At 39.4% G+C, this 220,184-nt stretch overlaps 8 protein-coding genes and 2 long non-coding RNA genes across 15 annotated transcripts; 7 read left to right on the top strand and 3 right to left on the bottom strand.

Moving 5' to 3' along the window:
* The first annotated feature begins 6,608 nt into the window (after positions 1-6,608).
* ptpn9a (protein tyrosine phosphatase non-receptor type 9a) lies at positions 6,609-32,712 on the top strand. The gene is made up of 13 exons (XM_088920467.1): positions 6,609-7,100; positions 14,571-14,714; positions 16,211-16,300; positions 18,850-18,974; positions 19,746-19,851; positions 20,075-20,185; positions 22,253-22,581; positions 22,726-22,813; positions 23,454-23,523; positions 23,618-23,696; positions 24,332-24,482; positions 25,212-25,419; positions 25,610-32,712. The coding sequence occupies exons 1-13, from the start codon at positions 7,008-7,010 to the stop codon at positions 25,798-25,800; spliced, it is 1,785 nt and encodes a 594-aa protein (XP_088776593.1). The 5' UTR covers positions 6,609-7,007; the 3' UTR covers positions 25,801-32,712.
* A 2,116-nt stretch (positions 32,713-34,828) lies between these two features.
* On the top strand, positions 34,829-66,221 carry sin3aa (SIN3 transcription regulator family member Aa). 2 transcript variants are annotated; one of them, XM_088920465.1, is made up of 21 exons: positions 34,829-34,859; positions 43,760-43,970; positions 44,542-44,724; positions 45,612-45,718; positions 45,874-46,168; positions 46,536-46,787; positions 47,370-47,522; positions 47,940-48,098; positions 48,368-48,457; positions 48,899-49,017; positions 50,402-50,612; positions 50,839-50,955; positions 51,255-51,493; positions 51,759-51,942; positions 52,849-53,425; positions 54,687-54,856; positions 56,113-56,286; positions 56,584-56,676; positions 57,228-57,322; positions 60,309-60,513; positions 61,204-66,221. In XM_088920465.1, the coding sequence occupies exons 2-21, from the start codon at positions 43,791-43,793 to the stop codon at positions 61,423-61,425; spliced, it is 3,825 nt and encodes a 1,274-aa protein (XP_088776591.1). In that variant the 5' UTR covers positions 34,829-34,859; positions 43,760-43,790; the 3' UTR covers positions 61,426-66,221. The 2 variants fall into 2 exon arrangements, with proteins under 2 accessions (XP_088776591.1, XP_088776592.1); XM_088920466.1 differs by lacking the exon at positions 34,829-34,859 and adding an exon at positions 38,956-39,180.
* A 7,230-nt stretch (positions 66,222-73,451) lies between these two features.
* crabp1a (cellular retinoic acid binding protein 1a) lies at positions 73,452-89,571 on the bottom strand. The gene is made up of 4 exons (XM_088920464.1): positions 89,311-89,571; positions 86,418-86,596; positions 78,756-78,869; positions 73,452-73,812 (listed from the first exon to the last, which is right to left on the bottom strand). The coding sequence occupies exons 1-4, from the start codon at positions 89,378-89,380 to the stop codon at positions 73,762-73,764; spliced, it is 414 nt and encodes a 137-aa protein (XP_088776590.1). The 5' UTR covers positions 89,381-89,571; the 3' UTR covers positions 73,452-73,761.
* A 6,811-nt stretch (positions 89,572-96,382) lies between these two features.
* skic8 (SKI8 subunit of superkiller complex) lies at positions 96,383-104,211 on the top strand. The gene is made up of 11 exons (XM_088920681.1): positions 96,383-96,502; positions 96,893-96,939; positions 97,675-97,702; positions 98,080-98,185; positions 98,275-98,447; positions 98,766-98,914; positions 99,504-99,597; positions 100,918-101,011; positions 101,452-101,544; positions 102,661-102,739; positions 103,624-104,211. Exons 2-11 carry the CDS (start codon positions 96,928-96,930, stop codon positions 103,711-103,713), a joined length of 918 nt encoding a protein of 305 aa, XP_088776807.1. The 5' UTR covers positions 96,383-96,502; positions 96,893-96,927; the 3' UTR covers positions 103,714-104,211.
* Positions 104,212-104,609: 398 nt separating this feature from the next.
* slc25a44a (solute carrier family 25 member 44a) lies at positions 104,610-112,723 on the bottom strand. 2 transcript variants are annotated; one of them, XM_088919871.1, is made up of 4 exons: positions 112,556-112,723; positions 110,242-110,916; positions 109,528-109,655; positions 104,610-108,349 (listed from the first exon to the last, which is right to left on the bottom strand). In XM_088919871.1, exons 2-4 carry the CDS (start codon positions 110,870-110,872, stop codon positions 108,158-108,160), a joined length of 951 nt encoding a protein of 316 aa, XP_088775997.1. In that variant the 5' UTR covers positions 110,873-110,916; positions 112,556-112,723; the 3' UTR covers positions 104,610-108,157. The 2 variants fall into 2 exon arrangements, with proteins under 2 accessions (XP_088775997.1, XP_088775998.1); XM_088919872.1 differs by having other exon boundaries at positions 110,242-110,912.
* Positions 112,724-113,426: 703 nt separating this feature from the next.
* ireb2 (iron-responsive element binding protein 2) lies at positions 113,427-127,698 on the top strand. Of its 2 annotated transcripts, XM_088921709.1 has the most exons (22): positions 113,427-113,488; positions 116,147-116,242; positions 116,876-117,041; positions 117,406-117,543; positions 117,866-118,090; positions 118,245-118,314; positions 118,923-119,106; positions 119,439-119,578; positions 119,674-119,845; positions 120,023-120,123; positions 120,241-120,357; positions 120,985-121,144; positions 121,263-121,398; positions 121,790-121,874; positions 122,384-122,540; positions 122,710-122,834; positions 122,952-123,056; positions 123,463-123,605; positions 123,998-124,145; positions 124,737-124,859; positions 125,399-125,584; positions 125,965-127,698. In XM_088921709.1, exons 1-22 carry the CDS (start codon positions 113,464-113,466, stop codon positions 126,085-126,087), a joined length of 2,925 nt encoding a protein of 974 aa, XP_088777835.1. In that variant the 5' UTR covers positions 113,427-113,463; the 3' UTR covers positions 126,088-127,698. The 2 variants fall into 2 exon arrangements, with proteins under 2 accessions (XP_088777835.1, XP_088777836.1); XM_088921710.1 differs by lacking the exons at positions 113,427-113,488; positions 116,876-117,041 and having other exon boundaries at positions 116,145-116,242.
* Positions 127,699-130,344: 2,646 nt separating this feature from the next.
* On the top strand, positions 130,345-137,191 carry psma4 (proteasome 20S subunit alpha 4). 2 transcript variants are annotated; one of them, XM_088920218.1, is made up of 9 exons: positions 130,345-130,408; positions 131,412-131,440; positions 131,663-131,705; positions 132,084-132,246; positions 133,204-133,281; positions 133,438-133,526; positions 134,524-134,654; positions 135,959-136,082; positions 136,804-137,191. In XM_088920218.1, exons 2-9 carry the CDS (start codon positions 131,438-131,440, stop codon positions 136,956-136,958), a joined length of 786 nt encoding a protein of 261 aa, XP_088776344.1. In that variant the 5' UTR covers positions 130,345-130,408; positions 131,412-131,437; the 3' UTR covers positions 136,959-137,191. The 2 variants fall into 2 exon arrangements, with proteins under 2 accessions (XP_088776344.1, XP_088776345.1); XM_088920219.1 differs by having other exon boundaries at positions 130,355-130,373.
* Positions 137,192-141,617: 4,426 nt separating this feature from the next.
* oaz2a (ornithine decarboxylase antizyme 2a) lies at positions 141,618-148,135 on the bottom strand. The gene is made up of 5 exons (XM_088920036.1): positions 148,099-148,135; positions 147,672-147,805; positions 144,900-145,072; positions 144,071-144,156; positions 141,618-143,801 (listed from the first exon to the last, which is right to left on the bottom strand). Exons 1-5 carry the CDS (start codon positions 148,133-148,135, stop codon positions 143,671-143,673), a joined length of 561 nt encoding a protein of 186 aa, XP_088776162.1. The 3' UTR covers positions 141,618-143,670.
* A 26,295-nt stretch (positions 148,136-174,430) lies between these two features.
* LOC148831624 (uncharacterized) lies at positions 174,431-186,202 on the top strand. 2 transcript variants are annotated; one of them, XR_016091311.1, is made up of 6 exons: positions 174,431-174,559; positions 175,259-175,391; positions 175,931-175,977; positions 180,429-180,594; positions 180,875-180,991; positions 185,340-186,202. It is a non-coding gene; the product is annotated as an uncharacterized LOC148831624 (long non-coding RNA). The 2 variants fall into 2 exon arrangements; XR_016091312.1 differs by lacking the exon at positions 180,429-180,594 and having other exon boundaries at positions 174,448-174,559.
* Positions 186,203-201,142: 14,940 nt separating this feature from the next.
* LOC148831623 (uncharacterized) lies at positions 201,143-203,615 on the top strand. Its single transcript, XR_016091313.1, has 2 exons — positions 201,143-201,252; positions 202,233-203,615. It is a non-coding gene; the product is annotated as an uncharacterized LOC148831623 (long non-coding RNA).
* The last annotated feature ends 16,569 nt before the right edge of the window (positions 203,616-220,184 follow it).

Raw genomic sequence — 220,184 nt, 5'->3', positions numbered from 1 at the left:
ATCTCTGCTCCCTTGATCGTCACTGACTAAAGCCATTTCAGGTGCTGTACTGTCTGAGAGAAACACAATTTGTCAGTACTCTTTCTCCATTTCCTTTTATTTTATCTTGCAGGGCAGGTTTATAGCAGTTTCTAGACTTTGCAGTAATGACATACCCCAGAATTGATGATTTTGGGGGTGGAGTCATATATTTAAGCTATTCTTACGCTCACTGTATCTTCATATTGCTCATCAGCACCTTGTCACTGGTGAAAGGCGTTCTTCACATTAATGAGTTGGGGGATTCTTTGGCTTTGCATTGGAAAATAAGGTTCAAATAATCTAACATAAAATACAGAAATACACCAACAAAATAATGAATCAATCTAAAAGAGAAAAGTGTAACAGTATTTTAAGTCAAATTATTTTATGATTTCCACTGGACTAGGATGGAATAACATAACCACATAATATTGCCTATGTACCGAGAGGAATTCTGTAGCAACCATAATGGAATTATAGTATTACAGGCACTTCTCTGTTCTCTGCTCCAGGAATCTGGAGGCAAGACCCAACATACTGCATTTAACCCTGAGAAAGGACTACATGGAAATCCAAAATCAGTATAACCGTTTTCTTTCTGAAATCATTTTTGTTAGTTTCCAATGTAGTTTATGCTACATACTGTATGTAGTGGCACTATGCAGATTATGTTCAATACTTCTGAAGAAACTCAAAACAGGAGACTTTTTTTGTGGCTTTTACTTTATGCCTTGCTGTTGAATGTTTTCCATTAATAAACACTTGTGGTTTGGTTATTGTATGTGTTGGGGCTTTAAATAATCTGGCATGAGTTTTAAAAAATCTTATTCTAGGTGTTTAATGCATATTTTCCACAGATACAGCTTTGGTGCATTTTATGCCAAGTGTCTTAATGTTTCCATCCTGATTGAATGATAAAAGTGATAAAGGTCAGCAATTTAAACATGACTTTTAAATGCCAAGTACTCTTATGAACTATAAATAGCTGGAAGATGTGGTGCATTTCTGTATTATGAATTTACAAACGTAATTGCTTTTTATTGTCATGAACCTTTTACTGAAGTTTTTTTTTCATACATGGTTGAACCTATGATAGAAATAAAGAAGGACTTTAGATATAATTCAGTAACAAGATCTCAGGATTAGTTTAATGTTTTTATTTTGTATTAACATTTTTAAAACTTTATATTTAACATGGTATTTTTTTCATTGGTTCAGATCAGGTTTGAGCAGATCTTTGATTCAGATGTTTTTAAATAAGAATTGTCTCTCTTTGTTTATTTCTGTTTCATCTTCTTTCCAGGGAAAAATGTATTAAAGCAAGAATTGAGCTGTCTGCATAAATTGGACTCTACAGATGATAGAGATTATACATTTCCAGTAGATTACTGTAGCTTGAAGGTAAAGAAAGATAAGGATGAGTAATACTCTATCAGTATGTCTTTGACAGTGCAATAAAACTCCTTACATCCAACTTGTATATTACTTTCAGTTTTAACCATGCATATTATTAATAAGAAGAATCTACTGACTTAATAAATTCCTTTCAAATTAGTTAAACATAAAACATATTTTGTTAAAATAACTGGTAGTTTGGTACTGTTTATCAATATGTCACAGGAAAATGTTGCTCTGTTATTACAATGCTTTTTATTAATATTTCAGAATGAACTAATTAATGCTTAACACCCTATGCATCAGATATAACTTACTGATAGCTCTTTCTTTAATGATATATTCAGTAATATACTGTATATTGACCATTAGACACTACTTTTTCATTCTTTTTTACACATTCTGTCACTGATCTGAAATCCTATTTGTGAATCACAGAGCATAACCAGGCCTTAGTTGGTAAAATGGCAGATAAATAGTCCTATACAGTTTCTCTGGAAATGAATTGGCAGGAATATGAAATTATTTCATCATACACAAAACAGAGGTCAGAAATTTACCAAACTCTCTTACCACAGGTATGCAAAATGTGCAATAAAATGCCTATGATTGAAAAATAAACCTAGAGTTAGATCTATTCCTACTCTTAAAATGTCTGCTGGTTAGTGCGCTTGTAAGAACAGACTGATTTCTTTTTTTCTGGTTACTGTTTTTTCCATTCTAACAGCTCCAAATATTTAAAGTATACAGCGTGTACATGCTTACTGTTGGACGATTTGACAACAGAGTACTAACAACATCACTGTTTGCATCTTATATGTAACAGATGATTGTCAGATGCAATCCAACAGTCAACTGCAGGACTGCTGCCTTTGCTTCAAGATTCTCCTTCCCAGACAGAGTGGCATACATAGCAAGTGGAAATATGCAGCTGAGGTTAAAATGAAAATTAATTTTAAGATTCAAATCTTGAACATATATACAAAAACCAAGAGGTATCTTGACAAATTGAAAAGGGATCTTGTTTCTTCTTTTAACACGTTCCCTTTGAAAATGGCCACTTTTATACGTGGGCATAACCAACTAGGTCAAGCAGCTCTTGTCAGGTACAACTTGTGGTTACAGGTACTCAGCTTCACCTCCTGCTGCATCAGCACATAACCAGGGGTCATTTCATAACAACCCCAGAGCCCACTGTGATGTGTGGAGTGTACAGCATATCAGTGAAGAGAAAAGGTTCGTGAACCCCCAGTGTAATTATGGGAATTACAATTTCTTACCATGACATCCTTGTTTCGTTGGAGGTTGTCTTTGCATAAACAACCAAAGGATCTCAATGTTTTCTGAGATACAGTGGTGTATGAAGTTGAAAAAAATGAATAACTAAGAATCATAGTATGAGAAATATTAAGCAAACCCTTACTTTACATAACACAATTGAGGAGGCGATTAGAATCAAATGGTTAAATAATTAGGTAACACATAAACAAAGACTGAGTGTGGGCAGTCCTGTCCTATATATAAAAAAACCTATCTGTGAGTTTGGTTAGGATTATACATTATACAGCTCAGTAGAAATTCAGAGATTTCAGAGGGCCTCAGAAAAAAACAGTAGTTGATGCTCATCAGTCTGAAGAAGGTTACAAAACCATTTTTAAACATTTGGGCCTCCATCTTTCCACTGTCAAACAAATCTACCGATGGAAAATATTCCAAATCATGATACTACTTGGGACCAGTCATCCTGACAAGATCTCCCCAAGAGTGAGCCAAAAAGATCACTTAGGAAGACAGAAAGAACCCTAGAGTAATACCTACGAATCTGCAGGCCTCTCTTACTATAGCTAATGTCAGTGTTCTGTCAGTATTGTCCATTTGGAAAAGACTGAATGTGAATTGTTTTCATGGGAGTATAGCCAGGGAGAAACCACTGCTCTCTAAAGAAACATTGTTGCCCATCACAAGTTCACCAGTAAGCACCTGGATAATCCACAAAACTACTGGAAGAATGTTCTCTGGACAGACTAGTCAGAAATTGATATTTATGGCCACAATGAGAAGAATTTTGCATGGGGAAAACTAAACACTGACTTCTGACAGAAGAACTTCATCTTGTCCATCAAGGCTGGCGGTGGAAGTATCAATAGTCAAACTAAGGCTGGCACATTTGCAGAATCAATAAGGAGAACAACTAAGCATAAATCCCTTTCACGGTCCAGATGTAAGAAGTTTAGTTGCATCAATTATTTCAACGTCATCCAAGCAATGTGAAAAGTTAGATAGTAGATCATTAATGTCAGGCTTCATGTGTCTCCATGCATATCGTCTACTGAAGGGGGGCACGTGTATAAGCACATATTCAAGGTTATAGAGTTAGTACTTAACATGTAAGGAATAATTACTGCAACATGTTAACCATAAAGCTCTGTATTGTCACCAATGTGCCTCAAGGTCTGTTAAAGGTAAGAGCTGAGTTTGTAAAAAGAACAGTAATTGATCAGCTCCTAACGAAGTTATCAAGAGTGATTAACTTCAAAGAACAGGACGGACTGTAAACCACATGAATATAAAACGGGTACATGAGGCTGTACTGTAGAAACAGGGTTTGAAAACTTTGGCAGTGTGTTTGTTCTGCGGGGCAGAGCCAGCACTATGTGTATTGAGCTCAATAAAGGTTGAATTTACACACTTGCTGCCCCCTGCTCTTCTGCTAAAGCATTCACTATCATCAGGGATGTTCCTCAGGCCCTCAGAAGACAACAATTCCAGCTCTTGGTTGTCAATATGTTATCCCTGAAAGGCCATGGCGCATGCAGATCCATTACAATCATGAGTACTAATTATAATTTAGACTGATTTTAAAGATGTAGATTAATATATGATTATTTTTCAACTTAGAGCTTAATTTACGTAGTTTGTCTGAAGTTTTTTTTTTTACCCTGAATGCAATTACAAACTCACTACAGCTGATATACCTGAAAATGTCCGGCTTGAACAGGCTGCCCAGTTCCTGTTGCAGAGTAAGTTGCGATGCTGTGGGTATTGAGGAATATTCCCAAACGATGATTTACATGTACAGAATAGCCTCCTGCTTTCAGGAAACTGAGATAAACCACTTCACAATATCATTTAACATTAGTTTAATTTCACTTAACCTCCGTTAGTCAGAAATTGTGTCTTTTAATATAACTAGGGCAATATTTAAAAATATGAAGAACGGTAACCATATATAGTAATTGTTGTTACTTGGTGTAGCCAGATTATATATATATATATATTAAAAATATATAAATTAAGGTGCACCATTCTAATTTTGTTTTGTTTTGCCAATCGTCAATAATATTATATATACAGATTGTGAAAACTACAAGGTTTTTTTTAAAAAAGGGGCCTCTTTGCTTCTGCACGACTGGTGTCAAAAACAACTTTCACCTCTTCGACAGCGGGCATCAAGAGTTGGTAATGAGTAATTTTCTTTGAAAGTTTCCATTCGTTAGTTATCAACACTTTCTCTGCAGGTGCACATTAAACACATTGTAACAAGCTTAAAGTGAAAAATCAGAACGACATCAAAATATTCTCGTTATAACCTACGTTACTCAAATGCAGGAGAGTTCTGCAAACTGTAAATGTTAAGTCACGGTTTCTACTCTGAAGGTTATTTATGAATGAGAGTGGTTTATACGTTGCGATTTTTCCCTCTTGCATATGATACAATGCAATTGCGCCATTTTCCGTGGTTTCTAGAGGAGTGTTTTTTTTATGAATGAGTGAATTAGAGAAATGACGTCAATGATACGATGACACGCACCCCACCCCTGTGCAGTTTAACTCTTCCGAGTCCAGTTTTTATTTTTTTAACAAATGAATTATTGTTACAGTGTCCGACTTGCCCTTTTTCACCTTTGTTCATACATTATACCTTAGATCGTGCGTGTTGCACATGGCGTTGAGACTTAGAATGACCGTATATGGCTGTGTAGCGGTTCCTGTTAAAATCAAGGGAATCTATATACATTCTTAAGAAAGGGGTTTATCCGGCATAGGCAATTTTACGTCAATATTTTATTTGCACGAACAACTTCTCATTTAACCACGGTCCTTTTCTTTTTTCTTTTGGGTCCTCGGAATCATAAAATCCCAGAACAGAATATTTTCTGAAACGAAATTAACGTGTGAATTGAGCGCTAACACTGTACGAATAAAAGCGTAAATTGTGTGCTAAATCCTTTTTAAATTATTATTGTTGCCAATTACAGCTGGGTTGTGACAATATAAACCTCTTTTTTTAAAAAAAAACGTAATTTTTATTTTCCATTTTACTTATTAATAATTATGCCTCTCAAAAGCCGCACCTAGTATTAATAGTAGTATATCTGTAATTTGCACTCCATGCACACCAATCAAAGATCAGCTGTGTTCATCTGTAACGGAACAACGCCTGTACCTAATCAGCAGGCTGTCAAACTAGGACAATAGAAATAGAAAATTGAGATTTTACATACGATAACGAGATTTAACTTGGAATGAAAACATATACATTCATAATCTGGGAATCTTTAAAATGTTCCTTTTGTCTTACATTGTCTGGCAATTATGGTTTCAGGTAATAGCTTTACATTTGACATTTAGCATTGAAAATTACATAATCAAATAAAATTCTGAACCACATCTACAATAAGAGTCTTGTTATAAATTATTAATGTAAAGACGAATTTCCATATTGAAATGTCCACGTGGGTTAAATCTCTAAGTACAAAATGGTGCGGACGCACACTTAGAAATCCGTTTTTCATTTGGTCTGGCCTTGTGCGACTTGGGGGAACAGTACATAAAGGATAATGGTATTTGTACCAAAAGGCGTTTAGGTGTTGTGGTTCATCTGGGGGAAATCAAGTTCTGTATGTGGTACACGGTTATCTGTACAAACATAATGTATGTTTCTTATTAAACCCGTTTGCCTTCTCTGGCCAATGAGGGAATATCAAGGGGGAGTTGCAATTAACTGCGAGGTAGGTTCGAGCTACCGGCGTTGGATAACAGGGATATCGCCTGCGCGATGAGCCCAGGCATTTTTATGAATGAAGGAGAGAGCGCTTGGCAATCGAGTTTTCTAGCTCGAAAGTTGTTGTGTTTTGTGTAACCAGTAGGGGAGTCGGAGTTCTGTGACTGAGGTCTTTCCTTTTGAAGAAATAAACTACCGATGGATTCAAGATTGCAAGGCAGCAAACACAGGAATGCTTCAAAAATAATCGCAGAGTGATGAAGGTTAACAGGGAAATGTGGACTTTTATTTTATTTGCGATACGCCATCGAGAAGCAGCATGAATTCGTAGGCTTCTGGTTTTCTACGGAGTGGAGTATTTTTTCGGAGGACCAAACTGAGCTCGAATTTAAATATATATAGATACACACTTTTATTTGCAGGAACTATTTAAACGTCTGTTGCCTTTTATTTACTCTCTGGAGGAAATAAGCTTTACATTTACACCCTATTTTTGTAGCGATGCGTAATATGTTGATATACAGTGTTGTTTCGGGTTAAAGTAGCGAGTTATTTTCTTTTCCGACAAAGAGTGGGACGACTGTTGATGAACCTGAAGTCGTATACAAAAACAAGGAAGAGTTTCGAAATTGCATCAACGAAAGGAATGGCAGCTCATTTAACAGCAGAAGAGGAGCAGGTAATGTTTGCGTTTTTAACGAAAGTCTTGAAATATATATTTAAAATAACATAGGAACTTCCTAAGCTTTACAGGAAGCTCTTTAGTTTTATTGAGTATTGAAGCTTAATGTGCATTTTAAATGTATTTCTTTCCACGTGTATTCGTACACATCCGCGGATACTATGTACATAAGGCTTTAAAAGTTTTAATAAGATGTTAGACGCTGCAACACTGTTTTCACAGCGCCATGTCTCTTTATGACTGGCCTGTTAATGGACGTTTCCGCTTTCTTTATTAAAACGCATTGCGTGTTTTACATTTCACTCATTTGATGGGAAGTGCTAATGATCAATTTGGCGAATATGAATGGTAAAAAGTTGTTTTGGTTCTGACGCACTGTTCTCCGGCCTACAGACCACGAAAACACGAGGCAAGACATTTTGTGATCCCGTTTCATTTTGTATCTGAGACATTGTCGTGTGTTGTTCAGGGGAGAAGGAAGCTAAAATGTATCTCCCTTGGTTGAATCAAGGGCATGCAACTAGGTGTAGATCGTTTGAATTAAAAAAACCCAAATATTTTTGGTTTCCTTTTATTTTGTCGCTGCGGGGGTTGGTAGACTTTAGTTTAACTGCTTCGGTGCCAGTCTCCATCTCGTCGGAGAAGCAGTTTTGGGCTGAGGTGGACTAAGGACCATAGCCGGGGATGTGCCTGTTATGTCCAGTGTCATTTCTATGGCTGTGAAACATTAGAAATTACATTACCGGAACCTTAAACAAAGTAGGAATTTACCAAACGTGTACATTTTTACCTACAAAACCGTATTAAGATCTACAATTCTTGATTATTTTTAAAGACTCAGTTTCAGTCCTGTTTAGTCTAAAACTGTTGTATTTTTACCGCATATGGATCACGATATATGATTGTAGACTCTAGGCTGTTTCCAATAGAAGGAAATTGAGCTAATTTTATTTCTTCTTCCTCTGCTAAAAAATGAATGTACAGCTTAGAGGATTTTGTTTGTTGAATGGGAAATCGCGTTTTCCTGTTTTTATGTATCGATTAAACTAGTGATTTCATTACATTGACATACTTTTTCACATACGCTTTCAAATAGTACAAGAGTAAAACAAGCAAAATGCTGCATCTGACTTGCTATCCTGCCCTTGAATCATTTATTGCACATGATGCATTCACGCAGCAAATGAATACCTATTCATTGTGGTGTGTTTTCAGTTTGGTTTTCATCCAAAAGCTATCTAAAAAAAAATTTTTCATACGATAGTTTTCACTGCGTTTATTTCCCTTTATAAACTCTTATTTTGACAATCCTGTAAGTGTTCTGTTAGACTGAAGTAAGACAGTGGGGTAGCAAAGCTAATGATAGGATACCGTAACTCTTTTCTTGCTTTGCTTTTCCCTCTCACCCCTTTGAGAATTTGACCCTGTGAAAGTGTAGTTTATTTTTTTTGTGGCCTGCAGCTTTGTTTTCCGGAAGATCAGCCTGATGGCACTCTGCATTGTTTGAAGGCATTGCATCCAAACCTTTTCAATAAACATTTTTAAATGTTAATATTGTATTCTGCTTTCCCGTTTCCGAGCTTGCAGTTGTAATGGGCTAACAGCTGGCAGTGATACCATTTCGTCCAGCTCCTTAATGTCATTCTTTTCGCCGTTGGGGCTCTAATCCACTTTTCCCATCCCATCGCCTCTTCTGGCAAACAGCTTTATCTGGGTACTTCATTTCCGAGAGTCTGTCTGCAGTGGAAGTGTCCGCTGGTAATTAGATCCCAGATTCCCTGTGTCCGGACATCAGGGCCCCCTGGGAACTTCGTCAACACGGGGAACTGCGCACTCAAGCAGCTGTTAAAAGCGTTAAAATGAGCTGTGTGTGTGTTTGGGGGGGATACAGCCAGCTCCCAGGAAGCGGAGGGTAAATGACGCATTTAACCTTTTATCCAAGCATATTATTGACTTGTGCCAACATTGCAGACAGTGTCCGGAATTTAGCCCAGTCATTCACAAGTTTCCACTTTGAGCCGCTAATGTTTATGTGGTGGAGCCTGGAAAGACAACGAGGCAACAAACTTCCAAATAATAATCGGTTTCTGCAGCCACTCGTTATTTTAGTAGATGTGTTTGTGGAGCGGACTGAAGTGTAGGCTTTACACCATGGCTGTTTAATTCCTAATACATTTTTGGTTGGAATGAAGTAGCAAAAAATACAAATTGGTCTTGTTCTGCCCCTTTTAGGGACAAAGGAATCAAAGCTGTGATGGACTGTAGCTCCATAAAAAATTTAAGTTTCACCCCTGAGCTCAAAATGCTAAACTCTGAACATCCAGTTGGCAGCCCTGAAGAAAAGAATGAATGTGTTGGCAGTTGAATGTTTCTCTTCTTTGTCTCACTGCATGTATCAGTATTGCAAGCATTTTGTGTAGTGTATGATTCCAATGCCTAGTTGCAATGCCTGCAGGTCAAATTAATGTTAGCTGGCAGTCCATGTGTATTGCTGAATCTTTCACTACCTGAGCTTGTAAGTAGTATCTGGTTAATGCCATCTTCTACAGTGTTCATGTACTACAAAATTTGTAGGAAGGGTTAATTTTCACTTGCCTCTTTTGAACAGCATTTTACAAGAAACACCCACAGCATGCATATATATATATGTGTGTGTGTAGGGGGTTTACAACAGTGAGATTCTGAAAGAAAACTGAGAGAAAAAAGATATAGATTAGGTTTTTAGAAGAAATCATGTTTTTTTTTTCTGGTAAAATCCTCCAACTCTACCACCCTCCACCCCCCCCCCCCTTGTCAGTCTTTCCATGTGAAAAGTACCTGTAGGTGTGCATTTGAATGTTGATTTTATATTTGCCATGCGCTTTTCTGAGTACCAGTGCTGTTTTTGGCAATTATGTTGGTAACATTAGTGCTGAGTGGTAGATCTTGCATGAAAATGGATCATGAGAACCATGTGCTCTCTGAACCAGGGGCACAAGAATGAGAGGCCTTAACAGTTCTGGCAAGAATGGAAATCTTAAAATGTTCTATTGGGCAGATGGGTGATTCTGTCGAGGAAAAAGACAAGCTAGTTTTATAAGGCAGTTGACAATTTTTTCAACTATGTTTATTAACTTTTCTTCCTTTATTATAACAGATATACAAAATAGAAGGAGATATAAATAAACAGTAACAAGAAAAGGAAAAAATAGGAGGGGGGGCTCAGCTACACATGGGCTTCTTTTATTGCTACATAAAACATGACCTCAGAAAACACATTCACACAAGCAAGCTTATTATATTATGTAAATCCTCTCATCAGTATGGCCAAGAGGCATGCACTGAAGTACATGTTGACAAAATCCATTTAAGAATAAAGAATATCCTTTTCTTCAGCATGTGTATTTTGGACCTTATTTTCGGCTATAAAATGAAGCATAGCTGCTATATTTTCAACTGACAACAAAAGACTGGAGGGCATAACAGGAAATTACTTGTAAATTGATCTAAGTGTAGATTATAAGAAGCACTTTGTTATATTAGGAGCAGTGGGTGTGGGCATATAAGACATTACAAAGCAAGGTTGTGAATCCTTTTATTGTGAAACATTGTTTTCAGGAAAACAAACAGCACAAAACTAAGGATATCCAAAGTGTTTTCAGTGTAGTGACTCAGGCCAACAACAGTACCAGACACCAGTGTTAGCTCAGGCTAACAACAGTACCAGTAAAAGTGTTACATCTTAATAGGCTGCTTTAATGGTCTTTGCACTAATTGTAGGTGATTTAGAATTTGAAGACCAGTGTCCGCTCATGAGCGGAATGAGTTGGAATGTTCGTGCCAGTGTTATTAATCCTTAGCACAGATGTTCAAAACGCGATTTAATTTTATTTTAATAGCACGTCTCAGTAATTCTGTTCCAGACAGCATCTTTTTTTGACCTTGCAAAGTAAAAGTCTGTGAGTTTCCTATGGATCAAGGATGGGTGGCATACATTTGTGCGTTTGTATTGTTTTTTTCCTCTTTGGTGGATGTGCTCCCATCATGGAAATGTCACCGTATAAAGACCTGAAATGACCAGGGAAGGTATGAAACTCTTGTTTAAAATCTCTAAAGGACAGCTAGGTCACTTCTGAAGGGTCTCTTGGCTCCCATTCAGAAAGAAATGGCTGCAGCTGCCAAAGATAACATCCTGCTTTTTTATGACAAGGGGGAATGCTGTCAGGTGAGAGTGGATTTTTGGAATTTCATTCCTCTGATGACAACACCCAGTTATGAGTTTGGTATCCTATCCTTTTAAGGGAAAAGGAAAAGGGCTCTGGGCAGGCAGTATGGGAAGGCTGTGACCTCTTGTTCCTAGAGATTTCAGGATTGTTTGGTTTTGCTGCAGAGAAGAAAAGTTTTTTTAAAAATGCTGTTGCTGACGTTGATGAAGTTTATTTTTATTACTGATGGAATCAAAAAATGCAAAACTCCATGTATTGTATCAAGCCCTGTTACTAAAAGACTGGTCCATACCATCCACGTCACTGCAAGATTTTGGCTCAGCCAGATCTTTAGTTTTTCAGTTAATTGTTAGTTACATGATATTAATTAAGCTGGTTTTACCAAAATGTCACACTGAATCGGGATGGCGTGTGCATGACAGACTGAGAGGTTTTGTGTTAAAGTGAAACTACTACAGTATTATACTGACATTCTGTAGTCGCTGATCGTGAAGCAACCCCTCAGAAACTGACACTCTGCCTCCAACAAGTAGTTCCATTCTACATAACTGAAGAAATAAAAACATCCATATAGTGCAGAATGCAGAAATGTTTCATGGTATTATTCTATATTAAGGGTATGTTTTGTCAAGTCCAAAATGAGCGTTTTTTAGTTCCTCTTGTTTGCTCATACAGAAGAAGCCCTTGGGCTCAGCACTGGAGTTTCAGTTCCTCTGTCAGGCCAGGACACTGACACAAGGTTCTGCAGAGTTATAGGTGACTCAAGCACAAATGCACCCATGCTGTGCATGGGGACAAAGTGCCTCTTCTAAAATAGGTGGGAAACAAGCATTACCGTAAAGGAACAAAGTGTTTCTATATATCAGTGAGTCATCAAAAAAAGTCTTTCTGAAGAGGGAGGATTTCCTTCACTTTCTGTAGCAATTTCTGAATACAAGGCACAGCACACTTTTTTTTTTTCCCAGTGTGTGGGGCAATCGGATTTCTTTGCTACCAGTTGGCACAATTGTGGAATCATTCCAAGACCTACTTAAATCATTAAAAAGACTGGTCTGTGCAGATCATAGAATGGGCATTCTAATACAGCTAACTGTAAATGTTTTGGCCCTCACAGCTTTCTTCTTTAGAAGTTCGGAGTTGCCAGTTATCTACCATTGATGAGCCTGAGTTTTTTAGATCTTCCAAGCTAACCAGGGTTGGACCTGGGCAGTACTGAGGTAGGAGCACTCTAAGGAAAACCAGATTGCTGCTGTAAGTGCTGTTGGTTGCAAATCAACTCCCCAGAATGTCCCACTGACTGGGGACACTATGATACAGGACATGCTGTCCTTCAAATGAGACATCAATGTCCAAATCATTAGCAAAACCTTGCAATAAAGAACCCATTGCACAGGCATGTTAACTCTGATATCACCCAGTTATTTTCTGCACTTCAGCAGTGGATGAAGCGGGTCTTTATAGGTAAAAGCCCTTTGAGATGAATTGCTTTATATTACAATTGACTATCATATTAACACCCGATTTGAAATTGTCAGTTGTTTAAGATTTGATTTTGCAACAGTATCACTTTTACCCATACAGGAGAAACCATCTTTTTCAGAAAATAAAGGGGACTCATTTTTTCAGTATGATCGTACCTCAGTTTCATCTTTTGAGGTGCCCTACAGGAAATTAATGACATTTGGAAGAGAATAGCGTCTCTTGCTGACGTCACTGTTTTGCAAAGAGCCAAGAGGAACATGGACAACTAACAACCATGCTATCCTGGCTGTAGAGTGCTCTTAATTTCCTGTAGGGCACAGTGGACCTTGCAGCACATCAAGGGTGCAATCATACTGAAAAAACAACTTTAACTAAAAAAAGATGGTTTCTGGTAAAATCTGGCAAAAATACTCAGTACCAGAAACATGTATGGACTGTTTTCCCTCTAAATGAGAAATCGCAGTGAAACCACTTGCTATTGTCTTCAAACTCCAGTCAGTTCTGCAGGTTGGGAATGGGGTTAAGTAATTAGGAAGTTATCCAAAAGCACCTGCGCTGCAGACATCTCACTGTCAGAAGAGCCTGATTATCTCTGAGGCATTGTTTCTGTTACCACTTTGGATTGTTCACTTTTTCTGTGCTTCAAGGACAAAATGGTGCACATCACTGTGCCTGAGTGTGTGTCAATCTGTACTTGCCTCTCCCTGTGCTCTTCTCTGAATTCTCCCCCATCGTGATCTCTCTGCTCCCTCGTGACTTCTCTGTCTGCATGCAGATCTGTTTATATATTCAGCAACAGTGTGTTTGTCTATTTATGGTTGTTGATAACGTTAGAGCTCTTGGTTTGTGTACATAGCTTTTAGCATCTGTGTGTTTCCTGCCTGGGGTCTGAACCTGGGAAATCCTGCTGTACAGCAGTTTGACTTCAGAGATTCTTAAAGCGCTGTTTTTTTCTTTCACTGTCAGTGTTGGGAGTATTTTTTTTTCCTTTCTTACTATTGCCTATTAACTCTGCCTCTTGGAGAGGGAAAAGTACTCTATGTTGACAGCTAGACCACATGCAGACTGGGACAGTGAGTGACTGAGAGGGGACTGTGGGCTTGGCGTTATGTAATCTTCTATGGAAACCTCAAGCCCATCATCTAGGAAACAAGGATGGAAAGAAGTTGCTCTTTGATTTGCAGATCAGAGAGATGAAATGAGTTTATTTAATTTAAGGGAAATTCGTGCAGCAGTCGAATGCTGGGAATACTCATGTTCACGTGAGGGACCTGCAGCATAGACATGCTGGCCAGGTTACCTGGTCCTCCGAATTGTCTCCCTGTGTGTACAAGCCCTGCAGGGCACATGTAGGCTGCAGTTCTGCCTTGAGCCCTGTGTGTGTCGGGTTCAGCATTTTTTATATATAACCCTCTGTAGGAGGAAGACATTGATCTTAAATCAAAAAAGACGATAATTAAAATACTACTACATTATAATTTTACAAGACCTGTAATTTCCTTTTAATTTCACTGATCTAGCAGTTTTCTTAAAATGTGGAGTTATACAGAAAGATATATTTTTTTTGCTTTATTATGAACCAGACTTAATTTCACGTAGACTCTGAATTATTTTCAGACAAGGTGTCCGCGGTTGGTGATGTGGAGTTGCTTTGCGCAGGATTGATGCCAAATGCATCGCATATCCTTGTTGTGCCCCTTTTTTAAAAAAAAAAACATCTAAGATGGAAGGAAATAACAGGGTTTGTGTTTCTTCCCATTTTCTTTCCTAATACCCTCAGGCTACCAAGCAGTTTCTGGAGGAGATAAACAAATGGACAACGCAGCATGGAGTCTCTCCGCTCTCCTGGAACGTGGCAGTCAAGTTTCTCATGGCCCGCAAGTTTGACGTCCTGCGAGCAATCGATCTCTTTCACAGCTACAGGGTAGGTGTCCGTGTGGAGGAACAACTGGCTCGGCCTAGTCTCTTCACCTCAGGAACTTCTCATAGCTTTTGCCTGTAAAATCTTAATTTCAGTGACTTTCTCTCAGGGGAGTAAGCTCTCTTCAGTGTTTCAATTACTGAAGGATCTTCAGCAACGTCTCTGTTCCTGGTGAACAGGCAGTAGGTTTTGCTGACTAGAATTCGATTTTAAACAGAATGATGAAGTGTAACGGTACGGGCCACATTATTTCTATACAGCACATTTCTTTGTGCAGATCATGCCTTTGAGCCCGATTTGTCTGACTGATTTAGTTCAGCGTTGGTGAAGGAGTTTCTGTGTGCGTTTCGGAAAGGGCAGTTTACTCAAGGTGATTACCCAAAATCATGACAGCTGTGTCAACACATTTGTCAGTGTTTATACACTGGCGCACCTGGGACTTTTGGCTTTGTCATTAGGTGTCACTCTCTTTTCTTTCGTCACCAGAACCATAATGTAAATATATGTGTAGACCAGATCAGAGCAAGGGTCACCAGCAAACACATTTCTACTCCAAATATTTTGTGCGCCTCTTGAAATCCTTAACCAATGAACGTGCTGTGTTTCCTGTGTGTAAGGACATCTGTTTTCGACAATAGGTAATGTGTTGTGATATATACACTGATTACGTCACACATAGGACCAGCGTACGATTCTTTTGTTTTTTATCACTGTTTGTCTCTCAGTGAATTTTGTACTGTTTCAAAAATGTAGTGCTTTCTAGAAGAAAGCCCTCGTTTAGCCTTTGCAGTTGTTCCTGTAGAAACGTATGTGTCCAGGGCTATTCTGTGTGCTTCTAACAAAACTGGAACCATAATTTATTGGATTCGTATCCCTTAATTTAGTAAACGTGAGCAATAACCTTTGACCCCAACAATCTACAACACTGAATGCCTTTTAAATATGACATTCTGATGTAGAAATGCTGTGCCAGATCTAAATTGTTTTGTTTTTTTATTATAATTTAACCAATAGAATTCACCTCCAAAGCATGCAACTGTTAAACTACAATGTAGAAATCTACATTAAGATAATTTTTGAGTGATCAGTATGAAACTTGCATTACATTCCAATAGTTGGTCCTAAGGAATAACTTGCACAATGAAAAATAATTATAGTGTGTGTGTATATATACTGTAGACATTCCATTCAAAACTGTTCAGGCCTGCACATTCGGCTTGAATGTTCTTGAACTTAGGCCACATTAATTCAGATTAGGAAAGCTGTTGCTGCTGCTTGTCATTCATCCCTGTTCAGTCCATTGATTTCTATGCACATACCTACAGCCTTCCTTTCCCACAGGTGTGCTCCTCAGGACCTTTGGGTCACCCGGTCTATATTCCTATCACTCTTTGTGATGCATTCTTGGAGGCTCTGATTCGACCAGTCTGCACAGAGACGGAGATTTACAGATATGTGGCTTGATTTGACGCTCCTGGGTGTCTTGTCTGTGCTTACAGGAAACCCGTCTGAAGGAGGGGATAGTGAAGTTGAAGCCCCTGGAGGAGCCACTGAAATCGGAGTTACTGAGTGGGAAATTCACTGTGCTTGTAAGTGGGCTCCTGACACTGAAAATCTGGCATTTTGATACATGGCTATACAGTACATAGGAGAAGAGGAGCATATCAGAGCGCAGATCAGAAAATACATCTATGGTGGTCGGAGGAATAGACCATAGCTTTAAGTCACTATGAAGAAAATTCTGATATGGACAATAATTCTGTCAAGAGCAAAAACAGCATATTTCCTGAATAACGGGGAACCGTACTGTAGCGCTCCGGGGTTCACTTGGGGATGCGCCCTCGCTGCTGCCGCCTCGGGTCGGCCCCCCACCGCTGGGGACTCGAACCCAGGCCTCCGGCGTCACTCAACAGGGACCCAGCCACTTGAGCCAAAGGGAGATCTCCCGTCAGCCCGGCGGCTGCGGTCCCTGCTATTCACAGGGAAGGGCGGTGACGTCACTGTGCTGGCAAGCCGGCTCGCACAGCCAGTAGTGGCCGTGTGTGTTACACTATTAAAGAACAATAAAAATATAATGCAGGGTCTCGCAGCTCATCACTTCCTGTACAAGACGCATTAGATCTTGCATGTGTGGGGAAGAAAGGATTGCCTTTGAACCCTGTGCACAGTGCAAAGGAGGACGGCTGTATCACTCTTGCAGGGTGCGTCTTCAGTCATATAGAAAACCTCTGATTCCAGTCTTACAAAACCTAATTCAGAAATGATAGGGAAATCCAATTTGTAATCAAATACATCTAGGAACATCCAGCACTGCTTTATAGTTTGTGCTTGAACTGCAATCAAATATTCTACTCAAATGCTTGCTCTGCAGTTTGGGGCCTAGAACTTACAGGCTTGTCGTGGTCATAGATGACCTTGGCAGCAACCAGCACTAAGATCTGAAAGGGCTGGGGGTGTTATAGTGTTTCCAGCTTTACACCCTTGCAGGGAGAAGAATCATGTGCCTCTATTAGCATGACCTTAAGAGTACAGAGCCCTGCCCTGAATAGTGCAGCAGTATTTATTGAACACCCATTGAAAAATTCAATGATCACTTCGATAGAGGTCAATATCCTTGTAAAATTATTTGTTGGTCATAGGAAGCATATTCCCTTTGTGTTTTGTACTTGCTAGAATATTTGGTGTTTGCAATTTCAGACAAGGTCAGAGCAGGGATAACTAGGTCACACGTCTATATCAGTGGAGTAAGTTCCTGAGCACGTTTGAGAGGGGCATGAAGACTAACTTTTTTCTATAGGTTTAAGCAGTCTTTAAAAGATGGTTTAAAAGGTTCATCTTAATCTTATATTTCAACACCTGAGTTTCATTTGTGTTCGGTTTATAATAACCTATTTAGAAATGCAATTATTTCCATTCCAAAGGATCCAGTGTTACATGTACTGTAGGAGGGGACCCACTTCATCCTCCACTGAAGTGCTGTGTCTATCGAGGTGATGTATGGCAGCCAATAAGGGCCTGCAGCCCCACTCAACAGCAGATGAGGTGGAGCTGTAGGCAGCAGTTTCTAGAGGAGTGTCAAGGCTCTGGACTTGTAGCTAGAAGGTTGTGGGTTCAATTGCTGCTTTGGGCACTGCTGTTGTGCCCTTAAGCAAAGTACTTCACTTACATTGATCCTGTATGGAATTCATTCCGATATAAGTGGCTTTGGGTGAAAGTGCCTGTCAAATAAACTAATAATGAACTAGAATGAATTAAAAAAATGGCTTCCTCAGCTGAATTAATATTAAAATGTTTCATGTATTGTTTTTTTTAAGATGCCACCGTGTCTACAGATTCATACCAAGTTGGTGTCATTTTGTCACGCGTGTTATGGAACTCTTGTACATTATAAAGACAGTAATAAGTGAATCTCAATACTACAGCGAAAAGGACCAATTTAAGCCCCTTTCCCCAGACTGTTTTATTTCTGAGAAGTACAATGTGCATTACATATAGTTTGATTTATATCAGTAAGCACTATGTGTATATATGTGACCGTATTTCTATATTGAATATTGAAATATGCTGCTTCATTTTTATTTTTGTTACTTTTCAGTCAGGCACTAAGGCTCATGTACTTATGCCTTACTCTTTACATGACCAGATTTCCTCTCACGATAGTCTGAAAAACACGGGACCGTTTAGTCCTATTTCAAGCATAATTTGTTTCCAGTCCTTTCTGTTCTTTGATAAGAAATGCAACAACCTTTCTCGCCGCTCTGCGTAATAGTGAGCGCTTTCTGCCCTCTTGTGGAGGAAAGTGGAATAACACCTTACTTCACCTTAGATTTGGGTTAGTTATGCTATGCACAGAAACATACTTCTATTGCATGACAAGCAATATATGGAATACAAAGTCGTCTGTCAGTGGGCAAGTCCTCAACGAATAAGCCAGCTGGGTAATGTAAAAAGATTCAAGGAATGGGTGACCTCCTTTAATTAAAAAAAAAAATCTGGTCTCCAGAGTCGCATGATTACACACTGGGTCATTTCATCAGTCGGGTACCCTGCCCAGTTCTTGACCGTTATTTTAACTTGTCACCTCCTCCCTCGTGGTAACAGCTGCTGTGCTCCGCTCTCTCCCTTGTCGTCCTCTCAGGCTGCCCGCGACCCCTCTGGTGCCTCCATTGCCCTCTTCACTGCCAAGCTGCACCATCCCAACAAGACGGGGCACCACGTGGTGCTGCAGGCCCTGTTCTACCTGCTTGACCGCGCTGTGGAGAGGTGAGGGCCCTGGGGCAGCGTGCCTCACGCGGCGCCTGGTTTCCCATGAGGCACTGGGGGCTACGAAATGTTTAGAGCCTGCGAAGGAGGGAAACACTAGTGACTAACGAAAAAGGAGCTGAAACTACATGTTTGCGATCGACTCTAGGTGCTCCAAATCAATAATCATGCGCTATCGAGCGGCTCTTCTAGAAACTGGACGTATCGAAGTGAGTCGCTCGACTTGCTCCATCAATCAGGTGGTTTAGTATTAGAATAGTTTAAAGTGCATCAAGTCAATCGATGTCATTCAAGTGTCGTTCACCCCTCTTTTTGCACATTTTGGAGTGAAAGTGCCTGGGGCCTACAAACACCAAACTCAGACCTGGCCTCACAGCTGGAGAGAACTCCCTAGCTTCTTGCCTCAGAATTGATTGCACCCTGGGCAGAATCCTTCAAGTGTTTCTCAGCACAGCCTTCAATAAGGCTTTTTTTAAACGCGTTGTGATAAAAAAAAACGCATGTAAGTATGTGCACATGATGAATTACTAATCTACATAAAACAACACTTTATATAATGATAATCAGTTCATTTTTAACAATGACGGTGTTTTGGATCCTTGTTTGACAACCGCAGGCATGCGTTCTGGCACGCTGTGTGGGAAGACTCTTATTTGCCCACAGCTACTACTTGTTAGTCATTCTGCTGAGACCTGCTCATTATGGCTTGGCCTGGTTGCATCGGTAATATTTACACTGGATTCCTTGCTTTTCCTCTGTTCTCTTCCTCAGCTTCGAAACCCAGAGGAATGGTCTGGTGTTCATCTACGACATGGCTGGGTCCAACTACAACAACTTTGAGCTGGACCTCAGCAAAAAGATCCTCAACTTGCTGAAGGTGAGAGAGCCTATACGGGTGGCCACCTTTTGCTTTTGTCCCAGGCCAGGCCTTCGTGCGAGCGGAGCCTTTAATATGTGTTAGAAGAAGTGTCAGCATGCCAAAGCGAAACCCTGGGCTCCTGCAAAGCCCTAGCCCTGGCCGATGAGTAACTAGCCCGTTCTCCGTGATTGTGTGTGAAAGATTGTGTCTATCGGCAATCTCCTGTTTTTTTTTTTTACAGGGGGCTTTTCCAGCCCGGCTGAAGAAGGTGTTCATTGTGGGAGCGCCGGTGTGGTTCCGCGTGCCTTACAACCTGCTGAGCCTGCTGCTGAAAGAGAAACTCCGAGAGAGGGTGGGTGGGCAGAACTTTTTATTATCCAGTAAAACATCCCCATGATCGATCGTATAACTGCTGTCTTGATGAAAATTCGGGCGTCAGGCTGTGCTGGGAGAAGAATCTTGTGAGCAGTGTGTTGTCTTGGTATGTGGTGACTTGACTACCCAAATATTCTTTAATATTTATGAGGAGTTTCTTTCTTGCGCAGCCTGAAGTGCTGCAGTCACGCAGATCATTTAGTAACTGTGTGGTATGCTCAAATGTACAAGTTTTGTTCTAAACGCTTTTAATGCCTAAAATTTGAAGTTCCTAAATTATTTTTAAAAACTGTCTTACCAGTTGACTGTAATAATACAGGTAGTATTCTATGGGAGAGGAAAAGGTAAAGGTTAATTTCATAAATTAACCATTAAAGAAAGATAAAAGAAAGGAGGCACAATGCTTTGGCTGTGGATACTTGAAGGAGGCTCCACAGCCAAAACATTGTCTCTCTTTTCAGCATGGAATAAACCTTTACCTGTTCCTTTGCAGGCTACGCATGCTGACACAGCTTCTTGCTCGAACTTATTCCATGGGAGAGCTGAGCCACTCCCTCTTTACAACTGAAATATAACAGCACTGGGAGTCAGTCAGAGCTGCTGTCTTTGCCAGGCTTCCAGGAGGTGTGAAGTGACAGTCTGTTCACACATTGCTAATGACCAGGAACATAAGAATTTTCAGCCATTTATCATGAAGCTACAGAACAAAACTAAGAAGTGTTTCATTTAACACAGTCCGTGCCTGTGTAAACATTATACTGTGAAGGATAATTATACCTCTTCCAGTTTTGTAGTGTTATGAACATTCTACATATTAACGCATTGTAACCGAGATGAAGATCCATTTTAGTTTCCTTCTAGTGTTTAACTTGGGTACATTAGGTCTAAAATTAATATACAACAGTTATAAGGAACTGTAACTTTTCTCATTTTTTAAAATCATTTCAAGGGTGTCTTTTTATTGGACATCTCAGTTTTCACTGTTGGTGATCAGTTATGTGTCAATAAGTTATTTGTGTCCTCTATCCTCAAAACACAAGCAGTATATACAGTAAAGCCTCGGTATTCGTGAGGGTTAGATACCTTGAAGTCTCCACAAATGGTGAATTCGCAAGCATAAGACATTTCCTTATTGGGGGAAAAAACAAATTAATGGTATGGTTCCATGGCCTGCAAAATGATACATTTCTGTAGTAATATTTTTGTTCTAACTGTTACCTATTTCAGAACTAGCCTAGCTAATTATTGGAAGAATCTTTAATGAAATTAGTGCTGGAAACTTAAAGCAGTTTTTTACCTTTACTTCACATGTGCATACAAATATAATAACTTACCCTGTATGAGAGTTTTTTTTTCATTCTTCATAAAATGCAGTGTCTTTACTTTTTATATTGTTTTTATTACTCTTATAATGTTGCACTACTGTACTGTAATAATGTTTATTGCAGCACTGTTATAGCGGACAAAGTAAGTGGTGTACTCAGTCCCTTTACACTCAGCCAGCTCACTCCTGTTATTGCGATTTGTCTGATTTATTTCTTCTACCTTTTTCTTTTTAACCTTTTCCATGTGACATTGAAGAACTGAGACAGGGGTAACAAAAAAAAAATGTGGTCCCCTAATTTATCGGAAGTTTCTTTTACTTTGCAGCACAACACTGAGTTGCATTCGAGCATTACTCTGATAACGGGTAATGCTTGGATTGACTCGGTACACAATGCACATTGCACCAGTGCCTTCCTGAAGGAAACCGAATCAAGCAGAACCCATGATGCACTGCTGCCTAAACATGCTAACATGTTAACCAAGCTGTGCCTTGGCTTCAGAGACTGATGCCAAGCGATCTGCAAGATGAAGCTGTGGAAGTTGGTTTCTGTGTTTACTCTCCTACTGCTCTGCTTGCAAACAGGCAAATTTGGTACACAGATGTGGGGATGAAAAAAAAAAAGTGGTCACTAAAAACATTTTGCACGAATGGGTGAAATTGTGCCTGTGGAAGTCGTGAATGTTGAGGTTTTGCTGAGTGATTGTCTGGTCTGTGCAGGTGCAGATGGTGAAGATGACAGACCTGCGACAGCACCTTCCCCGGGACTGTCTCCCAGAGCATCTTGGGGGGCTGCTGGCCCTGGACCCCCCTGGCTGGAACCGGCAGCTGCTTGCCGGGCAGAACGGCTGTGTGGACCCTGTGGACGAGCTGGTGGCTCTGCCCCTGGCGCCAGCCCGCGAAGACGCCTCCATCCACGCCCCGGGCCTGGAGTCCATGAGCGTGCAAGAGCTGGTGCAGCACCTGGGCATGGTGCAGCGAGCGGGCATCTATGAGGAGTACGATGAGATCCGCCGAGAGGCCCCTTCTGGCACCTTCCAGTGTGCCCTGTGAGTCAACGTGGCTGTGCGTCCTGCTCGCTCCAAACTCCGAAACCAGGGCCTTTGCTCTCGAAGCGCTGGGATGAATTAGGATTCTTTAGGAGATCTTAGTCCCTCTATTTTTTCATCTCCGTTTACCTCTTCTTTCCCCAGAACTCCGTGTAACCAGGACAAGAACCGTTATGGAGATGTCCTCTGTCTGGATCAGACTAGAGTTCGGCTCAAAACTGGAAGAAATGAGGTAGGAATTTCCTGACCATCAATGCACACCTATTGGCTTCAAGGCAGATGACAATAGGATTTAACTGGGACTAAACACTCAATTTGAAATTGACTCTTGATCAACATAGTCAATGCCAGAACAAAGCAGGATTGGATCTTGTCTTTATTCCAGACTTATCATTCAGAGGCATAAGGTTTTGGTGTGTTTTTGTCTGTATTCCTTTTAATTTCTTTTTGATTTATATACAAAGAGTGAATAAGAGATTATTAGGCTTTTTTTTCCACTTGCGTCCATTTGTGCTTTTATTATTCAACAATTCTGAATTCCCTTGATTCTCAGTGTCATTGCTTATGTAAACTCCTTTATCCCTGATTTATGATTCAGTGTTGCTTATAATACTATGGGGAAGATATCTTATGATTCAAGCTCTAATTCAACCAAAGTTGATTAACAACATGAATAAAACATTAATATAAAACCACTTTTCTTTTTCTCCTTGATCATCCTTGAGTTTGCCTTTTACATCATTTCTTCTTGATGTCCAGTAGTGCACTGCAACAAAAAGACAAACATAAATACGTTGTATGTTATTGATTGAAAAAATGTGATCATAGGAAATACACAATCTAGTGCATTTCTAACATGTTTATTCCTACAGAAATCTGATTATATAAATGCCAGCTTCATGGATGGATACAAACAGAAAAATGCCTACATTGGCACTCAAGGTAGAGGAACTACTTCAATATTTTTATGATGCCACATGCACAGTATCTGAACAGTAGGTAGGTTGCCTGAGGTAACTTAACTCTCTGTCTGCAGGGCCCATGCAGAATACCTACCGGGATTTCTGGAGGATGATTTGGGAGCAAAATGTGTTAGTCATTGTCATGACTACGAGGTACTGGGATTTTGACTGTCAGTGTTTTATTGTGTTTCATCACATTTTAGTTTGGGTTGTGTGAATTCAGGCATCCATACTCTAAAGTTTTGCATGCTACCCGCTGAAAAAGTTGCTTATATAATGACGATCATATCTGCTTAAACACAGTGTATTAGCTCTCTTTTGGGCTCACTTGCTCTTGTATATGAAAAGCAATCTAATACTTTAATTTTTATATTGGAGCTACACCTTTCTAAGAGCTCAGTCCAGTTTTCAAAATACTTTTTGTGGGGCAGTTCCAGACATTGTAGATCGAGTTTTACATTAGAATTCCCCTCAGGAGGTCACTTATCGCCAAAAGGCTGCTGATCTTGGCTGCTGACTTAAGAGAAAATTGACAGTGAAGTGCCTCATTTGGTACGGGCTAGGAGGCACAGAAATCAGTGGGCTCTGTCTCATTCTATTGGCCAATTAGGCTTAGTGAGTAAAAAGAGTATCTGCTTTGGGGATAGGATTAAGGGACTGTAATCGTCTTTTAATCTCCTCTGTTTATTGAAGTGGCCTTTCCCAATCACAGACAAAATGAGATCTTTTTTTTTAAGAAGGGTTCTTCATCGGTAGGAAAATGCTGGACTTTGATATTCTGCCTGCAGGACAGATGAAGGGGGGAGAAAGAAGTGTGGTCAGTACTGGCCGTTGGAGAGAGGTGGGCAGGAGGTGTATGGTCACATTGCAGTTGTCAATCAGAGAGTGGACAGTATGCCCCACTTCAACCAGACCACCTTGGAACTCCACAACACTGAGGTGAGAGGGGTGGGAGACTAGGATACTGGCTTATTAAGACTAATCTGAGGTCTGTCTAATATCTAAAGCATGCACATGTCTTTCCATTGTGAAGAATATTGAATAAGGCTTCAGAGCAGTGATTACTGCAGCCTCACTCAATGGATGAGTATAGTAATGGTAGATGAAACCTATAACCTATAGTCATTGCAGAACCTTGTTCTCCGTACCTTTGTGTGTTCTGATATTAATATATTCAAAATTGTTAATACACTGAAAAATACTCAGCAATCAAAAAGTTGCTTTCTGGTCCATTGTTGTCCGCTTCCCTAATGAAGCTGTGTAAACTGTGATGGGCCTTACTGATTGTGTAGGATCATATAAGCAGCAGTTGCAGCAGGGAAATCACCCATCAAATGGAAGTATAAGAACTTCATGAAAATCTTGATGGCAGGAAAATGTATAGTGTGTTCCTTTAGAATGGGATTTAGCCGATACATGTCAGTTTCCAAGATCCCAGATGGAATGCAAATTGCAGGGAATAACATCCCCCCATCAAGCAGAACTTGTATTCCTCAAAATAAAATTAGTGACACAACTCTCATCCATCTTGATGAAAGAATACGTACGTGTATAGGTATACCTATTTTATCATTTGATATCACCCCAGATCCTGACAGTCATTGTGTCATAGTTTTTCTTGCCAGTGTGCCAGATGAGACTAAGTGATTTATTTTCTTTTCCCCTCAGACCTGCGAACAGCGACAGGTGGCTCACTTCCAGTACCTGAGCTGGCCAGACTACGGGGTACCAACCTCTGCCATCACACTGATCGACTTCCTGGGCGCAGTCAAGAGGCAGCAGCGGCAGGCGGTCATGGCCCTGGGCTCTCGATGGAAGGGCCACCAGGGAGGACCCCCAATGGTCGTCCATTGCAGTGCCGGCATCGGCAGAACAGGTGGGTACTGCTTACTCTTCCTTCTAAAAAAAAAAAAACAAGACAACATGCAAGTAGTAAATTCTGACTTCTTCCATTCTTCCTTTTACTCCTTGGATTCAGTTATGCTCTTAATTTTGTTGTGTGTAAGCTCAGATTCACCTGACAGACCTATACCTACATGCATTAATAGTGCTACCTCCATCATCAGGTACTCTTTGCGCCCTGGACATCTGTCTCTCCCAGTTGCAAGACGTTGGCACTCTGAACATCTACCAGACAGTGCGCAGAATGAGAACGCAGCGCGCCTTCAGCATTCAAACCCCTGACCAGTATTACTTCTGCTACACTGCCATCCTGGAGTATGCCCAGAAGCAGGGGATCCTCATGGTTAATAAGTAAGGCCCCATGACATCACTCCACAAGCCTCAGTCTGTTGTGGGACACGGAAGCTGCCAGGACTGACCCAATCACTCCCTTCTCTGGTAGAACCACTAGTTGCGAAGGTCCACACAGACCAGTCAGAATCGGCAATATGTGGAAGGCACCACAGGATATGCAAGCAGGCTGCGCTGCCCAGGAATTGAGCTTTGTTGTGCCCATGGCTTTTCCTGTAGGTGGGCATGGAGCTCATCAGACACTCCAGCTCATGTGCTTCTTTGTGCGCTGTTGTGAGTCGTGTACATTCAGATAAGTTGTGGGAAGTATCGTTCTGATGTTCAGTTTCTAGTGAATGATTGGATGGTTACAGTTGAGCACAGTCTGAGTGAGGCTTCATATTAAGCAGCAACCTTCAAACACACCTTTTAAAATTAGTTTCCGTTTTTTTTTAAATATGCCTTCCCAATTTGGAATCGTCAGTTGAATCCTGGTCTCAGTTTATAGTGCCAACCACTGTACCTCTACAGGGAGGATCAGGAAGTGTGGAAAGGTCTTCCAGACCACACACGTACTGTACATTCATCTTCTGTCAGGCTGTAAGCTCTGCTTTGGCATGCAGGAGGTTCGGCGCAGATCGGAAGATGTCACTACTAACCTGCGAGCCCCAGAGAAGGCAGGAGGTTCCACTGGTTTGCTTGGTACCAAGGGAGGCCAGGCTGACTTATCCCAGCCCTGTCCCTACTGTGCTAAAACTTGGGGAAACCTTTTCATAGTCAGCTGGTGACTTGACCCAGGTGTGAACTTGCTCCATCTAGATCATAGATCCCAGCCTGCCAATGGAGCAAGCACAGTTGTTTCCTTTTATCAGTCACTGATTCTAGATCTTAAATTAAAGCTGTAAATGCTTTTTGTGAATTGCAACTTAAAAGAGGCAGAGACTGGAATTAAATCATCAGTTCAAACTTAAATCTTCATCATGTATATGCGTGAGATTTAAAAAAAAAAGTTTAAATAACACTATTTATTGAAAGATATCCTGTACAGTACTTCATTCAAGACATAGATAATTACAATTTACATTTTTTTTGCTTTTGTAATCAAAGCTTTGGAAAAGAATATGAAATGTACATCACTCAGACTTAATATCTTTATAGCTTCAAACTCCATGGGTCATCTTTTCTACTGCTTGTTGAAACTGAAGCCACTGAAATTAAAAATGACTGAACTGAGTAGTCAAGTTGCTCTTCTTCTTTGGGATTCCAGTTTCTTGCTGTTGGCCAAGATATTAGAGTGGTCAGAGGGTCTCATTGTGTGGGGGATGCCTCCTGGATTTTATTGCTTATATTTTTTAAATGACAAAGACGAACCAATGATTCAGCATTGGACTTCAAATGGAACTTTTGCTCGAGCAGAGATGCACATCTCCTCATGACTGCTTAGCTGAGGCCCCTTTGTACTACCTGTAACTCAGTTAACTTCTTCTGGATGTATAGTTGTCACATGCTAAAATGTTATATATTGTCCATCAATGTAAATTTACTCAACTTTAAGGTCATTTACAGACACGTTTTGCAATTATGGCTTGTACTGTATCTGCAAATTGTGTCCTAATCCACTATTCAATCATAACTTATGCCTTCCTCAAAGAGTGATTGCAGAGCAGTCGTACTCAATTTTATCAAAAGCACCCAAATCTGAATATGAAATGATTTAGGTTTGAGGTTTCAGGATTTGCATAGTAGTGGCAAAGTTCAAGAAAGGAAGATCTCTGTAAAATTTTAATTTTATATCCTTTTAAAGATCCTCTGACTGATGTTAAAGTGCTTCAGCTAATGTTTCCAGTCTGAACATGATCATAAAACCCCTAAAAAGTCTTAATATAACTTGAAATATAAGTTTTTGCTTTCACTTTATCAAGCTTCAGGAGAATTTTTTTTCCTCGAATTGCTTTCTAGTTATCACTAGTGGAGCTCCATTGTAAAGTTAAGTGCATTATATTAGGCCAGCTTAGTTATGTCACATATGCAGTAAAGCATGTGGAGCTTTTTCGGAGAGCATTAGAGGCAGGTGGTGCTTGGAGAAGCTGCCTCTTCCTTGCAGTCCCTGGCAGGGAAACCCTGTCACATGAAGACGCGAGCACCTCGAGCCCTGCTGTTTGATTACACAGACGCTGCAGGAGGAAGTACAAGAACTCTTCTTTGTCATCTCTGTTCACTCGCCCTCACAGCTCAGCAGGATTTGCGTTGAAGGTAGACTTGTGTTCTCTGAAGCATATAAAGAAATAATGGGAACTCGGACACTTCGTTGATTTTAGCCATGCAGCTGAAGCAGTAAAGAACTGTGTGTTGCTTATTTAAAGGCTGACTCTTTCATAATGAATTAAAGATAAAACGGTAATTTGAAGACTTTTTTTTTAAAAGTACTGTTTTGTCACATCAGCCAAGGAAGTGTGATGTAAAATATGAGTATAAATGAGGCAATGTTTATTTTCCTGTGAGAGCAGTGGGAGATGAATTACAGTGGCTGTAGTCTCACAAGCAGAGGGGTGATCTGAATTTGTAGGAGTGGTAGTTACAGGTTTTAGCCATATGGTTAAGTCACAATTTAATAGTTTATATGAAATATTGCTCACAACAGGCATACGATCGTGATATATTCTACTGTGGAACGTGTTGACATTATTAGCACTGATAGTGGCTAATGTACTTAAATAATACTGACCTACATAGGAAGTATTGTATTTGTGTTATTACCATACATCAAAATTAATACTTAAATATTTAGTACCAGATTCTGGAAGTGCTCAATTTATCTTCATTAGCTTTCAAAAGCTTTTTAAGTGATGAAAATGATCTTGTCTCTTAATGCTATAAGATGCTACTTTGGTACCCTGCTAATATGCTGCTTAATAGGAAGCCATACTCTACTTTAATTCCTACAATCCAACTGGCATCAGCTATGCTGTATTTGTTTTTCCCCAAAGAGAATTATTTGAACTGGAATTGGAATAGCAGTCATATGTTTTAAGTGTCATGCAAAACAATATGCTTGCCACATAGTGTCTCTCAACAGCATTTGGCACTATGACTGCTGTATAGTGTCTCTAGTGCTGTTAGTCTCCTATTGCAAGCCTGATTATGTGCATTAAGCGTGCACTTCTTTGGCAGTTTCTACAAGAATTCTGCAGGTGTCCCCCCTCCCCCCACCTAAAAAGGTGAACAGTTTTCACTTGTAACTGGTTCCAGTTACCTACGACAGAGTGTGCAATCCCATCGTATGCCCTGTACTTCCAAGATAGGCACCGAGCCGCAATGATCCTTACCTGGAATAAGCAGTTTTCCGATAGTGGATCGGTGCCACTAGTTATGCCCTCAATCAAGCCAGTTCTTTACAGACAGAATTCACAACTCGCAGAACAAACAGAATGTGTGCCGGTGACACAGTATAGCTGGTATAGTGTCATATACTTCTGTGAGACGTCGGTAGGCAGACACTGCCTCTTGACACTCAATGATCTGAAGTTCTATCCCCAGGAATTCGGAGTATGATTAGACACCCAGACCCTAGGAGCTCTGAATGGACGGTAGATGCTTGAGTTTCACTCATAGTGCAGTGTTGTCCTCACTGTTCGTATTCTGGCAGCCTTGTAACGTGATTCAAGATTGTTTTCCATTGCGGTAGGCTTTTGAATTTCTGAATTGACCATTGCTCTGTTTTGTGGTAAAAGGGATCATTGGAATTTTTTTTCTTGAAATGGAAGCCAAGGACAACTGCACACCTCACAGCCCCATACAGCAGCAGCCCAGTCCTCAGAGTGCAATACTGTTTGCAAAAAGGCTGTTCAAGCACTTTTGCTCAGACATTCCCACCTTGCTTTTCTTAATATCTGTTTGTTTTTTCCCCCAAGTGCTCTTTAAGCAATAATGTAACTAATGTGTAATGAGCGTAGTCTGCCTGGAAGAAAGGCAATCCAGTCTAAGACGCTGGCAAAGCCCAGCCTCCTCCCCAGCAATGCAGATGAAGCAGTGTGCCTGAAGAGGCCAGCAGAGGTGCAGCTGTGGGATTCTCCAGGAGGCCTTGTGTGACGCACTGGCTGTTCAGTAGTTTTACATGGCCATGTGTTCCAAAACTCAGCTCCCATTGCTTTGCAAGGATCATCTGTACAAGTGTAAAACTGGGAACCTTTATATAAAGTAACTGTCTAGTATTAATGCTTCTTCATTGTTTTACTATTGAATTCATATTGAATGGTTATAGTAAGCATCTCTTAAAGACTCATTCTCTATGTACTTGGTAGTCTTTTATCTCCGTTTCTCCATTGACAGGCACTCACTGTGACCCAATTTTTCATTACATTTTCATTTTGTATTCATTTAATGTTATTCAAACCTGTTTGGATAGTATTTAAAATTATATTTTAGTAACCGTCTAACACATTAAAATGTTCTAATAACATAGACGTTTTACAGAACATTAAAGTACTACATATATTTTTCAAAATGCTAGGCTCTGCTTGTAAACCCTTAAGTTCTAAGATCGTTTTGGTTTTGAGACCTTGGTTTATTTAATTAAACCTCAAAGAGGTAGAGTTAAACCAAACTTTCAAAAGACTCTAAAGCGAAGTAATTTGTAAAAAACATTTAATAAATGTTCTTTATTATTAATTTTATGCCCCTTTATTAAGCATTAAAATCTATGACATTTAAAAGATCCCCTAGTAAGTCACTCTCGTTGTAGCTTGTATTGCACAAATGAAGCAGACAGTACTGTACAATGAGCTGAGTTAGTTAGGTACTAAGCATTGTGTGACTTCTTACATGCAGAATCCAGGCAAGTATACCCAAATACTCTGAGCTTGTAGTTATTTTCACCATATTACATTTAATTAATTCCAATCTTTAACATTTAATTCCAATGTTTCTCAAATTTGATATGATTGTTTATTCTCTTACTCTATATATAGTGCCTTTATCATCCCTGTATTTTCATGCTCACTTGAAATACAACTACTTAGTATTTACATATGAAATGCTAAGCTGTACAAAGGGGCCTTGAATGCAATGTAAGTATGCATTTTAAGAGTTCCCTAAGGGGGTTTAAATCCTGTGGCATTGCTCCATGACTCTAAGGTTGTTGGGCAATTTACAGGACTCCCCTGCAAATCAGCACATCAAGTCGCAGTAAAACTGTGCACAAAAGGAATTCGATTTAATAATGTTACTTTTAACTTAATATTCATTACATATAATATTTCTTTGAGGCCTCTTCTTTAAACTGTTTTAAAGCCAAAAATGTTTGTAATGGGCTTTACTTTATTTTGACCACTTTTGAAGTAATCAATCTATTATTAAACCTTCACGTAAATGTGTTCAGGTACAGGGTAGCCTTAAATAACTTTTTCAGATATCTCACCCCTGTGAAGCACAATACCCATTAGTGTCCTTTGTAATCTTGTGTATTTTGTAAGATTTTTTTGTTAAAGCACAGATTTATAGTTTAGGATAGGGTTTCTGTAACTTAGTCTCCTATAGAGAACAAATCAAAATGCTGACTCTTCCCAAGCAGTGCCAACTGAACCTGGAGCAATGGGTCATCCCTGTTTGAATCGGGAAGAGCCATTGGACATGTTTTTTTAAAGACTTTGCATGGGAAGCACAAATGGAAATTCCCAGAAAACCTGTTTGTCGATTTATAACCCCCCCATGTTGATACTGCTGTACACAAATGGATTGTGGTTCGTTGTCAAGTGTTTTGTAAGTGTGCCTGCAAGACATTGTTCCCTTTCAGAATGGAAACTGACAGCCTAGTTTTACGAGAGTGGGGACAAAGGGGTAGTTCCCAAAAGGAATAATTTGCTTTAAACTTACATTAAGCTGACACAACTAATTCTGTTACCATTCAAGCTTTAAAAGGAGTTGCATCTTTGGGTTTCACATAGGTTTTCATACAAGTTTAAATATGCATTATCACTAATAGGTCTTGAGGATCTGTATAGCTCAGCTGGCCAAAGCTCAGTTTGAACGATCGCAGAACATGTTCTTTCTCCACTACTGTTGTTTAGCTATAGGATTCACACCCCCAGCGATCTTCAAGAGCACCTCAATCGCTCAGCTGAGAAATTTCGCCACATTAAAAGAAACTAGGTTTCAGCAAACCAATGCAAAAGGATTCTGCAACTAAAGTGTTTGTTGAAACCTGGTTTCTGAAAGAGATGAGGCCTACATGGTCATATACTAAGACTGGCATCTCATCCACAACTGAACCTAAACAAGCACCTTTTTTTTACATGACTTCATGTACCCCTGTCAAAGAAGCACTTTAGGAATAGCCCAGCAGGATTCCTAAAACCTCCTGATAGCTCCTGTTAGTGGGCCAATGAGACAAAGGGACATTTCGCCTTCACCCAAACATTACTTGATTGAGTCAGTTGAAAACTGGGACCATCTGAAGATGGGAGTTTTGTCTGACGTTGTATATCTTTACACACTTCAAACGTTCCTTTATACATTTTTACAGGGCAAATAGCCCTTTTTAGCTTGTGGATTTTGTGTTGTTCATTCTTTGCAACAGAAATTGAGAGATGCAATGCAGAACAAAACCTGGTACCTCATTTTGCTGTCTTGCTATCGATCAGATGTGTCTACAGACATAAACCCCAGCTCGCAGACTTCTGACATTCGAACAGCCTGCTCTACTGTATTGGCACCCATATTATAATTCCATGTATTTTTTTATTCAATAATTGATATTTCAGTAAGACCTTACAATAAATGGCTGTTAATGTTTAATCCATGGGGAACCGTATAAATGCATTGTGAATTTTGTATTCATGTGTAATTACATTAAAATGTGGACACTTTCTGTGAAGTGTTACTGATATATCTTTTTGTTCAACAGTGCAATGTAATGGACTATTTATTTTTATGTCAATAAAGCAGCTTAAATATAAATGTCAGTTTTATTTGTATTTATTTTGCTGTAAATTTAATATTTTTTGTGTGAATTTAAAAAACATTATGCATCACGTCTCAGTCAAGCTTCGGTAGAACACTGACTGTGACCATTAATTGACTGAAGAGAGTTAGAAAATGTCTGCAATTTAGCTGCAGTGAAGGTATTTTTTGAAATTACTGACCAACTAGACTTTTCCCATGAGATCTGAAGGTTCCATATATCTCTGTGCCCATTATGAATGAATAATTACATTAAAATAAATATTTGAAAGTAGCAGTTAACAATACTTATTGTTAATGTTCCAAACACAAATGCAAGGGATTTTTTCTTTGTTTCTGTTACTCTTCATATTGACCCACTGGAAGATCCAATAAATACCCTGGAGATCTAATGCATCTTTTATGTTTGACCCTATTATGTGTATGAAGTTGAAAATGTCAGCATGAGTCTAAACGTCCGGCTATCACAGATGCAGGAGTTGTCAGAATCCACCCTCCCAAGATGAAAATACAATCCTTTCACTAAAACCAGTCAAACCAGTACTGGAACACTGTAAACCAATAACTGGAACAATGATGAGCAGATTGAGATTTAGGTTTTGTTTTGACCTTACAATTAATTTTCAAGGTTTGAAATAACATTTTATTATGCTAGTTCATAATTTCCAGTTCCCATACCAAATATAAAAGTTTCATTCCTTAATAATAATAATAATAATAGCTTACACTTATATAGTGCTTTTCTGGACACTCCACTCAAAGCGCATTACAGGTAATGGGGATCCCCTTCACCACCAGCAATGTGCAGCCCCACCTGGATGATGCGATGGCAGCCATAGTGCCCCAGAACGCTCACCACACATCAGCTCTCAGTGGGGAGGAGAGCAGAGTGGACATTAATGGACATTATGTTCAATTTTGAGATTTGATGCTTAATATGAGAAGGATGTGTTTGAATATTGCATTTGTCCAATAAAATTAATAACATGATTATTTGCAAGATCAATGGCTGAGCTGTACTCAGTCATTGGCTAATATTAGTCCATCTTCTTAATATATTTGAAGTTTCACTGTTCTGTCAATAGACCTTGATTTAAAATTCACTAGGAGTTGCTGCCAAAGCTGACATTTGGCTCCAGGAAAGTAATGAAAAATGCTAGCTAGAGTATCAAAAGCCTATATGTTTTAGAGATGATGGGCTAAATTTCTCTTCTAGCACAAAATGTAATGAGAAGTAAACACTGATAGTGGTGATCGATGCTACCGGTTTTGGTGTTTCTACAGTAGGTTAGTTCTACAAACTAGATATACTCTAATGTTTTATTTTAATCGTTTCATTTCTGTTTACATTTTAGATTGTCGTAGGTCTTAAGCAGTTGATCTGTACTGCTAACAATTATATTTAAGCAAAATGATAGGAATGTGCACTAGTAATAAATTATATAAGATGACAAAGACCCTGAATGTTTTTTTTTTAAGGGTAGATGCCAAGTCTTTAAACTGAACTGAATTGGTCCTCTCAGTTCTAATCACTTGGATTGAAGGGCTTCACTACATTATTCATTATTGCATTGTATGAATCGCGTGTGGTTATGCCATCCTTTCATTTTTTAATCAAATCTCTATATGTGTGGTGTTCCATTATTTAGAAATAAAAATCTTCGGCTTCAGGGTGGACTGTTGGCAGATGTAAGGCGTCCTTACAAAAAGCTCCAGAGAAGACAGACAGACACGAGTGCCGTTTACCTGAGACTTCACGGAAACTGCACGTCTTACTCGTCTCTTTTTACAGGCACCATCTCTTAAAAGCATTAAGACATTTAGAGGCCTACAAGAGCGTACTTTACAAAGACCGTTCGAAGTATTGCTGTAAATGTCATGACCAAGTGTAGCTTTAAAATCACTTGTTTTTTATGTTATGTGTTATACGACAGGCCTAGTTTTTTAGGGTGAACCAAGCATCTCTTGATAGACGCAGGACTACACAGCATTTCAGGTAGTATTTGGCGGGTTATATTTAAATAACAATGACGTAATGAATCGTGTTCTCCAATCCCGAGGAAAGGGGGCGTGTTCAACTATTTTGTTACAAACACGAATCCGGAGTGTGAGGCTTCTTTTTTCTAGGTATGTAACAGCTGTTAAAACAAAAATAATTACAATTTAAAAACTCAAACTTTGCAATAAAATAAGTGGGCTACGATTGCGAGCTCGCGGGGTAGTTACTTAAAGAGGGCGCACCTTTTGATCTTTCTTTGCTAATGTGTTATCGATGTTTGAAAATGACAAATTCAGAAAGCAGGAAGGGCTGTGTGGAAGAGGAGGGGGTATTTTATTTTATTTGTAGTTTAGGGTTCTGTAAACGCTGATTTATTTTGCCGATGTCGAAGCCGGGCAATGCAGGTCTTTTTCACACTTGGAAATGCGAAACGTGTAGGAAAGAGATATGCACTGGAGGACAGTAGTATCGAAAACGTTGAAAATATTTCTCCGAAAATAGGAGTAAACAAAGAATTGCAGGGTTGTATGTTGAGACATGAATTTTCCCTGTTAAGTCTACTCGCGGGTTACTGTGGATGCGTATTTAAATCGAGAATCCATACACGGTTATCTTTTGTGATATTCACGTATCCTGATCTTTTTTTTCCCCTCTCTGCTGTCAGTAATATTTTTCGCTGGACAAAACCTGCAAAAGACTTGGCTTAACGCAAAGAAATGTATCTGTGGCAACGAGACCGTCCGTTTCAAGTGTGTATTTGTCTCCGTTGTCACATTTATTCTCGACAAAGATCTCCAGTTGCGTGGTAGGAAATACGAACAACAAAGAAATCGAGTCCGGTGTTAAGACGTTTATGTGCCGATTTGCCGCGTCTCCGGCGGATCGCTCGAGAGAAACCATTGCTTTCGATTTCATTGTACTCTTGGTTGTTGGAAGGGTATTGAAATGCCTTACGCTAGTGGTAACTTTGTTTTAGATCATACGGAAGCGTTTTAATGATAATGTTTTTTAAAAAAAAATAAAATTCGTTATGTCTGCCGGTCTGAATCACTTTCGTCCGAAGAGTGAAGACGGAAGACTTCTCACTAGCCGAAATGTATTCGTCATTGCATTCGTGCTGAAACAAAACCATGGTAGCAAAATGGTTACGTGTTAAACGCTTGGAACATCGCAACATCGCCAACAACGACCCCCCCCCACCCAGACCAAGTGTAAGAACAAGTAGCTATTTGTGCAGTAATGTTTATTTATGTTGAATGCACGTTTCTGTGAAGTGATTATGCTTGATCTGAGCCGACTGCATTAATTTTAAAGTAGCTACGGCTCTCCTGCACGTGAAGCGCTTCATGGCAGTACTTGGCTGTGTGTGGCGCCCGCTTGACTGTTTATATAGAAAAGAAAATCAGATGGGGGGGGTGAAAAAAAATCTAAGATCTTGCCAAATCCCCATTCACAAAGACCCATACGAAGGAAACAGTGCGTAAAGCAGGGACGGACGATCGGGTAACCCGCAAAGATTTCGGAGCGAAAGCGTCAGATCCCTCAGACGCTGGGAATCCCGGGCAGCTTTCTAGTCCCGCCCCTCGTGGGCGGGGATTTATTTCGGAGTTCCGCCTCGTATGGGAGGGGATAACTAGCGCCGTTCGAACTCTGATTGGGCGAGGCTAAGCCACGCCCATCGGGGAGGGCTCTCCTTTGGCCAAGGCCCTCCCATGACGTGATGCGCTGGCTTTTACACATTTACGCAGGTCGGTCACGTGGGTCTTCAGGAAGTCCGTGTTCGATCCAGGCTGGGGTCGTTGCAGGTTTTGGCAGAGCCCCGCGTTCGTAACTCCCCACACGAGTCAGTCTGCATGTACGGGTTGTAGGTGTGCTTCTTTCACGTCGCTTCAGATTTAGTTGCTATCCGGCATAGTTTTATTTGACCCTATACCAAAGTTGCTCAACAACATAAAACTCGCAATTTTGACACCCGGAGTTAACTAGCCAGCTACCATTTTGAATGTTATTCACCAATGAACCAATCTTGGTGCAATAGCAATTATTTTTCTATCGTTCACGTTATATGCTATTTTAACATTGTTTTTGTATTAGTAAAGTTTCGTTTACACGTATGTTATTAATTTTATTCTATTGACTGATTTAGCTAAAATGCGCCTTGTTATAAATATATCTTGTAATGGCAGTGAAGAACTGGCGTTTATTTTGCAGTTTTGTTTGCTGTGCAGTGTGCCCTGAGTTTTTATCTGCACTTGTCTCACCAGTCTTACTGTATTGAGAACACCTGTAAGATTCACGCTTCCAATTGTATGTGTAGCCTATACATTTTGTTTTTGCTTAGGAATGAGGACTTGAATAATAAAATAAAAAAATGAAATTTCACCCTACGGAGTTTACAACTCAATCTGAAAAATGTTCACCCTTTTTTCAATGAGAGATTATTATCGGGAGGTTGGCGATTCAACCCATGTAGCTCAATTTGGTGTTAGTAGTTAAGTGATCTTACTCGCTAACTGCTGGGGAAAAAAGCTAGGTTATCAGATTTAACAACATGGCTAGGCATCTTATTTCAGATTCCCTGTGTAAAAGAGTGACTCTTGTTGCCAGCTTTAGTTGCTGGTCTCCATAACTCCAATTTGCGACCCTTGATTCATGTCTCATTGTCAGCTCTGAAGAGGTCTGCTAGAGGTAATGTATCTCTTAAGGAAGGGAACTTGGCCTAACACATTCAGGAAGACTATCAGAATACATCTACTGTCATTACGATGACTGCATGACAGTGACACTAGTTGCCCTCACTTTTTAGCACTTAGAACAAGTTCCAGTCTAACTGCTGTGGACTTGTACTCGTTTTTTCTGACAAGCCCTTTATGTGATTAAGTCCCTAACTGAACTAACAGTAACAGGTTACACGATTGGAAACATTGAAAGTTTTTTTCTTTACTCAAAAAGATGGAGTTCTTAAGTTGCCGATGAACCAGATGCTAAAAAACAATCTTGTTTAGGAACCACAAAAAAAGGTTTACATCATTCATATTAATAGATCAGGTAAGGGTTCAAGTTTAATGTATAATGTAACCATGGTTTTAGCTGGAACAAATTCAGGTGGTCTATAGATCCCCACAGGTGCAGGAACATTGATGAATCTTGATAACTTTTAAGGAAAGGCCCACACCACAGTTTTATAAATTTATAAGGATTTTTCTGTTACTGGTTTTTATTTCGAGGGCAGGAAAATTAACACTTTACAATACAATGAAAAGATGAAATAATAATATAAGCACAGTGTACTTTATAGATCTATGGAAATGGTGAACAGAAACGCTTCACCCTTCTTTCTGAATAGGGAAAATTTACGTATTTTGAAAAAAGGTGTCCTATACAGAGTGAAATGACTTACAAGACGTATCTGCCATTTGCCTGAAATGTCAGTTGCATAAGGTTTATGTTCTTAAAGACAACCGCGTAAAAAAAACCGCTGCCTCGGTGGAATACAGGCTAGTCAGATCTCAGTGTATGAGGTAAACAAAAGCGGCTTTTGCTTTAATACCATGCAGGAGCTGAAGTGTTTCAGTTCCACAAGTTCGTCAACTCATGCTCGAAAGCGGAGCTGTTTCCCGGTTTTGTTTTGAGAAGAACGACTTAGTAGTCCGCCGTACACTTCAGTTACTAAGTAAAATGCTCATGCATCGAGGCGTTAATCGAGACCAAAGCTGAGATCACAGGAAGCTTGAGTTATCAACGTAAAAAATGAAGAGCCACTTCTCGATACAGCCCTTCCTTCCTTCTACAAAAAAAAAACTCGGTTTAATGGAGGTCCACTCGACAGAGCATTGTTAGAACTCAACCGGAGAGGCGTAACCCTTTCTTACTTGATCGACGGGGTCTTGAGCCAAGCAGAAATGTTGTGTAGTTCAAGTATGTACGCACATGGCCCTCCTACCAGCAACCCCTAGTCTCCCGGAGCCCCGCTTCTCCGGATTTCAATAAGGGGCGGTGCTTTAGCAAAGGATGAGTGACGGGTCGCGGCTCAGCCCCTTTGTGAGGTAAGGCTGAGTTTCCCCTCGACATGGAGTGACGGGACCCTCAGCCAATCAGGAAGCCGAGGTGACGTCCCCTTTTCGGTCTCTTTCGGGCGGAAGCCAATGAGACGCCGGGGTGGGCGGGGATTAGCCCACCTCCCCGGAGCCCCTCCTCTCGGTAGAGAAACGAACGGAGGTTGTTTTCTGAAGAGAATTTTCCTTTTGCGGTCTGGCGCCTGGGTTGTTTATTTTATTATTATTTTGATATCTTTTGGACACAAAAAGTTCTTTTACCCAGTCCTCAGCCTTGTTTTATTGTCGTGGGTTTTTTTCATTTTAATGTTTTTATTGTCTGGAGAGTTTTAAGCAAAACAAATAAAAATAGGTGCCGAGTTATTTCTGTTTCAGGTCGCAGTGTTACGAGGAGGTGAGTTCTTTTAAAATTTGGTTATTTTGGGGGGCTTTTCGGACGAAGATAAAGAAATGGAAGGATCTTCCGAAATCGGTCCGGTTCGGTGCATAGTTTTTGTTCTGATCTGGCTTGCTCGCTATGATCTCATGGTCCAACTGTGTGCATGTGTAGTGTCTGCATTGACTGCCTCCGAAATGTAATCTGTATGAATACTGTTGGGGAATACTCAAAAGTCCCCCTTTCTTTGGCTTGCGTACGAAAATGACTGCTTTGTCACGGACGCCTTTTTTTTTTTTCCCCTCCTCCGAAATGCGTGTGCCTTTTTGGGCAGGGCATGTAGTTCTCCCGAGCTGCGTGTCTGTGGCGCCGCCGTTCAGACAGGCTCCCTTCCCCCGGCGGCGAGCCGACTACTCGAGCCCGGTGCTTGTGGATTTGGAGGCAGGCCGCGCAGGAGCGGGGGGGGGGGAGGGGAGAGTTGTGTGTGGTGGAGGAGGTGGGGGGGGGGGTGGACTGGCCGTTCTCGGATTAAAAAGAGAAAAGCTTGAAAGAAGGAAAGAAAAAACGGTTTCAAGACGCGTTTGAATCGGAGGGTTTTAGTCGCGGCGGCGGCGGCCGGGGGGGGGTCAGTTGGTGGCAGGCTGGCCGGCCGGCCGCGCAGTGCCGCCCGGGGCTGTGTGGACCGCGGGGCGACTGTGCTGTGGAGTTCTGTGACGGGTGGCCGGGCACTTGCGCCAGAAACAAGAACAGCAAATCGTCCTAACAATGAAATACTGGACCCGGTGCGAGGCAGGTCGGTGCCTTCCGGGGTGGTGCTGGTGCTGGTGCTGGTGGTGTGGTGCGGACCGTCCGGGGAGGCAGCGCTTGGATTTTGTGAATAAAAACCCCCTTCGTGAGCCGCCGAGCCTCCATCTGCGACCCCGGCGCCGGCCACGCAGCCCAGAGTTGCGACAGCGGTGCTGGCGTGTGTGGGTTTGAGTCGGGATGCTTTTCGATCATTTCAAGGACTTTTGATGGACCAGGTAGACTGCGCTGGCGGAGGGGAGGGGAGGAGGGGGGGCAAAAAAATATCGGAGATCGGATCTGCCCCCCCCCCGCCTTGACTCGGATCTTGAGCACAGTCAGGGGTGTGCTTCTTCCCCGGCGTTTGGGAGGCAAGATCGTGTGGTATCCGGCTGGTCGTTCCCTCCGCCCGCGGTGGGTTACTGCGGTGTAAACCGTGAGTTAAGTTTCTTAAATGACCATTGTTCGGTGCTGGGGAGCAGCTCGCCTGCCTGCTTGTCGGCGGGGGGGGGCAGCTGGCCCGGGAATTGAACGTACACACCGCGCACGTTGGTGGGACTGCGGTGACGTCACCGAGATCCGCAGCATGTGTTGCCCGGTGGCCGCGGTGGTGCTGTTGGAAGCAGACGAAGTCGGGGGTAAAACATCACTAATTTGCACCGCCGAAAATCCACCCCCAAGAGACTAAACGCTAGTCTTGCTCCTCGCTCCCCCCCCCCCGGCGGTGAATTCAGTAGTCGAGGGGAAAAAACATCGCGCAGTGCTTTCAGTGGGTTGAGAGAAACCGCGTCCCCAGAGTGGTATCGATTCGCTGCTAGTGAATTTTGGCGGATGGGGTTCTGCACCCATGAAGTTGCCCACTGTCTCCATCGTCAGAAAGGAGCCAAGATCTGAGCAGTGATCTGTAGCTCTCCTCTCCATTGACCCCAAAGCTGTTGGTTACTGTTGATGACACAACTCACCCTAGAATCTGCCCTTCGATTCCGTCATTAACTTTAGCCTTAAGTCATTAAGTCAGTTGGAGTTTGAAAAATGAGGTTAACCTTGTTTTGATTTGTAATGTGATTGGTAAAAATCATTTTCGCAGGCTGAGTCTGCTTCAGATTCATCGGTCTTAAGATCTCATTTGGAGCCACTCACATAGCTGTGCTGAATGATAAGATAAGATTACTTTATTGGCCATATACAATTCCTTGCATTAGGAATGATAAAAGGTGAAGTGCAGCAGGGCTTTTTTGAAATGTAACCTTTTCTTCTTCCAAAGCAAAAAAAAATCTTAAAAGTGCCCTTTATCACCCTCAATCAAAGTCTCAGTCAAATTTCACAGGCTCAAGTGGTAACTGTAATTCTAGTCCTTTCTAGTCATTTACTATTTGTACCCTGTTTTCTACCGCAAAGAACTTACTTGTCTCTCTAATGATCTGAATATATAGCAGCAAAGGGGGATCTTTGAAGGGGTATTAATGCAAGTGAAAATGAATGATTTGCCAGGAACAGATATTTACTGAACTTAGCAGTTCAGGTGGGTAGCTGCGTCAGCATGCGTCGGCTGCAAAGGAACAAGTAACAGGTTTATTCCATGCTGAAAAAAAGAAGAAAGAGAACACAATGTTTCAGCCGTGGAACCTTCTTTAGGTGTGCGAAACGTTGTGTTCTTCTTTTTTTTAGCATGGAATAAACCTAATACTTGTTCCTTTACTGAACATATTTGTGTATATGTAGCAGCTTGAAAAAAAAAATTGTACGTGCTGATTTAGTACATTTGCAGGAACCAAGTTAATCACTTTCCAAAGCATCTTGTGCAAACTGAACATGACTGCCCATGAAATACAGTAATGCATTTTTACAGTCCGTTAACATTCCCTTGATATTGATTGTGTAGTCATGTGATGACCAAAAATCTGAGTTTTACAAGGCCTCAGAGAGAAAATTGCAGTGTAACTTACTTTAGCAAACTTTGTCAGCAGAGACATTGTCTAAAGAATACCAAGCAGATAATACCTTATAATAAATGCTCACAGAAAATGGGCAATATTACCAGTGCTACAGGTATTTATATCAAATATATTAACATTTATAACAAGTTTTGGAAAATTGTTTTAGGAAGACGTTGGTCCTTTCAGAAGTTAGGAAAGTGCTACAGCACTTAAATTAAGGAAAGTCCTTCACATGCTTGCAGTGAAAGTGGACAGTTGTGCTTTAACATTGGTAGTTTTTTGCAGAATTGCTGTATGTGCCATAGTATTCTTTTGAAGATGTGGAAAACACTTACATTTTAAAACTATTACTTGTTTCCCACTTCAGTTTTAAATTGATTGCAGTATGTTTCCCTTCAAATATATATTTAATGATTGCTGAGATTTTTTACCTGTTCTTTTTAAAAGTAGTATATACTATATAGTATATAGTAGTATATGTTTAAAAAGTAGCAAACCTTTAACTTCTTAAACTTATTGATTCTGATATTAGTTCTTTTCATAATGTGAAATTTGTTTATTTACTGTATGCTTATTATAGAAACGAGAAAGTTAAGATGATTGAGAATCTATCAGGTCATCATCTTTTGAACCTATAAATAGCAGGTTAAAAGCTTCAACATTTATCTTCCACAAAAACAGTACAGATGAGAGCATGGTTTTCTTTCGTCAAATGTCAGGAAAATTCTTCTGTTTATAATGTATTATTTTATGACATTAATAATGTGAAGGACACCTCAGAATGACAAAACATCTTCATTGTATTCAATTTGTTTATTATGAAGGGTGTTTTTTACATTTCTTTTTCTAACGAGGTTAAAAGTAGAGTAATATATTTGATTTGAGGGGTTACATACTGCCTTACAAATTCCTTTTGTCTAAATCATGAGCTGCATTAAAGTGTTGTAAACAAATTGTCCTGTTTGACATTACTTACTGTACCTGGCAGGAATCTACAATGATTAGATACATGCATAGTGTGATTTATTTAAAGTGGAGGTTCCTTCATAGGTATGCAATAGTTTTCCTTTAACAATCTGTGTTGTGCATTTATAATGTAAGAGAACTCTGCTCGGCTGTTCACTGCTACAAGGACTAACTAGCCAAAGTCAGAAACCCCAGGATCTGCTGTATTTGTGGGAATTTATGTTAGTCATTCATTTAAGGTGCTATTCAAGATGATCGTTTGTGTGGTTTCATGAATTTCAAAGTAAAATGCATGTTTGTGTAAATACAAAATATGGTCAGAACTATTATTCTAGATTCATAATCTTTAGAGTGGTTATTTAGTAAGATTTTCAATTTACACTGATTTTTAGATTTGTTTGTCTTAATGCTTTGCTGTAATTAATACACGTTAATTTCAATCTGTATTTTTACGTTAATACTAGAAGTATGTTTCCTGAGCTTCACATTGGCTGCCTGAGTCACATAATACATGGTTTCTAGTGGTAAGAGCAGGTAGAAGACAGAAGAAATCATGGTCTGTGGGGATCCTTGCCACACCCAGAAGGTTGAAATGGTTAACTTTGAGATGATATATCTGGACAGCGGGATGCTGGCAGAACCCCTGTAAATGGTTTTCCCCCCTCACTTCAATTCCCTCTACAAGTTGTTTTAATATAGGCCCCGGGATTTGTCTGTTTCTGGACAATTTTTCATTTTGATATTTAGCTGCAAAGTTTTTTGTGACTTTGCTTCGTCCTGGTTCCTACGACGGTGATACCAACCAAGCGTTGTGTTTAGGCGCTTCGCTTGGGGTGACCCGGGGTAAAGCTTTGTGGTTAAAAAACCCCAATTGGAACGGCCGCTCGCTGACCGAAGGCTCTGCTCCCCAGGTTTCGGGGCGCCCTCGAGTATGAGTTCACAATGAAGCGGCGCTTGGAGGATCAGGATACGGGTTTTCCGTCCCAGCAGCGTCGGCTCACAGGCAGCACGGAAGGCTTCCAGCACCGCGTGCTGGCCCCCGCCCCGGCAGTGTACGAGGCCGTGGGCGAGAACATGCAGCCTACCACCGGCATCCAGTACCCCGTCCCTCACGGCTACCAGGTACGCGCTCCTCCGGGACAGAGGGGGAGGACTCGCCTTTCGGGCTGGGCTCGGGCGCACCTCGCTCATCCTGAGATCTCCTGACCATTCTTGTGTTCTGCTGTGTGGTCACCGTCGTTGTCTTGTGCAGCAGTGGGAAAGTGCTGCCCTACTGAAGGTTAAAGGATATTGCTGTTCATCTGTACTGTGATGCTGTTCACTTTTTTATTGTTGTAAATGCTTGAGTAATAGAACACCTTTCATCCCAAAGGGTCCTAAATCATGTTGCATATAGGATTTCATCCACAGCGGATGTGCAGCACCCACTTGGTCTACATAACAACAGCCTCCCGCTTATAAACATACTCCACGTTTGCTCTGTTACTGTTTAAAGTAGCTTTAGGTTTGTGCCAGCAATTAAGTGCATGACATTATAACTTGTCCTGTTACGCCTGGGATAGTTGGTTACTAAGGTTGTAATAGCCTGGATTGACTTTATTTGCTGACAGCAGAGTTTCCTCCGTTCCCGGACCGTCTTGCTGTTTCATTCCTTTTCAGTGCAGATTTTTTTTTGTTTCGTTTTGTACTGTAGGTTCCTGCTGTAGCTCAGAGCTCCAGCAGCCACGGGCACACCCCAGGAACCGCAGTGCACAGTGGGGCGCACCACCACAGCCCTGCCATTCAGCCACACAGCGGGCAGGTGGTGCAGAGCCACCCCCACCCCCCCACACCTACTGCCCCGGTGCAGGGCCAGCAGCAGTTCCAGAGGCTCAAGGTGAGAGACACTTGACGTTCTGGCTTCTCAAGCCAGTCCAGCTTTGGGGGACCTGTTAATGATCGTTGATTGCACTTTTTTTAAGTTTTACTCATTACAAATGGGAACTGTCCTCCAGCTTGTTTCTATTGCCATGAGAGTTTACGCGTCAAAGAGAAGCATAGGTCGTTTTTTACATATAAATCTCAGTATTAGTCGACATAATTGTGCGTATGATCAAAATCTAAAATAGTGTGCTGGTCTACTTCAAACCTAAAAACTTTACCTTACGTTTAAACATTTGACGTTTTTTCAGATTCATAGCGAAAATAAAACAAGAACTGCTTAGGGCACTTGTGTTATAAATTAATGAGTTAAATTATTAGTCTATATGAATTCACCCCTCCTAGGAAGACCAGTCTCAATAGAATGCAGTTAAGTGATGAATAAGTATCTTTTCTCTTTTTTCTGTAATTGAACGCAGTACTGTTCAACTTTGTGATGCTGCTGCGTGAAATGGAATTGTCTGTAGGGATTCAATTCCCCTTGCAGTTGGCTGAAATTTTAATTAACGAATGCTAATTGTACAGTGCGTTATGGCTGTGAAGTGCTTTTGTTAAGCTTCCTCTATGTGGACTGTTGTTTGAAATATTTCTGAGCTCTCCAGTTTCCAGTTTTTGTCCCGTGGTAGTTGGTTGCAGTAACTGCTTTAAAGAGACAGCATTTAGATAAAATGGGTTAGACATGTTTTGTTTTCCTTTAAAAAATGCAAGTGGAGAAGAATCTAAAATGGGAAATGAGCTCAATTTGAGATTTATTCCCAGGGATTTGGGGGGAATTAGATGTGTTTTGTCAGATGATCCCCAGACTGAATGACTACAGTATGAAACGTCTGTCTGTTCCCACAGGTGGAAGATGCCCTGTCCTACCTGGACCAGGTGAAATTGCAGTTTGGGAGTCAACCCCAAGTTTACAACGACTTCCTGGACATCATGAAGGAGTTTAAATCCCAAAGGTGATAACTGTAGATTTTCACTGCATTTTGAGTGATCTCTTCAAGTTCCATTAAGTTACAAGTTTTGCATAGTAATTCCTTGCTGCCGTGTGCTCAGAGGACGTTTCTGTCTTGTATAACCCAGTCTTGGCGTGGGGCTGTGATTTGTTTTCCAGCATTGACACCCCCGGGGTGATCAGCAGGGTCTCTCAGCTCTTCAAGGGCCACCCCGACCTGATCATGGGATTTAACACCTTCCTGCCTCCGGGCTACAAGATTGAGGTGCAGACCAACGACCTTGTCAATGTCACCACGCCCGGGCAGGTTCACCAGATCACTCCCCACGGCATCCAGGTGCAGCCTCACCCACCACCACAGCCCCCACAGCACCAGTCGCAGCCCCCTGCGCCCAGCACTCCAGCCGCCGCTGCCCCCCCAGCTGCCCAGCCCACACCAGCTAAGATCAGCAAGGTCAGCTCTGCTTCTTACCTTGAGTTGAAAATCTGAAGAGAGGCCATGGACCGCACCAAACTGTGTGTTCCAGGATAGAACCGCTCATTGTATGTCCCCGTGACTGTTACATGCGACGCAAAACTCCTGTTCATTTGAGCTGGGTATGAGGCAGCTATTGAAGAAGATGGTTTTGAAATGTTTAAGACCCTTGCAAAATCTGGTACACTGCTAGTCTCACTGTCTTTTTTTTTTTCCAATGAAGGTTCTCGGGTCCAGTTTTGCCTTGTACTCATCTCCACGACCCATCGGCTTGATTAGGTTATATGTTGCCATGTTGGAGTGCGGAACCTACAGCGAATGCTAATGTTAGCTCTACCGTTCACAGCCGCTGCAGTCTCCGGCTCTGACCCCCACCAGCCAGCCCAATCCGTCCCTCACCACCTACCCCTCGGCACGCTCCCCTCCGATGCAGCCCCACACTCCTGTGAGCGGTACCCCAGCCAGCGCCCCGCCGCTGCAGAATAACCAGCCTGTGGAGTTCAACCACGCTATTAACTACGTCAACAAGATCAAGAACCGCTTTCAGGGCCAGCCCGATATCTATAAAGCCTTCTTGGAGATACTGCACACTTATCAGGTGGGAACAAGGAGCACTTCAAGCTCAGCACTCAAAGTGTTAATTTCCATTTGTCTGGCTTCTTCTAAAGAATGTCATCAGATGAAACATTGTAGGTTTGCTTTCAGGGATTGTTTCTTTGATCTTATTCCAGTTGTAGTTTATTGGGGTTTCTGAATATTGGTACTTTACTACAGTGAGTTTTCAGCATTTTCCTTGTAGTGTTTTTCTCGGCCTTGAAGTCCGACAGTTCTCACTGCTCCTTTCAGAATTGTCATTGGAATATCCTTTTGTCATCTTTTACCATTGAATGATTTTTTTAAGGACGTTGTCAATATTTTTCTGGAGATGTCGTTGGTGTAATTAGAAGTAAACCAAAGACAAGTTTTGGAGGTAAAGTTGTAAGAAGATTATAATACAAGTTAAGATTTAAATGTGACTCAAGATGCAAAAAGTTTTAGTAAATTAAAATCATTGGCTTTGGACTGGAGTATGGAGTTTTTTTGTGGTGTGTTGTGCAAGACAAAGACAGTCAATGCTGTAAAACTCATAAAAGCCATTAAGATGATTCAGTGGTCTTTAATTGTCTCGTCCCTTGTGCAGAAAGAGCAGCGCAACGCCAAAGAGGCTGGTGGGAATTACACCCCTGCATTAACAGAACAGGAAGTTTATGCTCAGGTGGCCCGTCTGTTCAAAAACCAAGAAGACCTGCTCTCAGAGTTTGGCCAATTCCTGCCAGATGCCAACAGCTCTGTGGTGGGTGTGAAATGCCAGGAAAACCTGCACTGAAAAATACTTTTTCACAGTTGTTAGCAGTTTAAGACACACACCATTGATAAGAAAACCATTGATAAGACTAAGCTGATACTGGCTTTCTGTCAGGAGGTATTGATTAAACAAGTGTGAAAGGAGACGACTGAAGGACAAGGGTGTATTGTTGTTAATTATCTGTCATTTCTTTTTAAGAATTCATTGAGTGTTCATTGATGTACTTTATACAAGGTATTTTAATTGGCAGACTTCTTAAGATGTGAACTTCGTCAGAGACCTGAATGGTATGAGACTTCATAGCGTTAATTAGAAATATTGAGTGGAGTGATTATGGGAGGATCTGATGAAGCATGTCTGATCTCGGATTAAAACCTTACTTTTCTGTTTTGTTTTCTTCTCTAGCTGTTGAGCAAGACAACTGCGGAGAAGGCCGAGTCTGTGCGAAATGATCATGGTGGCACGGTGAAGAAGCCCCAGCTGAACAATAACAAACAGAGACCCAGCCAGAATGGCTGCCAGATTCGCCGGCACTCTGGGCCCGGGGTTACCCCTCCTGTTAAGGTAGCCCGCCGGACCAGCGCACTTGCCCTGTGTCTTTGCGCCTCACTCTGTATCTTTGACATGTCATGCTCTGTGTGATACAGAGCTTTCTTTTCATCCTTCTGGATCGTCCTAGAAGAAATAGTCGACACAACGTCATTCACACTGGCTTTAATACTTATCTCATACTGTTAATTCAATAGCAGATCACTTGGCATAAATAACCAGAAGAAATCAGTGTTGAAAGATAAATTAAAGAAGGATTTATCTTCACCTTCTGCTTTCCACAGAAGAAGCCAAAGTTCCTCGGCTTGAAGGATCAGTCTCTGGCTGAGGCCAGCAAGCATGGAGTTGGTACCGAGTCTCTGTTCTTTGAGAAGGTAGGTTTTGGGAAAGGGTAGACATTTTTTCTCCAGCTCTGGCTGCATATAGCTATACTGGTATCTTATGATTGATTTTGTTTAAAGAGGGTTAACTTTCAAATGTATATTTAACTTTATTGGAAGGTAGTACGACAGAAATCTTCTTGTTGAAATCTGTGATATTTTTTTTACTCTCTGGAAGACGAAAAACATTCATTGTAACTGGTTGAGCTTAAACAAGGACTGAAAGGTCTTTCAGCTATTAGATATTGCCATTTTCCACTGAACTATGGTGAAAAGTGTTTCGCAGTATGCGATGCAGGCATAATGAAGCAAGTTCTGTCAAACCTTCAAAACATAAGAGAGCCAGACACCTTGTTCTATCTAGTGTAAGTCATTGCATACATACATGCAGGCTGAAGAGTGCAGGTGGTCATGATCAACGCATGTTGTTCACAGGTGCGGAAAGCTCTGCGCAGTGCAGAGGCTTATGATAACTTCCTGAGGTGCCTGGTCATCTTCAACCAGGAGGTCATCTCCCGAGCTGAGCTGGTGCAGCTCGTGCTGCCCTTCCTGGGGTGAGTCCCTCGGTGGATGAGCAGGGCAGCTTGTGGCTCGGTTCTCTTGCGGTTACTTGCGAACAGTCGGTCTGCAAGCTCCGACTCTTCTTGTATTATTGAAATTCAGCAGTGGAATCCCTTTTTTATCAATGGGAATGTTGCCATTTATAAGACATGATGCCGTGTTGTGAGGTAAAACTAGCAGTGTTGTTACCGGACATGTACATTTTAATATAATCCTGAGTAGTGCCTGGTGGCATTGGCAGTAGAATATGTGAATTGTTGTGGTACGCTCGGCATCCCATAAATATACTTTGCCCTCCAGATTTATTAATAACCCCACTGAAATAGGAGCAAAAAGCAAAACAAGCAAGCAAATAGAACACACAATGAGAATAAATTTAATTTCCGTGAATTTCAATGATGAAAATTGTATAACAGTTTTAGGCCAATGTGCAGTGACACGATTCTCTGATCTTAACGAGGTCTCCAGAATCTGTGATTTTAAATTTACCGCAAATCATAATAGTCTCTCTGAGTTATTTCAGAGCGGCCATGGATGTTTTCTCAGCTTGGGCTGTTTTTATTTACACCAAACGTAACTTCATATCCTAAAGAGGCCAGGTGGTGGTGGAGATTTCCAGCTGCATTTTCTGCATTCATGGTTGCCTCCTGGACCACTTGCCTCACAACCCACGAGGCAAGAAAACATTCTTTCTCTTCCTGGCATCTTTACCACTTCTCTAGGAGCCTTAAATTTCTTAAGAGACTTTTCGGTGGATTCAGCTTTCTATGGATTTTGTCATAACAAACCCCAACATGTTGAAGTCAAAGACAATTACCCTGAAGTCTTCAGAGATTTCTCTGACCTTAGCCTTGAATGATCCATTCTACTACTGAGTCTCATTGATGTGTTCTTTTATACCCCTGGGAAATAAGAAACCCTCAGAGGCCTTTTTATAGGTCTTGAACCTTCTTTACTTTCAAGGATCTGAATACGTTTTTGTTGTGATTGTATTTTGATCTGATTCCTAACTCATTGTGATACGTCATGTTTTTTGTTTCAATATCATTTAGGTTATGAATAAATCTGGGGGCACTACAATAAGCCAATCATCCTCTTTAAATGTATCCATAACGGTAACAAAATTCAGTACAGTAACATTTATTCAGATTTGTCAGTTCTAACTTGGTATTCTCAAATATGGTTTGATTTCTTTTTGATTGTGAAACTCAGAATAAGGAGACTTTATGAATGAGATGTTTGATCACATCAAGGCTTCCTGTTTTATACGGATATGCATTATCTTGTCATGTAACAACTCGGCAGACTTTGTTCCCTCAGAGATGTGAGGAGGTAAGGCGTGTGCTGTAGCTAATTCATTTTATTCCCCTTGGACAGGAAGTTTCCAGAGCTCTTCACTTGGTTCAAGAATTTCCTTGGGTACAAAGAGTCGTCTCATATAGAGAGCTTCCCCAAGGAGAGGGCTACTGAGGGCATCGCCATGGAGATTGACTATGCCTCCTGTAAGAGGCTGGGCTCCAGCTACAGGGCACTGCCCAAGAGCTACCAGCAGCCCAAATGTACTGGCAGAACCCCACTGTGCAAAGAGGTACAGTCCGTACACTATACACCAATACTGTTCACAGACCTATAAAAAAACATGAGAGTGCACTGCAGCTCACTGCATTTCACATTTTTAGATGATGAGGGCAGCCTACGGTCCTTTGAGGTGTATTTAATTCTTTGGGTAGTGGTGTACTTGCATGAGGTTAAGCATTGCTCTGCAAATACACTGTTAGAAGTTGTCTTAAGTGTAACTCTTGATGTTTCTTCAGGTTTTGAACGATACATGGGTGTCTTTCCCATCTTGGTCAGAGGACTCCACCTTTGTTAGCTCAAAGAAGACACAGTATGAAGAACACATATACAGATGTGAAGACGAGAGGTTTGAGGTAAGGAAGATTTCCCAAAATTGTAGTATTTAAGTTGCAGAAGAATAGTTGTCAAAGTGATGATTCAGTGGTCAAAGGTTTCACTCACTGAGAGGACAGAGATTCACCATTTTTCTTAATTCACCAAAGTGAAATTTAATTTAAATTCCAGGTGTTTAAAATGACCGTGTTACTGAAGCGGTAGCAGAGGTGAGTGGTTGCTGTGCTGTAAAAGGATTGAGCGGTGATCCTTTTTATAATCGCTGGCCCTGACTCGCACTCGCCCCGTGCTAACATTTTCCTCCTCCTCCTCCCCTCAGCTCGATGTTGTCCTGGAGACAAACCTGGCCACCATCCGGGTGCTGGAGACGGTGCAGAAGAAGCTTTCTCGCATGTCTGCGGAGGAGCAGGCCAAGTTCCGCCTGGACAACACAATGGGCGGCTCCTCAGAGGTCATCCATCGCAAGGCCATTCAGAGGATATACGGCGACAAGGCTCCAGACATCATTGATGGCCTCAAGAAGAACCCCGCTGTCTCCGTCCCCATCGTGCTGAAGAGGTGAATGTCCCCAGGGAAACCGTCACTTCATCCACCTTCGGAAACACCAAGGGATAAATTAGGCTAAAGTGGTTCTTAATTGTTTAGATATTTTTGGGCTTAAATGACTGCTGTGAAAATGTCTTGTAGTCTTCTAAAAATGCACTGGATAAAGGAAAGGTGTATCTGAAAGCCCCAGTTAGATCTGTACATTTTCTTTCCCAGTGTTCCTTTTCCTGCAGAAACGCCTCTTTTATCTGTAAGTTTTTGCTTTTGATGCACTCAGGTTGAAAACTAAAGAGGAAGAATGGCGGGAAGCCCAGCGAGGTTTCAATAAGATATGGAGGGAACAGAACGAAAAGTATTACCTGAAGTCTCTAGACCACCAAGGCATCAACTTCAAACAGAACGATACCAAGGTGCTGCGATCCAAGACTCTGCTCAATGAGATTGAGAGCATATACGATGAGGTGAGTGGCCCACGAGAAATTATTCAGGTTGTAGGTTTCTAAACCCTGGAGAGGTCGGAAATTGGTTTCACTGCGTTATCTTATTAAGGTGGACTCTTCTTTTCCTGAATTCTTAATTCTAAATTAGTACTTAATTCCCAATTCTCAGTACGTCCTGTGAGACATACAGTGGTGGCATGTATACAAGATGTAAAGCCCAAACTAGGACATTGCCTTGGCTTCTTCTGTTTGGGGTGGAAATAACCTTTTTTTAATTTGTATAGCATTTCTGCAACCCAGTGTCTAATTTAGGTAGTAGAATTTATTTTATCACTTTCTGAATGTATTTAAGTGAAGTCAGTGTTACATTGAAAATGTAATTTCACGTTTTGAGCAAAGCTGATAGGATATTGAGTCCAGCACTTTCTCTTAGCGCTTGTGTTTTTCAGCCTTATTACTCTGAGTGCTGGTATCCTTTTTTTTTTTTACACTTGGAGGGGAAATGAACATCTTTTGACATTTTTCTGTGCAAAACTATGGAAAGGTCAGCGGCAATTTGAGCTCATTACAATATCCTCCATTGGTTAGGCAGAAATGTTTCAGGCTTAAGATTGGCAGCAGCACAAACAGAAGGAATTACAACGACGAGCAATGTCTATCGGTGTCTATCGATTTCTGTTGGTGTCTGTCAGTGTCTATCGGTGACTTCTTTGTACGCATCTCAGAGCAGAAGACGTTCTCATTACACATGAGAGAGCCGCATGAAAGGGTGCATTACAGCTACGTGATGTCCCTACTCCAGGTGCGGTGCAGTTCTGTTCTGTTGACATCCCTGCGCACTGCATTGCATAGTGTCCGGAAGGGCAGGCGAATACCACGTTCTGCACGGTGGTATCGCTCAGCCGCCTGCGTCCCTGTCACTTACAGAGGCAGGAGCAGGCGTCGGAGGAGAACGCCACACCGCCCGCGGGGCCGCACATGACGCTGTCGTACGAGGACAAGCAGATCCTGGAGGACGCTGCCTCGCTCATCATCCACCATGTGAAGAGGCAGGCCGGCATCCAGAAGGAGGACAAGTACAAAATCAAGCAGGTGATCTACCACTTCATCCCAGACCTGCTGTTCGCGCAGCGCGGGGAGCTGTCCGACGTGGAAGAGGAAGAGGAGGAGGAGATGGAGCTGGACGAGGCGGGCACGAAGAAGCACAATGGGGTCGCAGCCGGCGGGGGCAGCCCGACCAAGTCCAAGCTCCTGTTCAGCAACACAGCTGCCCAGAAGCTGCGAGGCACCGACGAGGCCTACAACCTCTTCTACGTCAACAACAACTGGTACATCTTCCTGCGGCTGCACCAGATCCTGTGCTCCCGGCTGCTGCGGATCTACGGGCAGGCCGAGCGCCAGATCGAGGAGGACTGCCGTGAGCGAGACTGTGAGAGGGAGGTGCTGGGCACCAAACGGGAGAAGAATGACAATCCAGCCATCCAGCTCAGACTGAAGGAGCCCAGTAAGTCCTTCAAAGGCTGGTCCTGTTTTATAGCATCGTTATCGTTTTTATCTGTCTGCTGCTTTTAGCTCACTGGATCCCAGCAGGTTACGGTCTATGAAAGGTCACACAGAGGAAAAAAAAGGAAAAGCGGTGTGGCGTGCACCTATTGATTGTTTCATTGCCAAAAGCTCTGATAAGGCACTTTTATGGTTTCTGTGCTGAGAAATTAACTTAAGACCACAGCTGGTATTCTAAAAAGCAAAATAGAAAAATTGTGTGTGTGATCACAAAAGTGTCATAACTCTTCTTTATGTATGGACTGGGATTGCCACTCACTCACTCACCTAGTGTAGGTTGAATAAATACTTTGGGTTTTGACGGTGTATCCAGGGCATTGTTTTAATGAAATCAAGATAGCTGCCTGTGGCAATAATAATCCTTATTGGTCTATTGGTTTTTAGTTGATCATCATTGCAAGGAGGAATGGGCAAATATTGCTCCATCTTGGTGTGCAAAGTTAGAGACTTACCCAAGATGACTAATGGCTGTAGTAGCTGCCAGATGTGGTTCAGCTTAGTATTGACCAAGGGAAGTGAAGAGTTATTAAATTATGATATTCCACCTTTTTATTTTTAATTAATTTATGGTTTACTGTTATCTTGCTTTTTTTTGTGGGGGGGGGGGACTCTGTGAATGTGTGTCTCACAATTAAAAATTCTTATTCTAAAATAATTAAATTCTAGGCTGTGAGATTAAGATTACATTTCTGTACAATGGTGCCGAACAAGGTACTGGTGTTCTGAAGGCCTTCTTTCTTTCGTAATATTAGCTAATCAGATGTAGTTATCACTTTAAAAAAATCTAACAAAATTCTAAAAGCTTGTGTAGTAAGCAAGAAGACAGACGTTACACATTGCCATATGCGACAGAATCCTTTTTTCAGTTATCAGCAGACAGTGAATAGCGAATACCTAATGTGGGAAGTGAAGTCATATTTTACTAGTTACGCTTGGAATTAAACTTTACACTTCAAGAAAGGGGACATTGTTGAGTCAGATACTGAAGTTAGGAAAGAGATAAAGATGAGATCACTATTAGCCATATACAATTTCTTGCATTAGGAATTCATCTTTTTCGCAAGATAATTGTCTTTTGAATTATTGCTGTCTTTGGAAAGCAGTTTTAACATTGTAATCATCACCTTTGTTTACTGGGTGTAGGTGTAGTATTTACACATGCAAGTGTGTAAATACTACATCTTATCTTTTCCTAATTCTAGTGGATATCGAGGTGGAAGATTACTACTCCGCCTTCCTGGAGATGGTGCGCAACCTGCTGGATGGGAACATGGACGCGTCCCAGTACGAGGACTCGTTGCGAGAGATGTTCACTATCCACGCCTACATCGCTTTCACCATGGACAAGCTCATCCAGAGCATCGTCAGGCAGGTAAGGAGCTCAGCCGTTCCTCATCCGTACGGAGTCCGAAGCTGAAGAGCACGCCCAGGGAATCGTCGGCTTAGTTTTCCACTCCAAACTACAGACGCCGTGACATTTGCGTAAAATAAAAGGCGGGGATTAAAAACACATGTAACTGATGGATCCTGAGGATACCCAAGAAAAATCCATCCCTAGCTCTCCGTGGCAGAGCTCAGCCACACGTGCCCGGAGTATCAGGACATAGCGGGCAAAAGGATTTGAAACGCTGCCCCTCTGGACTGCAGTCCAGGCTTTCTCGGATGAGCAATTTTCAGCCACACGTGACACGATTGTTTCAGCCTTGCCATTGTTGCCATTGGTTACCCTGATTTATCTTTTTTTTAAATTCTTCATCTCCTCCTGGGTCCTGAGGAGATGTTGCTGGTTTTGGCTCAGGTAGTTTAAACTGAAAACAGTTTCTAAAGTGGAAGATGTCGATTTTTACAGATCAGTTGAGGCGTATTTTATGGTAAATACCTCAGTTTACTAAGCCCAAACATGAACCAGGTTTTGCAAAATCATGAGCCTTATTTACAAAATCTGCATCAAGACAAAAATGCGATTTAAAAAAAATATAAAGTACCCAAACTATTATTTTAACTTTATAGAATAGAGAAAAGCAAAACTGACAGAAATAATCAGTTGTGTATAGTGTGTATGTTGTGTCTCGGTTGCTGTTATTTTTTTTATGTGGAATTTCATGATCATATAGATTCCTGCCCTCATGTTGGTAACTGAGTTTCATTATTTCATGCAGGCCAGTCGTGGTGCACTATTAACATATTTTAGTTCTGCATATAGAGTTTTATATTTTAAAATGCAAAGCCATCTATTGAGATGGTATTGCATAAAAATGGATACCTGGTAAAATGTTTCGGAGTAAACTGAGGGGAGGAAAAGTGCAATCTGGGAAACAAATTTATAAGCCAAAAATGTGGAACCAGATCTCCCATGTGTTTATATTGAATTCTTCATCATTCGACCACATTCTCTGATTTTTATTTCTTTGCCAGCAATAATAGTTTTCCATAAATTTAAGTCAGACCTTACTCATAGTTATTGGAAAAAAAATATATACCTGGATAAGACACATGTGTTGTATACAACACAATACTGACTTGTACTGAGATGGTAATGTAGTCCTCATGAACTTTAAAACATGAAAATGCCCTTTCTTGGTACAGTGTTGACTGATTCTGATGTGTTCGCTTTTTCCTTTTGTCCAGCTCCAGCACATTGTGAGTGATGAGATTTGTGTGCAGGTGACAGACCTGTACCTTTCCGAGAGTTCAAATGGAGCTACTGGAGGCACTCTGTCCACTCAGACATCCAGAGCTGCCTCCGAGGCAGCCTACCAGCGCAAGGCAGAGCAGCTGATGTCGGACGAGAACTGCTTCAAGGTAGAGATCGAGATCAGGATCTTTTCGACCATGGTGTCAGACCAGTTAACCGTGCACAAGCTGAAGTTTACAAAATTCTCATATTGAAAAATTACCGGCAGAAAAACTGACCTAAACATTTAGAATCAAGTTTCATCCATCGTATTCTCATACTAATGTCCCCAAGTATTTTTGGTTTTCAAATGAAATGCAAATGATTATTTTTGTAGATGATCAATTGCATTGAATAGCTGTAAAAAAGTATTCAGAAGCACAATCGCAGTGAATGCTAATGTTTGCTGTTGGTGTGTCGTCCAGCTCATGTTCATTCAGAGTAGAGGGCAGGTGCAGCTGACCATCGAGCTCCTGGACACAGAGGAGGAGAATTCAGACGAGCCCGTGGAGGCAGAGGTTAGTTGTTTATAGATTTCTGTAACTCCCTGTGACCTCATGGCTTGAATCCTTGTCGCTGTCTGGCAGGTATGCCTCTTCAAATCACGAGTTTCAGCTGCTCGTTTTCAGCACTGTTCCATCTGTACTTTATTTTCAGATCATTTCACACTGCTTCATATTTTACCGACCCGGAGAACAAGGTGTCCGAATTCTATAGGTTTTATAGATGGTTCCTGCTGCTCACTGTGAGAAGTTTTAGATTTTGATATCTATTCCTTCCTTGCACATCCATGTCTTTTTAACCTCCCTCACTGTTCTTGGTTCAAGACTTCACTCTTCATGCTTATGGAGCATATTGGAATATTTTCCTCCTAAGCCTATCGTATTTAGAAGGCGCAGTACAAATGTATTAATTCAAGTTATTTTGTATCCTTTCTGATTAAAGAAAAAAAAAGACGCATTGCTCTTACTCTGTTTTTAGCAGCGAGACAGCCCTTTTCTCACGTGTGAACTCCCTTAATATTAACTGTTTCTTCTGACGGCTTCTGTGATGTTTGCTTCTTCTCCAGCGCTGGTCAGATTATGTTGAGAGATACGTGAACTCAGATTCTACCTCTCCGGAGCTGCGGGAGCATCTTGCACAGAAGCCTGTTTTTCTCCCAAGGTGAGGGTCTGGGTTGTGATCCCAGTGTGAACGATGGTCTCTGCCCAAGTGCTCTTTGTACAGCTGCGTCTGTTGCAGTACAATTTTATAAGCCTGTGGGATACAAATATTTTATGTGATTAAATAACTACTTTTAGCCCTTCTGTGGTGACATCCGAAACGTGGGATTTCCCCAGTCCATTAGTAAAACTGTGTCATTGGCATTTACCATAATTAAACTGGCTGTGGTGATGGAGGTGTCCAGAAATAAGTGCACAGGAAAGCACTTTTTTGGGCTTGACTAGATAAGGGCACAACAATGGGGATTAACCCGGTCTTATTCCTTCAAAAGAATGTTTTATGAAGGGGTTGGATGTCTTAGGTTTGTTTGATTGGAATGTTTGTGATGCCCACCATATCTCAGTAAAACCTTTTTCAGAATTTGTAATGTAGAGGCTTATTTTAACAGCTTCTAGGTAATTTGGTAACCCTATAAGTTAAAACAAACCTTTGTCTATTGTTCCTGTCCCCCATAAAACTGTACTCTGACTCAGTCTATGGGTGCACAAAGTATGGACGCTGTTTATTGTATGTTTTTCCCTTTCACTCATGCATGGATCAGCAAGGGTTACATTGCCGATATTGCACTTGGACTTAAAAGGGGTATTTTCTAAAATGATTTTGATGTGCCAAGGCATGAGTTTATTTATTTAACAATGTGCACTAAACACTGGGAGAGGATAATATAATTGTTTTTTTCTTAAATGAGGGCATTTATACTGGATTCTATTGGATGTCCGAAAAATAGTGTTATTGGATTCCATGTGCAGTGTTTACTTCAGTGGAGTTTCTGATAACAGCCTGCCTGAAAAATATTCATGATGGTTTTGTTGTACTCTAGCATCCCCCGATCACTAGTTTTTTATTTATTTCTCTGTTTTACTGTATAGAAACTAATCATGGAAAATGGGTAAAAAAATTAACAGAAAGGAATGTTTTATATTTTGCTGGAGGGAAGCACAGTTTATACCACCAGTGTCATCTGAGTTTTGCACTAAAAGTTTGTCTCTGTAACTTATGTTCTGATTCGAAGCCTGCTGCCCACTGTTCTGTGATAAGCATTTCAAAATACTCTGTCACATGAAGTCCTATTTGCCTTGGTCTCGTATTCATTTAGTCCTTTTGTATATTTAAGCAGTTAGTACTTGAAATCTTACCAACACAGGCACTTTTTTGTTTATCCTAAAGAAATTTGTTATTATTTTTTGTTAGCATGTAGTTCTTGTCATTTTAGTTGCAAGTCACTTCAGAATATGCAAAGTCTTTGAATTTTCTGTTGAGCATGAGATGATTGTAGCGACTGTAGGGAAGTATCAGCTGGGATCCTTAATCAAGACTAAATTAAAAAAATATATATCTTATGACAGCCAGAGGTGCAATTAATATTAGAAATGTTCAATTCCACTGGTGGTATAAATTGACATGATACAGATATGAAGGGCAAAACTTGAGATTTCAATAAAATAATGTTTTATTGTCTGTCAGGATCCAACAGTTATATTTTGTGCATATGTATTTTTTTCCAAAAAACAACTGTATGTGTAAAGAATTTTATGAATGTTTATGTATTACTTTAAATGATGTATATGATCTCAAAGACCTGAGTGTATATTATTCTCTTGTGAATTTCTGTGATAACCATCCTATAGATACAGTGCACTCCCGTTAAATATTTTGGCCGGGGGTGGGGATCTAGAATACAGTGCTGGCAGAAGAAAAATCTTGATATGATTCTAATTTAACACCTGCTACACTGTACTTTGCCAGAGGGGCTTGTTAATAAACTTCTGGTATGAATTTTATTCCCAAAATGTGCGTGTATTTTTTTCAGAGGTCTGAGAGAAATGTGTGGAAGGGTGGTTGCTACATCAGAGATATGTCTGATTCTGGTTGTTGACAAGTGCAGCAGAAATAAAACAGATTAGGTCTGGTTAAATGCAGAGCACTGTGCTCTTTCCACCGTAAGGGACTAAATCACAGAATTTCTAAGCTGAAAATGGTGATAGCCTTCTCCACATGGACAAGCCTACAACCAAACATTTATTTGTGTTTTAGGGAATTTGTTACCCTGTTGTCTGAATGTGTTGCAAGATGTTTCTTGCATTTGGAAAATCAAGACCTGAAAATTGGCTTATTGGCCTAACAGGACGAATGCGAATGTTTGCATCAGGTGGATCTACCTGTCCTCTCCAGTGCAAGACGTTTAAGAAAATGAAATCCACCTGTTTTAATGCTGTTTTGTGCACAGATCGCTGAATGTGTGTAAAACCCTCCTGCTTTCGGAGTCTAAAAATTTAGTAGTCTTTAGAAGGGATCGACAAGCAGATTTTTACTTGATCAAAAGTCTAATTCTGTTTTTCAGACCGTTTTTCTAGGTGCTTAGATGTGGTATTATTCTCTCCTGGGTATTAACATCTGTTGTAATTTGAAGATTTGCAATGAACTTCTAGTGAAATCTGTGGTTTGTGAACCTTTTTGGTGACTATATAAACAGTTTGTTTTTTTCTCATTTTATGAGAATTAGCTAGTTCACAGCTGTATGTTTAAGTGGAGCCCTGAATGCAAAATTTGATTCATGGCTTCTGTCCCCACTCACCAGTAACTTCTACGGTAAGTACAAATTTTACTTTACTTATTGAAGTGGGGAAAATCATTGCAGTTTAATGCTTGCATACAGTGGATTGTGTCATTTGTTGGATCAATGTGTTGTGCATCAAGGACATAAACTCCATGAAAAGTGATTCTTTGGTAAATTTTCTAACGGAAGTGCACTGTATTTAGATGCAACTGCGTTAATACTGCTTGTACTGATTGATTTTTAATAGTGTGGATTGTAAGCATGGAAATCGGGACTAGAACTCAAATACTGGACTTGGTGGGATTGTGGATTTCAGCCATGTTGAGCAAGGCGGTTGTTTAAAAGCATTTCTTCCTCTCTCCTACTAAGGAACCTGCGTCGGATACGCAAATGCCAGCGAGGAAGGGAGCTGCAGGAGAAGGAGGGCAAGGAAGGTGGGAAGAAGACCTTGGAGAACGTGGAGAATCTGAATAAGATGGAGTGCAAGTTCAAGCTCAATTCCTACAAGATGGTCTATGTCTTCAAATCAGAAGACTACATGTACCGGCGCACAGCCTTGCTTCGGGCTCACCAGGTAGTGATCCTTTTTGAAATGTTCTTGAAGGTACACCCACACCCCTCCCCCCTTCTGAATGACCTGCTCAATTTTTATTTGAAATTATTCTTCAAGAAAAGGCTTTAAAAACAAGAAAAAAACAACATTCAGGGATGTGGCGTGAGTATCTGAACTCTGAGGGCAGGCGTTTGTGCCCCATTTGGAAGTTAGAAGCTTTGTACTCTGGTGATTCCCCCCCTGATTTCATACCTGTTTGTTCATTATGCTGGTTTCTCACTTTTGTTCTCCCCTGCCCCCTGGTAAGCGTAATAGGAACATAAAGGCACATATGTCCAGTTTCTGAGACAGCTTCTTCCTGCGGGCTGTTAGATTGCTGAACTCTGCCCCTACCACTGACTCACACTGATGTTTTTTTTCTCTTCTCACACTGCTTTTCTGACTTGTTTTTTAAGTTGTATGTTATTGAACTTTTTTGTTGCTGCTAATATTCTGTGTTCATGTTTTGATGATTCCCTAATGTCTCTGTATTGGAGCCTACACGCAAATAAGCATTTCATTGCATCTGACAAATAAACTAAACTGAAAACTGATCGAGCAATCGATCCAGGCATTTTTCTAAAAAGGGATTTCTATGTTTGCGTCGCCGCGTGGCATGGTTCGGGCAGGAGTATGTGTTGGGGTTGTAACACTGTCCGACTTTGTTTGCAGTCGCACGAGAGGGTCAGCAAACGTCTGCACCAGCGCTTCCAGGCCTGGGTGGACAAGTGGACAAAGGAGCACGTCACCAGAGAGATGGCCGCCGACACCAACAAGTGGTTAATGGGAGAGGGGCTGGAGGGACTGTTGCCTTGCACAACCTCCTGTGAGACGGAGATCCTACACTTCATGAGCATCAACAAATACCGTGTCAAGTACGGAACAAAGTACTAAGCACCATCATCTTCCCGTGCCCTGGGAAGAGGAAAGGGGGTCTGTTTTGTTAGGTTTTGGGGAGAAGGGGGATGGGGGGTTTATCAACAACTTTATTGGAACCAAGTGGCAAACAGCTGGTTGCCATATTGTACTGTGGGCGGCTGGTGGATTGTTTTTTGTTGTTGTTTTGATTTTAGCAGCATTTTAGCTGTACCTGCTCTTGCAGGGCCTTGGTGCCAAAACTAGTTAAAGCATGACCTGTTTCTTAACACCCCCCCCGACCCTGAATGCCGTAGTAAACTTCGCTGGCCACTCAATCGCATAACAACCTTAAATCTTCTAACCGTAAATATCATACTTGGAATGCTGCTCAGGCCCATCAGGATGGGGTGGTAAGAGTTACCTGCTGGAATGCAGCCGAGATGTTGAGAGCCATTTTAAAATCTGTCAAGTATCACAGTAGCGAGGGGTGGGGCAAAACTAAAAGGGACAAGCCAGGGTTTTTGTTAAAATCCGTTAAAATTCAAGCAGGTAAATGATTTTCTTGTGTGTGAGGCCAAGTGGCCATAATTTCATAGTTGGAAAGAGAGAATAATTTGGGGTGTGCATTTTTAAAAGGTTTGGGGAAAATGCACACTTTATTCAGAGATGACGCACTTTCACTTTTCAGAAAGACCTGGGGATTTAAAAAGCTCTTGTTTTGGGTTGAACAGGCCTGATTTTTAACGGGTTTCATGGCTCGCCACCATTTCAACGGAAATGGAAGTTGGTTTCATTCAAATATAACATATTATCCCTTGAGGTAAGCATTGCAGTATAACAGTATTCCTATGAACCTTCCACCAACAAGATTACTTACAAAAACTCCAACAAAACTTCGTTTCCCAAGCGGTTTCCTAGCTTCGAGGGACTGGTCAATTGCAAGTCTTGGTCGACAGCTTGATACCTTATTAAAACTATTTAAAGTACCTTATTCAGACAAAGGCAGCGTTTTTTTAAAAAGAATTACCTGTAGCAAGAAAAAAAAACTCTGGAAAAAGAAATGCACTGCAGCATTTCTTGTAAAATAATTAAGGAGCTAACAGTAATGTCGGGCCAATCATGAAGGTTCCTGACTACAAATTGTAAAATTGTATATCTTGTGAAATGTCAGATATATGACACTATAAATATATATAAATATATATATCACAATCACAAAAAGTCCTGGCCGCCCCAGTACAGTACCTTCAAAGTTGCTGGCAATGCTCGATGCCAATACACCAGCTTTTACACACGAACCAAGAACAATAAGAATGGACTACCCACACACTGCTTAAACTTTGTAAATAAATTGTATATAGTGTCAAACCTTTTTTATTACAGAGATCTGCATTGATGTGCTAGCGTACTTTACAAGCTTACTGTGTAGTGAGAGGTGGCTTATAGTACTTAAATAATGCAAGACACCGTTTATTACAGTTTTTACCAAAGGGAGTTGATTTATAATGATAGTTGTTTTTTTCTTGTTTTTTTGTTTTTTTAAAGCTAAAGAAATGTTGATAAGTAGAACTTTATCCAGGATTTTTGAAATTAAAACTTTTTTATCGTTAAAAAAATCAGAAAAATGTTCTTGTGACCCCATTACCTAAACTTGAAATTTCAAGGAAAAGATTTGGCTTTTATTTCACATTATACTAAAATGCCCATTTGGATATTTTGAACATGTTTCATAGATGTGATATTGAAGAAATATCAGCTAATACTCATGTTGTACAGAAAGTGACTTCTTCAAAGAAGTTATTATTGGAAATGTAATCCTAATAATATAGCACCCTCTTGTGGGTTGTCTATTTTTTTAATTATTTAATTGAACAATTACCCTTTTCTCATTTAAGTAACCCTGGATAAATTTCTGCTTAAAATATAGATCTGCATTTTTAAGCAAACAGCAAAATGTCACAGCATGTCTTTTCTGTGAATCATCATGGCCCCTTTATTTCAACTTTATTTAAAAAAAAATAAAAATGACATTTGTAGCAAATGGACCCGATGTCTTTGGCACGTTTTCTCACGAGGCAAACTCTTTTCAGCACGGGGGAGCAAAACGGCCGAGGGGCTCCAGTTCATCTATGCAGGTACCACGACTTCTGCACGTTCGTTGTGCAATGAGGGTGGGAATACAGCTAGGCAAATGCACTAAAAGAGGCAATGCAGGTGTTAACTGTTCCTTGTTTTATCATCTCGCCACTGGAAAGAGTCTTTAGTTTAAATGGGTTTCTAGTGGTCTGGGAACTCAAGATCCCATGTGTGTGTTTGCACTTTTCCTAAACCACATTTGCGTTCTTTCTCCCTTCCATGGGAAGGGTGTGGGTTTGCACGATGAACAGCATGGCTGTCTGACCCTGATTGGTCCTAAGGGACAACGGTTAGTGCAGTTAGGCCACGTTTAAATTTGGCAAGACAGGGAAAAATGATCCAAAGAGCTCAGGTGGAATGAGAAAAAAAAAGTCCTGGAGGCTCTGTTCAGCGTAGCCATTCGCCTTTGTTTTGTCACTGTGTGTAAAGGCAGGTCGATGGAATGTTTTCCCTGATATTAAAGTGGTTTTCATTGTTTGATAGGCTGCCGTAGGGTCTTTAAAGACAATTCATTGGTTTTACAAAATGTACAAAGATTTGGATTTTTGCCCTTTGCAAGCTAAGCCCAGAAAGCTATTTAGTACATGTTGGAAAGTTGTTTTTTTGTCTCATGTCCTGGTTTAAACTTTCTTTGTGTCTCAGATTAAAGACAATTGAGGTAAGCAAAAGTCCCTGCATTTACCATCTGGGAATTGGTTTAAGACAGTCCAGCACTATAACAGATGGGGCATGGTTTTTTGATCTCTGAATAGTAGAAGACTCAATTCTGCCTTTCAGGTTTGCTTTTTGATGGTGACCATTTATTAAACGGAATTGTAAATCAGTCTTAAGTCTAATTTAGGTCAGTCACCTTCGGTATGTTTGTAGCTGTAATTCAGTGTTTCTTCCCAGTTACCTTCTGTTTTGAGAATTCGATTGTATTTGTATTTTTAAGAGTACCTGTGCTTATTCTTTAAGAGGTAGGATTCTGTTTAAAATGGTGCTTTTTAATAGATATTCTTGGTTCTTCTAGAAATCCCTGCCTTCTTAATGTATGAGTGGTTGTCTCTTACAATTATATTACGCAGAGCAAAATTTCTCAGCCTGTTCTTTTTATTTAAACCTGCTTTATGACAATGCACACTAAGTGTCATCAACATCTTTGCAGTTTGTTAACCTCCTGGCAAAGGAGGTTCCATGCTTTGACTTTTGGCCAGAAAATCAAAGTGCCCAATGTCCTGAAAGTAGTGCTTCTTTTTTTACTGATATTCAAAGATATTAAAGAACTTCAGTGTTGTTTCTACATTACATCTGAATGACACATTGCATTCAAAAGACCTTTTACAGCTTCCTACATCATAGCTGTACTCCAATTCCATGTAGTTTGACTGTGGTGTTTAATCCTTTGAACATCTAGTTGACTTGTTGTGCTAATATGGGAAGGTTGTTAAAGGGGCAGTTTGCCGTCATTTTCCATTGAGATGGAAGTAACCTAAGGCAGTGTTATGCTGTTTGTAATATCGTTTCTAAATGGATAAACCAACCAAATATGGAAATAAGGCATTAGGATTTTTGTATAAATATAAGACCTTAAATCTGGATTAGAATGTGTTTATCTGAAAACTATTCCTGAATCTTCTCCTCCTGTTTGGGGTGCATTTTTAATACCCTACTGTGCCTGGTGAGAAAAAAACTGATATAAAATGTCTGGCAAAAAAAAGCATACGGCTGTCTCCGTACAAGCTAAAAGAATCATTCTTTTTCATTGATGTTAGATACTTGTACAACTAATTTTGAGGTCTAAGCTTACATTTAGAAAATGATATGGCTGAAAAGGACAGACTGGGCAATTCATCTTGATTATCAATACACTGTTTTAGAAATAAATCTTTGTTTCTTCGTCTTTTGCTATATGAAATATGTGAGTGTTTCTCTAAAGGCACTTCTGCAGCTCTTGGGCACTGTCAGTTTACGTAACGCTGTCTCAGTGCTGGGTGGGACTCCTTTAAAACAGAGAGGATTGGACCACAATTGTTTAAGAACCTCTACAAGGACCTTCAACAAAAATCCATACCTATTTAGCACCTCTATTATGATAATTCATGCAAAATGACATTGCTTTTTTGATCGTCATATTTGCATTGTCTGAAGCATTTGTCAAAGCTAAAGCCCTGATGAAAATGGAGGGAACTATCTGCCATCTGCATGAATTCCGTTATGTGCGAGTGTTATTTTAGTGTTGGAAAGTGACTCTCAAACAAGGTGGGATTCTCAAACGATAGCTGAAAGTGTCAGATCATTTTAGGAAAAGACAGGGGCTGGAGTCCAGATCCCGACCTTGCGGCGAGCTTAGAGATAACATTCTCCCCGTACTGAGCAACTGATCGAAACCAGTGCACTGAGATGTCTTCTTTAGTTCTCACCAGCTGAGAAGGCCGGTCCTGACTGCCAACACTTACTGCCACCAGCTAAAGACAATCTTGGACAAAATCTTGGACAGTTTGTGCCCAGGACTGCAGTTTTATTTTTATATTTACTGTATAAAATATAAAAAGAGAGAGAGTTGGGGCTCCAGCTTGTAAAACTGCACTTGTTTAACTGCTTTTTGTATTCCATTTTACTGTGACCCTTTTTGCCACCTCTCCACACGATTTATATACTATGTTGTATACTTGAGTGTAGTGCAGTATTTCCCATTAAAATATTACTGAAATAGAGCAGTGTGTTTTTTTTCTGTTCCATCTCGTAGCGCCTAAGATGACGCGAGCCTGTAAGACACACTAGTCTATTTTTGTTTTGGACAGACACAACATAGAACTTAATGGCCTGCCAAGTTTGGTTAGGTCAGTGACCATTTTTAATGACCATTTTAGTGACCATTTTTTAATTATATTTGTTTTTCTAGGTCTTCTATCCTGCAGAGGAATTCCACATTGCATTGGTGTTAAAATACAATCCACTCGGTCAGAAGGACTGGGGTTGCCTTTCAGAATTGCTTTACCAGTTTAAACATACCATTGTGTCAGTGTAGCATGACCTGGCTTTAATAATTGTTTGTTCACGTGACAAAATGCATTATACTGAAACGTTTTTAAGCTTTCAGATTTTATGATGTATGAAAGTTTTAAGTAGTTACAATACTGTGGATGACTGACAGTAATTTAAATTATTAAAGAGTAAGAACAGTTTTAATTTGATCTATTTCAGCACTTTTTGGGCTTAATTTACTGTTGGTGGAAAGGAAGGTGATTGATTCAGTGTAGCATTTGAACAATGAGGTGGGGCTGGGTATCTGTAATGCATGCCCTGTCTTTCTTGCCACCAGAGGGCGCTGAAGGACTGTGCAGAGGAATGAAAGATACACATCTCAAATTTCCTTTTAATTTCCCTCTTTTAGGTTAACACTCCTGTAGAAATCAAAAGGTTACAGATGAGGTAAGCTAAAAGGTCTGGTCTTAAAGGATTAGGTAATCAGCCTTATTTTTCTTCTTGTCAGTGATCCTGAGCATATATATAAGCATATGTTACACTCTATAGAAGTGCAAGCAATTAATTATAACCACAGTTGAGGAAAAGTACACACGAAAAATAGACCTAAACTTTGTACTTCACATTTAATAGGCTGCTAAAACTTTAATTTCTGTGTATCAAAGGAACGGTTGCAAACAAGAGGAATCCATTCAGAAATAAGTAGCTCATTCTTCCCAAGATCTTGGTGCTTTCTCGAAAGAAGCCAAGGTGTTGGCTTCAACTACATGGCTGGGTAGCTTGTTCCACACTCCTACAACCCTTTGGGTAAAGTTGAGCTTCGTGTTTTCTGTTTTAAATGCACTTACTAGTAGTTTCTACTTATGTCCCCTGGTTCATGTTTCACTGCTCATTCTGAAGAAACCTGCTGGACTGACTTGATGCCTCTGAGGATTTTGAATACTTGTATCAAGTCCCCTTGTTCAACTTTTGTCTCATCTGTCCACAGGACATTGTCCCAGTAGTGCTGTGGAACATCCAGGTGGTCTTTAGCAAACTTAAGACGTGCAGCAAGGTTTTGGAGAGCAGTGGTTTCCTCCAAGGTAACCTCCCATGAACACCACTCTTGTTCACTGTTTTTCTTATGGAAGACTCATGAACACAAACGTTATCAAGTGCAAGAGATGCCTGCAGACCCTTCGCGGTCACCCTAGGGTTCCTTGTCAGCTGTTTGAGGATTGCCCTTGCACTGATCTTTGTAGACGCCCTCTCCTAGGGAGAGTAGCAACGGTGCTGAATTTCTTCCACTCGTAAACTATCTGGCTGACTGTGGACTGATGGAGGCCTAAGTCTTTAGAAATCCTTTCGTAACCCATTCCAGTCGTATAAGCTTCAACAACTCTTCTTCCGAAGTCCTCTGAAATCTCTTTTGATTGGGCCATATTGCACTTCAACAGAAGTCTGTTGTGAAGAGCAGGTAACCAAACTTGTGTGAGTTTTGATACGGTAGGGCAGGTCAAACCCACACCTGAACTGATTGGAACACCTGACTCCAATTACCCTCACTTCAAGATTCACATACCTTCTCCATCAATGACCTTGATTGTTTAAACCATTTGCTCAATACAGATATGACTGTAAAATGTTGAGTGTGTTTGTTAAATAAGACTGTATTTATTATTATGACTTAGAAGAAGATCAGATCAGATTTTAGGAGCCATTCATGCAGAAATCCAGATAATTCCAAAGGGTTCACAAACTACAGTATCTCCCAACTGTATGTGGAAAAAATAGTGAAAACATTTTTTATAAAATACATATTAGTTGTTGATGTATTTTAATATGAGATGCTCAGTAACGGTTAATAAAAGTAATTTGAGCCTGTATTGGGTTGAGCTTTTGTAAAATATTGTTCCGGCCATAAAGTCTCAGTTTGTGTTGATAAATTGATTGTCTATTAATACGAGCTTGTGGACTCACTGTTTCAGATTCAATAGCCAAAGTTTTAGTTTTGCCTTTTCCTTCATGGTGTAAAGCTCTTGAATTCTCCATAGTTTACAGGCTCTCTTCCTGAGATCCTTAAAGCTTGAGTCTAGGTGCAATTCCAAAGTTAGTGCTCAGAGAGCATATTTGAACAAATGTGTCTGGACAGGTGTGAGAGGAGATGCCTTCCTTGAGAGAAAGCATGACCCAGTTCTTTTTTTGTGCACTTGCCAATTCGCGAAGATGACAAGACTGAGCCTGACAGATGTACACAGGACAGTTTCCTCTAAGCACAGCTAATGAAGCAGTTCAAACGGCTGGGCCTCAGGACGACAGTCATTACAAAGCTCTTCTGGATGACTAGACTTTAGGAAAATGTTCTGGTAGGATCATACTAATTTTGTGTATGAGGAGTTTACTAAATTATGTTCTTTAATTGCGTTATCTTCCTCAGCCTTAGATGAACACCATAACTAAAAAAAAAAGGTGAGGTATATATTTACTGTAATGAAACTCAGATTCTTTTCCTTCAGTAAAGAATGTTATGGGTTATCTAGTATGTTGATTTAATAAACTCCTAAAGGTGAACCATTAAGTCTCTGGAGATCAGTGTGTGTGTTAAATTTGTAAGGCTAGATTTGACCAGTTTCTCGTCGCAAGCTGTTTGTTGATTGGCAGATCTTACGTGTCCGTTATGATAAATCTGCTTCTTTGTGGCACATCTCACAGCGACCTAGAGCCTATCCTGAAAGTACAGGATACAGGGCAGGGCTACAGCCTGGACAGGTTACTAAACCATTGCAGGATACACACAATCACACAGGGACGAATTAGATGCACCAATGAACCCAGCCAACCTATCTTTGGAGGGTGGGAAGAAATTGGAGCACCTGGTGAAAACCTGCATGTACCCAGGGAGAACATGCAGACTCCCCACAGAAGGGCCCAAGAACCGCAATCCAGCGGCACCAAGCAGCGCACAACTGAGTCTCTCATCTGGCAAACATGTTTGTGAAAGTACTTTGCCTGTTTAAAACTGAGCAACACTGAACTGGCAAAGTCTTAATAAGCAATAGTTGATCAAATTCAGCCATGTTTTACACTGTAGAATCAATCCCATGAACATCCTAAATTTCCAGAAATCTAAATAAATTGCTTTATTAGATTTATTTTAGGTTTGATGCTTTCTCTCTAACCTTCTGGGAAGTACATGCTTCTGTAGCACTTGTTTCTAAATATCATAGACAAGCTGGGATCTGTATTAGATCATCTTAGTCCTTATCCAGTTCAAGCTGATCATGGGAAGTCCATGTTAACGGAATGCTAAGAAAATCTATACATTCTACAGAAAAGGAGAAAACGTGATATCATAAAGAACTGGCCATTCACATATCAGAAACGTTCTGATGCAAAAAAGAGTAGTTAATGTATGTGTAAATGATTATTTACAAAAAATAATTTCAGTGGTTATTTTTCTTAGTTTATCTATCCTAGCATGTATTGTATCATCCTAGAACTCTTTTGTTCCTTTCAAACAATCGAACTTGTTTCATATTTTTTCTTGACAATAAGATCTAAAATCTTTCCTCGTGTATAAACTTTTTAACAATGGGTAGGGCACTTTGCATTGCGTCTTAACTCAATGAATAATGTCATCTGACAGACAATAATATACTAATTGTCTGCATCAATCTACACAAACCAATGATCTTAATGTTCTCTTTCCCCATCCGCTAATGCAAGTTGGCATGGAGTGAATAAATTGTATCTCTGCAAAATGAAAGACACTGTTTGAGAAGAGTAGAGTTCAAGTTGCTGCGAGGATTATTCATGAAGAGGAGGGCACTTATCCTCTCCCTCCGTTCTCCACTGGGATGGGCATGACAGAACACTATTGTTTGGCAGAACTTTTACAAAGAGTGCCCTGAGTGCGTTTCTGATCTGACCTGTCACACAAACTGCTTGCAGGGAGCACAATTATTTTATTCAGACATGTTGGCTACATTGACAGCATCATGAGAATCTGCCGAGTTAACAGGCCAGTGCACTTGCTCTGGGTTTTAGGCTGAAAGCATTGTTACTCACTCAAGGGGAAAATGGTTCTTTCATAAAGTTTCAAGTCAAAAAGTAGGTGAAGTTTTACTGTATCTGGCAACTAGATTATGGAAGATATTTCAAAGTACCGCGTGAGTGTTGTGGGAAGGTTTTGAATGATAAAGGCCTCTTTCAGACTAGGTTAATACCTAAACCTCTTTTTATTTCTATGCATGACCTTTCCTCATGTACTGTGTAGATCATAAAATCTTTTTTGGCTTCACATATTCACAAAGAAAATACACTGTAGTGTGAACTCAGGCTTTTTCACCCAGTCATTGCAGGACATTGTCATAATCTACATTTCAGTTGTTTAATTGATTTACATTGGGATTCATAAGAAAAATGCTTGTAGCCGTTAGTCCTTTTGATGGTTGGTTGATGAGTTTGTTTTCCTTTGTTTCTCATCTTCAACATCATGTTTTACAAACTGTGTCAGTATTGTGATTTCAGACCCTCTGGTTAAAGGTTTCAACACGTGCCACTATATAATCCTGCCACATTTTGCTTAGGGAACAGAAGCTGGATTTAATGGTCTTTCTATGTTTATTTCAAATTAAGTGATGTATTTCAGTTTAATATAGTTTTTAATTTAATTTAGAAAAATGAAAACGATTACATGACGTATTGAGGAGACTAATAACTGTGAAGGAGCCATTACTTCCATAAGAAGAAAAGAAACTGAGAAGCTGGAGAGCTGTATGATATGTGCAGGGGATAAACGCAATGTTGATCATTTCTTATGTCTAGCAGCCAGAATGTGTAAGTATTCCAAACTTTCAGAAGAGTTCAGCAGAATGTGATCAGCCATATCTTGTTCTTATGTCAACAGCATGTCAGCTGCTCGTCTCAGGCAATTAATTAATCACATTCTTTATTTCTGGAGTCTGGTGGAAGAAAAAAGAAAAACATTACTGCTTGACAGGCCTGGTGAGAGAGCCACACAGATGAGTCTAATCGTTCACACAAACTTGAATTTCAGGCCCACAGGCCCAGGCTCATAGTTGGCTTTGAAATTACAGATCTTTTTTTCTGCTCTCCTCAGCATATAATAGAGTGATAACCAGGAAAATAAATCCAGATGCTCTGCAGATTCCTTTTGGGATATGGAACTTGTTTGCTCTTTAATTCCCCAATAGCTTCTTTGATTTCTTTTCATCTCCATTAATAAGCTGCAGGGTTCGTTTCTTACTTGGTATTAACGAGTCACACACTTCATTTGCCTGATAGCTACCCACCAACTGGTAATAAAACCCAAGCAGGAATTTCAGTCATTCCCATTATAGTCTCCAAGGTTTAGCTGCTCTGTTTTCTGTCACGGCCATGTCACAGTGCCCTAGGCATTAACAGGAATTTTTAGCCCTTTATTTCATTAATATTTCCCTGGTCTCTGACTTTTAGGAATTCACCTAACGGTTCTTCAATGGAGTTTAAATGAGGGATTCAAACCTCTCAAACGATTAGCAAACAGCAGCAGTTGAAAAATTTTATAGTTGATGAAGGCTCTTTTAACTTTTAGGCTATTAAACCCGAGCACTGTAGGAGCCTGCAAGTGCAAACTGGAATTAATTCAACACAAGAAACAACTTCTGTTTTTTCTTTTTTTCTTTTTCAGGCTCTTAAGGGGAAAATGAATTAATGACAGTTTGAGAACATGAACACGTTTTAGAAAAGGCAATAAATGCAGCAAAAATAATTTTGCTGCTTCTTATTTAGGGCAGAAATTGCACAGAATCCGTACATGAGAACACATTTTTTTGTTGCAAAATTGCACACAGTGCCTGGGGGAGGGGAGATTGGAGAGTCTACAGGCCCCTGCCTATCTTCCTGCCTTCCATCTTTAATTGCATTGCCTGAAGTGTCGCACGCTGGAATAATCAGCTAAACGCAGGCAGTGGAAGCTCCTGTGAGAGCATTGTGACCATGCTGCAGAGACACTAAAGCATTGCTGAGGCCTGCTGTCTGTGGGTGAGGGGGGGGGGGGGGGCTCCTAGCTCAGTAAGAGATCCCTCATTGGCCTGGGGAAACAAAAAGCTTAATGTAAAGCCCTACAAGTATATCAAACATAAACACTGAGGAAGGATACTTCATTAGCAAACCCCAAAGGGCGGGGAATGTGAAGTCCATCTATCAAATATATCATAATGCATCTTAGTAAGTGTATAGACACTTTTGACAATTGAAAATTGTACTTCTGAGACATGCTGTAAATCACCAGCTTGTTTAAAACAAAATTTAGTAATCAATTGTTAGAATTATGGTTGGCAAGAATTATTTCAGATGAGGATCTAAATCGTCATTTCATTTCTGTGCTTCTATGTCGGCAATATGCTGTAGTTTCTCTAAGTCTGTAATATAACAGCGGATTCCTAAAGAAGACCAATGTTCAGGAAGTACATTCATTATTCTTTTCACCTACCTTTCATTGCAAGTCAGAGTTTGAGTTCTGACACAGCATAGCGGAATTGGTAGCACATGGAATTGTTGAATTACTGATGGCTGTTTCTGCCCTGACATCAGATTTCAGCGATTGTGTATTCTTATTACCAAAATTGGCTTTCAAAGGCTACATCCAGTAGACAGCCCATTCATACAGCTCACTCATTAGCTGTTATCTTCAATTTGTCTCTTGCTGTACACTTTGCCATGCGCACTGAAAGCACATGAATTCCTGGAATACATGCTGCTTTTCAAAAAGATAAATCTGAAGGACTGAATATTATTCTAAAGATATGTCTGCTTGTGCCACTTTTATGACCATGTTTTGTCTGGTTATCTACAGAACCATTCGTATTTGTCACATCTCTTGGAAGGAGCGAGAAATACTATAAAAATATTTTGTTTTGCAAGTAAAATTTAGATGTGTCAACAGAGAGGCATAGATTTTAGTCGAGAGACAGACATACAACTCAAGCAGATACTTTTTTTATTACTGTCATTACTTAGTAATACTGAAGTACCACACATACCTAACATGGCAAAAGAACAGAGAATGCAAAGGAGTTCACACAAATAATCACAGACATCCCATGCTTGTGGCTAGTGTAGGAACAACTAAGACACAAACACACAGTGGGTTAAGGAAGAATCCCATGTTTACACTGTATGACTCTGCTGTTGTACTTCGAAACAACGCAATGATTTCGAATGGGGAACTTCATGACTTGAGCTTCCTTCATCTTGTCCCCATCGCTGTCTGCTGGTCCACAAACTTTACTCCCGTACGTAAATCCGTGTGCAAACTACATCATCTGCGCCGAAGGTCTGCAAAGCAAGCAGAAGGATAAGGGTTGGATATTTCTGCTGATTGTATTAAAAACATCAACCACATTCACCCTTCACTGTAAGGACGTACAACTGAATTTCAATGGTTTGGTTTCTTTATGATAGAACAAAAATTGAAAAAGTGCAGGTTTATTTTTCTTACTAGGAAAGTGAGACAGCTGTTTTACCCATCATTTGGATGTGGCTAAATATGTTCCCCAGGTTCAAGGATGAGGATTGTGTTATCCTTTTGACCTAAACCTGACATGGCTTCTGGCTTTGTCTCTGTTATTGTAGTTAATGTTTTTGGTGACTTTTCAGTCAGTTACGAAGGATCATCTTCGAGCCATGTACTTAAGGATTTGATGTTTCCCAAAGTTTTAAGAAACCCAATAGTCAGCAGGTTCTATCCAGTTTCTGACATTAAAATCTGCCCCCTTGCTTTTTTATTAGTGATTGCATTCTTTTATAAAATCTGTGTCCTTTGAAAGATGCAACATTGCTGTTGTGTTCTCTCATGTCTGTGTACTTGAACTGAGTTATTCACACTTGTGCTAGGACAGTCTTAGACTTGCCTGTTTGGTGCTAACCCTCTATAGACAGTTTCACCATTTCACATGATCTCCCGGTCACTAAGGCTTGTCATTTCCATTTACACGTCACTCATTCTGTATTTTAGCTACACAGGGAGAAATTAGTGTTGCACTTCTCTGCAAACAAAGATTCCCAGAATTGCTCAACACAACAATTTTACAGTTGAGCTTTGGAAAGAATGACAAAGTTACCCGGCCCCTCGAAGAGAGGAGGGTATCAGATATTTGAGATTCTTTTTTATTGTCTTAAAGAATTGAGATGTATATTGGAAAAATGTGATTAAAGTCTACAAGCTCCATTCGTCATAATAATAAAGTAATAGTGATGATAAGCTCATAAAAGAGAAGGTGAAGGGAGGAAGTAGATTAGCTAAAGCAATATTTTAAAACAGAATTTAGGTAATTCCAGTGATAAAATGTCCACAGCCCTGAGACCAGTATATCACTACAAGGTATCCCAAAAAAGTACATGGAGAGACTCCATATTCTGCCTTTTGTCATGTTCAGTCCTTAGTTTGATGTATCAAGTTGCAAAGCAAAAACACTTTTGCATACAAGGATATTGGGATTTACTGAAGTGGGAGAAAGCAGGAAGATGGGATGAACGCATTTTTAGGACCAAGCGGCCAAGACGACAGTGCTTTTGAAGAGGAAGACAGAAGAGCAAGCGCTCGCTAGCCGACACCACAGACTTATTGTGAAAAGTGCCAGGAGAATAGCGGCCAACTAGATGGAGCATCTGCACGTCACCACACAAGTGCGAGGCAGGAAATGGTCTGAAATGTCACGCAGCTTTAAAGAATTGCATTTAGATGAGCCATCTGCTCTGCGGGAGCGCCCTGGGAGACATTACCGAGGGGAGCAGCAGGGTTGCACCACCGTCACTTTACAGAGGCAGTTCCAACGTGATCAATTAACCACATTAACACTGGCAGGCAAGGGCCAGATCTGCACGGCATCAGTGGTTTAATGCACCCAAACTACTTCATGGTGCAAAAATACTGTGGGACCTGGATCAAAGCCACCCTGAGAGCAGGAGTTAAATTGCCAGCTTGGCATTTCTTTAAAAACCAGGTGGATCTTGAGGATGAGTATTTTTTATACTTAATGAATTCCATCTTAAGGTTCATCCATCTTAGCTGACCAGTTTCTGGTTTGCTTGTTGTAACTAGACATGTCCAGCTGGGAGAATCAATCCTACAGTTATTGATTTCCCACTCCTTTGAAATCTCTGTTTATCCGTCTCTTCGAAAGAATCAAATATGGATTTTTTTTTCGCTCACATTATTAAAATGTCTTTGGCACTGCAGCATGGTAAGTTTTTTTAATGTCCTTGGACTTTGTTTGTGTTTCGGTTTATGAAGTGACATGAAAGATGCAGTCGCTGTTATCTTAAGAAAATCTGGCAGAATGTTTCTTAAGAATGTTTTTGTATGCCCACATAAAACTTAAAAGCTGTTTTAAAAGCTGACACAATCAGGGGATGAATTTATGGCATCCAGGTAAGTTAACGTACCTGGTCCTTATTGAGTGGATTAGGACAGTTTGTAGGTTCATGCAAAGATCCTGAGAACTTGGGATCAAGCGTTACAAATCATGCCTCCAGTTTTTCATCCTTTGCAATGAACTATGTGGCTCTATTTGTTAAATTTATCTGGAACTTTAGTGCCAGAGATCAGCTTAGAGGCAGGAAGAGGCCCCTGTTTTTCTATTTCGCTTTTGTGTGATTCAAAGTTTATTTTTATTAGAAATCATTTTACACCAGATTTAGAAGTTGGCACAGAATGGATGCAGGGCCCGAGGGCACTACATATTACAGTTAATACACATACTGTACCAGTAAAGGAGATAGCTGCAATTCATGACAAATGTACTGCATTTAGTCCTGTTTCAGCACAAATAAATTCTAAATGGTCTTGAATAGTAGAAGTTGTTTTTTTTTTTATCATGGGAATTTTGAAATTTTGAACCAAGTTCTGCTCACCAATAAAATTCTGTCTGATGTGACATGTCTGATGTGTGTAACAATACTTAACAATATGAAATGTCAGGATGTCAAAGCTTTTAGCTGGAAAGAAAACTGCACTAGAAGGTGACCACTTCTGGAATGAAGAACACTGCATTTACGCTCTTCCTTCTTCTCTGATCAAAGTGTCTTGCCTCTTTTAGCAGCTTTTAAAAGTATGAATGTGGAAAGAAATTTGGAGAAAATGTATGCCAAGAAATCTGGGTATGGACTGATAAAAAAAGGTGATGTTATTATTTATTGCTTTGGCTGATGCCTTTATCCAAGCGCCAGAAGTTTTTGTTTTGTATATACTGCCCATGTGACTTCCATGTGATAATTAGAGCTGTGCTAAAGACAGTTATTTTTGAACATTTTTCACTGCAGCGTTTCCAATTCTCCACACTTAAATTTGTTTGCAGAGTTACAAAGTTGCTTATCCTCATACCCTTTTTATACTCTTTACATACTGTTGGGACTTTATATAGAGATCTGCAAATGCAGTGTAGTCTTGTGATGTCTTGGTACTGTAACTTCCAAAACTGGCTTGGTTTTGGTATCTTACAGCACAATCACACAGAGTCACCTTGTGACGACTTTGATACAGGTAGGGAACTTGTCCTTTTTCCAAAATTAAAGAGTATTCTCAAACACTGAAGTAGAACAGAGGCATGCTTGACATATCTTAATTTTCAGTCAATGGCTAATACTGCAGTTTGCACCAAAATATTGTAAGAATCACTAAATGATCACAAATTCAATACAAAAGTTAATCAGTCATAACAGTTTCAGTCATGACTTAAACACGAACACAGCTGGTAGATTGGAGCAATAGCTTTTTGCCAGAAAATCTGTTTGTGATTGTAGATGAGCCTTTGTTGAAGTTTAATTTCAGATCAGATTTCAACCCTGGGCATGCAGAACACAAAATATGCCACTCATATAAATCAAATATAATATATTTAGGTGGAAAATTAAGATTTATTTTCAAATCTGAGTTAAACATTATCATTGTTTTTATGGTGTATTTCTGTGGGAACTAAAGAAATAGAGACTTGATCCACCACACTGATGTATTTATTGCTTTAAATGTAATATCTTGTATATTGTATAGAATGTAAGAATATGCAGTGTTTAAATGCATATTGCATGGGTTTTGTAGAAATCATCATTATTTATTTCCCAACCGGAGGATTTCGGATTAAATAATGAGCATATCTCTAGTGCTAATAAAATAGTGTCTGCAACCCAGGAATTGAAAATCACACACTGTATTTTGGTTCCATTTAATGTTTCCCATCTGGTCTATAAAAAAACAGCAGATGTGTACAACCTCTAAATTCTATAACTAAAGTAGACAGAAATCAATTACATCTAATCAGACCAGGAAAGTGAGGGAACCAAGCATAGACTGAGGTCATCGTGATGGACACCTGAAGAGTAAAAATAGTGAAGCCCCACTGAAGTTCCAAAGGCTCAGTGGCCAAAAGAGAATTATATTATTGCAGCCACATTGCGCTGTGGCCTGGGAAGGATTTTAGCCAAAAGTTTGGCCTCCTGATTTTTGCTCACAGTTTCTGCAAGAAATTACCTTCTGGTGAAAGGCAGAAAAGCCATAGGTATATAGTGATTAGAATAAGTGCTTCCTCATTACTAGTATTTCTTCTGTTAACTGGAACATCTTAATAGCTGGTATGTGCTTGAAATTTAATGCAGCATAGTGCTTCTGAGTGCAATATAGTGGAAAGGTTGCACACTCACTGATGGAGAGAGACAAGACATATAGAAGCACCAAAACAAAACTTTCTTTTAAAATATATTTCTGGCCCTGTGGTGACAGCTGGGCTGCTCGGAAGTTCATTCAGGAAGAAGTGTCTTTACAGATGCATAGTCTGTTTAACAGTTTCTGTACATCCAAATCTTTTTTACCCAAAGAAATTTGGACACATTAGTATTCAATGTCTCAGCCTGCAGAAGCAATCTAGTCATGCTTTCCCAGAGAATGGCGTACCAGTCAAGCACATTGACATCACATCATCTCTGCTAGACCATGCATGGAAAAACACAGAGACGTTTTTGTACTTCTAAATAGTTAAAATCAGTTCCAAAAAAGTAACAGAGCTTACGACATAAGTTTGGAAAAATCCAATCTTCCAGGAAATCTGGAAACTGGACAAATGTGAAAAAAGCAGTTCCAACACACTAAATCTGAATAAAATGTATAATATTACAATACATTGTACTTTCTTAAGTAGTCTGAGCCATGCAAGTACACTTACAAAGTGCATAAGTCCTATGTGCAGTAATGGTGAACACTGGTAGTAGTTACAGATAACAGCTCTTACCAAGATAAGTTCACCCCCCCTCAGTTCTCTTGTCCAGTAAGTTTTTGGACCATCTCCATCCAATAGCGTCTGCTTGCAATAGATCTTATTTTCATTCTCCCAAGTCGGCAGGCTCTGTGGGCAAGAGAACAATCAGCTAAGCGTGATGCCACATACTTGACATCCCAGCAACACGAACACAGGATCTGAGAGAATGAGTCGAGCCAGGATGCCTTCATTAATTGAGAGACGCAGACAGGAGACCATGTGATAGATGGGCAACAGTATTCAGCTTCACAATACAGCCCCCTCCTCTCTAGACAAGCCTTCGTTCAGGATCAGCAGCTGCTCTTGGGACCATTTCAAACTACTGTGCTGGCCTGTGTCTAATCCATATCGGGTTTGTGCGATATGAATGCCTAAAATGGCTTTCATGATGTGAAACTCAAGAGCTTTATTAGTCCTCAAAGCCACAACAATACCCACCTGCTCAGCTGGAGACCTAAATGTGAACATTTCTTGCAGTTCTTAAGTAGTACATATCAAAACTCACAAGTTTACATTACAGACCTAAATGGCTTCATTAATGCTGATCTGTGCAGTATGGTGTCTTATTTTTGTACCTGAATAATTGTGAATCAAGATTATGTTATAAAGGTCAAACTAACCCACTTTAAATAACCTTTCATTTGAAGTATATGAAGCAATTAGTACTATTAAACCTGGAAATTGATTTAACTTCAACATGGTGCACTCATGTTGTATGTTTATCTTTTTGATTTAGTTGAATTAATTCTGCATTCATGATTATTTAGCCACTATCATCAAGTGAGAAAATGTTATCTTTTGTGAAAAGTGTAAGTGTTCTGTGTAAGGGTCAGTCAATAAAGCGCATTCCTTCATCTGATATATAGTAAAAGGAATCGTCTCTAAATTGTTTACAAAAATGCACTGGTTGAGTTCAGTACAGAAAAAAATACAGGTGAAATAATTTTTAGATTTCTAATTACTTTCCAGAAACTCAAAAGCGAATCTGGCACTTTATTAATTAATACATTAATAAAAACTGATAATTAATCAAAATCAAAAGATTACTTGATGCGTAAAATCAATGACTGTATTTGTTTTATTAAATTTGTGCAACATTCCTCTGCTATTGAGCGAACAATATACAGTGACTTCAAAAAGTATTTCTGCACCATAATCATCAGGCCTTGATTATTGCATATCTGCAATTGTACTTAGACGTAGACAATTACTTTGTTGTTTAACCATTGTTGATTTATTTATGAATTAGATTTTACCATCCACTTCATGAGCTGTTTTGTGCGACTCCAGTGAGCATTTTAGTTTAACAGGGAAAGAAACACTTACTGCAGTCTTCATATTTCACAGCTGTTTGTCCAGTTACAGTTTTGTTTTTCATTTTACCTTTAAATCTTTGAGGGGTTCAGATGTTTGTTTTAAAAAGACCTTTCAACCAAGGGTACAAAAGGGCTAAGAAATTAATCTTGTACACTGCCCTGAGTCAAGAATGTTTTGTCTACATTCCAAAAAAGTATACTTGATGATTTACTGTCTTCATCTGTAAAAAATGGATAGAACTCCATGTTTATGTGATAGAATTGAAAAAAGCTTATACTTTAAAAGCAATACTTTCTAAAATGAGATATATCAGCATTTAAGGAAAGCAAAGGTTAAAGTTGTAATATTTAAAAATTCTGTAAAATCTATTTCTTTAACCAGTGAACAACGTTTGCATTTGGTGAGCTGGTGATGGAGCTGAGTAACACAGCTCATGGAATTTCAGTTTGGTTTCATCATCCACTGCAACGCTCCATAAAAAATTCAGTTTCCTGCTGTAAAAAAAAACCAGCACATAAGGATTATTTTCTGCTTTTTTTTCTTTTCTTTTTGGCCTCCTGAGAACATCTTCTCAGATTTAGCTTTTTGCAGGCATACCGCAACATACCAGGAAAGAGGACTCTGAAAGTCTGAAAGTTTCATTTGAAGTCCTGGCCGTCAGGTTTGTACAGTCGCTCTTCTCTGAGTCTGCCTGATCAGAATGTTAATCAACATATCAAAGATTGAGGTGCAATTTGTAATCCCCCTGTGCCCATCTAATGAAACATTTAAATACAATGTCAAAAACCACTTTATTGTAGTTTTTGCTTTCTTCTTCACTTTCAAACCCAGTGAAAGTCAATTATCCTCATGTGTTTCCCCCAGATATTTCTCAGTCACTTCAAGGATCAGTACTATCTAAATGACCACATTCAGACTAGACACTTCCATTATGTGAAACCTGCCAATTTATTGTACAGTATACACATGGATACAATCCTAGTATCAGAGATTTACATTGTTTTGGCAGATGGCAGAAAACACAAGATACAAAGAGTCCCCCACCTCATTTAAATAGTGCTAATGGACCACCTGGGGCCCAATGTATTAATATAGAGAGATGTATTAATTTTTTTTTGGAAAGGAAGGAAGTAGTATGTTTTGTCTATGCTTATAATAATCTTGCCATTTTCCTGGAAATAATTTATATGTTCATACATAAGGGGGAAAACAGTATTTGTGTATTTAACGTCAATTTCTTAAGGATTTTTAGATTTAAAAAACAATTGTCTCTTCAATTCTGATTTTGAAAATAAGTTACATTTTATAAATGCATCTGTTATATACAGTAAGTGAAAATGATAACACCCCTGTGAGTAAATGTGTGTTAGGCCTGCATTGTGTCTGTATGACAGATCTTGTGAGTGGATTCCCATCATGTGTCAATTGGGAACGAGTGTGTTGCACACACCACCTGCACTGCTGCCTGCAGAAGTCCCAATACAACACAACTTTTTAACTCTTTTATGCAAATTATATTTTCCTACCGTGTCATGGAAATGAAGATTAGTGTGTATTATGTGCCTCTGTATTTCAGTGGGATTTGTCTTTTCTCAAAACCATAAAGGGAAAATGAATCTTGCAGTCAGCATTGATGTGTACAACACACCGGACGTTCAGGGCAGACATTTTGAGGTCCTTTGAAGTAATTCTGTAAGATTCAGATTACCCTTTGTTCCCAGCTGCAGGTGAGTAATGCTGGAATCTGTCTCTATAGCAACCAACAGGGCAGATTTATGAAGTCGCTCCTGTTCAATGCACAAAGCTTCTAATTCAGCGAAAGGGAAAAAAAAAGAAATGTTCTCCCTAAATTCCCATCTGAAAAGAATAACATGGCTTAATTAGCTACTTAATACTTAGTACTTAATTATGATTAGCATGCTCCTGATTTTCAGAAAATGTCACTGTACAGTATGATTGTATTGCAGATGAAGGCACGCAGAACACAGCAGAAGGAATGTGACTGCTCGTTTTCAGCAAAGTATGACTGAATGGTGATTTTGAAGACTTAAGGGAGGACACCTGAAATGATGGAGCTGAAAAACAATTTGCATTTTTCAGAAGAAGGTGAAACCCCTCACACAGTTACTTCTAATGAGTGTGTGTGTGAGAGAGAGGGGTTGTTCTGCAGCCTAACACCACAGTGAACCTTGAGGACTGTGTTCGGAAATTTGAATATTATAGTCTTCCCTGTAGAGAGTTTTGAAATCAGACTGCCCTGTAAAATCCCAGAACCCTTAAATCTGCTAGATTAAGAAGTGCACAAATTGGCCAGTATTCACACTTGGAAACTGGGTTCTGACTGATTTGGGTTCTGACCCGCTTGAAACAGATGTAGCCCTTCAGAGGCTAATCAGAGAGCTTCAGAAACTCTGTGATTTAGTTCACATTTGCTGGCTGTAGCTCCACTAAATGTGCTGCTGACTCTGTCCCCAGGCGCGAGGGCTGAGGAAACAGATCGGATTAGAATGTCACGGATGGACCCCAGGCTGCAGTGTGGTTATCAGTACAGGCTGAAGGCTTTTATTGCTCCCTTGTCCCTTGATTATTCAGTATGTGTCAGAGCTCGAAGGCAAAGCCAAGCAGATCTCACTGAGTTACAGTATGTAGTGCTGGCAAAACAACAAGCCAGGAAGGCAAACTACACAATGATGTCCACTAATGTTCCATTACTTCATGCAAAGCTGAATTTAAGTGATGGTGGGATTTCTTGTTTTTCACAATTTTAAGCCTTGTTTAGACTTGTTTAGAATGTAAAGAGTGGAAAAAAAACAATTGTCTACATTTCAGTGGTTGGGGGAAGGGGGGGTTGTTATTCACACATTTCTGCCAGAATTGATCATGTTGTTCAACACTGACTCAAGTTCCTGTGATCAGTACTAGAATTCAGGCTCAATTATACTGCTCACAGTCAGCTGTACTGCACATTTACGGGATGAAGTGGGATACCCAGTGGAAATCTCACATGTGCAGCCTGCTCTGACAATTAAGGTGATGTGCAGGTATGATAAGTACTCAAAACATGTAGCAGTGAAGGTCATTAGGAGGATTATAATAATAATAATAATAATAATAATACCTGGCATGTATATACAGTAACTCTTCACATCCCATTTCACTTCACATACAGTATATGAGGGGGCCAATTTCATCCACTACTGAAGTACTGCGTCTATCTGGGCGATGTACAGCAGTCATTTTGTGTCCACAGTCACACTGCACAGTGGATCAGGCGGAGAGAAGTGAGAAATAAGTTTAGCATCTCAATGAAAGAGGAAATTTAGGTAAGTTAAGCTGTGCGAGCTGAGGGTAGGGTTTAGCTTATGAACAGTACCAAGTTACAACCTAGGTTTAACTTCTCATTCAAAGGACACAATCAGCTCCAGTAGTGTCCCTGGTCACTTTACTGGAGCATTAATAATTGGGGCACACAGTGGTTTAAATTCTCCTCTTGCTCTGCATGTTAGGTATATATCTGTGACTGAAACTTCACAGGTTAATACAGCAAAATGTCTTGCAAATATAAAGGTGCAAGAATTATAACGAAGAATTATATGTGCTTTTGGACAAGTCTGGGAAAAGAAATGACTGACTAGGACATATTTTTGGATGTGTTACCTCATATATTGTAGTCCTGATCTAGTGGGTGCACCAACAAAAAGAAAATCAAACTCCTAGCTTTTTTCAAAATAGTATGGAAGCCCGTTTCCGCCAGGTAGCACAAAAAAACGCGCTATGGTATCTCAGAATTCCGACTTTATATCTCACATTTGCGACTTCGAATTAGCCCACATTTCATTGTCCTTCTGTTATTGCAACGGATTCGGGTTCTAGGGTTTGTGCCCTCGCCGCTCCCGCCCTACTTCACTGCATGGGCTCGAACCCGGGTCTTGGCAGCTGAGCTAAAGAAGACCTTCTTTTTTAAGTAAAAAAAGGACATACAATGGAAATATGTAAAAAGTATAAGTATTCAGCTTTTATAATTGTGATTTCCTCTGGATGTGAAGTGTCTATTTCTGTATCTTATTTCATATTCTGTCTCCGTTTTTTAATTTCTGGTGTTTAAAAACTTTTTTAAAAAGCCCACCGTCCACTATTCCATCGGGGTACTATGGAAACCTCACTGGCGGAAATGGGATTCCATAAAAATTAGTGTAATTAATTTGATTTTTATCAGGGCACTGTACAAGACAAGTCTTCAGGCCTATAGATCCTATGATCCTGTACGATGTATGAATGTAGTATAACGGAACGGCTGACATACAGGTTGTACGATCTGGTTGCAGTGTGGTGACGCCACCGCCCTCCCCTGCACATAACAGGGCTGCTGGCCGCCGGGGCTACAGAAAGTGTTCTTTAGTTCAGCTGGCAAGACCCGGGTTCGAGCCCATGCAGTGAAGCAGGGTGGGAGCGGCGAGGGCACAAGCCCTAGAACCCGAATCCGTTACAATAACAAAAGGACAGACAATGAAATATGGGCTATTTCGAAGTCACAAATGTGAGATGCAGTATAAAGTCGCAATTACGAGATATAATGTCGTAATTCTGAGTTTTTAAGTCGCAATTCTGAGATATAAAGTCGCAATTCTAAGTTACTTAGTCGGAATTCTGAGATACCATATATACCATACCGTTTTGTTTTACTCCCTGGCGGAAACGGGCTTCCATAAAATAGAGAAAGAGGTTAATTTTTACAAAATACTGAAATTGTAAAAATTCTTATTGGTTTGGAATTGCCAGTTGTTTTAAGATTCGGCTCTCTTGCAATGGGTAGTGTGCTCAGTCAGGAGAGAACGAGACATGTCAGAATGGTCTGCTTACACACCCAGAGCTTGAGAGCGCTTGGGGGAATGGCATTCTCTCACTGGGGTTGCTACAAGCCTGCAGGCACCCAGCAGGTCACAAGAATCCCTACTGGGCTGCAAAATCTATAAGAACCAGCTCATCTGACCCTTGTCAATTAGTTACCACTGTCACAACCAGCTACTGACATGACACAGGTTTGAATTCATAACATCTGGGCTGCAGAGCTTAACCTGCAGTCCAAACGAGCCTGATTGAGTTGCTCAGGAGCACAAAATGTTTATTTTTTTAGGACTTTAGTAGACTTGTTCTTGAAACAAACAAAAACAAGGCAATTGAGCAAGGATTTTCAAAGTGCTGAATTTTCTTTTTACAAAAATGCCTAATGTCCCTCTGGCAGAAACTAGGACCAAAAAATATAAACTTACCACCTGGAATATGTTCCTTTCTTTCCTTTCCAGTGCCCATCCTATTGTAGGCTTGACATAGAAACCTTTGATGGCTATATGAATGAGGACAGTGAAGTGGGTCCTTTATATTACCATTGTGGATGGTGAGTATGACCAGTTTAACATGTCATTATTAAAGCCCTTGGGCTCTTATTCACTCTTCCCGCTGAACAATGGTAAGAAGTACAGAGGTCAAGTGGCTTGTCCTGTGTGTCATGCTGTGTGCTTCACTTTGATCAGCTGGTGTTCATATGTGCCCAGGAAAAGCTCTGTCAATCTTATGAGAAGGACATGGAGATGATCATAATGGAAGCTTTCCTTTTGAATAACAGTGCTTGTGTAGGTAGGTCATGTAGATATAATGAGGCAGCTCCAAGTGGAGAAATATTCTGTGATTTTTTCATTTATATTTTAAAAAAGGGGCTTTCTGCAGTTTGGCCCCATCCTCTTCACTTCACTTTGATATATCATATCCATGGCATCGCCTGTAAACCACTCCAGAACAGATTGAGGATTGATGTTCCAAATCGCCGTCTGAACTCCATCTAATTCCACCTGATGCACAGTCTAATTGGTGGTCAGTGCAGGGGGCCTCTCTGAGCTTGTGGTCAGTAGGGCTTACTGATGCAACTGACTCAGAATCAATCTCAGTTTATTTTCCTTTGCAAATGATGTAGCTGCTGGACCTACTGTGTCAAAGACTGGCAATCGTCACTGTCCTAATTCACTGTCTCTTTCCAGATTGCAAGCAATAACACGGCAGGACACACTGGGGACACTATTATGGATAATGTGTTTCACAGATGTCAGCCTACCATTGTCGATTGGATCATGGGTCTGCCTTTTCCAACAATTAGTCCAACAATTTTAATCTTTCAGAGAGTATTTTTCAGTTTAGCATTTTTGGGTGGTCCTACTGCTGAATCAGCAGGCTGCTGCCCAGCTGCGTTCAGGAGGCGTAGTGGTTAGTGCTGGTAATCTGCTCTCCGCTGCAGTCTGAGAGGAGCCGGCTTGTCCGCTGTCTTACCCTGCATTTTCTGCCGTCCACCGTCTCCTCCTCGAACTCCTCGCCCACGCGGAAGTTGATCTCAGTGGTGCGGACAGTGGTGGAGGTTTTGATGTAGAACTCCTCCCCGTTCTGCCTGATCTCCACATGGGGCTTGGAAGCAGCCGCCCCGGCCACCTTTCTCAGCATGGCATTCACGCCTAAGTGCGCAGAGCAGTCAGATTAAGAACAAATAACCCAGAAGGGCTGAGGGTAAGAACTGCACGTTCATCTCGACCTGCTTGTCAGCACCTCTCCCTTCTCTCCTGCCTCCCTTTCAGATGAGCAATCCCTATAACCCAGATTCTTCTCAAAAAAAGATTTCTGTGTTTTGTATTGATTGGATGGCTATTACCTTCAAATGCAGAGCATCTCACAATAATGCTGCTCTGTAATAATAGATTACAGAGATTTAATAATTTCATCAACATGCATTGTACATTGCAAGAAGTAAACATTGCACAAAGCCTCTTTATGTTTGAAGTCTCTGGTGTTTTGGGGTATTTCCTTTCATGTATTTTCCATTTCTAAAACCTAAAATTCATAAAGAGTACTGTCCTTCTGGTTTGAATAACTAGAAAGCATGTAACAGAAAGTGCTACTCTGCAGAACAAAGAATAATAAAGTAAACTTAATTGGGAAACATCGAGAAAGAACAGTTTGGATGCTGTCAAAAAGAGAAAAGCTTGATTGCAGTTAACCAAACATGGTTCTTTGAGAAACTCCAACGCCTGCCAGCTTTAAATCATTTAAAATGTATTGTAGATTTTGACTAGAGGAAACATTTGGTTTCTTTATGACAACCTATCAGTAAGAAAGACAAAAAAAAAATTAAATAAAATGAGACAATAAGTGCAAGGCTTAATTATTGTGGTGACAACTAAGGAGTCAGAGACATTTGATGCCTATACAAATAGAGGAGTTTTAAAACATGGAAGAAAAAAAATCTGTCTAGTATAGAGTTGTTTTTAAAGTGGTTTAATGCCCAAGGGAACACTTAGGAAACCCACACTGAGTAGTGGAAAAGCATTTGAGGAATTTTTAAATTGCAGCCCATTTGAGATTGCAAATATTTGACTTTATTAACAATAAACTCAAATTGAACCACACTTGTTTGCTGGAGATGATTGCTTGCGCGTTAGGGGAATCTCAGATGATCAGTGCTGTGTTCTCCTCTTGCCCTGTGACTCAACTAAGAGCATTGACTGGACCTTTACTGTTGTGCTCCCCAGTGAATGTCAAAAGCTTTGAGTCACCCCTGCACACTAAGACAGAGCAAAGTCCTCTGTCACACACCCTTCTCTACAGGCACATCTGCCATTCAGCTGCATTCAGCACCTCAGCCAAGATGGATACAATTACCATATTCCTTCACATATCCATATTAACATATTCCTTTATATCCACTTTTGCTGTGCATTATTTTATGGAGAAAAAAACATCCTAAGTTTTTTTTTTAAGTTTTACTTTTTTTACAGAAAGAAGAGTGGTGATAACATCTTTTCAAACCATGACATTAATGCTCACGTTTGTCTTTGTGCTGTGTCTTTATAGTGAAGAGTAATGCATCAACAAGGCACTACAGCATCAGGATGTAATGAGTTATCATTCGTGTGCCACAATATGTATGACATGGTATGTTATGAAATTGAGAGGTGACGAAAAAGAGTGAAGTGCAGTTGTGGCACCTTCACATTATTTCATCTCTCATCGCTCCAGTCTTTCGTTAGACTCACATGCAAAGAAAACTGGTACTGCGGAATGTCTGTCTTCTCTTTTCCTCTTAAATGCAAAACAGCTTAAATGCAAAACATAAGAACATGGTTTAAGAAGGACCACATTTGTTGTTTTTTGGCAGAGGAGGTACACAAAGCCTGTCACGACTATCTGATTAAATCTGTTTCTTTAAGGCTTACGTTAGAAAATGGCAAAATATTTTTTCGGGCATCTAGCTTTGAGCTGAATTCTTTCCATTAATCATAATCATAAACAGCATTAAGCTGGATCATAATTCCAAAATATTTGCTGTGTAAAGTACTTGAAATACCATGGTTGTTTTATTTTATTGATTAAGTCTATCTTTGGTCACTACTTGGGCATTTCTATCACTAGGAAATAACAAAACTGAAACTTGTTTTGTTTTGCTGAATAAAAGCTTGCTAGATATTAAATTCTCCATATGTGGTACTAATTTTCTTTTCTGAATAACATTTTCTTAAAAAGAACAGTTTGGATAACACCATCTATTGTCTCAGCCACGTATAAATCAACAATCTAACCTCTGACTAGTGCAGTCTCTCTGAAACTGCAGCCTGGTGAGTAATTGATGAAGAACCCCCTTAATAAAAAATACATTATTTGGTTTTAAATCAAGCTAAAAAAACGACTATATTCTTTTTTATGGCTTTTGTGCATTTTTTATTTGTTTTATCTAAACACATTTTAAATGGATGAAGGTTTTTTTATTCTGCTGGAGCATCCTAAAAATCCTGCACACCTATTTGTCTCAGTGCCCGTTTTATGAATGAAGATTTCCATCATAAATTCCTAAGTCTTCAACCTAAGATCTGGAAAAATATCTGTAAAGGTAATCCTAAAGACGGATCTCACAGATATTATCTACAGCCTGTTTAATTAAAGGAAAATATTTCCCATTAATCATTATTGTCTCCCAAATGACAACATATTGTTTGTTTTTGGGGAATCCTCAGCCTTGCTGGTCTAAGGTCTTCTATAAACACATATATGCATACGAACATTTAATGGTTTTGTCCAAAAATAGACAATCAATCAACGAACAGAGGCTATGAATTACGAGACGTGCAACCTTAAGATGGATTTTAGTGATGGGCTAAAAAAAACCCGAAAGGCTTACCAAGTGCTTTCAGAAGTTCATCAAAATTCTCGCTGTGCTTCATTTTCCAGGTCCCAGCAAAGTTGGGCATTTTTGTTTTTTGGAGCTGGTGGGGTTGTCTCTTGTCTCAAAGCTGTGAGGAAAGCGCCTGGTCTTGTGGGCTGATAGAAAGAACCTGCTTCTTAGTGCTTGGTGCTCTGCTCTCTGCTCTTTTGCGCTCCCGGCTCTCTCACTGTCTCACCCCCCTGTCTCTGTCTTTCTCCCTCCCTCTCTCTGCTTCTGCTTCATCTGTGCCACTAGTTATAGCAACTGTCTTGGGTCTGAGTCACAAAGTTCCCTCCCCCCGAAAGCCCTATCCAATTATATAAACAAGGCCCCCGTTAAAGATGTAGCACAATGAGAGGAGCATGTGGAACCCAGATATGTCCTTGTGCTCTTTAACCCTTCCTGGCCATCACAGTTTCAATTCAAGCTTAGTAAATTTGTGTATTTTCCTAGCCTGAATCTGAGTCATAGCGGTAGCATTTCTATAAATCTCGCCTTGATTCACCAGGTCAGTGTAGTGTAACAGTCTCGTCTGATTCAGTCTAGCAGTGAAATGTGTTCAAAGGAAACTCGTATGTGGTGCCAAATGGACACACTCGCTGGTCTCTCATCTGGTTGTAGAGATGTGGAAGTACGTATAGGACACCGCTGTCAGAGCTAGTTATATATTTAAACTGCTTCCGAATACTGCACCACAACACCCTGTTCTAGCCTGAGTGACCTTATACTAATGATTGAATCTTCTTGAATTTGTATTTAAATCATAACTCCCCTTCAAATAGCTCCTACCTCAACTAATGACTTCCAGCTTTAATTTTGTAGCATACCAAAAATGAAAATATATATTTTTTCAAATGTGTGAAAATGCTGGCAATATGCACTAACTTGTGCATTCACAGGTAACCAGCCTATAGAATCTGCAATGTAATAAACACCACCCCAAACACCAAATTTCATGAATATTTTAAAATATTTTCTGTGTCCTTTTAAAATACGTGCAGTGTTTTTTGCTCAAAGTAATACATTGTGTATGTATTTACAATATATGTATAAAGTTGGGTCTCAATTTAATTTTAATTTTAATTTAATTGACACAATGGAAGTGAAAGAGGAGATGAAAGAGAATGTATGATCTGTGTGTATTTGGACAAGTAAGTGAAAACATGAAAACTGTAAGAATAATACAGTTTTATTAATATTTGGGTAACGTCAAATTCTAAATCTAACCAAACTGGTTACACATTTTTCGAAGTTCACAATATTCAAATGTATTCATGCTTTGTAAACTTGTCAAAATAAAATCCTGCAATATGTAACACTGGACCAGGGGTCATCAGGTAGAAGCTCAAAGCTTCTGGATGATTTTAGAAGCTTCTGAGAGTCACCTTGATGGCCTTGAAAGGAGGCTACAAAGTATTCTTAATCAACAGGCGGAACATCAGAACATTCTCAAAGGTTTCAAGGAAACAATTATTGATCTCCAAAAGTCGGACACCTCCACATTTTATGAATTTAATTATACCCATTGCCAGTGTTTCATAGAAAACAGAGAAAAAATAGAAATATTTTTGGAGAGCATCTGATAGTTTGGCTTCGGTTTCCTAAACCATGGTAGGCACACTTATTCATACAGTATATGGATGTCTTGTCCTGGTAACCTGAGAAACAGGACAGAAAGGTGTGGAACCTTTTTGGGAGTTACCCAGTGCACATCCCCTTTAACTGGCATGTGGATGTATCAGCTTCATTACAGGCAATGTCATTGTGGTTTTCATGTGTGTATTTGTTCCAGAAGCTGAAGCCAGTTAATCTTACTGTTAGCACTACTCTTTAGATCTGGATATGTCTAAAAAAGTGAACATAAAAAAGTCTGCTACTAAAAGATAATAGTGTGAGCTGGATGTTCTGCCCTGAACAAAGCTAAGATGTTTTTGTTTCAGGCTTCTCCCTTTTCTGAGCTGAAAAACAACGCTCACTGCAGACTTGTGATTCCCTCTCAGTATTGCTGCTACTATATTAAAAAACATTGATCAGTGTGCTCTAGATAAAACCCAAGGAAACAAGCTGGTGGCCAGAACTCATCATTTCTTTGTTACGTCTATTAGTCCTTTCAGCAGTTTCTTAACACATGCAGTACATAGGGTATTGTCCAGTTAGAATAAATTGTGTCAATTGTTTGTGATGAGTCGAAAGCTGCTTCAAATAAATAGTTATACAAAATAAAAATAGTTCTTGAATAATGCATAGCTTTAGGGCACAGAGGGGTTTAAAGACTGGTACCATACTGACCACCCCCTTGCTACGTTTCTGCAGGCTTTAGAGTTGATTACGAAAAGGTACAGACATACATTTTCTACATCATTACAGACGTGCTTGGTTGTGTATAAAATCCTGTTCCTAGACTGGTGATCTAAATGGCTGTACTGAAGTGTCTGGAGGTGTCGAGCCAAGGAACTGAGATTCCTGTCCTGATCCATGGAAAGAAACCTCAGTGTCACCTGCCAACACTAGGGCCTGGAACTGGAATCATTCTCCTCCAGCACAGATATCACAGAGCACCACTCTTATGAGACAAGCAATTTTTGATAATTACGAACAACCTCATGCCACATTTTGGAAAACTCAGTATTTCCCCACTAAACTGCTTTTCCTGTTGCATTAAATTTGGGATTAATGTAAAATTGTAAGATTTTCAATTCCCTCCCAGATAGAACCCATGATTATCTAATTAAAAAACTGTCTATAGCTCATCTGCTTTTCATTAAATTTGAGAAAGTATTGGCATACGATGCTGCTTTACTTGTTGGCATTGCAAAATCCAAAAGAAAATTGTATTTCTAACTAATGGAGAATGGAGTGACTACCAGGTTTTTCTTGAGTAACGCGGGGCATTGGCAAGTGTGGATTAATAAATTGTGACTGTAAAACAGGAAAGTTTAACAGGGCCCATGTTCTTTTCAATTGTTCATTATTTCATTTTAATTTTTTTTAGGAATCTGAAAGACTTCCATTCATTTTTTGTAAGATTAATGATTCGGTCATTTGATTTTGCAAATGAAATAGCAAGGATTAAACAATCTTATTCAAAGGTTTGCCTCCTGAATGAAATTCATCAAAGCTTTTGCTTAAGGTTGATTAAGAGCTCTGTACAGTTTTACAGCAGTAGCGATGATTGGAGTCTGAAGACTGGCTTTGTGTGTTTTAATGGTGTAAAACAGGACCTGTCTGGAAATAATTTTGGATTGTATCAGTCTTACCTCTATAGCCAGTGATGCTATCTTTCATTTATTGCAACAGGACACTTATAGAGTGTATCTTCCTTTTGTGTTTCATTCAGTGCAGAAAGACCAATTACTTTGCAACTGGAAGATTACTAAAAGAACAACGTTTTGTTCTGGGAGCCTTCTATTCCAAGGGGAAATTGAAACAGAAATTATAATGCTTCCATTCATTTCTTGCATTACAATTAAAGACATACCTGTACATATAAATATTATACTTAGTAATGATGAACAGCATGCATATATTATGAAGTAGTTCAGGTGGGTAGGTGCATCAGCATGCATAGGCTGCAAAGGAACAAGTAATAGGTTTATTTCATACATGTATTATTCCTTTCCAGCTTACTGCTTATATCTGTAATTCATATCTAAAATAAGGTACAAATCTGTGTCATTATCTTACGGAACTTTATAGTGCTGGTAACGTCCTGTGATGCTTCTAAATTTTTGGATGAAGCCATCAAACTACTCTTTTTCTATAAGTGTAAATTCACACAGTTTCGAGAGTGACAAGAATGATTCTTAACATTTATTTAGTATTTTTTTTAAACACAGCTGCAGGAGAATTCTGCAAAAGATTAATTTGGGTGGAATTGCTGGACCAAGCGTTGAGCTGTTTCTTGGAAGGCGATTGAACGCCTGGATTAGACGTTTTTTTTCCAAAGCCTAATAATTGCAGCGATGTTTCACCATTAAGGCAACTGAGGAAATTGGAAGAGGAAAAACAGTGAACAGAAAAGGCTTGGCTGCTTGGGGAGCAGTCAGGGCTCAAATGTGCAATGCCTGCATTTCCTTTTCCATTGACAACCTCTGCCTTTTCCTTTCCAGCAGCTGAGAACCACTGTCAGGACACTCCTCAGCAGCCTCCTGTCCGTAATTCCATTCAGCTGGTTTTCAATGCATGGCTCACCATGTGGACCTATTCATTCTCCACCACATCTTCCCAAAAAGGCCTCCCCTGGAGAGAGGCTACTTTTGTTTATTAATTTCCCTCAGGCGAGATCGGCTCTCTCTCTTTTTTTTTTGAAGGTCTTCATCAATCTCTGAAAACTGCCCTCAAGACAACAGGAGATAATTTATGTACAGATGGGGCTCGAAGCACTCTGTCATTGTCCTGTGGAAGTGACCAGTAATAGGAGACAAACTATTCCCTTGTGAACACTGCTTGGCCATTTTAGGGCTCACCAGCCGTCTTCTGGACAATAAATTCTATTTCCTTTGGTCCACGGAGGGGGAAATGGCTGAAGTAAAAAGGCTCACTGATGAATTATTTTTTGGACATGAATAAATTATGGCAGAAGAAAGGAAATTTTCTGTTCTCTCTACTTGTGGCTTCTTAGAGAGGAAACAATGCACTGCAGAGGTGTTTGGCTTTTCTTTGACTCACAGTTATGTACTGTACAATGCAAAACTTCTTAGGTTCTTTTTGGCAATTTTGGCTCAGAAAAATGTTTAGTCCACTTACGTGCTGTGATTCATCATAAACTGATCAGGGAGAGGTGCTTCTGTAGCAGGAAATGTGATAGGGAGAAACTTGTCAAAGTGCAAGATGTACTGTAGGTCCAAATCATAAGTAATCTGGTTACTGTGCTTAATTATAGAGCAACATTTCAAAATGACTCAAAAATTTTAAACCAAGTAAATGAAAAAATACAGTAGGCTGGATGTGGTAAATGATGTATCTCCCAGCACTCCAACATTTCCTATGTGATTCAAGGTTATAACTGGAATTACAAGAAATGCTCTTCCTGGTTTCAGCTTTAACCAGTGGTGGAAATTATTTATCACCACACAAAAACAGTTTACGAAATTGTTCACAAGGCAACAGGAGGCAGGATTGAAGTACAGTTACAAGCTCAGCCTTCCTGCTCTTTAAGATAGCTGTAACTATGCCCATTTCTGCCTTCATAAGTATCTTAGATTAAATTAGATTAAAAGTTTCTCATAAGGAGCGGTGCACCACAATCTTCTATGGCTTCTGATGAACATTGAAGATTCCAGGCCAGCATTCAGTAGATGTTGCTTCTTGAAAAAAAAAAAACAACTAAAAATAAGATGTCTTCCTATTTTATTTCAAAACCTTGTCTTAGATTACAGAGAGAAACCCCAGCAATCCATACTGGGCTAATGGAGTACATCGATCATACACCCAGGCTGGCTTGAGGGCTGTGACCTGTGTCGCAGTGTTACCTGCAGAGTGGCCACGGCGTGTCTGTCACATCATTTCCCAGAGGCCATCCTGGCTGAAGGGCCACGTAAATGCTAACACCAAGGTTTGTTTTCTTCTCATTTTTGCTATAAATGTCCAACTGGCATTCCCACAGGGAATGCCCTGACTCTAACCTTTTCAGGCTCCAATAACTGAGCATGCGGATGAATGAAGTGTCTACCAATATTTAAAATACTCCCTGCTGTCTCCTCTCCTCCTGCTCATTCATCACTGCTGACCCCACGGAGGTCTGCTGGCAAAGGGGAGGTTACGGGGTTCAATAATGACCTCCATCCCTTCCTCCCCATCCCACACAACTTATGAGCCAAAAATCCCCGTAAAAACCACTTCTGTGTTTTTTATATGCAGATTCCCTTGTGGCAGGACTACGTGTCTTGTTCCAAAACAACTGAGCCGTCAGCTTTTGGAAACAACTGTAAGATTTCTGCAGGAACTAAGAAGACACCTGAAAACATGTACCTCTTTGTCCTCCAAATGCAGCAGTTTGCTAATAAATGCTGTAGACCGTTCGATGTGGAAAAGAAACATAACTTCATCTGCAGTAACACAAGGTGTCTTTTCATTTTTTGTGGTGCTTCGGATGCACACGCCGTGATGAGCCAGCTTTGTGTTTGTGCTTATTTCAGTGGCAAATGTTTGAGACATAGATCATTGGTAAGACTTTCTCTGGCTGTGGGACAATGACAGCACTATTTAATCACAGCTGCACCTGACAAACACTGGTCACACAACATTGCCTCATTGTTTCAATAAATGTCACTGCACCGGGCACCTGACACAGACCAAATTAGATTAATATCACTTTGTTCCTTTATATGCCAGACTAGAAAATACATTAGCTCATGAGACCATTTCTCACGGAAGCCAAATGTCCATGTTCATGTCTTATTATCTTTTTTGCTGGATCCAGTGTCCAATGTTCTGTATCAGATGCTTGTAAGTGCTGTCTGTTTTAACAGAGGGACATTTCAAAAATAGCGTATTGGGAAGAAAATAATAGTTTTTTTATTATAAAGGCTTGTATTTATCACTGAGCTCAATTTAAAACTCCCCCCAGAAACAGTAGAATTCTTTGATAGTGATACTTAGACAATCTGACTTGCATAATTTAACAATATCTTTCAGACCAATGGCAATGTCACAAGGGTAGAGGCTTCGTTATTGGCACAGAGACATTTTCAGAATCGTTATTACTGTCTCTTGTGTGAATGCATTTATTAATTTAAATAAAAATTAGACGTTGACATTTAATTAATAGATAAGCCAAATGATGCACATGAAAATTTAAAGATTTTTCAACAACGCAAGACACGACATTGACTTTTGATTCTGGAAAGCAAAAACACTAATATTCTGAAATGATCCCCTGTGGAAACATGGACAGTGAGTGAACACACCAAACTATACTTTTGCTCGAAGTGTGGAAACACTGCCCTGACCCAGGACTGACTGACTCGCTCCAGACAGGAAACCGACTCAACCCCTTTTTTCTTTTTTTCCTGTTCTCGCGGGCGCTCCGCCCTACCAGGAAATTCGAGTGCGAACCCCTGTCCCACAATTCCTAGCGTAAGGTTGTCATGGCGCTCTGCAGTTAAAAATTAGTCAAATGCATTATATAGTGAATTTCAAAGAAACGTTGGGACAAAAATCTAAAAAGGTGCGATTTTTCTATTCCCAATGATTATATGTTAAATTATATTGCATTTGTTGCTAAAGAAATAGACTTGTTTTTTTCTGCTTTTGACACGTTTTCATACAATAGCCAGATTGTGTAGAGATGTTTTCCCGGGGCTCGTATAGCGTTGTAGGAGATAATCGTAAAACCTATAATTCTGTATGTTCTAAAGTTCGTTTAAAAAAGAACAAAATATATTTTGACTGGCATGCACCTGTAACTATATGCACAATTATACAGTCAACAAAATTCTAAAATGAAACGGACGATATCCATATAATAGAGAGACTGTCATTTTACTAAATTTTTAAAAGTTTTTTTAACGTAAAAATCTCATTTTCGAAGGCTTTTCTAACTCCTATTTTCCCACAGGCAGCTTGAAAGGCCGATATTTGGAAGAACAGAAAATGAGTACACAAGTAAGTTAAGTGAGCTGTTAATTATCTTCAACAGCAGTGACACGTTACAGGGATATTGCATCTCTAATCATGTGTCCTGTTAGTCTGACACCTGGGTAAATTAATAGAATCCATGTAGCCTACAATGTAACCTTGAAGTTTCCACGATAGTTTCTGTGCAAAGGCACAGTATTTTGCAAACTCCCTGGCTGTTTGAGTTGGACACTTAATTGCAAATATATCAGTTCAGTATCTTGCATCTTGAATTATTTAATTAATCTGTAGCTTAGTTTAGTGTTTTAACTGAATTACATCCTGAAAGACATCCTTAGGTTTTATTCAACTGTATTTTTATCCCAGTACCCATCAGTCTGTTATGTCTCCAGTATCAGTTGAATAAAGGTTGGCTACATAAATGGAGGAACAATAGGTTCTGAAAGGCTGTCATCTTATTTGCTGTTCCTGTTTGTTCTGGTTTTCAGTTTTGATTGTAAAAATCTAAAACTGAACAAGATTCTCAGAATGGTGACTCGCTGGAGCCGTTTGTAACAGGCATTTTCACATACATTGAAATATAAATGGATTCCTCTCCTACTTCCACAAAGCCAGAGCCAGGCCTTGTATTAGTCTACAGTATAGGGATTGCATATTTTTGAAAAGTAAAGTGTGCAAGGGCAGCGTAATGTAAAATGTAATTAATCAGTATACAGGGAAAGACAGATTTAATTTTTTTTTGCTTTGTCTTTTTAATTTCAGTACAGTATACTTTTCAAACAAGAGCATGGTAAGTCATGTAAAGATGTTTTTTTTTCATTTGTTTAAACTTGACATTAAACTTGTGTATTTTTATGTTGTGACCATTAGCCTTTTAAAGATGTCAAAAATGTTAGCTGCTGCTCCACCTACAAAGTACAAGAAAAGCCTTCTTAACAAAGAGATTGGTGCTGGTTCAGTTATCTGTTCCAGACCAGTAAATCACTGACTAAGACTTAATTTCCAGACAGAGCAGTTATGTCTGTTAAACTGTGGTATTCCCCACCTGTACTCGTGAGTTGTCTATGGCGATAGGCTGTCATCTTGGACTATAAGACTGTAGGCATACAGATGATGCAGATGACAGGATTTGTGTGATGAATCTGTGTTGCTGATGCTCAACTGTAGCTCATGATGATGCAATATGGACTGCTGCCTGGGGGCGGAGTGAGAAGGATGGCTCTGAGACAATTGTGACCGGCTCTCTCGATGATCTAGTGAAAGTCTGGAAATGGTAATTCGTTTTAACCTTTAGGTTTTTCATTATTTAGACGTGGAGCTCGAGTGGGTGCTACGTTGTTGTCGTTGTCTTCTTTCTTCCAGGTCTGACGAGAAGCTGGAGCTGCAGTGGACATTGGAAGGTCATCAGCTGGGGGTGGTGTCTGTGGATATCAGTCACAATGGGGCCATCGCAGCCTCCAGCTCTTTAGATGCCCACATACGACTCTGGGATCTTGAATCTGGCAAACAGATCAAATCAATGGACGCAGGGCCAGGTTTTGTATTGTTTCTAGTTTTTCACATACAGATTTTCTTGATTGGGCAAAGTTATATTTTTCATCAATCTATACATGAAAAATGGTCATGCCATTTGAAATTCTTAAAGCACGCTTATTTTGCCTTCATGTAACGTCAATCTACTTTCCTCTCCTAGGAGCTGGTGGTGGATATTTAGTGTAAATTATTAATTATTCGTGTTTCTCGCATTACTTTTAAATTCCATAATGCTTCTGGGAATGCAGCTGGCCATTAACAGCTAGCACAAGCTCCTAGAAGAAAGATGCAATTTCTTCTTCTTCTTCTTTGTGTTTCAGTTGATGCTTGGAGTGTGGCATTTTCACCTGACTCCAAATACATAGCCACAGGAAGTCATCTGGGAAAGGTCAATATCTTTGGTGTGGAGAGTGGGAAGAAGGAATACTCCTTGGACACCAGAGGAAAATTCATTCTCAGTATTGCATATGTAAGATGCCTTTCATTTATCTTAATATTCTAGTGTTAAATAGTTCTATATTTTTAATCTTTTTTCCATAAAAAGTAGTGTACATTTTTTAAATACTTTTTTTTCTTACTTTCAGTGTAAACCCTGTAGAAAAGGATTTTTAAAAAGTAATGCAGTGTTTTTTGGGAACAAATACTAGTTTCACACAATTTGAACAAAAATACAAGTGGAGCCACACCTGAAAAGTTGTTAAATTGTTCACTCTTTTGAGCAGGATTAAATTTTGCCTTCCTTGTTTATTGAAAAGCGTGTGCAAACTCTAAACATTCTTCTTAATAAATTAATAATTGTCAAAATTGCAGTGTTTAGAAGAATAATGTGCAAAAGCATGGCAGTTTCAATTGAAGAGTACTGAAGATCTATAAAATATGGATTCCCATGGGAGTATGTGGCCTTTTATTTCCTTATAGCTTTGCTTGCATTTGTCCTGAAGCCAAATACATTTAGTAATATTCACTGTACTGATTTCAAAAACCAAATGCCATACTTCTCTATAATGATATCAACAAATTATACAATCCAACGATTTGATTACTTTTTTTTCTTCTAGAGCCCAGACAGAAAATATTTGGTCAGTGGGGCTATAGATGGAATCATAAATATTTTCGATATTGCAACAGGAAAACTCCTCCACACCTTGGAAGGTAATTAATACATCTGGAAAATATATTGTATAAAGAAACTGTTATTATAAGTGCATTTTGTAGATGTTTTGTTTGTTTACATGTAGAAAAAGTTTCTTTTGATATTCTAAACACTGTGCTTACACTGTGGTTTGTCTTTATGTAGTGGCTAAAGTATGTACTGTATGGGATGGAGACATCCCATTGCTCTGCCTTGCTTGCAAAATTTTATTAATTTGGTCAGATGCAGTTATTACAAATTGAGAACCCATTATAATTTAGTGGTCCATTTAAGGCCTTTAAAAAGTTTGTGGATTTGCAGGAAATTTGTTGTTTTTTATTTATCCGTTATGGATATTAAAAAGTAATTGAACTTAAGTGTCAAATAGTTTTTCTATTTAAGGAAAACTTGTCAGGGTTTTATAAGTGTTTTTTTAAAGATATAGCCAAATATTGGATAAATCAGTTAAACTGTAAACACCTATTAGGCTATGTTATGCCCTTTGGTGTGACTGTCAAATTAGCGCTCTTAAAATGTTAATTTTTAGTTTTAGTTAACTGATTTTCTAAAAAATATGCAACTAAATATTCACCATAATATTGATGAAAAAGCAATTCATCTTGAATAATTTACCCACAAAATTTCATTAAATTACTACTAGTTCGATTGTACTGAAAAAAACATACAGAGCTGTTTTTAAATTAAATTAAATTTTTCGTTCAAGTAGGTAATGCACCAGATACATAAATCATTAATTCTGCAGAACATTGTGCAGAGGACAGATTGAGTACAATGGTAGAATAATCAAAAATAGGAATTGAATGAAAAATTAGTATGAAACAATATATTTTCATTAATGTGTAGCCTATACCATATCATTCAGTGTGATTTAATATACATTTTAAGTTTATTCTTTTAATTTATTAAAAACTTACTATCCAAGTGCTCACAGTTTTTTTTATAGATGATCCAGTGTCCTGCAAACACCGAGAATATTAGTGGGAAGTCATTGACACTCTACCAAATAACCTTTGACATTTTTTACCTTTATTCTTTAATGTGGTACAGGAACTTCTCTTCAGTTAATTCTTCCCTTACCATTATCCCCCGTTTTCCCCTCTCATATTTTGCAAATATAATTCATTCACAAGAAGTAGATAATTTACTTAATACGGAGATGTCTACTTTTTATTTAGTTTAGAGTTGTTTATAATGTATGGTATCTCTTTGTATATCAGTGTTAAGGACAGCTGAGGTCAGAGTTATCTTAGGATATAGTGATCCAAACCTCAATGTCTAATTTCAGAAGTGTAGAATAATGTATTTGAACTTTTCTTTAGGTCATGCTATGCCTATTAGATCCTTGACATTCTCGCCAGATTCTCAGCTCTTAGTAACAGCTTCAGATGATGGGTATATCAAGATTTATGATGTGTAAGTACAATTTAGAATTGCAAGAATTATACTTATGAATAGTGTGGTTTCAGGTTATTAACTTTGCAATTTTACCTGTCACAGCAATCAGTGCTGTTTCAATATACAGATCTCACATTTTCCCAGTAAACTGCATGCAATATATTAAAAATTAAATTAAATTAAATTTTTTCCACCATTTCTCAGCTGTACTCAATTATGTAAGTGCAACCTATCTTCTTACTGAACTAGTCTGCTTCCAAATGCTTAAAATGAAATGATAGCTTATCTTGGGACTATATGTTTGAGACTGTTTGTCTCAAGATGACTATAAACCAAAACATTGGTGCTTTAAGATTTAGCTAAGCAAAAGTGGAAATAATGCACCATAGAAGCAGAATGTATTTTTTTTTGCAAAATTTGCTTGAACAGATCAATGGTGTACTTTCTAAATTTTACAGGCAGCATGCCAGCCTTGCAGGGACACTGAGTGGCCATGGTTCTTGGGTATTAAATGTTGCTTTTTGTCCAGATGACACCCACTTTGTTTCCAGGTAGGATATGTTATCACTATATTGAAATGCTGCCAGTGCAAGATGGACAAAAGTAACTCTGTGAAGCATACAGGAGCTTCGATTTTGATAATGGTCAACAGGCTTTTCAGAAGAAAAAGAAATATGTTCTTGGAAACAGTTTTGACTTTTATTGTTTACTTTACCCATAGAGCTATGTGGTTACTTGAATTTACCAAGTAAATAACTCACTTTGAAGTTATGAACTTCTTACCCTCAACTTTGATTTATCTAAAGGAACCAAAAGGAGGGCACTGCTTAGCCTTGGGTGTCACTGCATTCTTTCTCCTGGCCACAGGATCAGTGAGGATATGAGTTACTGTGGTATTGAATTAAAGCAGTCAATTAAATTATAATTAGCTGTAAATTAATTCATCATGGGTGCGGGGGGGGGGGGGGAGAGTGTACATAAATGCACTGCCACAGGAGGCTAGATGCTTGCCCAGAGTTTGATCCTCTTGCAAAGTTTTTTTTCCTGTTGTGATCTCATTCTCAACTAATATTTCTGTGAAAAACCGCAAAGTTTAAAAGCTTCTCTCTTATGTAGTTCAGCCAGGTTATGTAGACCGTAGCTGGAGAGAGACAAGGCCTTTGTTGTGTTTTAAACAGAACAATGGGCTGTGAAATGCAAGAGCAAACGTGGACAAAAGGAGCTAAAATATATTGTAAATGCTTTACTTTTCTATTCCCTTGCAATATTTGCAATGTAGATGGCTATAGATCTTTAACAGCCTTTAACTTTTATTAACTGCAAGCAGCTGAGGATACCTGGTTTTGAGGAATCATATTTAAAACAAGTTTGTGGGGGACCTTTTTTGGCTCTCAAACAGAAATGTAAAAATAGCTAGTTTTTGAAAGGATACCAACTTTGTCCAGTACAGGGTTGTGGGGGAAGCTGAAGCCTATCACTGAAAGCCCTGTCCCTTTTTGTTGCAAACATTTTTTTTCTCATCTTGAAAGAATCACCATCACCTGTTATTTTAGCCAACCTACAGTCTCAAAGACCAAGATTCTGAGTTATCCTTTTCTTTAAATACTGTATTTTAAATACGTGCCAGATGTAATGGAACATGACATGGATTGTCTTCGATTTTGTAGTTCTTCCGACAAGAGTGTGAAGGTCTGGGATGTTGGGTCAAGAGCTTGTGTGAATACTTTCTTCGACCATCAGGACCAGGTGAGGATTTCTATAGTTTTTAAAAACTGTGAAAATACATTTTAAAATATTGTAAGGACATTATTGGGGGAGTTAGCATTGATTGGTTTGTCTTGTTCAATTTCTAGTTTGAGCTACTTTTGTGTGTTTGATTGTATCCTTTTACCATATAATTTTTCATTCCAACTAACCATAGAAGTATAGATTGATTTTGTAAAGAGCTATAAAGGGAAGTGTTTGTACAGACCTTTTGGTCTTCAAAGCACTGAGAGTCTATTTTGCATCCTTACTTCCTTACCCAAAGGAGGTCTTGATTTTGGGGTTTTTGCCTTTCTGCATGTCAATTAGCAATTTCAACAGGAACAAAAAATACAGTGGCTGAATCCATTTAGTAAGATGTTCTAAAACTGAGAAATAAATAAGGACAAACAATTGCCCTGGAAATCTTTGTTGGCCTGCATTTTTGTGGGGGCCTTGTTAATTGTGTGTCTGCAAAGGTTTCAGAGAAATCTATGGATAGGATTTGACACTGCTGTCATCTTATGATTCTTAAAATATTTTGTTATGCTGCAACAGTGCCACATGAAATGACTCCAAATGTCAATAGAAGTCTGGATATCATTGCCTGGGGAATGAACATTTGTGATTATTTCTTGTGGCATTGTTTCACTGGAATGTCTTCATCCAGTAAAAACAGACAGCCCCCTTTGCTGTTAACTGTTCCGTTACTTCTCAGCGTGTACTTGTCAAAGAATGGATTTGCCTCATTTGTTTGGTGGGTAAGTCAATCTGTACATTGCAGCATGACATATTATCTTTAAATCCTTTATATCTCAGAGAAGCACTAAGGCTTCATCCTGGACTGAGTATCCAAAAGCAAGAGTTAAAAATGATTTTTGTTTCAGGTGTGGAGTGTCAAGTACAATGGAAATGGATCCAAGGTGGTCTCTGCAGGAGATGATCGGGCAATCCATATTTATGACTGTCCAGTTTGAAAAAGGGATTATGGGCCGGGAACGAATCTTCTGCACCTGAAATCGGTCTCCCAGAACCACTGTACATATTGCTTGGCTTGGTATGATAAACCAGATTATGATTTTATATTGAAAGCAGCTCAGCAAAGAAAAATGAAAGCCGTCATCTCAAACAGTTTTGGGTGGATTTTATTTTGCGAATTTGTTTTTAAATAAAACCTTATGTTTTCTTTGACAAGGAAACTGCTCTTCTCTTGGGATTAAATCAATAAAAACTTTTTCATTACTGTTCATAAAGGCTTTTACTTAAATGTAGTATTTTAAGTTGCCTTGTTAATGAACTAATTTTATATGTGAAGCAGTTCTACTGACTACGATTACACAAAAAAGTTAAGTAGAATTTGCTTCACAAACGTACTGATTGGAAATTGGCTGTCATCTGTCTTGGGAACAGTACTGCCCAGAAATAGTAACCTTCGGCACAGAATCTTTACATTAAATTTCCTTTTTTTCAGCTGTCATTTGTGTGGAGTGATTTTATCTAGATTGGTTTTGTATCACTAATACAAACAGTAATATTTCTTTACTGGAAATATCAGTGCAGTTTTCTAAAAGGCATGAATGTAAATGTCTCATTCTCCCATGTGAGTAGGTGGGCGTTCACAGCACACGGATAAACACAGCACACTGAATCTTCACAAACAAAATCTGTCTGGAGCTATAAATAATACAAATGATTCATTCATCTGGATTACAGAACCCATTGTCACTCCAAATCAAGTTTTCCATAGGTGAAAAATAGGTTTTTAATTATCAATGTTGCTCAGTGACAAATCCAGGAGATTTGTTTAATGCTTCGAAATAGGTTTTGATATTGTAATGCACTTTTCCTAAAACCAAAACCAAACCATGTAAGACTTGTTTCACAGTTTTATTAGAATGTAATAATGAAAGGTTTCTGAGAAATATGGTACATGATGTCAGCAAGAAAGCAACTTTTTAAAATCTAACTCCTTAATAAATATTAAAATGACAAGCACTAAAAACAAAACATGATATCCAATCCATGGATCTTTGTAAATACCACCACCAAATAAAGTCTTACAAGCTGGAAGTAAGATATCACTTTACTACATTAATAATGGAGAGGGAAAAATAAACTATACATGATATTGCACTGACAAAACCCTCCAGTTTTATTCCAAACAACTCAAGAACCGCAATATTAAGTACAGTATATGGGTATTTTTCCTACTCTCATTGCAGTCCAGTGCGCCACCTCATGGACAACATAATTACAGCGTATCAATGAAAGTCTTCAATGAATAAACCATGTACTGGTTGAAATTTTCAAATTGCTTAGAATTACACACACCATTTTTAGATCAGGAAAGAGGAATAAGGGATCATTTTATGGAAGATACTACAACAAGACTCCATAAAATTTAAATGAAAAGACTATTCTTTCACCCAAAAAGCAAACCTGTTGAGGAAAAAAAAGGAATTAAAGTTTTAAAGTTATTTCCCATAGTCAACATCTCTTCTGAAAATATAATTAATGATTAAAAAAAGGCAAACCAAGCTTTCATATTGTGGATACTGCAGGCTATTTCCTGAAGTGAAGTGTTGCTCTCAAAATGCTGCTGCTTCCAGAAGTCATTTTGTAGGTATTGTTTTCCGCACTGAAAATTTCGTTCAGGTACTTTAGTACTGCATGTTCTATTAAAAGATGGATTCAGTGCAATGTCCAATGTCTGTCATGTTGAATGCAGGAGGCCAGACACTCCAAAACAGACTGGGAAGGTTTTTATGCAAACACAAAGACTATGGAACTGCTTTAGTAAGCAACAGGGACAATATTACAGAGAGGAGTGCTCTATGGTGCTATCAAGTTAAAGTGCATTAAAAAAAAACACTGATATAATTTAAGCTGCTTCCAAAATCAATCTTAGATTTTTTTTACCATTTCCTGTTTTAATAATATAACAGTTTAATTCAGTACCATATTTTAATTTGAACAGCTTGCCACTGCACTAACTGCTATACATGTTGAATTGTTGACACAGAGCCATATCTGTAAATAGGTTAGTATACTTACAGATTACGAAATCCAAAAATCAATTAGGACATAAAGATAGCTTTACCCTATAGCAACAGGCTACTCCACTGTTCGCCAATTGAAATTGCCTTGGTAAGTTTTTAACGTCACATTCACAGTACATCTGTACTCCCAGCAATATAAGGTTGATTTGAGAAATTAAACAAATGAAATAGTTCATCATCTAACTGAGAAAAACATTTAATATCTAATTGCAGATGAACAATTTTTGATAATCTGAGGTATACTGTGAGTGGTACCCTATCTGGTAAAAGTGTTGTACAGGATCTCAAGTGCTAGTTCTGTACATCTGGGTTAACAGTTTTTGCAGTTTGATGCTTATGTTTTTACATTTACAGTTGGTGAGAGTGAAGTAAAGTATTTATCCTGTTTATTTTTTTCTTCAATGTGGAGTACCTAGATGAAACATGTGAATATGGTGATCTGAATGAAGATATGCTCACCAGATTAGCTCCAGCTCTTTGGCCATTTAGTACAGAACTAACCACACTCGCAATCTGGAATCTGACCAGTCATGTCATATTTTGTGCTTCCATATTGTGCTTCTGTAATGAAAGCAGTGTTGTCATCTGTAAGACTGATCTGACAAACCAACCAGAAAACAAGAAAACTGTCTGAAGGAATTTGGCAAATCTGCTTTTTGTGACTAAGGCAACAAAAGTACTTCTTTCTGAAGTTTAGACATTGTAAACGAAAACGAAACTTCTTAAAGTAAATCACAGATATGACTTAGTTCAAAATTGATCAATTTCTATTGTAATTTAAGATGCTGATTTGATACTTTCTCGTGGATGGAAAGCACTGAGATTTTCTTCAGATCCTCTGCTCGTCCCCACATTCCGGCTACACCACAATTTCAGTTTGCTGTCACACACCCGCCTGGAAAGACGAGTCTAGTAAATGCACAGAAAAAGACCCTTTTTTTAGAACCCTGTTACGGGCACTTCAGAAATCTGGTTTAGAAAATATCACACATTTGATGCCAGTGAGAGATGGTTCCTGTCCGAAAATGTGAGCCCCTGTCACTAGATCATGGATTAAGAGGAATGTGTTAGTGTTGTGATAAAATAAATTCTTTATCCTTCTTTCATAAAGTTGAATATAAAACCGACAGCTTGGAATAAGCCTTGCAGATGCACTAACAAGGTTCAGTGGATGAAGACCATGCTTTAAAAGACGTTAGCAGCTTTCTTAACCACCACCTCTCAAACGTTTCACACCGTGCTCTAACTGGGTATGCCAGCAGTACTGAACAATAGACCAACAGCCTAATACTTATAAAGTATTAGTTACAGAGAAACATGACATACATATAATTTACATGAAGCAGCTTATCCACAATATTTGGTAAAAACGGAATTTGGCCCAAAACATTACTGTGAGTGTAGCTTTAAGCTGTTGATAAGATTGCAATACATCTACTGTATTATGCTTCTACCGTATATAGAGAGCCAAGAGAATTTCAAACCAGTTCCAAATTTTGACTTGATATAACTCTGACTGCTGTAAAAAGGTATGATATGGGCCTACCATCATTCTTTGAAAAGTTTTTATCATTAATTTGAAAACCCACCTACTGTGCAATGCTGTAATTATACTCAGAAAATATGCATTCATTTCTTACATTTCTTACAATGTCCATCTTTAACTCCAGCATTCTGTTAAAATGACCAAAGGTCTTGTGCTATAATGGTTTTCACAGATGTGGCTACATCTCCTTCGTACAGAGAACAATGCAATTCCATAGCTACACTGGCAGAACTGAACATGATGTTCCCCATCTTCAGCAGTAGTATATACAGTAGATGGAGCAAAGATCAATTTCAAAACTGATGGAATAGCAATTTTCAAACCTTTATGAGTTCTATATCCCTCTTCTGGGACCCTAATTCTTCAGATTCACTAGAATACTGTATGTGATCTAATAAGAGTTTCTAGCCTAATTTATGATCTAGAGTTGCCATTTAAAGAGTTATTCCTATTGTAATTTAAAAATGAGACTAAATCATTTTATCATCTCAACATACTGTATACATGAGGTTTAAGGAGTACTCTCTCTTAATTCATTGGTATTTCACAACACAAAAACTTAAAAGAACGTAGGTTTCTTTCTTCAAGAATGTATATATCAGGTAAATTTATATAAATTGTCAGGGAGCTGTTACAGACATTTACAGTACCCTCGAGAAAAGGGAAGCACCCACCCCTGACTTAACATGATAATAGTTGTTCCCTTCCCAAAATGAAGTTTCACCGGGCAACACGATGAAAGTGTTGTAAAGAAAATAATAAATGGGGCTGGAGCACGGGGAGAAAGGGCACAGACTCTTAGCTACTTTCCCTTCTCTACCAGTGTCTGGAATCGACAAGCTCCGGTCGGAGGCTCAGTTTCTTCAGGGTCTCGTAGCCCACGACCATGACGATGGCAGTTGGCGTGGAGGAGATGATGCGGGCCGACAGCCCCTTGGTCATGCCCCAGCAGCCTTCCTCAGCCAGGAGCTGTCTGAAAGTCTCGATCACAGAAGACTTGCCTTCCACCTTTTGGAACAAGCAAACGCCAACATCTTAGTTCTGTTGTTAGTAAGCCACTAGCAACTCACACTTCCTGACAGATACTCCAGGGGGGATATCCAACGCCAGCAGCCATATCACCCTGCAGCTCACAACTGACAACCCACTGGTGCTCAGCAGGAGTGAGCCTGGCCAGTACCTGGATGGGAGACAGTAGGGGGCACTCACCCTGCAGTCTGTGTGGGTCCTAATGCCCCAGTATAGTGATGGGAACACTGTACTGTAAAAAGGCACCATCCTTCAGATGAGACATAAAACCGAGTTCCTGACTCTCTGTGGTCATTAAAAATCCCAGGGTGTTTCTTGAAAAGAGTAGGGATGTTACTCTGGCCTGTTAGGGTCTTAATTCCCCAGTATGGCGATTGGAACACCATACTGTAAAAAAGGCACATTTCTTCAGAAGAGGCATAAAACCAAAGTCCTGACTCTCCGCAGTCATTAAAAATCCCAGGCTGTTTCTCTATAAGAGAGTGGGGTGTTAAACCTGGCCAAATTTCTCCCTGGACTTTACCAGTCATGGCCTCCTAATAATCCCCATATCACTCTGTTCTCCTCCCCACTGAGATCTGGTGTGTGGGGAGCGTTCTGGTGTACTATGGCTGTTGTCGCATCATCTAGGTGGGGCTGCACATTGTGGTCGTGGAGGAGAGTCCCCATTACCTGTAAAGCGCTTTGAGTGGAGTGAAATTTTTAAAAATAATCAAAAATGGTAAATCAAAAACAGAACTTTTTTTCAAAACTTCTTTGTTGATCAGTTCTGGACAAGTCTACCTAAATCTGGTTGCCTGTCTGAAGGAAAGCAAGTTTTGATCTATGTCTGTGTACTTTCTGCCAGCTTGAAGCTGAATTTGCTGCCACTTTCTTCCTTTCAAATTAATATAATCCAGATAATGTGGGCAGATTCAGGTCCTTGCGGTAACAGTACTGCACGTGAAATAAAAAAGCAAAAATGTGCATTGTGGGAACAAACTGTTAAAACCCCATTGGTGGAAGATCATATAAATTAGATGATGTATATATTTTCTGAATAGAAATGTTGATATAAGAGAGGTCTACATATTGCATGGCTCAGTCAAGGATAGGTGTAAATGTGTGATGAAAATGTCATGCAGAAATCAAAGGGCAGTGCTAGTTCCAGAGCTTACCTGCACTCTGGCCCTGACCACATCCATAGGGTTGGTGACAGTAGAGGCAGTTGCTGCTGCCAAAGGCCCAGCCATAGCTTGAAGGAGCAGATGTGGGCATTCACTGGGTGCCCATTTGGAAAGCTGTTCTGTGGAGAGAGCAGATTTACAGCCTGAAAAAGAGTAGACCTTTTATCAAACGGGCTTCCATCAGTAGTGCCTGGTGACCGGTTTTCATAGATCAAAAGCAAAATAAAACACAATTGGATCAAACACTTGTTTTATGTCTCTTTCAATTACGGATAAGTTCAAATGTTCAAAGTGTTAATTTCAGAACAGCGAAACAAAGGGGCAATGGTAAACTGCAAGGTGAACAGGAGTGTATGTCATGCGGGTACTTAGGACTAGAAGGGTTCAACCACTGGGATTAATAAAGTCAATTCGCAGTATGTTCCAGTGCTCTTTAATGTGGAAAACTGTGCTGACAAAAGTAAGTGGTTTCAGTACAATAAACAATTTCAAAGGAGTAAACAAGTAGCATAGACTTTGGTCAAGTTATGTAGAGGACCGCAGCTTTAAATTTCTATGTCTGAGGGGGACACATCGCATTTTAGTCTGAAAAGGTGTATAAGATGCTTATCACATGTTCTTCCACCGAAGGCTCTGGGACCTGACTCTTCGAGCCACGGATCCAGCACGGTAGACCTCTGCCTGGATTTCCACCGGAACCTTTACCTGCATAGAAATGATAAAAAGGCCACCACACCGCGCTGTTTGGGATGTACGTTAAGAGAGACGCCACGTAACCCCTGTAAAATCCCCGGACGCCGTCGGCTGCAAAAATCTGAACTATAATGTCTCTGGTCTGGCCAAACATCCATTTGTGCTTTGCCGCCAAAACGTTTTTGGGCTGGATTTGGAAGCGGCCCATGTGGCCTCCTTGTCCTTGCATCATGAGGTGCTGGGAGACAATGTCGATGGGGACCGTGATGCTCTGAGCCACCAGAGACGCCGACCCGCCGGCCACCAGCGATTTCAAGGTGTTGTTCTCAGAGTAGGCGGAGACGTATTTCCTGGCCAGCTCGTACGTGGTGATGTAGCCCTGGCCGGAGATCAAGGTGAAGGTGTTCACCAGGAACCCGCGGTAGAGTCCGCGCACGCCCTCGGCCCGGAGGATCTTAAGGAAGGCGTCGAGCGTGCCGCCGTAGAGGGACTTCCCCTTCTGCACCTGCAGCCGGGTGCGGATGAGCGTGGCGGGGTACACTCCTGCTCGGATGGTCATGGTCATGAACACCCCGAAGGAGTAGAACTTCCTCTTGTCCAGATCCTCCCATTCTATGATCTGAATGTTCCTCTTCTCTTGCATCGTCCGGCCAGCCGCGCGCCCTCATCGGATAGACTTCCAGCTGCCTGAGGAAGAGAGCGAGCCGGTCAGACCCCCCACTCCCACAGTGCACTGCACATGCCAGCCGAGAGGACTTGGCGCACCATCTACACAGACTGGGGGAGTTCGCTACATAACCCTGTCTGCCATTACTGAGGGACTGACAGTTCCATCTCACTAGGTTTAAGCAAAAACAGGACTTTGACTCTTCAGGTCGGTCTGTTCTTCTCAATTTTTAAAGCATGCACAGCCTTGCTTTTGTTTAAGCGCTGGAATCGTGTGTGTAAATCTTTTTTTTTTTTCCCCTACTTGGAAGGAATGTTTCTCCCTTGAAACAACCAGTTTAAATGATATGACTTTTCCGACATGGACTTCAGTCCTTGGTAGGGTAGCATTCCTCTTAAGTACAAAGGTGATACAGCTGTTGTGAGATAATAAACAAATGTTGATGCTGTACTTAAATCACAAAAACACATCTTGTGATCAATGATATAAAGCCAGATATCTATAGCATCCTATGTGATATAAATGGCAGTTTTCTTAAAATGTAGAACTTAAAATGTGAACTGGTGTTTACACGTTGTTTTCTTCTTTAAACCTTTAGCAGTATAATTAACACCTGCTTGTAACATTAGTACACTATTATTACAGTAGATAAGTTTATATCTACTTAAAAAAGGGAAGAGATGTAGCGATTTTTAATTCTATTTAGTAAAACTGGGAGAACATGTTAGTGCCACACGACGTGATTATCAGATTTTATAAATTACAAGTTATTCAGAGATTTTTTATAAATTCGAGATCCTTGCGTAAGAGGAGTACGACGACTGACTGCCAACGAACGGCTCTTTTTAGCTATCACAGTATATATACTGTACAGGTTATTTTCTGTGTTAAATTTGTCGAAACTAAACAAAAACAAGAGATGTATTCACCAAGAGCGAACGTCGTTATCAGTAGGACTTAATTCAGAACTTCAAAATTAAAAGAATAACCTAAAAATGAAAATGTAAAAACCACAAAGGCAGTAGTTTTTTTTATACGAAACATTTTTAAGAAAAGCCTGTCAGACAACAATCAAAAGCTTTGCAACCGCTGCACAAGCTGGTTATATATCTGCGGTTTACACAGACACAGGTATTATCAGTTTGTAGGTGCGGATAGCATACGTTTTATTACTTCAAATTATAAACACAGGACGCTGGTTTTAAGAGAGATGGAAATACACTACATGCCCGATATAAAGTAGTTGAAGCTCCTCACTTGCTTAAGAACATGAACAGTATCACAACACTCACTTGCAGACAGATTTTCGGATTTCGCTAGCTTCGGCAGTTATTCAAACGTCACATTGCATTTGGAATAATTTCACTTTAGGGCTAAAGCGCCATGCAGGTACACTGCGCCAGCCGGAGTGAACCCTGGACCAGAGTGAAATGTGTCCTTGCTCCTCAGTTCTGCACAATATCTGGGTTCAAGAGCGGTTTCACCTCAAACGCTTGGCGTTTTTTTTCCCCCATAACACTTCGTTATCATTCAGATACTGTAGAATCCAGCATTATTTCAGTTGCGGAACTTCCGTGTGAGCAACACACAGCACTGTCAATGCGGGCACAATGGGCGCAAATCCGACCTCTAAAAAAACGCAAAATGGTTTTAACTCACCGTATAGGTATCTTCTTTGAAATCCCACGTCTGGCTACCGCATTGTTCGGACTTTAAACAACAACAGTCTCCTCAAAGCATGTGAGATTTCTCTGTCAGGAAGGAAGATCGTGCGTGAAACCTCCGGCCTACTCGTGATCTCACCAAATGTCATGCCGGCTCGGTCACCAATGCGAGCCCGGAGAGGGAGACACACCGCCGGGGTGAAAGGTCAGCCGGGCCTGCGCCTTGCTTCCTGTCACACACGGGACATCGCCATATCCGTGTTTTAGGTGCTCCAAACTGGGATTCGTGTTAAAAAAAAAATGAGTGTACACAAAAGCGAAGTCATATAGGAGTTGCTTTTCTTTTTTAACAGCAGTAAGGTTGCAGGCACATTCCAAACTCGCTATTTACAACCTTATAAACTCGGCGCACAGATTCTTTCAGTAACAACCAAGGGTGGTTGTGGTGGTATTTAGCGGCCCTAACCATAATTGCCCTCAGATTTCATAACGTGATCAATGTATTTTTCTGTTGCGCTTTTAACAGGCGGCTCAGGCAAACGCCAGCTGCGACCTGCCGTGCCCTTCTCACCCAGTCTCGGGAAAGGGCCCAGATTAGAGGACGGCTCTGTTAAACACGGGGAATTTGCTGTTCTACAGTAAGGGTGACTGGTGTGGGCACAGAACGTGAACTTTTGTTTCTGAACACGGTGTACAGTTAGTTATAAAACACATTTAAAAAAGCACGTATAGGCGCAGGCGCCCGAGCACAGCACCCTGCAACCCCCTCCTCTGTCACGTGACTGCCTGCCGCGGAGGGGGGCGGGTACGCTAGAGGCGCGGCGCGCCCAGCGATTGGACGGCACGCCGCGGGGGGCGTTGCCATGGACGGCGGAGGAGAACGTGTCTTGTTCAGACCCCGCTATGGCGCTCGCTGCTGTACAAGGAGGTAAGCGAGTTTACAAAGAGGAAATTAATAACAGCCACGACGAAGCGCTGGCGTCCAGTGGCAGTGTTTCGAGTAACGTTAGCCAGCTTTCAGTTTGTTGTACTAACCGCTACTTACGTTGGATATCCTTTTTTTTTTCTTTACATAGCTGTGCGGTTCCTACCACTTGCCTTCCCTAGTGCTCGCTGCCTGCCTGTGTTAGTTACTGACCCGAGCAGGAGAGAACAGTCTGTTAGTAATTTAATGATCCGTCTTCTCGGTTTAGAGTAACCGTGGCTTGCGCTGCACTCGGCTGGGAGCGGTGAATGTTTCCGCTGTGATGTCTGCATCGCGTTTTAAAGGGTTAAGTTGACGAGAGTGGCCGTTTCGCCCAGGCCGGGGTCCGTTTCGTGCTGTCACTCGTCTGCCTTCTTGTGCCTGGGTGTCAAACCTGCACGACACTTTCCTGCCGTATATATTAATATGTTTTGCGTCAGTCGGTAAAAGGGGCTTCTGGTTTGTTTGTTTTTCTGGTGTTTATTGCTTAGGAAACAAAACCGCAATCTTAAAAACGACAGCGATAAATGCACCCGAAAATAGTTGAATTCAGTACACCACAGACCTCTTGTAAGAATGATGGTTTTGTTGCTCGTTCGGTTGGAAGACCCCCATCGAATTGGGAGCTGCCGTTTTGAGCTGAGACACAGCCTTCATAATGTCATTTCCAAGTTATCTGTCCATAGCAGCAGTTCTGTGCTGTACGTTGGAAACGATAAGTCGAGGGTGGGTCTGTCTGTCAGAAAGTGTAGGCGCCCCCCCCGCCCATAACAAAAAAGAACCGAACAGTAGGAGTTTTAAAACCCACGTTTTCTTTGATGAAAGGTTTGAAATACGTCCCTGGGTGCAACGCTCACGCTGATGGGCAGTATCTCTGTTCTATTAAATTACCTCCTCGTTCTGAATGAAGTATGTTGAATTGAATTAATCCCTCTGTTTGGGTTTCCGCATCTGTGAATCAGGAGTGATTTTTAATGACTTGCTGTAGTTTTGCATTTTACATTTAAAAATAGATATAATCAGGAAGTGGACTTCTTCCCACACAAGTACATATATTGCAAAGCATGTATTTCTAGAATGTTTCATGCAGTGAAAGATTACATTGCAGGAAGATCACTTTTGTGAAACGGGCATATGCATTTCCCTATGGAGTTTATTAGTTTGGAAATACAGCAGGGTTGGCAGCTAGATTATAAACTGGGGGTACTGGAAAATACCATTCTGGAAGCATTCTGGAAGCTTCGAAAAGAGGTCTTTCAGTCACAGTAGTTACTGCCATTGTTAATGGTAATATTGCAACAACATCCAAAATGGATATATTGATGTGTTGTTAATGTATGTAAATTTTGCTTGGTTGAGCTTTTAGCCTTAATGTCCAATTATTCAAATCATTACGTAATACCATTTTTTATTTTATGCTGTGTTATACTTTATTGTAGAGAAAACCTAGAACTAGGAGTTTAATGTTTTCTTGCAGCTGGTAGCAAAATGCTCTTCCTTAATTTTAATAAAAAGCTTGCATATCAGCCTTGAATAGCAGTTATCACACTTTGTTCCACTTTTTGTTTATTTCGTATCCTACTAAGGTGGATTTTCATAAAAGCTTGTTTTTTCTCATCGTTGGTTGCTAATACAGTGTTTAGTAACACCACACCCTTGTTATACATATGTTTTTGGTAAAGAGGAACATATTCAGTGTAACACAGAAGGCAATAATTATTTTTCCCCATGACATTCTGTATTTCATTATTTACAAGTCTTAAAGAAATTTAAACTGAGTCAAGTATGGGAATAAAGATTGAGGCACTATTCTCCTCCCTGGAAATACACAATGAAAGATTGAAAACAGTAATGAAATTTAGTTATAGTGTAGTTTTCATACAGCTGTTTTTACAGTAAAAGAATTGATTTTGAACACTCAGGATATTTATTTGACTAAAGGAGCTTAACAGAGTATTTTGATGATCAATTAACTACTGTAGTTTTGAAGACTAGGTTCAGTACTTTGTGCTTCAGCAAAAGCGAATTAGAAAGCAAAGTTCATACGAGTGAGCAGAGAAACGCATTCCTAAATCAGATTAAAACATTCGGCCAGTACTGATTAGGAAGAAACTGCTCCAGTATAATCTGGTGAGATATTTCTGGCAGTTTAAAGCCTCTGGAGAATTTTCTTACTGAGCACGCCACACTGTTAAATTAGTCCTTCACAGAACTGCAAGTTAAGAGGAGTCTGACTGCCAAAACACTCAAAGGGTTTGTAGAACATGTATCTTTATAGATGCAGCTAGGGGTCAACATTATACAGTTACTTTTAATCACTTGTACTGGAGTTGACCTATGAGCCAGTAACTGAAGTAGATTTCATCTAATGTAACAAAGGAAGACTCTATAATACAACCAAAACCTTTTTTTTATTTTAGAGCATGTAGTCATAAGGTGTCACAGGGTTTTACTTCAACCACAGTAGTAAATCCAACCAGTCCAAACATAGTGTCAATAAAGATCATGAATTGCCAACCTGGTTTTGTAGTAAAGTTAACAATGCCATAATCTCCGTTGTGGTCATACAGGAACACTTATAAAAAGAGGCTATAGTTAAGTCATACACTGTTTTTTTTTCAGATCATCCTTTCAAAGACTTGATTGACACCTTGGAAAGTGATGGAAATGAAAACAGATTTTTCTTTAACCCGCAGAAGCTCAATGACCCACGATATGGTGAGTGAATGGAAAAATTAATAAAATGCAAATAATTTCAGCTGTGGTGCTGTTTGATTGTGTTGTGGACTGTTGTAAAATATGAATCCATTCTGTTTCCTTCTCGGCATTTGTAATTTCGTTGCCACTCCAGAACTTTAATAATTCAGTCAATCCTGCTTTCCCTTTATTAGTTGCTTAGGTGTCTCCTCATCAGGCCGCTGATATTTGGATCTTTAGAAGTCTTCTAAATGAGTCTCTCAGTTACTTTTGTCAAAATGCAAAGTGATGTCTTATACTCAGTCAATCAAAATCATAACTGTCTCATAAAACAAATAATAAGCACATTTTTTACCCAGGAGAATCTAGATACAAAAATCATAACAGATCACATGCAATCCATTAAACTGTTGCATCCATTTGCCTTTGCACAATTAGAAAAAAAAACACAAACATTTCTTGTTTAAGATATATAGCAAAAATACTGAGATCTGCTTTCGCTTTTAAAGACATTATTTTGCCATATAAGGGCCTTCATTCCTCTTAACATTTTTAGAAGCAGGTTCACCGACACCCTAATATAGTACAAGCATGACATTGCGGGAAAATACTTCTGTTTCCAGCACTTTCATTCATCTTTCTTTCTCAACATAGATTTGTTGCCTCTGTCCATCCGTGTCATACTGGAAGCTGCAATCCGGAAATGTGATGGGTTCTATGTGAAGAAGGAGGATGTCTTTAATATACTTGACTGGTGCCAGCAGCAGAGTAGTGCTGAAGTGCCCTTCTCTCCCGCTCGCATTCTCCTCCAGGATTTCACGTGAGTCCCTGGCTTGAAACTCTCTCCTGAAACTCCAGGGGTGTTGGCGGAGGCTGCAGTCCGCTCCAAAATCATCTGCTTGGCTTTGAAAGTGTCGCTCTTGGCTGCTTTCGGAGCCCAGTATCCAGTTCAGTCGATCAGTCAATCAAGGTTTATTTATCAATGCACGAACAGTACAGCAGACAGCAGTGTTGTCGGCAATGAAATGCTTTGTCTGCGAGCTTGTTAAGAGGGATAGAAGAGTAGAAGGACAGGAATTTATAGGGATTAGATTACCATTAGGATACAATAAATGTCACGCGCGTGAGTGAGATGAACACGGTTTCCGTGCGCCGCGCGTGACAGCGTGTGCTTGTCGTGACAGGGGCGTTCCGGCCATGGTGGATCTGGCTGCTATGAGAGATGCAGTGAAGGAGCACGGCGGCGACCCCAGCCAGGTCAACCCCCTCTGTCCCACTGATCTCATTGTTGACCATTCAATTCAGATAGACTTCAGCAAATGGTGAGTGGATTATGTGTAGTTTTTCCACTCACTTTCAAACCTTTTCAAAATGTTTTAGTGCCAGTGTTGAAGTTATATTTTTATTTTCGTCTGAATTCACATTTTTTTTGTGATGGTTTAGGTTTGCACTCTTTTGATTTCCCCATGTTGAACTGGCTCACAGACACGCGTCTCAGCATGTTGAGACTAATGTAATCTTTGTTTTATTTCATACTGTGTGATTGTTACCAATATTTTTACGATTGTCTGGTATGTTTGTCAGTCGCCTGGTGTGTAAAGGTGAATCGCACTTCTGTGAAGACGTGGTGTTGTTTTATCTCAGCGCAATCCAGAATGCTCCAAACCCAGGAGGAGGTGAAGGGCCAGGAGCACCTGCCAGGTCCTCGACAGCCAAACCACAGCCCCGGAGAAGCCAGTGTGGGAGTCAGAAAAGTTGTAAAGGGTCTTGTAAAGATGGCCAGGGCACTGGTACCTCAGGAAGACCTACTGCTGTCCAGATTGAAAACACCCCGGTCCTGTGCCCCTTCCATCTGCAGCCTGTGTCCGAGTATGAAGCGTGGATTGATGCGTTCTTTTTTACTTAATATTAAAAATGATTTACTTAATATGATACATAACGTAATATTTATATAAACCTAACGTGTTACAGCGTGATTAAAACATTGGTGCTGATTTTAATTTTTCCGTCTTGTCCTTTACAGACCGGAAGTAGCATTGAAGAATCAAGAAATGGAGCTAAGCAGGAACAAGGAGCGGCTGCAGTTCATTAAGGTATGGCACTCGAGCCTCACTTCTGCATAGCGCTTAGGAAAACATCCTGAATTTTTTCCCCATAGAATATGCATTATATAGAACGTGGCATAAAACACTTCTAAAACAACAGACTGGACACACACTCTTAAGTCTTAACAGTTTATCTTATTTTTGTGGATGATATCCATATTGCAGTTGATAAATTATTTAAGTGCAAAACATGAGCCGATAGTATTTGAATTGCCTAAATCTAAACCCCAAATAATCTGTTACTGATTATTTTTTTCTGATTGGTTGCACAGCAGGGAACAAACTGTCAACGCAGGAATGTTTTTAAAGCCTCTGCTCTTATTTAAGAAGCCCCCGAAGATACTGTAAATGTGAAACTAACGCCCAAAAATTCCATTCACTGAAATGGCGCATAACATTTAGGGCTACCAGAGCACTTTAGGCAGTAAAGCCTGAGTACATGCTGGGTCAGTGTCACTGGGTCATTCTCCTCTGTATGAGGTCGTGGGCTTGGTAGTTGAAAGCTTTGGTGTAAAAAAAAACAAACAATTGGTCTGTTTTAAATCAGGTGGGTATAATGAAAAACAAAACTCATTTTTTCTTTTTTTTTTTTGCAGTGGTGCTCAGAGGCTTTTAAAAATGTGAATGTGGTGCCTCCTGAAATGGGAGCTGTGCACCAAGTGAACCTCGAGTATCTATCACACGTTGTCCAAGATGATGGGAGGTTTCTTTACCCTGACAGTGTAGTGGGGACAGATTCACACACAACCATGATCAATGGCCTTGGGATTCTGGGTTGGGGTAAGTAGAATTGTGCAATACAGGTGGGTAGCTGCGTCAGCACAGTTGTGTAAAAGCACGGAGAACCTCGTGCTTTATTTTAACTGTTATTCCAGGGTGTTTCTTATTTGCCTTGTAAATGTTTCCATATGAGTGTCTCTGGTTTTTCTTCACAGTAAGCTGATGTTTGCCCTGCAAGTTTACTTCCCACAGTGTCAAAACCTGAAACATTTTCATTTTTCACTTTGCATTTTTGTAGCTAGTGGTTTATTGCCTTGAGGTATGCTAGAACATTTTGGATGTGAGTGCCTTTCCGTGTTCCTGTCACTTAGCATGTATTCCATCTGTTGTAGGTGTTGGAGGTATTGAATCTGAAGCTGTTATGCTTGGCCAGCCTGTGTCCTTGGCTTTACCCCAGGTTGTTGGATGCAAGCTAGTTGGATCCATTAAAACTTTAGCTACATCTATAGACATCGTCCTCGGCATCACTAAGGTATGAAGATACCCAGAGTGTCAAAGCATTGTATATACCACTTATTTTTTGGTTTCATTTTAAATTTCTCACTCAAAATATACTCTGATTTTCAGCACCTTCGACAGGCTGGTATTGCGGGTAAATTTGTGGAGTTCTTTGGGCCAGGAGTGTCTCAGTTATCTGCTGGAGACCGGACTACAATCGCCAACATGTGCCCAGAGTATAATGCCACTGTGAGCTTTTTCCCTGTTGATCATATAACACTGAAGCACTTGAAACAAACAAGTAAGAAAATAATTAACCTCAAATTCCTTATGAACAAAAAAAATGAAATGCACCATATCTTGACAGCAGGAGTTAAAACTTGCATCTTCATTTGTTTTTCACATATGTTTATGTTGCTACATGTCTCGTGTTGTGTGCTTAAAACTGATTTAATGCTGATCTTATTTTGGTTTTCAGAGTTTGACAAAGAGAAACTTGAATTAATGGAAGGTTATCTTAAAGCTGTGAAACTGTTTAGAAGTTATGAGGACCCATCAGAAGATCCACATTATTCTGAGGTGTGTCTGGAATATCTCACATTTCAAAATGTGCAATAACTTAATAGTCCAGGTGTTTGTGGATACAATTTAAATTTGAAATGGTGGTTATAACCCAAATCTGTCATTGCCTTGTAGGTAATAGAGATAAACCTCAGCTCCATCATTCCCCATGTGAGTGGCCCTAAGAGATCTCAGGACCGAGTGGCTGTTACCAGCATGAAGCAGGATTTTTTGAACTGTCTAAATGAGAAGGTAAGACACTTGTTCTTGGATCTGTAATTCTGTGAATTGGAATATCAGTTGTGTAATTGTATTGCACATTATTTTTCTATTGCATATTTATTTATTTTTAAAAAGCAATCAACTTGTGAATGCTCATATTAAGCAAGTTAGTTATCACAAAAAATGAAATACCAAACTGAAGCCACACTTGTTCAGTATTTTCAAAAGCATGCATGATTATTGATACTTAAGCATATCACTGAATCTTTTCCTCTAGGTGATTTGATATCTTGGTGTCATATCCGAATAAGGGTAAAACAGTTTGAACCTTAGAGTGGAAAGAACAAGTTCCTGTTTAATTTCTTAGTCAACAGACTCTCTCTGCCGAATCACAGACAGCACGTGTTCAAGATTATCCTAAATGGCTAATGTTTAAAACGAATATATACAGTTGTTGACTGTGTAAGAAATCAGACTAATTTCATAGGTTAAGGAAAGACAGTCTAATGTTAAGTAGTATTAGTATAAAAGAATGCTTAAGATAGACTGGCAGATCTCAAGAAATGATGGTATTCTCCTGATTTTGTTGAAGGAAGTGACTCAAATTTATGTTTTTCTATCAACTGTGGGACCAAAATGCTTTCTATTTTGCTCTAGGTTGGCTTTAAAGGATTTCATATTCCCTCTGAAAAACAGAACACAGTAGTGTCTTTTCAGCATGAAGGAGCAGAGTACAAGCTTGCCCATGGATCTGTTGTCATCGCTGCTGTGATCAGCTGCACAAACAACTGCAACCCGTCCGTCATGTTGGCAGCAGGTGAGCCTCTGTGAGCAGCGTCTGGATGTTAATACAGTCCTTGCCTCTGAAATAACGCGTTACAGAAGGAAGGTGAAAAACTGCTTTGTAACGGTGGATTGTGGTGTTTTTGTTGAAGGGCTGCTGGCGAAGAAGGCAGTGGAGGCAGGCCTGGTTGTTAAACCTTACATAAGAACCAGCTTGGCACCTGGGAATGGAATGGTGACTCACTACCTCAGTGCCAGTGGCGTTTTACCTTACCTCAGTCAGCTCGGGTACGTATGTCTTTGAGTAAGGACGCATGTTCAGAAAAGACACGTTCCATTATGTGAGTTTGAGGTTATTTGTTTTTACATTTTTGGCAAAGCTATAGCATTTTGTAAGTGAATTTCCCAAAGGACTGATCACGCTGAGGCTCTATTTCCATTTATTTTGAGGCTAAAAAAAGTACAAACCAAATTGGAAGTTATACCAGAAGGACATTTGGAAAATAACTGCAAGTCTCTCGTTTCTTTGTAAATCTATGTTCAACCCTTGTTTGTGGTTTCTGTACTACTGTGTATGAATAGTTTCTTGGCTTTCCATTTCAGTGTATGAAGCATATGATTTAAGCTGTTAATATATCTCCGCTGTCACTTGGGTTTTTGCTTTATATTTCTTATGCAGGTTTGAGGTTATTGGTTATGGATGTGCCACCTGTGTTGGAAACACAGCTCCGCTTCCAAATGCTGTCATTGAAGCGATTAAAGAGGTAGTGTTTAAATTCAGATTTTTACTAAGTGTTTTTAGACGTGTATATAAATATCTGCCTGCGTAAGAATGGCTAAACTTAGTGCTAAGTATTTAACCACTCATATATTGAATAGCAATGTGTAGTGTAAAAATATATTAAACCCATTGATGAAAACATAGTTTTTGTAGTTTTATTATTTGAGTGGTTTTGAAAATCAATCATTTTAGAAGAATTTAGAAACAGAATATTCAATATACTTATATTTACCGTGCATTTCTTAGAACTCAAGAGTATCTCTAAGCAGACTATTTGAAGGATTCTTGGCTGTAACGTTTTAAAGCATGTCCTCCTTTTTTTGTGTAAGATATGATTCTCTTAAAAAAATTAAAAACTGCTCAATGCATCTGATACATGCTTCAGAAATGTCCTTTGTTTTACATTGCTTCATCACTGCTAGAGTGGTTTAGGAACCGTTTATTGATTGAGCAAGAAGTATTGCAAACCTGAGCCTCACATTTTGTTCACAGGGAGACTTAGTTGCATGCGGCGTGCTGTCTGGCAACAGGAACTTTGAGGGTCGTCTGTGTGAATGCGTGCGTGCCAACTACCTTGCCTCCCCACCTCTTGTGGTAGCTTATGCCATAGCTGGCACTGTTGGCATAGACTTTGAGACGGAGCCTTTGGGTAAGCACTGTCAATTAGACTTTAGGCCTTTACTCAGTTTTTAAGGTGTAGAGAATGCTGAATGTGAACTATTATTACAGTTAGTATGGGTTATGGACTCTGAAAAATTATAACTTGTTTTGTAAATATAGCTTGTTTATGTTCATTCCTACACTTGTTTTATTTATAGGCAAGAATTCAGATGGTAGAGAGATTTACCTGCGTGATGTCTGGCCCACTAGAGAGGAACTCCAGCAGACAGAAGAGCAGAGTGTCATCCCATCCATGTTCAGAGAGCTGAAAGAGAGGATGGAGGTCAGCCCTACAGGAAATGCGTACCTGCCTGTTACAGAGAAATTGAAATCAGTTCAATTACTGTCTCTGTGTATTGGACTGCTCTGATTTCATCTGTATTGTACTTGTTATTCGCAGAAAGGAAACAAGCTCTGGAATGGTCTTGAAGCACAAGAAAGTGTCACATTCTCTTGGGATCCAAAATCTACATATATTAGATGTCCTTCATTTTTCCAGAAACTTGTAAGTTTTACTTTAAATAATATTTAAATAATAAAAAAAAAACCAGGCAATAAGGATACTTTTAGGAATCAAAGGAACAAGTAATAGGTTTATTCCATGCTGAAAAAAAGAAGAAAGAGAACACAACGTTTCGGCCATGGAGCCTTCTTCAGGTGTCAACACCTGAAGAAGAAGCACCTGAAGAAGGCTCCACGGCCAAAACGTTGTGTTCTTTTTTTCAGCATGGAATAAACCTGTTACTTGTTCCTTTGCAGTCTACGCATGCTGACGCAGCTACCCAGCTGAACTACTTTTAGGAATGTCGATTATAAGAACTCCACAGAATTCTTGGGACTTAAAGTGGAAGGATGTTTATTTCTTTAGGTGTGACACTTGTCAAGTTGTGTGTAATATGTGTTATTTTCAGACCAAAGAGCCAGCTGCTCCACAGTCTATTGAGAATGCCCATGCCTTGCTCTTCCTGGGAGACATGGTTACAACAGATCACATTTCTCCTGCTGGAAGTATAGCTCGCACAAGCGCTGCTGCAAAATACCTAATGAGCAAGCGGTAAGAATTCTTCTCAGATTACATCATTTTCTGTTCAAATCCATGAAAACTATGAGACGAATCTAATACAGACATGAAAACTGCTATTCTGTTTCTCAAGTTTTTGCTTTTAATGCATCGTAACGAATGCATTTTCTTTTATAATCCCAAACCTGTTTGTCGCTGCGGGTGCAGCAGCCAATAAAAACAATTTATCAAAGTAAAAAAAAAAGTGGGACAAACACGTTTGGGATTATAAAAGAAAATTTGATGCATTAAAACTGACCAAATTAGTCAGCCATGAATGCCTTTGAAAAGCTAGACATTATTTTGACAAATTCTGGCAGATTGTTATGGTTTTGTGTGAAACTTTTTATATTTCAGTCTAAACTCAGTTTAAAATATTCTTTCAGACTGACTCCTCGAGAGTTTAATTCTTATGGGGCTCGCAGAGGAAATGATGCTGTGATGACTAGAGGCACTTTTGCCAGCATCAAGTTGCAGAATCGCTTTATTGGAAAGACGGGGCCTAAGACACTGCATATTCCATCAGAACAAATTGTAAGTGACTGTGTGGGATGTTCAGTCATTGTTCTGCAAAGGTCTTAAGTATTGTTTTAATGCTTAATAAATTCTGTATTGATCTGCCTATTTTGCAAGTTTAATTGTTCTCTTTCCAGAGTGGGGCTCCTTCTTTGTGCAATGTGTGTTATCCCCATGTTAACGTGGGTTTTCACAGGATGCTCTGGTTTACTTGACATCTTTACATCTTCCACATGTGCTAGTGGGAGCCCCAAGATGCTCTAGTGTCCCATACAGTGTGTAGACCTGCCATTTGTTTGCTGCGACCCTCACCAGGAATAAGCAGCTTCCTGAAAATTAATGGAAAGACTGTTCTTACTGTAGCATTTGTCCTGATATTATTTTTTTCCAGCTACTGTTTTGATTATTTCAACAGGAAAGAACAACATGTTTATTCATTGCTAGCAAAAGAAAGTAATCCTTATTACTTTTATGAGTTTATACGGTATATAATCACATTTAGACCATTCTATAGCTCATTTCATTGCCCTTTTTTCCATAGCACATTTGTCCCTTTAACAAATGCTTAGTACCGTGCTGTATTTAGTGTGCTTGCTGTCTGTGTTGTAGCTCGATGTCTTTGATGCAGCAGAAAAATACCAGAGGGAAGGGATCCCTGTGATCATTCTGGCAGGAAAGAAGTATGGGTCTGGAAGCTCTCGAGACTGGGCTGCCAAAGGACCTTATCTCTTGGTAATCTTCCAGTACACCATTCTGTTCAGACTCTGCTTTGCTCAAGCCTGGCACTTACAATATCAAACATTAAAGCAGTATGTCTATAAAAGAGTTTCACCTTAACGTGCCAATCAGCTGATTCATCTGGAATTGTGGAGTTACTTGAAGTCTTGAATGAATTTGTGATAGTCTTTTACAGAAAATGAACTTATGTGGGACAGAATGTACTGTGACATGCAAACATTTGTGGCTCGTTAGCTCTGCATTCCTGTGTACCCTAGATATTTTTCTTGATATTTTGTTTGTATTTTTAATGCTGTATTAGTGATGTAGGGGTGGGAGCCAAGCTGAACACTTAAAAAGACTTTACTGTCCAAATTTGCCATATACATTATCAAGGTAAGGTTCTCACGAGAACATTACTGAGGAAATGCAGTCCTATTTGTCCATAATTATGTCTTGAAATGTTAGACTTTCTACCATAATGTGATAATCAAGAAAGTTTGGGTTGATGTTCTTAGATGTTTTGTGTCTTTGAGCGTATTTTTTTTTAACAGGGTGTGAAAGCCGTAATAGCAGAGAGCTTTGAACAAATGCACAAAAACCATCTGGTTGGCATTGGGATAGCTCCTCTTCAGTTCCTGCCTGGAGAAAGTGCCGATGTTCTAGGACTGTCTGGAAAGGAGAAATTCTCTGTGTCAGTTCCAGAAGACCTCTCCCCACGACAGGAACTGACAGTAAAGGTCGGTTTCGATCAGTTACTTTGTGCATTCTGCAGGGCAGCTCTGTGAATCTGGTTACAGCTACCTTCACTTTTGCTCTGTTTTCATTATCTTTTTTGGTACATTGAAGCAATGACTTCGTAACATTTTAAAAACAACTCAAACCTATCTCCTTTTTAAAAAATAAAACAGATAAATTCTGTTTTCTCCAATGCTAGTGTTTATAGAAGCACTTGTCAAACAAGGCAGTGTTTCTTTGTTTTAAGGTATTTTTTTAGATGGTGCTAAGAGAGATAACACTATTGAAATAATCAAAAACCCACTAACCAGACTGTACAATTGGAGTTTGTATTTAAAGTGAAATATTTTTGCTTTCTCTGTTTTTATTTTGTATTTTTCAGGCCAGCACCGGGAAGACTTTCAAAGTTATTGCTCTCTTTGAAAGTGAAATGGATATTGTTTTTTACAAGCATGGTGGCATCCTTAAGTATGTAGCTCGCAACATGTTACAACATTTACCGTGATGGAGCCTGTTCAACACAAAGCCTTCAACAACAGCAAGTGCTGTCTTGTATCTGCTGAGTTGTTTGTAGATTATGCAAATTATAGCATACTTTCATTTTGTGATTCACTACTTCTAAATGAAGAATGCTAAGATATAGTAACTTTCAGACAACAAGACAGTTACACTGTAGAAATGAGAAGTGGACGGCCTTTTGACTGCCAGAACACCTTGAATGGAAAACTCAAGATCCAGCTTGAACATTGTCCATGTTTTCTTTTCTCCATACCATCACTTCCAGATGCCTTCCTTTCACATGAAACATATCCAATATACTTTGTTTTGGTAACTGTGAAATCATTTTTTGGACTGTTTGTGTATGTCTTGAATCACTGATAAAAACGACTGACTTCCTTAATAGTTCGTCTTGATGTGAAGAATGTGTCAATTTAAAATCTGAAGCCAGATCACTGTCGTTAGAACAGGTTTTACAGGAGTCTGTCTGATCTAAATCCTCAGCACTTTCAGAGAGATTCAAGATAATTAAACCTTTTTGTTTCCTGCCTTTCTTCCTTGTGTATATCATTGGTGTTGACAAATTCATTTATTAATGCGAGGGGGGTAAAATATCCAATTAAATGCACTTTTCTTGACATTTTGGCATATGTCACTAATATTGTCTGTTTACCGGCAGTTTGATAATGCTAGTTTTGTGTTTATATAAGTATGTAATGTTGCAAAAGTAGTAAATGAAATCACTCATCACTGCAAATTGTTTAAAAAACAAATAATATGCAGTGTCAGTTACTGTTACCTCAGAGTTTTGTCTGTGCCATCCGGATAACCTTCAGCTAGGCCCACATCCGGCATGTTGTTAAATATTTCTTGTCTGGCGAGACTGCCAAAGCAGCCCCCGTATCTAAAAGTACTTTGACATGGCCTTGCAGAATAAACTTTACCAGTTGGAATTCTCTCTTTTTTTCCCCAAGACACGTGTGTTATTGTGAGTTTTTAGAAGTGTGAGTAACTGTTCATGCTGTCCTCTGCAGTTCCAGGTTCTGTGTGTTCCTGCTCTGTGATAATCAGTCCCACTGGAAAGTGATGAACCACGTCACCAATAGTTGCTGCTCCTCAGACACCATTGTTTTTAGTCAGTTCATGTGGGTTGTGTGTTTCTGAACCATTTTGGGAAGTTGGGGTTTAGTCTTGCTTTCTGGGTTTTATTCAGTACTTCAGTCAAGTCAAGCTCTTAAATGAATTCTGCCTTCAATGTGGCAGTGCTGCCGCATTTCATTGCTCTTGTGCTCACAGTTTATTGGTACAGTTTTATTTTCTCTAGCGACGTTGTACAGAAAAGACAATGAAAGTGCAGTAACTTTTAGCCATGAACTTAGAAGTCAGTGTGTGTGGCGTGGTGCTTTACTTACAGTAGTCTCTGGGGTTTGCCAAAGCAGATTTTGACAGCAGTCTCCTTGGTCTAGTTTCAGAACCGCATGTATGCAACACAGGTATACAGCACAAGCCTATCAGGAGTACTTATTAAAATAAGTATTGTATAAAATGTATTAAATATGTAACTATTAACTGTTGCTGATAATGTAAATACATTTTAATAAAGACTGAAATGCAATTATTTCTGTATTGTAAATATTTTTCTTTTTTTTTATTTCGTAGTGTAGTATCAGTGGATCTTCGTTACTTAATTACATTAAATTGCTTATTACCTTGAAATCATTTTAATCTGGCTGATACTGTTTATAAAATTATTATATAATTGCTTACCAGAAGAAAACCTGAACTGAATATTACACACATTTGCTAAATTCTGCCCTTATCAGCTGTCTTGCATGAAAGCAAAGGAATTAAGGGCAAAAGAAAGAAAAATGCTGGCCCCCTCCACCATTTCTGCGCTGGAATGCATCCATGTAGCAGCATGAATGAACCCATCCTACTTTCAGAGAGAAAGGAACTGTCCCCAATATTTTTTTCAGTTTCAGTATACAGGTATGTGCAGTTATTTGTATCTGCTGCATACAAATGAATGAATGGTTTTGTAATGGTCTTGTACAATGTTAATTATGGATGCTGCACACTGGTGGGGGTGGAGGGGAGTCACCATTACCTGTAAAGCGCTTTGAGTGGAGTGTCCAGAAAAGCGCTACATAAGTGTAAGCAATTATTATTATTATATCTAGACTTACATGGTTATAATGTTGACAGGTTGCAAGTATCTTATACTCGCATGCATAAAGTACATATTATATATATATAGATGTGTGGTACTGTTCTTTAAGAGTTTAACCTGATCCAACTATAGTATCAACGATGAAAAAGAGATTAAGACATGGCATGAAAGTAAGTAATTGCTTGCATTTATATTGCATAGCGTTCTTCATCTCAAAGGATCCCAAACTGCTTTACACACAAAAGGGAGCTCACTTCTATGATGTGCCATTATGCATTAGCAACTGCACTGCACAGCAGATCAGAAGTGAGAAATGGCTTCACCAATTAAATGAAGTGGGAATTTTTAAGAAGGCGAGGGGTTGATACTCATACTCATTCAAGACATGGCATGGGATCTTTAATGACTTTTATGATGGTGATTATTATTTTTTTATTAATAATTTAACAACCTGAGATTTTTAAAGGCCAGCAGCCATATCAACCTGCAGCTCCCAGCTGGCAGCCCACTGAAGCTCAGCAGGTGTGAGCCTGGCCAGTACCTGGATGGGAGACCTCCTGGGAAAAACTAAGGTTGCTGCTGAAAGAGGTGTTAGTGAGGCCACCAGGGGGTGCTTACCCTGCGGTCCACATGGGTCCTAATGCCCCAGTATAGTGATGGGGACACTATACTGTAAACAGGTGCCGTCCTTCGAATGAGACATAAAACTGAGGTCCTGACTCTCTGTGGTCATTAAAAATTCCAGGGTGTATCTCGAAAAGAGCAGGGGTGTAACCCCGGCATCCTGGCCAAATTTCCCATTGGACCTTATCAATCATGACCTCCTAATTAATCCCCATCTATGAACGGGCTTCATCACTCTGTCCTCCTCCCCACTGAGAGCTGGTGTGTGGTGAGTGTTCTGGGGAATCATCCAGGTGGGGCTGCACATTGGTGGTGGTGGAGGGGATCCCCATTACCTGTAAAGTGCTTTGAGTGTCCAGAAAAGCACTATATAAGTGTAAGCTATTATTATTAATTTTAATGACCACGGAGAGTACAGACCTCGGTTTTACATCTCATCTGAAGGATGGCTCTCCTTTTTTACAGTATAATGTTCCTATTGCTACACTGGGCCATTAGGACAACACAGACCGCTGGTTGAGTTCTCCCTACTGGTCCTACTAGCACCTCTTCCAGCAGCACCCTTGGTTTTCCCAAGAGCCAGGAGGTCTCCCATCCAGGTTCTGGCCAGGATTCAAGGTCTCGTCTATAAAACAGCACCTTCTACAGTGCATTGTCTCCCATTTACCACACTGGGGAGTTGGTGTGGAATTTCTGGTCTGGATGGGAAGAGTGCACGTACTGGTCCACCAACACCACCTGCAACAGTAAACTGGATTTACCTGAAGTTCTCTCCATTCCTCCCAGTACTGACCTGGCCCAGTCTTGCTTAGCATCTGATGAGTTCAGGGTAAATAGTGGTAATGAAAGCAAAAGGCACTTTGTGTGAAGAAAGATGAATACCTGCCAGCGTTTTTGCTGTATCGAAGCCAATTTCCTGGTTTTATTAAAACATTCATGAGCCTGGCCAGTACTTGGATAGGAGACTTCCTGGGAAAGCTAAGACTTCTGCTGGAAGAGGTGTTAGTGGGGCCAGCAGGGGGTGCTCACCCTGTGCTCTGTGTGGGTCCTACGTCCCACTATAGTGATGGGGACACTAAACTTAAAAAGGTGCCATCCTACAGATGAGATGTAAAACCAAGATCCTGAGTCTTTGTGGTCATTAAAAGTCCCAGGGTACTTTTTGAAAAGAGTAGGGGTGTTAACTCTGGTTTCCTGGCCTTCACCAGTCATGGTGTCCTAATAATCATCTCCAGAATGAATTGGTCTCATTACTCCTCCCCACTGATAGCTGATGTGGCGTGAGTGCCATTAACCGTGTCCAGAACAACTATGTTTAAGTGTAACGATTAGTAGTAGTAGTAGTTGTACGAACTACTGGTTTAATGGCGTGTTCTTGTTTTTTCATAGTTTGCGTTGAATCATCCACGCTTATAGGGGGCGCCAAAATAAAACTTGGCTCACAGGTTAGGGAAGGTCGCTCTTCTTTTTTTTTTGGATGAGTCGGTGTTTCATTTCAGGTAGTCCCCAGCAACATTCTGACTGAGCGGCATTTGTAAGATATAAAATATGAAATTACATTTACTTTTAAAGCGGATTACCTTTTTTTAAACGTAATTTGCTTTGGGCGCTTAGATCGTGTTACGAGACTGTATGGCTCATTACGCTTGTTTTCAGAAACCTTAGTAGTTCTGTGCCTTTGGCCTACGTGAATGATGCTCTGTAGTTCCTGCTTCATCATGCTGGCAAAGTCTAGTGTGCTGTAACTTGTGTAAATGTAGCTTATTGTTTTTCATGATTTTGCCTCTTTGTTTCAGAAGCGAGTCAGATTCTAATGTGACTGTATTGGTAGACTTCGTGTGTTTGATGTATTTCAGTTTATTCATGTGTTCTCCTGGTATTGGAAACCACTTTGTCATTATGGGTTAGCTCCTGTTGGTTTCGTTTTCTTTAGCTTTGACGCTGTGCGATGATTTGCAAGCAATATAAACATGTAACACGTTTTTTCAGTCCATTGTACTGCAGATGTTCTATTTTTGGAGGATAAAAACAAGTTTTACTGTTGACTAGACAGTGTGTTGCGCCTGAATGGTTGTGCATATTGTTAGTATAACTGAAATGTGTTCATGGTACCCTTGACTGTTGAAGACTAATACATTAATAAATATTAATATATTGATTTGTGTTAATAACCATGTTTTATATAAACAATGAATACTCTAATTGGGCCTAAATGTGTATTAAATCCAACTGTGCGAAGCTTTTATCATCGTATAATCACCATTGAAGCAGGTTTAGTCAGCTCAGACAAATTTGTAAAAAATAAGCTCCTTTATTTGTCATGGTTTCTGCTACTTGTTGCTTCTTTACAGTTCCCAGCATCGTCATAGTTAAACAATTCACCATATTTAGTTGTTTTTCATCTGTTAAACCTTTCTACATATCAATATACAATATAACGCATTTACGTGTTCTTCATATAGAACATAACTCAAACGACTTTTGTTCATGCTTATTAAAACATATCTAATGTCTGTATTTTTTTTTTGTGTGTGCAGATTTTACGTGACAAGTCCTTGTCAGAATGGTAAGTACACTGCTGTAAAGTATGCCTGTAACAAGCTTAATTAGTCCTAATGTGTTCAAAACACTTTGGAATGTGGTTCTTTTATTAGTTTTTAAAGATATAATTTGCTTATAATGAGACTGGGTAGTCTAACTGGGACTTCAACTTTAGGTTCTGGGAAAGTTACAAATGAAAGCATAGCAGGTAATAAGATAATGGTTATTAATGTTGTTGTTGTTTTAGTCTCGCAGATATGACTCTCGGACAACTATTTTCTCACCAGAAGGCAAGTATTTGTTTTTCTGTGAGGTTTGCTGTCTTTGTAGTTTAATTATTATTAATATGAAGACCACCGAAACTTTTTTAAACATGTAGCCGAATGATACTGATGTCTGGAAACGGCTGTTACTTGTTATTGTTTCTCTTTTCATTTTGCCTTTTAACTTTGAGCAGATGTGAAGGAGTTCTCAAGAGAAGCCTGTTACAAAGCAGTTGATGAAATTACGTGGCTTTTTTTTGTGTTTACCATTGTGTCTTCCACAAACCAACGTTAACCATTTTAAACTAGTGGGAAACAGATTTTCCTCAATTTTCAGTTTGTAGTTGGATTGTCTTTCAAGTCTCCACATCTCCCTGCCTGATGAGCCGTGTGATTTTGTGGCAGGCCGTCTGTACCAGGTGGAGTATGCCATGGAAGCGATTGGGCACGCTGGCACTTGCCTCGGGATTTTGGCCAATGATGGTGTGTTGTTGGCCGCAGAGAGGCGAAACATTCACAAACTGCTAGATGAAGTGTTCTTCTCAGAGAAGATCTACAAGCTGAATGAGTGAGTTTTTTGTTTGTCGTCTTTACAAAATGTTGTTTACATGAATTCTTTGTATTCAGTTTTTACTACATTGTTGTAGTTTCTGTCTACAAAACATGTTAAGCCCTTAAAAAATGTATTTGTAACAGAGGATTTATTTTAGAACCTAAGTTTTTCACATTACTGTGTACTGGAGTTTTTTCCAAATGTTTGTTTGAAATGCAAGTGCTTGTATAGACAATTGCTTAGCAATCACACAGTGTCTGTCAAGTAAACAAGTCCCTTATAACCCCCCTTATCAGATTTAAGAGCACTGCTGGTTTAATCTAAAAAAAAGTTTTTCTTATACATTGCCCAGTTTTGAGATTGCCAGTTGTTTTTAACTCAGCTCTCTGGTAACAGCTCCTGTACTGATATGGGATGAAATGAGACTCGCAGATAAGGTCCTCTCTCACCTGCAAATGATTTTGCCATTTTGACACACTATAGACTCCACACCAGATTAGAATGGAAGAAATGCTTCCCGTTTTCTGTCCTAAATACACTCCTGCTTACTTGTGTTTATATTCTTTGGTCTTGGCTTTCTTGCTTGGATTGGCATAGTAAGATTTTCTTAGAGTCTGTAAGCATCAGTGATCTCCAGAGTGATCTCCAGAGAGACCCCTGTTACCTGTTGGAGTGGATCTCTTAACCTTTCTGTTTCTATCATAGGCAGGTGGATGTGGTTGCAATTTATTGTTCTGTTTCTGAAACAATATTTACATAAATGTCATTCATTTCATTTTCTGTAAATTATTGTATTAAGAATTGTGTCGAGTAGTATAAAGAGACTTGGACTACTTTTGCGATTGCATTTACTATTTCACAGAAAAATTACATAAAAAATTACCTTTAAAGAACTGACGGATTTTTGAAAAAGTCAGATTTAAAGTTCCTTACACAACCTTAAAAGCTTATCACCATGGTTGTCTTTTGCAGAGATATGGCGTGCAGTGTGGCTGGGATAACATCAGATGCCAACGTTCTGACCAATGAGCTGAGGCTAATAGCACAAAGGTAAGCTGATAAAATGTTAATGAGCTTTGTGGGTTGGTCTGTATCAGTTGTATTTTCCTATTTGCTTAAAGATGTGTTCCATGTCTTGCAATATACAGTATATTTTGTGTGGTTCTTTCTTTTAAACCTGGGGTGTGAATTACTGTCGTCTGCCAGGTATTTGCTGCAGTACCAGGAACCAATCCCTTGTGAACAGTTGGTGACAGCACTGTGTGACATTAAACAGGCCTACACGCAGTTTGGAGGTAAAGATCAAAGACATTACTTCCATATCAGCTTCCCTACGCAGAAATAATCAAACTCTTTACAGCTACATTTATAACATCCTAAATACATTTGTGCTATTTTCATACATTCACTTTTCACAGCTGTAGCTAGGAGCCTTTTTTCGTCTTTGCAACATGCAATTTTTTTTTCCCAAGTTAATGAAGTAGAATAGCTTAAATTTACTGCATTTTCATTGTCATATTAGAATACTTAGCTAAATAACTTCAGGGACGGTATTATTCCCTCTGTTCAAGGTCTGAACATAGTTAAGAGTAAGATTCACCAAGAACAAAGATGTTTTTCACATAGAAAGGAAAACGAAGATGCTTTTCCTCAAGGCAGAGCTTGCAAATATTCCTAAAGTACATTTCAATGCTTTCTTAACCAACATTTTCAACGACTGATTCCACATGATGAATGAACACTTGTTCAGTCTTATTCATTATCTACTGTATCTTTGTAACGGTAAGGTTGGTGGAAAGGCACTCTGAATTAGTAGATGTATTGTCAGGGATCACGTACATTACTGAATAAGATACACCCTTCTTTGTTATAGCCTCTGCTTTAACATAGGTTTGTGTTTATTATTTAATTATTGCTATTGTAGCACTTGCATTTAGTGTTTTCTCACTTTTTATGTTTTGTTTTATTATTCCTTTCCACACCTTTGAAGAAATTGTTACTCTAGATGTCATTTAAATTGAATTGTCATATATAATGATGCTCAGAAGACTTTTTTTTATGAAGCCATTTTTATCTGATTAAAGTGATGAAACCTGACACATGTATAAGTGAATAAGCCACTGCTAATCACTATGATCTTTTAGGTGTGTTATATGGCCTATCCACTGTAGACTGGAGCTGTAGAAAGGCTGACAAACACTCAGGAGTTCAGGTTGATATTTGTTTACCATTGAGAATGTATTGAAATGTCTAGTTCATTCTCTTTTCTAACCCCTGTGTTCTGTGGGACAGGTAAGAGGCCTTTTGGGGTTTCGCTGCTCTACATGGGCTGGGACAAGCACTATGGCTTCCAGCTGTACCAGAGTGACCCCAGTGGAAACTATGGGGGATGGAAAGCCACCTGCATTGGCAACAACAGTGCTGTAAGTGTTTGCATTTTCAGCTCCTAGGATATTTAATGTATGGATTTTTTTCTAATTCTCCCCTACAACTCTTTGGATTACATCTTATTTTCTTTTTAGAGTATATTCTGCAATAGAAAATACCTATCCTAGTCTTAATGACTTTAAAGGGCATCAGGAAATGAACTGAGGGAAGCCGGTTTTGTTAAATACACAGCGCTTTCACTGATGGGCTGCTGAATTTTACACCACAGTTCTTCGCCACTCTCTTACCTTTCAGTTTTTTTAGAAGCATTGTTTGCAGGGAAAGGTTACCCTAGTAGTGTACCACATGACCTGGCGATGTCCTCCGTTGCCCTTAGTTTTCTCCAATAATGGAGTCTCAACTTGCTTTATTAAAATCCTTTATCATAAATGAGTAACTGTAAATACTACAGGTTCTTCTGAAGTCCTCTCTAAAAAAATGATAAATTGTCAATGTAAAAGATCAGAAAGCTGTAAAGGAATTAACACATGCAATCTGTATGTGCTATGTTTTGACACTAGATGGCGCTGTATTGGGCAGTTAAGGTAACACTAGTGCTAAAATAATTCAATTTTAGTTCATGGAGTGAAACTGAATATGATTTCTTACTGCCATATCTAGGAATGTGATCTGTGGATTAAGCCTCAAAGGATTGAAATACTGAATGTACAATATATACATATCATTCTTAATTGGAGAACAAGCCAGTATATCATAGTCCTATAGTGTGGCATGACAAAGGCTGATTCTTCCAACTTCCTCAAAAGATCATGTAGAGGCCTAAAAGGCAAAAGCAATGAGAGGCAGAGGCGAGAGTGCCTCCTGATGGGTTTGGATTTGAAAAGGTGTGTGGCATGCAGGGTGTGATCAGAAGCAAGTCATTGATCTTCAGTCCTTTTTTAGACTGTTTTGTAACTCTAAGGCTGAATTTGAAAGATTCCAAAATGTCCGTATCATAAAGAGAGACTGCAGCAGAAATACTTTCTGTGAAAATCATGTTAATTTTTGTGTAAAAATATATTTATACACAAAATGAATTCTTGAATCCTCCTCATACTGCTTTGTTTAGTAATATGAATTGCAAGGGTTTTTTTATACGTTTAATCCTGAAATGTATAATAAAGAAAACCAAAATAATGGTAACTAACGTGCATGTTCCTTTATCCTTTATATCACGATGAGTACAGGTGTTAAAACCTTTCTGAATGCTTGTTTGCAGGTCTTCTTCCTTGCATGAATCAGATGTTCATCTGTATGAAAAAAAATCAGTGGTAAAGGTGGCTGCTGTCATGTTTTGCAGGCTGCTGTGTCCATGCTAAAGCAGGACTTCAAGGAAGGAGAAATGACATTAGAGTCAGCCCTCGCTTTAGCGGTTAAAGTGCTCAACAAAACCATGGATGTGAGCAAGCTGTCTGCTGAGAAAGGTAAGGCCTGGATATAACCTGCAAACCTCCTGCTAATTCCCAATAATGAAGGGAAAGAGGACATCACCTTCCCCTTGAAGCACTTTAAATTGCAATTATAACTGTAACTCTAAATGGTATGTTACAGGTTCTTAAAACCATTGTACTTAAAATATCTCTCATTTTACAATATCCATAAAATCAAAATATTTAAGGATTTGTTATTGTTAAATTAAAACTGTAATTAATTCAACCATTTTCATTGTGAAGCATAACAGGTCCAAAAAACAGACAACTTCAGCATCCACTGTATACTGTTCATGAAATACCAAACATTTTCCCCTGGAGACTCATGTCGAATATTATATTTCAATCCGGTGAAGTCGTAGTTTAAAATATCGAATTGTGAAACACAAATGTATGCGTTTCACTTAAACCCAAGCAAAATCCCTTTACAGTAAATGGCAAACTATGTAAGGAACTGTCCTTCAGGGCCGGCTTTAAAATGAAAGAAAAGAAATGGGGAGAGAACAGAAAATCCCGACTGTGGCCTCCAGGAACAGGAGTAGGCAGCCATTGTTCTAGTGAACAGTGAGAAGTTAGCAGATTAGACATTTGCATTTTGTATTTCAGACCATGTATTCGACCGTTTGTTAGAGCACTTCCGTGAGGTGTGAGGTCTGTGAGGTGTTGGTTTGCTGGACGTGTTCACGCGGTGCTTTGTTCATGGGGTTTGTTACAGTGGAAATCGCAACGCTGACCAGGGAAAACGGCAAAACCAAGATCAAAGTCCTGAAGCTGAAGGAGGTGGAGGAGCTGATCAAGAAACATGAGGCAGAGGAGGCCAAAGCCGAGCGCGACAAGAAGGAGAAGGAACAGAAAGAGAAAGACAAGTGAACACCTGGTGCTTTGTGCTCTTTTCTACATTAACCGGATCTGTTTTACAAAAATACCACTTATCACGTCTTTTGTTTTTCTGTAAGATCTCAATACATGCAAACCAATTTTGACTCTTTCAGAGACTTTTTATTTGTTTTTGCTTGCTTCTCATGTCACTGTTCTGCGCCACCTAGTGTACATCCATGTTAGAAATCAAAATAAAGCCTTACCAGTCAGGACTGTGTAAGTTATATTAGGGTTGTCTTTAACAGAACAGCTTTAAGCAAGGGTTCAACACATTTATTATGTGTTGAATAATAAATATCATCATCACTTAGTGAGGGGGGGGGAGGTTATACCTTAAAACGTGGTAGAACAGAAATCTTAGTGGTCTGAGTTCACCCTCAAATCCATCATATCAAGCAAGTGGTGTACTCTACAGTATTTTGTGTAATAAAGCTACAAAGGTAACTGAATCTTGGACTTCACACTATACCAGGTTGAATTGGGCAGTAGTATGGAGCAATTTTGACAGGAAGGCTGTGGGTGTGACCAAGATGAGATACTGCTCTTCCAGCCTTTTGCTTCGCTCAAACTATTCCAGTTAAATAGCCAGCTGTGTAAATGAGTGCAGATGTAAGTCACTTTGTGTAAAAGTGTGCAAAATAAGTTACAATTAGCTGAATGTTTCAGCAGCTTTTGGCAAACATTACTTATCAGTATCAAGCTAGATAAGGTATTTTTGGTGTATAAATACAGGGACAAAACTAGTAGCTGACAATCCTAAAAGAGTTTAGGTAAGTCAGATTTGGAAGGATTAACCATTAATATTTTATAGGTTTTCATTTAGATTGTAACCATGAATTTGAAAGATGCAATGCCTGTGCACACAGATGAAGTCTGCTCAGTCATGCCATAATTCAAATTTGGCGACAGCTTGGGGGAAAATACTGTAGGTTATGTAAGGCCTGGAAAAGATTAGGGTCACAATTAGGACCTGGAAGTTGTTGCCTATCAGACACTTTATTGGGTATGATGTCACCTACCATCCTGAAGAGCTCCAGTCATTGATGTGTTTGGTTTGACCTGGAGCGTATCCCAGAAAGCACTGGGTGCAAGAGGGTTACATCCTGGATGGGACCCCAGTCTCTCATGGGGCACAAACCCACACCAGGGCCAGTTTTGTTCTGAAGCCAGTTATCCTACTGGTATATCTTTGGACTGTGAGAGGCAACTCTAGCAAACATGGGGAGAACATTCAGATTCCACACAGATAGCGCCCCAGGGCCCCAGTGCTGACCTCTGCACCACTGTGCTTCCCCAGACACCGTGTTTAGCACTGTATGTGCCACAAAGCAAAGCTCAAATACACAACTGAAAATTACGGTGCAAGCATTAAACTCATTATCTGAGGGTCATTCAAATGTAGGATATTAATCGTTTTTGTAAAGCTCGATGTCCCTGTATGTTGGTCCTTTTTGCATTCGAAACTGGCTCAAATTGCGCAAATTCGTCACTTACAGTAGGCGCAGATGGACTGAGCTATAGGTTCGTACGCGCACCTGGCGTTTTGGGGCGCAATGTCACATTTAAAGAAAATAGGATAAGATGTAGTCCACGAAAGACGCTATTGTGTCGTATTTAGGATTTTTCCTATCTTGAATATTCACCTAAAAGCGGTGTGTACGTTCGTTTTTTTAGAAATAATCATATCCTTCGATAGCCCTAAAATTGTTATTTTGCGGTCACTTGTTATGTTTCCTAATCATATTTCGGTTTTCCCTATTTATCAAATTGATCGAGCATTGACCACTCATCAAATTTGGAACGTGGATGCAACATAAACGCTTTAGGGAAGTTCAAGATGTGTTCCTTCTGCGCGCACTATGCGTGTTTTTCTGCACACATTTTTTTAAAAGGCATGTAATCTTCACAATCTGCGCCAAATAGCACGTTGTTTTGTTACATACTGTAGCGTTTTCGAGTTCACGCAGGACAAAAGACAAGTAAAGACGAGATAGCGAAACAAACAACTTCTTTCGTTCTCTCCTTAAAACCACGACAGTATTTAAACATAAGGGGACCGATGGAACACGTACACACGATGAGGGTGGTAACTCGTTAACAGAAGACTATACACTTGCAAAGCTACACAGGACACTTAACTAATATAACACTGTTTACATAAGCAGGGTCAGCTGCTGGTCATCGTGCTGACCCTCAGACTCCCCCCCGCCTACAACTCCCAGCCTGCTTCGCGGTACCCTGAGCGCCTAGGTGCGCTTCCTCCTCACCGCCGGGCGAGGGCGCTACAGTACTTTTCAATGCCTTCGATCTCGCCCAGCTTAGGTTTGTCTATATGGGATAAGAACGTGACCTGGACAGGTAAGTATCGACATTTGTAAAAGAACAAACTGCTTTGAATTATATTTTAACGTGAACCTCAAAAGGAAAGTGAATTAATCATAAACCATCAGAGACGAGATGCATAGCTGCACTCGCCAAGAAAAAAATGACGTAATCGTAACGTGCTAAGTATTGTTTGACAGACGCGAAGGGCAAATTGAAGAAGATGGTAAGTGTTCAAGTTGTGGTTTCTTTTTAAAGGCGCAATTGGGAATTAAGTGCATTTTGCACGTCGACAGAGCAGGGTCTAAGAAAACAGACTGGAGTGTACTTAGTAATATCTTTAGTTTTACAGGTGGGGAGCTGCGTCAGCATGCGTAGGCTGCAAAGGAACAAGTAATAGGTTTATTCCATGCTGAAAAAAAGAAGAGAGAGAACACAACGTTTCGGAAGGCTCCACGGCCGAAACGTTGTGTTCTCTTTCTTCTTTTTTCAGCATGGAATAAACCTGTTACTTGTTCTTTAGTTTTACTCCGCGATAAAAAAAAAACAACAACGAAAAACAATCATCCAGCTCTCTTCTTCTGGCGCATCATCTTGTCTTAACACGACAAGATGTCTTCTGTAAGAAGACCAGTCGAAGAAGCAGATATTGCTGTGAAAGTACATCAGCTCGCATTCATAGGGACACATAAAGTTCACCAAGACCTGTTTTTGTTTGTAACCTCTTTTAGTTTACGGAAAGCCGATCTTTAAGTAAATTGGGAACATTTATTTTTGCGGTATCACATTTTACCCCTTTCCTTACAAATAGCAATAAAGTAAGCACATTCAGAATGTAACTTGCATTGTGTAAACCTTCTAATTAATGCAGTACTGTCATTATGAGCTCCATTGTGAAAAGACCTGACCACAAGTGGAGCAGTTTCATAATCTTTCACCCATTGTCGGCAAAATGGCTCTCATGAAAATACACATCCAGTCTTCTGTCATTTTAAAAAGTCCATGTTGTTATGGTGTTGGTGCTGAAATGGTTTCAGCTTGATAAACATTTTTCCTACAGTAGATATTGGTGTTGGCTTTCTGTCCCTTGTTGAGTTCTAGTCTTTTGATTTTTTTACAGCCACCTGTGTTGTTTCAACAAAACTTTCTGAGGTTTCAGCTCCCTTTCAATTTTATTCTTAATTCTTTATTTTTTAGTATGAATGTACACATTAACAGCAGAGATACTATTCAAGATTCATTTTCTAGATTTGGGTTTTATTTTTCCAGAGGGTAAGCAACTGTATTAATTCTGTTCTGTAGTAAGTCTGTTCCTGCTCATCCTTAATTATTGAGAAAATCCATGCTAAAGTATTGTATAGCATTAAATATTGAATATATAAATCCCACTATATAAAAAAGTTTACATTTTAGGGGGGTTGTGTTGTATATGAGCTATTGCACAACAGCCTACTTGGGGTTTAGACACCAGTGATGATCTTCAGCACAAGGAGTCCATTAAGAATCAATACTGTACAGGTGACAGTGGTCTGAAGCGGGGGTCTCCTGCAGGTCATGGAGGGCTTACCGTCTTCTGGTTTAAAGTCTTACCTCATCAGTTAACAAGTTTTCTTCAACCCAGAACTTTGTGTGTTCTGATTGCAAAAAGTGTGCAATGTGACCTGCCTGAATGAGTGATTTATTGATTCATTTGGATAAATGCACTCAGGATTTTCAGAAAGATCATACTTGTACATGTAACCGTACCACATCTACAGAGTGTAATGTTGTTGGTGTCAAGCTGATGATCCAATGTATGTTGCTTAGAGCATTTAATCAGAAGCTGTGGACAGCTTTGTGGACAGTATGTTAGAGCCTTTTAATAACATGCTGTGTGCAAATGGGTTTTCTCCTTTTGTATTAATCTTCCATATTGCCATGCTGGTTAGCATTTGCCAGTTGCATTTCTTGAATTGTCCAGTTAGACCTTGATCAAATGTATTGGAACTTCCTTTGTACTGGAATTCCTACATATTGTGGTATGAGCTCCCAGAAAGCATGTTAAAACAATGGCATCTTCTGCGTTTTTCACTTCACTCAGCTTTTTTCATGCATTTGCAGCAAGTTCTTGCCTCCCCAATCATCATTAAGCTATTTTTCCTAGCCTTTTATCAGGCACTATCACTGGTTTTTCATATTTTCTTTGTTTATCTTCATGAAAGGGATTCCTAGATTACTGTGACAGGAACAGTGAACGATACAATTCAGTGTGGTTCACTCTTGTAGCACTGCAACATGGGACTCTTAAGAGGTTTTATAAATCTAAAATAAAAGACACAAAGTCAAGCATTAAAGTAAAACTTTATGTTAATTTCTAATATACATAAAATCCAAAAGTATGAGTATGGATTGCCCTTTCAGGATTTAAGTCCATATTTCCCTGTAAACAAAGATCTATGAAAAGAAGGAAAATATAACTCTGAGAATCTGAATAGAAACAAGTCTTAACAGTGTTGTAATATTCACTGCTCAGTTAAAAAGCTAAAGAAAATACAATCTCCCCCTACAAATAAGCAAACTAAATCCTCTTGTAGACAGACAAAATGTAATGCGAATTATATGCAGTACTCCTTTTTGACTTGGTTGTAGTCTTCTGAGTTATCCAGGATAATTATGCTGGGGAATGTATAGCTGTATTTCATCTAGCTGGCTTAAGTTAGCTAGTCCTGAAGTCAGGTGTGGGCCCAGAAGAAATCAGTCTTTTAACCCACCACATAGAATATAAAACCCACTATTTTATGATGGTAATGGGTTGAGTTTGAAATTTTCACATCGGCATTGTTGTTTTTATTTAATGCAGGCCTTGATGAGTAAGAGCATGCCAGAGTTTTAATCTCAGAAATAATGCAGAGGTTATTGGTTCAGATTATCTTGGATTGAGAACTGAAGTGCTAACGTTAATGCAGACCAGATCTTTGGCAACGTCCTAAGGCTTATGCAGGCCTGCAAAGGGATCAAAGTGTGGGAACACAATGTGTTGCATCACATTTAACACAGTATATAAATACATCTGAATATAACTTTTTTGATATTATGCTGTCCTGTTATTTTTGGGAAACCGTACAACATGACCTGTGGGATAGCACAAGACTTTCACATACTAAGATTGAAAGATTTGATATCCCCATCCTTCCATTTGGTATGAAGATGCCCTTTGTTCTGCCTTCACTTCCTCAGTGAGAAAAGGAGCACCAGTGAGTGAGAGCACCCAGGCTTGCTTGAGCTGGTGATGAGCGGTCCTTAGCCAGTAGAACTAACCCAAACTTTGAAGCACTAGCTAGCCCACACTCAAGAGATTTGAAAAGGGTGGACCTTTTCAGTTTCTCCAATTGTTTGCACCCTTGCATTAGTACCTGCTTGACATAAGATGATAATATGAAATTTCATAGTTTCAAAGTTGCACAGCTCTGCCTATCGTATCCTATTCCATTGCTGGGTTGACCTCTTTCTAAGTCCTTACTACATTTCTCAGGTCTGAAGAAGCTGGCTTTGACAGTTCTTACTTTAGATGCAGCAGGAAATGCAAGGGGCTGGGTAGTGGTAATGTGGTTCTACATGCAGCAAGAGTATAGGTGACAAATGCCATAGCTGTCCATCCTTTTTCTGACTTAAAACTCAACTATTTTTTTACCCTTGGAAATCAGGCTGAAGGAACATTATGCTGCCTTATCCCAGTGTATTATCCTGTTATAGACGCTGCCAGAAGCCAAATCCCAGATGGCTTTGTAACCCCTCTTGTAAATAAATGATATATATGTATAATAGTTACAGAAAATATAAACTGAGATGAAGTAACTTCAACATAATAGGAGTGAAATTGTTTCCACCAAGTTTGTGAGCAGAAATTCATGCTTTGTTGATGGTGGTTCAGTTTTGAACTACTATTAAAACAAGGGCCCCTCTCAAACCGCCCGGTTTCAAATCAGATTATGAGGAAAGACTCTCTTTAATGTATTTTTCCCTTCTCACATAATCCGAGAACTCCGATATTCAGTGAAAAGCGTTGGAGGTTACATAGGATTTGTAGCACCAGACGACCTAGTTAGAGTATCCTGTTCTGTCTGCTAAGGGCTGCTTATTTAAAGAACCGAAAAAGAAAAGCAATTAATGAGATTGTGGATTGGTCTGAATTACCACCCCCCCCTTCCCTGTGCATACTGCGCGACTCTCCTGTCAGAGATGTCTGGGGAACTGATTGTATTTGCCGTCTTATACCTAAGATTTGCCTTGAGCTGTTTTTATTTGCACAGTGTTGCGATGTCCGAGTAGAAAAACAGCAGTGGGTCAAGTCATTCAAATAACCCAGATGGGTATGGAGAGCTCTGTGCATTACTGGATGCCTTCATTCTTCATCAGAGGTGTTTTGATCCAGAGAGTAGACCATAAACATAATGTCTGGATGGGTGGGCACCAAGGGGTGGCCTGGTTTCACAATCTCAAAGCCCAGATAGTGGAAAGTCCTTGTGATAGGCACTGCAAGAGACAGAAAAACAAAGACAATAATTCACTACAGTGTCAGGCCATGATAGTATGAGAACCAAATTATGTAATTTATTGAAGAAACAACCATGTAATGAGAACAGTACAAGTTGTTTTAGAAACTGCAAACGAGAACGTTTGTAACATTAATGATTCTCCTTTGTTCCAAGGTTCTCAACTGCCATTTCAAGTGAATATGATTTCATGGCTCAAGCTTTCTTTATTGCAAAGGCAGAATACAGTACAGAATAAAACACACTTACATCGATCTTCCCTGCTTTTGTTAAACCACAGGAACACATAACTGACTTTCAGCTTCTCTTCGGCAAACTCCAGTAATGCCGTCAACCTGCCCCAGAGAGACAGACGGAGCAGGAGTGAGAGAAATGACGCACCAGTATCATAAAAAGAACACTCATCATAGCTATAGTTTCACCTTTCTTCAAACTCCTGTCGTTTCTAAAACCGTCCTCTTTGCCAGTATTCTAAACACACACTTGATCCAAAATCAGCGGTTGTGTGGCAGATACGAATTTAAGACCTCTTACACAAACAATGTATACCCTCACAACACACTGCATTGATGCAGTGACTTTTATTTTTCTCCTGAAGGTTTTTCAGCTTTAGTATTTCAATGCTTAGCAAAAAACTGTTCTCCCACAGGAGAATGCAGAGATTTTTGGGCAGTTCTTGTAGTGGCCAAAGAGAGCGATTCAAATTCCTCTTGACCAAACCGATATATAAAGGAAAACCTTACATCTCTGACTGATCATTTATTCTTTCTGCTACTTAAAACAGTTTTTATATAATTGTCTACCACTTTTGGTAATCCTGCTACACACATCTTTACTAGTATGAAAAATGAGTTACTCTTGATATACATTACAAAGGGAGTTCAACAGACTGCAAAGGAACAAGTAAAGGTTTATTCCATGGAGGAAAGAAATCACATTTCAGCTGCGGAGCCTTCTTTGAGTTTTTTTAACACACAGTTTAACAGACTGCAGTGTTCTGATCTAATCACCACCTGAGCTGCAAGTTTGCCAGGAGGCCATCTGTTCAAGAACAGAGAGAAATGTAGCACAAACTTACCCCTCCTTACTTCCTTCGGGAAGTGCCCCTTCTGCAATTTCTAGAAAGAGGCTGCCCCCAGAGAGGACGGCCTCCCAGCAGCAAACCCGCGTCTCCGTCAGCTGGTACTGGAAGTGGAGGAGAGGGGGTGTACCATTCACTGAAGCGGTCTGTGTTACTGTGAGCCTGTCGTCCTGGGGAAAGATGGAAGAAACCAAATACTATTGCTACCTTTACCTTTACAGACCCATAGTGCTTTGAAGTTTTATTCAGTCAGCATTATCACCATGCTTGCTGTCCCATCTCATTAAGATTCTTTAAGAGGCTAGCAAATCATTTATTAACTGCATTCATGTTGCGCTTTTCATTTCAAAGGGTTCTTAAATAAAGCACTTAAACAGAGCCCCACGTCATGCACCACAGGAGTGATTTGCTGCAACAACTGAATTAAGGGAGAACCTCATGTAGGACAGACTGTGGAAGCACCCAGTGGAATTTAGCCAGGACACTTCCTACTCCCCTGCCCTTGCGGGAATTCCTATAGGCTCTTCTAATGAGCAAGGTTTTGTGTGAAATACAAAAAATGTGCAACCTGAGGGAAGAGTGCCACCTACTGGTCTACAAACACCACTCATAGTAGTAAGCTTTTTCCTTGGTGGGACCCTCTCCCAGTACTGACAGGCCCTAGCCTGGCTTAGCTTCTGAGACCTAGCGTTTAAGGCAGCAAATTAAGTGAGCTGAGCTAGAGATCATTGTTATTAAGTACAGTTATATAACTTTTGTGCATAAATAAAAAAAAAGGCTGAAGTAGTTCAAGTAGGGAGCTGCGTCAACATGCATAGGCTGCAAAGGATCAAGTAAAGGTTTATTCCATGCTGAAAAGAGAAAAGCAGGAAACGACATTTCAGCTGTGGAGCCTTCTTCGGGTGTGAGCAGACACTCATACCTGAAGAAGGCTCCACAGCCAAAACATTGCGTTTCCTTTCTTCTCTTTTCAGCATGGAATAAACCTTTACTTGTTCCTTTACATAAAAAAAAATGGCAGAGGACTGGGTATTTTCAAATGGCTGCTTTTCTTGTATTTCACTGGAATGCAATAGTAAAATTTAAAAATGATTTTGTGTATTACACAAAAATAACATGATTATTCTCTTAAATCCTGTTTTTCTTTCCACATTCTTAAGAGTAGCTGCTTTTGGTCATAAACCAGAAATCAGTGCAGAATAACATTTGCACTGCAACTAACATTAGCCAGCAGCCATATCCACCCGCATCTCACAGCTGGCAGCCCACTGAAGCTCAGCAGGTGTGAGCCTGGTCAGTACCTGGATGGGAGACCTCCTGGGAAAAACTAAGGTTGCTGCTGGAAGAGGTGTTAGTGGGGCCAGCAGGGGGCACTCACCCTGCAGTCTGTGTGGGTCCTAATGCCCCAGTATAGTGATGGGGACACTATACTGTAAACAGGTGCCGTCCTTCGGATGAGACGTAAAACCGAGGTCCTGACTCTCTGTGGTCATTAAAAATCCCAGGGCGTTTCTCGAAAAGAGTAGTGGTGTAACCCCGGCCTCCTGGCCAAATTTCCCATTGGCCCTTACCAATTATGGCCTCCTAATCCCATCTATAAATTGGTTTCATTACTCTGCTCTCCTTTCCACTGATAGCTGATGTGTGGTGAGCGCTCTGGCTGGATGCTGCACCTTGGTGGTGGTGGTGGAGGGGAGTCCCTTGTAAAGTCCCTTTGTAAAGCGCTTTGAGTGGAGTGTCCAGAAAAGCAATAATAATTTGCAGGTTGATAGACAATATCTGTGATACTTTTGAAGAGAATAGTACTGCATTCCACTTATTGGGAACTTAAAAGTTGAAATTCAGGTTTAAAACAATTTAAACCTGAATTATTAAAACACATGATAAAACTACATTTTGCAGAAAGTTACAGAAATGGTGGCTTTGAGATTTAAGACATTTTTCATTATCAGCTGCATTCATACAGACTGCTTTGATAGCCAGCTCTTTCAGGTGTGAGGATGATAATAGTCCAGATATTAATGATCTGTCTGATCCTAACCCGCTTAGCTCTAGGACTGTCTCGTACTAATTAACATTCATTAACAAGAGCAGGCAAGCAGATAAAGGTGACATTTCCAAACAAAACAGCCTTAATTAGCATTCATTTATCAGGAGATAACCCAGGTGGAAGCTTGGTTCCTTTTAAATGCAAAATTGAGCCTTAAAATGGTGAACTCCGTTTCAACTACAAAATATATAGCATTAACTATATTATTCCACTTCATTCCTGCTGGAAAGAGCTGTTAGCTGAAATATTCCTCTAAATTCTGTTCAGTCAAGGTGGATCTTTTTCTGCACTCAAGTAAAATCATCAGTGCTTTAATTAACATGGAGGATATAAAGAAGGACTACATGAGATGTTCTACATCTTGCAGAGCCAATAGAATAAAGAATATTTTGGCATTTGTGAACTGCCCTTGAATAGGTTGTAAAAAAAAAAAAACCTCATTCTGCAATTCTATACTTCTGGTAATACGACATTCTCTTGCATCTGGAAATGAATTTGTACATAACACCAAGTCTCTGCCACTTTAAATGTGTTAATTTTTTAATTCCATTTTCCCTGCTGAATGAAGAACTGTTTTACTACTTTTTCATAAAAATAAAAAGCAATTCTGCCGACATTGATGACTTGAAGGATTAGTGCTTGGCAGTGAGAAATCCCATGTTAAAGACACGAGGCACTTTAAATCGGACGAGCCTGGTATGAAGTCATTCTGGCCTTACCTTATGTAGGAGCACAGTGAGAGAGTGATCCCTGCCAGTCCCTCGCCCACCCGGGATCTTCAGTAGTGGGTGAGGGGCATCAGGAGCACCACAGAGGCCCTGGAGGCTGGTGCCTGGTGCAGTGAAGCCTGGAGCTCGTTAATGAAGTACTGCAGGGAGACACAAAGAAAGAGGGGGCTGTAAGCAACACAGTACAGCAGCATGTTATGTTATAGTCTAGAGATTCATGGACAGATTCAGAAATACCCCAAGATGTCTTGTTAAATTAAAGAAGATCAACATAAGTAAATAAAATAATAGGAAGGGCTTTTCCTAGGAAGTACCACGTTCCACTTCCTTTCCCTACTACAAGGATTAACAGGCCTTCGAGTGCTCCACTAAAAGTCCCATCTGCCCTACAGTGGCATGATCTCAGGACTTGACCTACACTGGATCTCCACATTCTGGCGGAGGCACAGCTGCATGATTGTGCCCTCTGCGCAAAGTGATTCCCATAGTGCCTGTCCTCACTGAAGTACCCACTGATGAAGGGCACAGCTGGTGACCACTTGTCAAATACGTCTAGTTTTTTTTCTTGAGAGTGACGTCATGGCGTCACTGTCATAATGCCATGATGGAATAAAGAGTTTGGTAAAGCTGAAACTTTTCATCACCTGGACTGCTGATGCTTTGTGTATTTAATTCATTTTGCTTTGTGCAATAAAATCAAGTTAAAGTAAATAAATTACCTTTAACCATCATTAAACCAATCACTGCCATTTGACATGCCTACTTCTTAGGCAGTCAGTTGGATTAGTTCCTTTGAGTACATCTTTTTAATCTACTAAGTATGCATTATAACTGCTGAGATGTTCATGACTCATATTGCCAAGCCTGCCAAATAGCCATGGTAATTTTGATGGACCAATTGGTGGCATTCTTCCACCTAGAACAGAAAATCCTAACCCATGTTAAACCACCCCACTATGGTGACCAGGAACATATTTCTGTAGGAGGTGCAGTCCTTCAGATAAGACGAGGTGCCGACTACTTTGACATTTAAAGACCCCATGAAACTATTCAAAGGGGTAAGGGTGTGACCACCGTTAGACAAATTCCACCCTGAGCCTGAGTATAGTCTACCCTTCATTTAACCGGTAAAGCAATATTTTGCTTCTATACCTGGGCTGCTGCTTGTGCATAATGGCTTTTGTGCATCACCCAGGTACAAGTCGCACATTAGCTGTAGATAAAGTGGACACCCTCCTATATGTAAAATGCTTCATAAAAGCAATAAATATGAACCAAAATAGAAAAAAAAATGTTTAGTAAACAGCACAATGGGCATATTTGACAAAAATAGTATCTTACATGCACCTACCTACATTTTTTAAGATTCAATCAAGGTGTCGAATCTGGCTTTCCCATCCTACTGTCTGCATTTGCTTGCATAGCTTATGAGCTTGTGCTACAGCTTTAAAAATACAGTGGATGTGACGTTCTGGAGGACAGCCAGAGGTGGGTGTTTGCATCACAAATAATCACCTGATCATGTCTGTTCTGTAAACACAGCCACAAATAGCACAAGTCTGGCTCTCAGGTTACAGTGCAGAGGTTTTGTCTATTGCAGTGCTCAGAAGCGCAATCCTCCCTTTCATTTGCAAGATAAGCTCATTGCGTCCAGATACATTTGCTCTTTAATTCCAGAAGTCCCTTTTGATTGTTGTTAAGTTTCATATTCACTGCAAGTTGATGCAACCTGCAGCAACAGTGATGACAGACCACATTTCTAGCTCTAGGATTTCCTGGTTGGCTGATAGACAGTAGTTTTAATTTGAATGCAAGATGCAAAAGTGGAAAAAGGTAAAACTATGACATGAATCTGGGAAGAAAAACGTCAGATTTTTATCCCCCATCATGAATAAAAACTCAAACACTATGCATTTATGGATGAGTAACAACCCTGAATGAGGCCAGATGGCATTGCAAACCTCTGTTATAATTAGTGTACTGCATTCATTTTACACATCTGTTCCATATTCACAATGTTTTAGAGGTCCTTGTTAAATGACAATAGTACAAAGGAGATATCTATTACTGAACTGTTTCACATACCTAACATGCAGAAATCCATGGTCTGATTGGAAAGGTTGGCCAGGCAGTTTTGGCATTATGCTGGGGGAGACGGAAAATCTCAGACTGAAACCCTGGCAGAGATCTTCCACAGCCTGCCATGCATGCACAGACACACATTCACAGAGGGCTTCTTCGCTTTCCTCACTCATCTTAAGAATTAATCTGTAGACCAACAGAATCTAACCACAGCACAGAACATCTTCACAGAACAGCAAGAAACAGGAAACTGCTGGTATAATTGCTTGGAAAGTGTCCCTACCTTGCAATTTAGGCTAAGTGTTAGAGCTCAAAACCACAAGGCTTATAAATAAAGAGAAAAATGTAACTGTCATTTAGGCCTGAAGACTATTTTAAAAAAGTATTTTAAATTCTCAAATGGAAGGCATTATAAATTAATAGATTTACTGGGGTTGGCTACCCTATCAGTTGTTTATAACTTACTTAATAGTTTTGTAATTGTTTTATTCTAAGGGCCAATTTGAGTATAATTTGTAAAATCCAGATATTTAAATGTCCTTTTCTCAAAATAAATCATGAACAAAGGTGCTTAGCAAATGAAATCAGTTTTAAAATATTATTTTAATTTTAATAAATACGTGTCTATGATTGCTACAAAACCTTAACGTATGTGGCCTTAGAATGAATAAATGTTTTCGCTTTCACCCAGTACAAAAAACACTTAACTGGTGTGGGGTGTGTGAATCCTGATCCAGGTCTTCATAAATAATTATCAGTATGCATTTATTAAAATGCAGAAAAGAATGAGATAATACAGTTAGAACATTTCAGACTTCTCAGATTTCTAAATAAACCCTTAGTGACCTTATACCTTTTTTTTTTTGCAGTCTTTTGTCAGTAAATCATACTAAATCAGTATTTTGCACTTCAGGTCTTTAGTAGTGGAGTCAAGGTCATTTTCAAGCAAGCATCCTTTATAGCTCAATATTCTTTTTGCTCTGCTTTATCAAGGCAAAGGTGGTACTGCAGGACATCTGTAAAGACTTCAAATGAAATGCCACCTTGTTTTGTAAAGCAAAACCAAGGACCTATGACATTCCCAGCGCCCTGGCTGCGTTATTCTTATCTGGGCCGATCCGGTTCTCCAGCAGCCCCCCTCGGAATGCGAGCTCATTCCGAGGGGGACTCAGGCAGACCCCACTCCTACAGGGTCAGGCTGTGGCTCTTAAACAGAGAAGGAGTGGGGGAATTGGGTCAGGGCACATAACTTTAAGGGTGTAAATATCCCCTTGTGAACATGATCCCAGCATTCAGTTGAGCTCAGAAGATGAAAAGCTACAGAGACTTAGAATTTATTTTGAAGTTGACAATAATATTGACTGGTATCAATAATTCTAATCAGATGCATTTATAGCTCGCTCAAAAATATATACGAATTGGCTATGTACAAGCATTTCCCCCCACCCTCCATGATAGATCGTTCAAACCTCCGTTAACAAATGCCTACTCTTTTCTAGTATGTTTCATTAGCCTCCTTGTCTAAATGGTGCCCTGTGGAAAAAAGGATTAATGTAGATTATCAAGATGTGTAGCTGCAATGCAGCAGATGCAACAATACCATCAGCTGCACTTAAACACTTTTAGTGCTAGTGTATCGATATAAAAGATTGCCCAGGAAACCCCATGACATTTAATAAAAACATTATCCTTGAGCTGACGTTTTGAACAACGTTTGACAGCCCAACATGGATAAATTCTTCCTTTAATAAAGGATTTTTGTCTGAAGAAAAGCTGACACTGTGTGTGCAATTGGCAGATATTCAAAGAACACAACCCCTTAAACAGGAAGCATGGTGTCTTTGAACAGAAAAGCTTTACCACAACTCAGATGTAATTCAAGGTGAAGCACTACATAAATTTAAGCCTCTTTGAATAAAAATGACCATAGATCCTAAGACATTCTGCACCTTTTTTAGTATTGTGCACTGTTGCAATAAACTGGCTGATTAAGGATTGCTAAACATTTGAAAGCTACCAAGTGTCTTGCTTATTCATATTGTTAGTAGCAGAATTTCATATTAAAGGGATAATACCAGTAAAAGCCAAAGAAAGTCAAATTAGCCATTTTATTAATTACTCCTTCACCTCACATAAAAAGTATTTTCTTCCGTTTGAAAATGACAAGTAATAAAAGTTCTTTGTTCAAGGTGTCCCCATAAATGTTCTTCAGCAGGGTTTTATATCTACTGCTGTGTAAATACCTCAGTTAGTGGAGCAGGAATTGTCACATACCTGGCAGTATTTTCAGAAACTGAAGCAGTGTTCCTTAAATCCCAGCTCCAGTCCAGGACAGGTCACTCAGTCCTGGCCTGGATTCATTTCTCTCAGCCCTTGCTGACTTTTCTACCAGGTGACCTCTCCCTCTTTGAGAGGATATCCTTTGGCATTATCTGCCAGAGGATGCATAGTGTTCCAGCACCTTTTATTGAGTTCTGGCATTTATACAAGTATGTTCGAATGGAATGGTGCTTGCCTACAATGTCTCAGGCCTCCTTGCTAAAGCGGTCTGTGCCCTTCTAAATGAATAATGCAGCCAACACCTCCAAATGCTAACCAAGTTGAACAATGATAATGACAAAGCCTTAAGGAAGAATAAATAAAAGAAGTGTGATTGCAATCAGTTTTAATTAGAACTGATGCAAACCTCCCAACCCTAAAGCTTACAGACTGCAATCAAAATGTAACTTCTCTAATATGCAAGTCTTGTCTTTATATATTTTATTTCAAACATAATTACTCATTGTCTGTCTGTTTTAAGCTGAAACCTCCACAAGGTTCACATCAAGGGTTCTGAGCTGAATGTTAAAAAATGCACTGCTTCACTTACTAGTGTCTATGACACCTTGATGAATCTTGACCCAAGCCACACGTATACACTGTGCTCACAGAGCTTGGGCAGGCACCTTTTCACACATTGTTGAGTGTGACCAGATGTGGCTAGTTTTTGTAGATGTTTTTTTTCCTTTGTCCTCCATTACAGAAAACCATTCCTTACTTAGTTGTCTTGTTAAATGATGGTCTCTGAAGCTTCACAGCAACAGAAAACATATCTTGTTGTCCTGCCTCACCATGGCTAAAAAGATGCTGGGACTTCCTTGTGAAAGTCTGCATTCCTGCCATGGAATCGCTGGATGCTGGCCTTTCCCAATACCGTTTATATGCACTTTAATGCCCAGTAGTAGTTGAGGTTGCAGAGGCATGCAGTGTGGCTGCACTGAAGTGCAGAGCAAAAAGACATCTTCCACTTGTGCATCATTTCACTTCAGTGCAGTTCTTTTGCAGGAAAAGAAGAGGAAATGTTTTGATTTTGAAAAACTAAAATGAATAAAACCCCTCATCACTAAAAACTGTACTGTTCCACCAACGGAATTTCGTAACCTGTGCAGAATGCATGTCCAAGACAAGAGAATTATCCTGCTACATACCAGGGGATCACAGTCTAAGTACCCTACTGTCACAGCAAAAACTGATTTATACATTTCAAGTTGCACAAGTCCTCTTCCCACTTTTACATGTTGCTTAAATCACAAGTATTTCCCTTTAAACAAGCTCTGCAGCAGGGCTCCTTTGCATTAGCTGAGTAATCTTTTGTCCTGACTCATTAAGAAACAGGGCCATGACAGAATGTCTTCCATCCCATCTGCAGGATGGAATGCCTTATTGAACTAGAAAAGCCGCAATTGCATAATGGTTTTCTAATTGGGGGCAGTATGGTACCTCCAGCCTCCCCGACAGATGCAGCTGACGGGGCTGCACTGTGTTCTCAGCTGATCAAAGGGCTTTGATAGGAGCCTTCACATGGGCTGCTGACAGAAGGCTCTCGTCTTGTGCGGTCTGAAATCTGCCATGTCCAGACACAAACACTCAAGCGGTGTGACTAACCGCCCTTCCTTTGTTTTTTTGCTCTTTCCCCCTTTTTTAAGAAGAAAAATTTTACTTCTGCAACTTCTTACAACAAAAATAAAATGCAAGTGAAGAGTGGTACTGTTAACTTGCTCAAACTTGTCATGGTGAGAGAGGGGAGGAAAGGTCCATATACAATGTCCTTAGAGTTAGAGTTAGCGTGCGAGGAGTACAGTTGCTTCAGAGTTAATATGTATACATCACATTTAACAATGCACCACTGCTAATTGAGATCAGCAATATCGTTTGAATAGTCTGGAAAACTGTTGCACAACATGGTTTGACAATAAAATATCAAACACTTTGCTTCATATTATATTTCAGCTTTGGCAAGATTGGAGTGTCAACCCCCTGTTTCTGAGCAACCAGTGTAATAAGCAGCATGTTCAGGATAAAGTAGCTGGCTTGCCCGACTAGTTTTATACAGGGTTTTGGTTTATATGAAGGAAGCAATACAAAGAGACTAGATGAGAACATTTGCACATAACATTTTTAAAAAGCACTTTTTCATAACCACTCTTCCCAATTTGGACTTTGGATGATGTGCTGCATCAGAATTACTATCCTTGAAGCGGCACAATGTGATTTTTGTCCACCTACTGTTCCACTCCATGCAAAAATCAAATTACTATACCGGGAGGATGATCGTGTTGACAAGTGACAATCTTTTGAATCATTTGACTTTGCCAAACCTTTTTAAATCGGTGCTTAAAGTATTGAGCAGGCATGCTAGAGAAAAAAAAGCAAAAACAACCAGGGCATTAACTTAACACAAAATTAAACAAACTTAGCAATGGACACAGACTCTGAAAATAATTACTTCCATATAAGTAATGGAGAGGTGTGACAAAAATATATGCGTGTCAACTGCTCTTTGTGGAGGAAGAGGGCAAGTAGTTGTCAAGTTCAAGAGGCTTGAAAAAACAAATTATTGATCTTCTTTAGACTTAAAGTTTTAGTTACTGAATTACATGACTTACAGTAACTGCACATTGAGTCCTGAAATCAAGGCTAATAAAGATAATGTAACGGAAAAAAGTCAAGTCAATCAATCAACAAAACCACTGCACTAGTATTTGGATTCACTGTGGCTGTAGGCATATTCTGACATATCTCGGCTGTTAACATGACTCATAACATTGTAGTGTTGGACAGATGTCGGGCCTTTGCTTATTTTTTAATAAGCAAGATGTGGCTTTTGGTGGCAGTGTGCACAAAATATCAATCCCCTTAATGGTGTAAAGGCTTAACACGGACTACAGATGGAATGTTCACTAATATTAATGTGGGCTTTATTTAAATTTGAGCAAGAACGTCACATTACATTACACTGACGGGTCACGTTTTAAGTGAAAGCTGTTGAATATGCGTGTATTGTGCTCTGTTCAGGTTTGTGTACCAAAACCACAAATGAAGACACTCGGCAGCACTCAGTTATCCATGAACATGACAAACCCAGCTTCCCCTTATAAACAGTGCAACCGGGAGTGTGGATGTAAACTTCTCCCAAAACAGTTGGAACCAAAATGATAAAAAAAAACAACTGAAAACTAAAGCTATTCGAGTGCAATCCCTAGTAATGGGCTTTTCAAAAGTCTAAATTCAGTGGTGCAGTATACAGCGCTGGATTCTGCTATTGAAAGTGACATACTGTAGCAGCAACACCTGTTTATCTCCTACTGTATATGAATCTACTTTAAAGGCTACAACTATTAAGACTCGCAAGCTCTAGTAGTCTAGACCCGAGGCCGACTTCTTTAAGCCTCATACCGAGTCACCCATTAATGACATCGTAAACCAAACGCTTCAACAGGCCGTGCAGGTTTGGCATCGTCATTATGAAAAAGTGAATAAGGTATCGCTTCCGCTGTCGGTGCTAGCTGAAATTCAGTTTAAAAAACACCAACACGACTCCCTTTTCTCATTATTACACATGACGTAGCGTGTGTATGAAGTGCAACAGTGTATATTAATAGCTATGAAGATGTTAAAAAATTCTCATCCCCTTTTAAGATATTTTCAGAACATTAGAATATTGAATTAGAAAAGACGGTATACACGGATTAAGACCGGAAATGTTTTCTTGGAAATTTCGGAACAGCTGAGCACAGGCCAAAACATTGTGTTCCCACTATGGATCGGTAAAGTGCACGACTCTGCGATTTCGTTGCTGTTCTTGGTTGCTGGCCACAACCATCTACGACACCATATTAAATAAACAAAGGCTCCCGAGTTGCCAAAAACTAAGAAGATAAAAATAATAACATATTGCAATGAAACCAATTACAACAGGCACTGCATGCGTCCGTTCACGTATTTTTCTAACGTTTAAATCAATACGTTGTACATTGTAAGCGACAGTTGTTTTTTTTCTATGCTTTTCCAGTAAGTTCTATAGAGCACCTAAACTTCACCTCAGATCACGCTTTACAACAGACTCTGAAAATGTTCGTTGAATCCCGTAAGCAGTCAATTTAAAAGGAAGCTGTATGTTGCAGATGTTTTTTTTGTGCTTTTAAATTAGCAATTATATGTAATCAACAGAACCCTTATTACAAATAACGTATACTGCACTTCAATGCAAGACAATGCCGACTTGTCTTCTGTCTAAAGCCCTAATCGGAACACACTTGACTTTAATAAATAACATACTGTAAAACCACAGTAATCGGAAGATGCAAAGCATGTTTACAGTGGAGAGCGACTATGCCTTACCTTTCTTCAGTATTTATCATGGTCGCCCCCGGAACACTGAAATCTAAATTATATCCTTTAAAACAACCAAAGCAGTGACTATTTAATAACAGCTCAACAGAGCAGTTCACCATCCGTAAGACGTCTGATGAGTGCAATGTTCCCAGCCCGCTCCTGCCTCTTGTCTCCACTCGAGAAACCGCACGGCCCCGGTGCGAGAGGGCTCAGCCTGGGGACATTTAAACCCCACGGCCCGCGGAATCATGGGAAGAACCAGGAAGTCCACTCGGAGCGGGACGAGCGCTCCAAGATTTTCGTTTCTCGTGTTTAACAGGTTTGACTGATTCATTGTCAACACAAAAATGTACCACCAGTAACCCGCGTATAAGGGTTGTTCTTTTCATTTGTCCGAGTTGTATTGCCCCCCGCAAAGGTAAACATTAAACTACTGTAAGATACCCAATACTGTCTAGAGAGGTTTATTTTCCCTTAATCTTACTAGACCTGAGATTGCTAGATTTTTGGTTTGGGATGTTTTGCCCCACATCGTATTTTTTATACTCTAAAGGTATATCCAGAGTATTAACACTCCATGCTACCCCGATTGCCAGTGTACAGCCTATAAAAACATCTCCCACCGCTGTGCTTGAGTGGGGCAACTACGTTTGTTTACAGATTGTTTACATCCTTACTGCATGCAGAAAGTATACAGCCTATGCAAAGTGCGACTGTGTTGCCGTGCCCTTCTGGGGAACGGTATATAATTATTCGTCACCTGGAAATGGGTTGCAGCGGAGTGGCAGCAGGGTTTTAAAATATTTTACATAGTTTGCAATGTAAAAACAAATTGAAGAAATTTAATTGTTCACTTTTTATAATAATAATAATAGATTAAGAATAATTCTCATAAGGGATATGTGACCTTGATTAGGCCTACTTTATAACAATAACATTAATACTGGATTACTAGGAGGTGTTGTCAAGAAATCCCAGTTTAAGAAAATGCTTGTAATTGTAATACGAACAATATTACTGTTGGGAATGACCAAAAATACTAATAACATACTGATAATGTTATTTGTCAAAAATAGCATGCCAGCATTTTCAATTACAATATTGTCCTACTCAAAAATTAACATATGTTACAGCGATTTCTTTCTGAAGGACAAGAAGCTTTGAGTGAATAAGAAAGGCCAAATGGCCTCCTCTCATTTAAATCTTACTCATTTGGTAGTTAGAAGCTAATTGATCCACAAATCAAATCCAGCCATTTGTGAAGGATGCCAGGATATTGGCTTCAACAACAAGACTGGGAAACTTGTTCATCTGTGAGTCTCCTTTATTGTCATAGCACTGCTGGCACTTTTATTAATCATCTTGGGAAAATACTAGACATTTGTACAGATTAGTACATTAGGAGTTAGAATTTCTGTTTTAATCACAGAAAAATCAGGGCTGCATGAAGAGTCTCAAAGTGACCATTGCATATTTCTTGAGCGGTAATATAGGTGGACATAATTATCTAAGAAAGAAGCTCTCTCGTGGGGTGTGCATAGTTTGTTTCAGACTGGGCTCATGTGCTGTTTGTCTGCTCACTGTGTACAGTATCTCACTTGGAAGTCCATCTCAAGGTCAGAGAATTATATTGTTTTGTAGCTCTTTGGAAGCACAGCAGCGATATTTGGGTTATTTGCAGGTGCAGTGATTGCTCTTTGCTCCCCACCCACCCAACACACTTGCTCCTTTTAACTGCATCCTGGATAAGTACACTAATTCTCACTATTAAAGCTCACATATGCAGCCGAAGGACTAATGATTAGTGAATGTTCTGAAACTGTGTGTCCATGCTTTCTTGTGGCTTCACAAAGCCAAGCAATCTAGTGTTTCCAGATAATAAATTTCAGAAGACAGTGATAAGCACATTGGATTACTGCAGTATGCTGAGGAAATATACCTATTAAATCGCAAGACAATGGGAGCAGATTCTGCACTGCGAGGTGGTGTCTAACCAGCAATATCAACTGATGCTAAAAGCAAAATACCCCCTAGTTCCCAACGGGCTTGCTTATTATTATCTGAGTAACACTCATGACCTCTTGGTTGCCTTCTTCAGACTGTCTGTGTTCCTTAGCACGAAACATAGAAGACAGTGAAAACAATACTTGAAACTCAATACACCGCTGGGGATAAAATATTAAAGAGTACTGGATGGAGAACAAAGAATGGAAAATTGGACTTAGGCAGCCTCCTATTACCATGTGGTGCTCTGGATAAGACAAACTGATGAATGTAATTTTTCCATTGGGGAGAAAAAGGGGAGATAATGTATGAGTTAAAGGAATGCAGTGCCCTTAAAACTTACTTTCTTTATGTGATTATTTCACATGCAGTTACACTCTTTTAATCTCAAGACAGCTGTGTTGAACAGCCAAATTTAAAAATGGTTTAATATTTATTCTTTGTTTTCTTATCTTTGGACAGTTTGCTCAATCTATTTAAATGTCCTAATGTGATTCTCTTGCTTTTTGGTACAACCTTTTGCTGAGGTATGTTGACGTATTTTTTTTCAGCTGGAACAGTAGTATATATCGCTTAGTCACCAAATGAAATTTGTTGTTTACATCAACTTTCATGCAATAAATATGTGAAGGAATGAGTAGCTAAACTGATCCACATTTCTCATTTTCTCTTCTGTTTCTCTAGGTCTGTAGGACTAGATCAGAAAACTGCTTACCTTACTGTGTAAATTTATTTATACTGTACCTGTCTGTATTTTTACTTTTGTTCTGTAGAACACCTTGAGATGATATGCTAGGAAAGGTGCTAGAAACAGTAAATTGAAAATGATCATTAACATAATACTGTAAAATGAACACTAATTTAATTAATCTTAAAAGATTTAATATCCATTCAGGGCAGTTCATTCTACAGGGATGCCTTTATTTCCTGAGAATGATTGTTTCCACGTAGACTCACCTTTGTGCAGATTTCATTTTTCATTTTCATGTACTGTATACATTAAGATATTTTTGTGCTTAGAGGAGTCACTTGAAAGGCCTACAAAAGTGGGCTTTCACTTGTTAGTACCTTCCAGTTTTAATTGATAGTTGCAGGAGCTCGTTATGATGTAACTGATATATAAAAGGATTCTAACTTCTATGGGGACTGTTTCCTCTCCTTCGGTTTTTTTCAAGCTGCTGTTTTGATCTGCACTGGTACTCCAGGACACGTGGCGCTAGAGCCAGGTCGATGTAGAGTCCTTATCAACACAAACTAGCTGCTGAAGTTGAAACAGTTGGCGTAAGGTTTACTACTCCTATAACGGCATCGTTTTTTTTGGTTGCTGCAGTCAGATCTCTTATTTGACAAATGCTTATAGTTAGCCCCACGATTCCACATAATCCATATCAATTTTCAGAATAATCTTTGTTCTGGCAGTGTTCGTCTCTCGTCTGTACAGCAGTGTGATTTTCGTTGGCTCATATCCCAGGCAGACACACGTGCAGTGACAGTGGCAGGCAGGTATCAGATGTCAAAACAAAAGGTTGTTCTAGTATTTAGAGCTGCAGATGAATAACTTAACATGCCACCCTCTCTTTGCAATGCTGATTAAAAACAGTGAACTTGCAAAATACACTGTATTCATAAGTGAAACATTTAAGACCCGATAATCTTTAATACTAAAGCATCTGTGAACTGGCAGCAAATTTAAGAGAAGGGTGCTGTACCTGAGTGAGTGTCTAAATTTCTTTCTCTACTATGCAGTAGATAAAAATGGAGTAGTTCAAGTAAGGAGTTGCGTCAGCATGCATAGGCTGCAAAGGAACAAGATTTATTCCCTGCTGAAAAGAGAAGAAAAGAAACAACGTTTCGGCTGTCGAGCCTTCTTCAGGTGTCTTCACAGCCAAAACATGTTTCTTTTCTTCTCTTTTCAGCATGGAATAAACCTTTACTTGTTCCTTTGCAGATAATAACGGATATCACTTTCTATTACAGGAAAACTTTAAGCCTTAATGAACAATGATATACTTAAAATATTTCCAGGAAACTCACAAGGTTCCCATATGTTCTACTTGATTAAAAACAAAGCACCCCTCTTCACGTTTTCAGAGTTGTACAAGATGATGTGTGGATTCTTTATTCTTTTTGATTATTATTCTGTTCTAATTAAATATTCTGTTTTCATTTAATAATTCATCCTAATCAGACTTATTTTGTTTGAAGTCATGACCACCTTTATGAATGTCCTTTAGAATCACTGTCATTTCTGCACGAATTTCATGTCCTTTTTATCAGATATGTTTCTGGCACAATGTATAGCATGGAAGGACTTGTACTATACTGTATATGCCGCAGTTACACATAGCACTACCACAAGACCTTACAATTCACAGTGTTTTAATGGGAGCCAGTGCAATGCCTGATACAAAGATAGGAAGAGGACAGGGCATTACAGCCTTGTCATGGCCTGGTCAGTCACCGGATCTGGTTTCCATTGAGCACATTTGACTATTGTCTCCCAGCCCCTGTGAAAGCATCCCAGTAAACACACAACGAGAATCTGCGCCAGGGAAAGCCCAGGACTTCCTCATCCGGAGACTGTGCCAGGAATGGGCCTGAGATCATAAGGCATGCATTTCCAGAATAAACAGGTGTTTCTTCAGCCTTGAGTGTCTGCTCACTGATGTCAAGCTTGCCCGTATAAAGAGAAACAATAAGTGGATTTGAGAATAGAAATGAGTCAGCTACAGTATACCGTTGCGCAATGACTTTAAGTGTTTTAGAATTTTGCTATATAAAGGCTTAATGTTTTTTTTCCTGTTGTGTACAGCTACCTTTTTATTATAAACCTAAAAAAATAGAAACCCTAAAACAGAAGTCCGTTTAATGGTAAAAAGGGTACATTAGCTGAGTCTTTTATCCAAAGGCAGACTTGAGGCTTCTGTTATATGATCCTTTAAAGAAAAATTGTTTCTTGAGTTTTGCATCGTATTTTTCCAGCATTTGTAAAAGCTAGCAGCTTTCACAGATCTTTTTTTTAAAACTTCAGCATTTAAACCGAAGGGGAGTATCATAAAGGAGAGCGCAAATGCTGTTATTTTTGTCCTTTACTTTTATGTAACAGGATTAAGGAAGCACTCCCTCCAGGGAAACAAAGTATTTTATGCCACAAGAATCTGTCACTCCTGATTAACCTTATGTCAATTACACATATAACCAATGCCTTTACATCTGATGCATTCTTATTTTCTAAAAACGGTCTGTGCTTTGGCGCAGTGTTACATAAACCCTAGTCCTTTGTATTGACTGCATCAGCATTCCTCTGAGGTTGATATAAAGCTCAAAAAGAATCGTGTTGAATACAGTAAGTAGTAAGTTTACTATTACTCTCAGTCCTAGGTAAGGAATAATTTCAGGATAGGCCATTTGTTTTTTTAACAAAACCGTGATTACAGCTGTATAGATGTGGCTGTCATTTGTTTTTTCTCTGCAGGCTTTTATATGCTGACTCTGTTAGGAAAACTGCAAGTCAGTCCTGCATTGTCTGTTTTGCTAATGGATTCTTTAAGTAAATTTGCCCAGGGAATTCCTTTAATAATGCATAATAGATATTGTTTTCCATCTGATCTAAGTATTAGAAGGGAAATATAAATGCCACTAGATTTCCTGCACCATTGAATGATGATGAGGTATTTGCCACATTTCTTTTTTCATAAGACATCTTTCCAAATAGTGAAACCATGACAGCATTTTTAAAAGGAATTTTATCACTTAAGGTCTTAAGATCTGAACTTAACTTAAGGTGAATTGTATTGTTTTTTTCATAGTAAAAACATTTCTAAACCTTGCAAAAATGATCTGGACATCACTGTATCCGTATACCTACTGAAGCTCAGCAGGAGTGAGCCTGGTCAGTACCTGGATGGGAGACCTCCTGGGAAAAACTAAGGTTGCTTCTGAAAGAGATGTTAGTGGGGCCAGCAGGGGGTGCTCACCCTGTGGTTCATGTGGATCCTAATGCCCCAGTATAGTGACGGGGACACTATACTGTAAACAGGTGCCGTCCTTCGGATGAGACGTAAAAGCGAGGTCCTGACTCTCTGTGGTCAGGGTGTTTCTTGAAAAGAGTAGGGGTGTAACCCCGGCGTCCTGGCTAAATTTCCCATTGGCCCTTACCAATCATGGCTTCCTGATAATCCCCATCTATGAACTGGCTTCATTACTCTGCTCTCCTCCCCACTGATAGCTGGTGTGTGGGGAGCGTTCTGGAGCACTATGGCTGCCGTCGCATCATCCAGGTGGGGCTGCACATTGGTGGTGGTGGAGGGGATCCCCATTACCTGTAAAGTGCTTTGAGTGGAGTGTCCAGATAAGCGCTATATAAGTGTAAGCAATTATTATTATTATTTTTATTATTATATGTTCTAATTTTCCCTGCATACACAACACAAAGATGGCAAAGTGAAGTGAAGTTCCCCAGACTGACTTGACTCTAAGTCTCAGTTATGTCTTTGACCATTAGCGATGAGTGATCAGTATGTTCAGCTAAACTAAAAATATTTTTCTCTTTATTTGAAAAAGTCTTTAGAGGACCCTGAGAGGTTCTGAGCTGCTAGACTGTTAAGTGATCATGACAAATGTATGAATAAATAATATTTATAACGGAAAGGAAATATAAGCTACATTACATAACTACCAAGTCTTCAAATTCTGTAGAATATTAAACTCTTTGCGGTGACAAAAGAAAATAATATTTTAACCTCCTCAGCACAGCCTTTTGTTTTGAAATTTCTGGAGGTAAAATAAAACATTTAGATCCCCTATCTAACAAGTGGCGTACATTGCCTTGCAGATGTTTTCACTTCTTCCCATGCTATCCCATTCCCCTGAATAACTAATGATGCATACACTTTCTATTAGAAGTGAATAATAATAATAATTGCTAACACTTATATAGCACTTTTCTGGACACTCCACTCAAAGCGCTGTACAGGTAATGGGGATCCCCTCCACCACCACCAGTGTGCAGCCCCACCTGGATGATGTGACAGCAGCCATAGTGCACCAGTACACTGCCCACACACCAGCTCTCAGTGGGAGGAGAACAGAGTCATGAAGCCAGTTCATAGGGAGGCCATGATTGGTAAGGGCCAATGGGAAATTCGGCCAGGACGTCGGGGTTAAACCCCTACTTTTTTAGAGAAACACCCTGGGATTTTTAATGGTCACAGAGAAGCATATTTTAATCAATACTTGAATGCACAGTTTGAACACTTTAATTAGTGAAACATTTAATGTCAATAAAACTGCAAAGAAACATTAAAACTTAAAATATGTTGCTTGCATAAGTATTCACCTCCTTTACTATGGCAGACCTAAATTAGTTCAGGTGTACAAAATTACTTTGACAAGTCACAAAAATTTACAAGATGCAAAATTAGTTGAATGGCCTCTGTAGGCAATAAGTGTAGTACATTTAATTTCAAATGAAATATATATGTCTCTGGAAGCTTCCTCAATGACTTGCAAGCCAACATTCAGCCATGAAAACTAAGGAGCTTTCAAAACAATTCAGGGACAAACTTATAGAAAGGCACAGATCATGAGAAAGGTATAAAAGTGTTCACAGCAAAGTTGAACATTAAGAAGAGGAAGGTGTGCTTAACCATTCAAAGTTGCTCATATCGGGCTTTCCTTTCAATCTCAACAGTCAGACAAGGAGGAAACTGGTTAGGGATGTCATAGACCAAAGGCAATTTAGAAAGAGCTTTAGAGTTCAATGACAAAGATGGGCTAAAATGTCCGTATGACAACAATATCCTCAGAGATGGACTGTATGACAGTGTGGCAAACCCATATCAAAGTTTGCAACAAAGTATTGAAGTGATACTGCAAACATATGGTTAAACGTGTTCAGACCAGAGACAAAATTGGAACTTAGTGATCTAAATGCAAAAGGTTACGCACACCCGAAAAACACATCATGCAGTCAAAACACAACACATACTGTTGAGCATCAGGGTGGCAACATTGTTATCATGCTGCATCTCATCAGCAGTGACTGGGAAGCTTGTCAAAACTGAGGCAAAATGGATATGAGGAAAATCCAGGCAATCATAGAGGAAAGCCTGCTCCTGTCTGCTTGAAGATCTTTACCTGCAAAATTCACCTTTCAGCAGGACAATGATTCAGAGCATAAAACATCTCTGAAAATCATAATGGAAAGACCAAAGTAACAGCTGAAGTGGTTTAAAAAGGTGAATGTGGTCCAGTTAAAGTCCTGACTTGAATCTGAAAATCTGTGGCAAGACTTGGAAGCTGCTGCCCCTTTCCAATGTGAATAAGCAATTATTTGCAAAGTTGGTACAGACCTACTTAAAAGACTCAGCTGTAATTACTGCCAAAGATGCTTCTAACAAGTATTGACTCGGGGGGGTGAATCCAAATATTTTAGCTTCTGATTTTGCAGTTTTTGCTCACATTTGACCTCTTTCTCTGGAAGACATCTTGCCTGGTGCCAGTACCCAAAAAGGGGCACCCCAAAGTCTTGAATGACTACAGACCAGTGGCACTGACATCACACCTAATGAAAACTCTGGAAAGGCTTGTACTGGACCACCTCAGAACCCTGGTGAGTACAGCACTGGACCCCCTGCAGTTCGCCTACCGGTCACACTAGGGAGTGGAGGATGCAGTCATCTATCTGCTACACAGAGCTAACTCTCACCTGGAGAAGACGGGGAGCATTGTGAGAGTTATGTTCTTTGACTTCTCCAGTGCCTTTAACACCATCCATCCACCTTTACTGAGAGATAGGCTAAGGGCGGCGCAGGTGGACACTCCCCTGGTGTCCTGGATTGTAGACTATCTGACCTGCAGGCCACAGTGTGTGCGGCTACAGAGCTGTGTGTCTGAACAGGTTGTTAGCAGTACTGGGGCTCCACAGGGGACTGTCCTTGCTCCATTCCTGTTCACCTTTTACACCTCTGACTTCAGGTACAACTCTGAGGCATGTCATCTGCAGAAGTTTTCAGATGACTCTGGAATTGTGGGGTGTATTAGAGAGGGGAGGGAGGAGGAATATAGGAGCATGATAACCAACTTTGTGGAGTGGTGTCATCTTAACCATCTCCAGCTAAACACCAGCAAGACTAAAGAAATGGTCCTGGACCATGAAGGAATAAGTCTCCGCTGAACCCTGTTTCCATCCAGAGTGAGGACATAGAGGGAGTGCAGTCCTACAAGTTCTTAGGAGTACACCTGGATGATAAGCTGGAGTGGTCTGGTAACACTGACGCCCTGTACAAGAAAGGTCAGAGCCGACTCTCAGGTCCTTTGGTGTGGGTGGAACATTGCTACACATTTTTTATGAATCAGTGGTGGCAGTGGCCATCTTCTACGCTGTTGTGTGCTGGGGCAGCAGCATCATGACAAGAGATGCAAATAGGCTCAATAAACTCATCAAGAAGGCTGGCTCTGTGTTGGGGCTGAGCTTTGACCCCCTGGAGGTGGTGGCTGAGAGGAGAATGCTGACCAAGCTCACAGCCATCATGAACAACACCTCTCATCCGCTTCATGGAACTGTTACTGGGTAGCGGAGCACTTTTAGCAACAGACTGCTCCAGCTACGGTGTTCAAGGGAATGTTTCTGCAGGTCCTTCCTCCCGGCGGCTGTCAGGGTGTATAACCCTGCCCTAGGCTCGGACTGTTAGCCCTTCATTTGCTTGTCTATGGACAGCATGTTGCTCCATTATACTTTTTGGACAATCAATCTGTATAAACCTATGCACATTTTGCACATATTCTATTGTTTTTACAGTGACTATGATCATCAAATTTTGCACACACCTATGTATTTATTTTTATTATTTATTTTATATTTATTTTGTATAATTTTTCGTCTATTCTGATGTCTGTTTTTGCTTGTCTTGGGCTGGACTGCTGTAACACATCAATTTCCCTTCGGGATCAATAAAGTCTTATCTATCTATCTTTCACCATAAAATTAAACTTGAACAATTTTGATTGCAAATATTTGCTTTTAAAAAAGTATATGCATGATTCGTAATTCAACAAAATAGGATAGCAATGGAAAGGGGCGAATACTTTTGCAAGGCACTGTATATGCAAAGGCAGTGTACTTAATTTGAGTGCATGTGAATAGTGAATAACTCTTCTGAGAGCCAGTATTTCAAGACTTCCCACCACAATTTTGGTCCATATTTATATATAGTATATGAAACAAAATTAAACACAATGGCCATTTATCATCTAATTCAAAAGAACATCTCTATAAATAATGTCAGCTTTAACGCTGCCTGTTTCAGCGTAGGCTGTTTGTTCATCTTAAATTAGCCCTCCGAAAGGGACCAGCAGCTTCCTGCTTTCTGAAGGATGGATCCTGTGTGAACCATAAAGGTGGAGGAAGTGCAGAGGGTCATGGGAACTAGCGCACAGTCCAGCTCACTCCGAGAGCTGCTCCTGGTCCCAGAGTCGGTAGTCAAGAAAAACATCCCAAACCCAGGAAAAAAAACCTGCAGCCTGAGGAAGCTAAAGAACAATGTTAACGCTGGAAAATCTACACAGCTACATACCAGCGCGAGCCAGCCAGTGGTAGGCTGTGCAGCAGGACCTGTAGCCTCGTACTCCCAGGTCTTAAGGCAACTAAAACTATTACAAAATATACAATTCCCATGTGTCTTTTGTGACTTTTCCCACAATGTGTTTCTCTGTTTACATTTTTCTGCTTATCTGCTTACCAGTTTCCAGATTGGATGTTTTTTTTATTATCTTGATCAACCTCATATAATTTATCCCGTTCCTTCCATTCTTTTGACATCCATAGAGTGCATTTTTATTTTTTTATCAGATCATCATAACACTTGGGCAGCACAGCGTCGTGGGTTAGCCTTGCGACTGAAAGGTCATGGTTTCAAGTCCCCACTGTATCTTGTGTGCAGTGCTGTACGGTACCCCAGCTGCTCCAGTCTATAAATGGGGACCAGTATTTCTGGGGGTCATCCCTGTGATGGACTGGAATCCCATCCAGGGGCGATGCCATGTGCTCTGTAGACCACTTCATGCTACACAAACCAGGATTGTCTCTGGTTTGACGAGCTGGTGTGGTTCTGGTACAGACTTTCCCTCCCTTGTATAACCATAACATCAATAGTTAAGCTTGAGGGCATTTCATAAGATAGGATCACTTTATTAGCCATATACAATTTCTTGCAGTAGGAATTTGTCTTTTCACGTATCCTAACTTGCTCTCCATGAGACACACAGATGGGCAATGAAGCTTGGGGTCAGAGTGCAGGGTCAGCCATTTATACGGCGCCCCTGGAGCAGTTGGGGTGAAGGGCCTTGCTCAGGGGCCCAACGGAGTAGGATCCCTCTGCCGGCTGCGGGATACAAACCGGCAACCTTCCAGCCACAGGCGCAGATCCTGAGCCACAGAGCCACCGCTCCACCCAATTTCTTTCAAATTCCATAGAAATGTGTGGACATGGAGGAGGTTATGACTGCTTAATATTAGTTGAAAAAACACCTTGCGAGAGTTGCTCTCTGACTTTATTCACCAAAGCACGGCAATATGTATTATAATTATCTATGGTATCCCATTCAGAAAGAAAAACAGTACATGAGAAACTTAAGGGTATTGCATAACTAGCTTTGTACATCGCAATGTACTGATGCTTCAGCTTATATTGTAAATTCCTGCTGAGTGATAAAACGGATTTTTTTAATGCTTGACCTGCCAGAAAAGTTTCTATTTCTTATTTACTCAAAGGGCTTGTCCTCTCAGGTTTTTTTTTCCTTTTATGTTCTCTTAAATACATTTTCATATTCATATTTGAGCCTTCTGAGTCAGTTAAGCAAAATCCACATTTTTTATGATAAAATCTTTTTGATCTGCCCACCCAGGTGCACAGTCTAGAAAAGCCTTCTCTCCATTTCCTTCTCACTTAAATATATCAGAAAAGTAGAAAGTTGTAAGCTGTAAAGTGAGCTTTTATTTTTTAATTATTCCTTTTCTTACATTGAAGCTGGTTTCCTAAGCATAAACAAACGGACAAGTTCATTTTAATTTCTTTTCAGCCTTTTCAAAACTCTCTTGCGTGATGATTAGAAATTGAGTACAGCTTGCAGTTTTTACAAGAGAAGAGAAAAATGAGGCCCACAGGAAAACAAATCTGTGTTTGAATGCACTTTTAAAAACATTTTAAAAATGCTTGGTGTGCTATCTCCATTGCCCTAATCTCTGTTGTTTTGTAATAATACAGGATATTGGAAGCTATGCCAGATATGTCCAGCTTGTTGTGTTCTTCACACGGCTGCTGTGAACTGTAGAATAACATTGTATCACAGGATGGGGCTGGTGTAATCCAACTGACTATGGACTAGATCAGGCAGCACAACAAGGGATTTAACGAGGTCCAGCTTGTGCAGAGGCTGAAGAATTATTTCCGTATCTCCGTTACTTACAACTGAATGCATGACTGTGCTTTGGTCAAACATCTTGAATTAGCGTCACATTGATGAAAAATAACTGTTACCCTATTATGCAGTTCCTCAGCAATTACATGTGGCTGCATTTCTCCGCAGTTCTGAAATATTTATATAACAGTCTTTTTGTACCTGGAATTATATGTATGATTAGAGGTCTTTGTTACTTTTGCCCTAAAGAAATATTTTTTTCTTATCTGGTTATTTTTCTAAAATCTTTGTCTGAGGAGCACATCTAAAAGCTTTACAAATGCTTTGCTACCCAAATATTTCAGCAGAGTTCATCACTGGCCTGTATCGTCTCACAGAGTGCCATTTGAAACATTTTGCCTGACCATATTGCTCTCTGAGATGCTGAACCCAGAAAGAGATCTGAGATGGTGCTCACTGTGAGAGACAAACTGACAAAATGTGTCCACAGTTACACAGGTGAAACAGCCATTGTCAATGTGTTTGCTTCTCATGTTTGACCAATGTGCTTGGAATCTGTTTCAAAGGCCTAAAATCATATAGATGACAAGCTGTAGAAGCACAATAGGTTTACTATTAGTTTACTATAGGTATAGAAACAAGAACATTGAAAAACTAAATTCAATTGTTTTCCTTTTACTCCAGTATGTATTCATTCAGAATACGTAAATAATTGGGAAATGCCACGTGTTAATTCACCGTTAAATCAGTTTCCAGTAATGCCCAGAGGCCTTTTGTACTTGAAAAGGAATGTGAGTGTTTTGTGTGTTTATAACTTTTTAATTTCAGTTTCATTTTCAGTAAATATTTTTCTTTTCTTTGAAGACCACTGATACTTGTGCAGAATCCAGGAAGCTTTTTCGGAATGATCAGCCAAGGAACTGTTTACAAATGTAGTTAGGTTTTTGAACTATGTCTTAATTTTCATATTTCCCTGCAGAATCTCACAAACCACAAACCGCTTATGGCTCTGAACAGAAAACAGCTGGTGGTCTTTTTTTCTTATTGTCAGAAAACTTGTTCATTTTCTCATTATGTAAATTCGTATTTAGAATCTGAAAATATGAATTAACACCCCTTGTCTCATTCTGTAGTATATAGATTTAAGTTTCTTTAACAAGTGGAACTTGACATTTTTTGTTATTGACAGGTGTTTGGACTACATACTGGAAAAAAAAGGAAGGCACCAATACAATTTAATTTTATTACACTGAATGTATTGTACAGATAGTGATTTACTTCCAGTTGGAAGGCCATTGTTAAACACTTTTAATAACTGTAAGATTTAAGACCTTACAGTACAATCCATAAATGATTGCTTTGAAGAAATGAGTGTAGATATAGGAGCCTTCTCTCTGGCCTTAATATTATACTGTATATAGAATCGACGTGCATGGAAATGCTAGGTCAACACTACCATGAAAATTGTATTGGCAAATATAATTGAATTCTGCCTTGTCAAAGGGAAATGAATTATATTTCTGCATTGAGCACCAATGAGATAAGCTCTGGGACTCATAACATTTGTAGAAACAATTCCTTCTCAATCTCTGATTTTGGGAACTGAAACCAGGGTGTGTCTGTTGCTACAGTGTGTATATCAAACTATTACAGCTCTAACAGACTGAATACAGAGTTCATCCTTCGCTATTTGATAGCTGGTGGAATTGTGGTTTTATTTGCCAGAATAAAAAATTAATTCGGGGGCAGCAGACTAATCTGACAAATGTAATGCTTTAATATTGAGAGGCAATCACCAGTGGGTTTTATAACTTACAAAAGATTCTTACTGTGCATTTTAAAAGAAACAATATCCCCACCTAGTGTCTAGTTTACCATCTGTATCTCTGCAGGTTGAAGCAAGGCTCTGTTCTGTTTAGTTAAAAAACACAAGAGGCCAACTACTGTATCTCTCTTATATATCAGTTTGCAGAATTTAGAACTTTGAGGAATTTCTAGGTTAATTAGTTCAAGAGAGAAACAATACCCAGGATTTTCATTTAATAGTGTTGACAACAGTGCTTGTTCCTGGATTATACAACCAGTTTTCTTTGGTTTTCTTTGGTTTGTCTTTAACCAATTCTAAAAATACTGAAAAGTATTTTCCCCTAAACAATTTAAACCTCCTTTATGGACGTAGGTAGAAGCTTATTATTTTGGGGTAATGCCTGGTTAATTAATTAAGATCTGGTAGATTCAGACTTTCGGTATAACAATATTTTTGGCCTGTTCTAAGAACCTATTGGTGTGTAGGTGGTTCTTCCCTTTACCTATAAAACTAAAATCTTATGCTGGCTTGCTGTAGGCTGTCTGCTAGAATTTGCTCTTTGGACTTTCTTCTTTGTCATTAATGTCTTTATCCTCTTTAGGTAGACACTTAATGAAGACTGTTGTTGTTGAAGAATTATCACAAACTTGCTCGATTCACTTTACTATGCAGAACGTAAATGATTCCTATTCAGGTAAGCCATATGTACAAAAACCATACCAAAACCCCTTTACAGTAGCAGAAATTGATTTATTAACCTAAATATTTTTAAACGATTATCAACAGTATATGAACAGATTAAATTTTGAAATCTGTCAAAGTAAACAGTTCCTATGAGCCAAAACTTCCCAGTTAAGCATACTGTCAGTTTTGAAATAATGAAGTAGAAAAAATATATAATAGATTTTTTTGACACAATCGGAAAGGTGGATTTTGTTTTGCTTGATTTTCCTTAGTATGTACAGTATTATACTTTGTTCTCCATCACAATCATTAATACAGCTACAAGGCCTCTTGGGTTAGGGTTAGGTGGGTGTTTCTGTCTGCATTGTGCTTGAATCACAAACAGCTTGATAAATATGCTTTAGAAGTCTGCGACCGCGGCAGGAACCCAGCCCACAGAGCCCACCAGCCCATTTTTCTTTCTGTTCAGCTGGGAACACAGGAAGAGCTTTGCCTCTCTCCCATAAGGGCTACTCTGGATCCCCAGCATGGCTTCACTTACACTGCTCTGAGTGTGAATGTGTTACAGTCTCATCTGTCATTATACATATCAAATGCAATCGGTGTAGTATGAAGGTTACTGTGTAATAATAGCTCCTTACACTTACATAGCGCTTTTCTTTTCTGGACACTCCACTCAAAGCGCTTTACAGGTAATGGGGATCCCCTCCACCACCACCAGTGTGCAGCCCCACCTGGATGATGCGACAGCAGTCATAGTGCGCCAGTACGCTCACCACACACCAGCTCATGTTCAGTGATGAAATTAGTTCAGAGATGGGGATTATTAGGAGGCTATGATTGGTAAAGGCCAGGGAGAAATTTGGCCAGGACACCAGGGTAACACCCCTACTCTTTTCGAGAAATCTCTTTTTTTTTTAATTTTTTCTTAGGATTTTTAATGACCACATAGAGTCAGGACCTTGGTTTTACGTCTCATCTGAAGGACGGCGCCTTTTTACAGTATAGTATCCCTGACACTATACTGGGACATTAGGACCCACACAGACTGCAGGTTGAGTGCCCCCTGCTGGCCCCACTAACACCTCTTCTAGCAGCAACCTTAGTTTTTCCCAGGAGGTCTCCCATCCAGGTACTGACCAGGCTCACACCTGCTGAGCTTCAGTGGGCTGCCAGTCGTGAGCTGCAGGGTGATATGTGCTCCCTCATCAGTACATTAGCAGGACCACATGCTTAAAAAACAAAAATAGAAATAAGATTGCTCGGGCCAAGTGAAATGGGGTTTTAGATCCTGATACAACCCAGTTCAAAACGATCACCTGCCTCGCAGGTCGTACAGTAGGTGGCACATGAGGTTCTGTAAGGATGAAGTACAGGCAGCAAGCATCTCGCATGTTTGCATTAAGTTGCTTTCCCCACTTGGTGTCAGTGTTGCAATCTGAGAATGACTCTTACTCTATCAGCTCACTGTTCTCTTCTGCTGTGGTGCAGTTTGATTAAATCGCTTTTCCTGCCATTGTAGCCACTGAGGCCAAAACACAAATAGCAGATTCCGTTCTACAGACGTCCAGCTATACCTGATGCAAAACTGGTGTAATGTGCCATCGCTGACAATATTCTTGAATGAAAAAGAAAAAGCAGAACCTGCAAGTCACCAAATGTAGCCAAGCTGAAAAGTCTGGAGGGCTCTTTAATAGTGAGGGTACCTATTGACTTGCATGTTAGTCTTCACCTGAATTGTTTTTCAAAAATGTGAAAGACAAGTGAATGAAAATTGACATTTGAAGAAAAGTTTAAGGATATTGGATATTTCCAAGCTTCCTTATTCTGTTGTTTCTTTAGAAGCTAAAATTACAAATACAAGTTCAGAGGAAAGGATTTTTCCCATCACCTTCAGTCTGTTATAAATTTCTTGAACATTGGCTACTGTTTTGTTGACAGATTTGCATTTTATTAATGACATTTTATGTGAGTTAAGTGTCCAGTCCTGAGTGCAGCTCAGTAGGATGTAAAAAATAACCCTTGCAGAAGGTCCTCCTTTCTTTAGCAGGTTGCCCCAGTTATGGCTATAGGGCTCTGAGATTTTCCTAGTAGTAGTAAAAAACATAAGACTGCGTTAGGCTGTTATTTTTTAATAGAGTGTACTGGTGAATATACATTTTCTATTGTCCATAAATGTACGCAAATTTTAATTTGATCATTCCTGTAGGCGCACATTTAGAATTAGAAATCTTCGTGTCTGTCTTGAGGCAGAAGATGCAGATAAAATGCCAAGCACAGTGTGAACAATAAAATATATTGTATACACTGGGGAATTAATAACCTGAATTCCTGCTTCCAAATGAGTTTTGAACTTTATGTATCCAAATTTAAATGAACTTATAAAAGCAGATTTTTCTCACCCTCTCTAAGTAGTAGTAGGGGGAAGCGAGACAGCATCCATATACTGTACATGTACAGATCCAGATGTTAACAGCTGCTTTGCTTCAGACAGGATGCTTCCATTCTGAGTGCCAAAAAGCTTTAAAGCCTGTGTACTTTCCATAGAAATATAGCTTGATCATTTCATGAACTGCTTTTAGCACATTTTCTACCAAGAAATTGACACAATCAGTTCCACGAAAGAAGAAGAACAAATTCTAGTAGGAACACTATTGCTTACTGGTGTGGTCTTTGAAGATGGGGAATTTTAGGATGTTTCTATCCACTGTATATGTGAAGACTTCAGGAATCTTAACATTCACAAATAATAATAATTCTACTTCATAATTTGTGATGCAAGAGCATATCAATTTTATAAAATGTATAAATCTAACAACAAAACATTTTCTTGTAAAATATTTTAAGGAAGAAAAAACGGGCAAACTTCAAAATGAATCTGCTTATCTGTGAAGGTATGTGCCTGTTCCTCACAACTTGCAAATTGCTGATATCGTTGCAGTAGAAAGGTTTTTAAGAAAAGTGTCGACTGTATTACAAAGAGATTAACATCCAAATAAGTCTGCATTATAACCTGAACATTTCAGTAGAGTGCTACTATATTATTGCAAGCATAATGACGTCTTTTCTGGCAGGATTAACTGCAGCATAAGAATACCAAACAAGAACATGTGTGCTGTTCTGCCAGTGTCAGAACATTCTGTGCGACTCTTGCACAAACTAAAATATCATTTTGTTTATAGGTCATCTCAGCAGAACGGAACTGAAGATGTGACACCAGGAGAATCAGGTAGAGTTTCGTTCTAGTTGTTTTAATATGTTTTTGCCAGTAAATGTAAAAATCCATTTCAGGAGACAGTTGTTTGAATCTGCCGGGTTGTATCTGAGGAGCAACTCTAATCTTCTTCAACATAAACATAGTCGCCTATGGTACTGGAACGTCTCTGTTTTTGTGTGTGCTGTCGGGTCAGGGAGAGGCCGGGGCAGGTGGTATACATCAGTAAGCAGTTGACGTGTTTCCACGGTCTTATCCAAACAGGAGACAGTCGGCGCGCAGATCGCCCTGTGGAGGAGGAGAAATCTTCTTTTTCTCTTTTTTGTTTCTGAAAGCCAGAAGCCTTCTCACTGCGCAGAACATAAAATACTGCTGTAATCCTTCAGCATCCCCCCATCTCTCAGCTTATCTTTAAAGCAGTCTTCACAAATCATTTAACTGAGCACATGATAACAATAAAGAGCTCGGTTTATTTTTGTATTGCTGTGGACTGGAGAGAGACAGGGGGACAAGCTGTAGAAGATGGAGTCCTCACATACTGTATACTTGTTGTGACACTGAAGCCGAGATTATTTTTCAAAGTAGCGTCTATTAGTATAATATAACTCAGTTGTAAGTTTGTTCTTTGTAATGCGTGGCTACAGCACACTGTAAATACAAACACGGTTGCTTTAAAAACACACTGTTATAGTTATGAATCTTCATATTGCATAGCTGGAGAGGGGAGGTGCTGATCAATGAAGGACACGTAGAGAGACTCACTTCTAGATCTGTCAGTCTTGGGGAAACTCTTCTTCCGGAATGCGGAGGAGTGAATAAGCAAAAGATGATGCCCACAAACATGAAAGTAAGTAAGTAAGTAATGGTATGTAAAACATTTGGGAGAAGTATGTATAAAATGGTTAATTTGTGACCTTTTTATTCATAATCCCAGTTGAAACGGAAAGAACCAGGCTTAGTAATGCAGAATTCTAGTCTGCCTCAGAAGCCAGGACTGTGGTGAATTGGAAAGGAACATTCATGTCATTAATGCGACCTCAGAGTGCACAGCCTCTGTGAGAGCTTCATGTGGGTGGAAGAGGGGACGTCTCCAAACCTCCAAAGGTCAGCAACTACAGCTGAACATTCATTAAATGGTTTGTAAGAGGTCGAAAAACAAAATAAAAAAAACATACAGGCTGAGGCTACAAATATAGGTAACATCTTTTTATTGGAATTAGCTCTGCCCATTTCAGTCAATGAAATGCTGAGAATGCTGAGAGAAACCACATGAAACAGTTAAGTGAGCTTCTGTGCCTGATGTGACAATCAAACAAATGACTCTGGGCTTCAAACTTTGAACGGCCGTAAAAATATCTACTGAAACCACTCCTGCTTTCTCCACAGTTTGGTCTCTGACAAGAAGGTGATGAATTAAAGCCAGGACATTTATAGTAAGTATTATTTTTTAATACCAGGGAGCACTGATTTTTGCAACTGCTGACCTTCTGTAGAATTTGGCATTGTTAATCATGCAAAGGAAAGAGAGAAGAGAGAAAACACCTGAAGAAGGCTTCACAGCTGAAATGTTGTGTTTTCTCTCTTCTCTTTTCAGCATAGAATAAACCTATTACTTGTTCCTTTGCAGACTACGCATGCTGACGCAGCTACCCACCTGAACTGCATTGTTAATCATGGTCCTCTTCCGTAATCTACCCCCTTGCTTTGAGCTACTCAGTGAAGCAGGGGCTTATGTGAGACCCCTGAGTAACAGTGTGCAATAACACAGGGGTCTAGGCTGTGGCACAAACACTCCCCCACATGCGAAATCCTGAAAGAATGACTTGCACCTGCATCACAATGTTGTGATGCAACCAAGAATTTCTCAACATCTCAGAGCAAAGCCTAATGTTTGAAAAATATATTGATGCACAACCTGCATGGTTTAAGGTTGCTTTGCTTTGTTTGTGTCTTTTTCAGTTTTCTACCACCCTTCTTCACTATGTAGCTGTTTAGAATTTTTCTTGCAAAAAAATCATTGCTGTTGTTCCTCTTGAAAGCAGTTTAACTTTTAGGGGAAATACTTGTTCTGCTTAAACACTCGAGCATGTTTTAATGTTGCGCAGAGCCTGTGGAAAGAGGGAGAGAGTCAATCATCCTTCAGGTTGTGGCAAAGAACATGAACAAAGTTTAGAAAGAGAGTGGCCCGCAAGTCTCCGTGGGGCTCAAGCACTGAATAAGAACATGCCCTAAGAAACACAATATATACAGTAGTTGAGAAACTCTCAAATTTATAAGACTATCCACTGGTTAACATAGAAAGGCCTCGGGTGAGACCGAGTTTGTGATTTTCCTTGTTCATATTGGAGAAGAACAAGTTTAGCTGGTGTTCTGGAAGTTCTTCTTCGCTTCCAAATTCAATTTGGGGGCTGATTTGTTAGCCTCAGAATCTGCACCTTTCCAGTTAAATGAGTTCAGCAACTCCCCTTATGTTGACCCCACTCTTCGGGACGTTGGCAGTGTAGAATGTTGACAATTATCCCAAAACTCCACCCCCACTTCCATAATGGGTTTCAGTGATAACTGATGGGCTTAAATCACAACCATCATGCATGGAAAGCTCATAGTCTCTTCTCTTCAGACTTTGTGGAATGTGGGTCATATTTGTTTTGTTATATATGTCATTAAGATAAGCTTTAAGTCCTTGTTCTTTTTCAGTTTGTTCATAAAATCATTTGGTATAACCGAGAGCTGAGGGTAAGTAGTGTAAAGCAGTATGTTCTTATCAGACACTGCCAGAACAGAAAATACATTAAATACATTGTGTATGGCCCCTTGTCTGCTGCATTCCAAATATGGATTGGGTCTGAATTAGTGCCAGAAATAGATCTTATCAGTAAAAACCCTTTGCTCATTTCTCCTGGAGACAATGCTTCATATTAGCCAAATTGAGAATAGCTGTGAAGCACAACGACAGACAAATTCTGGGTTCCAATTCTGGTGTTGGTTGAGCTTTCAATTAATCAATCGTTTTGGTATATATATAATTTACCAGAATTAATTCCAAGTCCTAGCTTCAGGATTCTGTATGTGGGTTTCAGATTAATACATCTGAGTTCATGCAGAGGCCTCCCAGGACACACCAACAGTTACCAGCCTTTTTAAATAAGCGAGGAAAGTGCAATTTACTTTTTCAGTGTTACCCAGTTACACAAAGGCAGATCAATTAGAATACTAAAGTATTCGATTAATACACTTCCAAGGGAAACAATACCCTTGATCCTGCCGATCAGTCATACACACTTTATATACATGGAAGACGGTCCGTTGAAGGATAGACTAGATGGAGGGTTAAATATGGCTTATCATGCTTTGTTAATCATGCCACAGGAATTTTAGTTTTTTGTTGAGTGCAGTAGGCGAAAGGACTCAGTGTGACACCATCTGTAAAGTCCCAGAATTCCCCCCCCCCCCAATAAATAAACATTTCAGCCTCTGCAGAGTCACAGCGGGGCCTGTGATGGATTGGGAGGGCGGGAGACGCACTGTGACTTCACAAGAGGCCCGAGTGTCTGCGGGGCTCACGTTCTGTTTACTGCTGCTCTGCAAAAGGCAATTACCGCCGGAGCATACCAGCTCAGATTGTTACATTTTTGATAAGAGGAGGGAAATGTAAGGAGTGGGTGGTCATTCAATATGCAAGGTTCTGTGTCCTCTTAAAGAAGGGGGGAAAAAACCCAAGCCAAGCCGTGTTGTAAAAATAAACAGAAAGCGACAGGCCAGGGCAAGGGGAAAGGACTATAAAATATTCATATTTGTAAGTAGGCCTCAGACTGAGTGGAGCTGATTAGATGTGATGAGCAGCTCAGCAATGTGCAGCCCCTCTGGGAGCCCCTGGGTAATGCACTTCACTTTAACTCAGGAATTTGGGCCTTGTCTTAACAGGGCCCTTCCCACAGCTCTGGAGCCTTTTATCTTCTGTTGCACTAGCACACCACTCGGGCAAGTGGTCAGAGCAGTGCGAGATGCGCACAGCAGAACGGCACTCCTGTTTTATTTATTCCGTTTCAAAATGTTTTTATTCTGGGTTACGGTCTAAAACCAGATTGTGTAGTCCGAACCTGTTAAAATCAAAATCTAAATAAAAATCTGCTTTGTTTCAGTCAGTTTTGGTGTCATTTGCTGCGGTAAATGACCTTGACATATTTGCAAATATCACTTCATGACTCAGCCGGCTCATTTTCTTTGAGTGCAGACTTTTTTTTTGTCCGTTTTAACTCCTACTTGTGTTTTATGCTGATTGTAGCAGCTAGTTAATGAAAGTGAGACTATGGGCCCGGGTTGTTGTTTTTCAGTGTTGTTTAAACACCAGAAGTACACTCCTTCTTTGCTGACTAATATTAGACATAACAGATGTTTTTCATCCAACCAAACACTGGGAGGGGTCATACTACATTTTAGCTGAGCTACAGTTCCCACCAACACACAATCCCACGCTGCGCTAAATTTGGCCTAATATGTTTTACCATGGTGTACAGCTCCTCGAGATTCAAGCTGCAGTTTTTATGATGAAATCAAGATTGAGCTCATTAAATCGGTTGGACAAAAGTGGTGGTCAGGCAGACAACTTGACTGTAAAATACGGAAACTGGTGCCTTTAAAATAAGAAATGTTTAATAAAGCTCAGAGTAGATTTATAAATGAATAAAAAAAAACTCCTTTATGCAACACCATTCATGGTGAAAATCATTTTAAAATTATGATCACGATGCATTGTAACTTCTGCCTTATTAGCTTCCTATTTGGAATGAATTACATTTTTTTGTACATGACCATATTCAAGAGTCTTCACAGAGCACTTTATCTGAAAGAGAACCCTGCTGTGTGATTGGACATAGTGCCATCTTGGAGCACGTGAAGAGAAAATGAGTTTTCTGGGAGTCTGCTCTTCACGTACTGTCGTGCTCTGAGATCCTCTCACGCAGAACTAAAAAAGTGCTGTCATTGTGTCTCATTGGCAGCAATGAATAAGAACTTGTAAGTCTTGCAAATGTCTTTTCTACACATGTTGTCTTGGCTGCAGACTTTAGAAAGCTAATTGAGTGACCAATACAAAAAATTATTGAGGATACAATATGTATTTATTGGGGTTTTGTAGGGTTTTCATGTGAATTCACACTTCTTTCTTAAAGTGACTGCATTTTATACAGTTCTTGCAAATTCCATAAACTTTTTTTAAGAGGGCACTGTGCCTAGAAGCCAAACCAGCCCGAGAGCAGATCGTTCAAAAGAAATCTAGGGACTTGTGAAACTGCTGGCAACACTTAGTATTGACTGGATTCCTGGCCTATTGTCTTTATACTTTTCAACCCGACAAACTGAATTTAAAGGGGAACTGCAACGCAATTTTTATTATTTTTATTTTTATTCGAGATTAGAAAGAATCAGCATTGACGAGTGCATTTCAAACCCCAATGAAAGTAAAATTTACACAGAAACGTGTAAATTACATCACAAAATAGACAACATCTACAAGTAGCTCAAGTAGGTACAGTAGCTGTGTCAGCGTGCGTAGGCTGCAAAGGAGCAAGTGAAGGTTCATTCCATGCTGATAAGAGAAGAATGCACTCTTTTTTCAACAGAGGATACCCCACCCATGTTATTGACAGGGCCCTTTCCAGAGTCAAAAAGAGCCCTCAGATCATCAACTCAATTAGGAACTCCCAGACTCACAACCACATTCCATCAGTGTTTCCCTCTACCCTAACACCCTTTCTGTTCCCAGGACCATTAACAACAACTTCCCCACTTTCCAGGATGATCCCTCCACTGGTACTCTTTTTTCTGACTGTCCCATCATCTCATATTGTCAACCACCTAACCTGTGTAACCTTCTTGTTCGCAGCTCCCTTGACCGCCCTCAGCAACCATCCACACCAGGCACTTTCTCCTGCAACAGAAATCGCCTGTAAATATATATCAATTACCACGCTCATTCAAGGATCACTCAGATGACATCTTGTACGTCCAGCAACCTTAATTACTGCATCTCTTTTGCAGAAAATGCCCAGGTATTTACATTGGTTAGACAGGAAGGAGACCGGAAGACCATTTCAGGGAACATGTCAGGGCTGCGAGGATCAAAGATCTCTTCAAACCCATAGTTTCCCATTTCACCTCTAACGGCCTTGATCACACTGATCTCTCCATCTGTGTTCTCAAAGAGGGGTTTCGTAACTCCTATTGTAGAAAGACATCCTAAACCAGAATTATCCTGAAACTAGAATCACACCTTCCCCCTTCTCTCAATGACAGACTCCTTTCCTTCAAATTCTCTTTCTTCATTTGCAGGTTTTGACTTCACGCCTCTCTTCATCTCTCTCAACTTCACACCACCTGAATGTCCACTCTGCTTCTATTCTCCCATGCTTTATCAGCTGCTGATTTCCCTCTCTTTCTCACGCCCAAGTAAGGCTCTACAGCTGAAACGTTGTGTTTCTTTTCTTCTCTTTTCAGCATGGAATAGACATTTACAAGTATGTGAAGCACCATGTTGCCGTCATTGTCTGCAATTCTGAACGTGACAATAAAATGTGCGATTTGGGGAAGTGGCCCCATTAAATTTTAAACAAACGGGCTTGTGAATCCATCTCTTTTAATCCAATAGAAATATTGTTCTCGACTCTGACAAATACATCTTACTTTTTAACTCTGCATGCAGATCATGTTGGAACATTTCTTCAGTGAAATGTCTGCTGCACAACCTGTACTTTTTCGCTTGTACATCACAGTACATTAGTCATTACAGTGACTAGTGAGCAGGAAGGGCCGCTTCACATCATAATTCACATAAACTCTTGCTCTGTAGTGGAACAATAGCGACCATTGGAGACCATTTGCAACAACAATGGAGACCATACAGCACTTTCACAAAGTTCACAAGTTTGGGCTTAATTCAGAGTTTGTTAAGTTTTGTGATACAGTCAATGAGTGCAGTTCCCCTTTAAACATCTTAACTGCTTCGCACAGCAAGCAACAGGCACAAGGCAGGATACATCCTGGACAGGATGCCAGTCCATCACTGAGCAGACACTAAGACACAAACACAGACATGCACATTCACATTCACATTCACATTCACATTCACACTAGGGCCAGTTTTCCCAGCAGTCAATTAGCCTACCAGTGTGTCTGTGGACTGTGGGAGGAATCAGAGCACCGGGATGAAACCCATGCAAACATGGTGAGAGCCTACAATACAAACACAGTGTAGATAGTATCCTGGGTCTGGAATTGAGCCCAGGGATCCAGTGCTCTGAGGCAGCAATGCTTTAAACATCTAAAACCTAATATTCTAGAGGCGGTTCTTCTGCAGGAGCCAATGGATTCTTCCAGCTTTGCTGCTGGCACACCAGTATGTATTAACCACATTACTAACTCAAATTTGAACTTTAATGTCTAAAATTACTTTTTATGAGGATGGGCTATGATCTTAAATGCTTTCTGATGCTTTATATTCATCTGTACATCAGAAGGGAACATTAAAGGTAAAATTGTGTTTGTTGGCTGCTTGGTTTAATATACAGTACATTGTTTTATGTCTCAAAGGATGTGTTCAGTTTCTTAATTGTTGTACATTAGTCTTCCAATACAGTACATTCTCATAACTCCTGTCTTCATTGTATAAAAACATTACTCCTTACAGGTCCCATCTCTAATTGTTTTTTAATTATATAATATATATCATCTGTAAAAACAACATACAATGATTATTAACTCTGAATATGACCTTGTTAGGTGTGTTCAACTACACATTTGTTTCCTTAATGCTAGTGCAAATACAAACTTAATATTTGCCCTCAAAACTAATTATGCTGCTGGCTTCCTAACAACCTTTTCTGTCTTTACGTCTGTGCTCTTGTTGGAAAAATAGGAGTCTATAGTGTATGACCTGATCACATTAGTTTGACCTCTGTTGCCAAGGAAACGGGGTCAAATGTTACATGGAATGGTAGGTGAGAAGCTTATTGCTTTTATCATTGTCCAAGTCCGATTGACCTTACCAAGCAGTGGAGGAAAGAGTGACATTTTGATGTTATATTCTACTCTTTTCAAATCACTTTATGAATCAACTGTCAAAAAAATAACTCAAAATTCTAGTAAATGCCATTATTTAACAAGATTATAAATTATTTGCGAAATTAAAGAAATGTGCGAGCTAGTTTGAACACAACAAAGAGTATGTGTATATTGCCATTTCACTTCAAAGGATCAAAGGAAAAAATATATTTTAAAAACGTCTGGGGGACAAAAGTACAATGTTTTGTCATAAATGCAAATACGAATACAGAATGTTTATGTCAGTATGAAATTAAGGTTTCACCAGATTTTTAGTCATTTCCACTAACTGAACTTTCTGTCACATTTTAATTTTTTAAGTAATTTTTTTCTTATCTGAGTTAATAACTTCTCCCTTGCATTTATAAGGAATATTTTAAGGTATTTTAAGGAGTAGTGGTTTTGTTTTCGCTATTATTATCACTACCCACCACAGTCAATGCTACATAGCTAACAGTGTTAATAAGTCTCATTCCTTTTTTCTGTGAAGATGATGTCAGAGCCCTTCGATTGTACTTTTGGCACTTTAAAGATATCGGTGTCACATTTTAAAGGGGAAACAGTCCTGCTTTGTGTAAATGGCTTTGTTAAAGAACACCTCCTACCTATTTTCTGAAATTGTATGGCTGAGTGTTCAGAGTCAGTATTGCTTACTAACTCTATGGAGAGATTCTTGATTAAATAGTCAGCTGTCTCTGGCTGACACGTGGGCCTTTTGTAATCACTGGGAGATCTGAACTGGTCAAAATTTATGGATGTTCATGAGAACCAGTTATGTTGCTCCCAGAGGTCTCAACTTTGTTTTATGTTTGTGTGTTTCTTTTGTAAACGGTGATGAAACAGGCTGGGAGCAAATTATTTTTAACTTTTCTGTTTTGCTGTGGAGAAATGAGATTCATTATAAAATCTGTTTTAACTGTGCTGTTGTTGTGTGTGCTTTTAAGCACGGCATCATGACTCAACACACAGACAAAAGACCACTGAGGAGAATTAAAAAATAACAGTGTTCAAAAAAACCTTCTTAAAGCTACATAAAAATCCATAAAAAATCAGACAATGCTAAAAGTCACAGTGCTTAACAAACTTTAAATGAAAATTATTTTTTTTTAACATTTACACGTACAAAATTGGGGAGATAACGACATTCTAGAGCAGAAATTCCACTGAATTCCTTCCAGAAAATCAGATTAAAAATTGTATTAATCTGTAATACATTTGTCCTAAATTTCCAGACTCTTTTTAAATGGCAGAATTTTAACTTTTTTTTTTCCATCAGGCCCTGCAAAGTGATGACATGATTTATTTGGCTCTCGCAATAAATGCCTGATTGCAGACCTGCTGGCTGAGATAGTCCGGGTGTTCAGTTCTTTATATACCTCATGGAAACATTTGCCTGTATCTGGCAACAAACTCCAGAAGAGGATATTTCGTTGTAAAAATGCAAGAGATGTGCATGCACTAGATAGGGAAAATTGTCTTAATGCTGCAGTTACTTTTTGAGAAACAAACTTATGTTGCAAGTGTTGCAAGTGTTTGTGCTTAGCAAAAACAAGCTGAATTAGATCAGGGAATGAAGAACGCATAGTCTTTCTGTGCCAAGTGACTTTAGCAAAAGGAACTTTTTACATATCTGTTGCATTTTTATGGACTATATTGACCATAATTGACTACTGTCAATTAGAACTACTACAAGGATCTATTCCAAGGTATCAGCCTGTCAGATATTTAAAGCTCACTGATTGTATTTGTTTCTGATCTAAAAGAATAATTTTGGAGGCGAGTTTAGGTGTTCAGATGTACTGTCCATGTGCAATATCTAAATACTCCCATGTGTAATCCCACTTGTACCCGACCTGATCAGGGACGTCATAACACAAAAAGGCCCAAGTTTTTGTGGGGCAACATTTTACTTGTTGGACGGGTGAAATTATGCTGACGTTACTGGTATTTTAAAAAAAGGTGATTTCCCATTATTAAGAACTACTCTTTCTTTCATGTGAACTATGAACATTGACCTGCTTGATTTTAAACATGACCATAGGATTAATATATGTTTTGAAAGAAGAATACTTGCTTTTTTGTAACACATACTGTTTTAAATCTACTCTTAACTCCGAAATAAATAACTTATACTGTACATGCAGGTAAATATTTCATCTAAAAGCCTATTTTACTTCATCCTCCGTAGCTGTAGTTGGACGGGTGTTAAACTGCTTGAATGGAAAATATTTAGAAAGCACTTCTGAAAGTGGCTTGCCCTGTCCTTTTGCTATATCCTTAATTAGCTTATTAACATTTGAAAGGTGTGGAAATATGCTGGCAAATCACATTACATTTAACTGGAAAATGGATGGCAAAGTGATGAACAGTAGAAATATTAAAATATGTACTGTATTTATATGTATTATAAACAGCAGTTGTTTTGTTCAAGCAGAAAGATGAAAATATCTGCCAATTGGAAAAACTAATGAATTCTATATTTTTCTGAATTTTTGTCTAAAAACAATACATCACTTCTTACTTTCATGTCAGGCCACTTGTTATTGGAACATGTTTACTGTTAATCCTCCTGTGCACAGTACATAGCATGCGGCTCATGTCACATCGGAGCAAGCTTGTTGAGGTGGAAGCAACTAGCATATTAAAGAACGCCTTCATAAATATATAACTGTCCCTGACTCAAACCTGTCACCCACAGGATCCACAAGGACAGGGCTTGAATTGGAGCAGAACTTTGAGCCGCACGAATTCCCTCAAGCTCTGCAACGGCCTCCAGGAAGTCCGCAATGCACTGTGTGCCTCTCCAAAGACTCTGGCTTGTAAACCCTGGTTTCCTTTGCATCTACAGCTTTAGTCCTAATTTCTTGTCAATAGAACTAACCTCTGCCACTACAATACATCCTTGATCATTGCTGCCTTATTAAAAGGTATATGAAACTGTACAGTAGGGTGTTTATGTGGTTTTGACATACAGTACTTTGAGTTCTTCTGCATGATGATACTCTCAAGGGAAGAGAGTTTATCAGCAAACCTTTCTTTTTTTTTCAAATGGCATTGTTCCCCAGCCTGCACTGCTGTCTCACTCAAAAGCAACATACAGTAGCACATTTGTGTTCTGAACTTGAGTGTTTATTTTGTATTTTTTGCCATTGAAAAAGCACAGCCTGTCAATACATTATAGTTCTTCATTTCCCTTTGCTGAGGCCTTGGACTTGAGTCAGTGATTGAATGTATGATCCAACAGCTATTTATCATCAATACTGTACATCCTTAAGTTTAGAAAATTCAAAGCAATTAAGAAAAGACAATTATATGTATTATTAATTAACTGAGACTTGGTTTACTAGGTCACTACATAATTTCTGATTGTAATGCTCCTTTCACAGTTAGATTCTCTGGGTTTTGTGTTAAGGAAAACTGACATTCATTACATCCAAAATCAAGCCAGATTGTGTTCTGCAGTTTGACTTTTAATGTTTTAATCATCACCTGAGTTTTTTTGCATGCTCACTTACTCTGTATTGTAGTTTGAGATGAGATTAAAAAGTTTCAAGTGAAAAAGCATTTCATTCTTGGATTTCATGATGAACAGCAGAATTGTGTTATTGACATCATTCAGACAGAAAAGGGTGTAAATGAAATTAGCAGCATGTTGACTGTCTCCAACAGCATGCATTCAAACAGTTTCCAGTTGTCAAGACACAAATGTAACTGTCCTGTGGGAAAAAAAGATGGGGCTAGAGGCATAAAGATTTTCTAATTACAAAAAGTATATTAGGAACCACTCTATAAATGAAAGAAAACATAATTATTTTCTAATTATTGAGAATGGCTGTGACTATTAATTTATATAATGGAAGAAAGAAAACTTTATCAACCTTATGAATTTATTTTTTTGTTATTTCTTGCTATGCTTAAAATCCACAAATCACAAATGCATTTACAAATATTTGAGTTTCAAAATATTTAGATGGAAACACTATTGAGTGATATCATTACTATCTTCTCAAAGAGATTGAAACTGGATAAACAGACATAGTAATGTGTATTTTTTATGTTAGACATAGATGGTATAATCAGCACATTCATATTAATGAAGGAGGAATGGAAGAGTTTTGCTCCTCAAGATAGATACTTTATGGCATAAAACTTTGGGTCTCAAATGAATGAAGAGACTTCTGCTGTCTTTAAAGAAGATCCGCTGCCTCCTGTCACTATCCGGTTCCTGGTATTTTTCAGTTGTCAAGAGGGCTGACAATGTTCTGCTAAAACACAGAGTGCAAGGTATCTAAATAGTACAGGGACTGTTTAGTTTGGGGTCTCTAATTAATGGTCTGATGAGATACTCCTGATAAAAACTAAATGGACAATACACTCAAGCCTCTCAGTCACACTGGGCCTTTGAAGGTACTATGCTGGGAAGTAAGAACTTTAGAACTTTTTATAATGCAAAATGAGTCCCATAAAAATTTAGTGGGCCTGCTTAAAGCTTTGTATTGCATCTTAAAAGCTTTGCCAAATACAGATAATGGATAAAAATGAGAGCCTGGTAAAAACATAAGACAATGTTAAATTATCCTGACCTACATGGTAAGATGTTCTAACATAAAGGATAGTAGAGTAAAGTTTATTAGGCTCTGCTGATGGGTTGTTATGGTTTTCCCTGAAAAATAGAGTCATCTGCAGTTTACATGTGGGCCGTGAAATAATGCTTAAAAAGATATGGAAACTCAGAGTATGTACTCATTTAAAGTCTGAGGTGTTTTTTTTGATTGGCAAAAATAAATCTTTAAATCAAGTATGGCAGTCAATCTTCTGAAATAAACTTGCTGGCCTTGAGAGGTACCACGCCATCATCTTAGGAAAAAAAAAGATGAGCATTTGAGTTACCCAAGCACCTACAGTATCAGACCTTTCATATTGCTTCTCTGGTCTTGTCATCTTGCATGTTGTGGAAAACCAGCAAGACAAACCTGGATACCATAACACTGTGCTCCTTTTTGTGGCAGACCTTCTTTGTGTCTGTAGATAGAATGGGAAACCCCAGGTCCTCCTGTGGACACTGGCGTGGTCAAGGGCCAGCCTTGAGAAGCCGAGTGGTTCAGAAATGTGGATCTTGAATCCAGCAGATTTTCGGTCTTTTTAAATTGTTCAACACCTGATGCCTGTGTTGAGAAGGGACTCTTTGGTTCAGTTACACATTAATGGGATCATTTAGCACTCATAAAGTGAAGAGCTTTTTATGACTAATGAGACCTAGAAATCCTGTTGGATTCTGGACTCCAGTATAATCAATAGTAATGATATTTTGCGAAGAAGCTTACAAAGCTTCTTACAAGGCTTACAAAGAAGACAGGTTGTTGGAAACTACCTGTATGTTTCAGATGATTCGTAAGGAGTAGTGACTGGGAACTGTCATCTGATTTCTCAAAAGTTTTCCAAATGTCCTTAGGTTAATTAGAAGCAGATACAATGCTGAATGATTAATGACTAAAGCTTCATTGCCCTTTTCATCAGCAGTGCATTACTAAAAAAGTTCACTTAAACACAGAAGACAGTTCTTTGTTTAGGGAATTAATTTTAAACAGTAGTTAAGACTAGAGTCTACACAAAAATTATACTGTTTACTCTTTATAAAAATAACCATTCCGAAAGTTACTGTATAAGCCCTTGGTATTGAAATTATTTGTGTGTTTTTTATATCATATGTAACTTAAGACTTGGTGTTATAATCTTTGAAAAAATGCATACATGTGTTTTTATATATTCAGTATTTTCTGTTGAATTAACACATTTTCTATTGAATAAACTAAGTAATTTACAACTTGATTATGATTCATGTGCTTTCCACACTGAACAGTCTTGTATCCAAATTCAGGACTGGTTGAGATAAATGACATGGAAAGTTTTGCACAATTATAATTGCATGTTGTTTTTAGGAGTGATCAATTTTTTTAACATTTCAGTAATCAATGTCCAGGATCAAATGCCCTGCTTCACTTCGTGCTCTTATAATTTTCAGATGTATAATGATAATATCTAACTAAAGATGTATTGTGGTCTGTGGACTAAACAAAATCAAGCTTCTAACTTATTTTTCTTCCTTTCTTCAAGTGCAGAAAATCTGTGACGTATGTCTCTGATATTAATTATACTAAAAACATTCACTATGCTGTTCCATAATCCCATATTATTCCAATTATCCCACATAATAATCTCACTAAAGATGCATCCAACATCAGACCTTTGTGTTGAGATACTGCAAAAATTGATCATTTGACAACTGTGTTAAATTAACAACATTCCCAATGTATAGTATGCCCTTTATATAGCCTTCAAAAATCGTTCTTTGAACTACACTGGCAGGTACAGTTAAATCGGCTACTTTTAGTACAGCAACTAAAGTATGTTTTGTTGCTTGTTTTGTAGAACCAGCTAGCAGTGTTTCAAGACATCATCAGCAGCTCTAGAGCTAGTAAACTGTAATGTATGTAGCTGTGTTACAAAGGAGATCTGGCGTCAGATGTTCAAGAACCAAAACTGAGTAAAGTCACTGTCAGCAGCCGTGTTTGTAATGCAAGTTGCCAAAAAATTGTGCCAGTCAAGGAAAGTTTAGATCTGTGACATGGAGTGGAAAAACAGCTCAAAGAGGTTTGGTGTCCATGACAACATGATGATGTATATTCCTTATAAGGCCTGGGAACCAGCCCTCTCTGTTTGGCAGGCAGCTTCACAAATTTCACTGATAAGATCACTTTGTTCCAAATTCTCAGGAGGCTAGGAATAGCGTGCAGCAGGAGACTGTGCCAACACTAACAGCCTAGTCCAAATTAATGAGCGGAATTAGATGGGGCCAAAGCAAAAGATCACACATGATATGACTTTATTGCCCTTGACTTCAAAAAACATGAAATACCTTTTTTTGGTTTAAATGCATTTTGAGTCAAATTGATCTAATCTTGCAAAAGTACACCTTCAGAGGAGAATTATGATACAAGGCCCATAGGATATTGTAAGATTGTAGATTAAAAAAAAAAAAACACCAATCTAATAAATCTGCACACACCCCCGACCTGCTCCCCATTGGCATTTTTGTGTTTGTTCTCTAAATCTGTTTTACATTTCTAGCTGCAAAATCAATGCACAGTTCACCTACCCTTTACAGTATAATGGTGTCTAATTGGCTAACCTTAACTGTTAGCCATGATTATAATTCAAGTTACTGTAACTAGAAATAAAATCACATATGATTTTATTATAGATACAGTCGCTATAATACAGATGCAGTCACTGTCCTGACTGAAGTAGCCTTGTAGAAGACTAGACTTACGATGTGTCTATCAGGTAAGAACAGAGTGGTTCTGAATTAAGTAATGTTTTGAGAACACGAAGGTAATTATATGAGTGTAGTAACAGTCCGACTTCAATGGCAGCTTGCCAAAAATGGATCAGTTATACCCCAAGATAACCCAAACTGTACATAACCTTCTTCTTTGCTTAAGGTCCTAATGCATACTTTCCTAATAGCATCATCAGCTACATTGGAGTTTTGAAAAAGCAGCTTTTTCTGCAAAAAGTAGTAGGTAGTGGTACCTAGGTCCATGCATAAACTATGTGCAAAGCAAATTAATAGAATATGGATTTTGTGTTTGGTCCAAAGAAGGTAAGCAGCTACATGAGGTCTTTTGGACGTATGCACCTTGTTTAACATCTAAATTAAACGTTATTTGAATTTACCTCTGCAGTTTAATGTACAAAACACTGACTGCTCAGATGTAATCTGTCCATTTGCTGCCTTTGATTTACCAGGCTGCATGTTTCCAGCTTGTTTCTTAGAATGAATTTATTAATGACCTTAAAATATAACAGCCAAAGGTTTTGGGTAAAGAACGTGGAACATAAATACAAAGACATATCAATTTCAGAGCAATGTGAATTTAGAGGAATAGACATTACTTCTAATGTTTCTCTCTGTGTTCTATTGGTTAATGACCTGTATGGAGTCATATTATTTTCAGATAAGAGAACAAAATGTCACAGTATCCGGACATAAAAATGATTTTTAAGTGTCTGTAACCCTTCATTTATTTTATTTTTCAATAACTAAATCTCAAAGACCTGCAGTGTGCAATACATTTTGCAAAAATTGATGATTTTTCATTATGATTTTGTTTTATTCATTCTGAAAAAAAAATATCTAAACCTGATGATCGTGTCCCCTCACAGCATGTGGACTAAGATCAGAAGGATACAGACCACTACGCATGACAGAGCAGGCTGCAAGCAGCTGGCCATGTTCTCACGACACAGTCATCACCCCGATCTTCCCTGTGTGTATTAGGGAGTTATACAACAGGCCATAGGGAAATTGTAAAGTTATTATGTATGGAATTTGGTGTGGTTTGGAACTTTGTTATAGCTGAAATAGGGTCGGTGATGATGTTTCTTGTGGTCAGTTTTAAATTCTCTCCTGTGAGATGGCCTTTTTATGCTTTAACAAGCAGCAGTGATCCGCTTTGCACCAGCATGTGGATAAACAGCTTCTGTTTCACTGCAGTGTATCAGTGCTTTGTGGGGAGCCCCATACATCGTGAGAAAGAGGGCTCACATTAAATGTTCTCATCCACTGCAAGTTTCACATACTCCTATATTTAGCGTGCCCCTACAATACATTTGTTTTTGCCATCAGTGGCAGTTAATCTGATCATTTTGGTACTATTTTAATCCTCGTAAAATGGAAAGGAGCTCATATTTTGTTTGCTTTTTTATGAGACCTTTAGTCTCTCCCTTCCTACAAAATGTCTTTTCCCTCAAGAACGGTTTTGCAAGCTCACCGTCATGTACTCAACTGGTGCCATTCCACCCCCTGTTTCTCTCTGGCTGAATTCTGTGTGAAACCTGCCACTTATTTGCCCAAATAATCTAATTCCAGTTCCTTATTCTGGGAATGTGTTGCCCTTTGATTTGCGATCCCTCCCCTTACATCTGCTGTCCAAATTTAAAACAGGATGCTTTGAGTTTCAGTGACATTACTGTAGATTTGTAAGGGGATATTTAAAAGCTCCTTGTTTGTCTCTGTTCGGTGGTGTTCTGGGTTTGTTATCGGGAGAACTGAGCCTCCACAGCTTCCCTAAGGAATTTGGTGCAAGTCTCAGCGGAGCTCAGTCCTACTTGACCAAACTGAACTGGGGACCATTACATGGTCTGGGATGTGCACTCTCCCACAGTGGTACTGGCATACATCACCAGTCTTTCTCAGCCACACAGCACTAATCTGTGGGATTTCATGCATTTTTGTAAAACCGCAATATTGTATCCCATTGCCAGGCACAGTACTATTTAAGATATGAGAATGAGTCTTGGATGTCAGGTTTCACCATGAAAAAAAACAGCCTTTTTTGTGTTTCTTTTGCATACATTTTGGTAGTCCTGTCCAGTCTAATACGGAAATTTGTTCAAGTTCCGTTCTCAGAAAGAGACTCTTAAGGACCAGAGCAGGATGTGAGTGAGCCTGAGAGTTGTCACTTGGAGCTGTCCAAGTGCTTTCTTTTTTTAATTAGGAGCCTGACGTCATGTGTGAATTACTCCCGTCTTGGCCGTCCTCCGGGGAGGGCTCAGCACCTCTGGAATTTCCTGTGCTGGGGGAAGGGCAGCTGGTGCGGGGGTGCTGTCAGCTCTCCGAGAGCTAAGAATGCAAGACTACATATTTTCACCCTAACGCTGTGAACGGGAGACGTTAATATATTCCACTGAGAAAGGTACACGGATCTTGTGCACTTAGTATTTCAGATGTTACTGTGTCCTCATCTGGTGCCACAGATGTTCTCGAATATCTTGTGCCTGATCTAATATTGCTGTAGAGTTCAAATGAGTGCAGCCTTCGATAAGTCGTCAAACTGGCTTACAACTGTGATTGTGGTACTTAAGTGCTGAAACTCAAGAACTCTTGTTTTTTTTTAATCAGCCTGTTTACCCTTGATTTTTTGTATTTTCCATGAGAGACCTTTAACTTTCATGATTCATGCTCTTGCTGTAAGATTAAGCAATGCTGGACTAAGGCTGTCTAAATTAAAACAGGTTTTTAGCTTAAACTCAATGGTGAATAAAGCTATGAGATTCCTGGCTCCTAATGCTTAAAATAGGGTTCATCTGCTTTCCAAAACAGGAGAACCCAGTAGCCAGAACACAACTAGCCTAACTCTTCGGGTTGGGTGAGATGGATGTGGCTTGGGGAGTTCTGGTTTCTCAGCGCACCAGTGAGTATACTGTATGGTCAGGCCCCTTATCTAGTGTCTGTCTTCCAGTTGATAGCAGTCTTTACATTATGGGCTCAGTACACAAAGACAGAGATGTCCAGAGATCTGTCACGGACCAGGACAGCCTGCTCCATTAGTTATTTGTGTTGTGTAATAAGAGACAATAGGGATTTAGAGATGAATTTTTTTATGCATTTATTGTTAATTATTTGTTATAGTTCATCTTCATGCAGTTTGTGTTTGCCTTTGATTAGAGTTTCTCTTGTAGATTGTTAGACTTTCCTATTTGAGTTGTAGAGTGCGAGGAGAAAGATTGAGAATGTAAACAAGGGGGAATTAGGACATGCTGTACTGTGGCGATGTTCAGCAGATATTTGGATTTATTATGTACACAAAAAACGTTTGATGGGTAAGAGTTGTTTATGCCCATGGCACCAATGTTATAAACCTCTACAGCAACTGAGGTCATTCCTATATCTTTTGACTGGAGACGACTTGCTCCCTGTTCTCCCATGACTGGGAATGGTTCAGTACCTCCTCCTACCACGGTGCTCTCCACTGTATTGGGCATTTAACACCTTTTGATTCTGTGTAGGAATGAGAATTCTTAGGAATATGACGCGAAGGCCTGACTGACACCCAAAACTAGACATAGGCAACAACCAGAATGAAACCTCATTTATTAACCACAAAGAACAATCCAGTTACTGAGAGTGTAACCAGACCACTTGTGTAGCAAAAGAGCAGAACATTCTAAGGCTAGCTCCTAATATATTTATATCCTAAAATATTTTCTTAAACTTTGTCAACTTTTATTTTAGCAGGAAGATGTTGTTGCGATCTGCCCACCCCTCAACCCCCCAGTGCTGGTGTGGTCCCACAACCACAACATTCCCTTTTTCCCCTGGGTTCCCACCATTTTACCTCTATAAAAACCGGGGAGTGATCCCCACGCTCTCTCTTTCCCCTCCTCTGAGCCCAGAGGACGTGTGCACTCTCTCTCTGCCTTCCCAGCTTTACCTGTTCCATGAGCAGCACACTATGCTGTAGTGAAAAGGGCAGTAAAACAGTCCGTGGGCCTGTCGGTCCTCTCTAGCCTGTCTTTCCTAATGTCACTGCGGAACAGGGAGTATTCAGGGCAATATCCATTATGTATCTATTTAAGCATTTCAGCATAAACAATGATACCATTTGTAGCCTCAGGCTTTAAAAGCTTCCTATGAATCTTCTGACAGCGATGCTAAGCAAGGGGTCTGGTCGATACTGGGATTGGAGACCTCCAGGGAACACTGGGTTGCTGCTGCCAGTGGTGTTGCCTGATCAGAAGGTGGTGCTCTTCCCCCTGGACCAGAATTTCCAAACCAGTGCCCCAGTATGATGACAAGGGCACCTTCCTGTAGGAGGTGCCATCCTTTGGATAAGACACTAAACCAAGGTCTTGACTATGTGGTCATTAAAAATCGTCTGGCAGTTTCTGAAAGAGCTGGGGTGTTGAACATCCATGGCTTCCTGGTTACAATGCACTCTGGGCTTGCAAAATCTGTCCTTCCTGGATTTCCCCCTTAATCCAACTGACAAAGCAATTGATCACTATTTCTCTGATCTGCTGCACAGTGGTGATGAACTTTGTGAGACTTTGGTTTTGAAATAAATGCAATTATTTAAAATAAATGAATCATATCAGGGTGCCATAGTAAACAAAAATAAACTCGTCTCCCAGTCTCAAGACAGTCTGGTGTTTTTCAGCTAGATGAGTCTATTGTCGCACAAGATCTTAAAAGCATTGACTCAGTAAGGAATGAGTATCTCATTCCTTGATTTCATTTTGGCCTTGCCAGTGACTTCATTAATGTTGTTTCTCTAATAATAAGAGGAATAATATTACCGCCAAGAACAGTTAAAAATCTGGAGTGCAATTGCTCCAGACAAATCGTCACTAATATGTTGGTATGTGGTTTATGACTACCCAATATCGTCATAGCCTTTTTAATGTCTTTATTAATCTCATGAGTAAAGTCTCAGAAATGCAATTTACAGTACTCAGGTTTGTTGCAGACTGTTTATGTCCCTCAATGCTACTGATCAAACAGGGAAAACCTTCATCAACCCAATCTATTTTTATAATTGTGCAGTGAATATGTTTGTCCTCTTTATGCTGTGATTTTAACTTCAGAGTGTATCTTAATATTTAGTGGCAAAGACAGGAGTGAGACCTATTATGTGCTGTATTCTGTAGTTTCTTACAAGTAAGTGGGATTTTATTTAAGTCATTTTAATAAACTGAATTACAAATTAAAATCCCAAAGGAGAGAATAGTACAATTAATAGCAGCCTGATTCTTCGGCTTCACTCCTTTTGAATGTAATTCTGTAATTTTATATCTTGTGTATTTATCTTTGTGCGTGGTCTTTGCTAAATGGGCTGAATGATCTCTTATTTGTAACCTAAGCGAGAAGCAAACAAATGTATCAAATGTATGAATTCCCACAAGGTGATTGATTGACTTTCAGGATTGTCTCAGGGTCCTGTGATAATTCAGAATGGTGAATACTTTCTAAAATGAATTATAGTCTGTGTCAAAACACAAATTACCATCTACTAAGAACATCACTCTCAGTTTGTAAGTGAGAAAGAACAGATGTAAAACCTTAGGCCTCACAGGTCAGAGGCAGAAACACTGCATTGAACAGTCAGGCAGGAATGAGGAGCCTATGTTTATGTAATGTATTGGTGGAACTTTTTCGTAGCTGGTTATACTGTATTTGTGTTGTCAGCAGAACTCTTGTAGGCAGGAAATATTTTGAACCCTAGTTTTAGCATCCTCATTGGGTCCGTTTAGCACCGTACTCTGTAGGCTTCTTCTGAAACTTGCCTCCTCTAATCAAAGATGGGATCACTGATTCACCATGATGTTTATCCTGTGAGGCCAGTGCCAAATGAATTGTGGATTACTTTATGTGAAAACTCATATTGTCTTCTTCTGGTACGTCTGCAGCCACTCCCTTAATGCACAGATTTGTCTTTGCAGCCAAGTAAACAGATATTCCCTTGTGTCTCCAGTGCAGCTACAACAGCATTCATGTGAAAAGGTGGCTGTGATGATGGCCAGTCTGCAACAGTTATCTAATCCCCACAGTGAAAGAGGATTCAGAGAATGTAAACAGCAAAGTAAACACTTAGGTTCTAAGAATACCAACTGAAGTAGAATAAACAATTGTTCTCTATTTTGGCACATAGAAGAAGTGCAAACAAGCCGTAGGAAGACTTATTGTGGAAGAGGATGCTGTTTACAGTTTCCTTTCTGATGTTGACACTCCTCTAAAAGTCTCTTTTTTGGGGAACCCAATTTATTCTCTTTTTGGATAAAGTTGTGGAATTTGAAGTGTCTGCAATGAGACAACACTCTGAGGATGGTCCTGGGTTTTATTTTCTGAAGATGTGAAAGACAAGTTTGCCGCTGTTTCTGGTCTCTTAGCACGCTGCCAAGGAAACCCTCTGTACTGGACCTTGTGTTGTCAGACCCAGCTCAGCAGCTGCATAATGGCTGTTCCGCTCAAGGCAGGAGGCTGACGCGTGTGTTTGTCACATAAATCCTGCAGCTTGGGTCTCACTCCTCATAAAGCCTGAAAAGCAGCACAACTACAGTCGCTTCTCTTACTGTTGTTACTCTTCGAGTTTCTTAGGATTTATGTTTTTGAAAATATTTAATATTGAAAATAAGTCTTTTTGAAGCCCTTCTTCTGTGTGGCTGGTGAATCTTGCTCATCTTCTTACTATAATTCCAGATATTTGCTATTTTGGATATTATTTGGGCTGACACATAAACCACCTCAAGTATAAAGAGAATTAGATACTGTACGTAGGAGCCCACACCGAGATTTTAGCAGATGTGTAGTTTGTTAAAAAGAAAAGAGCAGTGCACACCAAGTTGACTTCATGTTTTCATTTTTGCTAGCAGGGGCTTTTTTTGTTTTCAATCTGTTAATCATTAAGAATAGTAAAGATAGTCCATACCCCCCTCCAAGCATAAGGGAAACGATTTTATCGTCTAGAGGGAAAATACAGTTGCCATTTGAAACCTACAGTGATAAAGTAATTTTAATGATACTCATTGCACAGTTTGGGTATGTTAAGTATAGTGTGATATACGCGGGCAGTAAATCAAGTCAGCAAAGGGCCAAATACCAACTGTTACGTATCCAGTTAATTATCCATTAACTGCTGGATAATGTGCACAGCTATACTTAGAAACAATGTTTTGAAAAGTGACAAGTTCATACATGAAAGAAAAAACAAGTGTCCATTTGCACAGGGGAAGTGTCACCTAATGATTTTCAAAAACGTCTGGATTCTGTTTCCTTTCAAGTACCTGCAGGAGGTCTTCAATTCACGAATCTCGCACAGCTTTGAGGCTGTGATTCAATTTCACAGCAAAAATATCAGCGTGATCAACCTAGATACTGATCAATTAAATACTGAAATAACAGCGTGATCAACGTAGATAAATTAAATACTGAAATAACAGAAATTGAGCATTTTTTCATTCCCTTCATTCATCCGTCCAAAAAAAAAATTACTTAGCAATAGCAACCGAAAAAAAAAACGTTCAGGGAACAAAAGGGGGGGGGGCAAGTCCTTGTAGATTGCTTAAAAGATCATTCTCCTTTAGCAGCGGCAGACTCGAAAGTTTCCTAGGACTTGAAAATGGAGGTTTCACTTGGGAGGCCGAGGACATGGGGAGCAGCAGCTAAGTGCTTTAGCGCGCCTCGACGCTGATGCGACCGGACGGCTCCGGCGAAGCGTGCAGGCAGGAGAGTGCGGCGCGAGGTGGCCTTTGGGACGACCGGCTGCCTTTCAGAATAAAACATGAGACCCGGGAGGGAGCTGGCTCTTGCGCTTGTCGCAGCCTGTCCGCTCCGTCCCCGTCAGGTGGTCGACACCTGCGGAAGGTGGGAGAGCGAGGGAAGGAGCCGGGCAGGCGGCCTGTCGCACCGCGGCTCCGCACACATCCCCAGGTCGGAAAGGTTCCCCAGAGCCCGCCTCGGCCGACTCCCCCCTTCCCCTGTTAGCCTCCACCGCCCACGTAGCCTGCTGCTGAGGAAAGAAACGTCGCAAGATGGATGCTGCAGTCGGGCAGTCCGCCGTTTTTCTTAATCTGGGTATGACGAGATAAGCAGTGAAAAGGGCAACTATTTTGTGTTTCACTTAATCTTCATACTTTTCTCATGATTCTGCCTGGCTATTTTTAAAAACGAATTTAGAAATGGCTAAGCCCTCCATTCTTTCCCAAATACAGCATGTGTCTGCTAGTAAGTCACTGGCAGTAATATCAAATCGTTAACACTACTGTAAATATGATTATGCTACTGGCGCCATTAGAGCAAAAGTATATTGAAACCATTAACAATCTAAGGGTTTAATTTAGAATTTAAGAATCATTATTACAAAATAGGGAAAAATCATCCAGGATCAAAGACCAGCTGTCATATTTAGACTTCTAGAGAAAGCACAAAAATGGTCTTGAGCCAGTAAAAGCAATACTTTTCCCAGTAGTGCATTTGTAAACAACAATTATCACGTTAACTAGAGAAAGGTTAAAAATCGTGCATCCTTGGCTGTAGCAATTTTGAATGGGCTTCACCAATATCTACAACTAACAGAGAAAAGAGCAAGAGTTGTTCTGGCAAGAAGATTAGACATGTAGGTTGTTGTCCCTTTTTGAGTGATAGACTGATTAATGTTTTCTGACCTAGAAAGCTGTGTATCAATGTTGCAGACAGTCAAAGGGATGCCACAGAGTGACAGAGACCTCTTTCAAGGGTGTGTGCTTAGGCTGGTAGGTGGCGTTAGTTCAGGTTATTCATGGGTTGGATGTCAACAGTGCCCCTAGAGCTGTGATGCAAGTGCTAAGGTCTCATTTTCTCAGGAGAATCACAGTCGACAATGGGCTACACTGTTTTACTATATCTGTCAACACAGGTATACCACTCTCAGAAACCAAGAAAAATGTGGGACAATTTGAAGAGCGTGATAAGCATACTTCTAAGAAAAAATTTCTAAATAATTTGTAGCCACTTATAAGCTTCAGTAATATTATCCTAATTTTAACAAGCACTTGGTAAGGTTCCATGTTCCGGTTTTTATATCTAGCAGAAAAAAATTAGACCTCAGATTCAAAAATTAGTTTTAGCTTGAATGTAGATTGCTGTAATGAAAAATGCAATGTAAGGTTACTAATACAAGACGTACAGTAGTCCTCAGCACAAGGAGAGCTGGGGACAGTGAGACATCCAGATGTCACAGTCTTAATGACCTTGAAAACCCCCCTGTGGTCCTTAATTAATCTGTGCTGTATACCTGTCTCCTGCTGTTTCCTCTTTTCATCACACTTTTCAATCACTTATTCTTGCATCCATGTTGTCATCATCTGACCTTGAGCCTCGTCCGTAGGCTTTCCAGTTGTGTCCATGAGAGGCAGGACCCAGGAACCACAAGATCGAATCCAGTGGAATATACTGGGTGATTGACTGTGACTGCATGGACAGCTTCTCTTAATGTTCATTTAGGAGTGTCTCCTTCACTGTAATATTGCCCAATAAAAGCCTGCATTTGGTCTGTATCCGAAGTGCATAATAATTTAATATAATATTGAATAACATTCCCCCAAATTAATATGTATGGGCCTCAACACAATAATCTTTATAAAGCAAAATCTGGATAATGTTTACATTTTTATGAAGGGTGATGTGTTCCTGGATGCTATTAATCTGTACTAAAAACTGATTTTAGTTTTAGTGATTTCAGTTGTTTGTTAGAACACCAGAATAATTTTGTTCACTGCTAAAGCTCAGTTCACTGCTAAAGCTACAGCTTTGTGTTGGAATGTTTGAAATTAAACATGGCAACAGCTGTAGTAAAAGCCAAGCAAAACTTTATAAGACAGTTTTCTTGTGTGATTTTAATACATGCTAAACAGAAATGCTTGGCACTTGCTTTAATGTATCTGGATGTAAGCTTTGAGGGCTAGCCATCATTTCTCATCTGTTTTAAGCATCGACTCTACATTGGTTCCAGTCTTTCCTTGTTATCAACAGGAGTTGCTCCAGTGCTGCTGCCTGGTTAGTAGAGGTGGAAGATTGACCACAACAAACTCTGTAGAGCTACTGTACCTTTTGTTAACACAAGACAGGGTCCATGCCCCTGTACTCTGGAATTTACTGTAGCAACATCAAATACTAGTTTCTCCTGGATAGAGAGACAGCATAGAGTCACATCCTACACAAGTACTCCTTCAACAGTAAGTGGGGGGAAAAAAACCTGAGGAACTTTTTACAAGTATATTCTCAAAAGTTGTGGTATTTTAAATGTTTTAAAACCCTGATGCTGATGCCAAATGAGAGGGGGGTGAAACATAGCTCAAGACTCATGATTTATGTAACTTTTGTGGGTTGTTACATCTTTCCTCTTGAACAAGCACAGGATAAGGGAACACATTAATAAAATATCACAATGCAGTACTTTTGCTATCTTTGGCTACGGCCGAAATGTTCATGCCACTGTTGCTGGTGCCGATTTTGCATTTTAGTGCTGGGTTTTCCCCCTTCTCTGTAGCACAGGCCTCCCTCTGTCAAATTCTAGTCAATATCGGAATGTGTAATCCATAATAAAGGAGAAAGTAAAAAAGTGACAAGCTTTGGCTGGGAACGGTGGTGTTCATAGAAAGAAGCAGTAGAGTATTTAGCATCTGCAAGCCATGAGGTCAGCAGCCGGTAAGAATTCCCTCGCGCCAGATTTTCACTTGAAAAACCTTAGTGTTGGAAATAACCACAGAAGCGAAAAAATCTTATAAGAGCATCCCATACAGAACTTAAAAACACATTCAAAATCACAGAACTGTCATTTGTTCTTCACCCAGGCTAGATATTCTATGCTTTTAATAATTGTAATTTTCTCAGATTATCAGTTTTCTTCATGCGCACACAAGCTAGCTGAGGATTGTCTGATCTCAGCTCTGGCGTATTAATATGTAGACGTGTATATGTCATGTGTCCAGTGGGAATCCTTCAGATTGTGGAACTGCAGACCCAACTTTCTTTACATCTGTACATCTTTATCTTGCTGTAGCATGTACTGTACAGTACAGTATGTAAATCTGAGGAACTAAAGCATTGCTGAAAGATTGTTGTTTTGAATTTTCTCGCTTAGTCGCCTGGCTGTCACTGTTTTTGTTTCTTTTCATCTGCAGACACAACCTTGAAGGGAAGGACTGAAGGGAATACAGAAGTCTCCTTACTCTAGAGAATGGCGCATAGTTGTGTCAAGCTGTGAGCGCAGACTGGGAAAGCAGCCAAGGAGGTAAGACTGGGAAAAGGGCCCATAATGGCCTTTCTAACTCTAGCTGTGAGATAGGAACTGCTTAGCCCTGCGGTAGCCTAGGTACAGTATGTGTTTAGTGCACATCACAGGAGCAGTTTATATCACATGAACTGTCCTGTTATATCATCTCTAACTGTGCCAAGTGCCATTTTATGATTCTCAATAATTATTTTATGATCATTTGTTGTGCTGAGTGTACATTCTTATAAAAAGAACTCTGGAAAGGGCATATCAAAATGAATGTATGACGTGTTCATAACACTTTAAAATCTCCAGGTAATTTGGATAAACAATGGGGTGCACAAATATTGTGTGATATTCCACAGTGGGAACTGGCAGTAGTTACACAGGGATAAGGACACGTCATGTTTCTTTCCTTGAGTCATGTGATTCTACTGTTAGGATGTCTTCACTTAGGATATGTAAATCCTTTGCATGGACTTTGTAGTTTTCACTCAGATGCACTGCATTCCCTGAATATGGTTTGAGACGGTCACTGACCATCTCAGAGAGTGGTGCCAGTGTGTTTCAGCATGATGCATGGTCTTCACAAAGGGCGTTTTGCTACAGAGCATCTGCCAGTGGCAATGGCATTAGACAATGTGGCAACAAAAGCAATAATGCAAATGGTGTGTTTTTTTTGGCAATAGTCTTAAACTACACCTATAAAACTTGAGAACCAATCTAACAGATTAGCGGTTTTTCTCAGAAATCTGAGAATGTAAACAGGATAACAACCTTTGTTAGAATGCAAATTAGAGCATAATGTATTGCTGTATGCGTTCTTTTCATTTTTTTTCAAAGGTGCTATGAGCAGTGCAGGATTTAATCAGATATATTCAGACAGCTTAATATGTTCCCAGGTCTTAGCTTATACTTTAATTCCCCTTCTATGATGTTCCCACACCAGCGCCATTTATTTTTAATTTGTATTCCATTTACTTTTCCGCCCCTAAAAGCAGGAGAACATGCGAGGGAAGTACTTTTCAACCTTGCCGAAGTAATGAAGCTGAAGAATCGACTGTGTTGAAGCAGTGCAGTGAGATGGAAGACCCTTGGAGGACTGCTAAAAGCTTGCCTTCAATGAGTTTCACTTCTCCACCAGCTAGCCATGTGTGGGGTCTGCAGCACAACCTGAAGTGGAAACGCAACTAGGAGCACACAGGCCCACAGTATGAAAGTTAAGAAGTCAGGACTATAGAAAATTAATCCTTTTCTTGATATTTTGCTATGTTCACATTTCTGTACTTAACTGGAAACTCAGCAGGACCTGTTCCTGTCGCTCATTGCAAGTCAGTAAACAAAAACTGTGGGAAGCTCTTTTTTCCCCAACTTAGTCTTTATCATGGCCTTCAGCACATCAGCTAGTCATTTGTGGAGGGTTACTGCCAGAGGTTGTCTTTGTTCTCTTTGTTGCTATAACATTTGGTGGCCAAAGTGAAATTCTTAGTACCAACCAGGCTTAGCCTTGGTAGGCGTCAAGCATAGCAAGATGTGAAGGGAGATGTGAAGAGATCAGGCTACAAGGTGGAAGTGCAGCTGTCGTATAAAACATGAATCTGAATGCTTCTGGGAACGGGAATTAACATACTGTATATGTTGACTCTACATATTTTGCACTAAAACCGAATCCAGTTCATTATAAGAAAATCCAGATGAAACAATGCAATGATCAGGCAGGCAAAAACAAAATCGTAAAAATTCTGGTGTGACATCATATTACTAATACATTTACTTTAGATGATTTTGTTTGGAAATAATGATGTCATTTATTAACTGACGAATCTTCAGAACATTGGGACACCAGATGTTCTATAGAAAATTGCAAACTTCCATTACTTGCAGGTCCACGAAACTCTTTGAAAATTTTGAGAGAAAAAGTGGTTCCCTTTCTATTGTGTATGATTTAAGAAGCAATCACAGGGGCTACCCTAAACAAATTATAAATGCTCCTATTTACAGTGGTATTCCCAGGCTATGGAAAACTGGGTGTTCTGAAAAGAATAATCAATTTGAATTATGGGATTAACAATTACAACTCTGAGAGGCAGAACCTTTTTTATGAGCCTTGACATTATTTATGCAAAAAGCAGAATTGGAAGTGAAGATGGTTGGGAAAAAGCAGGAGCTATTTCATTTTCATTCCCATTATTCAAAGCTAATGCTTAAAAAATCACCTTAACCCTGAAAGGTGTTCTTATAAGATTTAAGTTATTTTTTTACCTGTATAGTAAATGTGCACACAACCTAAATAAATGTATTAGGTAAACTCTACCATTCCCCATGTGCTTAACAATCACCATGTATCAGAATAAAGTTTTCCAAGATTGTATAATTCCAAATAGTATACAGACCCTGTTATGTGATTAATCTGATGACTTCCACAGAGGGATTGTTCATTTATTAACTTCAGAAAAACGTCCTTTCACTCTGCATATTTTTCGTGTTTTGCTTGCATGCATAGAAAGGCTACATCAAAGTGAGATACCCGTCAGCAGGCAGGTACCGTGAATGTGCGAGTCCTAATAAGCATATCGCCTGGAATTCTCACAGCTCGCTCTGGTGAGTGTCTGTGAGTGAACTCTTCCATTCTTCAGGCACTCCCAGCTCTTCAGATAAAGCCAACGTGACAGCCCGGCCCTTTTAAGGAAGAGAACCACAGCAAAAGCTATGTGTTTGCAAGGCCAGTGTAGTTCTCTAGCCATCTTTAACACTGCTGTATCTCTGCGCTCCATTTCTTCACTCCCAGATGCAGCTATTCTTGGGCACAATGTAACCTCCCATTTTCCATGATGCTGGAACTGCTCTGTTGAGTCCTGTAAACACAAAGACGTACCTCTGTGAGGTTATTGCTTTGTGGAGACCCATTATGTTCCACAGTTCAACAGAGTGATTAGCTAAGCACTGCATTGTCAAGGTCTGTTACAATGCTACATCAAATTCTACATCCGGCTACAATATATTTACTATTGTACATTATTTCCGGTTGTATTATTATTGCCATTCAGGGAAAAACAAACTTTTACTTTTGCTTGGAACATGCAGCTCCCCTGTTATGTGAACATAGTTAATAGTTGATTAATTTTTGTGTTGGCGCATACAGTTATATTTGCATTGAGTGTGTTCTTGACTAGGTTTTCAAGATGATAATGCACTTATTTTATTTTCCAGTCAGGCCAGCCTGTCAGCAAACAGAAGTTCCTAAGGTTCTCTCTAACTGACCTGCTTTATAAAAGTGGGAAGGCTCTATAGTTGCACCCAGAGAAAAGGAGGCAAGCAAGTGATGAAAAAGTTGCCTCAATTTCATGGGAATGTTTCTGGTCTCTTTAGCAAAAAACTGTGCAATGTCTTAATACCATTACAAAAGTAGAGTCTTATAAAACAGCAACTTGAAAGCATCGTATCTCATGCAGTGAGAGAGGATGACATTACGACCCTGCAGATTGTATTAAAATATTCTGTCCTCTGCATAAGAGCCAGCTGTTGGAGATATATACTGTCATATCATATCTGATGCTCTCAATTGATGCAGAACTGTGTTTGCTGTATTTATTAGTCAGCAAATAGTTAATTTCCCTTTTCTGTGGCTTTATATGTTACATCTGTTACATTTGTAGGAAGTGGTCATGTTTAAGGAGGTTTTGTACATTTCTGTGTACCTACTGTGTATGCTGCAGTACCAGGATCCTCCTTAAAAGGAATTAATAAGAACTAAATTAAGCACAGAAATTTCCCAAAATAGAATGAACTGAGCTGTTTGACAAAGTGATTTTTTTATGATGAAGAAAACCATTCTAACCAGGCTGTCTGAGTGTTTCCTGGTGGACTTAACTGAGCTATTTCATTTGGATTAGGTTGTTCTGTGTTCCGTTGGACAGGGAAGATCATAGGTATGTTTGTGGTAAGCTAATGTCACATAAACTCAATGGAGGCTCTAAGGAAGACTCCTGTGTTTGATAGGAAATAATGGTAACGAAATTGTGGAAAGACATTCTTTAAGACATATGTAAAAATGATCAAATGTAATAAAATATTGAATTGGATGTTTTGCCTTATGTAGAAGCCACATTGCTCAATAAGTAATTGCTCAAATATTTCACAGGTTAGGGAACAATGTACTTCCAGTTCATTGATACTTTTAAACAGTGCAGGAATTTTTCGGGCTTATCTAATTTTCTCCAAGTCACGGGTGTGAGCTAAAGGTATTGTTCCTGTAAACAAGATGCTACTTTCAGTATTTGCAGGGCTCTCAAGGCCACAGTGATTAAATGTGCCTCTTTCATTTAATGCACTGGAAAATAAACACTGACACCACTATTATCTGCAAAAGTAATGGGACGGAAGAAGAAGGTTTGATTGATTGACCTTTTCTCTTTACATAGCTCTAAGAGCATGATGTATTAACTTGAGCAGCTCTACATTCCACAACACTCTCAAGCACACACATTCCCACACCTGTCTGCACACTTGGCTCTGCATTGGCACCGAGCTGTTTAATTAAAGATTAGCCTTATGAAACGAACCTTGCCAAACGTTATGCCAAATAACCACCTCCCAATAAAATCCTATACTGCAGTCCTTCAGGAGCTCTGAATTATTGCTATAGTTAAGAAGTAATACCCTCCATTTCAATTAAACCTCCATATGTATTCTCTTACCCTCGTTTCACCTGACATATAAATAACATCAACGTGATCTGATTTAATTCCAAAACTTCAGCAACACATAAAACTTCTCTCCTGATCCCTATTGCTTTTTAAAGGCTGGATAAAGTTAAAGGCAAGTTGAGTGGGTCTTTTAAGTCAACTGGAAAAGAAATATACTGAGTGTCCTACTGAGAAAATAAATAGAGCAATTCAAATGAGAGTCTCAAGATTGGGCCTTTGAGAGGTTGATGCCGCTTGAGTGAAAAGTAAAGCTGAGGAACATGATTAGGGAGAGAGAGAGAAAATTTTTGTGCCTGCGGTACAGTATGTAGGTGTATAGACTTGAACTGCATGCAGATAATTGTGCAAGAAAGATGCAAGTGGATCCCAAGTGGAGTCCTCCTTCTAACCAGAAAGCAGGTGTAGCATGGCCTCATACAACACGAGCTCCTCCAGATCATCGAGCTTCATCCTCAGCTCTCGAGAGTGCCTGCTAGGTGATTGCTTGATTTCAGACTTGAGAAGAAAGACAGTGATGGGCTCTCCGAGATCGTCCACCCCCTCTGACCTGCAGCGCGAGCTAGAATTGAAACCTTTTTGCTTCAGTAGCAGAGGGACACTTAAACTAGTGAATCAACATGGCCACACCCAAGGGTAGTCAAAGGCCCCATGTTGACAAAGGAGCTCTGGCAGAGTCTAGCACATAGCATAAAAATAAAATTACAGGAACTGAAGTGACTCTGTAAGCAAAGAATAAACCAGCAAATGACAGTGCCCTCCTCCAAAAGAAGACCATAAAAATCTCCAATATCTTGCAGGCTGACTCACTGGTAGTTCATTTGCAGGAGAGCGTCTGAATGAGTTAACTTGCAGGACAAGGGGTCCGTGGGTCACGCCGGTTTTTCAGGTTACTAAAGCACGTTCTGGATTATTCTCAGCAGCCTCAAGTGGACACAGACAGGGCTGGAAAATGTTCTAGTGACAGGCGTCAGAGTGAATGAACCTGGCCTCCAGTGTGCTTGGCAACAGCAGAGGACTGAAGCGTGTTTAAATCCAGAGAAATCACCTTACATGGAGTTGCATTTATTGTTATTATTAACAGGCAGTACCTACCCCTGGGTAGCTTCCCTGTGAGCCCTGTTGTTTAATTGTCCTGTTTATCTCTCCTGCTAATAATGATCGATGAACTAAAGAATTGATGTGCAGAGATGGTCACATATTTCTACTGGTTGCCTTCCTTCACTTCCCCTGTATTGATCTTCTGTGACTGACAAAAACTAGACTGGGCCATCAAGCGCTGTGCAAAAGAGGGTGTTTATGTTATTTTTAAGGTCAGTAAATATCTCTGAATTGAGGAGTACACATTCCACTGAAAGAAACCTAGAGAATGTAAAAAGACCTGTTTATTTTTGCATCATCAGGCAAAGCATTTTCTCTGTTTACTGCTTACCTTGACATCTCCATTGCAAGAGTATTTCCTTTTCCCCAGGTTTCTGGATATGTTAGGCCAGGCCTCATTCATAATATCAAATCATATAGCATAATATGTCATGTGAAGCAGAGCAGCACTTTTTTAAATGTAGGTATGTACCTAATTTCATCAAGTCATCACTTGTTTATCTAAAATATTTTATTTTTTCAAAACTAATACTTAATTTCACGCTAAAAAGGTATTGCCAGTTCTGAAGCGTGTTAATAGTTTCATGTGAGGTGTGTTTTTTTTCCATCTGCTCGTTAAATATATCAAAGAAGGATACCACCACAGAAATACAATATTCCAAAAAACGTTTGCTCTGTTGGGGAAATAAGTCATTAATTTCTGTCTTCTGAACTGTAATCCAGAGAACTAAAATCAACTAAAATCTGCAAATAGCTAAATAAGATAAATGCGATGCTATACCAAAGAATGAAGAACACTGTTATTTTAAGGTATATACAGTATTATGTAGCTTAAGTTGCAGCACATTAACAGTTTTAACATATGTTAGAGCAGTGACTGGAGAAAAGTTTTCTGTCCATTTTTTTAACCTGGGAATACATGTTAAGAGTATTGTTTTACCTTCTTATTGAATTTCTATTGATTTACTATCTCTAATGAGAAACCAGTTAACTGTATTTTAACACCAAGTCATTAATTTGAAACTGGGCTGAGGAGAGAATTGTTCATTTTTTAATGTACCCTTTTCTGATATTTCTCTGAAAGCAGTATTTATATTTCAAAACAGTAAAAACAAAATGTGAAATATGTCCACTAAGTGAAAACTTAGTCCAGTCCAGTGCTTTTGAAAATACTCACAGCTGGGAGTGCAGGTTAGACACTTAACAGACTGAAAACCTGAAGCTCCGCTTCGATCTGATTAATACCACTTCAGATAGCACACCATGGAAAAGGCATAGGTTTATTCAACAAAACAATAAATAGATTTGCATGAATGTCTTTCTAAAAATGATGTCAGTTAGAGGGGTTAGGTTAAGTGCATTATGGAGTACTGAAAATAAGGAATGATTTTTGTCAATTAAATTGTTTCTTGTCACGTTTTATGAATCCATAGACCAGTAAATACACAGAACACAATTACCAATTTTAAAGGCTCAAAGCACTGAATTAGTGCTAGTTACTCCAAGGTGGGACACAATCTCTCATGAGAGCAGCAATCCCAACCAAGGATGATTCATTCTCCACAAAACACACAACGCTTTCATGTTGATTATCATTGTGCCTTACAGACAATATCTTCATAACAAACCTGTCATACAACAGCACATATGTTAAATAAAAACTGAACATTTCAGTTGATGAAATAGTTTTTTTTGGGGGGAAAAAATACCTTTTAACATGGATTGTAGAAAGAAAATTAAGTGCTGTAGATACTCAATTATTTATTTCCTAGCTTTCATTTGGACATGCAATTGCCATAAAAAGTCCTAAATATTTTATTTCCCTGACTAAAAATATTTCTCTTAAGTGGAGGCTGACAAGATGACATGAAACTAAGTCACAATAAATGAGTGAGGCACATCTCCGCACTCCTTTGTTAAGGGGGTTTTGCCACGAGTTTTGCCAGTGTTCCGAGTTTGTGTGTGTGAGCTCCTTTTCCGCCAGGCACATGGAGCACCAGTGAAGCTTCTAGCCATCGGCAAGCCTCGAACTCTTTCTGTTTCCAGGCAGGTTTCAAAGTATACAGGAGCAAAAACTTTTCAAAATCGGGAAGAATTCAGATTCCGATTCGTTCCCGAAGTTCAACGTGGCCATAATTAGGAGAAATGGCTTAAATTAGTTCTAAGTGTCTTAAAATAATGCACAACCATGGCAAACAGCATACAAACATCACAGACAACTGTTTTGTTGTTAATTTGTCAGTATTCCCAAGTGCAGCTGTAAAGACTTCTGTAAAACAGAAATGTTTGCCGTTGGTTCACCATGTTGTAACAGTGCACCTCAACAAACACCAACATCATGGGCACAGCCAAGTTGTGTCTCATCCATGACACATTGTCATTCCTGGATGTGTATTTAAACCATACTATACTACACCATACTAACCCTCAATGTTTTTCTAGCTAATGGTGTGGGAAACATTGCTCTTGTTTTGATGTTCTGAAAACAACAATGCTGAGGAAGAGTCTCAGATTGCATGTGGATTAACAGGAGGTTTGTTAGTGCAGAAATGATACTAGAGAAAGATGCCTCATTCACAACTGAGTGCACTATTAACTAAAAGGTTAACAATTTTTCTTAGGTCAAGATGAAAAACATTGAAGTGGCAGTGCTTAAGAATCAACAGCATTCTCCCCTAGAATCTGATTACACTACAGTTTAACCTTATTAGATTTTAGTCTATAAGGCCTTTCCTGTTGCTTCTCTTGGAAAATTAGGAGACTTCAAAAAGATTAGTTTGAAACATGAGCAGGAGGAGTTGTAAAAACCCATTTTTTTCTGTTACCTCAGAGGAGATGAACTATCTGAATTGCAGAGTGTAGCAAAATGTGAACCCACTGACTCAAGCGATGATATTCAATTCAAAATATCTCTTCATCCCCAAGGGGGGCAATTTAAGATGCTAATGACCAATGGGTGCTCTCTTTAAAAAATAACAAAAACGCTAAACTATAAGGCATGTGAATTGTAAAGTTAGTGCTATCTAATACTACAATAAACAAATGGGCCTTTTAATCTGGGAGGGGAAAGCACCTATTAAATTTTGTCTTCTGGCATGTTTTCTTTTCCATAGCAAATTATTATTGTTAATATGCAAAGACAAAGGGGAGTATTGTGACTGTAAAATCATTTTCATTAGCTGGGTTATTTAGAGTTAATTCAAAGCAATCTCTGTTCTGTGGTTATGTACTTTAGTTGCTGAAGTGTATGAAGAAATCTGACATAATGACATAACAAGCTGTAATGGGAGCTGAGCTGATAAAATCTTTTCTTCAAGAATTTCTTCCTCAGAAATTCAGGACAAACCCTCTCTTGGTAAGTACTGTACAACAGAGATACCATATATACACCAATGTTGTTGGGGGAAATTGAACAATATTGCCTAGAAAACCTTTTTGTTCTGTATGAACTTCAGGGTGGTCAAAGATTATGCTTTATTTGTTCATTCCGGTTCTGATTTCCCATGGATCAGAATTTGGAGTAATTACTTTTAGACTTGAAAAACAGGTTCATTTGAGTACTGTGACATCTGGTATTTAACAGTGTATGCGAGCCCCTCCTGGGAGAGTTGTTTTTATTCTTATTATCCGATTGAAAAAAATGTGTTTTTCAATCTTAAGAAAAATGACTGAAACACATTAATTATTCTTGATTTAGTGTCTTTGTATTAAAGCAAACTTTTGATAGGCTGAGTGCTCAAAGATTCTATCAGATCCTTAAAAAAAGATCTGCGCAGGCCCTAAATGTTAATACTGGGCTAACAAGATATACTGCTGCTTTGCTTGATATTTATTCATGCTGTCTATATTATAATAGAGGATTTCTAACTGTTTAATCTTTACAGACATGATCACCTTACAAGGTAAACAACTAGAAACTGAAACTAGACACTCTTTCAAGTGTCTGTCAAACAGATCTAGTTATTTTGATATGTCTCATGTGTCTTATGGAATTCAGTTGTCTGCCATGTTTTCACAATGCACAGCCTTTTCAGGTTGCTGTGCACAGTTAAAGAGCACTGCTACACAACACAGCCTGAACACCAGGATTCAAGAGAAAAGCAGGAACAGAGAACCAATTTTTTTATCGATGCTGCAGAACTATTTTCCTTATCCTTTTTATTGCAGGTACTGTTCATTCCTCTGTTTGCAACAGATGGATTTTAAAGAGTTATATCCATCTTGGTCTTAAATCCATCAAAGAAGCAGTGTCGTTTTGTTTTGCTAGTGTACCTTGCAGTTCCTTATTCCTTACTGTGCACTTTACAAGATGACTCGCTGCTGAAGAACGAGGAAATGAACAAAAACATAAGGACACCAGTGGAAGAGAATGAGTTAAAGGTGTAACAGAAACACCCACATAGTGTGCCTGCTTCCTCAAGAGCAAGGCATACTGAGCTGCCCGGGAGAAAGGATCTCTAAAACAGAGAGCTGCATTTACCACGAGTTATGCAAAAAGCATGAAGAACGATGGGATCTATAACATATCACTGCATTTAGCTGGAGCCTGTTAATATTCACTGAACCTAATCGAAGGATTGCATCATACATAGCTTTGTAAACTTTGTGGCCTCCTCAACCTCACCCGCAAAAGTCCATGGTCATTTGGTCAATACTAACATAACAAAACCATTTGTTTTACCAACACAACCATTTTCCCTCTCTGTTACCATGGCAGCTCCATAGAAAAACATTATGTTCTTAGACTCAAACGGAAAATCATAAACTTGCTATGCCTGGAACTATAAGAAGTAAAAAAAATACTATTGAAATTTAGATCTCGTTAACTGGCAGGTTAAAAAAAAAAGTCCCCTCACTGCACCATCTCAATGACACCTTTGAAAGTGTTATCAATCGTCAGGCAAATGGGTTTAACATCGTCTTATGAGGCTGGTTGAAGACTGAGATACAGTACCATTCTGTTGCATTTGGCTGTATTCGTTTATAGAAATTGTTCTACTGGACAGAAATATGGCTACAATTTCTCTGTAAAACCTGTAACAGCATGTTGTTATCTTAAAACCTTGTGCTGTTAAGAAACTCCTTCCTTTTTGTTGTGAGCTGTCCCTTTGTACACATTCCCTTCTGCAGTTGCTTCACTTTGGAAAAAATAAAACTTAACAAAAATAAGTTATTTTATAAAGAAGGAATTTTAGTGGTATATTTTAATTTGAACTCAGACCCCAGAAATCACTGTTGGTTTCTGCTATGTATTTTGAGAAGCAACATCTTGTTTAGGCCTGCTAATTCACTGGGTGAAGTGATATGTCTCCAGAAAACATCTGCTTAAAAATTCACACTTTGTGACAGGTCTGTACTATACTAAGAAGTATAGAAAGAAGTTTTATTTAGCTAAAGCTTAAACTGGCTAGGTTTGACCCTCACAGATTCAGTGCTGTTATATTTGCTGTATATCAGAGTCTCCAAACAGTTCTTTGTAAGTAAATTTTTAAAAGGGATTTTAACTGGACAGAAAGATGGTACGAATCCATAATGAGAAATAAGCCTTCCATGCTGAGTTATTTATATCACTTTAAAGAGTACCCTGATATAATTTTGTATTTCAGAGTTTGTATACTGTATATATGACAGGTGTAACTCTGCTCCGCTTCTACTGCGATTCGATTGTGGTCAATCGTGGCTCAGTGTCACACAGCACCACTTCCTAGACAATAGCAAACTCCAACATGCCAAAAGACTGGGGTTCTTTAACAGGATAGTTCTACACTGTCTACATGTTTACAAGGCAATGTTGTCACTTCTGTAACATGATCAGTGGACTAAGCCTGATTACAAATACTTTATGCAATACATATTGTATATAACAGACTGAAGACTTACTGTGTCTAACTAGGAAGTTAATGCTGCTCCATTACTAGTCTCATTTTAGAGTAAAGCTTTCTGACTTGTATGTTTGGTGACCTTTAGCATACCCCGTCCTTTGAGGTTTTATTTATATATGTTTATAATATATTTTTGGAAAGCAACATAAAGCCTCATAGTTGAAACAATAGTGATTATTTAATATCTTTAGTGACAAAATAAACTAGTTTGTTTTCCAGTGTTTAGTGACTGGCACTCCTGTCTTTGGGTTTCCTCTCCTCCAGTTCATTAGCATTGATTTATTTTGTCTAAATGACAAAACCAAGCACGTTTGGTCCCACTTTAACTTAAATGGCGCTATCAGTCCTGTTGCGTCAGGCAATCGGTGCTACTGTATATTAAAGCCCATCCCCAGCCTCTCTCACTCTTTGTTGAAGATATTGCACCTGTCACTCAATAAAACACTGGCTGCTGTTCCCTTTGCCTTATGTCGGGGCGGAGGTGTTTGGGAATGTGTTAGCAGACTGCAGCAGGAGAAGATGCTTTATTTATACACCCAGAGAAGGACTTAAAGGACAGACTGCAAGGGTACCATATAATGGCCCTGTTGACAAGGGGCCCCTTTGTTCCAAACAGTCCTCATGCTGGACAGCACATTACTATCCAACATGAGCACTGCTGAGACATTATAGTATATGTTTTTGCACCTGGATTTACAGCAAATGGAGGATGTGTAAAATGGATTCTGTAACATATATCTGACCTGTCAACTGGTTATAATGGCATAATTTGAAAATGCCCAGCTATCTATATCGGGAAAACAGGAAGGAGACTCAGAGACTGCTTCAGAGAATGTTAGGGCTGTGAAGATCAAAGATTTCTCCAAGCCCATAGTTTCTCATTTCACCTCTAAAGAGAGAGAGAAATCACTTTATTAGCCATTTTCTGCATTAAGAATTTGTCTTTTCGCATACCCCAGCTTGCTTTCCATGAGACACAGAGACAGGGAGAGACACTGGGGGTCAGAGTGCAGGGTCAGCCATGTATACAGCACCCCTGGAGCAGTGGGGGTGAAGGGCCTTGGTCAGGGGGCCAACAGAGTAGGATTCCTCTGTTGGCTGAGGGATTTGAACCAGCAACCTTCCAGCTACAGGCGCAGATCCTTAGCCACAGTGCTAAGGATAAGGTTAACTCATATAGCAGAAAGACATCAGAAATTAAAATTATCCTGAAACTTGGTTCACACCTTCCTCTTCACCTCTCTCGACTGCGCACCACCTGAGTGCCCACTCTGCCTCCCCCCTGCTCCTGCGTCCTCCACACTCCCAGCTTTTGTCCTCCTGTGCTATATAATCTCTACTGACCCCTGTCTTTCTCACACCTGAAGAAGGCTCCACAGCCGAAATGTTGTGTTTCCTTTCTTCTCTTTTCAGCATGGAATAAACCTTTACTTGTTCCTTTGCAGCCTACGCATGCTGACGCAGCTACCTACTTGAACTAATCTGACAATGCTGTCAGACAAATATTTCTGCAACAACGTGCTGATTAGGAAGGCTGATCACACAGTCTAAGTAGTCCTTCTCTAGATTCTCCGATGCCTGAGGACAAACTCTGACCGTTGTTTGTTCAAGATTTCAAACATGTATCAAGAGAAAGTCTATGGGCTGAGGTAATGTGATTCCATGCCAAAGCACATCCAAGCATTATCTAATATGCATGCTAATGCAACCACATACTAGTGCAAACATGTACTGTACATCTAACATTTGTTTACTTTAAAAGAAAAAAACTGTACTGTATTTCACAGGTGTTTATTGATTCTCCCAGGGCACATATATTTGTGTACACAGTTCAATGAGAGCAAGACATTAGATCGCACTGAGGCTTGGGTTTAAATCTAACGCTAGATATACTAGTACTGTATTTCCTTTTGTTTTGTATCCTGTCTTTAAAGAGCTTGATTACTTATTTGTTTGGCTGATGCAACGTATAGCAACTGGAACAATTCAGATGATGTACGCTGCTCGGAAGTACAACAGCTGTGTCTCATCTGGGATTCACACCTGCAATCTTCCAGTCATGAGTGCAGAATCCTAACCACTGCTCCATACTGCTGCATCGTTCTTGGTAAGGTATATTCACAACATCTATGTTCAGTGTTAAGATGTGAATGGCTTCACAAATTTAATGGGTTTTAAAGTGTATCTTTTTTCACAATTAAGAGAGACGTCCCTTAATCTTTCTCTGACAAGCATCGTCCACTCTTGCTCTCTGGTCTCTGACCAGTCATGTGAGAGCAACTGCTGGAGATTTGGTGTGATCTGAGAAAATCCTGTTCACATCTGGCTTGAACGGACAGTTCTTCATCTTGCACTTGCTAAATTGGGATGAGTTAGAAAAACTGAACTGAGCAGCAGAGGGGGAAGATTTCAAGATTTGGAAAATTGAAAAAATGTGCACATGCATAAATGAATGTGCTTAGGTTAATCATTCACATAGCTCAGCTGAAAGCAGAGAAAAAACATTGTGACAAGGTAAGTCAAAATGAGTTAACACAAAGCACAAGAATACAATAGTAATCAATATCTAAAGCAATGAAATATCTCATCAATACTGTGGTATTGACTAAGACTAAAAAGGGCATTTATGTGTCAAAATGTTACTGCTTGTGTACCGCAATGATCTGTTCTGTACATAAGAGGAACCCTAAACTTATGAATGATACAAACCAAAACAATTTGGTAATCTTTTGTGTTTCTGAGGAACCTGTACATTATAAAAATGTACATTAATGATGATCTAACACATTATTTTAAGAAATACATTTAATTATTTTTAAAGAATACCATGAACTATTGATGTTGTTGCATCCTGTTTTTTTGTCATAAATCAGATTAACAATCTCAATTTGTTTTTGTTTGTTTTTATTTTATGTAGCCTTCCATCTTAAAACCGAAACTTCCCATATTTCAAGCTTCCTGTTTGTTAACGCCAATTATGCTTCATGTCTGTTTTTCTCTTTCCTTGGCTTGTTCTCTCTGAGAGCACAACTAGAATTCTCATATTTTTTTTTAAAGTACAATTGGAAAAATGAAATGCTCCTGTTAGATTTCCAGCTTGCTGGCTTTCTGTGTCCATGCCAGAAATACGTTTGGAAGTTGAGGAAAAAGAAATGCTTCAAAAACTATGTTTAGAAATAGTGTAAGAAGGAACATTGGTTCAGTGATTACAAAAGAGCAGGACAATTTCGGACCCTCCCACTGCAGCTGAGTACAGCTCCACATCCCTGGTGTTTTCTTAATTGTATTCCCACACAAAGTCAGGAAACGCTCTGAGCTTTAAAATCTGGGTTATATTGGACTACCAGTTGAAGAAAATATCCCATATTCCCGAAATGTAATTCCCTAGGAAGCTGATGATTCCATAATGAAGCACAACCTACATTTTTTAGGGTTTTGTTCCTCTTATTAATTTTCATCCTCAGATAAAACACCATTAACACACACATTGTTTTTGTGTGTGTGCTCATTGTTACAATGCCCTCTCTTGGGACAGAAAAAGCTATTCTTAGTCGATTCAGTTAATATAAATCATCAGCCATAGTATACGAGTTGATCAGTATCTGAAAAAAACAGCACAATTCAGGGAGTGAAAAGATTACGTCTTCTTCTATGATGTCCCAAAACAGCGATGTATTGCATTAAGTTTTGTTTTTCGTGACTATCTGAAACAATTGAATATTGGCCTTACATAGTTAAATAAAGAATATGAACAACAGCTGCCAAATTAATGCAGTACGTCTCTAAGGCAACAAAGGTCTGGAATTTCTAATTTCTGTTTCAGAACCTCCCATTGCTACATGAAAGTTTAATAAGCTGAGGTAAGGGGCACAGGCCATGAATAAAAAAAATAGGTGGTGATTGTGGCCATTTGGCCATTTGCAATGTTAACATGGATACTATGGCTAATGAAAGTAAGTAAATATGACCAGAGCAAGAGGCTATGGGTATGATTTCTCTTTTGAAATGAGTATATACTGTACAAAGGCCATGTTATTCATCTGAAAAAAAAAGGAAATTATAATAACCTGTGGGACGAGATGGTGCTGTTAAATGTAGGCAAAACCATATACAGACATATTTAGATAAATGTATGTGCTGAATAATATTATTGATCTTTTTGGAGAAAGGTCCACCTTGAATAGAAAAACATTTATTTCAAGAGAAGCTGTTTTGCTTTACATTTTTAGCCTGTATTTGTTAAATTGATCATTTTAGGCACAGATATGAAAAAAAGACATTGTAACTTATTAAATTTTCTTTTGTACTGTTTGAATGTTATTTAGCAAAATCAAATTGAGAAATTCTTACAATTCCTATTGCTGTCACATATGAAATCATGACCTATGCTACCAAGGTAATTTTTCTGTGCCATATTTTCAGAATTTTGGATTTGATTTCTTCTTGAGACTGTGTTAGGCCAAAAAACATATTTGATTTTTTTTTTATTTCATGAATGTTGGTTTTGTTTATTTGTGTGAGAAAATACTGCAGTGTTTTTCATTATTACAATTGCCTTTTATTGTGAATCCCAGCAGAGTTTATTTTTTTACGTCATGTTTTAATTAACAAACGAACAGGCCCGTTTTAAAATAAAAACGCATTGTGGTCATGTCTGATTGTTGTTACCTTCAAAAGCTTTTTAGAAGATACTAAGTTCTGGAAATCTGTGTCAAATAAATAACACATTTCGTTTCACTGGCTTTGTGGACGCAATGCGGATGTGGATCATGTGAAAGGGACTATTTTCTTTACTTTGTAACTTTCCACACATTATTCTGCACCTTGACTAATATCTGTGTCAATTATGGATTTAATTGCTTCAATGATTAGTGATCCATGGTATACGAAACTGGTGTCCCCCACTTCAAAGTGCATATTGCTTAGTGGAGTTGAATCACAGGACCCAGAGATAGCACAGGTCCTCACAGGAAATTGGGGGAAATTGGTATAAGTTTATTTTTTGCATCTACACTACAACAGGGAATTCCTGACCAGACAGAGATCACTGGAGCTGAACATCTAGGATTAAGAAGCCTGATCTATCCATGTTATAATTGTCTTTGCCTCAATAAAGATTTTGCATATTACTGAGTGTCCTAGAAGAAATGTGAGACTGCATTATTATCCACTCTCCTTTGTTTCAGTATGAAGCCTTTAATAGGAATGCAGAAAAACTGCACTTTTGTGCAATCCTACCACTGAGCTCAGAAGTCATTCCCAGTCAGCAATAAGCCTTACTCATTTGTGTGCTTCTGAAAAATTTTGAATTGGGACTTTAAAATTAGTGGACATTGTGTGAAGTGCTTTTTTAAAGCTTGAGGAGTATTTTTTTACAATGGGTTGTAACTGTACACTTGTAGGTGATGTTCTATTTTCTTGTTGTCCTAAAACTGTACCTAACACGCTTTGTATAACTATGGTTAATATGATTTAACAAGATTTTTTTTCAGGGGTGACATTCCTTGTAATATCTCTTAATAAGATGGATAATTGTAGTATTAGAAGAAATAAACTCTTGCTAAATATAATTTATGTTCAAATTACTAATTTGATTATTCAATGCACAATTTGTAACAAGTTTTACTTTCATTTAGCATGAATAATAAGGCATTCTCCATATTAGGCTGACTTTCTGTTGTTTAACTTACTATACTATATCAAGCATGTTTCACATGCTCTGTAATTAAAATACTTTTCTCTTTATGTTTTACTGAAAAAATGTAAAATTTCAAATGACCACAATAGAATATATGAACATTATGTCCAAAAAGATAAGAACTGATAATACTGCATTTTGTACATACAGCAACTGGTCCCATTTTTTAAACATTTTTTTTATAAATCCCATAATTTAATTTAATGAAATAACCTTTTACATCTTACGTTTTGAACTTTTGGTACTTCAAAGTAAGAGGAACACCAGTTCCAAATGATAAGAAATGAATGTCTTAATTTGGTGACTGGTAATTAACTGGTGACTTTTAACTGGATTCTTTTTAACCATAATTTCGGTATCCATGCATATTTTTAATAATTGTATCTGATGTATTTGGTAATAAACTAAAGAATGTAACATTCGTTAAATATCGTCTTACATTTTCACATTTAATTGCACTGATTTAAGCAGTGAACGGAAGAATATTTTAGACATAACTTTATATTAAACTATTCTATTATATTAAACTATTACATTAACTTCTGTTATATTAAACTATTATATTTTGAAAAATAAAGATCTATAACCAGGCAAAAAAAAAACCCACCACTTCGCTGGAATTGGTGTCTTTACCGTGATATATATTGCATTGGGACTATTTAAATGGTTTGATTATACAGCATATCTGAAGTAATTATCCCGAAAATTATCAGGCTCTTTACGTTTCCTGGCGTTTCCATCTTAACATTACAGTACTTCCAGACCAAAAAATATTGTTTATTTTGTTATCACTTGACCTGCATACTGACATTTGTGTCACAACAAATAATATTAAGACTTCGAGTATAATTTCATTTTAGTGGCTTTTTACGAATCCTTATTAAATGCGCTTCCTCGTTGCTTTAGCTGTTAGCTAAAAAAAACCACATCAATGTTAAGATTAAATGTGGTGGACATTAGCGATGTTTCACTCTTTTGGCTGTCCGACGTAGAAAAATACGAATTTAGCTGTCTCTCCATGTAACAAATCACTCTTCATTTCATGCACTATTGTATACACTTTAGACCGCCTCCGGAGGCTAAAGAGAATCATATCCTGGACAGATAATTATGGTGGGAAGTCTTTCCTCAAAAGTAGCCAACTTATATTAGTGTGGGTGTGTTTTAACAGTTCTGGATCAACGAAATGTGCCTTCAGATTCAAAACGCAAATTACTGTTAATTTTACTAGCCGCTCTTAGGCGCCGCGGGAGTTAATACAACTAACAGTCCGGTCTCCAGTAGTGCTGGTGACTCATTAAAAAACAAGTCTACCTGCAAAACTTTTACCACTAGATTTTATGAGTTCTCATGCAATAGACTGAAGGTCATTGAATACAATAGCTCCCCTTAAAACTCTGTAAAACATTAGCAGGCCCTGTGAAGAAAAAAATATTCGGAATTTTCTTAATTCGGATATACGTCAACCATTGTTAGGCTGTGTGTGAGTTATGATGCAAAAACATTATTTAATGTTGCGGGCTATAAGGGCAAATTAACAACATCATCAGCAACAACGGTTCTTTT

This window comes from Atractosteus spatula, chromosome 7 (assembly GCF_055471065.1).
Source record: "Atractosteus spatula isolate fAtrSpa1 chromosome 7, fAtrSpa1.hap1, whole genome shotgun sequence".
NCBI lineage: Eukaryota > Metazoa > Chordata > Actinopteri > Semionotiformes > Lepisosteidae > Atractosteus > Atractosteus spatula.
The sequence above is the reverse complement of the archived record's forward strand: the minus strand, read 5'-3'. Positions and strand labels throughout refer to the sequence as shown.

Bases quoted from the DNA above. Each gene is read 5' to 3' on its own strand.
- crabp1a (XM_088920464.1), bottom strand. From the start codon at position 89,380: ATGCCCAACTTTGCTGGGACCTGGAAAATGAAGCACAGCGAGAATTTT. The intron at 86,597-89,310 runs GTAAGCCTTTCG...CTGCGCACTTAG, and splicing joins TGAACTTCTGAAAGCACTTG to GCGTGAATGCCATGCTGAGA. The intron at 78,870-86,417 runs GTAAGACAGCGG...TCTTGCCCACAG, and splicing joins TGGACGGCAGAAAATGCAGG to AGCCTGCCGACTTGGGAGAA.
- ptpn9a (XM_088920467.1), top strand. From the start codon at position 7,008: ATGAACCTGAAGTCGTATACAAAAACAAGGAAGAGTTTCGAAATTGCA. The intron at 14,715-16,210 runs GTAGGTGTCCGT...CTGTGCTTACAG, and splicing joins ATCTCTTTCACAGCTACAGG to GAAACCCGTCTGAAGGAGGG. The intron at 19,852-20,074 runs GTGAGAGAGCCT...TTTTTTTTACAG, and splicing joins AGATCCTCAACTTGCTGAAG to GGGGCTTTTCCAGCCCGGCT.
- sin3aa (XM_088920465.1), top strand. From the start codon at position 43,791: ATGAAGCGGCGCTTGGAGGATCAGGATACGGGTTTTCCGTCCCAGCAG. The intron at 49,018-50,401 runs GTGAGTCCCTCG...CCCCTTGGACAG, and splicing joins CTCGTGCTGCCCTTCCTGGG to GAAGTTTCCAGAGCTCTTCA. The intron at 50,613-50,838 runs GTACAGTCCGTA...ATGTTTCTTCAG, and splicing joins GAACCCCACTGTGCAAAGAG to GTTTTGAACGATACATGGGT.
- psma4 (XM_088920218.1), top strand. The intron at 131,706-132,083 runs GCAAGTATTTGT...ATTTTGTGGCAG, and splicing joins AACTATTTTCTCACCAGAAG to GCCGTCTGTACCAGGTGGAG. The intron at 136,083-136,803 runs GTAAGGCCTGGA...GGTTTGTTACAG, and splicing joins CAAGCTGTCTGCTGAGAAAG to TGGAAATCGCAACGCTGACC.
- ireb2 (XM_088921709.1), top strand. From the start codon at position 113,464: ATGGCGCTCGCTGCTGTACAAGGAG. The intron at 113,489-116,146 runs GTAAGCGAGTTT...TTTTTTTTTCAG, and splicing joins GCTCGCTGCTGTACAAGGAG to ATCATCCTTTCAAAGACTTG. The intron at 118,091-118,244 runs GTATGAAGCGTG...TGTCCTTTACAG, and splicing joins CATCTGCAGCCTGTGTCCGA to ACCGGAAGTAGCATTGAAGA.
- slc25a44a (XM_088919871.1), bottom strand. From the start codon at position 110,872: ATGCAAGAGAAGAGGAACATTCAGATCATAGAATGGGAGGATCTGGAC. The intron at 109,656-110,241 runs GTAAAGGTTCCG...CTCTCTCCACAG, and splicing joins TTTTTATCATTTCTATGCAG to AACAGCTTTCCAAATGGGCA. The intron at 108,350-109,527 runs GTAAGCTCTGGA...TTGTTCCAAAAG, and splicing joins TGGTCAGGGCCAGAGTGCAG to GTGGAAGGCAAGTCTTCTGT.
- oaz2a (XM_088920036.1), bottom strand. From the start codon at position 148,135: ATGCAGCTGTGCCTCCGCCAGAATGTGGAGATCCAGT. The intron at 147,806-148,098 runs GTAGGTCAAGTC...TTCATTAACGAG, and splicing joins CCAGAATGTGGAGATCCAGT to CTCCAGGCTTCACTGCACCA. The intron at 145,073-147,671 runs GTAAGGCCAGAA...ATCTTTCCCCAG, and splicing joins TCACTGTGCTCCTACATAAG to GACGACAGGCTCACAGTAAC.
- skic8 (XM_088920681.1), top strand. The intron at 97,703-98,079 runs GTAAGTCATGTA...GCTCAACTGTAG, and splicing joins ACTTTTCAAACAAGAGCATG to CTCATGATGATGCAATATGG. The intron at 101,012-101,451 runs GTAAGTACAATT...TAAATTTTACAG, and splicing joins TATATCAAGATTTATGATGT to GCAGCATGCCAGCCTTGCAG.